Source organism: Sarcophilus harrisii, chromosome 5 (genome assembly GCF_902635505.1).
Source record: "Sarcophilus harrisii chromosome 5, mSarHar1.11, whole genome shotgun sequence".
Taxonomy (NCBI): Eukaryota; Metazoa; Chordata; class Mammalia; order Dasyuromorphia; family Dasyuridae; genus Sarcophilus; species Sarcophilus harrisii.
This window is the reverse complement of record NC_045430.1, coordinates 253843846-254132203: the sequence shown is the minus strand read 5'-3', so window position 1 is coordinate 254132203 and position 288358 is coordinate 253843846. Positions and strand designations below refer to the sequence as shown.

At 42.9% G+C, this 288358-nt stretch overlaps 2 protein-coding genes and 1 long non-coding RNA gene across 17 annotated transcripts; 2 read left to right on the top strand and 1 right to left on the bottom strand.

Moving 5' to 3' along the window:
• Window positions 1-13257: 13257 nt before the first annotated feature.
• On the bottom strand, window positions 13258-17187 carry LOC116419575. The gene is made up of 2 exons (XR_004229824.1): window positions 16346-17187; window positions 13258-13661 (listed from the first exon to the last, which is right to left on the bottom strand). It is a non-coding gene; the product is annotated as an uncharacterized LOC116419575 (long non-coding RNA).
• Window positions 17188-26943: 9756 nt separating this feature from the next.
• Window positions 26944-59049, top strand: DAZL (deleted in azoospermia like). Of its 12 annotated transcripts, none has more exons than XR_004229823.1 (12): window positions 26944-27065; window positions 30398-30544; window positions 30796-30887; window positions 34058-34109; window positions 34570-34633; window positions 34727-34866; window positions 39137-39208; window positions 39933-39983; window positions 40956-41075; window positions 42182-42280; window positions 42506-42651; window positions 44496-45560. XR_004229823.1 is itself a non-coding variant. In XM_031940316.1 (12 exons), exons 3-12 carry the CDS (start codon window positions 30506-30508, stop codon window positions 59043-59045), a joined length of 786 nt encoding a protein of 261 aa, XP_031796176.1. In that variant the 5' UTR covers window positions 28495-28969; window positions 29364-29470; window positions 30398-30505; the 3' UTR covers window positions 59046-59049. The 12 variants fall into 12 exon arrangements, 10 of the variants coding, with proteins under 10 accessions (XP_031796169.1, XP_031796167.1, XP_031796168.1 ...); XR_004229822.1 differs by having other exon boundaries at window positions 44437-45560; XM_031940316.1 differs by lacking the exons at window positions 26944-27065; window positions 42506-42651; window positions 44496-45560 and adding exons at window positions 28495-28969; window positions 29364-29470; window positions 58989-59049.
• Window positions 59050-105415: 46366 nt separating this feature from the next.
• Window positions 105416-279741, top strand: RFTN1 (raftlin, lipid raft linker 1). 4 transcript variants are annotated; one of them, XM_031940306.1, is made up of 10 exons: window positions 105416-105719; window positions 120476-120631; window positions 172702-172888; window positions 198094-198202; window positions 227045-227381; window positions 235110-235316; window positions 244435-244550; window positions 263966-264069; window positions 267793-267874; window positions 277967-279741. In XM_031940306.1, the coding sequence occupies exons 2-10, from the start codon at window positions 120487-120489 to the stop codon at window positions 278315-278317; spliced, it is 1638 nt and encodes a 545-aa protein (XP_031796166.1). In that variant the 5' UTR covers window positions 105416-105719; window positions 120476-120486; the 3' UTR covers window positions 278318-279741. The 4 variants fall into 4 exon arrangements, with proteins under 4 accessions (XP_031796166.1, XP_031796162.1, XP_031796164.1 ...); XM_031940302.1 differs by having other exon boundaries at window positions 105608-105719; window positions 120479-120631; XM_031940304.1 differs by lacking the exon at window positions 105416-105719 and adding an exon at window positions 118960-119041 and having other exon boundaries at window positions 120479-120631.
• Window positions 279742-288358: the final 8617 nt, after the last annotated feature.

Genomic DNA, 288358 nt, shown 5'->3' with positions numbered 1-288358 from the left:
TTGCTTAATTTCTTCCTGCCTCAGTTTCCTCATCTATAAAATGAGGCAATATTTGTAGTCCTTTGTGAACCTTAAAGTACTGTATAAATGGTTAACATATTAAAATTTTTAAAAGATTTTATATATTATTTATATTATCTTTTTTGATCCTCACAACATCCTGTGAGGAAAATATTATTATCCCCATTTTATAACTAGGGAAACAGGCAGAGCATAAGTGATTTACCTCAGGTCCCACAGCTAGTAAGCACGTTCAGTTCTACTTTATTCTCAATGCCATCTAGTAGAAAAGTCTAAGACTGCATCGATGTATTGCTCATCTCTACTCTATCCTGCAAACACTATTGCCATGTTAAATCTTCCTGAAATGTTGCATAAAGCTTGATGCCATGGTTGGAAAACCTCAGTGGTTCCCAATTACTGAGTAAATGAAGTTAAACTCATTTCCCTGGCATTCAAGGCTCATTGCAACATGCTGGCCCTGGGCTACATTTCCAACCTTCCACATTATCCAGTACAAATCTAGCCAGATCTGTCCAATATGTTTTGGACGTTCCCACTCATGTTACTTTGAAAAATTCAATGCTTAAGATAAGGTGTTCTCACCTCTCAGATTGGCTTAGATGACAGGAAAAGAATGATGAAGATTGGAGGGGATGTGGGAAAACTGGGACACTGATGCATTGTTGGTGGAGTTGTAAACAGATCCAACCATTCTGGAGAGCAATTTGGAACTATGCTCAAAAATTTATCAAACTGTGCATACCCTTTGATCCAGCAGTGTTTCTAGTAGGCTTATATCCCCAAAAAAATCATAAAAGAGGGAAAGGGACCCACCTGTGCAAAAATGATTATAGCAGCCATTTTTGTAGTGGGAAGGAACAGTGGATACCTAATAGTTGGAGAATGGCTGAACAATTATGGTATATGAATGTTATGGAATATTATTTTTCTGTAAGAAATGACCAGCAAGATGATTTCAGAGAGTCCTGGAGAGACTTATATGAACGGATGCTGAGTGAAATGAGCAGGGCCAGGAGATCATTGTACACGGCAACAACAAGACTATATGATGATCAATTCTGATGGATGGGGCTCTTTTCCACAGTGAGGTGATTCAGGCCAGTTCCAATGGTCTTGTGATGGAGAGAGCCATCTGTATCTAAAGAGCGAACTGTGGACACTGAATGTTTTCCTTCTCGGTTTTCCCTTTTTGATCTGATTTTCTTGTACAGCATGGAAATTGTGGAAATATGTACAGAAGAATTGCACGTGTTTAACATATATTGGACTACTTGCTGTCTAGGGGAGGGAGTAGGGAGAAGAGAGGGAGAAAAAAATTGGAACACAAGGTTTCGCAAGGATGAATGTTGAAAACTATGCATGTGTTTTAAAAATAAAAAACTTTAATAAAAATAAATAAAATCTCTGGGATTAAAAAAAAAGAACTGAAGAAAACCATTACATAAAAAGATAAGATGTTCTTAGGTCGCTGTTCAACATGTATACCCCAAAATGATTTCTAAATCTCATACATGGAAGACAGAGAAGAAAAGTCAGGAGAGACCACCTGGCTTTTCAGGCTGGTCCCATCCTGCAGAGTCACCTCCACTGTGTGGCTGGCCCCCAGCTCCCAAGACTCAGGAGCTAGGCTGTATCCTGTCCACCAAGAGGAGATGTGTAAGGAGCTCATCCCTATTAGTGGGACCTAAGAGATGAACTTGTTCACCAGCATGCTAGTTTATAACTAAAGAAGGACAGACTGATCCTCTATTCCTTTCCCCCAGAAGCTGTTCTAACCCTCCTTTTCCTACCCCAGAGATCCATCTTCTCACCCTCCCCTCTGAGGACTTTGCCAAATGCTAATTTTTCTGCCTCTGCAACCTCTCTGGGTGACATAGGGGAAAAACAAGGGAGCTGGAGTCAGGAAAACCTAAGTTCTAATTGTTCCTCAGACACTAGCTGGGTGACTCAGTCTCAGTGTGAGGAGCAAACGAAATAACCTATGTAAAGCCCTCTAAAAGTCGTCAAGTGCTCTATAAATGTTAGTTCTAGCTAGGTTATGATTAATGTGAGTTTGCATAATTCATAATCTAATTTAGTGCTCATTATAAAATGATACCCAGTCGTATGTGATTGAAGGCAAAATTCAATTAATGCAATGAGTAGAGGGTATTAACACAATAATCTTTTATTTTTTTAAATTTTTTTTATTTAATTTTTTTTAATTTAATAGCCTTTTATTTACAGGATATATGCATGGGTAACTTTACAGCATTAACAATTGCCAAACCTCTTGTTTCAATTTTTCACCTCTTACCCCCCCCACCCCCTCCCCCAGATGGCAGGATGACCAGTAAATGTTAAGTACATTAAAATATAAATTAGATACACAATAAGTATACATGACCAAACCATTATTTTGCTGTACAAAAAGAATCAGACTCTGAAATATCGTACAATTAGCTTGTGAAGAAAATCAAAAATGCAGGTGGGCATAAATATAGGGATTGGGAATTTAATGTAATGGTTTTTAGTCATCTCCCAGAGTTCTTTCTCTGGGCCTAGCTGGTTCAGTTCCTTACTGCTCCATTGGAAATGATTTGGTTGATCTCGTTGCTGAGGATGGCCTGGTCCATCAGAACTGGTCATCATATAGTATTGTTGTTGAAGTATATAATGATCTCCTGGATCTGCTCATTTCACTCAGCATCAGTTCGTTTTAAAAAATTTTGGGGTTATTTTTGGGGCCTAAGGATTAAAAAAAAAAAAAAAAAAAAATTTTTTTATTTTTTTTTTTTTTTTTTTTTACCCCAAATTTCCAATTTTTTTAAATTTTAAAACCAAATTTTTTTTTTCCCCCCCCCCAAAAAAAGGGGGGAAAAAAAAGTTTAAATTTTTAAAAAAATTTTTTTGGGAAAACCAAAAAATTTTTTCCAAAAAACCCAAAAAAAAATTTTAAATTTTTAAAAAAATTTTTTTAAAAAATTTTTTTTAATTTTTTTCCCCCCGGTTTTTGGGGGGGGAAATTAAAAAATTTTTATTTTTTTTTAATTTTTTTTAAAAACCTTTTTTATTTTTGGAATTTTAAAATTTTTCCCCCTTTTTTCCCTTTTCCCCCCCCCCCCCTTTCCCAAATTTTTTTTTAAAAACATTAAAATTTAAATTAAATTTAAAATAAAAAATTAAACCATTTTTCCCTGGGAAAAAAATTAAATTTTAAGCCAATTTTGGGGGGAAAAAAAAATTTGGGGAACTTGGGTTTTTTAGTTTTTTTAAAACCCCCCCCTGGAAAGGGTTTTTTTCCCTTTTGGAAAATTTTTCCGGGGTTGGGGTTCCCCCCCCCAAGGTTTTTTGGCATCCCCCCAAATTTTTTTTTCCCGGTTTTTTCCCCCCAAACCTTTTTGGGGGGTTTTTTTTTTTACCAAACCAAAAAAGGGGAAAAAAATTTAAAAAGGGGGAAAAGGAAAATTTAAATGGTTGACATAGACGGAAATTTTATTAATTAGGACAAAAAGTTAATATAATCACATGTCATGAACATGGTCACAATAACTCCAAAACAGGACAAGATGCTAGAATGTCTGACAGCACAGAATATTATATAACACTCGGTGAAATAAAAGACAAAGTCAGCTTTTTGTAGGTTGCAAATCACTGCAAGGAATGGAAGTGTTATAGTGACAGAATGAAGCATCTTTTAGCCATATAGATTGAAGAGGACAATCAAAAATGCATCCTTTTAGCAGAGCTTCTATTCAGACAAAAGCTTCAAGTTTATTTAAGGCAGTGAAAGAAAATGAAATAGTAAAGAATCTTTTACTGCAAGCATTGGTTGGTTCCATCACTTTAAAAATCGTGTTCAGTTGCACAATTACTGAAAAGGTGGCCAGTGCAGATGAGCAAACAGGGACAAAAAATCCTGACACGTTGGAAAAAAATATCATAGATACTGGATCAATAACATTTTTATGTGGATAAATCAGGTTAATTTGGGGGTGGAGGAGAGATCCCTTCTAGGACTTACATTTCTAATGGGAAAAAAACTCACCTTGAATTTTTAAGTATCTAAGGATACCCTAATGCTTATATTAAGAAGTAATGCAGAGGATTTGAGATAAAAAACAATTAAATTTAAAGGAAAATCATTACTTGTTTATTTGACTCAAAGTCTTGACTCTCTGAGAGGCTGAAACCATGGATTACTTCCAGTAGTCAAATTACAAAGTTAGAAAGCATGGGAAACTAAAACCATTTTTGAAGACTCGTTTTCAAGTTGTTTTAGCCAAACATTTTTTTTAATGTTGCAAGTACAAAAATTTCAAGTTGAAACCATTACTGATATTGGTTGATGTCCCATCTCATCGAACCACATTGGGTTTGTTGTATGAGAATGTGAGTATGCAAATTTTCTGCAAAATGAGTAAAATTCCATTCATCTCAGTGGATAAGTGAAGATTTAAAAAGTTCAGTTTGGACTGATAAATGACATTTTTTCCTATCTTTGTCTTTATTTTGAGGTGCAATATTTAGCAACTAAATAAATTTTAACTTTCTACAACAACTCTTATTTTGCAATAAATAATTTTGCAATAAATAAACTTGAATCAGAAATACATTTTTCTTATTCTTTCCTGTTATATTATTGTAATAATACAATAATCATAAGGGAGGATTGGGAAAGAGGTAAAGAGAGGAAAGGAGAGAAAGGGACAGAATGGGACAGGACAGAACAGAACTGGCCTTTTACTTAAAATGGTATAAATAATAAAAATTGAATTAGCTGGTTCTTTTTTGAGACTGCAAACAGACCATTATGTTTTTATGAATGATATCCTATAATTACTGAGCCACTCATAGCCTCTTTCCAGTCTCATTACAAACTACATCCCCTCCTGCCTGCATCCAAGCCAGTCAAACTGCCCTTCTCTCTGGGTCCTCCACAGGGCACCCCCTTCTCCTGACTCTACCTTTCCCCTGGCCATCCCTCAAGCCTGGCACTCACTCCTGCCTTTCAAGAGCTGCTCCTCAGATTTTGCAGGACTGTTCTTACACGTGGTCATTTGGGAACATCAGCTCCATTTGGGGCCATCTTTTCCCACTCCCCCATTCCCCTGGAACTTCCTCTCCCTGCCCCTCTCCCGTTATTTGTGTTTAAACATGCCCCATAACTGTTTATTGCCATTTCCCCAAGACATTTCCATGTGAGTATTCTTTCCTCCCAAGGTAGAAAATTCCTGGAAATTGTACCTCTCTCTACTTACTTTGTCTGGCCTGGTCTCCCCTGTGACCAAAGTATGTATCCATGAGAAGGCTGCCTGGGAGCAAGACAAAGCTAATTAGCCACATGGAGGTTACCCACACCACCTTGGTACTTGTGGCGAGCTGGCTCGGCTTTTGTAAGAAATAATGTGGCACTGGGGACATTTCTAATGCATTCTCCATCAGGAGTGTACGACCGGTGACAGGAGGCTCTCTTCTCTATAAGGAAAACATTGCACTTGTCTTTACACAGACTCCCTGGACTTTAAACAACCTGGGCTTATCTGAATATTAGAAAACATTCCATGGGTATTCTTGAGGAATAAATGGATTTTAAAATAATCATATGTATATTGCATTAATACCAATCTAATGTTGAGACTTTCCAATACTGAATATCCCAAACTATTAAAGAGGAAGGAAGGAAGGAAGGAAGGAAGGAAGGAAGGAAGGAAGGAAGGAAGGAAGGAAGGAAGGAAGGAAGGAAGGAAAGAAGGAAAGGAAAGAGGGAGGGAGAAAGAGAGGGAGGGAGGAAGGAAGGAAAGAAGAAAGGAGGAAGGAAAGAAGAAAGGAAGGAGGGAAAGAAGAAAGGAAGGAAGGAAGGAAGGAAGGAGGGAGGGAGGAAGGAAGAAAGGGAGGGAGGAAGAAAGGAAAGAAGGAAGGAGGAAAGGAAGGAGGGAGGGAAGGAAGGAGGAAGGAGGGAGGGAAGGAAGGAAGGAGGGAGGGAGGAAGGACGGAAGGAAGAAAGGAGGGAGGGAGGAAGGAAGGAAGGAAGGAGGGAGGGAAGGAAGGAAGGAGGGAGGAAGGAGAAGGAAGGAATGAAAGGAAGGAGGGAGGGAAGAAGGAAGGAAGGAAAGAGGAAAAGGAGGAAGGAAGGTGAATGGAAGGAAGGAAGGAAGGAAGGAAGGAAGGAAGGAAGGAAGGAAGGAGGAGGGAAGGAAGGAAGGAAGAAAGGGAGGGAGGGAGGAAGGAAGGAAGAAAGGAAGGGAGGGAGGAAGGAAGGAAGAAAGGAAAGAGGGAAAAAAGGAAGGAAGGAAGGAAGGAAGGAAGGAAGGAAGGAAGGAAGGAAGGAAGGAAGGAAGGAAGGAAGGAAGGAAGGAAGGAAGGAAGGAAGGAAGGAAGGGAGGGAGGGAGGGAGAAAGGAAGGAAGGAAGGAAGAAAGGAAGGAAGTTCCTGTCCTGATGCTGCCTACATTCTATTGAGACGAAGAACCCGCATAAAAGAACGTAATGTTTGCCAACTCCCTACCAGGCCTTGAGGTGCTGGGATACTCGGAGCCCCCGCCTGGCCTCGGGGAGGGGTCCCAGGAGCTGAGCCCCAGCCTGAGGGGGAGGGAAGGGGAGGGTCAGGACGCACGTTTTATCCAGGACTACAGAAGCAATTTGTAAAACTGAGCTGCAGAGGCGGCCCTGCAGGGGCGGCCTGGGGGTCTGAGACGCTTCCGAAGGCTGTAAGTCCTTGCTCGGGCACAGGAGCTTTCCAGGCCCGCCCGGCCCCGGCCGTTCCTTCCCTTCCTCCCTCGGCCTGGAGCGCACCTGCCTCTGAATCCCCACAGGCCCAAGGCGAGGGAGCCCGGAGGCCTTTCCCTCCCCACGCCCTCCCCCGGCCTCTGGAGTCAGGACAGATCCGTGTCCAGCGCCAGCCATCTGTGCTCCTGCGGTCCTGGGCATGTCACCTGGAAAACGGGGCCAATGGCAGCGCATCCCTCACCCACCGGCAGTCTTTCCGAAAGCATTTATTAATAAACACCTCTTTTATTCTAGACATCGGGAACAAAAAGAAAATAACGGCTCCAAACAATCTTCCCTCCTGGGTAATTTTCACTCCAACAAGGGAAGGAGCCGGGACCCAGATAATGACAGAGAGAACAAAACCAGAACAATACAGCTCCCTCCCTCCCACTGCCCAGTGACCGGTGCTTCCCATGTTACCTGGTAACTGATGGAGACCAATGGCCTGCCCCATTTCCGTCCTCTTCCTGACTCGGGGGCCACAACAGGGTCGGGAGGCGCTCGTCTCACCCCCAACGCCAGCTCCTTAACGGCTCCCTTGTATCAGAGAAGACAATGACACAAGAGCCAGTCGCCCTTGTGTCCCTGAAAGCCATAAGCGCTCAATCCACATCCTTATCACTGTCCCTCAATTAACCAACACAAACATGTTTATTCCAGTGGGTGGAAAGATAAAATGACTGAGGAAACGTAGATCCGAGCTTCTGAGCAAATCAATTTATTAAGCAGCACATGGCAATTGCCCAGTAAAGTGGGTATCTAAAAACAATTCATTAGAGACACCATCTGATTTCCAAAATATTTCAAGAATAAGGACTTCTGTTTGCTCTTTGAAGAAAATTATCCTCAGTTTTTCATTCTTTTTAAAGCTAGAAACTATATTAGAAAAATAGGATATTTATTTAAGAAAATCTAACTATTTCCTAGTATCCCTCAAATTAGTAACATGTTGGATTTTTGGTTTATCTTGGCTTGTGATTATTGTTATTTAGCATCTGTGAGGCATTTCACTTTAGTCAAGTATAATGTCATTTGGCATCATAGGATTTAGAAATGGAAAAGACCTTAGAATGAATATGGTAGAGGAAGATTACTCAAAGATTTTCCCAATAAAGGCAAAAACATAGTCCAACAAGGGGAAATAATGGCCTTGCCTCACAGACATGGCTTTTGTTCTTCTATGTTCTGCCACTTCCATTCATTTTCATGGAAAAAAAGTTGTTGGAGTGGATAAATTGTAGGATTTTTAAACAGGAGGGCTTGTCAGTTTGCTGACAGAGCAGTCTCTAACCAGAGGCCAAGTGGGTAAGGTTCAGTACCTGGGAATAAAGGACCAGTCACTAGAAATTTCTAACATTAGGAGTGAGGAGACTTCCTAGGGAGAGAAAATGGCCATTCTAGCCAGCGCTTAAATACCCAGACTCCTTAGGTATGTGTAAGGGTTCTGCCCTTTCCAAAAGGGTTACAATCAAAAAGCTTCTGGGATTCAGGCTAAAGATGCAATGCCAGAAACTGTTCCTCCTCCTCCTAAAATGAAAAGGCAGTAGCTCCCTCTCAGGGAAGCCAGAAGTCAGAGGCAGTCAGATTCACCCTCATGCAGGGACAATGGCCCTTAAGCAGCTTGGCAAGTGAGAGCGAGAGGGGAAAGGAAGCAGGCCCAATGTGGGCCACTCAGGAGCATCAACAGGAGACAAATGTAGTCCCACAAGATCAAAGAGGTTTCCCCTTCACAGACATGCATTTCCTACTTGTGTGCTCCCCTTTTGTGCAGGGGAGCAAGGGTCCAAAAGTATGGAAGATGGCATATAATCTCAAATATTTTAATGTGTTAATTGGTTTTATTTTTTGTCTTAAAAAAAACCTTCACAGGAGTTTCTATCAGAGGTATTAAAAACAGAAACTACAAAAACTGGAGATCTCTCATGCATGAGTTTGTTAAACATTTACTAAATCCCTACTGTGTGCAGAGCTCATGTGAGATGTTGTGGAAGACACAAAATTCAAATAATTCTAAGTCCTTACCCTTATGGAGCTTGCAATTTAACATGTCAAGGAACATATTTTTAGAAGATATTTTACAGTATTTGTAGTTAAAATATCATCTTCAGTCATAGCATTAAGGCAGGGGTCACAATGAAGAAGAATGTTTAATTTACCTATATAGATGGTATCCTTTTCTTCTTTACAAACCTTGGACTTGGATCAAGAAGACTTTCATTCAGATGTTTGCTGGCTATCTGGTCCTAGACAAGTCACTCAATTTACTTCAGTTTCCAATCTGTGAAATGGGGATAATAATAGTACTGACCTCTTCAGGTCATTGTGGGGATCCAATGAGGCAATATACATAAAGTGCTTGGTAAATCCCAATCACTCTTTGCATGGTAACTATAATTATTACACATGTTGAGGTTCCAAATCCATTGAATTGAATATTTAAATAATTTAATAAATAAGTGTGATAAATTATTTATAGAATAAATATAAGAAATGTGAAATACAATGAATAAATTTAAATAAAATGAATGATTTAAGTAAATAATTTCAAATTATCTGTTTACTGAAAATGCATTATTGATTAACTTCTAACATTTACATAATGTTAGAACACATTATGTTCTAATACATACTGGCTACAAAACCGTGGACATGTCACTTCACTGCTCAAGGCTGGAAGTATCTCTGTAAGAACACACTTTACACAACATAGGCTTACGCTTATAGAAAGAGTTTCCAGGTCCAGTCATCTCTCCTTTTTCAATGAAACCAGAAGGCTGATCACTATTCAAAGGAGGATGTAATTTTGAGCAAGACAAAAAATTACAATTGGCTGAGTACAATTTGGAGATTATTTTATCCCAATTATGGTTCTATCTCAGAAATAGAATAATCAATTCACAATAAACTTTTATGTCCTATCTTTTTTAAAGTTAATGTGGAAACTTGCAAAGACCCTTGAATCTAGAGAAATGTTTACATTCAAATTCCAGGTCTGTCACTGGGTTCAAATCCATTTCCTCTTAAATTCTCTTCAGCTCTGCTTAATTTCATGATCCTATAAAATTCTTGTTTTCCAAGGCTTTGAGGTTTATTAAGTAGTACTGGTAGTTAAAAAAACAAACAAACAAGTTTTCCTCTGGTCTTTTCTTCCTCTCTAGCAGGTTACAATTTTCTGTACCTGCTTAGAACTTAGTGTGAAAAGTAACACTGTTTTCAACTTAGCACTCTCAGGTTACTCTCTACGAGAAAAAAAAAGCTGACTTTCTTCTCTGTACATTTGACTTAAGCTAGGAGAAAACTGGATTGATTAATGGTGACCAATGATCCCAATTGCTACAACTTGTCCCTTTCCAATCTGAAGAGGATTGCCATTTTTTAAAGACATGAAAAATTTCCCACCACTATTATCCTTGGAAAAAACCATTACTGATTGGTTACTGATGCCTACATGCAATACTTTAAGTGTTGAATTTTGCAAGGGATATATATATATATATATATATATATATATATATATATAATACATTTAAACAAAACACAACTGAAAATCACAGTGCTATATAATGATTTGTTCACGGTCTTCTCTGCAAGATTCAAATGAAGATTGGAGAAATCCTAGTAATTTCCAGGAGGGGATGGAATGAAGGTTGTTGGAGAAGACAGAAATTGAATTGTAATCTAGTAATTTTCTTGTGCACTCATCTGCTCTCTTACTGTCAAGGAATAAAAGATGGTGATCTAGAGAAGTGGTGACTTGGATGGTGGATGAAAACAATAGGATCATAGATTTAGACTAGAAAGGGACCTAGAAGTCACTGCATCCACGATCCTAATTTAGATCCAGGATTTGAAGCCGAGGCAAAACCAAGGGAGATAGTACCACTTGGGCCCACCGTGGGCTCTGGGCCTTTTCCAAGAGAAAGGGAGCAAGATCCTGAAGACTTACCCTGGGCCTTGACCATGGGTCACACTTCCCTCCCTCCCAGTCCTTGGTCCTCCTGGACTCCTTTGCCTTTTTCTCCCCTTTCTTTTGCAATCTTCCCCTCTCTCCTCTCATTCTTTAACAGTAAATGGGAGACACTAAAGGGTTTCACTTCCAAACATTATCCTTTTTTGGAAAACACAGTATCTAGTCATCACTGATCAGTAAACCAACTGGCAGATAGCAGAGAGGTCAATCAGGAAAATTAATCATCAGAGGGCTTAAGGTTAGAGATAGGAACTTATTCCCAGGGAAAAGGGGAAGTCAATGATCTTTTTTAAGGTATAGGAAGAGGTTCAAGTATTTGTCCTAAAGGTCAGCAGGAGAAGGGCTCCAATTCCTACCATGTCAGCAAGATACCTTATTCCAGTTGCCATGGTGTTTGGCCAAAACCTATTTTGGAAAACAGGAAAGTTATTAATAGAGCAGAAGTTGGAGACGGGAGTTGGGAGAGGATGCTTCTATTATAGGATAAAAGGCCTTTAGAGGCCAAAAAGCGTTCAAGGTTAGAGAGACATAGCTAGAGCCTCCCCATACACACAGTAAGGGCATACCTCCAGATCCATTTTATTTTATTAAGTGTAAAAAAAAATTATGCCATAATGATTTTGTTTTCTTCCTCTGTTCTGTGACCTACCTTACAACAAAACCCCCAAAATATTAAACAAAAAAAATAATCATTTTTGACAATATATATGACTTCCTTCTATGCTATTTCTCTACAAAATTCAGAAGTGTATTTCATCAGCTCTTTGGGGAGGGACTAAGTCTGGTCACTGAAATCAGTGGGGGTTGGCTATTTTCATTTACATCTTTGCATGGATTATCATCCTCACTCTTTTTCCAGAGGTCTTCCCAAGTTTTTCTAAATTTCTCAAATTTATTTCTTATGGCACAATGATATTCCATTGCACTGAGAAATCACAATTTCTTGAGCCATTCCCCTAATCAATGAAGAATTAGAAGTTCGTTTCTAGTTATTCTGCTATGAGTATTCTGATGTATGTAGAAAGGGGAGATTTTTCTGTTTCAGATTTCCTTGGTGTAATATGTCCATAATAAAGTTGCTATTGTCTTGAAAAATTCCAAAATAGAACCATTAAAATCACCACAACAATGCATCATTTACTTGTCTTACAGTAAGCTCTTTAACGTGATTTGCTGATTTGAAGAGTCTGAGAGTATTTGAATTTTTCTTTCTTCTATTATTTGTCAGTGCATTTTTCATATGGTTACTAAAAGTACAGGCAGTTAGGTGGTCCACTAATTATAGTACCGGGCCTGGTGTCAGGAAGACTCAAGGTCAAATATGCCTCAAATAAATACTAGCTGATGTGACCCTGAGCAAGACACTCCACCCTGTCTGCCTCAATTTCTTGGTTTGTAAAATGAGCTGGAGAAAGAAAGAATAAACCACCCAATATCTTTGCCAAGAAAACCCCAAATGAGGTTCACAGAGAGTTAGACATGACTTTAACAACTGAACAACTTGTGATGGCACTTCTTCTTTGAAAGAGGTTTGTTTCCATACCAAATTATTTGCCTTCTCAATGAGAAAGGGAGAAAATGTGGAACTAAGATTTTTCTTAAATGTTAAAAATTGTATTCATATTGAATTGCTAAGAGATGTTAGTTCATGTCTTTTAACCACTAACAAGAACGGCTTTTGGTCATAAATCTCCATGAATCCCTATAGATGTTATGTATCAGATTTTTATCAGACATTTCATGCAAAACATTTTTTCCATTCAAGTTTTTCCTTTCTTGTTAAAGGGGGAAAACAGTAAAATTTCTTGTATTGTAAAACTGTAGGTCCCAAATTTAGGAAACTGTAAGATCAGTCATTCTCTGACACAAAATGCTGCCTATTTCTCACTGACATTCACTGTGAGACCATATTCCTCAATCTCTGAAGAGTCAGTCTCTGAAAATTAAAATCAGGAATGACAAAAAGAAAAAGAGAAAATGTGGTGAGGGCAATATTAGAGAATTACTTCTGGGTGAGGTTATGGAGAGTGAGGCAGTGGAAGAAGGAATGGGGCCACTTGGACCCTCGGCTGGTGTTCTGGACTGTGGGTCAGACACTGGCCATCTGTGGGGTAGAGTGGAAACCTGGCCTGCGGGGTGCTCATCTGTGCCCCAAGATCAGGAGGAGCACATTGTGTGCTGAGCACATACTCCTTTGGGTCAAGAGCAGACTGAGGGGTGAAGAGGGACACAAAGGGGCTGGAAGCCTGGGGAGTGTGGGGTAGGGAGGGAGAACGAGAGGCCCCGGAGGAGGTGGAAGCATGGGCCCAAGAAACCCTTCAACTCTATCAATGCCAGAGCCCCAGAGTAGCTCGAGGGGAAGAAGACATGCTGCTTTATCCCAACCATGCTGGCTACAGATCTTCCCTTTGTTGGTTCCCAGGCAGTTACATTTTCCCTGTTTCAAAGACTATAACTTCTCCCTGTATTTACTTCCTCATGTCTGGGATTCTTAACTCACTTCCATCAGCATAGTCATTATAGGTACGTTAATTTTATTCAAGAGCATCTTTGGGATACCACACTATTTCAAGCAACAATTTGTCTTTATCTAAGAAAAATAACAACCCATCAGGATACTGTCCGTTAAAGAAAAGGTCTTAAAAAGGAGGAGAATCAGTCTTGTTCTTTGTGGCTTTCAGATGCCTTTCCGAGACCAGCAGGAGCTTCAGACGCCGTCCATCGGAGCTCAAACTGGAGCCAGAGTCCAGATGTCACAGCACAGACAGGAACCATAAGTGCCCCACCTGAGCCCTTCCAAGGCACTCAAGAAATGGAGCCGGCCGTTCTGGAAGACTCCCCTGGCGTGGCTTTTCCAACAGGACAGGCATTCAGCCGGATCATTTAGACATCACTGCAGACGTTAATCTGGAGGTGAACTGATGACAAAAGGAGCTCACAGCAGATGGGTTAGGACTAAGCGGTTGCTTCCCACTGAAATGTGTGCTGAATGCCTTCTCTGAATTCCCAGGGAGCCCTGTGGGGGACCCTTCAACCTTTTTTGGGGAAGAATTCCTATTTTACAACTGGGGAAAATGTCAAAAGAATATAGACAGGTATATTTTATCTGTGTCTGCATATATGGAGATATCTACGTGCATGTGTGTATGTACATCACTTCCTGGGCCAGAAAACCCCAAATGGGGTCACAAAGAGGCAGCCACGACAGAAATGACTAGACAGCAAAAATCACTTTCTAGATGAGAAAAGCTGATTGCTTTCAAAAGGACGGCACAAAACTACCAAGCTTCGCCGCTGGCGCAGGCGCGCCTTGCCTTGAGTAAACCTGGTACAGGAAAGCCCAGATCCTCATCAATTATTCTGTGAAACTCTAGAATCTGTTGTTCAGCCTTTTAGGGTGTGAATTCCCCAATTAGAGCGTCAGCTATGTGAGACCAAGAGCTGAGGTCTCCTCCTTTCATTTCCAGGCAGTTGAGTGGTACAGTGGCCAGTGTTGGACAAGTGTTGGATGGCAAGGCCCGAGTGCCAATCCTGCCTCAGACACTGTGTGACCCAGGGCAAATCACTTAGCCCATGCCAGCCTCAATCTCCATCTGTAATGTGGGAATAAAAACAGTACCTTGCCCTCCCAGGGTTCCTATGAGGGTAAAGTGAAATAGTTTTATCTTGTAATACCATAATTCAGATTTGTATGGTACAAAAGGAAGGCCAAATACATTAACTGGATTCTCTGTGCTACTCTAATCCCTCCCCCGGCACTATATTAGATAAAATACACTTTAATATATTTTATATATTTAAAAATACATCCTTAAGTAAGATAAAATTCTGGTATGTAAAATCTATAGGGATTCATGGAGTATTATTCATTTAGTAGTATGTAAAGTCCTAGAGCAAGAATGCTTTCTTTTTTCTCTTGGAATCTCCATCCCTATCATAGTGCCTGGCAAATAAGAAGCACTTAAAAATGTTTGTTGATTGGCTTTTTGTTTGTTATACAAATGTAAGCTGTTACCGGGTCTATCAAGCCCAGATCCTTCCTGTAACCATCCCAGATAAGAATATAATCCAGCCTGCTCAACTGTGTGACAATGATTAACTTGTAAAGTAAATTAGCTTTTCAGGACAAACATTCTTATTCCTTTCAGTAAACATCCAGTCCAGCAGATTTCTCCTCTGGCATCTACTCATAATCAATAGGTCGCCTGGCCCCTGAGAGTGCCCGGGTGAGTCCTCTGAATCTAGCTGAAGTGAGAAAGATTCTGGGGTAGTGAAAATCTGAGATGACTTGGTAGCTCAGGGAGCAAGGAGCCTTGGGAGGGATTACCAGAGCAATAAGGTGTTCATGAGGTTTAGAGAGTCTCCCTCAGCTCCTGGATAGATTGGGGAGTGTTTTTTTCCAGGGCACCAGGAGGAGAATCATAGATTTTTAGCTAGAAGTGACTTTAGGGGTCAGGTTACTTAACTTCCCGTTTTGAGAGACAAGAAAGCCAGGGTCTAACGATGTTATACCCCATCAGAGGTTACAGGGCCAGGATGTGAATTCTGGCTCTGACTCGGAATACAAATGGGGTAGGGAGAGAAGAAAAGCCCTGAAGTCAGAAAGCTCTGGGACCCAAAGTGAGGTGAGATGAATCTCTCTTCTAGAAATCCCAATAAAAGGGCTGGACTCAATGATCTCTAAGATCCTCCCACTTCTGGATGTAGTTAATTTGGATTTCAAAAAGTTCCACAAATAAAAAAAGAGAGAGAGAAACAGAGGGACATAGAAGGGCAGAGAAAGAGGCAGAGAGACAAAGGACATGAGAATGAAAGACCAAGAGAGAAAAAGAAGAGGTGGGGGGAGGGGGAGAGAGAAAGAGAGAGAGAGAGAGAGAGAGAGAGAGAGAGAGAGAGAGAGAGAGAGAGAGAGGGAGGGAGGGAGGGAGGGAGGAAGGAAGGAAGAGAAGAGAAGAGAAGAGAAGAGAAGAGAAGAGAAGAGAAGAGAAGAGAAGAGAAGAGAAGAGAAGAGAAGAGAAGAGAAGAGAAGAGAAGAGAAGAGAAGAGAGAAACAGAGAGAGGGGTACCCATTAGCTGAGAGGGAGAATTCATCAGCAGCCACAGGCAATTTGGACAGTGACCAAAAAAGAGTGGCTATCAAATTCATTTAATGTCCTTAGGGAACTGCATCCCTCACTCTCCAGGGAGCTAAGGATCCCAGAGGCAGCAGTCTTGTCCCCCAAACAAGCCGATTTTCCCATGTATCCCCAGCGTGGGTGTCTAAGTGGGCATGCGACAAACTGTACCAGCTCAGCCCCCTGGGAAGTGTAGGTAAAAACTTCAGGCCATTTCCATCTCATGGTTCCAGAAAGGAGTCAAAGTCTACTCTGCCTTTAGTTGTATACTAGGAAAGGAAAACAGAACTGTCACAGAACATGGATACGATCACAGACCAAGAGCCAGAAGAACTTAGGAGTTGCCCACCCAGCTCCACCATTTTGCAGATGAGGAAAAGAGAGACCCAAAGTCTGGGCCAACATTGCCCAGAACAAGTGGCAGAGGCCCAACCGCCCCCAAACCCAGTACTTTTTCTCAGGGGCGCACTCCTCCCCCTGTCCCCTACCATGTGGCACCTCCAGTCCGGGTCCGCGGTCTTTGAAGAGCCCAAGTGAGACAAAGGAGCCATGCTGGAGCCACAAGGGAGGCTGCTTGGGCCAGCAGCAGCTCCAGCCCCAGTGGGGTCTTTACAGGGTCCATCACTGACGGGTAGTAGCAAAAAGGGATCCAGGGGAAGGGATAAGGGCCACAATCATGGAGCAGCTCAAGATCTTGTCGAGAAGATGGCGGAGCGGCTGCTCAAAGACAGAATGGGTCTTGCTCCTCCAGTTGGTGCTAGCTAAGAAGGGAATAAAATACAGCTGGAGGGTTCTCCTTTACCTGGCTCGGTTTCTGTGGCTGTTAGCTTTCTCCCTAAATCACAGTTCTTCTCTTCCTCCTCTTCTACAATATTTATCAATCAAATAAACATTTACTAATGTTCAAGGTCCTGTGCCCAGTGTTGGGGCACAAACATCAAAGCAACCTCAGATTCTCTGGGTATATGGGACACAGAGCAAAGGAATACTGAGTAGTCGTGGGAGTGTGGCCAGGCAGCTTGGTAACCCGGAAGGAGGAAAAGAAGCATTTATTAAGCGCCTACTCACACGTGCTAGACACTGGGCTGAGCACTTTACAAGAACTTTCTCGTGTGACCCTACCAACAAGCCGGGAATGTAAATAGCATTACTCTGAGCCCGGCTGGGAGCTCAGGCCCTCCTGACATTGGCCATCACCCGCTGCTTCTGGGGAGCAGGACTGGGGCTCAGGAGCTTCCCAATGCTGAGAGAAGTGGGAGGGGAAGCGTCCCTGCAGGACAGCCAGGACTAAGGCCCAGGGGGGCAACTCAGCATCCCTGGGGAACCCAGAAAAGGCCCAGAGGGACCGGATGCAGAATACAAAGAGGGGCCAGGTCGCAGAATGCAAGGGAGGGTTATTATTATTATAAATAACTTACTTAATAAACTTAATAAATAACTTAATAAATAGCTAGCGGTAATTCTTATCTCCTACTACCAACTTCTCCATCTCAACCTTCTTCAACCTTCTATCACCCTTAGGAGTTTAGATCACTTTTCCCTGATTAACAAAATCCCAGGATACTGAAATAATTTGTAATGAGATCACTGAACAGCTGCCAGCTACCTCTGAGGAATTATGGAGACATATAGGAGAGGTTCCCAAAGAACAGAGATGAGCAAATACTCCTTCATCCTATCTTCCATACCTTTAAGGGAAGAAAATAGATTCCTCAGATGATAGATGATTTTTGCTTCTATACCTGATGAAAGCCTAAAATGGATTATTAAAGAGCTGGCCCTCATCTACTGCAGTTAGCCTTTTCTGATTACCCAATCCCAACTACCTTTGATTTGGCATCCTATACATACACTCCCCACTCCTTTCCAGCTCCTGTATTTGCCTTGTTAAAATGTAAGCTTCTTGAGGACAGAGATCTGTTTCCTCCTATTTTATTCTCCGTGCTTAGTACAGTGCCTGACACATAGTAATTTTATCTCATCTGCTCTGGAATATGTGATCACTAGGAGACATAGGAACTATGGGTTCACTAAGAATTGTAATACCAAAGACTATCTTTTTCCATCTTTGAAAGTTGAGAGTGTATATATATATATATATATATATATATATATATAGAGAGAGAGAGAGAGAGAGAGAGAGAGAGAGAGAGAGAACACATTTGGATTCCAGCAAATTATTTGACATAGTCTCTCACATTTTTGTGGGTAAAATGAGAACTGTGGGCCAGGAAAATAACAATTAGATATTCATAATTAGTGAACAAATCTTTCCAAATGGCTTTTGATGAACGGATAAATGTCAACCTGGAGAAGTCTCTAGTGTTGTGTTGTAGTCCTTAAGTCTTGCTCTGCTCAGCAGTTTCATCAGAGCTGGACAAACGCATAAATGTCATGCTTATCAAATTTGGAGGTGACATGAAGCTGGCCAAGGGGAAGAAGGAAAAGAGCCGAGAGGAAGACAGGAAATATATTTGTTGGTGGAATCAAGATTAAAAAAAAAAAAAAGATCTCAACAAGTTGAAAGAGTAAGCCAAGTCCAACAAAAAGCAATTTGATCTGGATAAACGTCAAGTCCCATACTTAGGTTGGAAAAAATCAATTGTAGAAGTGCACGATAGAGAATAGGTAGGCTGATACTAGTTAATGTGAAAAAGACAAGGATTTGGCTCGATTGGAAATTCAGTGAGTCAAGAGTACAACATGGTGCCAAAAAAAGGGGGAAGTTAATAAGTCATGGGACTGCATTCATAAAGGTATAATCTCCAACCCAAGGAGAAGAAATACAGTCTCCCTCCACCCTGCCTTGGTCAGACCCAACATGGAGTAACCCCTTCAGCTCTGAGTTTTCAAAGGGACGCTGACACACAGGAGCATGCGTGCCCACAGGAGCCTGAGCGGGACGTTCAGCGATTTGGAATTCTCTTAAAGAAGGAATTAGAAATGCCTAGGTCTAAAAAGAGAAGACTCTTGGAGGGACAAGAAAGCAATTTCAAAATATTCACAAGTCAGGAACATGAATGGAGAGTCAATTGTAGTCTCTTAAGGGTAAGAATTTAGCCAGGGATGTTCTGCTTCTGACAAGTGCCCTAGACAACGCTGTAAAACTCTGAGCTGAAGAGTTAATGTTGATTTCCAGGCGTGGAGGCCCCACTCCTCCTTGGGCATTCCACATATTGCCCCTCTCCATGAAACTAAAGCAAAACCAGAGACCCCCGGGGGGCTCTAGCATGGCTGCCTACTGTGCAACCCTGAACAACTCCCAGCCTCTCTGGGCTTCAGCTTTAAAGTGAGAGAGTTAAACTCCATGACCTCTAAGGGTCCTTCCAACTACACAAAAGACATCAATCTCTGAAAGCAGCAAGACTGCATGAAATAAAATATCTGTTGTTTCATAGCAAACGCTGAAAGACAGCCAACATTTTCCTGAATTCAAAGTTTCTCCTTGAGAAGGCCGGGCACATTGTTTTCTGTCAGGCAGCCAACCAAACTGGAAGAAACTGAAAGGTGATACCTTTTGATTGATGGACCTCTGGATACGGGTACCTTTCAGCCAGAATAAGGACTCCCTTATTTTATTATGTAAGAAGGTTTACAGTTCTTGCTCAATAACATTTGGTGTGGCAAGAGCAACTTAATCAATTGTGATCACTTGTTTTCCAAAAAAGTTTTTGCCCGAGATAGTTAGCATGCAGTGGAAGGCACTGATTTGGTCTATGACCTCTTTTTTCCCTGACTCACCTCCGATGAGGCTGTCAGCGGTTACAGACAGGGCAGCTATCAGGAAGGAGTAATCAGTCCTTAATGAAGAATTCCCCACAGGGGTTTAACAAAGAGCCAAATCCTCTCAGGATCCGGAACCCTTGACAACTACAAGAAGGAAGGAAAAGAGGAAGGAGAGATGGAGGAAAGAGGGAAGAAGAGAGGGGGGAAACAGGGAAGGAGGGAGGGGGTAAAGAGGAAAGGAGGGAGGCAGAAAGGAGGGAAGGAGGAAGGAAACAAAGCTTTATATGAAGTGCTTACAATGTAAGAGGTGCCTGCTAAGAAAAAGGAAGGAGAAAAAGAAGGAAGAGATGGAGAAGGATGAGAAACAACACTACTGAATGAGTCATTCAGCACACATTGACCAAAGCAGCCCCAAGGGCTAGCCCAACGCCCAGGCTCAGTCGTGGCCAGGCCCAGCCATGGCCAGGTCCAGCAGGCCTTAGGAGTCCCCGGTTCATTCTGGCCCTTGCCAAGCAGGCCATTCATACCACGGGCCCCTGTCACTTTGAAAAGATTGTTTAATTCATACTCGGTGCCCCATGAGGCAATCGTCAAGTCAGCTGATCCTCCCTGTTTCAGGTGGGAAAAGTGAAGATTGATTTGCTCCAGTTAGGATCCTGCAGTGACTGCCCAGCTATCACCACTCACCAGGGTCAGCCTTTGAGTTTTCAGCCTGGATTGTGCAGAGACGCCTGCAGATAATTATAGTTTCCATGGCAAATGCACTGAAGGAAGTTGGCCATAGCAGGGAGCTAAATTGCCGTCAATAAATAAGTCATACTTTATCATATTCAATTATTACAATCTTCAGTAAATAGCCCACATTCTTTCTCTAGACAAACATGTTAAACTTTCTGCAACACTTTTACAACCAGTTCCATTTTTATTATTATAAATTTTGGGGGGGGGGGGTCTTCATTCTCCTTCTCTAAGCAGCAGGTGGTTTTCAACAATATTTTACAAAGGTAAAAAAGAGATGAGTAAATGGATAGTGGGAACAAGTCTTACTACTTCCACACCCATGTCATCCTCCTGTTTCCAAAACAAAGCCTTTAAGGATGTTGAGAAAACACAGCTATTTTTCTCAGGCAGGTGTGGGAATTATAAAACTCCTGTAAGGCTGAGGGATGGGGCCTAGAGAAATCTGGTCACCTCGTCAGCCCTTGCCAGATCTGCCTCAGGGAGGGAGCTTGATGACTAACAACACCTGCTAATCTGAAGCCTTCAGAAACAACAGAATGGCAGGCCTTTCCTGCCTGGACTCACTTACCCTCCATGATCTGGTTAGAAGCCGGTCCATGTCCCAGGAGGAAGGAGAATTCAAGCCAGGAATAAAAAATACAGAAAATCTGGAGGTGTTTAATTCTATTCCATTTGCAAGTAGTTATCAAGCATCTACTATGTGGCATCCACTATGTACCGAGGAACAATCAAAAAATGAAATCCTTCCTTTCAAAGAGCCCTCTGCAGAGTGGGAGTTCTTAATATCTTTATTGTGTTACAGACCCCTTAGTGGTCTGATGAAGCCTATGGACCCCTATTTTAAATGCGCTAGATAAAAGTAAACAGGATTACAAATGAAACCAATTACATTTAACTACAGTTATTACAATTTTTTCTTTTTAAGTTCATGGACTACTATGCTCAAAGGTCTACATAACTCTGCATTCCCTTTGACCCAGCAGGGTCACTACGAGTCTGTAACCCAAAGAAATCTTAAAGGAGATAAAGGGACCCACATGTGCAAAAGCGTTTGTGGCAGAAACTGGAAACTGAGTGGGTGCCCATCACCGGGGAATGGCTGAATAAATTGTGGTACATGAAGGTTATGGAATATTATTGTTCTGAAAGAAATGACCAGTAGGAGGATTTCAGAGAAGCTGGAGAGACTGACAGGAACTGATGCTGAGTGAAATGAGCAGGGCCAGGAGATCACTGTACATGGCAACAACAAGACTGTACAATGATCAATTCTGTGGTCAGGGCCCTTTTTAACATAGAAGTGATTCAAGGCAATTCCAAAAGATTTGTGATACACACACACACACACACACACGTACACAGGCACAAATGAACACACACACAAACATGTACATACAAACACATGAAAACACGCACTATACAATCCATGCACATTGCAGCACACGCGAGCATACAAGCACACACTATACACACATGCACTGTATGAACACACACGTACGCTCACATGTGCACACATGCCCACACACAAACACTACACACCTATATACATGCACACAATGCACACGAGCAGGTACAGACACATGCCCGCGCACACACCACACAATGCACACATGAGCACAAAGCATGTGCAGACACACATGCCCACACGGCAGCACACACATCACACACTGTGTGGCCACAGCCCCGCTTACATACCTTACGCACACATGAGCGAGCACGCGCCAGCTCTGCAGTAGCTCATTTCTGGCCTCCACAATCACCCAGTTTGCCCGTTCCTCTATACAAGGAGCTGCAGAAGGAAAGGGTCTCAGGGTCCCGGAGTTGCCGGACCAACAATGACAAAGTGGGTGTCTGTTCCCAGAAGAGAAGCCCCCCGGCTCCCCTTCAGAGTGGGGGTCGGGCCTAGGCAGAAGGCCTCAGGTACTCAGGACACCTTCTGTCTCAGGTGTCCCCTGGGTACTCCCCAGTGCTCCCGGGGCCGCCAGACCGAAGGGCCGCTGGTAAAGGCGCCCATCCGGTCCCACTGCAGCTGCGTTTCTCAGGCCTGGACAAGCGCGCACAGAGGCCCCCAGATGGCAGAGCAAACGCAGGAGCTCTTGGATCGCCCTTTCCCTTGCCAGAGATGGATGCAAGCACAGGAGGATGTCCCAAGCAGGCTTCTGGCCTCCTCAGAGGCTCTGCCCCAGCCCGAGCCTCCATCCTGGCCTTTTCTGGACAAGAGCCCTGTCCTGTGACATGGAAATGGGCCCATGGGGAGCTGAGGGAAGAGGGCTCGAGAGCCAAGTCACAAGGCCCCCTCAGTGATGGTCCTTGGCAGAAGAGGTCAGGATGAGCTGTGGGGCCTCAGAAAGCCCTTCCTGTGCCTGAATGGAGTGTCAGGTCCCTGGCCCTCTAAGGGCCACAGAGCTGTGAGCCTGGAGAATGACTTCAAGCCACTGAGACACCCCCCCCCCCATCGGAGCAACAGAAAGGGCAGAGGGGCCCAGAGGCGTGACACAGACAGGGGAAGCCCTGATCTCGAGCCCCCAGGCCACAGCCACCTGGCAACACCATCTCTGTGGGGTGCACTTTACAGTCTGAGGGGCTGGGCTAGCCCAGGACCCCTGCGGGGAAGCATCCCTGCCTCCCGCCGGTGCCACCCTGTGCCAAGGCAACTTTGGTGACATCGCGCTGCCTGAGCCTGTAAAGTGCTACCAGTAACGGCACCTCCCCACTTCTCTGTGAAGATGAAATAAATATTTGTGAAGTGCTTGGCCCAGGCCTGGCATGGAACCGGCGCTTCCTAAATGGCTTTCCTTCCTCCTGTCCTCCATGTCTCCATCTAAGACCCATGCAGTTGAGGGGTCCCCCTGCCAGGTCCATCCCTCTTGTTTGATCCTACAGAGGATCGATATAGCTCAGGCCAGCTCAGTCTTCCTGGGTTCAAAAATCCACCTATAAAGTTGCATCATCAGTGCGGTCTGGTGAATGAATTCAAGAAAGGAACCAACTTCACCTGTGACCAGGTGTGGGGGAGCTCGGGGGTTTTGTTTATTTTAGGATAAGACACAAGGAAGACAAAGTTCCCATTTGCTTTGCTGTCTAAGGGAGGCATCTCTAGCTGTAGGAGGGGAAGGGCTTGGCCAGCTTGGCAAAAATCCCTAGCTTTTAATTTACCTTCTTGCATCTGAGCCCCAGGGGGACGGGCCAGAGACTTAGCATTTATGCACTCAGGGACGATCCCTCCAAATTCAAAGACTGCTGTGGACTCCAAAGGGAATCCACATGTTTCCAGTCCAAGGTCCCTACAAACACCTTGTTCTCACAGCCCAGGCAGCCGGGACCCTCGATGCCAGGGGCGATAAGCTGGGGGACCCATGTCCTGGTCGCCGCTCAGGTTGTCCCTACTGTGACAACGACACCATAAAAAGGCCATTAGGCCTTAACTGTAAAATGGTGAGCCAGGCCCTGCCTCACCTTCCCCTCCAGAGCCCTCAGGTCCAGGTTGGATACAGGACAGGACGGCTATCCATGGATGCAGCCGGAGATCCTGGCTCTTTTGGAGTCTTCCCTCCCAGATTTACTTACTTATTTAGACTTTTTTTGACTAGCTGAAAGCCTTAACCTAAAAGGCCCAGGTCTCCCACTGCTTCCAGGACCAAGTCCAGCCATCCTGGTCTCTATCCGGCCCTGGACCACGAGGGCTCTGAGGGGGAGGAGGAACCGGTGACCTGGCACCACCTCCCTCATGTCCTGGCCCTCTTGGAGAAGGAAGGACAAACTACAACAAGATCATATTCAATTGCCTCCTTCAGGTGAACGTATAAGCGATTTTTTCCATCTGGAATCAAAATCAGGAGCAGAGCACCCTGGCACTCCGGAGGTGCTTCCTGACCGCTGGGCTCCACCCAGTCCCAGACTCACAGCCTCTGCGTTAGGGGGAGACCCACAGCACCCCATTCACTCAGAAAGAAAAGTCAGGCAAACCTGAGGCGCCTCCCCATGGGGAACATCTGTGTCAGGTGTTGGGGGCCAAAGTCAGGGACCTGGATTCAAACCCTTTGCTACGGAGGCTGGCCGTGGCCAAAGCTCAGCATCCCCTGTAAAACTGGGGGCCGGCCTGGAGGTTCTGGTCCCCTAGGTGGGCTCGGCTCCTTCTCTTGTCTGTTCATGACTGTGTGTGTGTGTCCATCAGTTCTCTCTGTCCCTCTCTGTGTGTGTCTGTTTTATCTCTTTCTGTTTCTGTGTTTCTCTCTCTCCGTGTCTGTGTATGGGTCTGTTCTGTTTTTGTGTCTGCTTTTTCTTTCTGTCTGTTTTTTGTCTTTCTCTGTGTCTGTCCCTGTGTGTGTGTTTTCTCTCTGTGTGTTTTTTCTTTTTCTCTGTGTGTGTCTCTGTCCATGTCTGTGTATGTGTCTTTTTTGTTTTGGGGTCTGTTTTTTCTTTCTGTCTGTTTCTGTATGTGTGTCTGTTTTTTCTTTCTGTTTCTGTGCATCTGTGTCTGTATATGTCTGTCCTCTGTCTTTTTGTGCTTTCTCTCTCTCTGTCCCTGTGTTTTTTCTGTTTTTGTGTCTGTTTTTTCTTTGTTTCTCTGTCTCTGTCCATATCTGTTCTCTCTGTGTTTTTGTCTGTTTTTTTCTCTCTGTTTCTCTGTATGTTTTTTCTCTTTTTCGCTGTCTTGGTCCATGTCTGTTCTCTCTCTGTTTTTGTCTGTTTTTTCTCTGTGTGTTTTTTCTTTTTGTTTCTCTGTCCATTTCTGCTCTTTCTGTTTTTCTGTTTCTTTCTCTGTCCATTTCTGTCCTGTTTTTGTGTGTTTTTTCTTTGTTTCTCTCTGTTTTTTTGTTTCTGTGTCTTCCATGTCTGTTCTCTATTTTTGTGTGTTTTTTCTCTTTCTGATTCTCTGTGTTTTTTCTCTCTGTTTCTCTGTGTGTGCATTTTCTCTTTCTGTGTCTCTGCCCATGTCTGTTCTCTCTCTGTTTTTGTCTGTTTTTTCTCTCTGTGTGTTTTTTCTTTTTGTTTCTCTGTCCATTTCTGCTCTTTCCGTTTTTCTGTTTCTTTCTCTCTGTATTTCTCTGTCCATTTCTGTCCTGTTTTTGTGTGTTTTTTCTTTCTGTTTCTCTCTGTTTTATTGTTTCTGTGTCTTCCATGTCTGCTCTCTATTTTTGTGTTTTTTCTCTTTCTGATTCTCTGTGTTTTTTCACTTTCTCTGTTTCTGTGTGTGCATTTTCTCTTTCTGTGTCTCTGTCCATGTCTGTTCTCTGTGTCTTCGTGTCTGTGGTTTCTCTCTCTTTTCTCTGTTTCTCTGTCCATTTCTGTCCTGTTTTTGTGTGTTTTTTCTTTGTTTCTCTCTGTTTTTTTGTTTCTGTGTCTTCCATGTCTGTTCTCTATTTTTGTGTGTTTTTTCTCTTTCTGATTCTCTGTTTTTTCTCCTTCTCTGTTTCTCTGTGTGTGCATTTTCTCTTTCTGTGTCTGTCCATGTCTGTTCTCTGCGTCCTCGTGTCTGTGGTTTCTCTCTCTTTTCTCTGTTTCTCTTTGCTCTCTCCCGTGGGTCCTTCAATACCGGGGGAAGCCTTTCGGCTTGGAAAGGGGCCCTCAATGGCCCTGGACTGGGGGGGAAGGGGCAAGGGGGTGAGGGCCCGAGCTCAAGGCTCGGGACCGTGGGGCCAGGAGGGGGGGGCGGCCGGAAAAGGCGGGGGACTGGGGGACCCCTTCCCCAACCCGCTGGTGGGCCCCAAAAACCCGCTGCCCGGGACCCCTCTCGGTCCGCTTAAACAATGGAAGGAAGCGCTTGCTTTCAGGGGCACCGGTGAACATGAGCGCGCCCTTTCCCATCTGGGTTCCCAAATGGCGCGCAAAGGACAAGGAAGGCCAAATTTCACGGGTCCTTGGGTGCGGGGCCTCAGCGCCCGAGTCAGGCATTGGGGATCCTGGTTTCAAGCCGCCTTCTTCTCCCATCCCTCGGGCCCGGCACCAGAGGGCCAAATTATTCAGGTTCCAAGACGCGTCAAAACCACGAATCCGCTAATGCGGCGTCTCAATGAAACCAATCCCCAGTCGGGTGGGGGACGGACCCCCCCTCGAACCCCAGACACCTCAGAGGCCGCCACGCCGCGTGGGCATCCCCCCGACGGGGAAATTGTCAGAGGTGCGCCAAGCCTCCCCCAACCGCCCGTGGCAGTAAATGCGGACATGCGCCGGACGCCAATCACCGCTCCCCCCACGGACAGTCGGCGCCCCCTGTCCGGCCTCGGTCACCGCGGTGGGGGCGTCGGACCGACCGAAGGAAGGGAGGCCGCTGCCCGGCTGGGGGGCGGCCTCCCTGGGTGCCCGGGCGCGCCCTCCTCCGGGCCGGGGCCCGGCTCCGGCCGTCCCCCGGTTCTCCCCCCCGGCCCCGGGCCCAGCGGGGGGAGCGCCCCTTCGCTCAGGCCAGTCCCCAAGCATCCGCATCAGGCCTCGGCGCGCTTCACCACTTTCACCCCTGGTCAGTCTCTGCCCCGGGGATGCGAGCACCCGCCAGCCCCCCGCCCGGCGGGCCCCGGGGCGGCGCCTTCCGGGGCCCGGCCTTTTTCCCTCTCGGTTTCGCCCGCCCCCAGGCTGGATTCGGCCTCCCTCCCCCAGATTCCCATTTGCCCCTGTGCCCGGGTCTCCCACCGCAGTTCTCCAGCTCTCATGCCCGGGCTGCAGACGCCGCCTCTGTGGATCGGCCAGCCCCGGTGGCCGCGGCCGGACTGGAGGCTCCGGAAGGGGAGAGGGACGGACGCCAAGGTAAAGTCTCGGTCCTCGCGGGCTCACACGCTGCAGGGCCCGCAGGGGCTCCTCGGGGGAGGACCGCTCTGCCCCGCCACCGCGCCGGCGTCTTCCTCCGCGCTCGGTGTTCAAGGGCGGCCAGCTGTCCTCGAGGGGCTTAGACTCTAAGGCCAAAGGGCGCTCGGGCCCCGGTCCCCCCCCCCCCCCCCCCCCCCCCCCCGCTTCCGCTCTGTGTCCGCCCGCCGCGTCCCGCCGGGCCCCACGTTCCCGCAGGCTGCTCCCGCAGCGCCCAGGCCGGGCCGGGCCGCAGGGCGGAGGAACCTTTGTTCCGCGGCGCCCCTTGCTCGCGCCCCCCGGGCCGGAAAGGCGGTGGGACCCGAGCGCCGGCTAAAGCCCGCGGCGGCGCAGCGCCCTGTGCAGTGCGCGGGGGCGGCCTGTGCTGGCGGAGCCGCAGCGGGCGGGCGCGGAGGGAGGCGGCGGAGCGGCGCGGGCCGGGCCGGGTGCAGCGAGGAGCAGCGCAGCTAGGGGGCAGCGTGGGGCAGGGCGGCCCAGGGCCAGCCCGGCCAAGCCGCCCAGTGGGTCCTCGTCGGGTTCTCGGAGGGCAGGCAGGGGAGGGTGCGCGAGGCAGGGGCGCTGCGGGCCGGGCCGGACCGGACCGGGCTGGGCTTTAATCTCGCCGGGCCTCGGTCGACACCGACCCCGCCGTCGGGGGCTTTAATCGTCGCGGGAGGAGCCGCCGCTGCCGTCGCCGGCCGAGATCATGGTGAGTGAGGCGGCGCCCGGGGCCTTCGACGGCTCGGGCCGCTGAGGGGAAGAGAGCGCGGGCCCGTCGTCTGGACGAGGCCGCGGCCTGCTGCGGCCGCCGAGGCCTGTTCGGGCCCGGGCCGCTTCCCCGCCCCCATCGGTGCTGACCTCCCCTCCCCCACCCTTGAGGGAAAGAAAACGGGGGGTGGGGGGGAAGACTCGGAGGCCCGAGAGCGTTTGAACTTGGGTTGGAGAACCCCGACCTTGAAGCTTCCCCCCAAAAGAATCCTCCGTTAGGGGTGGTCCTTAGACTTTATTGTTCCGGGGAGCCCGGGGTTTACGACTGAAATATTGGGGAGGCCTTTTTCCAAAGCAAATTGGCCCCCTCTTGACTCGGTGATTTTGTGACCTAATAATTAATTGTCCCCACTTTGAAGCAGCGGGAAGCCTCCCCTCCCCCGGGGTCAGTGAGGGCAGAGCCCCCGTGACCCTCCTCACCCCATTGTGTTTTATGCGTTTCCTGGGGGCGGGGGCGGTGTTTGGAAAGGAGGGGGCCAAAGGCGGTTTTCCCCAAAGTCCGGGTCTGCCCCCGCCCCCGTCCTCGTGGCCGCGGCGCCCGCTCCCGCCTTTAACCGAGCCCCGCCCCACCACATGGCCTCGGGCGGGGCCGCGGCCTCTGAGGAGCCCAGGCCCGCGAGGGCGCGCCTTCGGCGTGCACGCGTGCGTTTGCGCGCGTGCGCGCCGCCTCGGCCGGGCCGCTGTGTTAGCTTGGGGCGCCACCTGCCGGTGGGAAGCGGCCCGCGGCGAGTTCCCTGGGGAAGGCGGCGCCTTTACTTAGCGCTTACTGTATGCGGGGCGCTGGCTTGTTCGGAGCGAGACCCCCGTTCCTGGAGTCCTGGCAGCCCCGCCGGGCAGCGCGGCAGAAAGGCCTGCCTTCCGCCCCGGGGAGGGGGAGCCTCCGTATCCGCTACCCAAGGCCCTTTCCCGGATGGGCGGGGCCCCTCCTCTCTCCCCTGGGGGGCGGGCCTAGGGACCGGGAGAGGAATGAATGAGGAAGGGAAGGAAGGAGCCCCTTTTCCTGAGGCCGAGGCTGGACTTCGCAAAGAGAAGCCTCCGCTCTGAGGGGCAGCCCCAGGCGGAGGGAAGGGGTCACGGTCCTTTAAACAGGCTCCCCCTAAGTAAGCTTCCCGTTGGGAGAGCTGACGTCAGGGTTCGGGGGTGGGGGCGCGTTCTGCGGACCCTGGACCCAGCTTAGTCCCCTGGGCTCAGCAAAAGCCCGAGGCGTCTTTCTGCTGGGAGTCCCGGGACTGGCTACGTCGGGTCCTAGTCCCTGCTGCTTCAGAAATGGCTTAATGCCCATTTGTTCCCAAATAGCCCGGGCTTGGGAGCGCCGTCTCTAGTCGTTTAAGTGACTTGTAGTCCGAGATGCGCGCTAATTGTCGGGATGTATTTAACCTTTTTTTGGAAGTCAAGCTGAATAGAAGTCATGTATCTTCCAGAAAGACAAATTGGGAAACTCGTGCTGTGACCTTTGAATTATTGGCCTTGTAATTACTTGTGACACTTTTTTAGAAACAACTATGTGAGAAGAATTATAAATAACAATTCATTTAAAAAGTTAAATTCCATGCCCGAACAATGATCCTTATGGTACAGCGTGGGAAGAATACTTTGAATATGTGAGTCTTCTCTCTGCCATTACATTGGGCTTTTTATGTTGGGTTTGGGATTTTTTTTCCCTGTTAACCTCATTTTCTTTCCCCTTTTGGAAAACAGAAGTAATATTTCTTCTGTCCATCAACCTCATTAAAGAAAAGGAAGAAAATTAAGTAATGTTGGTAGAACTGATTTGTAGCTTTTGTAGGAAGAAGAAAGTGCTTTTCAAAGACAGTTGGCATATCACTATAGGGAAGAGGATCATAAGCTCCCCCTACATTGCACAAGCCAGGGCCTGTATGAGGTAATAATGATTCTGCCATCCAGTACCAAAACATACTAGCACACAAAGGGAAGAGTTATATTTTCAAGTACCATGGTAATTCTGGTAAATAGGAAGTAGAGGCTTTTAGGCCCTGATGCTTGGTTTCCTTTAGCCACAGCTTGATTTCTTTTAGGACTTGGCATGTCAATTTTATGGCCTTATTGAAACAAAAATCTTGTTAACTGAAATAGAACAGAAAGTCTTTTTTAAATAATAACCTCATTTTGCGTTACACATAATTTTTTTTTAAATTAGTCTTTCTGAATTTTTTTTTACCAGTTCTCAAAGTTTTCATATTTTAAAAAAATACTATCATTTATACATATGGGATGGCAGTGAGCAACAGCAGCCTGGAAGAATATCTTAGTCCCGCTGTGGATCATTTTTATATTATTTATTAAAATTCATATTTGCCCATGGGATGATTCCTTTTAGTACCTGGGCCTAAACAAATTTGTTTAACCAAGATAGTCTTGTGATTAGATCACTTAGAAATGGAAGCTATTTACATTAAAACATTTGGGTTTTTGAATGTAAGTTAGAATTTTAATTTTATTTTGAATAACTTTTTCCTCTGTGGTTGGTTATTATATGTGTGTTTTCTTTTCTCTTTTTAAAATAACAGTCTGCTGCAAATCCTGAGACCCCAAACTCAACCATCTCAAGAGAAGCCAGCACCCAATCATCATCAGCCACAGCCAGCCAAGGATATGTTTTACCAGAAGGCAAAATCATGCCAAATACAGTCTTTGTTGGTGGAATTGATGTTAGGGTATGGTATTCAAGATTCTTAGCAATCAATAGGATATGAGCTTTGTGGGGTTTATTTCTTGTATAAACTTATATAAACCTTCTGTAAACCTGGATTTGGGTCTCCATTTGACTAAGTGAATTAGAAACCCTTTGAGACAAGGCTTTGTGCAGTTTGGGTTTAATGAGGGAAAGAATTGTGTTTTTTTAATAATTGAATTGGGAGTTTAGGATGCAGAATTTTTATTTTTGAAGGTAAATTCTTTTTCATAGATGGATGAAACAGAAATTAGAAGCTTCTTTGCTAGATATGGTTCGGTGAAAGAAGTGAAGATAATCACTGATCGAACTGGTGTGTCCAAAGGGTAAGTAAGATGTGTTTCATATTGATTGAGTAAAAGTATGTGGATGTTACTGAAATCATTAGAGAAGCAAATCTTTAAAATTGGTACTTTTATAGCTGTGTCAATGGGTAAGTAAAACAAGTTTAATATGTGTTCAGTGAAAGTAATCTGGATGTTTAGTGGAATCATTAGAGAAACAAATCTTAAAATTGATGCCTTATAGCTGTATCAACAAAATTTGACTAGTACATTGCTCATTGCTTTGTTGCTTTTTTTAAAGAATGTACTTGAATACAAAGACACCTGGTCCTTGCCAGTGTTATACCTGTAGTAAAACTATGATTAGTTTCTTGATAATCTAGCCACAAATCTCTGCTATGCCAAATGTAGATGGTATATTATCCCTTTAATTAGTAATTGGTTGTGTTTTCTTCCTGTGTGCCACAATGCATCAATTTTTCCATAACCCTTTACGTGACTTTAGGACAAAAACAGTTGACATTTGAGGAAAACAAACCAAAAAAATCTTGAAATACTTTGTGACTTGATACAGGTATGTAGTAAGGACCCTTTCCAACCCTTTTTTAAAAGATTTTCCACTAGCCTGTTTTGTTGAGAAAATACATTTGAATAGATTAATAACACTTTCCAAATTCTCAAGTAAACTATTTGTGTAACTTGCCTTATATTTGGGAAATTGACAGAATGATTTGAATTTACATTCTTCCATGTCTGTCATTTTGTTTCTTTCACTTAAGATGCTCTTGATGGTTCCATTTGAAGGTGTCTCTTTTAAAAGGCAACTGGTATGAAAAGTATCCCTTTCAAAATATGCAATTCTTTCATAATGTTTTAAGAACTGAATTTTTCAGTTCTGTACTTGTGACCAAAAATTATGAAAGGTCAAAGAATTATTTACATCACAGATTATTTCAAATGTAGATTTTATGTAATTGACACTTCATTAGAAAACTTTTGATTAGATAACTTTTTTTCACTTGGTTTATATAAAAATCTTGATGATCTGCCCTTGTATAGATTTTTGCCCATACCCTTTCCAGGTTGATAACAATGTATTAACCACCACATTTTGGGGATTGATCATTCACATAATTTTATATCACATAATTGTACTATCAGTTGAAATATGTTTCTTTATCTTATATGTAAAGATTATCATTAATTTTTTTCAAATGACAGCCACTTAAAATTTTCATGGTTTCGCACTTTAGATAGATTTTTATAGGAAAGCTGTAAAGATTTACAAAATACAAATCTAAAATAGCTTATAATGTTTTAAAGCATATCCCTTTTTACCTATTTTTTTTTAGCATTATTTCAAAATATTTGCCACGTGAGGGGAATTTTCCAAACAAATTGTACTTGAATTTCTTTTAGTAAGTTACATGATTAAGTCAGGTTCTTAAATGTATCACTCCTGATGGAATTACGGAATCTGTTTCTTATCTTGCCATATCCTAACACATTCTTTAGCCTCTTACAGATCAAGTGGCAGAAACTTCTTTTGACTTAGACTTCTCAGTGAGAAGTAGAGGAGGCTTCGAACAGCGACTCTTGCCCTTTCTTCTTCATCCCTCTACTAGAAAAAGTACTTTTATGTGGAAGATTTTTAGGAAGAAATAATTGTAACCTAACCAGAGTAGTTTTTGAGTGTTAACTAAGATTGAATGGCTAAAGAACAGAGTTTGGGGTGCCTAAACATAGGCTGGTAAATCTTTTTTTTCCCCTCAGGTTTATATGTGTGAAATATCCCAGCTTCTGTTCTGCTTACTTGTACTATGTGCATGACAATGATGACAGTAGCCAAGCCACTTAACTTCTCTGGGCATTGGTTTTCTCATCTATAATGAAGGGGGATTGCTTTAGATCTAGGACTGATCATTCAGCCAGCTTCCAGTCCACCTAAATGTACTGTCAATCAAACTTTATTTTTTTTTATCTTATCCATAAAGATGATCATGAAAGACATTTCCAAATGCCTTGTCAAAATTCAGGTATGGTAGTTTGTATCCTTCCATCAAGATCAGGGGGTTCTTTGAATTTGCAGAAAAAATTGTTGATGATGTTGCAATATAATCTCTTTTGTAATCTTATATATCTTATTTATCTGCATTTTAAAACAAACATTCCTAGAAGAGATCCTTAGACTTCACTAGATTACCAAGGGGGAAGTCGTCCATGATACAAAAAAGGTTAAAAACTGAATGACTTTTCAAAAATGTTACCAGCACACTCTCCTAAGTAGAAAAATCAGTTCACTAATTTAAAAGGGGACTATAAAATTTTAGCTTTGTTTTTTTTTTTAAATTGTGTTTTAGCAGTTTATTTTGTTATTGATTAGTAAGGGAATTGATGTAATTGACTTAAGTTTATTGGAACTTTTAATGCAATTCATTGTAAAGCAGAATTTGCTTTAAGATTAAGTCATCTTACATTCTTTCCAAAGAGACTTTTTAAAAAAAATTATATCAAACCTTATTGGAAGGCAGGCATTTTGACCTAAAAGCAGGTCTTAAAACATTTTAATGTGACATAGGTATAACTAGTCAGTTGTTAGAAAGTTCTTCTGCTTGTTGTAAAGTTTAAAAAATGTTAACATTTCCCAATATTCTATTCATTTGTACATTCCTGGTTTCAAGCTACTAGAGAATGTGGGAGAGGATGAGGATTGGTGTCATGAGAGGCAAGGTAGAAGTTGGGTTTTAATAAAGAGCCTCCCTAATAAGCAAGTAAGCTTCAATTCTAAAGGGGGTGGGGGGGTGGGGGGGAAGGTTTAGAACATAAGACATACTCAGATAAGTAAATAAATACTATCATTGGGTACAAACCTGGGGAAATTTAGGAAAGGCCTCCTAGGAAGTAACCCTTGAGCCTTAGACTTTTGGAGGGCACTAAGAAATTAAGGTTATAGTCTAATCTATCCACAGATTTTTCCTCGGTATCTAACTTGTATAAGTTATGGACTATTAACTATGAATAGAGAAATAAGTGTAATAGAAAGACCAATATGTATTTAATAGGGATGATGTCTCAAGAATTAAGAATTCTTCTCAAAAGTTAAATTCCTACTTGATAAGACTTCATAAAACCTGAGGGAGAAAGTTCCCAAAATTATAATTGCTTATTGGTGATAACATATCCTATTAATCATCTTTAATCTGCCTTTCTAGCTATGGATTTGTTTCGTTTTATAATGATGTGGATGTGCAGAAAATAGTAGAAGTAAGTGATCTTTTTTTTAAAAAATTTATTTTGACTTTTGGTGGTAATGGTATTTTGATTCCTTTGAAGTATTTACAAACACTTATAAACACAGAAATAGTTTCTTCCCATTCTATAGTTTTGAAACTTAAAACCTTTTTATTTACTTGACAGAATTCTTAAATATTTCTCTGTAGTAGGTTCTTCAGTGTCAGAGTTGGGGAGAGGAGAAGGTGGATCCAGGGTAGAAAGAATTGTCGTTTGTAGGTATATTTTGTTTGGAAAAGAAAAAGACTGAATGAAATAAAAGAATTGTCTAATGGCAGAGCTTAATATAGCTGACCCCTCCCACATTTGTCAGTTTAGGAAGCATTAGTTACTATTGGGTAGTTTATTCAAGTTTTCCACAGCTCCCTACAGTAAACTGTGATGGTCATCTTTAAGGACAGACACTAGTATAAACTACTTTTTTCCTCCCCAGTCACAGATAAATTTCCATGGTAAAAAGTTGAAACTGGGACCGGCAATCAGGAAACAAAATTTATGTGAGTATATAACATAAAAGACATTTTTGGTTGTTAAAACAACAATTTTTTCAGATGTTGGAATTATTGTTTTGCATTTTTTTCTATTTAAAGGCGCCTATCACGTGCAGCCACGTCCTTTGGTTTTTAACCCTCCACCAGCACCACAGTTTCATAGTGTCTGGAGTAATCCAAATACAGAGACATATATGCAGCCTCCAGCTATGATGAATCCCATCACTCAGTATGTCCAGGTAAAAGTTATCTGAACTCTTAATTTTCAAGTTTCTTCATGTTTTGCTATAATCCAAAATTGTGAACTCAAAATCTGGGACTCTTAGGGATCATTGAGCTTACTTATCCTTAATTTAAAATGTAATAACCCTGATAAAAAGCTATTTAGCTTCTGCTTGAGCATTTCCAGTGATGTGGAATTCACTGCCCCACGAGTGATCTATTCCATTTTTTGAGACCCCTAATTATTAAAAAGTTCTTCCCTATACTGAGCTGAAATCTGTTTCCCTGTAGCAACTCCCCATTGAATTTCTTTTTGCTATTTTGACATAACAGTGCATTAAATATTTTAAAATAACGATTGTGTCTCCCTGTGCTCTTGTCTAAAAGTGAAACATTTCCAAATCCTTTGTTCATTGGCCATCTCTATATTTGCAATGTCACCAGTAAATATGTAGTTCTCAGAGTTTAACTCTACTTCATATAGATTCTGAATATTCAGACCACAGTGACAATTATCGCTTCCTTTTTCTCAGAATACACTGCTTATATTATTAAAACCTCAGTACTCATTAGTTTTGTTTTTAGCTATCACATTGGACCTCTGATTCTCATAATTAGTTTTACATATTTACAAAATAGCAAAATTTAGCAAAATGACTCAAATCCTTCTCAGCTTTATTGCTGCCAAAACAAGAATCTCTACTGTTCCATATCCATATAGTTGCAATCTAATGGAATTAAGTGTAAAATCCTGCATTTAATATTTTAAGTCATCTTGTTTTTGCCCTACTTTCTAGTAACTTGCTGAAGTCTTACTGAATTTTTGTTTCTTTCATCTACCATGTTAGCAGTTCTTTCTTCAAGCTTGTAACATTTTCAGACTTGATATATCTTTTATATCTTCAATCATGTTGTTGATTAAAAATGTTAAAAGGCGTAGGACCGAATAAAATGTTTCTTTCAGAAGTGAATCTCCTCAGTACTTTCATCTAATCCACACTTCACTAGTTTAGGAAATTAGAGAGGCTTGTCAAAAGTTTTGTGCAAGTTAAGACATAGGTTGTTGTGTAAGGTAGTGTTTTTCTGATCCATTCTCTTACTGAATTCTTTAAAGAAAGAAATGAGGTTAGTTTGACCTTGATTGGTTTTTAGTAGATCAGTCTTCCTTTCTAAATGTTTATAGGTATTAATTTAGTAGCTCATTCTAGAATTTAATTGGGAATTAAATTTAGGCATGGCTCTTTTGTTTTTTAATTGGAATAAAGTTTTTGTTACTTCTGGGGCTTTTACTTTTTTGACATTTTTTCCAAAGATTATTTCTAGTGATCACTTTTATGAGTTCTTTCTGTACTCTGGATTGTTATCTCATCTGGATCTCAAAGCTTGAAGACATATGAAAAGTATAAGAGTAAGCTCTTGTCTATCAGGACCTTCAGTTGCCTTTGCTCCATTGTATGTCCAAAGTGTGCCAGTATAAAGACCATTCTCATTAAAGAAGATGGAAGCAGAATTAGAGTTGAACAGCTCTTCTGTTCTCTCAGCATTACTATAACATTCAAGCAAGCCCATTCTTTGCTTGTTGCTTTCCTTTACCTTAAATGGCTTTAAAAAAAAAAACTTGTCTTTGGCATTTTGAGGGAGGGGTGCCTATAATAAAAAAATAATCATCACGCTATTTACCGCAATCTCCATAAAATATTAATTTGATGCCTTCTTGGGACTCGAGTTCATGAAGGCATTGTCAGTGGAGTTAGGAGCACTGGTGAGTTCTATTGTGCTAGAACAGCTTAAAATCACACTTGGCAACAGAGAGGCTCCTCTCTTTGAGTAGTTGTCCACTTAATGACAAATGGTACAATCTAGTCTTCTGCAGCAATGACAACAATGTTGGTAAGGGGTTTGATGTGGATGCTAAAAACCATACAGCTTTTAGGTTATCTACACACATTCTTAGTTGTTTAGCTTCTAAATGAGTGACTCTTGTTAAGTGGAAGGGTGGATGTTTAATAGAATAATTGAATTATAATCAAATATAACATACTTCATATTAATTAAGCCATAAAGCAAATAAAGGGAGTGGCAGCATTGACTTTATTGTGTATCCAAAGGGTAAGAAGAAAACATCATTCTAAGAGATGCCAAATATTGTAGAGACTAAAGTAGTACCAGTTTTAGGATCACTTTGGTAAGACTCTTCCAATTAAATCAATACACTTTAACAGCTCAATGATGTCAGTACAAAGATAACCAAAAATATATTGTAAAACATCTTTCGGGAATAAGAAATGAGGGTGGAATGGAACGGATTTTAGCCTCTTGCTGTTATAACAATCCATCCTGACTACTGTCAGGATGTAGTAGTATTGGACAGAGAAGAGATGAATGGTTACCAACATGGCAGTTAGGTCCTAATTTATATGTATAATGTCAGACCATTGACCACATTAACATTCATGTCAAAGGAGGAATGAAAGGATAATTTTTGTATCCAAATGAGTTTGATCCTGATTTGTTGAAAGAAGCTACCAATGCTAGAAAATGGGGAATAGATGAAAGGATAGATAATTAACATACCCTGAGGATGCTTCATCATTGTAGAATAGTGGTTTCTGGCAGCAAATACTTGTAGAGCAGAGATGAAAGTAAAAGGCTAGTTTGTTAGATTTTATGTGGAGAGAGGATGGTGAAAGATACTACACAATACTAAGTTTGTGGGAAGCTTGTCAAAAGACAAGCAAAGTCATCATCCAAGGACAAATGAGAGTGGAATGGGGAGAACAAAACACATAAAAATGCAAAAGATCTATAATCATGTCTTAGACTTTTAACTCTGGTCTGGTTGTGTATTGCATTAAGAAATAGAAATAGCATGAAAGAAAACAGATTGGGAGGAGAGGAGGAATAAGCAGTATGCACAGAGAAATTTGAAGCCACAATTTTTAAATGTATTGAAGCATATTTAGAAGGAGGGAAATTACCAAAGGCTTGGGGGAAAACATCTTAGATCCTTAATAACTTTATTTTTAAGTAACAGAATTACTACCAACCCAAATGCATATTTCATCTCTACAAAATTCTTATTAGAAAAATCGATGTGCACTTTTAGAACATTCTTGATGAAAACAATAAGGAACAAGCAGTTTTTCATAAGTGACATTACATAACAAACTTCAAATTTTAAAAGTCACATTTGAATGAAAAGTATAGAAAACAAAAGATTCCACCAGACATGATTGTTTACTGAGGAAACATCTGATCTTGTAGAGTAGAACACTCTGCTTTTCTTTTAAAAAGCATCTTCAGTACATACATCAGAATAAAATAGAAGATTGTTCAAACCTATAATAATAATGATGATTTTTGTTTGACCTATTTGTTAGCATCAAATGACATACTTGACTATAGTACTTGAGAATGCCTTGTGTAGAATCCAAATAGAAGAGGGACTGTAGAGATGGGGCTATGGATGTTTTCTTTCTTGTGTTTTGTGTTGTCTGTTTCAAGTTCTGAAAGTTTACTTGAATAAGTTCTATAACTTATTCAAGTTCAGTCTTAACTAGTGAATAAAAAATTCTTACTTCCTGTACTATGAGATTTGTTTGGATGAACAATCCATAAACTCATTGGTCCATCAGTACTTCTTCTTGAACAGATAAAGCAGATAGATTAGTGATATCAGCTCAAAATGAGCAGGAGGAGTAAACTCTCATAACACCTTTCCTTGAAACAGAGACTGGTCTTTTTTTAAATAATGGATTTTTAATGGCTGTGTTGAGCAACAGTTTAGTCTTTGAAGAATTTTAGTTGTTGCTCATTCAGGAGCAGTAGAGAGACTTGATGTGGGGTTGAAAAAGTTGCAAGAATTAAGTGAGAAAAGTGCAGTAAAAGGATATCATCAGAAAGATGCAGGATGGGCATGATACTGACTTGAAGTTTAATCTCTTGCTATCCACTATTTAGAAAGGACTAAAAGTATTTGTCAGATGTCTGAAATTTTGCTTTTGTATTCAAAGTCAGCGACTTCACTCACAAGCTTATTTTCTTTTTTCCCTGGAAAATGTCTAACATTTGATAATGAAGCCATCCATCAGAAACCATTCTTCCTCTGTATAAAATCAGATTTACTGAGTTGTAATTTTTTGCATATATTATGTAAAATTTATTTGAACTTACCTAGGTTTTTTGAATTTATAAGTTTCTTCAGTTTAAAAATGTTTTTTCTTCCAAAAATAACTTTTAAAAAATTTAACTTGTCATAGAAAAACACTAATTATATTTCATTTTCAGGCATATCCTCCTTACCCCAATTCACCAGTCCAACTCATCACTGGATATCAACTACCTATATATAACTATCAGGTAACTTTTTAAAAAGTACAACTATATTATTTTGATGTTGGGGTATTTCGCTTGATACTTTTTTTTTTTTTAAACAAATAATTTGTTCTTTTAGTGAGGGAAGTATGCCAATGGCAGGAGTATAATTGGGTATTTTAATAGTTGAAAGTTGAGGAATGCTTTTTTAATGAAATATGGCTGCCTTCCACATTTCTGTATACATTTGAAAAATATGTTGAGTTCTTCTCTGTCATGTAACACAAAAAAAAGCACAAAAATTCTTGTTACTATTTTGTTTTTTCATGAGAAAGAGATAAAAATAAAATTATTTACCCAATTCCTATGTCACACTGAAGTTCAGCCAAGATTTAGCTCTCTGATCTTCAAATATTTATAAGATATTTTACCATCTCTAAAGAGAGAAATTCAGAAAACTATGCCATGCCCATGTCTCCTTGAAAATTTACTCTAAGGTTTGGCAATTGTTAATGCTGTAAAGTTACCCATGCATATAACCTGTAAATAAAAGGCTATTAAATAAATAAATAAATAAATAAATAAATAAAAAAGAAAAAAAAAGAAAATTTACTCTAAAAAAGTAGCAAGAAATTAGGGCAGATTTAACAAACACAAGTGTATACACTTTTATTCTCCTTTAAGATTAATACATGCAATAACTCGCCATTTAAAGTTTTTTTGATAATTTAAGAAATGTTTGCAAAATCAATGTCTGTTTTGCTTTAAGGTACCTCCACAGTGGCCTGCTGGGGAACAAAGGAGTTATGTTATACCTCCGGTAAGAGGAATTGACAAAATATAAACTTCCTAATCTTTTTTAATGTTTTATAGAACATTATTTAGTTCTATCATAAAGATAATACTTTTCATTAATTTCATTGTAACTAGATCTGTAAGCCAGTGTATGGTGAAAATTGTCACCAGATTTTTTTGTATTCCCAAATAGCATCTAGTGTCTTACACACAGAAATTGTTTAGGATTACTTATTGAGTTTACAATCTAAACAGAAGGTTCAAAATTAAGATTTTTGTTCCTATTTTTTGCTCCAAGGAAAAGAAAAATAGTAGGAAAACGTCAATAAAATTTCTGTTTAAAAGCACAAGTAGATTTTGCATTTAGAGAAATTATGATTTAGAAAGGTCAGATACTGTGTGCCTCATGTAATTAAAAGTCATCATCTCTGGAGTACATTTACAACATGGAGTTAATTGTTAAGAGAACTGGCTTTGGAGTCAGGAGGGACATGGCTTCAAGTATTGCTTCTGACCTCCATTGGCTACATTGACCATGAGCAAATCATTGACCCCTCAGTGCCCAGATTAAGAAGGTATATTGTAGAAATGGTACTTGTGTACCTTAGCTATATATCAATGAAATAGCAGGGCTGGTTCGCATGTGCATGTGTGCACATATGGAAGTACTCCTTATATGTATAATGATTGAGCACATATTGGCTTCAGGTCCTAATCAACTGATTAGGTAAAAATTTAGATGGATTTTTTACACATCGTTCTTGAGGCTGGCTTTCTAAGCTAGAACATTGTTTTTCCCAATATAAGATAATCTATTTATTTATTTATTTATTTTTTGCTTAAAATAAACTTTGTGAAACAGAATAAAAGATGTATTAGGATTCGGTCTGGTTATGAAACCTGCTTTCTAAATTATAGCATTAGCACATACTTTGGAAGAGAAGATGTTTGAAATCTCTTAGCATCTCTGACTGGTATTTTTATATTTTAAATGTAGGCTTATACAGCTGTGAATTATCACTGCAGTGAAGTAGACCCAGGAGCTGAAGTCCTGCAGACAGAGTGCTCCGTCCATGAGGTCACACAGTCCTCCGGGAATGGCCAGCAAAAGGCAAGGGTGTGATTTCAGTCTAGATGATAGGCATCTCTCTTTACATTCTAGAAGTCATCAAAAGCCAGTGCTAGTCCTGTGGGAAATTGGTAACTTTATTCAAATGTCTGGCCATAGTGATAAATTCTAATCACATACATTAACATGTGAGAGTTTGGAAGTCCCAAATTTCAATATGAATGTGTAAGCCACTTCTTTTTTTAATTACTTTTTTTAGGCCTTAGATTGTCCTTTTATCTGTAATGATCATTAGTATTGAGAGACACTATGGATTTATGGACATCTGACTTTGGAGTCCAGAAGTCATGGCTTCAGGTTCTGCCTTTGACACTTGTAAACATAGGCAAATCACTTAACCTCTCCATTATCTCTCTTAGGATGATAAATTACATCACAATTGGCTCCAGACTTGGGAATACTTAACCAACTAAATTACAGGTCTGGAGCACCACCTTTCTCTTTTCTTCCTCCCCCCTTTCCCAGAATCAGTCTTAATTAGCAAACATTTATTAAGCACACAATCATTTGTCCAAAGAAAGTAAGTTGGTAGCTTAAAAGTTTTGCTTCAGGGTTGTGATTGAGTTCTGTTCTTCTCTGGCTAATATTTAGTATTTATCTTGCCAAGTGCTAACTTACCGTTTTATAATATGCACTTTGTCATTCTATACAATATATAAAACTGATTTAATTTTATGGTTACCCTTAACAACAACAAAAAAAGCCAGCCAAAACTCTTTAAACTCTCTTGCTTATGAAATTTTATTGTTTTTAATGTTTTTGGAACCTGACACTAATATTGAGCTCTATAGGGTAGTATTTTCTGGAGAAATTGAAGTTGGTCTTTATTGCTCTTATTAAGAAAAAAAGTTTGAGAAAAAAACTTAACAGTAGAACTTAGTGACATTTCTTGATAGTTTTGATTGTCAGAAGAAGTCTTAGGATGGAAGGAATGGTGCTTTTTTTAGTTAAACTTTTATGAGCTTTTTTAGTATCAAATAAAAGACAAAGTGTGTGTATGTGTGTGTGTGTATAGACTTTTGTTATACACTACTAACTAGCTCTATGTTTTTATAACCTTTTGGTATACACTACTAACAAGCTTTGTGTTTCAGAAATCTGTGGACCGAAGCATACAGACAGTGGTGTCCTGTTTGTTTAATCCAGAGACAAGACTGAGAAACGCTCTTGTCACACAAGATGATTACTTCAAGGTATGGTCAGTGAGGTGTTTGAAAAAATAATCATTTTAAGTTTTAAAATATTCCTCTTATATTAATCATATTCTGGCTACTGGGGCCACTTGATCAAATTTGTAGGCACTCACTTGTAAAGAAAGCTATCACAATGTGAGAGCACTTGTAAAGAAAGCTATCACAATGTGAGAGTTAGGTTTAGCAGCATGCTATTTAAAACTTTGATACCTAATTTGTCCTTAGGGAAGAAGCCAATAGATACTATTTTCAAAAGCCTTCTTGGAAGAAGTGTCAGAAAAGATTGTTACTTCTAAATGTAGAAGACAATGTAAAAGAATATGGTGGCTACTAATGGATTAGTCAGGTGTGAAGCTGATTAGTAGAATAAGGTATGAAATAAGCTAATATTTGGGGGGTGGGGGTGGAACTGAATCAGAGTTATCCAAAGCCTGGAAGTTTGAATTAGAGGTCCAGGCCTGACTCACAATCCTGTCTCTTTCCTTAACTCACTGTATGAGACGGTTCATATCACTTAGCCTTTCTGTTGAAATTCCCAGATCTACTCTTCTCAGAAAGTTTATAAATGTGATAGCTGATAAGAGATTCACTCATGTAACTTGTGGGACAAACATTGTAGAGAAGAAGGTGCTTTGGTCCAGGTTTTTTTGGTGCCATGAAACACTGTAAGGAGATCTTTCTTCTCCTCCTACGGGCCTGGACTAAGGAAGGTTGGGTGGCTCTTGACCTCAGATGCGTCTGGAGCCTGAATCCCTTCTTCCTTCTCTATATGTCTTTCTCCCTCCTGGGAGACATTCACACTCCAATGATGCATTGCCTCCAGCCCCAAGAGGTCCCGCAACCCTAAAGAAGATATGACTCCTGAGAGCAGCCAGCCCTAGCAAGGCTGAACTTGGGTAATCTTCCTGGGAAGTAAGATTATTACTTAATAAAAGCTAGGGTTGACCATAGTATAGAGGCCTTGCCATGTACTCGCTCTGTAGGATATTTGTGGGTAGTTTCACCTCTGCTTCAGTTTTCTTATCTGTGAAAATGGAATTGCCTCACAGGTTTGGGAAAGAAATACCGTGTAATTGTGGACTATTTACTTTTATTGTTTTTCAGCATTAACTCATGGAAGTTTTTTTGTTTCTGTCATACTGTACATCCCTCTCTCTGGGTGTACAATGGCTCACTTCTTTATAGGCTGGGGGGTGGGGTGGGGTGAATGAGGAGTTCTATACTTTAAAGATCAAAAAGGGAGAGCCATCTACAGTATGCCTTCCTGATGCTGAGGCTTATGCTTCAGTATAATGGAAGTTCATCCTGAGGAAACATATTCTAGGAAGAGAACCTTACTGACATAATATAACTTGGATTGTTTGTTTTTTGCCAGCTTCATATGAGTCGTTCATATTTATTTATTGAGCATTTTAAGGTTTACAAAGTTGGCACAATTCTCACAGAAAAAGAGACATAGCTGAGTTAGTTTTGTTAAATAGCAAAAATACTGTATTTACTAGTGGTCTCTGCCTCTCCCCTTCCTTAGGACCTTGCATCCTGTCATCAGTAGAAATTAGGGCAAATGTAAGGAGTCTCGAGGTAGGATACATGTAGTGTACTAGCTTCTTTCTACCCGTGGAAGGAGCACATTTTAAACATTATTTCCATATATTCTCATTTTCCCCTTCACTCATATAAAAGCTCTTTGGATCTCTCTATCCTAAAGAAGGGGGAAAAAAATGAAGCTTTTTAGACTTAGTAAAACTTCTTTTTAATAATGGGGTTTTAAGAAGGAATGTGAAGGAAAATTTCTGCCAGATGTTCTTTAGTTATATTTTTTTAACCATTTAAAAAAGTAGGAAGTTTTGACCAGCAGGAAATAATTTGTGTTAACATCACTAACAATTTTGACTAAAATGATACTTGTTAATTTCAATATCCTCTTAAGTTTTGACATGTAATTTTTTGATTTTAAATGAACTGACAGGTGTTGACTTGTATTTCCAATACTCTAATCCTCATAAGAGGATCTGTTTTTGAAAGAAAACTGAACATTATAGAATGTCTTATGATCTAATTTATTTATGTTAAAATATTATGTTTTATAAATAATATTTTATGTTAAAATTACTCAAATGTACAAAGTTCTTTATAATCTTGTTCTTTTTTTTTAGGTTATATCAATAATAGGAATTTTTCACTGAAGTAAATGGAATATGTATATTTCTTCCAGGACAAAAGAGTACATCACTTTAGAAGAAGTAGGGCTGTGCTTAAATCCGTTTGAATCCTCTCTGCTGAAGCTTCCAGTGTTGTGGACAATAGTTACTGTTTTTGAGTATTACGAAGATACAGAGAGTTCCTGTTTTCCACTATTATGGAAAGTTAATTCTGAATTTTTTTGACAACTTATTGCAAGACTTTCTGTGCAAGTTGTGTTAATTTTCTTAGTATGTTGTGTTTATTTTGCATTGAAACTATTCTACTTTGGATATTCACTTAGTAATTGGTTCTATGTTGAGTTCACAGTTGAAAGGGAAAAGCAGTTGAAGTGGACAGGTATAACTTTAGGGTTTACATGTTAGTGCTTCAACTGGTACTGAAATGTTTTTGAGACTTTAAAAGGCAAATGTTGGTTTTCAAAATTTTGCTTTATAGAAACTTAGTGTTTTGAAAGGTCAGAATTTTGACAGTTTGACTGTTCTTAGCATTTAATCTCCACCAAATACCTCTTCAGCAGTAAGATATATTTACAATACAATGCTTTGTGTTTGTAATTTAATTTTAGAAATTTACCACAGAAGCAGACTTTTTAAAACTGCGTTTTTAATCAGTGGAACCAAATATATAAAGTTGTAGCTTAATTGAAGACTTCCAATTCTAAACCCAGTATTATATAGCAGATTCTCTACGGACAATCCAATCATTGGGTGTTATGTTTATTAGTTCAATTTTGCTTACAAAGTACCTGGAGTCCAACAATAGATAACTGATTGGGATGGCAATTAGGGTAATTCAAATTCTGGATGTAATTTTAAAAACCGATACTAACCAAACCTTACTAGATACATAAGCTTCTCAGTGGGTTACTTTTGTTTTTCTTTCTTCCTTTTTTCTTTTTATTTCTTTTTTTTTGTGTTTTTTACTGCTAAAACTTACTTCAATAGCTATATCTAAATTGTGCAAAATATTGGCATTAAAAAGGATGCTGAAGCTTTTTTTTATGTCATTTAAAGGTTAATCAGAGTATTTGAAAGGAATTGCTTTTATAAAAAAAAACCTAATTTTAGTTATTTGTCATGGAACAAATAAATTTTATTTTTGTTTGTTAACCTATTGTATTTTCTTTCTTTATTTTTTAAAGTTAAATGGGCCTAGGAGTTTAAAATAGAAAATAGTAGATACTGACAAACCTCATTTCCCAGGAGTACTGCACTTGAGGGTTAAAAATCCATAATCCTACATTTAGATGAATCAGTTCCTCTACACAGTCTCAGTTGATCCTGTGCACTCTAATAGGGGATGAGAGGACAAGACCGTTTCATTAGATCCAATTTTAACTTCTCTAAATGTTGTAATTATCTACATGCATTTCATATCCCAGGACCAGTGATTTGAAATCTGAGCAGTCGGCTGTCAGCCTTGTAAAGGTCCTGGTGAAGGAGCAGCCAACCCAGTGTGGAAATCTGTATCTCGTTAGTCTGGTCTTCCCTAGCCTTGGTTTTGGAGTAAGGGGTTTTGTGAAGAGGGACCCCCTTGGCTTTGACTTCAGTCTTCCATGCAAGCTTGGGCTTTGATATTTCATATTATGAGTTAGAAGGATGGGGAACCATTGTCTTAAGGTGAATCCTACTTCTCCTCACAGTTGGAAATTCTCTTTTACCTTCAGGTAGAAGCTTTGCCATTCCTTTGCTACTGACTTTCTCTTTCTAGGAAAAAAAAACTAAGTCGTTCCAGGTTATGACCATGACTCTTATTTTCGCCTTATCTACTGAAGAACTGATGTGTAGAAAATTCCTCAACACAGGAATGGAAAAGGTTCTAAACTCTGCAAACAGAGAAAATGATTTTTAAACAAATATGCTCTCAAAGAATGGAAATGGCACTAAATTTGCATTAAAATATCCAGTAAAAATTAAGAAACTCAGTTTCAAAAATGCTGATAACTTCTTACAAGCACTTTACTGTATATGCTTAATGACTGCATTAGTGCTAGAGGGCCATATGTCTTTGACATTTTTAGGCATAGAGGTGGGTGGTGGGTGGTATTCAGTTTTAGTGCTGCTCCAGCAAAGTTGGTTGTAAAGGGCATTTTAAGTTAAAATAAATCTTTTCCTTCCACTCATTTTTCATTATAAAATCAAAGATGGGTTTTCATGGGGAAAAAAACCTCAATTGGACCAAAGATTCATACCAAGTGAGAGGGTTTCATATAGTTATCTGTGCATTGTCCACACTATCTATTAAAGGAAATGAGAGGAAAACAGGAGTAAATTTATGAGGGAACTTCTGCTGGTCCTCATGGTTCTTTTCCTGATTCTCAGAAGCCTTCAGACCCAGGGAAGTTTTTTACTGGCCCTCTCCTGGCTCCTTTCTTGTGTCACACTCCCGCTATTTCAAGGGCGTGTGTGGTTTTTTTTTTTTTTTTTTTTTTTTACTAGATCCTGGATTCTTCCTAGGGTAAACCTCACTTAATCCACATGGTGCAGAGAAAGCTGCAAATACTGGTTTAAATTAACAAATGAGAAATGCTAGCAGGTAATAAAATTGCTTGCATGGTTGGTTTCTGTTGCATTTCTCTGGAATACCCTTCTTACTGAATATTGCACCAACACGTATAATGAATGCTGTGCCATCTATGGCACACAAGAAGTGAGTTATCAGGGTAGCTGAAGCTCTTCTGCACAATTGGGTGATCCAGGATTATCCTGTGAGCTCTTCAGTGTCAGTTTCTTTTTCTGAGTCACAAAAAATACCTATAATATAAAAATCATCTCAAAAGAAAGCAATATGACATAACTGATGTTTGCTTGTTCATCTGAAGCATGTTGGGTTTTAATTTCTACGTACTCCCTTCTGTGCCTTACCCTATCCAAGGATAATCGAGAACTCTGAGGGAGGCATTGAGAAATCCTGGAAAACACTTCCCAAGCCATTGAAACATGACTTCATGTCCAGGGTAACTTGAGTTTTTAGTGTTTTCACTTAGAAAACTGTTAACATGGATGTTATTTCAGAAGAAAACTATAGACTAACCAAGTCAAGGACCTGGTATTTCAAAGCCCAGCCCATTCTGACTTCTGTTTCTCTTGCCAAGTTCTGGACACCTTATTCTCCACTTAAATCACTGAACTCCAGGCAAGCTGATTTCAATGAATGCTCTGCAGCATTCCTAAAATAGCCTGGCTCCTCATCGCTTGTCTTTTAGAATCCTCATCTTCCTTCACAGCCCAGCTCATCTATTGTGTCCTATTGGGAAGCTTTCCTCCATTTACCCTACTGCTCACTTGCTCTTTCCCCAGATTGTAAACTATGAATACTTTTATAATCATTCATTTGAAGCTGGAGGGCAATCTAATAGGAAATGCAAGGAAGGGTTGGAACCCGTGTCCTCCAAATCCAGTTGCTGCTCTATACTATTTTGTGATCTCTTTAAATATTGTAAGCTTCATGAAAACAAGAATTCTCTCACTTTGTCCTTATGTCCAATGTCTCACTATGTCCAATGTCCAGCACAAAATCTTGAACTAAAAGGCTTTTGCTGGAATAGTATGAAAAACTGCATTAACCAGAGCACTTAATCGCCTTATTGCTAAACAAAAAAGTTGGTTACCATGTTTGAAACCCCAGAGCTAGAATGCAAATCAGTTTACGACTGATACTGGCCTGATTTTGTGTTACCTTAGGTTATTTCCAGTTACTTGCAAAAGTGCAAAATACAGAATTGTGATTTGGTTGAATTTTTTAAATAAATGCAATACCTTGAGGAAGGGAAAGTGGTGAGATTGCAAAGCTCCAAAAATCTGTATGTCATTATACACATATAACCATACTTTAAAAGAAAAAAAGACCCTTTCATTAATTTCTGTTCGCTCCCTTCTGTGCTTTATTTGTCAAAGGACAGGTTAAAAAAGAAAAATACCATTTCATTGTGGTTTATTTGAAACTATTCAATTTTAATTCACACCTCTACCTCCTAGGAGCATATGCATTTAGAAGATATTGTCATTCTGAAATGAAAGCATTCCACAGCACTTACCTGTTAGGTTTTAGTATTCCTCTACTTCTTTTGAAAATCCTTTTAGCCTTCCTCAAAGGTAACTCTTGTCTTCATAACAGGCTTAATAGCTTTGGCTGCATTCGGTTGCCATAGGATATGTGTATCATTTGGAGTAGTTGAAATCAGGCAGAGTTGTATTTCCCTTTCACCAAGATGGCAAATAGTGGAGAGGGTGGGACTATAAAGGGAAAATGCTGCAGTGTTCTTCATTGACCAGGTCTTACAAATAGGTCCAGCTGTTAAATATGAGCATTTGGAATTCCTGAGACACTCCTTTAGGATGAGGATTGCTCCTATTACATATTTTGAAAAGTAGTCTGGTCTTATTGACATTATATGTAATGTCTTTCTTTGTAACAGATTCTTTGTGCTATTCCTCACCACCTATCAAAGATTTTGGAGTTTTCCATCTGTAGGTTATATAGTTGCTTGTAGAAGACAATAAACGTAAGAAGTTAAAACAATAAACCTGCATTTTGAATGCTCATGCAAAATACCCAATCTGCATAGCAAATAAATGATAGGAAATTCTACATTGCATTCAGATTTAACATCTGTCTATTATGACTATAGCTGTGGGCCAATCCCAGGAAAATGGAAAAAAGAAGTCTCCTGGTGTTAAAACTTGGAGCTCTACTAGTATACAATTAAGCTCTATGGGAACTATATTTTACATTTTTAACTGGTATGGAATGGAAAGTTTTTTAGTTTGATGTGTAGATCATTTTCCCAAGGCATCCTGATATTACATATATAGGATGTACTTCCATTAAAACTGGCAAGAGAAGAATATGGCCATTTTTGCTTTGTTTTACATAAAATTCCCAGGTAACCAGCTTTCTGAGTCTTTAAGAATAGAAGAAATGCTCCTCTGAGATGCTTTAGGTTATGAATGTTAATAGAAAACATATGAAAGCCGCTGGAAGCAGTGGCAACATTTCAAGTGTCCCAGAAAGTTGGAGTTTTTGTTATCTTTAATCCGTTGTATTTTTAATTGTCCAATTAATAACAGTGCTATTAAGTTTTACAAATCCATTTGCAAAAAAGTTATCTGATTTGGTTGGTACAAAAGCTCTGTGAGGGTAGGTACAGTTGTCCCCACTTTATAGACAAGAAGACAGATTCAAGTTGAATCATCTGCTCAGGATCATACATCTGGTAAGTGTTTCAGGCTGGGTTTGAACGTTTGGTTTTCTTAACACTAAACCCCATTGTTATGGCCATAATCTATGATACAAGTTTGTGTAAATTCATTATGGCTACAATTTTACATGTACTGTATAAGAAAAAATGGGCAGAGAAAACACATCTCTCTGTCTTGGAAGAAATTATTTAATTGTGAAATGAACTCAAAGCTCAGAATTTTGCATTATACTTTGGAACCAAACTGTCGTGATAAGAGTGAATCAATCAAAAGTTCTTTTTTATGGATTTCCCTTTTCTTTATTGAAATATGATGCTCAGAGATCTCTAGAATTTGAACTGCTACATATTACTGAGTAAAATCTGAATTCTAATTGTAATACATGTAAACTATAAGAACAACTCATTTAGGACTTAATTATTTATGGGTGTTTTTAGTACATTGGACTACATACATTAGAATTGCTATGATAAACTAAGTCCTTGAGCTATGAAGCCCATATTCTTTTTCTGCTCTTACTAAGATATGTTCTAGGAAGTTATTCACAGTTTTACAGTATGCCTATGAAGTGGAATGTCATGTGCAATACCTTTGGGGGCTGCCTCCCAACCTGCACATGGAGGAAATTGGGTTCTCTCCAGAGAGGATGATCTCATGGTCAGGGTGCTCTTTGGATTCATATTCCTAAGGTTCTAACTTAGGAGCTCCCACTAATAGAATTTACCCTATGATAAGGAACCACCGTTAGCTCAAAAAACAAGACATGTGGAAATGATAGTGGCAATTCTCTCCCCCATTTCCCTGAGACCACTCACCACTATTTTATCATAAGTAGAGAGGGAAAGCTAGACCTCCTGAGGGAAGGGCCCATGTCCTGATGCTTGTCCGTGGCCTCACTGTCTCCTGCTCCAGGTGCCAGTGGAAGGAGAAGGTATCATACCTTAGGACCAACAGGAATCTCAGATTTGAGGCCTGTCATCTTTCAAGTGAGGTCCCTTGTGTGTGTCAATCTCTCCAATAAGGCTCTCCCCATGGATGCAGCCACATGCTTCTGCTGCAGCACCCTTTGTTGAACGGTCATGGTGGAGATGTAAATGGTTTCCATCTCCTCGCCACACTTCCCAAGAGCATAAGGGAAAAAAGTGCCCTCTTTCCCCAGAGCCAACACTTGCTTTCTTTCACTGCCACCAGAGGCATGGCTGATCCAATTTTACTTTTCTGCAGATGTCCTATCAGTTCCCTGATTCATCCAGTGACCAGTATTCTATTATTCTATCAGGTTGAGAAATTTCTTCAGTCTGATCACCAATTAGTTACCTTTCACTATTGTTTATTCATACTTTTTTCATTTAATTAAATATTACCTTTACATATGAATTAAAACATGAAGTTCTTCAATTTGTGCTTTCAGAGCACATTTCAGAAATTTTCTCCCCATTTCACAAAAGTTTGATTTTCTATATTTGTCTTTTCAGGAACCATATTTGAACAAGATGTGTTCAGTCTTTAAATCTTTTAAATCTTAACATCTATCCATTTTTGCCTTTCTCCTCTTTGTCATTTAATTGCCCTTTCCTGGACCTTTTTCATTCTCTTAGGTTTCAAAAATACAATAATCAGAGGAACTTTGAGGTGTTTTTGTTCTTTAATAGTATTTGATTTTTTTCCATAATTACATGTAAAGATCGTTTTCAACATTGATTTTTTAAGATTTTTACATATACAATCCTTTTAAACATTTCCTTATTAATCATGTGAAAGAAAAATCTGAAAAGGGAAAACCTATAAAAAAAAGAAAAAGTAAAAATAGTGAACTTCAATCCTTATTTAGTAGTTTTCTCTCTGGATGCAAATGGTATTTTCTATCCCAAATCTACTGGAATTGTCTTACATCACTGTTGCTGAGAAAAACTAAGTTTGTCACAATCACATAATATTGATGTGTGACTGTACTATGTTCTGTTTCTGTTCACTCAGCATCAGTTCATATAAGTCTTAAGCTTTTCTGAAATCATCCTGCTGACCATTTCTTAAAGAATAATTATATTCCATAACATTCATATACCATAACTTATTCAGCCATTCTCCAACTGATGGACATCCATTCAGTTTGCAGTTCCTTGCCACAAACATTTTTGCACGTGGGTCCTTTACCCTTTTTTATGATCTCCTAGTAGTGACTGACACTGCTGAATTCAGAATGTTCAGTTTGATAGCACTTTAGAAATAGTTCCAAATTGCTCTCCAGAGTGACCAAATGAATTCAAAACTCCACCAACACTGCATTTAGCATCCCAGTTTTTCATATTCTCTCCAACTTTTATCTTTTCCTGTCATCTTAGCCAATCTGAGAGGTGTGATATACCTCATAGGTATTTTAATTTTATTTTCTGTTAATAGTGATTTAGAGCATTTTTTTCATGTAACTATAGATGAGCCATGGAGTATTTAAGGGGTGGACACTGGTTTTATACAAATTTAGAATAAGCTTGTTACATTCTCATGCCTTTATGTCATTCAAGCATTCTGCTCATTTTAGTTGGATTGGGACTTTTTTTTCTTCAAGGAGGGATATTTGTAAGTCTCTTGTGGTTTTGCATTAGCTTTCATGGATTCTTCGTATGTTTTATAGGTGCTTGAATGAATAAACAATACCTAATAGCCAAAAAGCCTGCCATTTTCTGAGTGGAATTTGGTTCAGTTCTTTCCTAAATGCATTCCCTATACTAGATTCACCTAGATTAAAATTTTACCACTTTTCTAGGAAGGTATGACCGGTTTTCCAAAGAATTGCAAAGTATTAACCACAAAAAAGTGTGCTTCAAATCACCAACATTAAGAAATACAAGTCAAACCCTGGTGTACCACTCCATACCCCTCATATTCCTAAGACGACAGGAAAAGATAAATGTTGGAGAAAGAGACCTGTATGTGCACGAATGTTTCTGGCAGCCCTCTTTGTAGTGGCCAGAAACTGGAAACAGAGTGGATGTCTATCAATTGGAGAATGGCTGAGTAAGTTAGGGTGTATGAATGTGATGGAATATTATTGTTCGACAAACAATCAGCAGGTTGATTTCAGAGAGGCCTGGAGAGACTTACAGGAACTGATGCTAAGGGAAATAAGCAGAACCAGGAGATCATTGTACACGGCAACAAGAAGACTATATGACAATCAGTTCTGATGGACGTGGCTCTTTTCAACAGTGAGATGATTCAGGCCAGTTCCAATGATCTTGTGGTAGAGAGAGCCATATTCACCCTGATAGAGGACCATGGGGACTGTGGATCAAAGCATAGTATTTTCACCTTTTTGTGGTGTTGACTCTTTTCTTTTGTCTTTTTCCCTTTTGATCTTATTTTTCTTGCGCAGCATGACGAATATAGAAATATGTTTAGAAGAACTGCACATGTTTAACCTATATTGGATTACTTGCTGTCCAGGGGGGAGGGGGAGAAGGAAGGAGAAAATTTTGAAACACAAGATTTTGCAAAGGTGAATGTTGAAAATTCTTTGAATATTTGGAAAAATAAAAAAGCTATTTTAAAAATAGGATATTAAAAGTCAAAACAATCCTGAGGTTTCACCTTACATGTTGCAAACTGGGAAATAGAAGAAAAAAATTTTCTTAAGACTATCTGGTCCTCACTGGCTAGAAGGTCAGGTAGGTGAGATTTTGCTCTTCTCCCAGTGTTCTTCAGTATCCTTACAAGAAAATGGAAGTTACTAAACTCTGCAAACTGCTCCTAACCCAACCAGTGGAATTCCTGCAATTATTCACTTCTTTCCTATTAACCACTTAGTTTTAGCACAAATATTTATTTCAAAAAGCTTAGTCACAGATATATAAACTTAATTGTCTAACATATCCTTTCACCTTTTACTAAAGGCTCTGGGGGGAGTTAAGTCCATATATATAGAAAGTGTAAGAGACACGATCACCTTTCGAACACTGCCCGTACTGGCCCCCACATTTGCTCATTTCTTTCCCTATGCCAGGAAGTCGCCACCTCCTGTGTCCCTCCATTTTCCACCTGTGACAATCTCTGTTAGGACTCTGCTTAGATTCTGCTCTCTCCAAAAACCCCCTCCCAAGCTGGAGGTGACCGCCCCCTCCTCTGAAGCCCCATCATTACCTCTGTGTGCTCTCTTGCACTAATCGTAGTCTAATCACCTGTAGAGTTATCTGTGTATAAAGGTCTAATATGGCCTTGATCGGTTTTGAGTGGTCCTCCTGATAAATTTGCATTGACTAGCCAGGTTCCCAGAGGGCTGGCTTGCTGTATCTCATCAAGGTTCTAGAATAACCCCAAGGAATGATGGGGATTCTCTGATGCTTTTGACCCAAAGCGTCACTCCAGTGTGCTCTCCATATTGGTGGCCGGTGAGTAGCAGCCCCCCAGTTTCATTTTTCCAGTTACCATCGATTAGCTTTTACAAAGAAACATTGACCAAGAAGACCTAACAGGACCAAAAGTTTAAATGTCTCCACCCAACGAGGGCACACTTCTAGACCAGGTTGAAACATGAAGCAGTCATTACAAAGCACTTCGAGTTAAGTCCAAATGCCCCATAGCCAGTGGACAGGGCGGCATCTTGGTTCAAGCCCCTGCTGACTGGGTCTTGGACACTCTGGGGTCGTCCTGCTGGACCAGATGCATCGGTCCCCAGACCGACACGGACTCCAGCTCCCAGATCTCTGGTGGCACACTCAACTCTCCAGATTAACTACTGCCTCTTCTAGTTCCTTTAAGGCAGGAAAAATAATCATCAACAGGCCTTTTTTTCCATTGGTCCAAGTGTGAGAGAAGGCCTTTGGAGGTAGCTTTGCCCCCTCAGTCTGAGGATTCTAGTTGTCCTTGCATCCTACAGGAGGAAACGGGAAGGGAGGCCCCTCCCTCGATTGCTTTGGGCTTTTCAAACACAAGTTGCAGCTCAGGAGCTGATCTAAGATCGTGGTTGGGAGATTCTAGTCTTAGAGCAAACTTCATCTGCTCTCAAGTGAAGAACAGGGTCCTCTGAGGCCTCAAAGCAGATTTAACTCACCCCTACATAGGGATGCAGCTGGCTCAAAGAAAAGGCCCCTCTCTTCCACTTAACCAGATAAGAGCAGGGACCACGTCTCCTTGCTTTTGGTAGCCCTCCTGGTTCATAATACTGTGCAATATTGGATACGATTTTTTAAATGTAAGTGAAAATTTTAAGAGATTTCAGGTAAACAGGTACATAGGGAACATCTCATCTTTCATTTTTCATTAAATCTTAAAAGCTAAGACAGATGAACCATGTCACTATTTAAATGGAGAATATGGGCATCCACCAAAGTAGGACACTGAGTCCATTAAGCCAGGTGCTCTACTTTTATTTTTTGCTGAGGCAATTGGGGTTAAGTGACTTGCCCAGGGTCACACAGCTAGGAAGTGTTAAGTGTCTGAGACCAGATTTGAACTCAGGTTCTCCTCACTTCAGGGCTGGTGCGCTCTGTCTACTGCATCACCTAGCTGCCCCCAGGTACCCTATTTTTAAAGACAGCATTCAGTACCACTGCTGCCCCATTTCTGAGGAGGAAAGAGATCTGAGGTGCCACGGAAAGAGAATTTTATTGAGAGTTGTAAGGCATGGGCAAGAATTCTGCTGCTGCCATTTGTTCTTTGGATTATTAAGCAACTCATTGCCTCTGGATGGGTCCAAATTGATGATTCAATTCATTCTCTGAATTTTCTTTTTTACTTTTTGCTTTCTCCCACCATCACCCCCTCCCGAATTTCCTCATGCACATAATTTAACCTTAGGGACAAGACTTTCTTAATGAAGCCCCCAGGAGATGTAACAATAAAAACCAGGAGCATACTTTATATCCTCTTTGCACACCATGGAGTCCAAGTCTGGTTTCTGATCTTTGTATCTTAGCTTTTTCCTATATATGGTTTTTTAATATGGAAAATCTTCAATAAACATTATTCTAATAAAAATAGGACAAAACTATGTAACATTACAAAATCTCCCTAAGAAATAACAGCAGAAGGCTAGAAAAGTGATAGACAATAAACCGAACAAAAATGCTTGCAAAATTTGGGCAGTCTTATAAATGTTTTCAGATTCGCTGATGAGTAAATAAATTTACCAATAAATTTAAGCATAAATAATTCTATTTGAAGTTAGTGGAACAGGTATGGTAGTTTCTATATGAACACAAAGTGAAAAAGATTGCTGAGCTAGCCTAGCAAGACTGGAGAGTGACTGGAAGTCGAGGCCCAGAAGCCAGGGGCTTGCCCTGGGCTTACCTGGGTGACTGACATTGAGCATGTCATTAAATCCCTCTGCCTTAAACACCTGAAGCTTAAAATGGAGGAACTCTGGTTCTCGAGCTCCATGATCTGTTTTGGGAAAGAGATGTTAAATTTTGGAGTCCATGGACACTGACAGAAAGCATAAAATGCCATTTTCCTTCTAAATGGTCACTTTTTGCAAACCCTGAACACTTTGAATGGAAAGGGTGACCAAAAAAAAAATAGTCTTTTAGAGAGCCAGGCAGGCAGTCAATTCATCTACCAAGCATTTGTTAAGTACTTACTGTATATCAGGCATAGTGTTCACACAGAGAATACAAAGGCAAGGGGAAACATTGCCTGCCTTTATCGTTAGTAGCCAAAAACAGCTCTAAAGACTCTTGGGACACCATTGGTATTTTGCTTTCATATAGTAGTTTTCATGTTTCCTGGAGAGCAGGAACTCTTTTTTGCCTTTCTACAATGCCTGGAACATAGTAGATTCTTAATAACTGCTTGTTGACTGCCAAAGTGATTTTTGTGCAGGAGCCACAAGTCACTGAGGGCATCCGGAAAGGCCTCATCCTACCTACTGGCTTTCAGAAGATGCAATGAGGGATAAATGTCAAATCCCTTTCCAGGTGACCCAAAATGATCTGTTTGTCTGAATCTCATAGATGGCCTCAAGACCATTTAAATGTGGGAAGCAGCGAAAAGTTTAGAATTTTTTTAAAAATCTCAATACAAATTCTGGTCATGATACTTTATGATGTGTGTGACCTTAATCAGTGGTCATTTCTTTGTGTCTGGTTGCTGAGATCCTAGTCAACTTGGAGATCCCTATGCTTCTATAATCCCTTGTGACGCTAGCTCAGACCAGGAGCTCATGTCAACCTGTGAAATCCTCTTTGGTTCTATTTCTCAATAATAGTCCAATGTTACAGTCCCAAATTTACAAAGAGCTTAATAATAGGGACGGTAGCTTCTCACAAATCTGACATTTCTGGGACTATCTCCTAAAATTCTCTACGTGTGTTTCTGTCTGTCTCTTTCTCTCTGCCTGTCTCTGTGTCTTGAGGAAAGGAATCCAATCTGAGTCACTAGAGCAGAGTCCATAGCAATGAAAATATAGACCTTTTTGAAGTACTGAATTAAGTCAATTCTTTTTATAGTGCACACCCTGCTAGAAGTGCATTTACTTGGGCCGGGAGCTCTTGTGCCCTCATTTTTTCTGGCCTTTGGTGTTGCTCTCCAGAATGTTTTTTCTTCCCAAGAAATCTATGCCAAGAGTTGTCCACATGTTTCTGGTGATGGAATTTGTGGCGATAAGATTATGGCTATTCCAGAGTTGGTTTAGTCCTTTTAAAAACTATTGGTTTTAGATTAGAACTTTATTATTTTTGGCCAAAGACCTTGCAAAACTGACTTGAAAAGAGTAGACTTACCGAGATTTAGATTTAACACCTATTTCATTTGGCTCTCTCTTAGAGACTCTAGTTATTGTTAACTATATCTTTAAGAGCCAAACAGAATGTTAAGAAAAGCAGTTGGAGCTGCCAGTTGAAAGTTAGTTGAAGAATGTCTTAACTAAGAAGAGTGCTCCTTCCTGCGGAATCAGGGAGAGGATGTGTGGTTCTTTTTGTTTGTTTGTTTTGGAATTGGGTTTTTTTTTTTTTTTCTGTGATTTGTGAAGATCTGTGAAGAATCTGTAAAGAGAGGAGGATGAGGTGAAATTTCTTCTTCATCAGAACTATCTTAAGTGTTACACTACAAAGAAACAGAATTATGTGAAATAATGAGAAGCTGGCAAATATGATGGAATGCATTTTGGAAAGGCTTTCTGCTGATTATTGAAGTGAAGACAAAAGAAATGAACTAATTGGGCTTATTTCCTAAAGACACTGAATTTGATTATGATCTCAAGGAGAAATATGAAAATTCAAAGATGTTAATCAGCATATGAAGAGAATTGCTTGATGAAACTGTGTTTTTCTAAATGATGAGGAATCATTTACTGTTAGAGGGAGGGGTGAAGTAACCCTGGCTATCATTTTTCACATAGTTGAAATGCTGTAAATAGTTGTCTATGTCTTTGTTTTATTTTTTACTTCATTAATTAATATATTGTATAAGAGTAATTACTTTTAGGAAAGGAGATTTCTCTAGTTAATGAAATAATATTTAATGGACTGGGGTAAGGACTCAAGCTAATTAATCAAAGAGGAGATTGCAAGTTTATTAATAAGAAATAAATTATCCGAAGGTACCCCCTGGATTGTTTTGCATCTAGAGAGGAAAAAGTATGGAAGAAAATAAGTTAATTAGCAAAAATAGGGTGACAATCAAATGAGGTGAGCCTATTTCAAGGCACATCTGTTTCCCTCAAATCTGATACTGTAGGATCTGTGGATGCAGCCAGGATTTTAAAATTGTTTTTTCTTTCCCATAAGTATTAGTCATAGAATACATATGTGCCAAGTATTTGACAGTGCTGACAATGACAGCAACTTGTATATTGATTAGCTTAGTCTTATTGATTTGCTGACTATGGTTATCTTTTTCCTGTCTTTTGAAAAACTGAAATAGTTAATATATAGATAGATAGATAGTTAATATATATAGTAATATGTATATATGTACATATATATATATATACAGTATTGTTTTTGAAGAGAAATTCACAGGGGTCCTTCAAAAGCTACTGCATTTAAAATAGATGATAAAGAAGAAAAATCAAAGAATAAATTTGCTTAACATAGAGTAAGGAAAATGATAAGAGCTGAAGGATTTAGAGCTTGAAGAGACCCCGGAGACAATTGAATCTGTTTTAGGGGTCCCGTTTTTTATAGAGGGCTAGAGAGCTTCAAGGTACTTGGCCAAATTAAGTAGCAAAGGCAGGATGAGAGCCCAGAGCTTCTGTTTCTTTGTCCAGTGCTCTTGCCAGCACACCAATATTTGAGGGTTGATTTCATGAATGTGTCATCAGAGAAATCAACGTCCTATTGTTTTTTTTTTACCATTGTGTCTAAAAGGAACTTCAGCTTCATTTTTTGAAGCAGTTAGAAGAGAGAAAACCCGGTCATCTGTGACTGAGTAAGTAACGTCCCTTTTCTGGCATTTTGTTGTCGGCATTATCGGTTACCCCAAGGAACTTCTAGATAAGAGATGAGGAAAAAACTCCAGGGCTCCCCAGGCCCATATGCCCTGGCCTAGGAGGCCAGCATCTTTCTCTTGTGGACAAGCCCCCAAAGCTCCTGCCTCTGGGTGGTCCAAAGCTAGGAGCCCTACTGGTCTCTGCCCTGGTCAGACTTCCACGAGGCAGGCCCCCAGACCTGGTCCTGGGAGCATTGGCTGAAAATGGGGACGTTGAGCATGGAGAAAAGACTATTTGGGAGCAGGTAAGCAAAAATGAGAACAGAGTTACAGTATTTGAAGGTCTGTTGTGGAGTTCAAGGAAATCCTATTTGCCTCTCCTTCACTGACCGTGGTCAACCCTGTTCTTTGCGCCCTCCTCTGATATTAAGTCTCCCATCAGACTTAAAACCAGCCCAGCAAACACTGAGAGCTTGCTTATGAGCCAGGGATACAGAGGGGGCAAAACATGCTCCCAGTCTAATGGGGGGATGAACATGGAAGCAACTGTGTCATTCACGGTAGAGTCAGAGTAAGGGAAATCTGGTCTCAAAGTGAAAGCCCTTAAGATAGTTGTGATGAGGGAAAAGTTCCTCCCCTCTGTCTTCTTTACAGATTCTTCTTAAATCTTCACAAATCATAGAAAAAAAAAATACAGGGTGGATGGAGACAGACATTGGGGAGGTCTTCCTGCATGGTGGGATTCAAACTAGTCTCGAAAGGAGCCAGGAAAGCCAGGGGGAGAAGTGGAGAAGGAAAGTGTTCCAGATTGTCAGGGTCAGGGGGCTCAGCCATATCTGTCCCTATTGCTATCGAGACTACTATTAGTCCCAAATGGCTCACCTGCTTACGATACTCAGCCCTGCCTTGCCTGAGCTTCCCCTTTCACTTGTGGTGCATCTGAACTCCCATTTTGAACCAGTCTTTTGAAACTCCCAGCAAGGTTTATCCTCTGTCCTAGTTCTGACCCAGGCATTTAGACTACTGAATGCTATTGAGCGTTCCTAAATAACAAAGCCGCTTGGTGGCAGTCCCCTGAAATGCTAGCGCCTCCTCTTGCAACCCTTAAAAATAGATGGGGAAGCGGTCCTGGCTCTTTTGGATGACTGGAAGTCATTGCCTGGACCCCATGATCTTCACTGGGCAATTTATTGCTCCAAGAGCTTTAGCACCCAAAGCTCTGTGCCAATCTTGCCACTCCATCCAGGCCAAGGGAAGCAGGGGGATTGCCTTCATGGTAACACCCTGTGAGGAAAACGTTGCTCATAGTCTTGCAAGAGGTCATCTCCTATCCTGACCACCCCCTTCCAATTCCCAAAGGAAATTAGCAGGAACTTAGAAAATATCTGATTTGGCTAGGAGATATGGTTGGCAAATGGAATATCCACCAAGAGTTCCCATTGTACCTGTGAGGATCTGAGGGTGATGAGGGGCAAAGGACTCTGGGAAAGCTCCCAGATGACCTCGCTGGCCATCGGAGGATCCGCCCAGCTGGGAAGCAGCCGGCTCGAAGAGAACCAGACTGCAGATCCAGGAGACCCTGGGGGAGAAATCCTATCTGTGGAGAGCAGAGCAGAGAAAGCCAAGGCCCTCCATTCAGGGGAGAAGCTCTCATGCACGCTAGGAAATCAAGTATAAACTACACATGAAAATGTGTGACAGGTTTTTTACAGGAATTTATGGTGAAGACCACAGGCAATCTCACATAAGGACAGAGCTGGCCTCAGACCTAGGAAGACGACCGGGGTTGGGGTGCTGGGCAGGTGCCTTCCCCCCTCGATGACCCAGGCCACTCTCTACAAGGAGAGACTGCATTGGCAGAAGTAGGCTCCTCACCCGGGGACCCCTGAGCATCAGCTCTGTCTGAGGCCATCTGGGCCGACCCCCACAGAAGAGGGAACTGAGATGCGTGATCGCACAGTAAGGGTCAGAACCAGAACTCGGACCCAAGGCCTGGCCTTTGCCTTCTGAAGGTGACTCCCAGACAGGCCACGGGCTGTGATGGAGCACCCGCAGATTGTTGCTCCCTCCGGGCCTGGGCCTGCAAAAAAACCTCGGTACCACCCCCTCCCCCACCCCGGTCCAGCTGTCCCTTGGCCGGCTCCCTTTGGAGGGCTCCCAGCCAGGACGCTGCTGCGCTTTGTTGTTTCTTCTCCGGGTCCTCGGCCTGGCACTGGCCGCTGAGGTCCGGGGTCCTAGAGCCTTGGGGATGTTACATCCCTTTCCTTTCCAAATGTTCTCACCTGGGGCCTGAGCTCCAGGGAGCCCTCAATGGGCTTGGTGGTTCTTAAGCCCCCCAAAGGCCGTGTTTCAGCCTGAGCAGCTTCCTTGGTAACCCCCTAGCAGGGTCTTCTGGCCACACGCTTGTGAGAAGGGGTCTGCAGGGAGGTTACACCAGGCAGCCAGAAGGTCTGTGGCAAAAGGTGAAGCCCCCCTGCCTTAGGGCCTCCTTGCAGACCCTGAGCCCGAACTCTTCAGGGTCTGGCCCCCAGGCCCGCCAGAAACCCTTCCTCCTCTTGACTAGACCCCAGATCATGCATGGCAGATGCCCCTCACCTTCATGCGCCTCATGGTGCAGGGGCCCCCCCCCAGGGGTCCTTAATCACCCGTTATGGGTCACGGGCTCTCTTGGAGGCCTGCTGAGACCTCGCTGGACCTTCTCGAATCAAATCTTACATTTCTAAATAAAATCTATAGGATTACCAGGAAAACCAACCTTCCTGCAATAGAGTTACCCAAGCACGAATGAAAAGGGAGATCGTAGGCCCCAGGGTCGCCCTGCCCAGCAATCTCTCTATCACGGCAGCCTGGCTACCCCACTATGTAGGCAGGTATCTGCCTGTATGCAGGTGTGCCAACGGGCACGTGTGCATCTGTGTAGGTAAGTGAGGGTGCAGGACTGAGAAATGTGTGTGTAAGCGTGCAAAGTGTGTGTGTAAGAGCGCAAAGTGCATGTGTAAGAGCACAAAGTGCATGTGTAAGAGTGCAAAGTGTGTGTAAGAGTGCAAAGTGCATTGTAAGAGTGCAAAGTGCGTGTGTGAGAGCGCAAGGTGAGTGTGTAAGAGTGCAAAGTGTGTGTAAGAGTGAAAAATGCGTGTGTAAGAGTGCAAAGTGTGTGTAAGAGTGCAAAGTGCATGTGTAAGAGTGCAGTGTGTGTAAGAGTGCAAAGTGTATGTGTAAGAGTGCAAAGTACGTGTGTAAGTGCAAAGTGTGTGTAAGAGTGCAAAGTGCGTGTGTAAGAGTGCAAAGTGCATGTGTAAGAGTGCAAGGTACGTGTGTAAGAGCGCAAGGTGAGTGTGTAAGTGCAAAGTGAAAGGTATTGGTGTGGGCAGAAGTACAAAGCGTAAGTCCTCCCCTTCCCCCTCCTTCCCCCTTCCCCTTTTTCCTCCCCCTCCCCCTCTCCCCCTCCTCCCCGTCCCCCTCCTCCTGGGCACGCCTGACCCGCAGTGACAGCGGTACCTGGCATCACCCGCCACTGAAGGCACATTTCACACGGGGGCGCTCCTGGGTAGATGCTCCCCGAAGGACGGTGATTGGCTCCCTGACGGCGCCCCCTCCCTTCCCATTGGCTCCCTGACGGCGCCCCCCTCCCCCCTGCCCTTCAGGGCCGCTGTCAGTCACCGGGCCGGGGGAGGGCGGCCTGCAGTCCGGGCGCCGGCCACAAGGTGGCGGCGTAGGCTCGCGAAGCCGCCGCACACAAAGCCTGCGCAGGCTCCCCGCGCCCGACAGGCCTCCCGCGGAGGGGAGAGGGGCGCAGCTCCCGGGCCTTTGGGGGGCTTTTGTGCCGGCGCCGAAGCGGGACGTGTCTTCCCCCGGCGCCGGCCGGAGGGCGCTCACTTGTCACAGATGAGGCCCGCTGTGAGAAGTGCAATGCGCGCGCCGTCGGGCCCGGGACGGGGCCTTTGGGGGGAAGCTCCCGCGGGCCTCGGTCCCCTGCTCCGGACAGCTACGTCCTGGGGGCGCCCCGTGGCCGGCGGCCCGTGGGAGCGCCCGGCGGGGCCCGGAGAGGCCGCGCGGGGGCGCCCGGCGGGGCGGCCTGGGAGAGGCGGCCGGAGAGGCCGCGCGGGGGCGCCCGGCGGGGCGGCCTGGGAGAGGCCGCGCGGGGGCGCCCGGCGGGGCGGCCTGGGAGAGGCGGCCTGGGAGAGGCCGCGCGGGGGCGCCCGGCGGGGCGGCCTGGGAGAGGCCGCGCGGGGGCGCCCGGCGGGGCGGCCTGGGAGAGGCGGCCTGGGAGAGGCCGCGCGGGGGCGCCCGGCGGGGCGGCCTGGGAGAGGCCGCGCGGGGGCGCCCGGCGGGGCGGCCTGGGAGAGGCGGCCTGGGAGAGGCCGCGGCGCGCCGGGAGGGGCGCCGGCTTCTGGGCGAGGCCCGGGGCTTCTGATGGGGGTCCCCGCCTGGGGGGGGGGGGCGCTAGGCCGGGTCTCCCCACCGCTTGCCCGGGGCTTGTTAATGGCAATACAAACAGGTCAGATGGCGCTGGGGGGTCCCCTCCACGCCTCAGTTTCTGTGAAATGTGGAGCCCCAGGATTTCAAATCCCGTTTTTCCAAGGTGTGAGAATCATAAGGAATTGTCGATTCATTTTACAGATGAGTAAACTGAGGCAGAGTGGCCTTCCCCTGGGAACTTTAGAAGCCTCTGGTTTACACGCAAGAGGAACTTTGCTTAGATTTGGAGCTGGGAGGTGCGGGAACTCCATCCGCAGCGCCATCCTGCCGCCCGGAAGTTTAGTTCTTTCCTCCATTTTCCTCCCATCTTCCCCGGCATTATTCTTGGTCTTCCCATCCCCCCAACCCAAACCCCGATCTTGTCCCCTTCCTCAGCTGAGGGAAGCTGAATGAGTTGAAGACAAGGTTTGTAGTGCTTCTAACGAGCCAGAGCTACATCCAGCAGGAGGAACCCGTGGGAGCCCGCTTCCCTCCGTACATGTCTCTGAATTCTCCATATTCACTTCTTACTGCAACAGTACTTCCTTCCCTTTGTGTGGCACCGTTTTCAGGAGTTCCCCCATTCCATAGGAACCTTTTTGTTTCCTCCCTTTTGTTACTTTACTCTTGCCCCTTTCACAGGAGCTCTCCCCCTCTTAGAATGTAAGCGCCTTGAGGGCTTAGTAGGCCCTTAGCCAGGGCTGGTTGGCTTGCAGGTCTTTGCTTTCATGAGTGACACTGAGACTATAATGGACTCTGGTTTCTGTTCTTGGTTTGCTTAGGGGTGGATGGATGCTCAACGAGCCAAAGTATGAAGAGAGTTGAGTGCTTTTTCTTGCTTGACTCCATCTTGACATCAGCAATAGGTGGACCTGTTGAAGCCTTACTTGTCTTTAGTCAGCCCCTCCAACGCGGACTAATGTCTTTGTTCTCAGTGTACAGTAGGTAGGGTAAAATCTCAGAGTTTTTAGATTTTGTGTTTCATGTACTCTTAATATTTTGCTTTTGTCTTTTTTTTTTTTATTTGATTCCCACAACTCTGATAGGTACTTTTAGATTTCAATATTTTATTTTTTCAAATACTTGTAAAGATGGTTTTCAATATTCATTTTTGTAAGACTTTGTATTCCAAAATTTTCTTCCTCCCTTTCTCTCCTCCCCCTCTTCAAGCTAGCAAGCAATCTGATATAGGTGAAATATTTGCAATTCTTTTAAGCATATTTTCATATTTGTCGTGTTGTACAAGAAAACAACAGGGAAAAAAATCATGAGAAAGATAAAAAAAAAACAAAAAAGTGAAAATACTCTGTTGAACAGTTTCAAATGGTCATTAATAGTTTGAAATTCTTTTGAAAATTGTTAATATTGCTTAACATTAGGAAAAATAGCTCTTGATTGTACATAATCATGGATCAATTCATTGTATGTTTTGGATATCAGACTTTTGACATTAACATCTGAGGCAAAGGCTTTTTTTTTCATTCTGTTTCTTATTCTAACTTCATTGATATTTTTGTTCTTGCAAGATCTTTTTAATTTTAAACAATTGACATCATTTACTTAGTTTTATAATTTATAATCTCCTCTTCGTTTGGTTAAGAATTCTTCCAGATTCAGAAAAATTTGAGAAGACCTCTATGAACTAATGAAAGTGAAATGAACAGAACCAAGAGAGCATTATACACCACAACGATAATATTATAAAGAAGATCGACTTAGCTACTCTGACCAATAAACTGATCCACAACAATTCCAAAGGACTCATAATGAAAATGATATCTATCTCAAAAAACAAACAAACCAATTCTGAGTGCAGATTTGAAGCATTTTTTTTCACTTTTTTTTCTTTTTTCTTTTTTTTTTTTAACAACATGGCTAATATGGAAATATGTTTTGCATGACTTCACATGTATAATGGGTTTCATATTGCTTGCCTTCTCAATAGATGGGGAAGGCTTGGAGGGTGAGAGTCAATTTGGAACTCAACATTTTTAAAAATTGAATGTTACAAATAATTTTTTAAAAGAATTCTCCCTGTCATAGAGATCTAGTCGACCCCTTCCATTCTCACTTTCTTTAATATATGGTGTGATCTCTTATTCTATTGATGTTGTTATTTTTCCTTTATTCTCAAAGAGATCCATGACATCAGGGTGGTGATACATGCCACTTGACATGCAAGAGGATTGGATTTAAGTGAGGGAGGGCTGGGCGAGGTCACCTGCCTCACCTTCCCCTCCAGAGCCATCTGGGTCCAGTGGCCCGATACAGATCAGGATGACTGGAGATGGACTGGATGCAGGGGGAGATCTTGGCCTTTTTAAGCCAAACAGGTCTCAGTTTGTCTGGGGCCACATCCATTCAGTGATTAAGGCTAGCTAGCAATTGAGGCAAAGAATCTCCTCTTTCAATTAGTCAAACAAAAATCTAAATAAATCTGGGAGGGGAAGACCCCCAGTCAAGGTTTCTGACCAAAACAGAAATGACTGCTGTTTCATACTGACAAATATTTTTTGAGCACATTGTAGTATGTGGTAAAAGATAACTTTCTAAAACCTAATTTCTGCCAAAATGCTTTCCCATTTTTTCTTATAATAATCGTTTTTAAAAGTTCTTCTCCAAGTAATTTATATTTATATTTTGGGTTTTATCAAACTATTAAAAACTCAGTTACAATGCTAAATTGGATACCCACGTCTGTTCCAGTGACTGACTTTTCTGGGGTTTTGTTTTTCTTTTAACTTTATTGGCTATGATGATTATTGATTTATAGTATAGCTTGAGACATGGTGATTCTATACCTTCTTCACTGATACTTTTTCTCATTATTTTCCTTAAGAGGCTAGACCTTTTGTTTAGCTAGATGATTTTTTTTTTATTGTTTTATCTAATTCTATAAAATATCTACTTGGTAATTTGGCATGATACAAAATTAATTAATTTGGGTTGCGTGTTATTTTTTGTTAGATTGGTGTATGGCCCAATATAATGAATAGTGAATATCCATCTATTTGAATCTTTATTTTTGTAAAGAGCAGTTTGCAATTGTATTTATATAAATCTTGCAGGTGTCTTGGAGGCAAGATATTTTTTTGCATTTACGTTGGAAGGAATTTCTCTTATAATTATTTCTTCCTGACTTTCATTAGCATTGCTTATTAGCATTGTAAATAAATACTAATAAATATCATGGATTTATGTTTTATTCTGCTACTTTGCTGAAATTATTAATTTTTTCAATTTGCTTCTTTGCTAATTTTCTGGAATTTTCTAAGTATTCCATTATGCCAGCTGCAAAATCATTTAATTTCCTTTCCTCTTTAACAGTGGCCATGCTTTTTAGGATTTTTTGTTGTTTTTGTTGGTTGGGTTTTTTGGTGTGGTTTTTTGGTGGTGGTGGTTGTTTTTTGCAAAGTAATCCTGTTAAGATTTGCACAGGGACACATCACTAGTAAGTGGAAAGTGCCTATATAAAATACATGGTTTTTGGGACATGGCCAATGAAGATATTTGTTTTTCTTGACTATCCATGTTTTTGAAAAGGGTTTTATTTTTCTTTCATACTCAGGGATGAGGGGGAGGAAAAGAAGGTGAATTTTTTTGAGGAAAAAAAAAATAAGAATTACTTCCATAACAAACTAGACAAGCAATTAGCAAGCCTTTCTTGAATATTTTTAATGAAACTACTACCTCCAGAAATTGCTCTAGATGTTAGAAAGTTTGTCCTTAAATCCGATCTGCCTGCTTCTGGTTTTCATCTGCCATTTTCAGTATAGCCTCCTGGGCCAAGAAGGATCCATCCATTCCCCGTTCCCCATGGCAGCCTCCATGCATTTGAAGACCTCAATCACATCCTAAATCATCTCTTCTCCAAACACTTTTCCAAGTAGTTCCTGTTGTTTATCATATGGTTGCTTATCTTCTCTTCACTGGATCACCCTCCATTTGCCTTCCTTTTACAGAATAAGGGAAAGGGACAGAAAGACTAGAATGGGGGTTGAAGAAAAAATGGAAGAGGAAATGGTAGAATCACAGCCTTGGGGGTCATCCTGTCCCCTCCTTTTACAGCTGAGGAAAAGAAGTTCAGGGAGAAAGTGAAAAAAAAGCTGGAGGGAGACTCAGGATGGCCCCTCTCTGGAGGTGGCTCATCTCTCCCTGGGCTCCTTGGCCCTTTCTTCGTGGCTCCCAATACATTTTCGTTCCTTGTGTACGTCTTTCCTAAATGGGATTTCAGTAGGAGTAAGAGTGAAGGCCGTTTTTTCCACAGCACAGTGACCTGCCTATGGTAGGTGGTCAGAAAATGACTGTTCACTCAGCAGTGTTCCAAGCACTCACTATGCAAGGCCATTGTCTTGGGGGAAAACAGATAAATAAGATGTGGTCCTGAATGAATGAATAAATGAGTGAAAGGATGGATGGGTGGATGAGTGAGTGAGTGAATGAAGATTCTGTAAGAGGAGGAGAAGGAAGGAGAATAGGGCTGGAGAATAGTCTTGGGCTAGCTACTCACAAATAAATGCCAACTCCCAACTGCTGACTTTAGAGTTGTTGGGGGGGTGCGGAATGTTCAAAAGAGAGAAACATATAAAACATTCAATAAGTCTGTGCTTTAAATTAAGAATTTAAGATATTCTTAATAATTTAGGAAATTAAGAATTTATTCAACAGTTCCAGCAAATAAGGAGAGAATATTTCATTTCTAGACTATGAGCAATTATAACAGAAAAATAGGGAGTGTGAGGATTGAGAGAAAAAGAAGAGGAAAGGAGGAGTGGGAGAGAGAGAGAAGGAAAAACATAAGGAGTTACAACAGCAAAGGAGCCGGCGGAAGAGTGAAAACTGGCTGGACATGGCAAGACTGTAATCTACCTCCCACAGAGTAGGCCCGAGTGCCGCCCGGCCTGTTTGCACATCCACACGTCTCCCACCGAGGCCCTTGGACTCTCTGTCCATTATTGGAGGAATCCCTGTTTTTCTTCACCTCCACCAGGAAGCCTTCCAGTAGCCAGAGCAGTCCCCTTCCAAATGACCACTTTAAATAAATTCTGCATTTACTGAAAGCATATATTCTTGTAAATATTCTTCATATCCTTAATGTACATGTACTTGAATAAATTCTTCATATACCTAATAATGTAAAACATATATATATATATTATATGAACCTAATATATACCTGCATTCTGCAATATTTAATGATCACATGTTATACACACTTAATAATGTATACTTGCATATATTCTGCATATGTTTAATGTTTTGTATATGTTCTGCATATATTTAATGCCCATATTGAATATGTTTTATATATACTTTAAGGCATATATACTTGATTATATTCTGCATATATTTAAGTCATATAAACTTATATATAATCTGCATATACTTAATGCTCTTCTATATGTTCTGCATATACTTGTAAATATTCTGCATCACTTAATGCATATATACTTGCATATATTCTACATATACATTTACCTCATAATGTCCCTCTTCCTTTAAGACATATCTGAAGCACTAACTTTTTGAAATCTTTTCTGATGCTCTCCAACTGCCAGTGCCCTCCTAAACTACCTTATATTTGACTACTTTGCATATATTTGTATTTATTTACTTTTTATCTATGAGTTTGTCTATGAGACCATGAGTATATATGGACGCATATATATACATATGTAAATATAAACTTGTCTCTACTGGGCACGTAGGATTGTTTCATTCTCTGTAATTGCACTCCCAGTGCCCAGAACAGTTTCTAGCACATAGTAGGTGCTGTAAAATATTTTACAGTAGAAGGATAAGAATTTAAGGATCAGGCCAAAACGATTGGCACAGAATTTTAAAAATCAGTAACACAAAGAAAAGAGAACATAGTAAGATAAAACTTTTCTTTCAAAATAAAATTTTAATATTTTTATGTCAACTGTTGTTGACATAAAATTCTTCCAGTGTTTGTTGCTGACATATAGTGATCTTGTGAAAAAGGCAACACAGCTATTATTATTCCTATTTTACAGACTAGGAAACTGAGACCGAGGGAGATTGTGACTTGCCCCATGGCCAACAAAGTATCAGAGCAAGAATTTGAGCCCAAGATTCTCCTGATTTAAAAATGATCCTGTAACTGCCAGCAGTACAGGTCAGTCAGTTAACTGTAGTATTTATTATGGGCCCGACACTGTGCAAAGCACTGTGGGTATAAAGAAAGGCAAAAATACAATTTCTGCCTTCAGGAATCTTACACACTAAAGGAGAAGACAACATGCTGAGAACTACATATAAACATGATTAGATAAATATGGAGCAGAAGGAAGGTACTGCAAGTGAGAAAGGGGGGACAAAGAAAGGCCTCTTGCAGAAGGTAAGGCTGTTTTTTTTTTTATTAAACTAAATACAAAATAAGAAAAAACAAAGTAGAAAATGAAAAACAGAAAAGGAAGATCAAAACAAAACAAAGCATTGCCACATGTCCAGCAGAACATCAGGGAGGATTCAAAATGTGTAACAATAAATTTCCATTTCAAGAAAGCACATATAATAAAAAAAATTATATTCATTACTGTCATGACTTCACTTCCTTGTGGACTTTCTTTTGTTCTTTGCTGAGCACTTTTTACTTCATTCTTTTTTCCCCTTTCATTCCCCCCCCACTTCCTCCATCCTCCAAGCAGACTACAGTTAAGCACAGGTTAATATATTTATTCATAATGTATATTGTATATGTATGTGTACATATACACACATATATTCATACCTACACAATACACATCACCACATACACACATACATACACCTAAATACATGCACAGATATTCACACGTGTACACATTTACACACATGTAGATCTGCATCTAAAATATTAATATGGCTGACATACAATGTAGATTACTCTCTGGATTGAAACTTTAAGTCCAAGCAGACTACAGTTAAGCACAGTTAATATATATATATAATGCATGCATATATGTATAATGTATATGTGTGTATATATACACATATATTCACAATCTACACAATACATATCTCTACATATACTACCTATATGTTTACAAATATGTTCACACATGTATACACATTTACACATGCAGATCTGCATCTAAAGCTATTAATATGGCTGCCCTATAATAAAGATTTCTCTCTTGATTAAATCTTTAAGTTTGACTTTGATTAATGATTACTAGCAGGAGGTAAGATTTGATAATAATAATAATAGCTACCATTTATTAGCTACATAACAGTTACAGGCACTGCTAAGCATTGTACAATTATTATCTCACTTGATCCTCATAACAGACCTTGCAAGGTAGGTGCTATCATTATCCTCATTTTACAGATGAGGAAACTGAGGCAGACAGTGTTTAAGTGACTTATCCAAGATCACACAGCTGGCAAATATCTGTGACCAAGTTTGAACCTGGGTCTTAGACTCAGAGCTGCACTCACTGTACCATGGAGCTGAGCAAATCTGAAGGAGATCAGGGAAGCCAGGAGTTGGAAATAAGGTGATCTTCAGGTACAGGAACAGCCACTTCATTTGTTTTTCTCTCTCAATTTATTTTTTTTTAATTTTTAAAAACTTTTTATTTAAAGTTTTGAGTTCTAAATTCTACTCTCTTTCTCTTTCTCTCTCTTTCTGTCTCTCTCTATCCCTGTCTCTCTCTGTATCTCTGTCTCTGTCGCTCTCCCCTCCTTCCCATCCCCCTCCCTAAGATGGCAAGCAATCAGATATAGATTATACATGTTCAGCTCTGTAAAACATTTCTATATTGGTCTTTTGAATAAAAGAAGAAAAATGAAAGAAAGTAAATAAATAGCACATTTCAATCTGTATTCAGACTATCAGTTCCTTCTCTGGAGCAGCCAGTTTGCTTCATCATTGGTCCTCTGGGATTGTCTTGGATCATTGTATTGCTGAGAATAGCTAAGTCACTCATAGTTCTTCATCGAATAATATTGCTGTTACCGTGTACTTACTTCTCCTGGTTCTGTTCACTTCACTCAGCATCATATCATTCTTCCCAGGTTTTTCTGAAATCATTCTGCTTGTCATTTCTTATAGCACAATAAAACTCCATTCCAATCATATACCACAATTTAACCATTTCTCAATGGAAGGGCATCCCTTTGATCTCCAATTCTTAGTCACAACAAAAAGAGTGGTTACAAATATTTTTCTACAAATAGGTCTTTTCTCCCTTTTTTGGATATCTCTGGGATATAGATCTAGCAGTGGTATTGCTTGATCAAAAAGTACACAGTTTAATAACTCTTTGGACATAATTCGAATTGCTCTCCAAAATGATTGAATCAGTTCACAACTCCAACAATGCAACATTTTTCCTACATCCCCTCCAGCATCCAACTCTTTCCTTTTTTATCACAGCTGCTGTGAAACAGTACTTCAGAGTTGCTTTAATTTGCATTTCTCTAATCAATAATGATTTAGAGCATTTTACATGACTATAAATGATTTTTTTCTGTCTGAAAACTATCTGTTCATATCCTTTAACTAACAATAGGGGAATGACTTGTATTTTTATAAATTTGACTCAATTTTCTATATATTTGAGAAATGAAGCCTTTATCAGAGATACTTGTTACAGAACAAGATTTCCCCCCAGTTCCCCTAGTCCCCTTGGGTGGGTCCCTTCCAAATGAGAGGTGAGCATTCAGGTTCCTTCCAACTGTAAATTCTATGATATTTGGATTTCATGGAAACAGACTTAGACAGTGAGAGCCCATATATCTGAGTTGGGGCCCCAGAACCTCTGGTCATTCATCTTTCCCAGGAAAATGGATATATAATCTTTGTGCATGGTCATTGGAGAGAGAACTAAATTCTTTGGTCATGTCATGATCATTTTCTGAGCACATGTGTCTTTTTAAAAATATATATATATATTTTATTGTTGCTCCTTTAAAAAAAAATTTGTTGCTTTTCAAGGACCTTCTATTACACTCAATCAATACTTTCTTGGCAACAAATAAATTTAACTGAACCAAAGGAAAAAAAAATCAATCCAATGGTTTTGTCCGACAACAAATGCCTCATTCCTCACCTGTAGTCTACCAAATTTCTGTCAAAGGTTGGGAGGCACATTTTACCATCAAGATTGGTAACTGCATGGATCAAATTAATGTTATGGTTGTTCCCATTGTTTTCTTCCTTTTGTTTATTTTATTCTGCATCCATTCATGATTATCTTCCTAAATTTCTCTGAGTTCTTCATATTTGCCATCACGTATGCCAAAGCATGAGTATTAGGTTGAGAAGTTATTGGGGAAAGAAAGATAGCTCTGAAGACAAAGAGCCTGTATTCAACTCTCACCCCAGAGCTTCATTATCTGTGTAATTTTGGGCACAGTTGCCTCCCCACTCTGAGCAGCTATTCTTCTGGAAAAGAAGAGGTGGATTAGGTGGCCTGGGTGGGGTGGGGAAGGGGAGTGCTGGCCCAGAAGAAACAATCAGTTTATTCAATGACACAATTTAATCTGCATTTATTAACCTTTTCTCCATTACTTTCTCTAGCTAATCAACAAAATAATAAATCAAACCCCTTGAGAAACACAGATCCTTCCTTCCTTCCTTTCCTCCTTCTTTTCTTCCTTCCCTCCTTCCTTCCTTTCTTCCCTCCTTCCTTCTTTCCTTCCTTCCTTTCCTCCTTCCTTCCTTCCTTCCTTCCTCTCTCCCTCCCTCCCTCCCTTCCTTTCCTTCCTTCCTCCTTCTTTTCTTTCTTTCTTCCTTCCTCCTTCCTACCTTCTCTTCCTCCCTCTTCTCCCTCTGTCTATATAGGAAATCATACCCTTTCTTTACAGGTGCTCTGCCCAAAGGAATATAAATTTTCATTGCTGAAATCTTCCAAGATAGCTTGGGGTTTATGGGCTAGATTTCTTTCTTAACAACCCAGGTAGTGATGTTTGAGATAAAATTTTTAAAAAACAAACAAATGAAAAAAACCCAACCCATACCTCATAAATTTCCTGGAAGATAAATTCATTCTCCATTTTCCTGAGAAATCTCACCAGCCTGCAGAACAGTTTTGTTCTCTTAACACATCCATGAAATTAGAACAATAAAAACAGTGGCTGGTAGAAAATAAATAATATTTACATTTGCATAATGCTTTAAAATTTACAATCTATATTACTCTGTGACCCTGGGCAAATTCTAGAACCTTCCCATGTTCCCAGGCAACTATAATTACAAACAGTGCTGATGATAATCAATGAGAGGAGGGGTCACTTTTACTGGGAGCTCTCTATCCCAGTGAAATTGTTGGGCCAGCTGGGGGGAAAAAAAGCTCATTTATGAACCACTTGATCTATTTTTTATGGACCTTACAATTAACCCATGAAATAGGGCTACAGGTATCATCTCCATTTTACAGATAAGGAAACTGAAGCTCAAGTACATTAACTGACAGAGGATCAGACAGCTATTAAGCATATATATATTAAGTACATATATATATATATATATATAATATATACATACACACCTGACAATTACACAAACATAAATTCTCCCAGGGTGGCTAGGTGGTACAGTGGACAGAACATAGAGTCAGAAGTTCCTGGGTTCAAATCTGGCCTTTGACACTTACAGTTGTGTGATTATGTAAATCATCTCATCCAGTTTGCCTCTGTTTCCCCATCTGTAAAATGAGCTGGAGAAGGCAATGGCCAGCTGTTTTTGCCGAGAATACCCCAAATGGGATCACAAGGAGTTAGACATGACTGAAAAATGACCCAATAACACATTCTGCCAACTGAGGGAATCAGAATGGAACCAGAGGGATTAAAGGGGGGGGGGGGTCAGAGCCAGGCCTCTGCCTGCCGGGGGTCCGCCAGGGGAACTTGGACCCCTGAATTCTCTTTGCTCTCTGTCCCCGCCCCTCGGATCCCACAGATGTCGGCGGCTCTTCTCACTGACCTTTGCATATTTCATGCTAATTTCAGATCTCAAGTCTAATCTTTAACATTAATATCCTCGGCATAAATCCCCCCAAAAGTCATACTTAACTCCAGATGGATACAAGACCTTAATCTAATGCCGATGGTAAACTTGTATTCTCCCCGATCCTAAACCTAAGCAAAGTTCTTGGCCTGCGGGGAAACGAGTGACCTTCAGGAACATCACTCACCAGATATTGCAATTCACTCCATCGTAAGAGACCTTTGTGATCATCTGGATACAACTCCATGCCCCATTTTATTGATGGGAAAACTGAGGCCCAGAGGGGATAAATGATTTGCCTGTGTCACATTTTCCATAAAAATGGAGGGACTAGGATTTTAATGAAAAGCTTCTTAGAGTCAAATTACATGGACAAAGTATGTATTTTTTATGAAGTACGAATATCCATTATTTTCACATATCATAAGAATAAAATGTGGTATCCTATTGATGAATGAATGTCAGTCAGTGAGTACTGATTGTGTGCTTGCTATGGGTTAGGTCCTAGAGATACGAAGGCAGAAAAACATTTTTAAAAATAATAAGAGCTAACATTTATATAGTGCTTACCATTACCAGGCACTGTGCTAAGTACTTTATAATTATCATCTCCTTTGGTCTTTATAACAAGCAGCAGAGTGTACATTCTGTCTGGGAGATAACGTGTACATAGGGAGGTATGGTACCCTCACTGTCGTACAAGGTGGGTCCTCAGAAGTGACTGATGACTTTGGGTTCTGAGGGGAACTAGTGGATAACTGCTCCTAATATTATAGCTCATAAGCCCCAACTAGTGTGCTTTCCATTAATAATCTGTCATTATATGCAATTAACTCTTAGAAAAGACATTTAAAAGGCATAAAAGACATAAAAAAGACATTATTTATTTAAAAGGCATAGTAAGAATAGTGGTTATAAAGCATTCCCTCAAAAAACCTGGGAGGAGGGGGATTACTCATAGGAATACAAAAAATCTTATATACTCCTGATAAGAGAATCAAAGTAATCATGAGCAGATTAGATTCCCCCCCGCCCCCCAAAGGCAAATAACTGCCTCATGTGCGGTGAAACTCCAGGTTCTACTTAACTAGATAAAGCAAGATACAAAACTGGGACCCCCATGATAATCAGTATTTGAGCCCAGGATCTCACCACCAGGTTTTTATGATTCCCCAACCTATTTACGTTACTAAAAAAAAAACCTTGTATTTTGCTAGCAATCTGCTCCTCCGGTGTGGTGTGGTTTGGTTTGGTTTTTCTCTCCTGTCCCCTTCAGCATCCAAACCTAAAATCATTAAAACTAAATGCCTTGCCTGAGGCGATCAGCTGTTGACCCTTCTCAGTAGCCCAAGACTTGTGGAGGAGGAATATATTTGGCCTGAGACGGCAGATCCTTGAGTAGAAGTTGTGGAAAGACCAGTTTCTGTTTGGTGTGAGGAAAAACGGCCCTAACAGTGAGAGCTGTCCAAAGGCTTTGAGAAGCAATGGCGTCCTCTTCTTGGACGTCTTCTGGAATGGGCAGATGGATAATTGTTTAATCTGCTACAATGGGGATTTTTTCTCCTTTTTTCTACAAGTTGGTCAAGATGGTTCCTGAGATCCCTCCCAATGTTTACATTCTGTGATATTGTGGTCAGAATTAGTTATAATCAGCAAATCAAAGCATCAGTCTAAGGGGGGGGGTGGAGGGGAAGGGAGGAGGGATAATATGAGGGGTGGGAATGTATGTGTATCTGATAGAATGGAAACAGAAGGAATCAGGGATTCTGGGTATCAATACTACTCTTAAGTAGCTATGGAACTTTGAGAACGTCATATAATATGGTAGTAATAACAAAAATATTAATCGCTACAACTGGAATTCTGGGCATAATACTACCCTTAAATAGTTATGAAACTTCGAGAAAGTGATATAACAGTTATTAATAGCAAGGATACTAATAATAATGAATATAATATAATTTTAATAGCAAGGACAATAAGAATGAATATAATAAGAATGAATAATAAAACTGGAACTCTGGGTACAATATTACTATTAAGTAGCTCTGTGATTTTGAGAAAGTTTCATAATACAGGAATTAGTAGCTATGATCATAATAAAAAGATATAATAGCTATAACTGTAGCCTAGTCTCTGTGGCTTATAAACAAATGAGCTGAAAGTACATGAAAACAGATTGTTTCCTTAAGTAAGTATCCTCCTTCCTGTTTAATATTTCTCCTTTGCGTTCACAAGCCCTTTCTTCTGGAGGTTGGACAAGGACCGAACTTCACTTTAACCGCTTTCTGAACAATCACAAACGCTAAATTAGTATAAAACCTGACTTAGGTAATGAAGTTGAATTAGTGAAGCACAAATCAGCGAGGGCGGGCTGTTGATTTGGGAGGTGGGACAGCAGAGGATCTGGACCATGAAGAACGGTCTGTTTGGTGGACAATTCCCCCCCCCACACACACACACACATTTTTGTGCAGGTTTTCATTTGCTTTTGTGTTTAAAGTTGAAGGAAGCAAAGAATCTTAGCAGAGGAAGGACCCAAGGGACCCTCCCTCCCAATGCCCTTCCTTTGACAGATGGTACCACTGAGGCTCGGGGACCGCCTGAAGCTGCCCGGGTACCCACTGCAGAGATCGCAGCTGAACCAGATCCCGACTCCCGTGTCCTTTTCCCGACAAGACGGCTTCGGGGATGTCGGGGAGCCATTCCTTAGAGTGGGGAAAACGAAGGCGCAGAGACCCCACTGCCGCCGCGCTGACCTTTGCGTAATTCCTGGTCAGTTCCGATTTAACTATAATCTCTGCCCTTTCTGGAACGGACCAAAAAGATTCAGGCGCTTTGAGAATCCCCTTTGGGAAGAGAACTTGTACAGATCATAGGAAGTGTCGATTTCTTTGCTTAAAAGGGACAGCCGTCCCTTTATTATGAATCAGTTATTAGGAATAAAGGACCGGGGGGGGGGGTTTCTCCGGCTCCCCGGCTGGGCGCTGCCCACCGAAGGGACAAAGGCGAGCTTCTGGCCCGGGAGGAAGCCGCCGGGGAGGACGGGTTTCTTTCTCGCCTTTTGAAGCCCCAATCTTCCTTCAAGAGAGCGTTTTTCTCACCTCACAATCCAAAGCGCCGGGCATTCTTTATCCTGACACCTGTGACTACAAAAGGAGCAAGGCATCACTTTGCAGAGGAAAAAAGAGAAGGAAAACGCGCCTTTCAGAAGTCTACCCACTGTGGAAGCCGAGGGGAAAATCCATTTCCCTGCAAAGGAAAGCGCTGAAAAGGATCTCCCCCCCTCCATCATTCCCCGCCACTGTCCTTCCAAGCAAACGTGACTTGAAGGAATGGACTCAGTCCTGATTGGGTTCTTCAGCTACCGACGCTGGGGCTTTTGTGCGTCTAAGTAGGTGCTTAATAAATGTGGATTTTCTTCTGGGTTTGGGAACACGAGCTTGGATTTACACAGATAACGTTCGCTTATGATGATGATGGAGAAGCACAAAGAACAAGGCAGCTCTTCTGCTTGATTCTCAGTGTGTGCATCCAGTTGATGCAGAGATGACCTGAAATCCATCGCCTGATACAAACATCGGCTTCTTCATCGTCAGGAATGAATCTCTGAATACATCAGATAACATACAGCTGTCCTGGCAAAAATGAATGCAAAACCAGCAGTGGCAAGTCAGAGAAAATCCCTTTCGTTGTAAACTTCTTGAGGGCAGGGACTGTCTTGCCTCATTTTTTTGTATCCCCAGAGCTTGGCATAGTATAGGCGATTAATAAATGTTTATAGCTTGATTAAATAAGCATTTATTAAATACCCACTGTGTCCATTCGCTGTCCTGAGTGCCGCTAGCTCCCTTAAGGATATTTGAATAAAACTGGGAAGTTTGCTGAGATAGGAAAGCGTACCAATTTGACAATGGAAATAAATACCCATGAATCCAGTTCAAATAGCAAATTGACAATTCTTCTGCAAAAAGCTTGTCCAGAAAAAAACTCACATGACATTGCTTTCCAAAAACAGTCTTACTTCTAAGTAGTTCTGATTCATGATATGAATTATGTTACCAAATTATAAGATAGCCACATCATTCTAGAAAAAATTTAAAAGGCAAGTGATATCATAACAGTTTCCTTTTGTTTGATAATGTATGATAAATGGAAAGGATCCCACCCAACTTCAGCTACTATATTTTGTGATGGATTTTACAAGGTAAGCCATCAAAACCAATTATTAGAGCCTGGGGCTGTTGGCAAAGAGGACCTAGCTATGCCCTGGGGCTTCAAGGCCATCCACCTGCTCACAGTTGGAAAATCTTTGGGACTTTCTCTTATTGTCTTGCTTGTAAGAGGCAGAAAGATCATAGGTAATGGATCTGGAGAGAGATGATGGAGGCCACGTGAGAGCAATCCATTCATTTTATAGGTGAAGAAATGGAAATCTGAATTGCTTAAGTGATTTGCCTAAAATCATAGGTAATAAATACTAGAATCAGAATTTGAACTCATTTTTTTTTATACTCTAAAGATAGGATTCACAGAAGAGAGAAACAGGAAGAAGCACAGAGTTTGTGTAAGAGAGAGAGGTTGAGATCCTAGAACCTTGGAGTTTATATGGAAGACTGAAGTGAAAGAAGAGAATTTGAGGGAGGTGGGGCAAGTGATGATGTTATTACACTGAGTCCTGGCTCCAGAGTCACCTGCATACTGGGAAGCCCAGTCAAGTTCTGGATCCGAAGTGCATGTTCCTGAGTTCCCTGTGCTCTCTGCTGGGGGAAGAGGGTTTATGTCCCGGTGGTAAGAGAGGACCTAGTAGTTGGGTCTTGAGTGAGAGCATTGGGAAGGCAATCACAATGAGAAGCCCCTGCCAAGGAGAATAAAATAGTCACCGGCGCCAATTACTAGGTCATTACTAGGTAAGTTATTTGTAGTATTATTAGATGAGGGGAAAAGCCATCCGAAAATGTAGATCCATAGAATCACAGAACTTCTTGTTCATCCTTCATTCTAGAAGAGAATCAGTGACATCACCTTCCTAATGACTTGCTTGAACTGAGAGCTAGAAGATTCTTCTTTGTTTTACACATGGGGATGCTGTCCAAAGGACAGCATCTACCTGCATCCACATTGGGCACCTTTTTCCCTCTCCATGAGTCCTCAAAGATCCCAGGTGGGAGTCATAATCTCAGCCACTTGTGCTTTTAACACGTGGGATGGATTGCGATTGATCCATGTAATGTCCATTTTGGGCATCCCCCAAACTCACTTTTATTAGCCACAAAGACAAGTTAAACTTATTTTAAGAAATGAATTTAACTAATGCATTCTTGGTGGAGTTGTGAATTGATCTAACCATTTTGGAGAACAACCTGAACCTAGGCCCAAAGGGCAGCCAAACTGCAAACTCCTGAATCCAGCAATCCCGCCATTTGGGCTGTGTCCCAAAGAGATCATAAAAAATGGGAAAGGACCCACATATAAAAAAATGCAACTCTTTTTGTTGTGGCGAAGAGTTGAAAATTGAGGGAATACTTACAGATTGGGGAATGGCTGAATGAAATATTATTGTGCTATAAGCAATGATCAGCAGGCAGATTTCAGAAAAACCTAGAAAGATTTACATGAACTGATGCTGTGTAAAGTGAGCAGAACCAGGAGAACATCGTACACACTAATAAGATTTTGTGATGATCATCTGTGAGGGACTTAACGCTTCTCAGCAATACAGTCATATGAGACAATTCCAAAAGACTTATGATAGAAATATGCACATCCAGAGAAAGAACTATGGAGTCTCGATGCAGATCAAAGCAAAAGATTTTCACTTTGCGGGGAGGTGTTTTTTCTCTTTTTTTCCCCCTTTTCTTCTGATTCTTTTTTCACAATCTCACTAATGTGGAAATATGTTTAATATTATATATGTATAACCTACAGATATTTTATATATATGTATATAATATATATAACCTACAGATTGCTTGCTATCTGGGGGACAGGGGAGTGAGAAAGAAAAATTTGGAACACAAAATCTTGCAAAGATGAATGTTGAAAAAATACAATTAAGTAAAAAAAAAAATGTACTTTTAAGAACTATATGTTCCTGGGGCAGCTAGACGGTGCAATGGATAGAGCACCAGCCCTGGATTCAGGAGACACTTCCTAGCTGTGTGACCCTGGGCAAGTCACTTAATCCTAATTGCCTCCGGGGGAAAAAAAAAAACTATATATTCCCAAAAATCAGTGGAGATCCATTTGGTGAGCAGGCTATAAAATATTAAACATGTAAATGCCATAGAACCGAAAGGAGGAAGGGGGAGAGAGGTGTTACAAAGCCAAACAATGATAAGAAATTACAAGTCCAAAATATGGACAAATCACCACTGCCTCTTGGGGAGGAGAGGTGGGTTTATGGGAGAAGCCCATTTGTGTTTAGGAATGGCAGCAAAGTCACTCAGGACAGCCCATTAACAAATTGTTTATTTTGAGAGAGAAAAGATTTCACAAAGAGCTTTAACTCATCTTTATTTTTTAATTACAACATGTACACAGGTGATTCAAGACAATGAAAATATCCTCTAGATATATAGCACATCTTAAAATATAACGACCTCTCCCACTCTAGAAAATTAAACTATCATAATTATTTTAGCACATGAAGAACAGTAAATTTTTATAGCAACCTGGGGTTTTTTTCAAGGGTTTAGTGGAAAAAACACTCCCAGAGGACCTATGTTTAAATGCTACCTCTGAGGCTTTCGACTTGCGGGACTTTAGGCTTGCCATTTGACCACCCTGGACCTCAGTTTTCTAATCTGTAAAATGAGTTCAACCTAGGTGACCTCTGACATCCCCTCCAGCTCTAGATCAATGATCCTATAAACATGCATTTGTCATTCATAACTAATTATAACTGATTTTTACATACATAATCATCTGAGCTTCACCATAACTCTTCCGGATATGGCTAAAGGTATTAAAGGAAGTTGGATAGGTCAGTGAATCAAATACTGGATACAGAGTGAGGAAGACTTAAATTCAAATCCAGCCTCAGACACATCCATGAGTCATTTCACCGTCTGCCTCAGTTTTCTTCTCTGTAAAATGGAGATATCATTGCCTACCTCCCAGAGCTATTGTGAGGTTCAAAGTAGATTGTATTACCTTAAAGTTTTATATAAATGCCAGATATTATTAACCCCATTCTACAGATTAGAAGACTCAGACCAAGAAGTGACTAGTTTACCTCACAAGAGTCTGAAACGGGATTTGAACCCAAATACTGACTTTTATTTACTATATGATGCTTGCTCTCCAACATGTTAGGTAGATGATGTAAACCTACTTTAACCCAATGGGAAAAAAATATAATATGGATAAAAACATCTTATTTTGAAATAATCTCCTGATATTTAAAAAATATAATATATCATTTTGCTTTTTTCTGGTTCATTTCTGCTGGGACCTAAACAACTAAGTAGGGAATTACTTCTGTTGAGGTTACCACTTTCTTTCCCATCTCCCAGGTTTGTAACTCCTTAAAATCTGAGTAAAACAAATATTTTGACTCTAAAGACTGAGTGATAAATGCATGTCAGTTTTCTTTTTCTTTTAAATCAGATTCATGCTTTTTTGGCTTCCTGGGATATAATAATAATAATAATAATAATAAGCACTTACCTAACACTTTAAGATATGCTCATACTTTATGACTCACTTAATCCCTATAACAACACTGAGAGGTAGGTGTTACTGTTATTTGTAGATAAGGATTTTGAGTCTTTGCCTAAGCCTGGCCCCTTTCCTGGAACGTTCTCTCTACTTACCTCTACCTCTAAGAACCCCAACTTGCATCAAAGTTCAAGTCAATGCCATCTCCTATCTAATACCCACCCTGATCCATCCTTCTAACCAATCATAGTACCTCTCCCTTCCCCACCAAAGTTGTCTTGCACCCTTTCCGAAACTTGGAAGACTTGTACAAACTGATGCAACGGGAAATGGGCAGAATGAGGAAAAAAGTGTATTACATTGTGTGATGATCAAGGAAGAAAGGGAGGATGGAAGAAAGAAAAGAAGGAAGGAAATGGAAATTAGTATGGTAGAAATTACGCATTGACTCACACCTAACATCCTATATACCAAGATAAAGTAGAAATGGGTTTGTGAATTAGACATAAAGATGATACTGTAAACAAATTAGAAGAACAAATGATAGTCTACGTCTCAGATCTATGGAGAAGGAAGGAATCTGTGGCCAAAGAAGAACTAGAGTATATTATGAAATGCAAAATGGATCATTTTGATTAAGTTAAAAAAAATTTGTACAAACAAAACCAATGCAGACAAGGTTAGAAGGGAAGCAGTAAACTGGGAAAAAGTCTTTACATCCAAGCATTCCGATAAAGGCCTCATTTCTAACATATATAGAGAATTGACTCATTTATAAGAGTACAATTGACAAATGGTCAAAGGATGACAGATAATTTTCAGATGAAGAAATTAAAACCATTTCTAGTCATGAAAAAATGCTCTAAATCACTATTGGTCAGAGAAATGCAAACTAAAACAACTCTGAGGTACCACTACACACCTCTCAAATTGGCTAAGATAACAGGAAAAGATAGTGATGAATATTGGAGGGGATGTGAGAAAACTGGGACACTGATACATTGTTGGTGGAGTTGTGAAATGATTCAATCATTCTGCAGAACAATTTGGAACTATGCCCAAAGGGTATCAAAATGTGCATACCCTTTGATTCAGCAGTGCCCTTACTGGGTCTGTATCCTAAAGAGATCATAAAAAAGAGAAAAAGACTCACATGTGCAAAAATGTTTGTGGCAGCCCTTTTGTAGGAGGAAAGGAGACAAGGAAGCAAGGAACTGAAAACTGAGTGGATGCACATCAGTTAGGGAATGACTGAATAAGTTATGGTAAATGAATGTTATAGAATACTATTATTATATAAGGAATGATCAGCAGGAAGATTTCAGAGAAGCCTGGAGAGACTCAACCTGATGCTAAGTGAAATGAGCAGAACCAGGAAATCATTATACACAGCAACAAGAAGATTATATGATAATCAATTCTGACAGACATGGCCCTCTTCAACAATGAGATGATTCAGGCCAGTTCCAATGGTCTTGTGATGGAGAGAACCATCTGCATCTAGACAGTGAACTGTGGGCACTGAGTGTGGATCATACCATAGTATTTTCACCTTTTTTGCTACTTGCTTGCTTTTTGTTTTATTTCTCATTTTCTCCTTTTGATCTGCAGCATGATAAATGTGGAAATATATATAGACAAATTGACATGTTTGATATATATATATATATATATTGTATTACTTGCTGTCTAAGGGAAGGAAAAAATTTTGGAACACAAGGTTTTGCAAGGGTGAATATTGAAAACTATGCATGTTTTGAAAATTAAAAAAAACTTTCAAAAAGAAAGGAAGGAGTTGAAATCTGTTCTCAGACTACTTACTATGTGACTCTTTGTGAAACCAGTTAATCCTGTTTGCTTCAGTCCTTCCTCTGTAAAATGAGCTGAAGAAGAAAATGGCAAACCATTACAGTTTCTTTGCCAAGAAAAGCCCAAATTGGGATCATGCAGAGTCAGTTGTGACTGAAACAACACAACAACCAAAAAAGAAAGAAAAAAAGGAGTAAAGGAAAGAAAGAGGGAAGGTGGGAAGGAAGAAGGAAAGAGGGAAGGAAGTAAGGGAGGGAGGAAGGAAGGAGGAAAGGCAGAAGGGAAGAAAGAAAGGAAGATAGGAGAGAAGGAAACAAGGAAAGAGGAAAGGAAACAAGGAAGGAAGGAAGGAAGGAAGGAAGGAAGGAAGGAAGGAAGGAAGGAAGGAAATAAGCTTTTCTTTATTTCTGATGTGATTTGCTATGACCTCACTCTCTTTGGGATTCTAGGGGTGCTCTTGAGGAGATGAAAGTGTCTTTCTCAAGCTTTCCACTAGAACAGACAACTGGTTTAATTCCCCCCAATTACTAGCACCCACAATTCCATTTTATCAGATAATCTGATTTTAGTCCTGCAAAGGGACAGTTACTTCCGCTACAGGCTAGAGGTGCCTGAGGCCAGATTTGAACCCGGGAAGGTGAGTCCTCCTGACTCCAAGCCCGGTACTCCATACTCCCCAAGCTGCCCCAATAGACAATATCTGCACAAACTCCAAAACGTGCTCGGCTTGTACGAGCTGAGCACTCTGGGCAAGCTCCCGAGGAGCGGGCCCAGCAGTCAGTCCCCTGTAAGGCTGATCTGAGCAGGAGTTGTCGCCCGCCTCCAGAAGGCCGGGACCGCTTCAGTTTTGCTCACACCTCGCACAATGCTTGGCACAAAACGGGCATTTAATGCACTCTGCTCTTGAGTGACAGCTGGGCTCTCAGGGTCCCAGAATCTCAGGATCGGAAAGACAGCCAGTGTCCATGTTCTGGTTCTCCCAGAGGAGAAAATAAACTAAAACAAGGCACTTTCCACAACTTGCCGGATACCAGGTCCCCAGGCCTTAAAGACCTCGGGGAAGGAGGAGATCCCTCTTCCCAAAGGCAGCGCCCCCCACGTTGGGACAGCTTTTGGGGTTAGCTGCTGTTTGGCCACCCTGCGTGAAGGTCAGGGCACTGCGGCCATGACCAGTGGGTGAGCCGGACCGGTGAGCAGGGCTGGGCCGGGTCACCACCTCGTGTTCCCCTCCAGAACCACCGCGGTCCAGTGGCCTTCTTCCTCCCTTCCTTCCTTCCCTCCTTTCCTCCTTCCTTCCTTCCTTCCCTCCTTCCTTCCTTCCTTCCTTCCTTCTCTCCCTTCCTTCCTTTCTTCCTTCCTTCTCTCCTTCCTTCCTTCCTTTCTTCCTTCCTTCCCTCTTTTCTTCCTTCCTTCCTTCTCTCCCTTCCTTCCCTCTTTTCTTTCTTCCTTCCCTCTTTTATTCCTTCTTTTCTTCCTTCCTTCCCTCTTTCCTTCCTTCCTTCCTTCCTTCCTTTCTTCCTTATTTCCTTTTCTCGTTCCCTTCTTCCTTCCATCCTTCCTTTTTCCCTCTCTCCCTTCTTCCCTTCCTTGTTTCCTTTCCTCCTTCTTTCCTTCCTTCCTTCCTTCCTTCCTTCTTTCCTTTCTTCCTTCCTTATTTGCTTTTCCCATTCCCTTCTTCCTTCCCTCCTTCCTTTTTCCCTCTCTCCCTTCTTCCCTTCCTTGTTTCCTTCCCTCCTTCCTTCCTTCCTCCTTTGTTTCCTTGTTTCCTTCCTTCCTTGTTTCCTTTCCTCCTTTCTTGTTTCCTTCTCTCCTTCCCTTCTTCCTTTCCTCATTCCTTCTTCCCTCCTCCTTCCCTCCTTTCCTCCTTCCTTCCTTCCTTCTTCACCAGAACCACAGGAGATGGGTTTCCCTGATTTGCCTCTGTCACTTCTCTTGAGGACCACTAGGTGGCCCAGCGGGGACAGTGTTGGTTTGGAGTCAGGAAGACCTAAGAGTTTAAAGATTAAAAAAAAAAAAAAACTAAATCCAATCTCAGACACTGACTAGCTGGGTGACCCTGGGCAAGTCACTTAACCCCAGTTGCCTCAGTTTCCTCATCTACAAAATGACCAGGAAAAGGAAACTGCCAAACCACTTGTCTGTCTTTGCCAAGAAAACCCCAAATTGGGTCATGAAGAGTAGGACACAATGGAACATACAACCTCAGTTTTCTTATCTGTGAAATGGAGATGATACAAGTGAGTCCTTCACAGGCTTCCCGTGAAGACCAGAGAAGATAGCGTGAGGAAAGCACTTTGCTCTAGAAATGTTAGCTGTGCTAATGATGACCCGGCAGAAGGGAGCCAAACTACTACCTCGCTATTCCTGGCAGCTCTGTATCTCTTACTGTAACCCAAGCACATTAATTTTCTTGTTCCCCATACCACGGTGTGACTCATGTTTCCTTACAAAACCCCCTACTAGTCTCAAACCTCTAAAACAGAGTTTTTAGTCTGGCTTCCATGATCTATTTTTTTAAAACTATTTTTATAGCTACATTTCACTCTAATTGGTTTTCTTTGTAATTCTATATATTTTATTTATGCATTTAAATTTTTTCTTAAGGCTTCACCAGACGGCCAAAAGGACACCAGACATGTCACAAAAGGTTAACTTCCTAACTAGATCTTTTTAGATAAAATGATTTATTTTTGGACAAAAAAAAAAAAACCACCTATTTTAATAAAATAACCTTCCTTCATCTAGTACTTTGAAGGTGACTTTTTTATACAAATAATGATTTTACAGTGAACTCTGAAAATTCACCAAGTAAATAAGATACTTCTTAATGTTCTAGATGATCAAAATCCTTTCATATCCCCACTTTGCCATCCAGTGACAGATAGCCCTCCCAACTTTATACCATATTCACATTTGGTAAGCGCAATATCTAAATCTTTTTTTTCAGTTCTCTTACCAAAAATGTCATCAGGGCAAAACACAGATCCCTTGGACTTTCCCCTGAAGGGTGCCCAGGGAATTCTGAATGACTCCAGTTTGAGTCTAGTGACTAAAGCAGGGGAGTTTTGATCAAATGTTTTGCCTCGCCCTGCTTTCCTCTATACTAAAGCTTTACCACTTTCGTAACCTTATCCAAAAAGAAAAGACAAGACATATTCTGGTTCTGATGAAGTCCACTTTACTTGGGTTACTGACTTGAACTCATCAAAGCCAGTTAAGTACTCTCATTATTTCAGGGTAGATCATGAGGGCCTAGTGGCCAGTTACAAGGGCCAAGAGCAGAGTGAAATGCAGGATGGCTGGCCCCATATCCTTCCTTAGGGGTCCCAGGAGGAGCTCACCATTGGGTCAAGGGGACAGACTCCCAGGAAGATCAATCTGATTTGGGAGAAGAGTTTAAGTTGTAAAATACCTTGGTGGTTTAGGGCTGGATGTTAAGAACACCAGAAGAGAGACTGAGGATGACCACTCTGCATCTCTATTTCATTTAAAATCCAACTCACACTCAAGTGCAGACCTGACACTCAGGATGCCATCGAGCCTCTTTAAGAACGAAGGATGAACAACAAGGACCTGGATTATAATTCCATTTGTAACATCATCATTTACAATCTAGAAGGAATTTTAATGGACATCAAGTCCAACCCTTTCATTTTATGAACAAAGAAAGCGAGACATGAAGAGATGAAGGGATCCTACAGGTAATAAATGACTAAGGCAGAATTTGAACTCAGGTCTCCCTCACTCCAATTGCCCCACTCCATCCACTAGGCCCTTGGATACCTCTAATCTCCTATCTGATATTGGCCCCTATTTCCTCATGTGCAAAATGAAGGTGTTAAGCTCCTCCCACTTCTGGGATTCCATGTTAATACTTTCCAATATATGGAGTAACTGCTGACCCGAAAAGGGAAGGAGAAAGCCGAACAATTTGTCTCGGAGACTCTTAGATAAGAATAATTGACCATTAAGATATCCATTATTAACAAAGGCATTTATTTGCATGCAAAGCAGTTAAAAACAGTTTATTGGCAAATATAAGTAGGCTCCCATTTCTTTTATTTATATCCTTCACTTGCTAGGCAAACTTTTACTCCCCTTCTATATCTCGTGATTAGAATGCTCTAAAAACAGTGTGGTCTTATTGATGATTCTAAATTAAAGGAGGTTAAAATTAATGAGTTCTTAGTGCACATAAGCAAAAGAGCAACTCTCAAAATTATAGATGCCTTCCCTGGCTCTAACCCATTTATTTAACTTATGTTTCTCAGATCTCAGCTGCTTTTAAATAATTCCGAACAACGTCGGATATTCTCGCAGCCCCAAGTTCTTTACTTTGCACATGCTCACTCAAGTCCCCATTGCTACAATTAAGTGGGTTTGGATTTTATTTTATCCTCAGTAGAGCTGAAGAACAGGGAGTTCCCATCCTCTTTCATGTAGAAGATGACTTAATGAAGACACCTTTCAATCTTTTTGTTTGTTCTCTTCTGGTTAATTAAGCCCAATTTCTTTCCCTTCTAAGTCCTAGTTTCTAACTCTTTAATCTTCCAAAGATGTCACTTAAAACAGGGAAAGTTAGCAGCAAAGGCTGGGAAATGAAAAAGTACAGAATGTATTTGGAGACCCAAGAATGATTTTTTGTCACCATTCCCACTCTGACATCAGTAACTGAGTTTTCCAGTGGCTGAGTGGCTGCTTTGGCTTGGGTTACCCCAAAGTCTAGGTTTCATATTTGAGTTTCAGGCCTTCAAAGTCCCAGTTCCTCTTGATTTCAAAACTTTGCCAACGATGGCTATCTTCCTCCTTGTCTTGCCCTGCTCCCACTTGGAAAAAAATGAAACCAAACTTTCTAATAATTAGAGCTAAAACAAAATGGGAAGAGCCGCTTCTGGAGGTGGTGAGTTTCCCTTCAGGTAACGGTTGGGTCCCATGTCTGAGATGCTGGACATAAGATGCTTGTTCTGCTTGGTTTTGCTGGGCCTTGAGGATCTTAGCTCCCTTCCAAATCAATTCAACTTCCAAGTCAATTTGTGATTGGATTTTTGACTTGCATTCAACCATCAATGTTAATGGCATTTATTTCTTTCCTATTCTTTGCATGGATAAACTGACTTCAGGCTTCAAATCTACTTTCAGATTCTTGCTTTGCAGACATGTCTACACCGACGGTTAATTCTTGGTTCCATCTTTTGATTCCTGGCCTTCCTTGGACCCTGGAAGGCCCTCCAGGCTCCTGGTCCTAGACTTTCCTGCTCTGAAAGATCTTGCAGCTACTGGAGCTCCATTCTGACTAATAGCAATTTCTGACATTTTGTCGGCCAGGAATCTGAGGAAAACTGCTGCCATTTCCTTCTGTAAATCCAGTAAAAAAAATTACTACCAGCTCACAATGGGGTAACAACCAAAATGTTTCACAAGCATTTACTAAGCAGTCACAAGATGCCGGGCACGGGGCTAAGCATTTTATCACTATTTTCTCATCTGACCATCATAACAACCCTGAGAGTAAGTGCTATTATTATCCACCCCCCCCCCTTTTTTTTTTAGTGAGAATGAGATCATATGCTGAGGAAGTGTTTCAGGCTACATTTGAATTCAGGTCCTGAATTCAGGACAAGAATTTTAGCCACTAGCTGAATTTAGGGTCACAGAAATATAGCTTTAGAATTGGAAAGAATCATGGTTTAGAAAGACCTGAAAAGATTTACACAAACAGAGGCTGAGTGAAACAAGCAGAACTTGGAATAAAATAACACGATAACAGCCAGAATGTACAATGATCAACTATGAAAGGCTTGGTCTTCTTCAGTGGTTCAGTGATCCAAAGCCATCCCAATAGACTTTGGGTAGAAAATTCCATTTAATCAGAGGACCTGAGCTCCATCTGGTCTCAGACACTTTACACTTCCCAGCTGTGTGATCTTGGACTAGTCATTTAACCTTCTATGCCAAAACCACGACAGGAAAGAAAGAACTTTGAGATGGGAGAAAATGCTCATGACTGGGAGATCTCGGGGCGCTCTGCTGTGCCCAGGCCTGCTGTCTCTTCACAAACATGCAGGAACTGTTTATCGGGACCTCATGGCATCCGGCCTATTTTGCGATCAGCCAGATGAATCAGAAACTGTTTTTGTTTCCCCCTGATACATTCTACTAGTAAAGCCAATAATGCTTTCCTGGAAATTGGCAGATGTCTGCAAGTCTTAAAGCGCTCGCTAATTTTGTGTTGGTTTTAAAAAAAATGCCGACTCAAAGTCTTTGGGGGCGTCATATTGAGAATCAGAAATAGGAAGAGATGCTCAGAGGCCAGTGGTCACCCGAGCAACCCACGGGGGACTCACACAGTTCTCCAAATGACCCACGCACTAGTCCCAAAGGCAAATCCTAGAAAAATATGTGTGTTTTCATGGTGTTTCTTTGTTATGGATTCTAACCATTGTTTTTAAAAGCCCATAAACTATGAAAGAAATAGCCAAATAATATCTTACCCAATCAAAAGCTTATATTTCTTTGGGGGGGAGGGGTTGATTATGGCAAACAAGGGTGGTCCAAATATGTAGGTGCTTGATCTATGTTCATCCATTCACTCAACAAATATTTGCAGCCAGGACCCCTATGGCTCTAGAACTATTTATTGCTTTCGCAGGTTTAGGGAACCATTGTAAGTAATCAACAATTCAAATCATGAATTAAATCATGAGACACCTATTGCTATAGATATATAGGTATAGATAGATACATACATATACAAATATGTATGTATCTATCTATATCTCTATATGAAAAATTTTAGCAGATATATGCATCTATATTAGATACAGATACATATATCCACTATAATTTTTCATATATCTATATCTATATAGAGATGCATATATCTGTTATAATTTTTCATATATAGAACTCTATATTTTTCTATATCTATAGGTAGATACATAGATCCGCTATAATTTTTCATATATCTATATCTATATATGAATGCATATATCCACTATAATTTTTCATATATAGAACTCTATATTTTTCTATATCTATATGTAGATACATAGATCCACTATAATTTTTCATACATAGATATCTATATTTTTCTATATCTATATATAGATACATATATCCACTATAATTTTTCATATATAGAACTCTATATTTTTGTATATCTATAGGTAGATACATAGATCCACTACAATTTTTCATATATCTATATCTATATATGAATGCATATATCCACTATAATTTTTCATATATAGAACTCTATATTTTTCTATATCTATATGTAGATACATAATCCACTATAATTTTTCATATTTCTATATCTATATATAGATGCATATATCCACTACAATTTTTCATATAGAGATATCTATATTTTTCTATATCTATATGTAGATACATAGATCCACAATAATTTTTCATATATCTATATATGAATGCATATATCCACTATAATTTTTCATATATAGAACTCTATATTTTTCTATATCTATATGTAGATACATAGATCCACTATAATTTTTCACATATAGATATCTATATTTTTCTATATCTATATATAGATACATATATCCACTATAATTTTTCATATATAGAACTCTATATTTTTGTATATCTATAGGTAGATACATAGATCCACTACAATTTTTCATATAGAGATATCTATATTTTTCTATATCTATATGTAGATACATAGATCCACAATAATTTTTCATATATCTATATATGAATGCATATATCCACTATAATTTTTCATATATAGAACTCTATATTTTTCTATATCTATATGTAGATACATAGATCCACTATAATTTTTCATACATAGATATCTATATTTTTCTATATCTATATATAGATACATATATCCACTACAATTTTTCATATAGAGATATCTATATTTTTCTATATCTATATGTAGATACATAGATCCACAATAATTTTTCATATATCTATATATGAATGCATATATCCACTATAATTTTTCATATATAGAGTTCTATATTTTTCTATATCTATATGTAGATACATATTCACTACAATTTTTCATATATCTGTATCTATATATGAATGCATATATCCACTACAATTTTTCATATATAAATATCTATATTTTTCTATATCTATATAAAGATGCATATATTCACCACAATTTTTCATCAGAATATGAAGCAAGCAAAATTTTAAAAAAGCAAATAAAACAGAGAATTAGTGTACGTGGGCACCCATAACCAGAGAACTGCTGCTTCCCAACAACCCCGATCCGGTGGAATTCCCAGGCACCTATTTGTACAAAGATATTTATGGTCGTTCTTTTTGTGGTGGCAAAGGATCAGAAACCGAGGGGAGGCCCACCAATTGGGGAATGGCCGAAGGAGCTGTGGAATATGGCGGTAATGGAATATTACTGTGTTATAAGAAATGATGAGCAAGTGGATTTCAGGAAAAAACAGGAAAAATTTATATGAATTGATACAAAGCAAAGGGAGCAGAACCAGGTGAACATTGTTCACAGTAAAACAATATTGTGCAATGAAGAACTGGAGAAGGAGAGGGAAGGAATAGGGACAGAAATGGAACTCAAAACTTAAAAAACAACAATCAAGGAATGTTAAGGAAAAAAAAGATATTCCCAAGCAACACAAGCCGTCAGAAGAAGACTCAGTGTGTCTAGAGAATAGCACCCACAAATGGACTCTCCCAGGACACTGTCCCCTTCTGGCTTAGTGCAGGGTGTGGCACATGTTTTTCGGTTAATAAACATTCATTAATTTGGCCCCAGACACCTTATTAGCTCTGTGATCCTGGACGACTTACTTCAATTCTTTTTGCCTCAGTTTCTCCATTTGTAAACTGGGAATAATAGCACCACCTACTTCCCAGGGTTGTTGTGGAACTTCAGTGAGATAATAATTATAAAATGCTTAGCACAGTGCCTGACACATACTAAGTGCCACATAAATATTAGCTATTATTATTATTATTATTTTATGGGTTGTAAGCGCTGTGGATGCAAAGACAGTTGCTTGCCAGGAGCTGACACTCCGCTCCGATGGTTTGCTGATTGACTGACAGATTGGCAACAGGTCTCCAAGTCCCAGCGAGGTCGGCTCTACCTTCCTCCATCACTGTTCTGGTCTCTGGATAACACCTGGGCCTCTTGTCTGCTGCCAGGGTCCCTGAACTAAAAGGTATGAGGACTATAGTGACCTCAGGGATCCTTTGGGAGACGGGGGCCACTTTAGACCTTCTAGGAAGTGTCCGCTCACCAAACTAGAAAAATGGGATCTTGGATCTTATTTATTTTTACCCTGATACAGTCACTGAAATCAGCCTCCAGTTAAATCCAGGCTCATTTACCTCAAGTGAGCCAAGTGTTATTTATGGGACCCTGACATTCGTGACTAGACTTGAGAGGGAACTGAGGGTGAGGAAAAGCCGGGCAGGGCATGTTGGAGACCCAACTCCTCCTCCAGATTAATTAGAACAATTAATATGAGACCAAACAGGAGGAGGATTCTCCCTGGTAGGGGTTTCTCTCTCAGTTCTGGGCCCATATGCCTTCACAAGTCAACTTTTGGGAAAGTGGAGCCGCTCCTACAACCCTGATACTTTCTTAATAACGGCATCATCTGAACTCCCTAGAAAGAGGCAGCTGTTCTAGCCTGGCCTGTTGCCATCCAGCTGTTTGGTTTTTCTTTTTTTTGGCGGTGGATGATGCTAAGATGCAGTATTTGGGCCTTTCCAGAAGACTCTGCTGGCTCCTCCGTCTGCATCCCCAGCTATTTGGGCCCGGGACCTTCGGGTTAAGGTCTGGCTTCAACTGTGACTGACAGCAGCTCTCTGTTCCCAAGCCCCCATCTGAGCCGAGCAGATAGACTGCTGACAGCAGAGAGGGAGAAGATGGCCCTGTGGTGATTGACATTTAAAACCTCTAAATGCATTTCAAAAAGGGAAAGAGCTGGGGCCAGCAGAACAGAGGAACAAGGGAGACAGAGAGAGGTACAGAGAATGACTCAGAGGTAAGTGAGGCTAGAGGTTAAAATGGGTGAGAGTCCTTGGAAGTAAATGATCCTGTCTCGGGATATTTCCATTTATTCATGTATTCATTCAACAAACATTTGTAGCCGGGGTCCCCACGGACCTGGAACCATTTGCTGCTTTCCAGGCTCGGAGCTATTTTGAGCAATCGGCTATGCAAAACTACAGGGAATTCAGTCATTTAAGAAATATATACATATAAAACCAATGAAATATTTAATGGAAGCATGAAGCAAGGTAAATAACCAAGAAAGCAAATCAGAAAGCTAGTCTGGATGGTGTCCCTATCGAGACAATTGTCGGTTCTCCTCTGACGGGTGGGAGATCTCATGATCCCCAGACATCCCCATCCTTGGGGATACAGTCACAGCTTGACTCAAGGAGAGAGTCTATCATGTCCCCACCGACACAAGAGCTCCAAATGTCAGGTCAGATCCCCATCTCCCACTTTTCTCCCACTCTCTGGTGACCCTACCAACTTCCCCCCAACTTCCCTTTCCCTCCATACCCACTCTTGTGAATTCCTCAGAATCCTTGGAGGAATCCTCCCATTCTTCACTTTCCATCATGCCGCCATGTCCCATCAGTTGCCAAGTCTTGTCAGTCTCATGGATCTGTCTTCTCCTTTCCCATCAAATGGCTACTAACCAAATGCAGTCTCTGTTCTTCTTTCTCCTGGATGATTTATAATAAAATCCTAATTGGTCCTTCTGCCTCCAGTCTCTCTCTCCTTCAATCTAATCTCCACAGGATGCCAAATTGATATTCTCAAAGTACGTTCCTGACCATATCACTCTCATGCTTAAAGCCTTCCAGGATAAAATTCAATCTCCCCTGGCATTTAAAACTTCCCAGCATGCTCCAAACTATTTTTCCAGACTGATTTCATATTACTCCCCCTCATGCATTCTGCTTTCTAACCAACTGAGACTCTTTATTATTCCCTCTTTGAATGAAGGACATTCCATCATCTTGGCAAAGGTAATGGAATGACTTGCCATTTCCTTCTTCAGTTCATTATACAGATAAGGAAACTGAGGCAAACACGGTTCAGACACTTGCCTCTGGATAGATTCTATCATCTCTGCCTGGCTTTACTTCCATGAAGGTCCCAATTCAGTTGCTGTCTAGTACAGGAGGTCTTTCTTGATACCTTCTTCTCACCTTCTACTCCTAATTATTTTGAATTTCATTTATTTTATTATTAATTAATGAATTTATTCATTATTATTATTAGTCACCATGGCAGATAAAGAGCTGACCTCAATCAAGAAATGGGTTCAAGTCCTGTCTCATACACATACTATCTGTGTGTGAAAGTTAATCTCTTAATGCCTCCAAGTAGTTTCTAAAACTAAGTTACAGAAAGGTTGCTGGGCTGTTTTCAGTCAGGTGTTTCTAGTATGCTAATAAATGTTTAACAACCAGTACTCGAGGAAAAAAAAAAACTGTACATGGGCTCCCTTTTCAATTTAATCTTCATTATTCATAATACTTTCTTCATCACTTTCTTAAATCTAGGCAATTAAGAAAACAATGAATTAAGTCTTGATTTGTAAAGTTAGCCAATTTCCTCAGTGTAAATACTCATGTTGAAAATTTAACAATCGGCTTTCTCAAGAGTTAGCTCCAACACACCTTGGATGTCTTGCACAGTGAATTTATTATACTCATGAAATCACATGGATGAGCCATTTTAACATCACCTCCCTCACATTACCTGCTTCCCTGTTCCACAAGAAACCCCCAAACCTAAACCAAAAGAAAAATCTGTTCTGTATTTTTCTCTTCTGTGGACGTGTTATGTCTGTCCAGTCCCACAGTGGCTCCTGGAGAAGACGGACTGGTTTTTTTTTAATCTCATTCCTAAATAAAAGATCTGTCTCTCTGGGAACAGAGCTATGTTTTTACTGATGTAGGGAACCCCAGAAGAGAAAATGCACCTGCAAATATTAGCGCTGCTTAAGGGCAATGAGAGATTTAATAACTTATCCAATATGTGTCAGAAGCAGAATCAGAACTTCTGTCTTCCTGCCTCTGGAACAGGTTCCCTACCCAATCAATCGATTAGTTAATCAATAAATATATACAACAACGTCTCAGGGCTCCAAGACTATTGGAAGACCCTCTATTAAGTTCTTACTATGTGCAGAGAGTCAGGGAGACAAAAACAGACACGAATCCATCCTTGCCCTCAGTAGGCTTAGATTCTATCAACTGTACCGAGGCGATTCTCTTAGTCCTGCCACTAAGGACATGCTGAATAAATGAAATTAAATGAAAGGGGCAGAATATTGGAGGAGCCATGATGGAATTCCCACCACAAGCTTCTTTCTTTTACAATTAAGTAAGGGAAGCACCCATCACAGAGCTAAAGCTCCGGGCCACGATTGTCTCCTTGGTTAGCCACAGATCTTTTTGTCGCCTTTGAGCATGTAATAGCAGGGTCCAAATGGGAGCTCATCGGAGCTCAGAAGTGATGTAAAATATCAACGGCAATAAAAGTCATTGGCTGTTTTTGTACCTGCGGGCTGTCAAACGCGGTCTCTCCTCGTAAACCCTGCTTGGAAGCTAAGACAACCCGAGATGGAGGCAAGTTGCTTTTTAAAAAAACAAGTCCCAGGTTTCACAGAAACCAGTCCCTGTATGTGGCAGCAACAACCCCTAATCCCAGCTTTGCCCATCCAGCTTCCGCCTCAAGGTTCTAAGGAGCTCCTCATCAGTCAGACAGAAAATGGGCATCTATGAATAAGTATCTATTAGGATGGGAAGTGTGTTAAACCCTAGGGTATAACCCCCCACCTCCCCATGACCCTGTATTCAAGGACCTCACACTCTAAGGGGCAGACAATGTCATAGCCAGAGCATCAAAGGAACTCTTTAAGGTTTGCAAAGCATGGTATCTATCTAGCTCATTTTATCCTGATGACAACCCTGGGAAGTTGTTCTCATTACTACCTCCATTCTTATAGATGAGGAAACAAGCCAGTGAGTGTCTAAGAGGCAGGATTTGAACTCAGGTTTTCCTGATGCTAAGTCCAATGCTATGCATGGTACCGACTATCTGGCTGCTTCAATATATACATATGTGTGTGTGTGTGTGTGTGTATATAGAGAGAGAGTAAGAGTGGAAGAGAGAAAGAAAAAGAAAGAAAGAAAGAGACACAAGGAGACAGAAAGAAAAAGAGAGATAGAGAAAAAAGGGAGAAAAAGGGAAAGAGAGAGACAGAAAGAGAAAAAGAGAGAGACACACAGAGAAAGACAGTGAGATAGAGAAAAAGAGAGAGACAGAGACAGAGAGAGAGAGAGACAGTGAGACAGAGAGGCAGAGTTAGACAGAGACAGAGAGAGACAAAGACAGACAGACAGAAAGTGACAGAGAAACAGAGAGACGGAGACAGAGAGGAGATAGAGAGCAGTTTTGGAAGAAAAGGCACCAGGAGTGAGGGGATGGGAAAAGTCTCCTACAAATGTGGGATTTGAGCCTTGAAAGCAGGCAGCAGGCCAGGGGTGAGGAGGAGAAAGAGCTTTTCAGGCTTGGGAGAAAGCTGATGGGATCTGGAGGTCAGGAGATAGAGGGATAGGGAAGGCTGGTGGGATCAGATCCTAGAGCTTTATAAGGATGTGGGCACATGGGAAAGGTAAGAAGGAGCCAGGTCAGAAAGGGCTTTAACTGCCAGAGTATTTTGCATTTGATCCTAGAGGTAATAGGGAGCCACTGGAGTTGGGGGGGACTATTTTTTTAAAAGCTGGATCATTTATTCCATCAGAGTCTAACCTGGCATAAGCATTGCCTCTCCCTGGGGGGGCAGCTGGGAGGGGACACTGCCCTGGGCTGCTTCCTCCAGAGTCTCCAGCTGGGAGGCCCTGGAGACACAAACCTCAGCTGGAGAAATGGGAAAAGTGGCCGAGGACTTGGCTGCATCCGGGTAGTAGGGGTGCCTCTTTTTAGTCATGCGTCCCTTGATCTGTGGGGAGGCGGGCTGCCTAATTGCATGGCGCGGGGAGAAGATGGCAGTCGAGAAAGGGAGGAGATGGGGGGGAGAATCAGTTGTCAGCCTTAACTTGGGGATTGCTTTGTAAACCACGGCTAATAACTTGAGGCAGGGCTCTGGAGCCATCTGTGACCCACCAGGCTAGAGCAGCCTGCTTTTCCCCGTGCTCAGCTCCCCTCCCTATGTACTTAGTGTTAAATCATAGAGGGGAGGAAGTGGGACCATAGGAACACAATACTATTACATGACCCCTGATGGGACCGCTGTGATAGAATTAAAAGCTGCCGCCCTAGGACATTCTAACAGATGACAATGTGGGGTTGCCAAGGTAACCCACCAGGATGCAGCTCGAGCATCTTTGGGGTTTAAGCAGGCAAGGCAAGGTCAGTTAGAGGTGAGGGCCAACTAGCCCAGGGTCAGAACCGTATGGGCCAAGTGGAGAAAGAGAACAATCACCCCAGTCACTCGCTCAAAAACAATCCCCCCAAATTTACTTTTTATTTGACTATTTAAGTGAAACGAAAGCATTTTTTTCTGGGGGAATTTGCAATAATCTGGGTAATTGCTACAGTTGACCAGCATAGCATAGAGTGCAGCATAATAGATGTGGAAAAGAGGTAGGGGATTTTAGAAAACCTTCAAAATTCTTGAGACATGGAAAAATGACATTTACCCAAAGAAAAGTTCCAAAGAGAAGGTCTGGGAGGAAGAATACTGAAAACCCCAGCTTATCTGATTTACCCACTGAACTTAAGTCTCACAGTGTAAGGACAGTTAGACATTTTAAAAAAATAATATGAAAGATTTACTTTAAAAATCACACTTCAGTCTAAATTTTTCTTATTCTCATTGCTCTCATTTTTAATATAAGGAGATGTTTGGGACCCAGAGTCCATATTTTTCATATTGAATTTTAAAAACTATCTTCCACATTGAAATCACATCCCCCCCAAAAGCTGTGTGTGAGTAATCTCCAAGAAGTTTTGAAATGGCTGGGGGGATTTCTCACTTTGAAATTCTCTGATGATGATGAGAATGACAGTGGTACAGAATTAGGACACAAGCAGCTAAAGAATAAGACACACACACAGAGACAGAAGCAAGTTGATGCTAAGATAGCATCCTGCAGAGTTAGCCCCAGGGAACAGCTGTGGAGACAGAGGCACTTGGTCTAAAGCTGCCCAAGTCTGTGATGGTCTGAAATACAGGCTGAGTGGGAAGCCCCCGGCGCCCAAATTGAGTTTCCTTAGCAACTTTCCACCATCGGCTGATGTATGGCCCTCCTGCTGTGCTGGCAAGACAGTGATTAGTTGGGAGTTGGGGCTAGAGCTCCCTGGAGACACAAAAGGGGTGGGAGTTGTGTGGGGATGGGTGTCAGGATTCTTAATATCTGATCCAATTCCTTGCTATTTACCCTGATTTCTATTTTACCAAAGGCTTTCTGCCTTGAACTTGAGTTTCTGGTGCACTTGTCTGCAGACAATGATAAGTATTAATACGTGATTGATATATATTTAAAGGGCAGTGAATCTGAGCACGGTCAAAAAAAAAAAAACAAACAAACAACGGGGCATTTTAGACATAATTTTGGTGGCATTTCTTAAGGACAAATTGTATTTCAAAAAATGGGGTATTTTATGGATCCAGTACTGGAGGCCTTTATATATTATGTTGGTGGCATTTTCTTAAGAAAAAATTGTTTTTCAAAAAATGAGGCATTTTATGGATTATGTTGGAGGGATTTATATATGTGCTGCTGACATTTTCTTAAGAAAAAATGGTTTTTCAAAAATGGAACATTTATATATTACATTAGAATGTTTTTTTCCAAAAAATGGAACATTTATATATTATATTAGAAGTATTTATATACTAGATTGGTAGCATTTCCTTAAGGAAAAATTGTTTTCCAAAAATGGGGCATTTTATATATTATATTGGAGGTATTGATATATTACATTGGCATTTTCTTAAGGAAAAATTATTTTCCAAAAACAGGCCACATGTATTATATTGGTGACATGTTCCTAAGGAAAAATTATTTTTTTAAAAATTGGGGCATTTTATATATTATATTGAAGGCATTTATATATTATATTGCTATTTTCTTAAGGAAAAATTGTTTTCCAAAAATGGGGCATTTATACATTATATTGCTGGCATTTTCTTAAGGAAAATTGTTTTTTTTTTAATGGGGAATTTTATAAATTATACTGAAGCTTTTATATATTATATTTATGGTACTTTTTCAGGAAAAATGGTTTGTTTTTCAATGGGCACTTATACATCAAATAAAAGGCATTTATACATTTGAACATTATATCGGTGGCATTTCCTTAAGGAAAAATTGTTTCTGGCCCACATGAAAAATTTTATTTTTTCTTTTGGGGCTGATTTGACTTTTTGGCAGCTGATGAAGCTCAGACTACTCAGTTCTCCAGTAACTCTCTGTTTAAAAAAACAAAACAAAACAAAACGAAAGGGACAGACTCTGGGCCTGGGCCAACAGCTCCCTACATATATTGAGGAAAAAAGTGGGTAGCTCTGTAAACTTTTTACCAAGACTTCTAAACTTTCCTGGTTTCTGTGGTAGACCTGATATCATAGGCAAGTCAGATTGTAGGCAAACAGATTTAGAGCCTCAAGGCAGAAAAATGGTCAATTAGACTAAAATTTGGAGAAAGGTATCTCTTGCATGCTTTCGGTTTGCAGAGCACTTCGGGGAGTAACAAAAATTAGACTCCCCATCAGGGAAGCGTGGAGTATGACTTAGATATCTAATAACCATACAAAAAACAGTGATACATGATTTTGAGAGACAGCAGGGAGCAATGAATTGAGGGTAAGTTAGCCTGGAAGTCAGATCAATCTTGTGACAGTGGACAGCTCAAAACTGGTGTCCCAGGCTACTTCCCCTCACCTAAGAGATGCTGATTTCTTCTAGTATAGGAATTCTAATACACCAGAATTCTCAAAATCACTAATGAAATATTAACTGAACACTAAAAGATAGACAGCATAATAATAGCTGTCATAATGGCTGTACTAAGGTTTAGTCGAGGGCTTCATTTCTCCAGAAAAAAAATTAGTTGAGGAAAAGATGATTTGAGTAAATGAATCTGAGTTGGGGAAAATGGTGAGAAGAATGGAAATTATATCTCCCCAATCACCAAGTTGTCCATAGCTTTTGGCTCAGCCATAATACCATCAAGAGGGTATATGTTCCAAGTCTCCTTTCATATTGGATTATTCTTTTGAGGGGAAGAATGGGAGATAAACTGACTTGTGATTTCATTGGAATAGGGAAATGACACAGAAGAATGATAGAAGCAGATTCATGAGTTAGTTATATTATTAGTCTGAGTGGAGAAGGGAGGACCTATCAGGAATTGAGTGCAACTCAATTAAATACATATTTATTAAATGTTTATTCTTTTCAAAGGCAATGCCTTGGATGATGTGATTTAAAAAAAGAAAGTGATATCTTTCTTTTAGGATCTGGCATTGGCTGGAGGTAGGGGAAAGGAAGAATGGGACTTTATATAAGTAAAGACAAAGTAATTTCAGGTGGGGATGAGGAAAGGCTTCTAATACATGATCCTCAAATTGTGATTGAAGGAAACAATGGGGAAATGAGGAGAAAGGACTTTTCAGATGTGGGATTCCACTTCTGCATGGCCAAGGAGACAGGAGATGTTTGTTGTATATGAAGATCTGCCAGCAGGCTAATTTAACTGATGGAGATTTGGTAAAAGGGAATAGTACAAATTCAGCCTGGAAAGGTAGGTAGGAGTTGGAGTTGGGCTGTGATAGTATCTTCCCTCTGAGATCACCTCCTATGCTTTATGTCAATATAGTTGTCACATATCTCCCATTAGACTGGTTGCTTTTTGAGGGAAGGCATCTTTTTATTTTCTGTTTTAAAAAGAGAAGGAAAAAAACCCAACCCCAAAACATTTATTGTGCCTGGCATGTGATAATAGTTAATAAATGCTTGTGTATTGAGTGTCGGAGTAACTTTAAATACTCTGGGGATTTGGGATTTTTATCCTAGGGCCAATAGAGAGCCACTAAGGAAAAGGCAGTATGTAGTTCTATCTCTTTGGTTGCTGTGTGAATGTGGGAAGAGCGGGCGCAGTGAGACCATTCAAGAAGCTTTTGTAATTGTCTGGGAGACAGGTAAAGGGGGCCAGGACTAAGATGGTGACCCTAAGAGTGGAGAGAATGGGATAAATGCAAGAGATGTTATGGGATATGATAGCCTATCAATTGCCATGTATTGAAGGAGGGGGAGGGGAGAGAAGAGTCATGGGTAATTCCAAAATTGTTCTGGAAAGATGGTTGTTACAGAAATGAGGGAATGTAGAGGAAGGGCCAGATTTAAGGGAAACTATAATGAGTCCATTCTACAGTGACAACAGTCTAGATGGATTGTAATGAGAGAGATGAGGGTGTGGAAAAGAGGGACAGGTAGGTAGAGCAGGATGACCTTTAGTTCTATAATCTTAGGCCCTGATTCAGATGCTTCTTATCAGTGTAAACTTGGCTGGTCTTATAATGACAAGATGGCTTGTTTTGTCATCTGTAAAAGAGGAAGTTGGTGTTGGCCCTTTCCAGTGTTAAATCTCTGCCCTCATGGGTGATCTTAAACAAATCACACCATCTCTCTCTGCCTCAGTTTCTCCATCTGTAAAATGAGGGGGTTAGGTTAGGTTACCTCTAGTTGTTCCCTTCCATTTGCAGAGCTATGATTTACTACCAAAGTCATGACTCAAACTGATGGGAGAAAGGGGACAATGCTTGTTGTTTCAAGAAAAAGACTACAAACTCAGAGAAACAGCTACAATCTGTGGGAGGCAGGAGTGGGGCTGTTGGAAGGGCCACTGGATAGGCCAAGTGGTAGGAGTTTGCCTTTCTTTGCTCATTGAGAACTTCCAGAGTCTTTGCCAAGAAAATCCCAAATGGGGTCACAAAGAGTCAGAGAAGACTGAAAAAAGTGAATGAGTGAGCACTGGGAGAGGATGAAGTTTAGGAGGTGTTTAAGGGTTGGGAAGGAGAAAGGTTGGTGGAGATACTTCTGGGGGAGGCCTGAAGGGAGGAAACATGGAGGAGAAAAAACAGGGTGGTGACTGGCTGGGCATGGGAAGACAAGTGTGAAAATGGGGAGAATCAGAGATTATGACAAAGTGTAAACCACGGACTAGAGGGTGAAAGATGGTGCTACTGTCAGAGTGTGAAGTCACAATTTGAGTGAAGAAAGAAAAGAAAAGGGAAAAAAAGAAGACTGAAAAATCAATCCAAGAAAGTATGGTAACAACTAGAGATTGGAGGGGTCAAACATGTATCCCTCTGACTCCCTCAAAGAGAATTCAGCAAATCACCTGTGTCCTCCCTCTGGAAGGAGAGCACAAGCTAGCAGTTGTATTTTGTTGAGTTGTTTGTCAGGTCTGACTCTTTGTGCCCCTATATGGGGTTTGATTGGCAAAGATATTGAGTAATTTGCCATTTCTTCTCTAGCTCGTTCTACAGATGAAGAAACTGAGGCGTAAAGGGCTGAGTGAATGATTCGCCCAAGGTCATGGCTAGTGTCTGAGGAGGGATTTGAACCCAGGAAGATGAGTCTTCTCGACTCCAGGTCTGGCGCTCCGTGCACGATGGCGCTACCTAGCAGCCCTATCTGGCATATACTGTACCCAATTATTTACATGTAGCCTTCTCGGTTAGAAATGTATCCTCCGGGAGGCCCAGGACTAGAAAGAGTTTTCTTTGTATCCCCAGCGCTAAGCACCGGGCCAGGCACAGCACAGGCACTTGTTGACCGACTTCCAGACTGATTTCTGAAAGTATTGCAGGGATCTCATTTGGGAAGCTCGGTTGCCATTTCAAAGGACCTTTGGAGGGTCCGAAGCAGGAGCACATTTTGTGGGGAATGACCCCGGGGGATGTCCTCTGGCTGCTCCAAAGGCCCGTCTGCCTTCCTTATCCGCGTTGGCCATGTCTCCTCTCATTGTGTCTGGCCACGGGGAGTGCAAGCGGCTGACTTTAGTGTTAACCAGCCTCCCCTCCCTCCCTTCTTCCTCCCAGTGGCTCCCTATGCACTTCTCATTTTCTGAATATTTTAAGGAAGGTTTTCTTCAGGTTGTTCTGGCTCCGGTTCCTGGAGAACTGCCACACAAGCCCATTCCATTAATGGAGACCACGCTCCTGTTCATCTCCTTGGGCTGCTTTGCCTCCGCTTTCCATAGCTTGCTGGCTAAAAGCTCAAAATTATGTTACAGGAGCACGATGTTTCCAATACATTTTCCTGTTCTTTGGCAGGCTGAAGGTGGGCGAGGGCCAACCTAGCTTGATATCACGCCCCTGACCTCCAAGGAGAGCGGCTGAAATGCACCTGGGGATTCTGGTGATTGGCCCCCAGGCCTGAGGACCCCGGGTCTCCCCAACCTGAGTGACCGCCCCGTCCCCTGGTTTTCCTGGCCCCTCAGAAGGGGTTCTGCTTCTCTGACCCACATCCCAGCAGCCTCTTTTCTGGCCTCACTTCCCAGATACCGAAACCGAAGTTTTTGGAGAAAGCAGGGGGAGGGATTCCAGCTCACAGGGTGTCTAAACTGGAAAGAATCTTGGAAATTCTATTATCCAGTCCCCCTAAGAAAGCTGAGGAAATTGAGACCCATAGAAATTAAGCCAGAATTCAAAGGCTTTTGACCAGTGAGTGATTTTCTTAGGATTTTGAGTAGGGTGGGAGGGAGGAGGGGGGGTAGTGTCAGAAATTCTCCGCCTGGGGGAGAGGGGGTCAAGAGGAGAATGGAGGGCCCTGGGACAACGGGCTTCCACCATGTAGCTCAAAGTAGGGGGCTGGCAAAGAAATGGTGAAGCACTCGAGCAAGCCCCAAATGGTAGCCAGCCAGGACTGAGAGAACTGAGCAACAGCGGCGTGCCAGGCGCCGTGCTGCGGGTTTGGTGCACAGACAAACGCAACACGTGAGCGGTCTGTGCGGGGAAAGTCCGAGGAGGAGGAGGAGAAGTTGCAGCAGCAGCAGCAGCAGCAGCAGCAGCAGCAGCAGCAGCAGCAGCAGCAGCGAGAGAAGCTGCACGAGGAGGAGGAGTAGCAGCGAGAGCAGGAGGAGCAGCAGGAGGAGGAGTAGCAGCGAGAGCAGGAGAAGGAGCAGCAGCAGCAGTAGTAGGAGCAGCAGCAGGAGGAGCAGCAGCAGCCTCGGCAGCAGTAGCTCCAGCCCCGGCGGCGGCAGCGGCTCCAGGCAGAGGGTCAGCCGGCTCCAGGGCGGGCCGCCGGAGCCCGAGGGGAGTTGCCGCGGGGGCGGCGGCCGGGAGGCCCGAGGGCAGCGCGCCGGGCTCGGGCCGGGCTCGGGCTGGGCCGCCGCGAGCCCCGGAGCACGCAGACCGGCATATTTTGCCCATGAGTTCAGAGGAAGAGGAAGTGTAAGCGGCAGCCGGGGAGGCAGATCCCGGCGCCCGGTGCCCGGCGCCCGGGGCGCACGGAGGGCGCGCGAAGAGCGCACTGCAGGCGCTTCGCCCGCGGACGATCCTGCCCTGCCCAGCCCAGCCCCGCGGGGAAGCTCCCGCGCGCAGCCCGCCCCCCGCGCACTTTGCGCGCCCCTTCTCTCCACCCCCGGCCGCGGATACGCAAATCCCCTCCCACGCAACCCCTCCTCTTCATGGCACAAACTTTCCTCCCGGGACAGAACGGGGCAGCGACCGGAGCTTACTCCTGCACTTGGTCTGCCGGCCGGCTCTGAGAGGTACGGGGGCCCCGGGGGCACGGGAGGGCCGAGCAGGAAGACTGGAAGGGGACCCCTTCCCCGGCTCCCGGCCCCTGCCGCGCGCCCGCCCCCGCGCTGCCCTGGCCCGTGTTCGCCCCGCGTGGGACCCCGGGCAGCGGGGAGGGCGTGGAGACCCCTCTCAGCCTCGTGCCCTGGCCAACTTCGGCCGCCTTTACTCCGGTCTGCGCCGCCCGGGCAGGGGGAGCGGGAGCCCGGGCGCTGCCCTCCTGCCTGTCCGAGCCCGGGGTAGCGGCCGGAGCGCGAAGGGCGAGGCGGGAGGGTCCCGCGGAACCCCGGCTCTAACTAGTGGTCGCCTTATTCCCTGCCCTCCCCGCGAGCCGCGGGCGGGCTTGGGAGGCGGGGTACTGGGGAGGGGGCGCCGAGCACATCGGCTGCTCTGGGGAGGAGACGCCGCGGCCGCCCTCGTTCGGAGGCAGACCTCCGGGCTTGCTGGGCCGGGGTCCTTAGCGTTGTTTAAGGAAAAAAAAAATCCTGGCAATAAATTAAATTGAAACCTCTCGCAAACCCCTTCCTTTTCTATAAAAGAAAGCTCTCCTGTGGCCCGAGCCCCGCCTGTTGCAGCCTCCGGGCTCCGGAGCCCAGGGGTCAATTTCAGGTTCGCTTGTGTTATTTCCCTCCGGGGGTCCCACGCCCACTTTCCGCGGGCGTCTCTGCCCGCCCTCCGCCTGGGTAACCGAGGGGTCTTTGTAGGGCGGGAGGGGAAGCTGACCCAACCTAAGGAGCTGTTGTAATCCGCCCCCCCCATAACAAAAAATCCTGGGTTTTACTGCAGGCCCCCGGGGGCGGGGGGGGGGGGTCTCAGACCAGCCGGGGTCGTTTCTTGGCGCTCTCGCCCGACGAGCTGTGGCTGGGTGGGCGGCTTCGGGGAACGAGGGTGATGTCAGATTCTTTGGGTTGGGTTTTTAACTTTTTAAAAATAGAGGTCTTCCAGGAATGGCCCGAATCCCCGTGTTTGTGGGATGGTCTGGTTGGCAGAACAGTGACCCCTGAAATCCTTACAGCTGTGCGGAGGGGGGGGGGCTCCCCAGCCCGGCCATCGGGTGACCTCCAGGGAGCTGGGAGCCTGGCAGGGAGGGAGCCGCATGGTAACATGAGCAACCTCCAAGGGCCCAGGATGGCTTCGCCTTCTGATGTGACATTTACTTGCTCAGGGCCCAAGGCCGTCCCGGGGACTTGGGGAACTTTGGGAAAAGTTGAAGGGGAAGGGAAAGCAGCCTTACAAGAGACTGACTTAAGCCCAGTGAAATCACTTGCCTTTTTGGAAAATGACCTCTCCGCTGGCCGGAGAAGTTAAAGCTCAGAATTAGTACCTGGAGGCTTAGGTTGCCATGAATCAGTCGCATTAATACAGAGCTTTAAGGGTTAAACCTTGCCTCACAGCAACACCGAGGTGGGAACCGCTTTTATTAGCAGTAATAATAATAATAACTCACATTCATGTAGTCCTTAAGGATTAAAAAGTTTTCCCTCTCAATACAGTGAGGTAAGTCCTAATGCTCGTAGCCCTTTGCAAAGCCCCAGCGGCAGCTAGGTGGCGCCATAGAGTATAGAGCACCGGGTCTAGAGCATCTTCCAGAGTTCAAATCCAGCCTCAGACACTTCCCTAGCTGTTTGACCGTGGGCAAGTCCCGTTACCTCTACGTACCTCAGCTTCCTCATCTGTAAAATGGGTTGGAGGAGGAAATGGCAAATCACTCCCAGCATCTCTTCCAGGAAAACCCCAGATGGTGTCTCAAAGACTCAGGCAGAACTGAACAAAACCTCCTGACTGATATGATCTCATTTGAACCTCACAGCCCCCCAGTGAGGCTTTTTCGTTATTCCATTTTACAAATGGGGAAGGTGTCTTGCCCAGAATCATACACTTAGTATCAGAAACCAGCAAACCAAAGCAGAGTTTTCCCATTGCCAGTTGACTGTAATGTTTTATTCCTCCATTCTATGCCGCCGGCCCTCCAGTTTGAAGTATTTTACAAATGAGGAATACAGAGGGTTGTGGGAAGAAGCTTAGCCTGGACCCCTTCAGCTAGAAAACTGCATTCTTTTTTTTTTCTTTTCCCTCTTATTTTTTTTAAATCAGGGACTTACATTGATGTTGCAAAGCACTGACTACAATCATTAGGACAGACATAAAGTTCACTTAGTGAATTCAGTCCAAATTGCCAAGTAGAATAATTAAGAGATAAAACTTCAGTTACCCTTTGCCTCATTTGTTCTCATTGATTAATAAGATGGGGCTTATTAAATTGCTTATTGGCTCGGGTGTGTATACAACTTTGTAGAGGAAAAAATAGGGGGAGTCTGGGTATTTCCAATTTTCTTCTAACCTTCTGTTTGCAGTAGATTTTCACCTGGGCTGAGGCTCCAAGCTAGCTCTTTCTTGGCAGGCCTGAGGAGAATCTTGAAAGGGCCCAAGTGAAACTTGAGAAATGAGTTTCTCTGCCTTCATTCATTCCTTTTAAACCGCTGACTGTGCCCTATGCACCATGGGAGTCACAGGAGGGAGGCACAGAGCTAAATAAAGTATGGATGGTCTTTGCCACGGGAGAGCTTACAGATTTAGGGCAGACACCCCTTTCTGCTTTTTTTAAATAGTTGAAAATGAATCTCTTCTGTTGTAAAGAGCTTCCAAAAAGGGGATTCCATGAGGGAAAGTACCCTTGACCTGAAAGAGATTAATCTTATGTTTTGGGGGAAATCCACCTCCAGCCACTTTTCTGCTAAAAACATCTGTGTACTTTTCCACCTTCGTCTAGGCCCCGTCTTTGGCCATCACTAATCTGGCTAATCTGGCAAAAGAATATTTCATGTTTCAGGGGTGACTGCCCTTTGTGAGCCTGTTTTCTGTAGCCCCCATTTAATTGACTGATGAACCTTAAAACTTCCTTATAAGGAACTAGGATTTTTAACTCTACCACTGTATTTTCCTGTTTTTTTTACTTGTTTTCTACACAAGGGGCAAGGGCTGACAGTTTGGAAACTCCCCATTCGTCCTTAGTCCCACTTTACTGTTGGGTGTACAAGCTTGGCTTGTTCCCAAATCGAGATGATTGCAATAGACTCTGTACACAGTCCTAGTGCTTAATAAATGTTTATTGGTTGACTGATTGATTGTCAGTCTCCCTGAACCTTAGATCATATCTTATGATCATAGAATCTGTCGATTTCTCCTAAAGTAGATTTTTATTCACGGGGGCTTTGGATGTTACTGGAAATCTCAGGGCTGGGGAAAGGGAAGGGATAATTCAGCTTAAGAAGGAAGTGATCCGTGCTCCCATGGTCTGTGGTCTTGCCAAATATTAGGTAATTTTGATGCTCCCTGCCCATTTCTTTTTTAACCAGTGTCTGGCAACATATAAATCTTAACGAGCCTCCCATTTTACAAAGTTCTTCAAGGTTTAAAAAGCCCAGCAAGCCAGTGAAATAGATGCTTTTATCTTCATTTCTAGATGGGGAAACTGAGGCTAAGTGACTTGTGTCTGAGACAGAATTTGAATTCAGATCTTCCCAACTCCAAGCCTGGTGCTCTGTCCTATGTACCAGCTAGTAGTGTGGACATTCTAGAAAAGCACAATAGAAATTTCTCTCTCTTAACCAAAAGTAAATAGCAAGAAAAGACTTTTTAAATATATATTGCGGAGGGAGGTCTAGACCTGTGGGAAACGCCTCTACCATATTATCTTGGAAAGTAACCTGGGTATGAAGGATGAACAACAACAGTCCACGTGTGTCAAGAGTCTGGATTTGAATCCCGTTCTTCCAGAATCCAGAAGCTGCCAAGCCGGGCTCTGTGTTCCCTCTCAGAGCCACTGCCAGGTTTTTCTGAAGGCTGGCTCCCTGTTGGAGATCTGTTAAGGGCCGGCTGGGCATTTGTGGAAATGCTAATCTACAGGACTTTTTAAAAAGTATTATTGATTAGGAAGTCTTGTCTCTTCAAAAGAAAAGCATCGCCAGCTGTCCAGTCTCAGCTCTTAGAGTATTCAGTAGTCACGTTTTCTTTCTACAGCTTAAAAGAAAAAAAAGAAAAGAAAACTTGGCTCTGATTTGCATTTACAAGGGGAAGATGTAGCCAAACATTCCTTTTGATATTTATCGTTTTTTTCGTTTTCTCTGTGTGATATTTTCTCCAGTCTTTCAGATCCTGTTTTTTTTTTTTTTACATCAAATGATTTTTATTCTGAGACTCATGATTCTGTGCCTCTCCTCAGTCCCCTTAAATATACACACTTTTTAGAATTTCAGAGCTCGAGCTAGAAGAGAACTCGCAGATTATCCAGTCCAGCCTACTGTCCCATTTTACAGCTGAGGAAACGGAGCTCCTTAGAGACCAAAGGATTTGCTTAAGGTCACACAAATAATAAGTAGCAAAGTTGACATTCTAGGCCATATTCTCTGACTTCTAAATCCAGTGCATTGTTTTACATTTTGATTTTGTAAATTCTGAATTTGACATACTCCAACAAGCATGAATATTTCTATATACAAAGAACAGGAGAAAAAAATCATGATTATATATCAAATTGTGAATCTCCATTATGTACACTTTGTGTTTTAAAGAATATATAATAAATTCATCCCATCAGTTTCAAAGCTGTCCTGCTTGTCTGTAGCTCCTGAATTTCCTCCTGTGTGTTTTCAAAATGCTCCAAAGATACTTTCACCCCTTCCCTTTTTGGAGGATTGCAATTACTGTTTTTTTTCCCAATTTCTTAACCAAGATTTTTTTATATACACACATACACACACACATATATATATAAATATGTGTATATATGTATATATATACATATACACACACACACATATATAGTAACAAATAAACATAAACAAAACCCTACATTTTGGTCATGATAAAAAATGCATGTCTCATTATGTCTCAAGTCCCTCATCTCTATGTCAGGAACTGCCTCAACACTGATACTCTAGAGTCCTTTAGTCACTACTTTTATCAGAATTCTGATTTTGAAACTTTTTTTTCATGTGGTTTATGGTAATTTGGAATTGTTTACTTGAGAATTGTTTGTTTGTCCGCCTTTGATCATCTCTTTATTGTGGTGTCTTTTGTCCTGAAATACTTGTATCAATTGCTTACCCAACTTGGCTAAGGGACTTTTATCAGAGAAATTGAATTCAAGGATTTTCTCCTCAACCCCCTACCCTTTCAGTTTTAACTGAATTGATTTTATTGGTGCAAAAAAGCTTTTCGGTTTTATGGACCACAATCAGAATTGTCCATTTTTATCCCCTTGTGATCCTGTCTGTCCCTTAATTTAGGCAAAGACCTTCCCCTCAAGGACCCTTCCCCTTGAGAACTTTTCCCTTCAAGGATCCATAATTGTGAAAGAGTTTGCCTTCCCTGCTTTTCTAGCCTCTATGTGGTTTTATATTTTCGTAACTGCGTCCTATATCCATTTAAACTTATGTAGTAAGATGTTGGTCTGAGCCTAATTTCTGTCATTCTGCTTTCCAATTTTCCCGGCCCTTTTTGTCTCAGTAGTGAATCAGTGAATCTTTACCACAGCAATTGAGAATCTCCTAGCTTTATCACACACGTCTTCCCTATTTATTGATTTCTGTACTTTTTGTACCTAACTTGCTCCGCCAGTAAACACTCTCTTTTTTGATCAGGAGCTTTTATGACAGTACATTTGAGATCTCACACTGCTTGGTTCCCATCTTTCCCATTATTTCCCATGAGGTTCTTGACCTTTTGTTCCTCCAGAAGAATTTTATTCCTTTCCTTTATGGGTATAAAGTGGTCCTGGGTACTTGGGTATGGGCCTGCTTAAGTAAATTAATTTAGAGAGCACTATCATTTTTATTACATTGGCACAGCTGGACCATAAGCAATTAATTTCTCTCCAATTATTTAAAGTCTGCCCTTAGTTCTATAAAGCACGCGTTCAGTTTTTAGTTGTACTAGGTTCCCCTTCAATAACCAAGGTTCTCTCAAGCTTCCAAAGGACGTATTAGAACTATCCTTTCCCACAAGTATTAGTATTGTGGGAGAGGGATTTATGCCTTTGGAACCTTGGGGAGAACTTCATCACCTCAGAAGGAGGAAGTTCTGTTCAGCCCTTGAAGCGTCTTCCAAGCGGCCCTCGTGAAGGGCCCGTGGATTGAAGGCTTCCTTTCTGCCACAATGCTCACCTGACCAGGTAAGGAGCAGCCTGGTCCTTTCTCTTTCGCCCCATTGGCCATGGCGGGACCTGGACCGATACCGATGGAGGGCCAGAAGGCCAGGCCCCCCAGGGTCCCGTGGGTTCCTGCTCCTTTCCAGGAGAGTTGGAGCCAGCGTCCATGGGTGACGGGCTCGCTGATGGGGACGGTGGCTCTGAATCTCTTTGATCAGTAGGAAGCAGGAAAATCGAATCCTGAGTTAGACCGAGACCTTCGTTTAGCTCGTTATCATTCATCCATGAAAGGAGAGACTGGATGGGGGCGAGTTATTGCCATCTCCCCCCCAGTAGCTTCTTCACTTTCTCCTCCCCCCACCCCCCCACCCCAGCCCAGGGTTCTTTTTGGATCTCGCTGAACGAAACCGAGAGTCATTGAACCATCATTCAGCGGGCGTTTACTTAGAAAAGACCTAAAGTGTGATGGGTGCCTTCCTCCCCATTGGAACACGAGCTCCTCACTGGAAGGATGGCTGTGCTCTTTATAGTTGTATCCCTAGCACCTAGCACAGTGCCTTTAATCATAAATGACTGCACAAGCATTTATTAAGCACCTATTTATGTTCTAGGAATCAGCACTCTCTAATTAGAACATAAGCTCCTTGCTGTGGGCTTTGGTATATTCTCTATGTTTTTATTCCCAGTTTATAGCTGGGTGCCTGGCTTATAGTAGCTCCTTAAGAATTAATTGGTCAACAAGCATTTATTAAGCACCTACTATGTTCTGGGCATTGACATTTGTCTTCCTCATTAGTAAATTGGTAGATGGGTAAATTCTTTATATTTTTGTTCTCAGTGCACAGTACCTGGCACATAGTAGGCCCTTAATAATAAATTGATCAGCAAGCATTTAAGCAAGCCCTTACTATGTAAAAAGCACAGTGTTGGGCTTCAGAATAAAAATGCCTCAAGCAGCTTAATACTTAATAAATCCTTATAACTGATTCTGTAAAGTGTTGGTGATAAAAAGGATTAAGTGAAACTTTATGCCCTCAAGGAGTTTACATTCTGTGTAGTGATAAGTGATGTGTCATACAGAAATAAATATGCACATTATATTTGTATATATTATTATATATGTAAGTATTTATGTATTATATACGTATATGTATATAGGTAATATATGTAAGTATACATATATGTATATATTATATATGTAAGCATAGATGTTTTATATATAGATAGATATAGATATTATATCTGTAAGTAAACACAACAGCAGCTGGGAGGAGCTCATATAGATCTCCTGACCTGAGCTTTATTCATTTTTTCTTTTTTCCCTCCATTTAATTGTATTTTATTTTTTTAATTACATGCAAAGATAATTCCAACATTCACTTTTATAAGATTTTGAGTTTTCTGCTCCTCAAGGAGCAAGCTATGTGACATAAATTATACATGTGCAATCATATTAAAACATATTTCCACTTTAGTCATGTTTGAAAGAAGAATCAGAAGGGAAAAACCACCAGAAAGAAAAAAACAAAAAATGAAAAGAGTATGTCTCTGTAGTTGACTCTGGATGGGGAGGCACTTTCCATCACGAGTCATATGGATTTGTCTTAGACCATTGCGTTGCTGAGAAGAGCTCAGTTTATGGTAGCTGATCATCACACAGTGTGGCCGTTACTGAGGGCGATGCCCTCCTGGTTCTGCTCCCTTCTCTCAGCGTCAGTTCGTGTAATTCCAGGTTTTTCCTAAATCCGTCTTGAGCCGAGCTTTACAGGAGACCAGTGGTTCCCAGAGGCAGACGTGGGGGAGTGGATGTACCCCAGGAGCTCTTTGTAGTCAGAATAAATCTCTCTCTTCTTCCCCTCCACAGGTTCAGTTTCCATTCCTTTGGTTTAAAAATGTAAAATTCCACAGAATCCCTGCTTTAATAAATCCCTTCCCTTGCCCCGGGAGATCAGTCAGGCTCCGTGGACAGCCTCCAAGGCTCCCTGGACCATAGCTGAGGCGAGGCTTCAGCCTGCCCTCGGTCAAGGAGGCTCTTGTGATCGGCTCCTCCAGCTGGGACATCCCAGGCCCCTCAACAGATCCTTTTAATCAAATAGTTTGGCTGATAGAACGTTTCCATGGAAACCCTACAACACAGCCCCAGTTTGAAAAGAATGTGAAATAAGTCCTCAAACTGTACTGAACGTAATTTAATTTTTCTGTGATTCAAAAAGCTCTTTGGGATCTTATAGTATAGGAGAAGGCCATGGAGATCAGGGCCATGTTGCCCAATGGGCATAGAAGGCACGAAAGGTGAAGAGCCAGGAGCTGTGCTGGGGGGTTTGTGTGTGTTGGAGCCTGTGTGGCTAGCCTGGCATTTATATAGGGTGTCCCCAAAATCTTAATGCACTTCAGTCTTCTTAGGGAGTTGATTAATAAATTTTTCTTATTTCTTTTTCTAAAATGGGACTATTTAAATAATTTATTTCCTCTTCTGTTAAACTGAGCAATATATTTTGTAGGAATTCCTCCATTTCACTTAGTTATCAAATTTATTGACATATAGTTGGGCAAAATAACTCCTAATTATTGCTCTGATTTCCTTTTCATTGGTGGCAATTCTCCCTTTTCATTTTTGAGACTTAAGTCTTCATGACTTGAGATGGCACTAAGACTTTTGGGACACCTTGTGTCCTACCTTACACGTGTTATCCCATTTGGGTTGGCCCCTGGAAATGGGTGCTATTTTTTTATCACCATTTATAGATGAGGAAATTGAGGCTGAGAGCATCAAGAGCTAAGTTGGAGAGAAGTAAGATTTAAATCCAGGTCTTTCTGACTCCACATTGTCTCTGAAGGTACTTGAGGGCCAGGGAATAGACCCCCACCCTCACACCTCTGCCTGCAAAAGTGTCATAAGCACCCTCAGTAGAGACATATATTTATTTCTTTTTCTTTTTTTTTTTTTTATCAAAGCTTTTTATTTACAAAGCATATGCATGGGTAATTTTTCAACATTGACCCTTGCAAAGCCCAAAATTTCCCCTCTTTCCCCCATCCCTTACCTAGATGGCAGGTAGACTAACACATGTTAAATATGTTAAAATATAGAGACATATATTTATTGAAAATAATTTTGATTATCCATTTCCTCAAAAGAACCCAAATTAGTCAGTCACTAAGCATTTATTAAGTGCCTTCTGTGTATCAGGAGCTTCACCATAAGACATCAGAAATAAACAAACCTGGCACATAGTAGGTGTTTAAAAATGCTTAGTGAATAGGAAAAAGTTTCTGGGACCAATGAGAACTTTAAACTGAGTCCTGGTATTCCTATATTGTTAATGCTGAGAAACAGAGGGTGGGGTTGATGGATAAATGTGGTTCTTGTGTGAGGGAATCACAAGTTGGTCCTTAGTGAGTCCTCAAGTAGTGAGGGACGCCTCTTCCGACTACAAGCGCAGCATCCAGGGTCTTGCCTCTCCCCTCCCACAAATTCTGGGGACCTCCTAGTTTGAGCCTTGGGCAGAACCTATTCACCCGATGCCGGGGAAGAATAATGATGTCATGGCCTTTCATGTTTATTTTTAGCAGCCTCTCAAGGTCTGTCTTATTTTCATGATGATTTTGGAATGTAGCCTCAAAAATCCCCCAGATCCAAATCTTTGAAAACATCCACGTGCTTGATTGAATTTTTCAGTTTCCATCCAAGTTTTAATGGGATATAAATGTTTCCTCAATGTTAATTTACAAACATTTATTAAGCACCTACTATGTTCTTGGCACTAGGGATGTGTATATAGTGAAATAATTCCTGATTCCAGGGAGTTTGCTCACGTTAGCTGCAGGAGTTTGCCATTTCTTATTTTTCCTGGGTGACTGAGTGATATAATAAGGCATTTTGTGGTTTTTATATGGAATTAAATATGGAAATTAAAAGGCAAGTTTGCCAAAGGATACGAGGTAATCACATCTAATTGCTTAGTGCAGTAAATCGAGGGTGAGTTGTCTCTGGTAGGTGTTTTTGTGCACTTTTCTAGCTGTTGGCACTTGTTAAAATTAATTTTTGTAATTTGCTATGAGTTATAAAACAAATTAGTTCCAAACACAAATAGGTTTTGTGCTTGAAAACTTAGAGCTAATATAACATATTTACCACCTGCATTTGTATCAGGCTTACTCAAGAAAACATTGCAAGTTGTCATTATAAGGAACCAAGGTACTGAAGTTGTTTTTCAAAAACTATTTTTGACATTCAGGTTAAAAAAAATACCCTTTTAATGAGAACATCATTTTAAATAAATTTCTCCATGTTTAGAGTCATCTTGGAAAAAACATAGAAATAGATGTTAACATCCTCCTTCAACCATTAAACTTTGCACATAATTTGTGCTTAAGTAATTGCATAAATGTTGTTTTTATCCAAAAGAATGGAAGTTCCTTGCGAGCAGGAACTGTTTTCATATATTTCTAGTGCATCAATATCAATTTCTAGTGAATTAATAGCCTTTGGCTCAAATTAAGATGAATTGAAATCAAGCGTTATGTTATATTACATGTCGTTGTTTAATCATTTTAATGCTCTTTCTTGTATATTTGTCCTTGTTAATATTTTACAGCAGCCTAATGGCGCAGTGCCCTTTGGGTAACCTCCACTTTAAATTCTTTGCCAAGTGTGGGATTCTATATTTTTTGGACCCATCATTTCTCCGGGAGACCATTGATGAGAAAATATAAGCTTCTTTAGAGCAGGGGTGATTTTGTGTATCTGTATCCCTTAGCACATATTAGAACTTAGTAGATGCTCATGATTTCCCCCAGAGCCTGAACTCTTTTCCACGTTCAATTCTACATCGAGGTCATTGTCCATTTCTAATATCGTTCCCTGCACAGATGGACTCTTGGTCTATCAACTGTCCCTGTTTGCCACAGGGGAACAAGATTTCCTAGACATTAAGATCCATCAAATACAGAGATTTACTCTTTCCTCCCTAATTTTGACAGCTTCCCTTATTGTAACCACATGTATTTTGTTCATATAAAAACTTAAATTTGTTATGAAAATGCTGACATCTTTTTTGCTCTTTCCTCCTTCTGATTTCATCGTTAAAGACTCTTGAGATTTTCTGTTATGGTTGGATCTAACGCCAAGCTTCCATTTTTCCTTTGCTTCTTGCTCCATATGTGATGATACTGCTCATAATCTTGGACCATCCTCCTAGGAATTTTGCAAATGGGCATATGGTTTTATTTATTTATTTATTTTTATTTTTTTAAATTTATTTTTGGGCTTATGTTTTAAACCAGCGTTGCCTTTAGCCAATAATGAAACTAATGGCCTTTCTCTCTGTTTTGGAGTTGGGTTTCTAGTGCTTAGCACCAGAGCGAGGCTTCTGTGTCATCTGTTAACCTGTCTGGTTTCTTAAACTTGTTTTTGGACATTTTGCTATATGACCTCGATGTAGTGGGATCTAGTGGGACAAGAGATAGTGAGGAGTCCAGTGTCTTGGGGACTTGGAAGATGGCGAAATAATAGGGGAATGAGTAAGAGGGGAGCTTGAAAGTCGGTCCAGTAACTGGGACAGAATACCTGGCTAATAGTTGTTGAATAGAATTCTGATGCTAAGTCCACTTCTTTTTCCATTGTTCTGTAGAGGGCCCCGATGGCTTTTAACTCCTCTGTGTTAGAGGTGGAGGTTCTCTGACATTCCCTTGACCCCCAGACATCCCCAGTCCCCATTTTTGCCTCACTTCCCTTCTGCTACTTTGCCCCCTCCCACCTTTTGCCCTATTTCCCATCAGTAGGAATTGTGAACATTACTTGATGGAGTCTGGGGTTTGTAGAGTGACAGATCATATGGGGGGCAGGGTGGGAGAGACCTAACATGTGGCCAGTGATGGTGTAGTGTCTATGAAGCCCCCTTGTTGGGCTAGGGGGCGAGCAGGATGGGCCCAGGCAGCCATCTCGGTTCCCCTTTGGATGCATTCCCCTAGGCATCCTGGGTGGATGGAATTGAGTGGAATTAGAGTTTGGGGGTTAATCTTAGCCACAGTTGGATTTCAGAAGCTAAAGAACACTCTTCCATGGCTTCCTCCCCAGGAGATCATTCCCTTTCCCCAGTGGTTGGCCATTTTCTGATTTTATTTGGTTAGGGGTAAAACCATTTTGTTCCACTCTTTGGGCTAAAAGCCTTCAAAAGACAAATCTCTGCATTAATATACAGCGGTGGTAGAATGAGCTGAGGGCAAAGTTGTGTCACTGTCCCTTCCAGGGCTGAGGTCCTTAGTCCTACCCACGCCCATGTTCAGCACCTTGCCATTTCTCTGGCTCCTCCACCTCTTTGTATTTCCCTTTACAGCACGCATTTTTCTATATCAGGATGATTTGTGTTTGTAGCTTCCCTCCCCTTTATCTTCTCACTGGAACCTTGGGGAGAAGTCTTTTTTATCCGTGATCCCACCAGAAATTTGTGTTCCCTTGCCAAAGTCGGTGATCAGTAAAATAATTTTGGAATTGAAGAACTTCCTGAAAGATTACTCTTGCAAATACCTGTAGAGCCGACGGCTCTTGGGAGGCTCTGGGACCCTGTGCTTAGGATGGGGAAATGGAGGAGACATCCCACCCACCCTCTTGGAGCTTTGGATGCAAGGTCTGGCCATCTCAGACCCTTTCCTGGCATGATGGAGTTGGCCCCCATTCCTGGGCTTTATGTGAACGTCCCACCCCCAAGGTCTTTCTTTAGTCATACCTAGTGGGATGAAATTATGGTCCTGTGAGACTAAACCCTATTTGATCCCATCAACAAATGAGATAATATTTGTCAAGCACTTACCACATGTCTGGCACATAGTAGGTGCTTTACATTCCCTTCCCCCCATGTATATGGTAATAATATTTATTATAAATAAACCTATACTATTTATAAAGTGCCTACTATGCACCAGGCTCTGTGCTAAGTAAGTGCTGGGCTTAGAAATCTCAAAGAACTAAGAGTAATTATGGTTATTTAGGACTACGTCTTTCTTCCCGCTCTCTGGCCACGGGAGACTGCTGCTTTCCCTTCCCAAGCCTCGTGCTTAGCCTCGAACCTTTTGTGTCCAGGATTAAGCGTCGTTGAGGGAAGCTTTCCTCAGGGGACCGTGAGGTGATTGTGGGATGGAGAGGAGGTGAGATGGGCTCTATCTCTGACCACTGCCAAACTTACCTGTTACCCCCTAGTGCAGAGGTCCGTCCTTCAGGGTCTCCCCTTGTTAGGGACTCCGCCAGAGCAGATAGCCTTACCCATAGGGGACCGTTACCTAGGTAGTCGTCATACATCCTAGTGTTTTCAGGCTGGTCATTGGGCAGATTTTCTATAATTACCCATAAATCACCGCCCACCCACTCTTTTCAGTATTAAGGTGTTTTCGGGCAGCTCCTAAACCGCTTTACCCCCCTCCCCATCCCCATTTTGTTTTCCCTGTGCTTGCCAAATTGCCTTAGGAAACGCGTTGCCCTGAGAATGGATTTAGCCAAGAAAAACTCTTATCTCTGAAAGGAAGCAGTCTGTGTGTTTCTGTTGGAGATATTCTTGGCTACTTAATATTTTTGTGAATTATTATCTTTGATAGCAGGGCGTGTTCTCCAGAGAGTTAGAGGATATTGGGCATTCTTAGACTTTCATGCACAAAAGGAAAATATCTTACTCTGAAGTCTAGAGAAGGGATAAAAAGTCATTCCGCTTCAGTATTACTCCGCCTAAATAAACAGAGAGACCTCATTGTTTTTAAGCCCCTAAAGACTCAGACCCAGCACGCCATAAGATGCACATTATTTTAACATTTCTCTGAGTTTTTTTTTTCCCCTTTCCATTCTGTGGCTACAAATCTCTTTTCAAGCACATGTTGATTTTCTGCTTTCCAATTTCTGTCGCTGTGCTATTAGTGTTCAGTCTGCCTTCATTTCGGGCTAAAATGACTACCTAAGAGCTGGAAGCATACTATTATTTCCCATGGTTCAATCTAGGGAAGGAAAAGGAGGGGAGGGGGAGAGGACTTTTAGCTCCAGGGCCATAAAAGTGCCAATGGCTCATTGTAAAAATGTTTTCTGAATGTAAATGCTGTTTAATAATCGCTGTCGAAGGCAGAAAGAACTTTGGGGTCTCGAGATTGTAACGGCGACTTATTATTCCGGACCGGAGATGGATCTATTGTTTTGTATTTTTTTTTCCCTTTTCCCCGATATGTTGACAACATAATGTTGTCGATTGCATCATCTGTCACGTTTTTATCAGCCACACAAATGATGGTGAAACGCGGGATCCCCCCAACCTAGACGCAGGTAGAATACGGCCGTGCTTTGTGAACGCGTCCGACAGCCGGTAATTGTCTCTTATCAGAAAGTCAAATTCTCCTGATGAATATGGCCTGTTCCGTCCCCGAGTCTTTTATTCAATTACCCCCCCCCCCATTTCATAAATGCTAGAGGGCAGTTTATATTTTGTTCACGGAAATCCCAGAGACTTCTATATCTTCTAAAAACAAAGTCTGGGGGAAAAAAGGCATTCATGGCTATTTTTCTCTCTTCCTCCCTCCCCCTGCTTCCTCTCCCTCTCTCTTAAGCAGCTGCTGAAATGGGTTGTGGACTGAATAAGCTGGAGAAGCGTGATGAGAAACGGCCTGGTAATATTTATTCAACTCTGAAGAGGCCCCAGGTAGAAACCAAGATCGATGTTGCTTATGAGTACCGCTTCCTGGAGTTTACCACGCTGACTGATGGTGAGTGCTTCTGTCCGTCTTCCCTGGTGATGGATCTAAATCGGGAAACCATGGTTACCTTGGGGTGGGGGGAGCGCTCGTGGGATAATAAATGAGAAGGAGTCCCCTTCCCCAGAAATTTGGCTTCCGTGTCCCCCACTCCCTGCGGCCCTGTGTATTGAGAGGGCCATCGGGCTCGGGCATTCCAGAACGGCCTCCAACTGGGCAGTCAGGGCAGGGACGCTTGAGACTCGTGGGAGATTTCTGCAAGAATCAGCTTTTTTCTGTCCCTAGTGGAGACCGCAGCCTCTCTCTCCATGTATGAGAACTCTCTTGCCAAGGTAGATTGCGACCCGTCTGTGATTGAGATAAGCCCAAGTGGTCCCTGCTGGATTCGAACTCTCTGCTTCCACATTTGCCCATCTCTGTTATCAGCAAGTGTGAGCTCGGATTTTACTAGGCCCTGGGGAGAGACACAGAGTTAAAATAAACTCCAACTTCTACTCTCTGGGGGTTTGTAATTTAATTATACGTGTGTGTGCTGTCACACTAACTGGTGATATCTTAGGAACATACGATGATAGATTGAAACCTGAGAGGAATCTGAAGAGACCCTTCATTATAATGGCCCCATTTTTCAGGTGGGGAAACTGAGGCCCAAAAGCAAAGTCGCAAAGAGGGACTTGAATTTAGATCAGTTCCTTCTCCGGAATTTTGAGTCAGACTGTTGTTGAGTCGTTTTGGTCACCACTTCAGGTCCCTGTTTGGAGTTTTCTTGGCAAAGATACGGGAGCGTTTGTCATTTCCTTCTCATTTACAGATGGGGAAACTGAGGTAAAGAGGGTGAAGGGGCTTTCTCAGGGTCACACAGCTGGTCAGTGACTGAGGCTGGATCGGAACTCATAAAGTCCAAGCCCGGGGCTCTCTCCACTGAACCACTAGCAGTCAGTCAGAGGGTGGCCTGGGACTTGCAAGTCTTGCCAAGGTCGCAGAGCCGGTGCACGTCCAGTTATACTTGACCAAGACCTTCACACGTCCAAGCTTGGCTCTCTGTCCACGTTCTCTCTCCTGGACAGAGAGGACCTATGGCATTCCCAAAGTTTCGGTGACTTAAGGTCCTTCCCCCACCTCAGGCAGCATTTATTAGACACCAGCTTTGAGCCTGGCGCCTTGCCCAGGGCTCAGTTATACAAATATCTACAAACTAGGGAAAAGTGTCTGGTTGGCGGCCGGAGGAGTTAAGGACTCCAGAGAAAGAGGGGTTTGGAATGAGCTGCTCAGGGAAGACTTCCCAGAGGAGGCGGCCTGGGAGCTGGAGTTTGGACGAATGGCAGCATGAATCCTGACCCTGCTTCTGGGTCTTGCTGACCCGGTGGCCGGCAGGATTTCGGAGAGCATCTTTTGTTCATGTGGTATCAGGGTGGAAGGTCGTGGGTGTCTTGGGTGTGAAGAGAGAGGGCAGCCCACCCAAAAACGCGGTGCCGTGGGATTCGGCAGGGTCCCCACAAACGTTGGCCGTCAAGGAGCGAATCTTGGGTGCCCAGAGCTCTGTGGCTGGCTCGGTTTTCTGTGCAGAGCCCCCTGAGGGAGGGAGCCGCCTGTGGGCATCCTCCATGGGCGCCCGTTGGCTCGGCTACAAGATGGCACTGACAGGACCCATGTAGAGGGTTTGGTCCCTGTCTGGCGAGGGTGTGAGCCCGGGAACGACGCTGCCGGCCGCCTCAAGCCCTGGGGGGCTTGTGCTGATGGAGGCAGGGCTGCTCAGAGGCTGGAGCTTTGTTATCTTCCTCTCTATAAGGGGGAGACCGAGAGATCCTTGGGCAGCCCAAGAAAGGGTCTTGTGGAGAGCCGAGTTCAGATGCCCCCCCAGACACTCTGCCTCAGTTTCCTCACTTGTAAAATGGTCAGCACCTGGCTCACAGGATGGTTGTGAAATGAAACGAGCCGACATGTATAAAGTGCCTCGTAAAACTTAAAATGATCTGTAACTGCTTGCTGGTATTATTATTAATGATAATAATTATTACTGTCCTCAATCCTAAAACAATTAGCATGATTAAATGATTACTTATGTAACAGAAGAGTATTAATTACAAAGTATTATTCATTATATTGTATGAATGTTGCTAACCTTGATTCTAAGAGAATTAATATCATTAATATAACATGATCAGTGATTATTTATGTGACAGAATTGTATTAATTATGTAATATTGTGAATTATATGAATTATTCTGATTAACCCCGATCCTTAGATAATTAATATATGATTGATACACTATGATCAGTGAATACTTAAATAAAAGAATTATATTAATGACATAATTATGTGAATTATTCTATCTGCTTCTAATAGCATGAATTCATATAACTAATTATTATAACATATAAATAATTACATGGCTTATAATTACATAATATGTGGCAGATAATATATTACCTATTACATTATGTGCTATGTAATTGCACAATATGACAGATATAATTAATATATTATATGACCCATTACATTAATTATATAACAGAATTGCATTGATTCAATGACATAATTATGTTACCCTTTCCCTTCAGATAATGATTATATAATGGAATTAATCATATGACAGAATATTAATTATGGAATTAATTCTATTCTATTAATTATTTTCATCCTTGATTCTAAGAGGTCATATAGCTTGCCCAGAATCCCACAGGTGCCTTTCCTGGACCATATCTCTAGTTCCCTACGCCAAGTCCAAGTCTACTAAGTGTTCTTCCCAGCCTTACAGGCCGCAGGAGTTTTAGGGTTTAGTTATTTATTTTTTTGTCTAGACCTGTGATTTTCTGAGATGATGATGATGATGATAAAACAAATATGTAGGCTGCAGGAGTTTTAAGGTTTATTTATTTTTTTTTTGTTTAGACCTGTGATCTTATAAGATGATGATAAAACAAATACATAGATTGTGGGAGTTTCAAGGTTTATTTATTTATTTTTTTGTCTGGACTTGTGATTTTCTGAGATGTCGATGATGATGATGATGATGATAAAACAAATAAATAGGCTGTAGGAATTTTAAGATTTAGTTATTTTTGTCTAGACCTGTGATTTTCTGAGATGATGATAAAACAAATCTCTCTCTGTTTTAAGTCATAGATTACAGTCTGACTGGATCTTCCTAACAATCCTTGGAGGTGGGTGAAGGGGGCTCGGGCTTAGCCGCGTTGTTAGCTGCCGTCCGGCCCATGGCTTGGGGAGATGTGCGGGGACAGTTGACAGGCCCCTGGACCAGGCCTGGGCCCATTGGCCCCTGGGAGGCCGCTCTGCGCCTCCTTCCTCCCCAGGATGCTGTACGTGGGATGTAGTGCGGGCTTTCCTTGACTTTCTCTTTTTTTTCTTTTCTCTTTTTTCCTTGACTTTTCTTTGGGGCTTTCCCGCCCAAGGCAGCAGGAACATTGACTCCTCGGGCCTGTCTGTCCTTTCCAGGGGAATTTCAGTAGCGTTGGGTTAAACTCTGAGCTCCTGCTTCCTTTCCCCTCTCATTAAGAAGCCGCAGCCTCTCTCGGGGGGCACGTGCGGTGGTTTGATCCTGCTTTGGGTAAAAGCACTGTTTTCCATGATGAAGTTATTTAATTTCCGGCCTGGTTTCACAGGCTTGAGGCGGGAGGGAGGGAGACTCGCTGGGCTTTGGCGCTCCTTCTTTATTCCGTGTCTCAGCAGAACTGGACTTAATTTTTTTAAATGAGATTGACTAGAGGAAGTGAGGGGAAAGGGCAGAGATGAGTTATGAGTCCAGAAGTTCACTGGTGGGTGGCAAGCTAAAAACAGATCCCACTGCCCTGCGTGAGACGCAGAACAGGAAGGGGAGCGATCCTCATGAACCGTGTCCCAGAGCCGCCGCGAGGCTTCTGCCCGCTGACCTCTCGGGTACACTCTGAAGACAAATGAGAATCTCTGCCAGGGAGGTCCCGGCAATCCGGGGCCAGGACACTGGGAAATCTGGTCTGCTGCGCGGTTGCTGCTATCCCAGCCCCCTCTCTCCTCAGGGCTTCCTTCTGTGGAGGAAGGGGCCACGCAGCTCGCTTGGCGTGGCTTCCAGATACGAGGGGACGTAAAAATGGCGCTCCTTTTTTTCTAGGGCCACAGATCCAGTCGGGGGGCTAGGAAGCCGCACAGAATCATTGGTTTCTCATGGCCCAAGTGGTAACTTTTAACCACCTAAATACAACCTGCAGGACTCTGAAATCCATCAGGGATTGTCAAATGTACACTAACGATGACAATGGTATTGTCGGGTTTGCAAAATGATGTTTGATCCTTGCAGCAACTCCGAAATAGATACAATTGTGCCTGTTTTTAGGTGAGGAAACTGTAGGGAAGGGAATAAGCATTTATACGAAACCCATTGTATGCCAGGCTCTGTGCTAAGTAAGCACTTTACGCATAATATCTTGTTTGATCCTTACAACAACCTTGGGAGAGTAGATACTATTATAATCTCCATTTTTATAGTTGAGAAAACTAAGAGAGCAGTTAAAAGACTTTTATTCTTCCAGTAAATATTTAAGTGTCTACTATGTACCAGACACTGCTGAGCATCTTGCAGATATGTCATTTGATCCTTACAGTATCCTTGGAGGCACGTGTTATTATTGCCCCCATTTTACAGATGAAGAAACTGAGGCAGAGAGTGACTTGTTCAGGCCACACAGCTGATAAATGTCCGAGGCAGGATTTGAACTCGGAGATTCCTGACTCCAGACTCAATGCTCAGTGTTCTTTGCCACCGAACTGCCCCCATCTGAGATGGGGCCCCCTTCACCCACCTCCAAGGATTGTTAGGAAGATCCAATCAGACTGTAATCTATAATTTAAAACAGAGAGAGAGATTTGTTTTATCATCATCTCAGATATGATGATATCTCCCCATATCAGATATGAATTGGATAATCCTATTTGATTATAAGAAGGGAGATTTATTTCAGAATGGTTTCCTTGCTGAAAATTATTTGAATATATTTATATATGATAGACTTAAATAAAACAATTTTAGATTTAGAGTTATAGAAGTTCATGGGCCTGGGGACTGAAGGGCATTACTTAAGGAGTAATAAAACATTGTGAATGAGTGTGGGCAGAATGTCCTTAAAGAGAAATTAGCCAGATCTGGCGATAGTATTTGGTAAAACACCCCGAGGGTCCAGTATGTACAAAGCTTTAAGTTTAGAAGGGCAGCGGGTCATCCCTGTGTCTGCCTCTAAGAGCTAGTTCGGTTCTGTCCCTCTGAGACATTCGGGTGGGAGCTGGACTGGAGGCTCTGGGTTGATCCCTTGTTGACGCCAAACCCCAAGTCTGCACTAGAACCACTCAAACTGAAACCCAGCCTGTCCCAAACTGACCCCATCTTTTTCCTCAGACTGCCCCCCTTCCAGACTTCTGGCTGCTGTTAAGAAATGGCCCCGCCATGCTGCTCCCCAGTTCCGTTACGCCAGCCCCGTCCTCTCTCACCTCCTCCCACGTGGCCTTCCAGATCTCTCTCCTCTCCCAGCTCCCCCTCAGCTCAGCCCGTTTGCAAGAGGGCTTCGTCTATTGTCAGGGTCTCTTCCTTCATCTGTCTATCTCCCTTGTCCCTGTTCTCTCCCATCTCCAATCCATCTTCCACACAATTTCCAAAGTGATTTTCCTTAAGCAGAGACCTGTCAACTTCTCTACTCGTTCAACCTCCTTGGCTCCATATTTGCCTCTGGGATCAAATATAAATTCCTCTGTTTGATCTTTAAAGCCCTTAACCTAACTTTCCATCCTCTCCTTCCTGTATTTTTAGTACAGCCAGACCTGTCTTCCCTTCTGTTCTCATACAAGACACTGCATTTCTTTGTGTCCTTTTGCTTCCTATCCCCCACCTTTGCCTTACACAGTCCCCGAGTTCAAGCTCTGCCTCTGACGTATACCGGGACCCTGGTGGGCAAGTCTCGGGACCCTGGATTCACATAGACCATGCTGATTTTTATGGATAAATATCCCAACTAAACCAATGCAAATCCATCCTCTATACCTTTCATGGATTAAAAAATCATCAACAAATAATAATAATAATATTAATAGCAGCATTTCTTCAGTGCTTTAAACCTTGCGAAGTGTTCTGCATATGAATTTAATCTAGAACATTTCAAAATACAAAGAGAACAAGAAGGTCCAGACTTCGGTTTTTTACATCGTTTGTGAAAGTGTATGTTCAATTTAATATGTAGAAAGTTCCCATTTTTCCTTCTTTGCTCTGTATCGCTTCATATAAGGCTTCCCATATTTTTTAGTATTCATGCGTCATTTCTTTTTTTAAAAATGTATTTATTTTAATATACATTGCTTTAAGAATCATGTTGGGAGAGAAAAATCAGAACAAAAGGGAAAACCAGAATCATGTGTTGTTCCTTTTGCAACACTAACCTTCCTGGATGTTCATATACCATGGTTTTTTTGGCTGTTTCCCAATCATTCATTAACTGGTGGACGTAGAAGTTGTTTCTGTTTTTTTTTTTATTGTTTTTATAAATAATTATTGTTCAGTCAATAAAGCAGCTGATATTTATACTGAGAAATTAATATATTCAAGGTGGAAGGTGGAGAGAAGAGGGAGGGGGAAGGAGTAGGAGGTCTACAATAAAGCAGGATATACTGATTCAAATAGAAAAATCATTTCTCTGAACATCATTTTCTTTATCTGTAAAATGAAAGGTTGGACTACATTTTTTAAAGCCTAAAATCCTCTGCTATAATGTCATCTTTTCCTATAAGAGTTGGAGTAGATATAGAAGACTTAGACTAAAAATAACTAACAATAAAAAGCTACTTAGATTAAAATGTAAGCTTCTCAAAGGCAGGAATTTTAAAATTTTGTCTTTGTCACCCTAGCACCAAACACAGTGGCTGACACTTAGTAAGTGCTTAATAAATGTTATCAAGTTAAATTGGTAATAATAATAATAATAATAGCTAATGTTTATTTGGGGCTTTAAATTCTTTTTTACACTTCGCAATTATATCTTCAGAAGAATACTGAGACCCAGGTGCTCTATGACCCCCATTTTACAAATGAAGAAACTGAGGGAGATAAAAGTTAAATGATGTGCTCTGGGTCATACAGCCAGCAAATGTTTGAACACGGGTCTTCCTGATTTCAGACCCAATGCTCTCTATAATGTGCCTCCTGGCTGCCTCTACAAACAGTAAGCTTTATGAGAGGGTGGAGAAGGGAGAGATTTCGGATTGGCGAATTTTGGGGGTGTCATTGGGGTGGTGGGCTTGGAGCTTGCCCTGGAATATTTAGATAGGTCCAGAAGTAGAGAGAAGACATTGCAGATATCTTCACTGTAAATCACTTTTATTCATGATTAAATCTGAACCGTGCTAGTGTTTACACTACTATTCTCAAGGCTTATGGGTTCTGCATTCCCACAGCCATTGGGGGTCAAGAGCATGTGACAGCTCCCTAGTTAGGCGCAAATAAAGCAGAAATTCTTAATTCACCTAAAAATAGGTTTAGTTTAGGAAAAGAGAGGGAGGAAATAAGCATTTGTTAAGTACCTACTGTATGCCAGGGACTCTTAAATGATTTACAAATATCTCACAACATCCCTGAGAAGTAGGTGCTGTTATCTCCATTTTACAGTAGGGGAAACTGAGGCAGAACAGATCAGAAACCACTAGAAAATATCTGAGGTTGATTTGAACTCAGATCTGCCCTATCCACTGAGTCACTTAGCAGCCTCCAGAGAGACTATAAGTAGAATGATTCTTCCATTTAAGTGCTTACCTTGAACTAGGGCATTCAAACAGCTCTCTGGGAGCTTACATGTGGTTGGATTTGGTTTCTCAGCTTTGCTCATTGCTTGTCCCTGATTCAGCTAGGACCTAGCTTCCTCTTCAATCAGAACCCATTTTCCCCTTGCTGCTAAGCTCTCGTGATCCAGTCCTTCCCTGGAACAAATAGCTCCCGAGCTGAGTGTGTGGGGGATGAGGGGAGCTTCTTTGCATCCGTTCATTCCAGGTTCCCCCCATCAGCCTGCTGAAGCTGTGTCCCCTGCCCTGCCGCTGACATTTTCCCCCCATCTTTATTTGCTGGGGTCTTTTTTCTAAGAGAGGAGCCGGCCATCTCGCCTCGTACGGCTTGTGTGTTTTTGTGAAAAGTAAAGGAATGATGACGAACTCTTCCCCAGCGATCCTGCTTGTGGAAAAGAATACAGCCATTTACATGTCTTCCTCCCCATCAAAGGAACCCAGTCACCTTTGCCCCTGGAGTGGAAGCGGATTGTCAGCTGGTTGGCACTGAGTGGGAAAAGAGGGAGGCTTAATGGAGAAGCCATTAATAATTTACTCTAATAGTGTAATAGTCACTGCTTTTGTACCCCAAAATTTGTCCAACCGGAGGCTTACGGATGCAAAGTGAGATCAATTATATTGAGTGATGACAGGCTCCCTGTTGAGAGAAGAGGGAAAATGGTGTCGTCACTTGCCTCGTGACTAAGAAATTGCTTTTCTTAATTGTACAGAACAGAGAAACTCCTGGGGATGTAATTTCTTTTTCTGAAGCTTGCAGGGGGAAAATCGAAGTTAAAGATAAAACCAAGTTAAAGAAAGGTTCAAACGGCAGCTGTGGAACTGGCCAGCGTCGCCCGGCACAGACAGGTGCCGAGATGTTGGTTCCGTAGGTTCAGTTGACCTCTGGCCCCTGGTGGGGATCGGACTGATGCTGGAGCTGCTCTGCTGATGTGGGCAGTGGTCTGGGCCGAGATGGATGTGGATTCGTGTCTTCAGATCAGATTCAGGGTGATGGATTTAGACCATCCCCGTGTATTAGCCACTGAGGCAAGAGAAGGACTTGAGAGAATGAATCTCTGGTCTAGAGACCAGTGTGATGAGAAAGTTCAATGGAGGAAGGGCGGCAGCCTGTTTTAGTAACCAGGAATTTGTAAATATGGGTCTGTGGGGTCCCACTCCCATTACTTTGCATTTGCAGGCAAATATATTTATTAGTAAAATGTGTATTTAATTAGTAAATATGCAGACACACAAATTACATATGCATATTCATGTTGACTTCACTAATAGAATGTAAAGGCCTAAAGGATAGGAAGTTCAATTTTTGTTGTTATGCGGTTCCTTAGAGGCCGAGTCCAATCTTGTCCCTATATATGAGGAAACTGAGACAGAGAGTACTTTATTTAAATGACTTGTTCGGTGTTAAACAGCCGCTGAGAAACAGATTTGAACTCAGGCTTTCTTGGGTTGGAAGGGCTTTTATCAGGATGGAAAAAGTTGGAAGTTTAGGTTTTTGGGGACCTATGTATATGTATATATGTGTGTATGTATAAGATACACATTTATTTATTTTGTTAAGTATCTCCCAACCATGTGTAAAAAAAGTTAGCCTTCATTTTTTAAAAAGTTTGAGTTTAAGTTCTCTCTCCCCTGCCTGCCCCTCCCCATCCCTTGAGAAAGGCAAGTAATATAATATTGATTATACATGTGAAGCCATGCAAATATTTTTCCATATTTATCACGTTACAAAACAAAACACAAAACCCTAAGAAAAATAAAGTTTTAAAAAAAGCTTCAATCTGCAGTTTTAAGCAGACATTTTATTGTCGTTTAGTCATTTTTCAGTTGTTTGATCCTTTGCAATCCAATTTTGAGGTTTTCTTGCCGAAGATACTGGAATGGTTTGCTCTTTCCTTTTTTGGGCTCTTTTTATAGATGAGGAAACTGAGACAGGATTAAGTGACTTGCCCAGGATCACACAGCCATCTGAGGCTGAATTTGAACTTTGTGACTTCAGGCCCAGCACTATCCACTTTGCCATTTTGCTTCCCTTAAAGAAACATAAAGAATCTAAAATCATTTCTGAAAACCTCCCAGAATTCTAAGTCAGATTTAAAAAAAAAAAAAAAAAAGGTATTTGGTTATTAGAAATCAGAGTGAGTTAAAACCAAGAAAGCTGGGGGAGGGGGTGCACTTGAACTTGACCTTGTAAGACTGGGCTATGGAAGTATTACAGGCGAAGGAACTGGGTCTGGGTCTGGATTCATCATAATACTTGATGTTTTTATAATGTCTCATAGAGTTTTTTTTTTTCACCTCCCAAATTATCTCATTGATCAAAAGATAAGAAAACTAAATAGGAGTGGGCCTCTATCGGGGAAATAAGGTTGAATAGAGAGGGCGGGTCAGATAATGGACATTAGCCATCTATTGAAATCAGTGGCTGCAAGCCCCACCTAATAATGGTCATCTTGGGCACCGGGCCAGCCTCTGGGGCACGGCCGGGTCAGCCTCGGCCCCCAGGGACTCGGAAGGTGTGGGGAGGAAGAAACAGTCTGAAGTTTATAGTTTTAAATAATAGTGTAATTTGAGGTTGGACTTCCTTCTGCGGAAGGGGTTGGGGCAGGGGTGGGAGGGAAGTGTGAATGGGCAACATTTTCACATGGACTCGGGATGTTAAAAGTGGCCGGGACTTTGAGAATGGGGGCTCCCGTTTTACAAATGAGGAAATCGAGAGCCACAGGGATGCAGTGACTGGCTCAGGAGTCACTCTGACAGAAGCAGGACTGGAATCCAGGGCTCCGGACTCGCCCCGATACAGTCTTTCTTGGCAGGTGTTTTTGTGCCATGGACTCTGGTGCATCCTACGGACCTGTTCTCACAAACTGTTTTCAGATGTGTGAAATGGAACATAGTTATTGGTCTCGTTGTATCAGCCCGTTGCCACAGTGTATTTAAAAGAAGCCTCGGATTTTCAGATCCGAGGTGATCCCTCTCCCCTGAGCATTCTCACAGCCCTACCTACGAGGGCCACATCCGCCATGGCTGTAATTGCAAGAACAGACTTGGTTCTGGCCCGCGGAGATGGTCTCCCCAGGCCGGTACAGGTTGTACTGCCATCACAAGTAGGAAATAACATGAAAATAATGGCCTGAAACGCAGCGGAGGATTTTCTCCTGCCTCTGGGATTTTTATCAGTGCCATCACACCTGGTAATTTCCAAAGGCAGCGGCGGGAAGCCACGGGGTGCCATTTCGGAGCCCCCTTACCCCATCCAGGCCATATTTGCCTTGTCCATTCCGCCCCCCCCCATTTCCTTAAGGTCCAGAGACCCCCTCCGCTACCACATTGTGATTCCTTTCCCCCAACCCCTCTCTTTTTAGAACTCTAGATTCTTCCTCCCCCAGAAAAATTGTAGACAGTGTGGGTCCTCCCCCCTTCACTTTTCAGGATCCAAGCCCATTCCCTACTGCCTAATTAACACTCTTCTCTGCCAAGGTCTCTGAAGCAGGGCCCCATGCGGGCGGTGATGGTGAGAAAATCATGGAGGGGAGAAAAGAAAAAGGAGGGGGTCGTACAAAGGTTTCTGAGGCTGATTTCCCTTGAGGACCCCTTCCCTTGGCCCAAGGGGGAGAGCATGGCCACCCTTTTCTCACCCCCTTCCACACATCTCTCTTCCATGGCCCTCCTTTTCCTTTGTGATCTTCTTTCTGTGGCTGTTAGTACCTTCCCCCATCCCACTCCCCAATTGTTGTCTTCCTCACTGGCAAAGAACAAGCTCCATAGGATGGTGGATTTGGAACTGGAAAGCACTTGGAAGCAGCAAGTCAAGCTCTGCCTTTTTACAGATGAGGAAACTTTGGCCAGCTTGAAGGAAAAAAAAAGACATGAGATATCCTAACTATCCAAGGTAGAATTTGAACTCAGATTTTTTTATGCTATAAAGATTTTATCAGGATGGATGAAGATAGCATTTCAGATTTCTTTGGCCAACTTAAAAAAAAAAGGCATGAGATATCCTAAGTATCCAAGGTAGAATTTGAAGTCAGGTCCTTTATGCTAAAAAGATTTTATCAGGATGGGAGAAGATAGCATTTTGGATTTCTTTAGCCAGCTTAAGAAAAAGCATGAGATATCCTAAGATACCAAGGAAGAATTTGAAGTCAGGTCTTTTATGACTAAAGGAGAGTCAATCAGGATGGGAGAAGATAGCATTTCAGATTTCTTTGGCCAGCTTAAAAAATCTTAGTGCTCTCCTACTATACTTTTAATTTTTTTTTTGGGGGGGGGGGCTGGAGTGTCCCAAGTTATTCAACATTAGACTATTCTTAATACCAGGATCGTTAGATCCTGTGTATCTCCTGTGGAGATTGAAAAACATTGTGAATACCAAAAGTGAATCTAAAAGATTAGTTAATGACCGAAGAAGATCAAATGAGATAGTACTGTGGCAGAATGCCTGGCAGTCGGCACTTAATAAATCATCTGATTCCTTCCCCTTTCTCGGGGAACTTTGGGGATTATCGAAGGGGTTTTCCAGGTTCCCAAAGGCAGGTCAGTGGATGTTTCTTGTTTCTGAGTCCATTCTTTGTCCCTTCTCAGTATCTGCTAAAGAGATGAGTGTTGATGGTCCGCTCTGTTGACTGTCTGTCTCATTCAATGCCTGGCACAGTCTGGACAATCGATGGAAATTCTTTGTCCATTTTAATTTTTTAGGCCTATGGTTGGGCCAGGCTCTCTTGTAGGTTTTTGGGTTCTTTCCAGAAGGCTGCTATTGTTCTTTACACTGAGCTTATTGGAGCCAGGCTGATATTATCTACCAATAGGAGTATTTGGGGTATCTCTCCATCTCCATAGAAAACTCCCATTACAGCTTAGATTCTGAGCTGGTATAAACATGACAGTTATAAACACTCTTTCAAGTCTGCATTATCCTGGTTTGTGTCTCACCTGCTCTTGGTGGCCTGAGAGTTGGTTGCCAGGTCGTATGAGAAATCTTGCATGATTTTAGTAGGTCTGAGAGACATCGTATTAGAAGAGAACCTTTTAAACTCATTTTTTATTTATTTTATAAATCTTATCGACACCTTTAATTTTTATATTATATTTTATATTATTTTAGTGTCTTTTATTTTGTTATTTAATATATTCATGTTAATTTTATATTTATAGTTAAATTTATAGTTTTATATTTAAAGTTTGCTGATTATCATTCCTCTCCTCTTTCCAGAGAGTAATCCCTTATAACAAAAAATAAAAAAGAAAAAAAAATTCAGCAAAAGAAGCAGTGTGGAAATAGTGGATAGGGCATTGAACTTGGAGGAGGGAAGACCTGGATTCAAATCTTACCTCCAGCTGTGTGATATTGAGCAAGTATTTGTATTGTACTGTTAATAGAAAGCCATACCCTCAAGTCAGTTCACATGACTTGTTTGGGAGTCATAGTCTTTAATCATGAGATTCCTGCCCTATTTATAATAGAAAACTACACCCTCTGATGTAACCCACTGGGAACCATGACTTTGTGAGATAATTGTCTAGCTTGAACAGTAGAGAGGCAGAGTATTCTATTCTGATAATTCAATTCTAAGCAGCTAGAAAGTAACTTGATGTTACCTGTTAAATCGAGTCTGGCCCTTGGTCCCATCCATTTATCGTCGTCATGGCCATTGTACTGCTAACTTAGCAGACAAGCTTTTAACTCCCATAGAAGCTGGTAGCAATAAGCTTTTGGAAGACAGAAACTCTTTACTGCTCTATTAGCATCAGAGTCTCCCTCATAGGAGGTTTTCAACAAGTGTTTCTTGGATTGGACTAACGTGCAGATGTAGAGAGTTTGGGAATTTTCCCAAGTTTATCCTGACCCCCAGACATATCCTGGAGCTTGTTTTTAGACTGTTCATGATATTCTCTTGCCTTTTTTGGACCTTTTTTCTGTCTTGTAAACGTGAAATACAAAATCTTTATTTCACTCTATGACCTCCTGGACAAGTGTTACCCTGGCTGCCTTCCTGCGAGATTAATTATTGAAGAACAACAGATTTCTTCTAGGTTGTTTTCTTGCCCTCAATAAAATCATTTCCACTGTCTGTCTTCATTGATAGCTTTCCACTTTTTGAGCAACATTTAAAATGGGCTCTGATCTCAGAATTCAGGATCACTTCATTTTTCTAGTGGAACATGTCTTTACAGTTACAGGTACAATCTGAGTATCTTGTGGTTTGGATACTTGAGAGTCTCCACCATCTGGATACAGGAAAATGAACATTTTTGATCTTCAAATATTGTAACAAAATAGTTTTTTTCATTGAATAAATTCTATATAAATATTATTTACCCATTTTGCCATTGATGCGATGGATAGGCTTCAGATCCTGACTCTGGCACTTACTAGTCATGGGGTTTTAGGCAAATCTTTTAATCTGTCTGATTTTCACTTTTCTCATTTGTGAAAATGAAAGGATTGGGTTACATGACCTCTACTGTCCCTTCCAAATCTAACTTGGTGAGCCTTTATTTCTCATTTATTGAGTGATTGTTGTATGCAAAGGCTGGGTAGTGTGGGAATGACAAATGAGCCATAGAGTCCTTATGTTCCAGGAATTTATTCTCTACTGGAAGAAATTAGGCATAAACCCAAATTACACTAATGAAGACTACAAGGTAAAAGGACTACAGAGAGTTTCAAACTGCTTATTTAATCTGGGAGCATTATCTTCACTGTTGAACAGATTGACATTACAACTAACATTACTATATAAATGCTAACGTTTACATTGTACCTACTGTGTGCCAGATACTGTGCTTAGCACTTTATAAATAGTGTCTCATTTGATTCTCACAATAATCCTGAGAGGTAGATGCTCTTATTATCTCCATTTATGGATTATTATCTCCCTTTAGGGCGAGTAGTGGTTAAGTGACCTGCCCAGGGTTACATAGTTAATAAGGGTCTAGAACCTGAAGGCCGGTCTTCCTAATTCTAGACCTTTGCCAATACCTAGATACCAAAATAAGGAAACAGTGATAAGAATAAGTGATAAGATAAGGTTTCCTGTGGGGATGTGTGAAAAATATACTTTGGAATTGGATGGTTTGAGAAAGATAAGGATCATCCTGTCTGTCCCTTTGAATGTCCCTTTTATAAACTAGTCAAATATACTTTCAAAATTAGTTTTAATTCTAGTTTCCTACCTAAATTGTCAATAAAATATGTTGGGCTACAGTAGCGTCAAGGTAGTGTCTAATTACGGCTGATCAGGGCAATATAATTTCAGAAAGCTCTACTACAGATGGTGTGCAATAAGTGATACCTAATTGGTGGAGAAAGAAAGGGAGTAAGAGAATAAACATTTCCATAATACCTACTATGCGCTAGGCACTTTGCTGAATCTTTTACAAATGTTACCTCATTTGATGCTTAATAAATGCTTGTTGGCTGGAATTGAATTGAATGGAGTTGATATTATTGACTTAGCCACTACTGAATTTAAGGGGGCTGATTGATTTCCTTAAGCTCTGACATCATTGCCCCAAACAGAGGATAGAGTATGATCTATTCTCATGTGATAAAAATGAGTGGTGACTTTTGGCCCTTCATGGTTTAAACAAATGTGCCCTGGAGGTCTGGCCCTGGATTTTTGAAGATGGCGATCTGGCCTGTTGCCGTGAGTCTGTGCCCTCGGGTGGTAGAGAAATAAAAAAAAGTCGTGTTTATGGTTGGCTATGTTAGGAAATGCCGCTTTGGGGTCTGGTTTGTGGGAACTGGGGTGTGGTTAATGATAGGATTGAACTTTGCAGCAAGGTTAGAGGCTGTGCCTTGGAACATTATCTTAGGTCATATCATGGTCTTTTTCCTGGCTCTCGATGTTTGCTTCTTTTTAGCACAGGTAGGAACCAGAATTGCTGTAGCTATTCTGCTCTCTTGTCCTTATACTTTTAACTCTGTATTTTAAGCTCTATCATCTTCAGCATTGATAAAAGCAGTAGGAGGTGACATTATTGAGGGCAGAAAAACAACTTTGAAGGAGGCTACTTCAGCAGGTGGTTCCAATGTGAATTTTGTGGTTCAACTTCTTTCTCTGGTTTTGAGGCCCTAGTGTTTCTCTCCCAAATGCAAGATTGCATGGGAAAAAATAGCAGTTTTCTCATCTGCCACCTTTCATTCATTCAGTAAAGGGATGAAGCCCCCATCCTGCCTTGTATTTAGTGTTAAGTCTTGGGGAAGATAGAATGTAAAATTAAGGTACGGTCCTTTCCTTCTTGGAGCTTATACTGTAGCTGAGGTTTAAGACAAATGAAGATGACTATAATTTGTAGCTTTCCATGATAAGTTTATTAGAGAGGTATAAAAGCAAGGGCTCAGATCAAGTGCCATTTTGGTGGTGAGGGAAGGATTTGCTAGTCCAGCTAACAGTTCCAGTTTGCAGAATATTATAAGTTGTCTCCTCCAGAGAGAGTGAGACATTCAGAGAGAGAAACAAAAAGACAGAGAGAGAGAGAGAGAGAGAGAGAGAGAGAGAGAGAAAGAGAGACTGAGACAGAAAGAGACAAAGATAAAGAGACAGACTGAGTTAAAGATAAACAGAGAAAGAGACAGACAGACAGACTTGGATGTTTGATCTTCATGTGGTCCAACTTTGACTGACATCCAGTACATATGCTTCCCTTGAACAGATAACATGCAAAATAGTATTCTCTAGCAATGGGAAACTTCAAGCTTTCCAACAGAGCGTGTACATCAAAAATTAATGACATCAAGGATTTGGAAAATCCTGAAGATACATTTCCAAATGAAAAGATAAAAGCCCATCGTCTGCAAGGGAATGAGGTATGAGGCATATAAATTAAGTGGACAGAATTTTAAGGAAGCGAGAAGTGATCTGAGGCATCCAGGCTGTATGTAGGAATCTAGTTCAGTCTCTTCTCCCTCCGTCCTGGGGATGCAGACTGCTTATTGATGTTTTTTTATGTTTTGAGCAATCACTTCCTGAAGTTTGTAGTCTTGGAGACTGAAAGAATTGATTTGGGAGAAGAGATTAAGATAATTAATGGGAAGAATTTGGCTGAGGCAGACATTAGGGAGAAGCGGCTGGACAGTATTGAGTCTCCAAACCCTTTTGCTGGAGATTCCAATGTCCCTGACAAATGCAGTCAGGCAGCTTGGGCTAAAAGGTCTCTAGTGAAAGGAAATCTTCTCCCATTGGGGGGTGAGTCATTGCACTTTTTAAAAAATTCAATATTTTTCAATGGGCAAAAATCTGATTTCTTTCTCTCCCACCTGCCCCACTCCCCTGTGGGAAGAGGGGGAGAAAAACAAGACCCTCTCAGCAGTTAAGTATAGTCAAGCAGAACAGATCCCCACAGTAGCCATGTCCAAAAAATAGGTCTCATTCTGTATTCTGAGTCCATCACTTTGGGATAAGGAGGTGAATGGGATATCCTCTGATCATTGTACTGATTAAAGTTTTTAAGTTTTTCAAAGTTATTTGTCTATTGTATAAATCATTCTCCTGGCTTTGCTTACTTATGGAACAGCTGGATGGCCCAGAATAAAAGTTGGTCCCGGAGTCAGGATGATTAGAGTTCAAATTTCATAATTAAAATAGCCAGTGTTTATTTGGTGTTTACTATACACCAGACAATGTGCTTTACAATTATTATTCTCATTTAGTCTTCACAACAACCCTGGGATATAGATCTTATTTTTATCATCCCCATTTTCAGATGAGCAAACTGAGGCAGACCAGGATGATGTGACTTGCCTAAGGTCACAGAGCTAGAAAAATGTCTGAAATAGAATTTGAATTCAAGTCAAGCTGCCACTTTCTAATCACCTTGATCATCACTTCACATCTATTTCAGTTTCAGGGGATAATAATAATAACTTACTTCCTGATGTGAAGATCCCATGAAATAATATTTGTAAAAAGCATTTAGCATGGGGGTTGGAATACAGTAGATACTATGTAAATGCTTTTTCCTCTTCCTTTCATTCAGTACCAGTTCATACAAGTCATTCTGGAGATTTCTCTTTTTTCATTTCTTCATTTCTTTCATTTCATTTCATTTCTTCATTCATTCACATACGTGTGTGTGTGTGTATTCCTTACGTATAGTCTAAATCTGACTCATTGCAGCTTAGCATATGCCTGGTATACAGTAAATGCTTATTAAATGCTTGGTGGCTGACTGACTTCCTACTATTCAATTCAGTTCAGTTCAACCAACATTTATTAAGTACCTACTAAACGCCATGGTTTATGTTAAGACTCTGGGTAAATGGAGAAAAAAATCTCTGTCCTCAAGAAACTTATACTCTATTGGGAGAAAAAAAAAAACCATGTAGACAGATAAGTAAATGCAAACTATATGTAAAGTAAATGCAAATGCTTTTCTGGGAGAGATGCAGAAATTATTGTCCTGTGAGTGAGCCTATCCTACCTGCTTAACTGTCTCTACCATCTCTTCCCTTCTCTGTCATTATTTAAGATTCCTTCCCTATGTTATCAGTCTTGAAAGAAACCCAAAGGCAACAGTGGCAGTGGGTTTGTGAGCTGTGACTTGAGCAGTTTCCCATATGTCAAGGGATCTATGAGATATTGATGGGGCACCCCATCCATTCATTGATGGAGGTCACGGCCCATCCATGTCTGTCTCCATCCACAGACTTAATAGCATCACAGCTTTAAGGGATTTAAGAGTTCACTTAGTCCAACATTCTCATCTTAACAGATGTAGACCACCGACTGAGGCCCAGGGAAGTTGTGATTTATTTAAGGTGGAAGCACCCAAGGTAGAATTCAAACCCAGATTCTCTGACCCCAGAGCTAGTTCTCATTTCACCCTACTATGCTGTGTTCCTAATAAACGCTTATGTAGAAGTGTATCCATTGATACATTAGGTCAGAGATTCTTATTCTGGAATCTGTGAATTTGGTTTAATTTTTTAAAACTGATTTTAAATATATAATTGGTTTATCCAACGTATTTTATGTGTAAAAAAAAAACAAACAAAACATTATTCTGAGAAGGGGACTTTAGATTTCAACAGAATACCAAAAAGGTGCATGACAAAATTAGCCAACCCCTGCTTTAGAGTGAGAAGATTCAGCTGGGCAGACTGCATAGAGAGCCAGTTTCAGAATCAGAAAGACTTGGTTTGCCTTCCTGCCTCCAGCACGTTGGCTGGGTAATGTGTAGGTGGCTTCTCAATGCCGCAGACAAGTCTTCGATAACGGAAATTACAGAGAAAGGGACTGGCTAATCTCTGTTGGTAGAAGTTCCTCACCTGGTAGGGAGCCTACCTTGATAATGAAAGTACAAGCTCAGTTCAGATGAAGGCTCTTAAAAAGGCAGGTTTTTGGGGGAGGTGAGAATGTGGGGCCCTTCTGGCTAGGGTGGTAAGTGGGGTGCTGTGGGGCCCCACAGGATTGTTTATCCAAGGCTCTTAAGGGGGATTCTGTGGAGCCCCATGGGATTGTTTATCCAGGCCATGTTTATCATGGCCTAGCTGCCATAGGGAGGAGGGTAGGGGGAGCCATGCAATTTTTTAAAGCCCAGGGAAGGAAGTTCTAATATCCCTTTTCTTTTAGGAGGCTCCTCTGCAGGATAAGATGGGAAGCTGATGATCCTGTAAATCTTATGGAAGTAGCTGGGGGCCAGCTGCTAGAAGTATCTCCTCGGGGTGCTGTGACACTGATTATGAGGCATACTCAAGGTCACAGGGGAGAGCCCTTTGGGGGCTGATAAATTGTTTCAGAAGTCTGGATTATCCATTAATTAATTCTTTCAGCCAGTATCCTCTCCCTTAATAGACACCTTTAAAGCAGATGTTGGGTGGAAACAAACATGCCTATGCAACTAGTCTTTTCTTTTCTAAAAATGTTCATTCTTTTTGTACTCATCGGCGCAGGGCTGTTTCCCCAGGAGACTCAAAACCTGTGGGGCCGATCTAGCGTAAACCTGTCCTGTTCAGATCAGGATGCCCTAGTTTCCTTGTAAATTCGGTGGTTTAACAATGCTGTGATTGTAATGACCATAACTGACATATGGCGCCAAATCCAGCGGGTTAAATTACCACCCAAAGATTGTACAATTTTATTAAAAAGCAGCCAATTATCATGCCCTTGTATTAAGGGATGGGGGGAGGGAAAGAAGACAGAAAGCATAAATGGCCTTTCTGTTAAGTCATTGTTGTATGAAGTTTGGATCGTTGTCAAGATTTTTTGTTGTGGGGTGTTTGTTTACTCTGGGAGAGCTCCCATCAGATGCAGCATCTGTTTTTCTCTCCAAGTCCTCTTCTTGTCAACTCTTTTGCCCAGCTGGGTTGACTGTCTTGATGAAGCCTTTCAGTAATCAAATAGATTCCAAATTGAACCCATTCTTCTGGATTGTTTTCATTGTTCTTCCTCACACACTAGCTGAGTTTATAAAAAAAAAGAAAGAAAGAAAACCAATTCCTTGAAATAATAATGTTTTTTTAATCTCCTCAAAGAAAAAACCCTAACAATCTAGCAGAATTCTTCACTCCTGGAAACTCCTCTCTCCTGCCCTGAGTATCTCAGCTAGAAACTTATCCACTTTAACTGAAGAGCTCCCCACTCAATGTCAAGATGGATGGGTTCATTCAAATCTAGTTCTCTCTCTCCTGTCAAATAGCCCTTTGTTAAATAGCAGGATCAAAAGCTCTGAGGCTTATTCACAACATTCTTACTAGTGTAATCTAGATTTAGTCAGCCAGGGCTTATTCCAAGCTCCTCTTTCCTATTAATGGACTTTGCAGGTGTCCCCAGCTAACGATACCTTCCATCTATTCTTGCATGTCTTGATCTATGTACATATGGTTTCCTTCATTGGAACATAAGCTCTTTGAGGGCAGGGATAGGTTTGGGGCTTTTCATTGTGTCCCTGGATCTTGGCAAGTACAGTATGCCAGGGCACATGATGAGTAAGTGCTTAATAGATTTCACCCCTGCCTCACATTCTCTAAAATGGAAGTCCCAAGGACCACATGGAATCATGGATTTGAAAATTCTGGGAAAGGCCCTAACTTTTTGAAAAAGGAAGTTGCTATTTTAAAGAACATAGAAGCAGCCAATGTTGCCTATCTCTGGAGCTCAGCCTCCCTCTACAAGCTGACCCTGACATCCTTTCCTGTTAGGTTTCTAACTTCCTGAGCCTTCGGCTATAACAAACTGGCTTGCTTTCTGTCTTCAGACAGATACTTGTTCAGAACTGCTAAAAAAAAAAAAAAAGAGATCTAAGAGCTACAAAGCCATCTAGGCCCACAGAGGTCAGACGATTTGCCATTGTTAAAAAGTTAATAGCAGAGATTGACTTGACCCCAGCTCCTTTAACTCCACATTTGTAATTCTTGACATTATGTCATTGGGATTTCTTATCAATCTGGGTGGATGTTGTTTCCCATGTATTTCCCCTGTAGTTCCCGGCACACAGTCGGTGTTTAATAAATGATTTTTTGATTGAAACAAAATACCTTGCCCCAGGAGTTAGTCTAAGAAAGTGAGGAAAATAGCCATATGCTTTGACCCATAAATCCGACAGCAAGTATATTACCCAAGGAAGTCAGTGATGGAAAGAAGGATCCCATATATACCGCGGTACTGATGAAAGCTCTTTTTATGGTGGCCAAGGAATTGGAAGCAAATTAGATGTCCATAGATTGGGGAGTGGCTAAATAATTGGCTATATGTGATTATAATAGAATACTTTTGCACTGTAAGAAATGCGGATTCTAGGGAAGCTTTAGAAGATTTCCTGTGAACTGATACAAAGTGCAAAGAACCAGGAAAACAATATATGCAGTGACAACGACAATGGAAACAAGGAGGAGAAAAACAACAAAATGAAACCGAATAGCAGATAGTTATGATCAAGCTTCACCCCAAAGAAAGAATACATATCTCTCTCTTCTCTGTAGTAGAGATGGATCATAGCATAAACTGTGGGATTAGATTGTCAGCTTGGTTAGTATTACTGAACTGCTTTTTTTTTTCCTTTTTTAAAATTCTTTACGATGACATTCTGGGTAGAAAAAAGAGAAAGAATACACATCCACTCATACATATACACACATACACAAAGTTAAAATTGCACTAAGAATTTTGGGACACCTCGAAAAAAGAAATACATTATATCAGAAAAAAATTAGCTGATCAAATATACATTTGTCAGTTGATTTACATATGTATGTGTATATTAAACATTTTATTTAAATATTGTATATCTCAAATACCATCAAATATCAGTTTATTTATGTATTTGTATATGCACGGATGTATATTATATATATATATATATATACATGCAGATGTACATGTGCATACATAATTCATAGACATCACCTATCTGCCTCCAAAGCTTCCTCTCATACGTGAGTGTGCATAAATGTTTGTATTTGTATATAGTTCTGCCTTGAAATAGAATTTCCACCTTGAAAGATGAAAGAAGATTTTTTTAATTAAGAAAGGTATTTGCTACATTTTATATTACATTTATTGCCACACTTATTAACATAAGTATCCGCTGTGTTTATTCTATATGAGGATGGCAGGTGTGATACAGTGTTGTGTAATTGACATCTGTTGGTGGCCAGAGAAGTTCTGGAAGGAAAGCTTAACTTTGTAAAAACTGGCAGGTCTAATTGACAGTGAAAGAGGAGAAAAGAAATTCTCAGTGGAGAAAGAGGAAATTAACCAGATTGTGAATTTCACGATAATTGAATCATAGGTAGTTCTTTCAGTCATTGATCTCAATAAGTGTTAATTTTCCTTTGTTACTATGAAATGGATAGATGTATATGGTCACACATGTAATATACATGTTGTGGATGTTCAGTCCTTTCCGTCATGTTTCAGCTCTTCATGATCCCATTTGGAGCTTTCTTGACAAAGTTGCTGAAGTGATTTGCCTTTTCCTTCTCTAGTTTATTTTACAAATGAGAAAACAGGCAAATGGGGTTAGTGACTTGTCCAGAGTCACACAGCTGGTAAATTGGCTGAAGACAGATTTGAACTCAGGAACATGAGGCTTCTTGACACTAGACTCTGCCCTGTCTACTTTACCACTTAGCTGCCCTATAGTACGCCATCATATTTAGGTATAATTAAGTGACTTAACTGGAATTTGTGTCTCCTCCTGAAGGATGTTGCCAAGTAGAAGTATTCGATCTCATGTAGTTTAGATTTCTCAGCCAAGTTGAAAGTAAGACATTAAAAAAATTAGAATTTTTGAACTTGATTAATGATTAATGTAATTAATAAGTTAATGATGAGGATACACACACACAGACTTATAGTGACATTTAAAGTTGACTGATTTGCTTTTAGACATTGAAGAACAATTTAGTAATTTTCAAGTAGCATTTGTTTCAGAGTTCAGGATACTAAAAACTGAATTTCAGAGATTCTTTCTTATTTTTCATGGTCCTAAGGAAAAAAACCCATATTCTTTGTGGGGTTTTTTCTTTCAATGGCACAGGGAATTTACTCAAACAGTCCTGGGATCTTTAGAACTCTGCTCGATTGCAGCTGAAATGATGTTACTGTAACAGTGCACCAGTTTGCCTTTCTCTAACCTGCCTTTTCAAAGGGATTATCCAAAGACAGAGTTGTTCTAAGTAAAAGCCAAGTGGGTGTTAGGCAAAATCGGCATTAAAGTCAATCTATTTCTTCATCAGATTATGTAATCAGACTATTACTTAAGGGGTGAAAGGGGAGATGGGGTGGGGTTATTTTCTCACTAATTAACAAGCACTAATTTAAGCACCAGTTGTACCAGGTATTGTCCTAGATGCTGGGGATAGAAAGGCAAAGATTAAATGGTCCATGTTCCTGAGGAGCTTATCTAGGGCCCGTTGGAGGAATGGACACAGAAGCACCATATACACATGTGTGTAATACCCACATACACAGACATTTACAGAATAAAAATAAGTGGTTTTGGAAGGGGGGCATCAGGAGCTGGGGCAGCAGGATGGATTCCATGGAGATGCCGGTCTTTGAGCAGGGAGTGAGGGAGTCCAGTGAGCGAGTACGTTCCAGACACTTGCAGGACATCATGATTGGATATGATGCCCTTTGTGGAGGAGAGCCCCAGAAGGGTAGTCTGGCTGGATTGTGGAAGGCGGGAAGGAGAGTAATGGGGGGTCAGTCATTCAGCATTGATTTAGCCCTTTCTGTGTGGTGGACACTTTGCTGGATGTTGTATAAGGAGACTGGAAAAATATTTGAGTTGTAGCAGGCATTCCTGTCTGATGGAGGGGTGGGATTATCATCAATCAGTCACCTTTGTCAGGTGGGAACGCCTCCCTTGAGTCCGTCAGCAAAGATTAACTAGAAAGATTAATCTTTACTGAACACTTGGATCCATGATGGACATTAGACTGGGTTTAAGACCACTTTGAAAACCACTGGATGCCATGGAGTGATGCTGTACAGAAGGAGGGTTTGAACTGTTGAGGACGTAGTCAGTGGGAAACCCTGTGGGTTTTGGAGACAATGGACCATTTCAGGACTGTGAGATTCCATTGGGCAGCTAGGGAAAAGAGTCTGTTAGGCAAGCTGGGAGTTCTTGCTGGGGTCGGGGGTTCGGGGCAGAAGTTATTCCTGGGACTCCAGGGCTTACCTGCCATTATGTGGCAGAAGGGCAGCAGTGAGTGTTAATGGCTTCTCCACACAGGCTGCCTCCTTTGAGGATGATTTTGGGTCTGGGCCGGAGCCGGAGCTGGTGGTCATGATTAGCTCCCGTAGCTCTTGGGTTCAGGGTTCTAGCCCATCTCCACCAGGATCTGTGGGGGAAGGAGACAGTTAAAGGCCTCTTGTCGTGGCACGGCACTGGGGGGTTTTGGTGGTTCCTTATGCATTTGTGATCTTAAACTGGAGAAAATAATATGGAAGGTATTCTCATCCTTGTACAGTGGGAAAAACTGAGTCACCTGCCTGTCACATAGCTTTAGAGGTTGAATTTGAAGCTATAATACCACACCGCCTCTAGACTCATCAGTGGAGGTAATGCGACAGGTACTTTGCAAACCTTAAAGCATTTAATAAATGCTGTTATTATTATTGCAGTAAGTAAATGGTTCGTCCCTTTGGGGGTTGTTATTATTATTACTACAATGAGTTCATCACTCTGTGATTATTATTATTAATTATAATAAGTAACTAGCTCATCCTTTTGAAGATTTTTAATATTATTATAAAAATTAGTAAATAGTTCATCCCTTTGAGAATTGTATTATTATAAAAATGAATAAATAGTTCATTCATTTAAAGATTATTATTATTGTTGTTGTTATAGAAATTAGTAAACAGTTCATCCCTTTAAGGATTGTTAGTTATTATTACAAAAAATTAGTAAATAGTTCATTCATTTAAAGATGATTATTATTATTGTTATAAAAATTACTAAACAGTTCATCCCTTTAAGGGTTGTTGTTATTATTATTACAAAATTTAGTGACTAGTTCATTCCTTTAAAGATTGTTATTGTTATTACAAAAATTAGTAAATAGTTCATCCCTTTGAGAATTTTTATTATTGTTGTTATTACAAAAATTAGTAATAGTTCATCCCTCTAAGGATTGTTGTTATTATTATTATAACATTTAGTGACTAGTTCATTCCTTTAAGGTTTGTTATTATTATTGTTATTACAACAATTAGTAAATAGTTCATCCCTTTGAGGATTTTTATTATTATTATTACAAAAGTTAGTAAATAGTTCTTCCCTGTGGGGTTATTGAGGCAGTTGGGTGGGATAATTGACAGAGCACCGGGCCTGCAATCAAGAAGATTCATTTTCCTGAGTTCAAATCTAATCCCAGATACTTAGGTCCTAGCTATGTCACTTCACCTGGGTGAGTCACTTCAACCTCTATGACTCAGTTTCCCCATTTGTAAAATGAACTGGAGAGGAAAATGGTATTTTTGTTAAGAAAATCCCCAAATGGGATCACAAACAACCACAAATTGGGATTATTATTATTATTATTATTATTACAATAAGTAAACTTTGTCCATTTGGGGGTTGTCATATATGGTAGCTCAAGAATTGGAGACTTTCTCCTCAAAGGAGGATACTCTCTTCACCTTAAGCTGCCTTGTGTGATTGGGCCCTTGTTCCAACCATGGGATTGTCTTTTGAAAAGACAGCCCTACTTAATGTAATTGCTAATAAGGGAGTCTGCCAAGTATCAGAATCTATTATTTTCTGGAAGATCCAAACTGAGCTGCTTATTCCCCCCTGACATTTCCTCCGTTCCATCTCCAGCCTTTTTTTTTTTTTAAATTAGCTCTTTATAGATTAAGTGCTCTTAATCAGTTCATCTTACATTACAATGTAAAGTTTCAGTGATGTTCCCAGGAGCCCACCTTGGGTTTCCATTGGCACTCCTGGACCCTGGAGCAGTAAGTGTGGGCAAGGCGGCTGAGAACGTGGGAAGGGGCCGGGGGGGAGGCTCCAGGCTCGTGATGAGTTCGGGAGGGTCTAGTTTCCGTGACGGCGGTGGGGCCAGACCCCAGCAGCCTCTTGGTGTGACATGCCCCCAGACTGTATAATGTTTCATTAGCATCCTCACAGTGCAGCAGAGTTATCATTCTGCGGAGCAGGCTACCCGTTATGTTTTTGCACTGTGCATTTATTATGAGGTGATTAGATTATTTTGACTCTATTAGCTGATTATCTGAGGACTCGGAGGAAGAGCACATCACGGCTCTCGAGTGAGCCTCCCCTATCCCCGGGGACCAGCCTCTCTCTATTAATAATAATAACTGACATGGAGAAAACCCTTTCACTTGGCTTGTGTTAATTATCTCCTTTGATCCTTCCTGTGACCCTCAGAGGCTCAGGCCAAGGGATCTGGCTTCAGACCCTCCTCCTGGCTTTGTGTGGTGATCTCTCTGGGCCTCAGTTTACTCAGCTGTCAAAATGAAGCCATTAGAGTAGATCTCTGTGGTCCCAAAGGGGGGAAAGGTGGATTTGGACCGAGAGGAGAGCTCACCTGCCCAGGTGAGCTGGATAAGCTAGCTGGGACTCTGGGCCCCTATCTGTAAGACAAGGGGTTTGCTGGGCATTCCTTTCAGCTCTTGGTCTGCAATCCCATCATCCCACTAGTCTGTGATCCTGTGACCCCTAAAAGGAGGAGATCTTGAAGACCCTGGTAGTACTGAGTGCCCCCTGGACACCTCCATCTGTACCTGGATGATCCCATGGGGAGTATCGACCTGGAGCTGGTACTGAGTGCCCCCTGGGCCCTTCCATCTGTACATGGATGATCCCATGGGATCCCAGGAGCTGAGTGGTTTAGAAAATGAGGGGTGGGGCACCTAGGTGGCAAAGTGGATAGAGCATCAGCCCTGAAGTCAGGAGGGTCTGAGTTCAAATCCCACCTTAAACACTTAACATTATGACCCTGGGTAAGTCACTTAACCCCAATTGCCTTAGTGAAAGAAAGAAAAAAAGAAAGAAAGAAAGAAAAAAAGAAAGGAGGAAGGAAGGGAGGAAGGGAAGGAGGGAGGAAGGAAAGGAAGAAGAAGGGAGGGAGGAAGAAAGGGAGGAAGGAAATAAAGAAATAAATGAGGGACTTCACCAGAAGTCCTTGCTCACCCCTTTATCTCTGAGTCAGGATTCTTATCCTCCATTCAAGAGTTCAAGGAATCAGGGAACCTGAATTTTTTTGGAGAAAGGCATCTTTACTTTTACTAACCTCTCATTGAATTTAGCATTTCCTTAATTCATTTAAAAATGTTCTGGAAAGGGCTCCATCAGCTTCCCAGACAGCCAGAGGGGACATGGAAATGTGAAAGGCTGCTTGGTCTGGAAGAGGTATCAGGTGGGACTTCCCAATACCACAGCCAGTGCTCTGCCCGCTCTCCCTCCTGCCCTGACTGCCTTTTGGGCACCTCTCCAAATTGTTAACCTTGGGCGGGGGGGGGGTCGATTGATGGTCTCTTGGTGTGTATTTTGGGGGCTGTTCATTACCTTGTCCTTGTGACCCAGATTTGGGGAGTCCCTAGTCTGGAGGTCTGCCCAAAGGCCTGTCTTGGGGGAAGAGCATTTTCCCTCATTCATGGCCCAAATTGTGGGGCTGTCCTGAGCAAGCAAACGAGGAATTTGACTTTTGGATGCTCCTGTGACTCTCTGTGTCTGTCTGTCTTTCTCCCTCCCTCCTTCCCCTTCTTTCTCTGGCTCTTTCCTTCTCTCTCCCTCTCTCTTTCTTCTCACTCTGTCTGTTTCTCTCTGTTTCTCTCCCCCTTCCTCCCTTCTTCCCTCTCTCCTTTGCTCCTCTCCCTTTCCCACTGCTGGAGCATCCCTTAGCCTTAAACAACAGGGAGTCAGTTGCTGATTTAAACCAACAAACCGCCCCCACCAGCCACCAGCAGGTCACTTGGGGCTGCGGTCTGGGGATGTTTCCACAGCTGTTGCTAACTCTGCAGTGGCTCAGCTGGGGCTCCCCTCGGCCCCAGGGTCCGCAGGCCTCGGCCCGCTGCTTGCCATCTTGCTTTATTGGCGCTGGCTCCCACGGTGTGGCTTTGGACAGATTCCTTCCTCTCCCTGGGCTGCAGTTTCTCCACTGAACAGGGAGGGGGAAGAGGCAGGACCAGGGCTCGAAGAACCCCTCTTGTCGGGGGTACCGCCCGCTTTCCTCTGCTCAAAGGTCTTTGTCTCTATGACCTTGCTTTGATTTTGAAATGCATGTTGGGCGACAGGCAGAAAGCCTCCCCCCGGCCACTCCCGGGATTTTAGTGATGCTCCAAGGGTGCAGTGGGCTGTTATAGGTACCAGTATCAGGAGAGATATATCTTATATAGTTACAGGTGTGGGATACGTATAGGTATGGAAAGAGCTTAAGGAATACATTATAGTTGTGTAGGTATATAGATGTACCGAAATTGTAAATGTTTTATAGATATACTTTATAAGTACAGGTGTAACTAAACTATTACAGGTATGGCTACAGGTATAACTTATAGCTGTAAGTGTAGGGTCAGATATAACTATTATTGGTACAGGTATAGCTATTATAGCTAAAGGTATAGATATAACTATTATGGCTGTAGGTATAGATACATATAGATATAGTATAGATATAGTTATTATAGCTATAGGTATAGGTATAACTATTATAGTATATTTTATATATATAGAAATATATAGGTATAGCTATTATAGCTATAGGTATAGATATAATCATAGCTATCATATATAATGATAATATATATAAGTAAATATATATATTTTATAAGTATATATTTTAATATATACTTATATATAATTTATATATATATATATATTTTATATAATTTATAAATATAATTTATATTTTATATAAATATATTTTATAATTTATAATATATCTAATTTAATTTTATATAATTTATATATATATATTTTATATATATAATTTATAAGTATAGATATAGATATAGCTATTATAGCTATAAGTATAGGTATAACTATTGTAGCTATAAGTGTAGATATAGATTTAACTATTATATGTAGTATATGTATAGGTATAGCTATTATAGCTATAGGTATAGATATAATCATAGCTATCATATATAATGATAATATATATAAGTAAATATATATATTTTATAAGTATATATTTTAATATATACTTATATATAATTTATATATATTTTATATAATTTATAAATATAATTTATATTTTATATAAATATATTTTATAATTTATAATATATCTAATTTAATTTTATATAATTTTTATATATATATATTTTATATATATAATTTATAAGTATAGATATAGATATAGCTATTATAGCTATAAGTATAGGTATAACTATTTGTTAAGTGTAGAATAGATTTAATATTATATTGTTAGTATAGGTATAGCTATTATAGCTATAGGTATAGATATAATATAGCTATATATATAAGATAATATATATAATAAATATATATATTTTATAAGTATATATTTTATATATACTTATATATTTTATAAGTATATATAATTTATATATATATATTTATGTAATTTATAAATATAATTTATATTTTATATAAATATGTTTTATAATTTATAATATATCTAATTTAATTTTATATAATTTATATATATATATTATATATATAATTTATAAGTATAGATATAGATATAGCTATTATAGCTATAAGTATAGGTATAACTATTGTAGCTGTAAGTGTAGATATAGATTTAACTATTATATGTAGTATATGTATAGGTATAGCTATTATAGCTGTAAGTATAGAGATAACTATTATAGCTATAGATATATATGTATAAGTATAGATATGACTTATAAGTATAGGTATAACTATTGTAGCTATAAATATAAATATAACTATTATACAATGTTATATATATATAATTTAGGTATAACTATTATAGCTGTAAATATAGATATAAATATAACTATTATGCTATATTATATATATATATATAGTTTAGATATAGCTATTGTAGCTATAGGTATAGATGTGACTATTATAAGTGTAGATACGGCTATTATAAACATAAATACAGGTATAACTGTTATAGCTGTAAGTATAGGTGCAGCTATTGTAGCTACAAGTGTAGGTATGGATGGAACTATTATGGGTAGAGCTATTTTATAGCTATAGCTTTAGAATCTCATTTGGGGTTAAGGATCTGGTTATGGTTATAATATATACATATATAATCTCCTAGGTATTAAGACTCGCTTTTCACACACACTCATTTATGTATCACACACAGCACACGCTTTGCAAGGCTTAACACCTGCACCTGGGGTCATTTTCGAGTCCCCAGAAGTAGGCCTGATGTTTTGGGCCATTTCCAGCTGCCGCCCCGGCCCCTGCCCCTGCTCCCCATCTGCTTCCCCCCCACTTCTGAGCTCTGCCTCCCGAACTCTCCTGGCAGAGCCTTTGTCTCGTCTTGCTGAGATTCAGGCCTTCGTGCAGCTCTTGGGCTGCCCATGTCCCTTCAGGCTCCCTTCATTTAGGATGTAAGCTCCTTGAGGGCAGGGATCATCTTACTTGTATTATCCTCAGCCCAGTGCCTAGTACAATAAAGAAATGCTTTTCCATTCATTCATCCCTTTGCCCCTTTAAATGGCTAATATTTTCCTCCCCCAGTTTTTTAACAGAGAGCTTTCCTGAATGAATCCATACTCAGATCCCTAGAGTGTGATCTATGGATGAGGAAGTAGCGATCCAGTGACTTGCCCAGTTCTATAGAGCAGGGATGAGACCCAAGGGCTCCTGGCTCCCAGTCAGGGCTTCTTTCTGCTGTGCTGCTATTCATAGACTGAATTTGGTGAATAGAAGCAAACTTTCTCCTAACTAGTCAGGATCAGAATTATGACTGTTGGTTATGTGTTTGGTGATAAATTCAGTGGTTTTTCTGTTTCCTGCCTTATAGACAGACTGTTAACGATCACCCACCAAATGTGTTTTTCTCTTGTAGGCCCTTTGCCATTTAATTTTCTGCTTCTAATCAGTTTCTAGTCTTGAGAAATGCTTGAGAAGTAAGGCAGTGAGGATTGGGTACAGATCAAGGAACAGCAAACTCAGAGAAGAAGCAGAACTGAGGGGCAACGAGGTGCCTCAGTGGCCCTGGAGTCAAGTCAGAAATGTATGGCTTTGAGAGTCACTTAACCCTGATTGCCTGAAAAACAGAAAAGGGAAAAAAAATAAAAGAAAGGAAACAGTTGAGTCTAGAAGGGTCAGGAATACTTAAGTTTTCACTTCTGTCTTTGACTCAGATGAGCTGTTATTATTAAATGTCATTATAGTTGTTGAGTTATTAAATAACTTAATATTTAAGTGCTCTGGAGAAACTCTCAAGTTGATCTAGCATGATGGAGGGAATTTCTGTACCAAGAGTTCCCTTTAGATGAAATTGGTAAGCATGGACTAAAAACAAAAACAACAATAAACAACGAAAACTCCCAGCTCCTCTTGGAGTTCTGGATGAAAAGACCTCCCATCTTTTGCCATGAGCTTTATCAGCTCAGAAACCTCTGCTTTATTTTCAGGCTAACCTGGGTCATTCAAATTGGGAAGAATCTTAGAAATCACTGAAATTAAACTCTTCAAGGAGGATGGAAGCTCAGTCAGCTCCATCCTCTCCTTTCACCAAAGAATAAAAAGAACTTCAGAGAATAGAAACGGCTTCCTTGTTACACCTTAGATTGTTGAAGTCTTTAGAAGTGTGAGCTCCGGATGTTGGGGGTTGGTATTGGACCAGCAATTTGATTTTTTTAAGATTTTTTTTTAGCAATTTAGATTTTTTTTTAGATTTAGTCATTTTAGATTTTAAGAACCAGAAGTTCCATGAACTTGGAAGAGAAAAAAAAGAGACATCTATTTCAATATCCTTGACTTTGTTTATAATCCTATATATTTCACTTTGCGCTTTTAAAAAATATCATTCTCTGAAGGGGTCCATTGGACTCACCAGGTTGTGCCCAAGGGGGCCCATGATGCAAAAATAATGAAGGGTTTCTGATTCAGATTTGTTTCCAACTAGTGACCTTTAAGCATCACTTAAATACCGGTTGTTCCAAAAATACTTTTGTGATTGATTCTAAGCTATTAAGACTTAAAAACTTCATTAAGACTTTTAGATCATCCTGTATATTGGGCCCAGCCCCTGTAGACTGCCTGAGGATCCCATTCTAGAAAGAACTTGTTGCTTTAGGCTGGGGAAGATGAGATTTTCCTTAAATGTGAGAGTGAGACTGCTGTCCTTTTTAATTTCATAGACAGTTATTAAGTGCCTCTTGTATACATAAAGGTGTACTAATTTTCTGCTTCTAATCTTTTCTAGTCTTGAGTCTAATCTAAGGTGATTAGAATTGTGTAGAAATTAAGGATCAAGATACTCCTAAATAAAAAAGGATATGCTTGGTGGGAGCTAGAAATATATTTTCTTGTATATATAATATGTGTATTATGTAAAGAATGTATAAAGAATATTCTTTAGATAAAATACTCTTCCTGCCCTCATAAAGATTACAGTCCAATAGTAGTATATTGGAGTCACTTCTTGGGAAGCTCTGGGATCTTTAAGAATAGGGAATCTTATTCCAAGATTTTGTAGTTCTGTGTGGAGGATGAATCCCTGGGACCTCTTCAAGGATCATTTAATCTTGATTGAATACGTTCAGTGGGGTGATCGCTATCATACTATTGATCATTGACATTTACATGTAAGTTGACTTAGATCTTTGCATTTTGTCCTCACAACACTATAGAGGGGGTCCTCCACAATTATTTTTCCCATTTCACAGATGATGAAACAGAGGTTCAAAGTGACTTGAGTTATCAGAGCATCTCCCTGCCCCCCCCCCAAACTCCTCCGGGGGAACGTAGGTGTTTTACTCCTTGTCTAAGATCTCTCCTCCGGAAATTCTGGTTACCCTTCAACTTTACATTTCTACCCATGGCCTCCCACTTCTGCTTTAGGCAGGAAGTCTGCCATAGTGGGTAAAGTGTTAGATTTGTATTTGTGTGCTTGAAAACAGCGTCATCAGCTAGAAGCATATTAAGAACAATATTCACGTTTTAAAACATGATGGCCCTTAAAAGCCATTTATTTATTTTGTTGGATTTCTAAGTGTTTTCCCCAGAAATTAAGCTTTGCTGGTCTGTTACAGAAATTGTCCCTTTCCAGATATTTTCTCCCTGTGGGTCCGCCGTGAAATAACAATCATAGTCTATACATTAAGGTTATTTTTTTCCCCTTTGGTGACTCGTGTCACCAACAGCTAGCACAAAACCGCTTACATCATGTCTCATCCTTGCTTGCTTGACCGAAACCTCTTCTCAGCAGAATAATGACTGATGTTTTGAATAGTGTGTAAGAGCCTGCAAAGTAGTCTCTGTACATGTATTCAGGATCCTCAAAATGACCCAAAAGGTTAGATGCTTTTATTCCCATTTTACAGACTAACAAACTGAGACTGAGAGTGGTTGCGACTTGTCCAGCTTCACTCAGACTATAAAGTCAGAGACAGAATTCAGATGAAGATTTTCCTGATCTACAGGTTCCTCACTGTCCATTGCTTTTCAGAATATAAAGGAAAATATCTATTCCTGCAGAGATGAAATATAAATGTGTCTATATACACACATGTAACATATAATATAAATTCTTTTGCTTTTGTTTTGGCCCTTTGGTTGGTATTGGGAATTCTTAATAAGAAAATAGTAAACGTGCATTTATTAAGCACCAACTGTGTATATAGTAGGTATTGGGGATACAAAGGACCCCACATTTGAATAGGAGAGACAACAGATATCTGTGTACATACAAGATATACACAGTGTACATAGATGGTGATATCACAGGAGATGGACTGAGTGAGGGGAGGGAATACATGGCCCACTTAGTGAGGAAGGTATCCATAGACCTGGAATTATCATAGAATAGCGTTTAAGAGGACTTTAGAGGGAGGCAAGGTCCCTTGCAGCCCCAGAGCTGGCTCCAGGTGGGGATTTTCAGCAAACCTCCTGCTTCAGGTTCCAAGTGCTCTGGTGATGGGTTCACATGGGAAACGTTGATTGCAGTGGTCGAGTCAAGAGATGGGGAATAAATGCGTGAGTTTTTGGCAAGGAAAAGGATGGGAAATGTTCGCCTCTTGTAGCTCTGCAGGGGGATGGATGCACCACGGGGCCCACAGATTGGGGAGAATACAAAAGCCATGATCTGTGCCCCTCCTAGCAACATTTAAAAGAAAATGGGTCAAATACTCTGGGAAAAAATGTTTAAGTCTGGAAGCCGAGGGGCTGGGGCTGTTTAAGCTAAAATGAACTCAGACCATCGCAGATGAACAAATGAAAGCTAGACCTAGCTTCATTCAATTGAATTAAGCGATTAAAGGCTTGGTAAGTAATACTGCTTGTGCAAAAGCAGAGAACAGATGAAAAATGTTATCGGTTCATGCAATCGAGAAATGAGAACATCCCAAATAGGATTATGCCTGAATAGTAGTTCCATTTGAAAGAGAAAGAATAGCCTTAAAAAAATCTTTTTTTTTAAAGCAACTTACTCTGAATACCGTTAAAAATGCCAGAAGATGGAATTGGGTAATACAAAGGGAAAATACACTTGAAGTAGTGGCTAATTTATCTGAAGGAAAGCTTAAGCTGTTTGTTCATCATTCTCTTTCACTGGCTATTTTTCTCCAGCAGATACTCAGTGCAGAGCACTGGGACATCCCCAGCATACCAAACATGCTGCTTCCTTTAGAAACCAGGTCAGAAATGATGAGTTTAAAACTTGGTAGACCGTGTGCTCCCATGAATTTGGGGAACCAGTATCTCGGAATGATGTTGGGAGGCCCATGTTTCCAAAGGCTGCTGCTGTCAGAAGCATCCCCCCCTGCCATGTTGTCTCATCCTGTGATTGTTGCACTTGGGGATTTTTTTTTTGGCTGTTTTTCTTTATTCTTGTATCCGGGGTAACCCGGTGCCTGGAGCATAGTAGGTGCTATGTAAATGTGAACCTTTCGTATTTATTATTCCGAGGTGATGGCGTCCGTGTGATTTGAGTGAGGAGGAGAACATTGCTGTCAAAGAAATGGGCTTTTTGCTTGCTTGTGTGGGATTTTGTGAGATGTGAATTTCCCAAAGGCAAACCTGCTCGATCCCCTTCTCCTCCCATCTGGTAATGGTGGGTGAGGGTACAGCCAGCCCAGCTTATGCTTCCTTTCATCACTGTTTCGTCAACATGTAACACAGAAGCCATGATACACAATATCCCTGGGCATTGACAAGGCTAGCCCAGGAAGCAGTGAGGGTGACCTGGAAAGAGCACGTAGTAGACACTTGACAAATATTGATTGGATTGGAGTTAGATGACTTGGATTTGAAGTCGGTATATTTGGAATTAAATCCCGGCTGTGTTACTTATCCCCTGTATAACCTTGAGATTGATAGCCACTAAGACTTGCTGGGACTCGGTTTCCTCATTTGTAAAATCCTTTATTAATGACCATGACCTGATTCTCTACTCCAACAATACAAAGAAATGTCCATGCCCATATTTTTTAGTTTGGAGTTCCATTCTTCCACTCCAGCCTTACTGATTTAAATAAGAATTTTTAAATAGTCTCCGTTTAAAAAACAAATTCAGTATTAAAACTCTAAATAACATTAAAACAGGATGAATCAGCAGTTATTTAAAGAAATCGACTGCTGTGTACAATTTGATACTTTTCTACTAAGAAAATACTTCCACTTCCATGTTCATGAACTTCAAAATTCCTTTATCTGGTCATAATTCTTTCTTTCCCTTGGTCTGAATGCCCCTTACCCTGTTCTTAATCATTACAGTGATCTCTAATCCTCTTCCCTTCATTGTTTTCCTGCAATCTTTTCCTCCCTCTCTTATCTCTACACTTTGCTGAAACAGTTCAACTCTAAATACCATACTATCCTGTATTATACACTATACTATACTAAACAGTATATACAGTATAATATATATTGTAATATACTATACTATATATTCTGACATCAGTGGAGAAAGTAGCCTTTGGAATTATGGAGTTACAAGTCGCATTTAAAGATACTCAAATCTCTTGTCCCATTGTGGAATCCCAGCTTTGGATAGTGCTTACCACCCACCATTTTTGGTCATTCATACGTTTGGATATGGAATTGGTAAGAGATGGTGGTGGGTGGGGAGGGAACCCTGAGATTATCATTCAAAGAATTTAATCTCAGTGAATGAAAATCATTTGAAAACTTATTTCGATTTAAAGGTTATATTTTCCTATGATCTTGAATTTTGTAACTTGATTATAAGAATTACATCAAACTATGATTAAGCATGTAGGATTAGTAAAAAAGTATCAAATTATACATAGGAGTCGATTTCTTTAAATAACTGCTGATTCATCCCCTTTTAATGTTATTTAGAGTTTTAGTACTGAATTTGTTTTTTTTAAATGGAGCGTATTTAAAAATTCTTAGTTAAATCAGTGAGGTTGCGGTGGAAGAATGGAACTCCAAACCAAAAAATATGCACCTTAATGTGTCAGCTGTTTCCCTGCTGGATCATGGGATCCCAGACCTGGAGTGAGGAGGGGCTTGAAAAGATGCTCACTCTAATCTTTACCTTCTTTTCTATAAATGAGCAAGATGAGGCCCAGAGAGACAAATCAACTCAAATTATTGGTGCTTTTAAAATTTTTTGAAGAAGTTCCATTTATGTCATAAAAGCAGAAACTACAGAATTGAAATGTCACCCAACTCCAAGATTTCCAGAAGTTTGATTTTTGAAAATAAATAATCTGTGACAGATTTCTTTTTAGGTTTTTGAAGTCCAGGCTTATTTCAGTCTGATCCAATGGGGTAACTTTCCAGCCAAAAAAAGTTAAAGCACTCTTAGACTGAATTACTCTAAGAATAATACTAAGTGGTGGGAAGAAGAGTTACATGATACAATATTCAGTTCCATTCCTCCATTGGGTTTGGTTCTGGCCACCACTCTTCAAAAAAAGAACATTATAACCATAGACGAATGATTGGAATATAAGAATATTAAAACTAAATAGTTTGTAGAAGGGGAAACTCCAGTGGGATTTATTTAGAAAGGCTTATGGTAGCTCTTTTCAAATTACTTGAAGTGTTGTCATGAGGAATTAGACTTGATTTACTTTCTTGGTCATAAAGAGCAGAAATAAAATTATTAGGTGATAGTAATTGGAGGGGGAAATGTCAGCTTAATATAAGAAAATACCTCTTAAGAATTAAAGCTTTCTTGATTTTTTCCTTCATTCTCAAAGAGGGCCAATGACATCTTGAGAGTGATATCTTGACTTGTGCATGAATTGGATTTAAGCGAGTTAGAACTTTGAGTAGTGAGATTTTCATCCCCAGAGATTTAAGGGGGGGGGAGATCTTTCTTGAAAAGAGATAGACTGCTTTGGGTGGTAGTGAGATTCCCATCACCAGAGTTCTTCAGGTGGAGGCTAGCTGATCATGTCAGTCATTGAAGAGATTTTTATTCAGGCAGGATTTGGGCTATATATAATGGCTGAATTTCCTTCCAACCACAACAGCTATAATATTTTCAAGTCTGAAAAATAGTTTTTAGAGGGATTTTCTCAGAATTGTATTTTACAGAGAGAGTCATTAAGGAGACATGAAAAAATCGATTGCTAGGAGAATGGGGCACGAGAGGGATCAGATTGGCAACATAAAGTCAGGTAAAGTTGATAACTCCAGGGATGGTTGGGCCATTTGGAACTGGATTCCGCCATCAATAATAGTATTATATGGCGACAGGAAGGCTAGAATTAAAGACCTGGGTTCTAGTGTCAGCTCTTCTATGGGTCACAGGCAAGTTGCACATACTCTCTGAGGGTCATATTCCACATTAGCAGAATGGGAATAATGATATTTGTACTTATTACATTTTTGTGAGAAAAATCGCTTTTGTAGTAAGCAATATAAATGTGAGCTTTCTTCACTGGAAATAGAATGCCCAGGAAGAGTAATGACTTTATGCTTCCCTGTGAGATCCCCTTTCTAAACAAAATGGCAGCTGTGTACACTCCATCATCCTTCCTCCATGCTTGGAGGACGTTCCCCCCTTTTGGAATATCTCACTTCCTTCAAATTCCCCCCTTTTGGAATATCTCATTCCCTTTAAATTCCCCCCTTTTGGAATATCTCATTCCCTTCAAATTCCCCCCTTTTGGAATATTCCCCCCTTTTGGAATATCTCATTTTGGAATATCTTACTCCCTTCAGATTCCGCCCCCCCTTTTGGAATATCTCACTCCCTTCAAATTCCCTCCTTTTGGAATATCTCACTCCCTTCAAATTCCCCCCTTTTGGAATATCTCACTCCCTTCAAATTCCCTCCTTTTGGAATATCTCACTCCCTTCAAATTCCCTCCTTTTGGAATATCTCTCCCTTCAAATTCCCCCCTTTTGGAATATCTCACTCCCTTCAGATTCCCCCCTTTTGGAATATCTCACTGCCTTCAAGGCCCAGGCAAATGCCACATTTTTACAAAAAGTGTTTGCTCATGGTTAGTATCCCATCCTGGTCCTTCCCCCTCCCTTAAAAATATTTTGTGCTTATCTCGTATACCTCTTGCATTTACTTATCTGTTTACATCTGTATCTCTCTGGAAGAATATAAGCTTGTTGGGGGCAGCAGTTGTCCCTTTTTGGTCTTTTTGCTTACTAAGTGCTTCTTGAACTGAATGAGTTAATATCAGATTCGACTCATTTATAAACAGTAATAATAGTAGCTGGGAGAGTCGAGGACCCAGGCATTGGAAAGTAGGAAGGGGAAAAAGTCAAACCATATTAAATCCAAACCTGCAAATGCTGCTAATGTAGTTAGTAAGCGTGTGAGGCAGAAATTGCATCTCTGGAATGTAATATAAATCACCCGGATAATCGGGCCCAAGTGGCGCCAGGGGAATCAGGGGAACAGGCCGGGAGGAGCCAGTGAATGTCGATTTAATAAATAATGATAATTTTTTTAATCCAGCTCATCACAGCTGTGAGGAATTGGCTTTATGTGGCCATTTTGGGGGAGTTTCTCTAGGGGCCTTGGGAGTCTGCCTTGTAACCTCACTAGGGAGAGATTCATGGAAAACAACTTTCTGAGGTCACCGAAGCTAAGAAACATTTAATGTGAAGATTGGGAAGCTCTTTGTTTTTCCTCTACTTTGGAGCAGCCACAGTTTTAACAAGAATAAAGATTTAATACCCATCAAACAAGGTTTCAATTCTTATCGGAATGTACACTGTAAATACTGGCAAGACTGCTTTGTTCCTTCTGACAGGGTGGTTTGTTGGCAGAGGAATCCCATGTATATGTAGGGGGAAAGGAGCCAACTTACTGAGATCATCTTGAAGAAAACTTAACAGGAAAGGTTTGACACAGGATATTTAAAAAGGTTTTTGCCTGGGAGAATCAGGCTTTGGATTGCCTCAGTTTCCCCATCTGTCAAATGGCCTCGATAATAGCATCTGTATCCCTAGGGTTGATGTGTGGATAAAATGAGATAAAATTTGTAAAGTTCTGTATGAATGCTAGAGATGATGATGATGATGGTGATAAAATGGGCATTAAATTCCCCTGATTCAGATTTTGTTTTTCTTTAAGGACAATTACTTGGCTTACTGCAGATATTATGAAGTACCTGGTATCTTAAGTAAACACCGTGGACTTGATTAGATTTTACTCTTACCTTATAACTGCAAAGGTCACATCCCCATATGATAATAAAGGTTCTGGCCCAATTTTGCAGGCAGTTGAATGTCTCCCAGCTAGAAGTAGGAGAACGTTTATTCTCTCAAATGAGATTCCCCACGACCATTCTCCAGGAGAGTGCATTTCAGTGATTTTTCACCCCCCAAATTGAGAATGCAATTGCTAAGTCCAGCCAGAGTGTTTGTACACTGGTTACTAGGGTGGAGCCTCTGGGGCTTTATCCCAAGGAGGAGAATTTTAGGAGGCTGTGCTTCTTTACCTACCTGTTCCGCCCCTGGGACAGCAGTGACAAGATTCTCTCCTGGACAGATTTCCTAGATCTTCAATTGCCAGGAAAGCCCGTGGTATCCCCAGGAGCCACATCCCAGGCAGCCTTCTCCCATCCAGGTGCCAGAGTTTCTAGTTCTGGCTTTTTATGCTTGTGCTACTTTGAAGGGAAATCTGGGGTCATCGGATCCTATTTCACTCAGAGTCTCCTCAACAATATTCCTGTCTTTGGCTGAAGACCTCAGATGAGTCCATTTTGGACGAGGCTAATTGTTAGAAAGTTTTCTTGATATCAATCTTTAAAAAAAATCCTCTTTCCCTCTTCCTCTTGGTTCTCTCCTGTGGGGCCAAGTAGACCATGGCAGACCTTCAAGTCCTTGGACACCCATCGTCATTTAATAGCCCCATTATAAAGGGAGTCTGTCAGGAAGAAATGTTGTCCATCTCTGCTTCTCTGCTGTCTGACCCACTCTTAGTTTGGGAGGTGATTTTCATCCTACTTGTACAGAAGCACGTTCCTTGTCTCTGATTCTGTTTTGGACTCATCGCCCGAGTCTTCTCTCTCACTGGAATAAATGGTCAGACTACTTGTGGAGCCCACCAAGATCTAGAAGAGCAAAATAGCCCCAAGGGCTGCACTTCCCTAATGTTTCGGGAAGCCTTCGGAACCCAACTGGCTTAAAACTCTGGCCCTCCAGGCTCCATATGTCTTATTCCTTGCATGTGGAGAAAATAAATCTGATACTGCTGATGACAATTTTACATGCAAATTGGTGAGCGAAACATGAAGCTGTTCCATTTGTCTGCACAATATTCTATTTTCATGCACCAATTTGGGAGTTTGTGCATGGGCAAGGGTAATTGTTCATGCAAAGCTGAGAATGCAGGTGTGGAAGCCATTTTTAGAGCATTAAAAAAAAGAAAGAAAAAGAAAAAAGAAACCACAAATACGTGGTCTTGTTGTTCTTGGGCGTGTGGTTTTGTCGAGGCTTTTGTCATGTCCCGTATAAAGGAATAATATTCATGGCATTAAAATACACTTAGGAGCTGGGAAGCTTTTTTGTTAAGTCTCATGAATAGTTCATGCGATAATGTTACTTAGCATAGTGTGTATGTCTAGGATGGCAAGTTAAGGAAGTATCACTCACTTGGATTTCTCTGTGGAGCCAAGGCATGAGAGAGTCTTTGGGCAAATGAGTGTGCTTTCCCCCGGGTCAGGGTTGAATGGGCCCCCGTTCTGGTGGAATCTTGTAGAACCTCTAGAATTAGTCCCAGAACCCCGCAAAAGAGTTTGGTTTAACTATCCATGAAGGAAAAACCAAGTGGATGCAGGCAGTAGGTTACAATGGAAAGAGCAGGGGATTTGGAGGCAATTAATCCCACTTGGATGAGGCAAGTAAATCCCTGACCCTCAGTTTCCTTACCCATAAATTGAAGAGTTTGGGCTACATGATTGCTGAATCTGCTTCCAGCTCATAATCCCTAGTTCTTTATTCAGACCATTATTTGTAGTTAGATGGATGACCTATATAGATCATAGATCACCTTTCATTAAATGGACATTGAGTAGGACCTAAGGACAAATTTGGGGAATTTGCAGCATCCTTTTGGTAACTCCAAATTTCTCCCTAAAACAAAATCCCATATTTTTACATACCATTGACCAGTGTGGTCACCGACCATATTTCTACTTACCTGCATGGTCATAGGACCACAGAATGCTTTTTAAACAGCTGGGAGGAACCTTAGCTGTCACAGAATCCAATCCTTGCATTTAGCAGATTAGGAGCTGAGATCAGGAGAGATTGAATGAGCTTGCTCAGGGGCACACAGCTAGTCAGTGTCCAGGGCAGAATTTCAACCCATATCTTTCTGATTTCAAGTTGGCGCTCTCGGTTGGCCATGTTGGTCTATGACTATGAGAGTATATGCCAGTTGCTGGAGAATTGAAAATTAATTTCACCCACAGGGTGATGGAAAAGCACATGGTAAGTATGAGCACTTCCAAAACCTATTATAAAAATAGAATTTATAAAAGAATGAATTAAGGAACCAATGAACCAATAAGGATATGAAACTTCTCATAAGCTCACGCCCTAAACCTGTGAGTGTCTCATCATGGATACAGAAAGGGAAGATGATGAATAGCCCTTAGAGGAATTATTATCCCTTTTAGGGATCTCAGGAAACCATTTCTGCCATTGTCTTTAGTTGTCTTTTAGTTGATCCAGGTTTTATTTTAGGGAGAAATTTGGGATTACCAAAAGGATGCTCCAAATTCCCCAATTTTTTTTTTGAGGGGAAACGGAGTGACAACTTCTCCAGTATTCCTATTTCTTTGATGGTGAGAAACCTCCATTTTGACAGGATTTACTCCTTTCAGTAATGGGTAAGCCTTTCATGAGGTTCTTAGGATCTGAGGGAGGCTTAGAGGCCATCTAGTTTTAGATTTGACACTGTAAGGAAACTGAGGTCCAGAGAGAGGTTGAAGACTCTACCTACTGGATTTGAACTCAGAACCTCTGGCTGCAAATCCAGTGTACTTTCTAGTGTACAACACTACTTCTTACATTCAGAATTCCCATATTCCAGCTTGTGTTTGTAGACAGCGTGATTCTTATCATCTCCCTCTTTTTCTGCCATTCTACAGAATGAATGAAGAATCATTCTTTCTTCCCTGAAGAAGTGGAAAGGAGCCACCCATTGTATCATTCATTTCTTGGGTCATCACCTCCTGATGGAAAGGAGTCCCATTTTTATTGTGTGTTTACTCTGTCACCTGTGGATGTAGAATTCATCCTACCCAAATAGCAGCTTGCTGCTGCTGGGTCTTTCTATATTTCCCTTGGTTGGTACTCAGATTGATTCGGTCTGTTGCTGAGAATTATACTCAAAGTCCAGATTGGGGAACTGTCCATAACTTGTACTCCATTGGTGAGCCTTTGAGAGCCCAGGCTCACCTATGAAGCCTTAGAATAGAATTTTGGAAGTTTAAAGAATAGAAAATAAATTTACACGCTAATTGCTATTATCTTGTCACTTTCCTCTTTTGGGCAAAAATACCTATATATTTTATATTCTTTTAGAATTTTTCTTTGAGATTTCTTTTTTTAAAAAAAAATCAGTGATTTTTGTTTTTTTAAGCATGTTTATGGCTTTTTCACATGGCACCTGAAACACTAAAGTTCTGGGGTCCATATTTGTTCCATTTCACATGTATTTGTTTTTTCTTACCAGCTTCACCTTCAGATGATCTGGATTAGCTTTGAAAATAGCTGTTTCTTAGGAAAGCTTAACAAGATACAAGATAGCTGCCATAACAAGGAGGCCAAAAAGCTCAGAAACTGCTTTTAGCCAACAAACACATGATCTGCTTGCCAGCAGCAAGATCAATCAGTAGGCCTGTAGTAAGTATATTAAGTCGGCATGTATTATTTAAGACCAAGCACTGTTTTAGAGCTAGGAAGGCAATTATGAGGAATAAAATGATCCCTACTCTCCAGGATCTTACGTTCTATTTTGAGTACAGAATCAATTGCAGCAAAATCCTGAGAAGGGGAACAAAATTATGCATAAACCGTTGTGTTATTTCCAAAACACCAAGAAAGCATATGGAAGTACCTGATGTCGGCCATTGAAACTGGCCAGGCCGGGTAAGTTCATGAGATTATTAAATATGACAACCCTTTATCTCCTTAGAATTTTAGTTTCCCAGTTCCTGTTCGGGCTTTTCCAGGAGAAGTTTTCAGTTTCTATCTGGAATTCTTAGAGCATAGTTTCTGGTTGTACCCCCCAGCTGACTTTTAGGGCATCTGTGCTCTGTTTTAGAGATGACATCCAGATTAAGATATAATTTAATTAAATGATTAAAATATAGAAGGAGATTTGAAAGATGCTTTTTGTCAGATTTTTGTATCCACCAAACACACACACACACACACACACACACACACACACATTCACACTCGTACACACACGATCCTTCTCTCCCTCTGGAAAGATAACAGAAATTATACACTCAGGTGAGATAGAAATGTTCAACAAAGGTACCTATTATGAAAGCAGACTTTCTTCTCATCCACTGCTTCAATGCCTTCTCTAATTACCCTGTTCAGTGCTCTATTTTCAATTTCTAGTACTTTTATTAAAGCTTATTAGAACTTGTCATAAAAATACATATGGGGGTCTTGCTGAACAGTCTAAATGGCTTAATTTCCATATTATTCTTACATATTCATTAGTGACTAGTCTTTGATGGAAACAGTTTATTATGCTCTTTTTCAAAGTCAAAAGAAAACTATTGAGAGTGTCAGTTACCATAATCAATTAAGGAAAAAATGACATAAAATATTAATAAGTAGCCTTTCGTCTGACTCATTCTAAGCTGTTCCTTGGTTTCCTTTCGAGCCGCTTTGGTTAGAAGTTCTAAAGAATGAAGGTTCTTGGAATATCTCCCCTGCCTCGGCTCCCATAAAGGCTTTTAAGTTAATGAAGGATTCTGTCAAGATCCTGGGCTCATTTCGTTGCCAGTTGTTGTGTTGTTTTTTTTTTAATATTCATGTATTATCAGGTTGCTTTTCCAGACAGCATGCTCTTTAATATATCATTAAAAAGTGTTATTTTCTGAATCTTGGTTATCTTTTCTCAGTGGAAGTTGACTAAAGAACTGGGGCATGATTATGACTTTGATCAGTATTCGCAGCTGATATGCACATTCAGCACCTTTTTCTTCACCGTGGTTGAGCATTTGCAATAATCCCCATGACTTTAGATTAATCCGACTCAGGTTGATTTGGAAGGCAGAAAAATAGGGTGGTTCTGGAGTCAGAGGATGACTTGAGTTCACATCTCGGCTCTGATTTGTTAGAAGCTGTGTGACTTTGGGGCAAGCTCCTGTGTTTGCCTCAGTTTTCATAACATTAAAATGGGGATAATAATAGTGTCTGTCTAATAGGTTGTTGTGAGCATCAGATGCTTATCACAATGTCTGGTACACAGTAGGTGCTATATAAATGCTAACTATCATAATTATTTGTATTATATCTATATTATTTATACGTTATAATAGTATTACTTTTATTATTTTTATTTTATTATCATTTTAACTTGAATTATTATATGATTACTTTAAATAATACTATTATTACATATTATATTATTTATATTATGTTATTATTAAAACCACCTTTTGGTGACCTATTTTTCCGATGTTAAGAGCTGTATTTAGTTAGCCAGATCATGATCTAGCTATGACTCTTAGATTAACCTGCAGAGCACTTGATATCCTAAAGCATAAAAATTGGTTTTAGTGTTTTCCCTTCTTTAAACCAATAATTATTGGGAGGAAGGATGGTATAGTAGGCTTGGAGTCAGAAGGCCTATTTTTATCTTTGTCATTAACTATCGTATGCCTGTGGATCCCAGTTTTCCCCTTTGTAAAATGCAGATGATTGTACCTACTATTGTGAGAATCAAATGAGATAGTACTGCCTTGCTAACCTCCCAAGGCTGTACGTTGGCTACTATTCAGCCAGTCAGCATTTATTAAGCACCTGCTGTTTTTGATGCTAGGTTAAGAACTTGCAATAGAAACACAGAAATGTCCTTGAATTGTATTGAAATTCATGTACAAGGTGTCCCAAAAATCTTTGTGCTCTTTTTAAGCTCAGGAGGGGACATTTATAGGGAGAGGCAGAATTGCTGTGGGAATTAGGAAGGGCTGGTGCTTGATCTGAATTTTGAAGGTTAGAAGGAAACACATTCCAAGGGAAGCTATGGAAGTGAGAGAAGGGACTGGCACGTGTGAGGAACTTATTGGGATGAGTATTTATTAAGAGCTTGCTGTATACCAGGCTCCATGCTGGTATTAAAGGTATAAATACCAACAAAAGTAACAATCTCTATTCTAAAAAGTTTATTTTCTTTGGTATTTTTGATGTTTTCCAGTCAGAATGTAAACTCCTTGAGGGCAGGCAACATTGGAGAATTTTGGCCTTTTTATTATCCAAATTATCACAATACCTAGAGCTTCACACAAGCTTAATAAATGAGACCGGTTGGCAGTTTTGGATGCGGCTAAAATGTTAGGGGATAAGAACTCAAAGAAGACCATTTTTGTAGTCTGGCTTTATCAGTCTGGTTCTTCATGACCCTTTTGGGGTTCTCTTTGCAAAGATACTGGAATGATTTTGCCATTTCCTTTTCCATTTGACAGATGAGGAAACCGAGGCAGACAGGGTTAGGTGACTTGTCCAGGATCACGCAGCTAATAAGTGTCTGAGGCAGATTTTAACTCAGGGAGATGTCCTCCTATCCCTGGTCTGGCGTTCTATGCCCTAATGGCTCCGAAGACCATTAAATTTGTAGTTAGGAAGTTGCTGATGAACACTTAGGGTAGAGGGCGGGGATAAGGATTGGAGGATGATGGGATGGAAGCTGGAGATAGGAAGTCCTTGAGAAGAGAGTGGGAGCGAGGGTCTGAAAACACCCTGAGTAAGTTAGAAGGAATGGGGAAGGAGTTGTGGAGCCATTGATGGAGAAGGACCTGGAAAAGATGGAAGAGGTGGGATCCAAGGGACTGACTAACCAGGATCAGGTTAGTCATGAAATGAAGAAGGAACACATTTGAGATGAGAGAGAAAGAAAGGAAGATTTGTGATAATCTCGGGAATTTTTGAGGTAGAAAGGAGGGGAGTAGAGAAAGTTCACTTTAGTAGAACTGGAGAATAAAATCTGTGTAGCCATGCTTTTGTTTATATTCTTAAGAATAACTTTAAACAATCTGGTCAAAACTGGACATTGCTCACTAATAAAAAGCATGAGTTTTGAAGCTGATTTGCCAATAATGTAAGGCAAATGCTTGATTTTCCTGCTCTCCGAGACATCATGTAGCACTTTCCTTGGCATCCTGTATTTTGATTTATTACAGGTACCTGCGTTATAAATCTTAACCTTCTACTATTAAACCTTGAGGGCAAGAATGGTATTTATCTAAATCTTGTGTCCTTCTCAGTGTCTAGTACAGTGCTCTGCACACTTTAAAGACCTGATAAAAATTGATTTTATTGAGTTTATAAGGTGTGACCATTTTGATGGGAGCGTAACTAAATTTTATGGACTAATGGCCATGGATATTCCAAATAACTGTAGCCTTCCCTGTTGGGTTCTTTAAGACACTTTAGATACCTGATAAAAGTTGATTTTATTGAGTTTATAAAGATATGACCATTTTGATGGGAGCTTAATTAAATTTTGTTGAATAATGACGATGGATATTCCAAAGAATTCCAACCTTCCCCGTTGGGTCCTTTAAGTTAGCTTCATGGTGGTTTGAGTTGTTTTAGTTGTTCTGACTGGGTTTCCTTGGCAAAGATACCAAAGTGCCTCGATTTGCTTCTCCAACTCCTACCTAAAGCCTACCTGGGAGGGAAGTTACGTGGACAGAACAGGGTCTCGTTCTTTCGCTGCTGTTGCTGACACAGACAACTGGCTGGCAAACATAATCAGGCCAGCCGGGATCACTTTTGAGGGATTAGCTCGCACTTATGAATGGCTGCTTGGCAGGATGCTCAGAGAAGCTGCAGGTTGTTCTGGGGCCTTTGTAAAGTTGGGGGAAAATAGGCAATTATCGCCGACCCCAGTGACTGACTGCCTTGTGTCTGGGATCCGAACTCTCAGAATCCTGGCGTTCCGAGACCGGGCAAGGTAGTGTGGGCCCTCCAGCTGACTTCAGAAAGAATTCATCGAGGCAATGAATAGTGCTAGAGTGCATTTTTGAGAAACAAAAAAAGGTGGAAACAAAAGAAAACCTGAGTTTTCTCTAGGACTGTGTAGAAATTTTGAGCCTGTGGTCACTGTCTCCCTCATCCCCACCCCTACCACTGCTCCTTTTCTTGGCCATAGTGCTTTGTTTCTTTAAAAAAAAATATTTCCAGAGACTTTTTAGGACTTTGTCCCCCCCAAAAAGTGTCTCCTCAGCAGTGGTTTCTCAGCATTTGGATTCGAAGACAAAATTGCTGGTGGTTGAAGCCGCAGAGATAGAATAATATTTCTAAGCAACTCAGAATATAACCATGTCCACATAGCTCAGGAATATTTATTTTATGTCTGTTGACTGTTATACAAACATGGCAGTGGCACAAACTGGGAAATTAGGCCTCGTTTCAAATATGTGCAAATGTTGCCTCTTGGACTTTATTTTAGGCAGGAGGGCATTCTTCCTTAAAGGCCATTCAGTTCTTCACTAAGACTCATTCAGCTTTTAGTTGAGTGGGCTTTGCCCGGCCCGTGGAAGGCACCCGGGCTACAAAAGGAGCATCTGCCATCTAGTTGGGCAGGGGAGACAGTCTGCCTGCAGAAGGGTTAGTGAATGGACAGTGTGTCAGAAATACTGATATAATAAAGATCTAGTGCATGATGTTAATAAATGTGTGACGAATTAAGTTGAATTACTTGGCTGTGGGTGTGCCCATGGCTCAAGGCTTGAAAAAATCCCCAGATTTTCATCTGAAAAAGGAGGAGAGGGCTTGCTTGCCAGGATTGTCTGTGTGGGCAAAGCACCTTATAAGTATCTGTTATTATCAACAGGGCCGGTGATGGTCATTCACACAATCTGTCCTTCCCCCTCAATGGTTAGTACCCAGCCTGTCCCGTGCCGGCAGAAAGCCAGCAGTTGGGTAGGGACTGCAGGCAGCACAAGGGGTGAGGTTGGAAGGTTAAGATGGACGGGCCCATCAGAAAACAGCAGATTCATCCCGGTTTTATTTTATTTTAGCATTAACGGGGAAACCATTTGCAGCCGCTCGGGTTATTTAAGGTCATGGTCTTGGTGGCTGAAGCAAGAAGCCTTGGAAGTTGAAGGCCTTCTCTCATCGGTGCACCCAGGGTTTCTCTTGGTGGGAGGGAGATGCAGGGTCAGGCTTTCATTTAAGAATTTGTCATTGTATCCTAATCACCCCATTGGGCTGACGCCAAAAGCACACGAGTGCCCATCTGGAGCCGTAAAGTTGCAGCCCCGACCAAGGCCCTTTCTTTGGGATTGCAAAATGCTTTTTGACAAAAAATACTGTATTTTATTGTTGCCAAGTTGCCTTGATTTTGACTTCACAATGTTACTCCTATGACTTCTCCCTGTCTCCGTTCTTGTGGCACTGCCCTGGTTCAGGCCCTCACTGTTCTATGCCAGGATGACGGGATGCTTCCTATGTTTCCCCTGTCTGTTCCATCCTCCACACGATTGCAAATTTGTTCCCGTGGCCACAGGACTGATTGGGTCAAAAAATGTCTAAAAATCTCTAGAGTTAGAAACCCTACAAACTCCCCCCACCTGGTGGCATCTAAGATCATTTCTAATCTGTCTCCTCAACCTTTCCAGGCCCACCTCTCATTATTCCCCTCATCATTCCCACTCACAGAGAGTCTACCCTCAAGACTACCAGCTCTTCCTTGTCCTCTCCCTCTCCATCTTAGTCTTTTAGGATCCTTATTTTCTCTAAGGTTTGAACGCCCACTGTCTCAGGTGCTCCTTTCCATCTCAAGGGACCAAATGATTTACCTTTTGATAAGTTTCTACAGGGCCTGTGTCCCAAAGAGATCTTAAAGGAGGGAAAGGGACCCACATGTGCAGAAATGTTTGTGGCAGAAACTGGACACTGAGTGGCTGCCCATCAACTGGAGAATGGCTGAATAAATTGTGGTCTATGAATGTCATGGAATATTATTGTTCTGTAAGAAACGACCAGGAGGAGGATTTCAGATTTCAGACCAGCAGGATGGAGAGACTTACAGGAACTGATGCTGAGGGAAATGAGTAGAAGCAGGGATCATTGTACATAGCATCAAGATTACATGATGATCACTTCTTTAGGATGGGGCTCTTCTCATGGATGTGGTGATTCAGGCCAGTTCCGCTAAATTTGGAAAGGAAAATCCCATCTGCATCTAGAGAGAGACTGAACAGGGATCGAAGCATACAGTTTTTTACCTTTTTTGCTGTTGTTTGCTTTTTTCTTTCTCATGGTTTTTCCCTTTTGGTCTGATTTTTGTCAGTACTACAAGACAAATATGGAAATAGGTTTAAAAGAATTGCACATATTTAATCTATATCAGATTAAAGGGAGGAGTGAGGGAGGAAGGAAGAAAAATTTGGACCACAAAGTCTTACCAAACAAAAAAATCAAATCAGCTTACTGATTGCATTTTCAATAGATGAGGGCAGGGGCCTTGTATGTCCAGAGCCGGGCCCCCAGCAGGCCCTTCAGCGCTGGTTATTGAAGAGGCAGCAAACACGAGAGCAATTAATTGGATGATTCTGTATTTTGTCCTGTGATTATTGACCACAATGGTAGCTGTAGAAGTAGGGCCCCATCAGTCAACCGGTAAGGATTCATTAAGTGTTTGTTGTGTTCCAGGTATTGTGCTAAGCATGCCTGACACACAGTAATCCTCGTGGCAACCCTGCAAGGAAGGGGCTGTTATTGCCCCCATTTTATAGATGGGAAAACTGAGACAAATAGAAGGTAACTGATTCTCTCTGAATCACATAGGTGGTAATAGCAGAGGCAAGATTTCAACCCACAGGGAGGAGAGAAAAGGATTCTGGGATGGTGGCTCTGGAACTGGCAAAGACTTTAAGATCCATCTAATTCAGCCTCCTCTTTTTACAGAAGTGGAAAGTCAACCAGGGAAAGAAGGGGAGAAAATAAGCATTTGTGTAGCTCCTACTGTGTGCTAGGTACACAGTAATCGTCATAGCAACCCTGCAAGGAAGGGACTGTTATTGCCCCATTTTATAGTTGGGAAAACTGAGGGAAATAGAGGGTAAGTGATTCTCTCTGGATTACATAGGTGGTAATAGCAGAGGCAAGATTCGAACCCACAGGAGGAGGTTGGGGGAGGGGTGGCGGAGGAGGGAGGATGGGATGCAGAGGAAGAATACTTACAGAACATCCCACGTTTCTAAAGAAACAGAACCTGGTTGATGCGACCTTTTAATTGGGACTGAGCTTGAGGCCTGACGCCTAATGGTCCACAGATGCTCGCCATCTGTCCGTCTTTCTTGTGGGAGAGCGCGGAGGGGACAGTTCTGTTACGGAGGGACCCTCTGCCTCTCCTGAGACCCCCATAGAGGAGCCCGTGTCTTGCCCCACGCAAGCAGCTGCAGCAGGAACGCGGCCTCCACTTGGCCTCCGGCCCGGGTGAGAAAGGGCTCTGCTCTTGGCCCAGGGAGTCCGGGGGGATCCGCGTTCTTGCCTCATCTCAGCTTGGGAATTCCCCCGGAAGCTTGTCGTTGAGCTCCCAGTTTTTCTTGCACGTTAGAAGGTTAGTCCTTGGGCTCTTTGCCGCCATCGTTGCTTGAGGTCAGGTCCAGGATGCTCAGCTCTTCTCTGTAGATGCTTCCCATGAAGTCTTTCATTGTTTGTGGGGCTGGGGAGGGGGTTCGGTGCCTGATAACAGAAAGGGCCCCTTGGGAATCTGCAGCCCCTTGTTGTAGAGTCCTGCCCCCAAGGTGGGAAAGGTTAAAGGAGGGGGGAGTTTCTCATCTTCCTGTGCGGTGGGAGATGGGAGCGTCGTCCGTCCGTCCGTCAGGCCATTGCCCAGTCTGTGGGCAGAAGCTGTCGGGCGTCCGTCTGTCAGGGCTCTGAAGTACTTTGCTAGCACAGTCTCCGCTCCCTAGTCTGCTGGCAGAAGCCGTCGGGGGCCGTTTGCTGCGGGCCGGCTTTGCCGGGGTGAGCCCCTCGACGCCTCTGAGATTGACGGGTGTCTCTGTGCTCTCTCCCCCAGCGGAGCTCCCGCGCTCCTCCGCCGTCAGGCTCTCCTCCCTGCGGGACCTCCCCACGCAGCTCCAGGAGCTCTACCAGCAGGGCTTCACCCTGGCCACCCTGCACCCCTTCGTGCAGCCCACGGATGAGCGGGAGAAGACGCCGCAGGAGCAGATCTTCCGGGCCGTGCTCATCAAAAAGACAGAGAGGTGGGTGTCCGCTGGGGTCCGCTCCATGTGCTTCTGACCCTGGGCCTCCAGCCCGTCGCAGAATGTCCCTAATGGAAACCCAGTTCCTGCCTGACGGCTTGGGTAGAGGCCCCCCTGCTGCCCATTTCCCTTTGTAATTGATTAGATTAAGCTCAGCTAGGAAAAAAATATTTATTTTGAAGAGACGTCCTCCCAGAAGGAGGGAACTGGAGGAGAAAGCTATTTGAAAAAGGAAGACAGAAAAAAAAAATCAATTCCTTAGAATTTGCATTATTGTAACAGTTCCCCCAGATTATATCAGGATATTTAAATCTCCAGAAGTTCTACAGATCAGTTGAGAAAGGAATTCTTCCATGTGATGAAGAGTCATTAAGCACCTACTATGTGTTAGGTATTGGGATAGAAATCAAGTGAGAGAGGAATTCTTCCATTTGATGAAGAGTCATTAAGCATACTGTGTGTCACGTTTTGGAATAGAAATCAATTGAGAGAAATTTTTCCATTTGATGAAGTCATTAAGCACCTACTATGTGTCAGGTTTTGGAATAGAAATCAATTGAGAGAGGAATTTTTCCATTTGATGAAGTCATTAAGCACCTACTATATATTAGGTATTGGGATAAAATCGAGTGAGAAAGGGGCTCTTCTATTTGATGAAGATTCATTAAGTGCCTACTGTGTGTCAGGCATTGGGGATAAAGAGATTTTTAAATCCTATAATCAGAAGATCCTGGATTTTGAGGCTGCAGGGACCGGGGACCCCAGAAGTCAAAGGACCATAGATTTGGAGAAGAGTTGGACCCTCGAGGCCATCTCAGCTAACCCATTCAATTTTATAGTTAAGGAAACCCAGGCCCAGGTCATCTAAGTGATGACCAAGATGATGAAGCCAGGAACGGAGCCCAGGCCCTTTGAGTGCAGGAAACTGAAGTCTTGGGAAACCTAAGTGCTTTGTCTGGGTGTCCACAAGCAAACAACTTACTTCTAGGGTGGGAGAAGATGGGAGAGAAAGGGAATACACAGGTAATGGGAACTCAGGTGAGGAGCTAATCCCTTGTAGCTTGTAATGGGAGCAGAGGAGAAATGCAGGTAAAGTGCTCTAGGAAAAAGGACAAGAGAAAGGAAGAGAAAGAGAAGGGGAAGGAAGGAGAGTCAGAGACAGACAGGAGGAGGGGGGGGAGGGAAGAGAACAAAGATAGGAGTTGGGAGGACAGGAAGGAGGAAGATGGAGAAGATGAGGCGGCAGATGAGAGGAAGAGGAGGAAGAGGGAGGAGGGAGGAGAGAGGGATTATTGACTTCTCAGGGTGGTTTCGGAGCCATGTGAGTGGACTGGAGAACTAAGAGTTGGCTGTATCCCCTGAGCAGCCATTAGGAGAACCTGACAAGAACGCAAAGAGAGCATCCTACATACTTAGTACTCAGACACTGTTCCTTTGGGGATTGTCAGCGTGGGCTAGAAATGAAGTGAAAAGTACAGTCTAATAACTGAGAAGCCTGAGTATGAATTGAAACACACACACACACACACACACACACACACACACACACACAACTTTATTTTTCTTGCTTTTCTGCAACATGGCTAATGTAGAAATCGGTTTTACATGACTCCCCATGGATAACGGGTATCATGTTGCTCACTTTCTCTACAAGTGGATGAAGGGCTGGAGAAAGGAGAGAATTTGCAACTTAAAATTTTTTTAAAATATATGCTTGGAAAAAAAAAGAAACGTACTCTTTCCAACACTTGAAGTCACTATAACTGGGTTCTGATTTAGATCTGGTAAGGAGGGACCTCCGATTTAAAAAATTAAAAATCCTTGACCTGGAGGCAGGAGAGTTGACCAAATGACTTTTTGAAGTTACTTCTCATAGCTTTCTAATTGCTTGAGATACAGACTCAGAGAGAGAGAAAATCCTGTGGCTTTATGCAAGCCGATTGTTTGAGGGCTTCCCTTCTAAAATGAGAAGGAATCAAAATTTTTATAGTTACCCTCAAGCATAATAGGAACTGACTAGGGGCCTTTTCCCTGCTGGTTATGATGTTGATCACAACAGAGAGATATTTGTATGGTAATGAAAAGTACAAATACATTCTTTCCTTATAAATGTGAAAACCATATGTTTTACATCATGAAATGATAGAAAAAAAAACATTAAAAAAAACCCACCACCAAAAAATTAAGTAGATTCCCAAAGGCATACTTGGATTTTTCTTTATCAGTTGGGTGTATATCTAGTAAAAAAACCAAAAAATAATAGCTCAGTTCGAAAACAAGAGAAGTCTTCTTCTGTGATTAATCCTTAGTAGACATAATTAAAATCATCTTTTTGGTGAAATCTGCCAAAAGTCTGATGACTAATGCTTCTCGGTCTATATACTTTCTTCTGAGAGCTAAATGATTTCACTTAAGTGAAATCATTTAGTTCTCAAATAGGAAGTCAGTGACTGGTCATAGCATTTGCTGAGTAGCTCCAGCTAATGAGAGGTTATGTTTTGTGATAGATAAACCCTGATTTATGATCAGTCCAGCTGCAAGTTCATTAGCAACTCACCCAGTTCAAGACTTTAAAGAGCAATAATAAGAAGTATCTTGGTAAACCTTGGGGTAATTAAAACAATGTGGTTTGTAAGAATACATAGTCCATTTCCCTAATATTTTAGAAGCAGAGGTCCTCAAACTACAGCCTGAGGGCCAGATGCGGCAGCTGAGGACGTTTATGAAGTTTCTTTATTTAAAGGCTCACAAAACAAAGTGTTTGTTTTTACTATAGTCCAGCCCTCCAACAGTCTGAGGGAACAGTGAACTGTCCTCCTGTTTAAAAAGTTTGAGGACCCCTGCTTTAGAGTTTAGGAAACTGAAGCTTTGGGAAGTTGTGTTGGTCGAGATCACATTGATAGAAATCATCAGAGACGGGATTTGAACCCAGAATCGGTACTGTTTCACAGCCCCTTACTGCCTTTTTAAGAATTAGAACCGAGTAGTCTTGTCCCATGGGTACAGAGTAGCTCCTAACTGGCCAGTGTTTCCCCTGGGACTGGGTCAGCCTTCCCAAAAGTGGGATCCTTTCTTTACTACTTCCAACAAAAATGCACGTGCTTCTTTTAGGAGTAAGAAACTATAGACAAAAGTATGTATCCATCGATTGGAGAATGGCTGGTGAAATTACAGTAAATGCATGGAAAGGAATATTCAAAGGACAGCAGGACATTGAGGGAACAGGGATGCATTTGGAGTCAGAGACCCGAGTTCAGATCCTGACTCTGATGCTTGTTACCCGGGTGATTCTCAGTTTGCTCACCTGTAAAATGAATGAGTTGAACCAGACAGCTTCAGCGGTATCATCCAGCCCCAGTCTGGGATCTCAAGACAGCAGAACTTGGCTCAGGAACTGCTGGCTCTAAGAGGTGACTGCTAAGAAATAGTCTCTTATCGGGGGAAGATTATTCAATTCTCAGCTGATAGACTAAATGGTTTTCTTTGACTTTCTTTTTTTTGGATACTTTGCTGTAATGAGAAGGAAAGTATCATTGACTGGCAAGGGAGAGGTTTGTTGGGGGGTAGATGTGCAAAAACCTAGACGTGTCAAAAACCAAAACTTGTCAAAAAAAAAAAATACTGGTCAATTGACCAGTTTTCCTAAAATTAATTTTTAAGAGCCCTTGATGATACAGGAATCTTTTTCATGAGGAATCAGCTCTCAGGGAGTTTGTGGATTTGATCAGAGCTCAGACTTTGAGCAAAGCAAGATGGGGTGCCCTGCGTTGTTGGATAGAAGGTGTTAATTTTCAACAATTTGCTGAGTTGTAACTGAGGCCAAGTCCAGTTGTGGCTTCTGCCCCATTCCAGGCCGAGAGGCCTAGAATTATGTGGGAGCTGAGTCTGTATTCATTTCCTAAGCCCACAGTTTTGGGGAACAGTCATCTCAGCATTTAGAAGAAGCCCCACACTTCAGGAGTCCGAGGTCCCCTACCAGCATCTTATAGTGATGGGAGGATGTAGGTGGGACCTAGCTAGGGAGCCAGCCTTGCCAGGACCATGCCGAAAAGCAAAGGGAGAAGACCCGAGAATCCTATTTCTGGAGCTGGACGGGACTTCATAAACCCTTTTGTTTTGTCAGTGTGAAAACCGTTCTCTAACGAGGTTAACTAATTTGGCCAAGATACTCTTGGGTAGCAGACATTTATTTATTTAAAAAAAAATTAAATGCAGATATCCACAGTGGCCATCCGCCAGCTGGACCCAGTTGGTCACTCCATTAGAGATTGACTGGCGGCTGGAGACCCGAGTCTCCCGCTTCTGCCTTAGGTCAGCAAGCTCTCCTCCCAAGACTTCCCAGGCCCCACATTGTTGCTGATGGCCTCTCCCTTGGTGGCACTCATGGCAGATAATGCAGTGATCGACGTGGAATTAAAAGCAGGGCTGTTTTCCGGATTACAAATAAGTCTGGCAGCGAGAAGACCCCAGGGAGAGAACTCTCTTCCACTATATTGCAGTGTGCTTTGGCTGGGAGGTTAGATCCTGTAATATTCTCCTTTATTTCAGTCCTAAATCTAATCTAAGGAGAAAATACACTGTAACCCCATTTTTAAAAAAACGGTGGATACCTACCCTTTTGCAGAGGTCCATCAGAGGAGTTCATGGCACAAATTTTTAGATTTCTTTTTTTATGTATTGATCAGTTTTTTTTTTCATTTTTAAAAAACTCTTTGTTATGTGGATGGTTTTCTGGGAGGAAGGAGATGCTAGGGAAAATTTTATTAGATTAAAAAAACACAAGATAGTAATAAAAAATTATTTTAAAAAAATTTGATGCAGTAGAACAGAATTCAAGGGAAACCCAATTTCCATAATACCACTTAGCTACCTTACTATCGTACCAGAAAAAACTTACATACATCGTGTGCCTTATTTGGATGTTCTATACCTTCATAATGTGCTTGTTACCCCCACAGTGTCAATTGCTATTATCCTTTCTACATTGGGGAGGTTAGGGGTGCAGTGCCCTCGCAAGCTGGAAAGTCCACCTAAACCTTTTTTGGCTCTTCCTTCATACCAGGGGAAAAGTCTGACTTATTCGGGTGTTAAATATAGAATTTGTTGATAATATACAATACTATACATATATTTTATCCATTTCTGAGTTTCTAAACTTCTCTCACCTGCTGGCATTCACATGTTGTTTGTGGCTTCCATAAAACTCCCCCCAAATTCCCATTTAATTTCTTACTATTGAATATATTGAACCCGTGATGGGAAAAGTCATGATGTGAAAGGTATACTTGAATTTCTGTTCCTCTTGATTTACATAGTTAATCCCTGCCAATATAGATTACGGGGAGACTCCTAAAAGGCCCGTTTCTCCCCTCTCCTGGTCATCCTTCACCCAACTGCCAAGTTGATTTTCCAGAAGTTGAAATCTGATCCTGTCCCTTCTCTATTCAACAGACTTTACTATCTCCCTGTTGCTTCCAAGATACGATATTCTCTCCTTTTGTTTGCTATTTAAAATCCTTCATAACTGGTCTCCAATCTCCTTTTCCAGGATTATTACACCTTACGTTATCCTTGCCATTTTGTTTTGGGTCCACAAGGACCAAGGTGACGCTCCCTGTTCCAACCTGGTTCCGTTTTGGGACAGCCTGGCTTCCAGTTTAGGGGCCATTTTCCCCATTCTTTGACTTGTTAAAGCCCTTTCTCCAGTGCCCCGGAGTCAGAGTTTAAATCACAGCTCATATCTGGGGTTTCCCCAAAAAGGAGAGGTTAAAAGATTCTTATTATACAGTATAAATCAAGTATGGGAAGAGTAACTTATTCCAAGATTCTACTCAAGAGATTCACTGTAAACATCAACAGAATAATTTAAAATAAGATTCAGTGACTGTGATTGTGATTGGTTGGGAGACTGAGCCTTCAACCTCATTGGAACATAAAACGGTTTTCAGGATTGCTCATTAGGCATTTCACCTGGGCTCTGCACTGTCCAAACAACTTCAGGTACGCGTCGGCGCATAAAATGCTCGGTCTTGGACCGATTTTCTTGTGGATGACCACCTCTCCTTAGCAGCCATTCAGCTCTGACCAGGATCTCTAGCCCTCTTGAACCCATCTCCAAACTTGAATGTGAACACCCAAGGACAGACACTTTTTCACTTAAGATCAGGAAAGAACAGACACAAAAGAGAAAAAGTCCTTAGCAGCCCAGACTGAAAGTCATTGAGCTGAGAGTCCCTGTAGCTTGTTTTTGAGGTGGAGAAAGGCTACTGCTTCTCCATCCTTTGCACCTGAAGAGGCTCAGGAATAGAACCAGGGCCAAAATCCATCTTTCTTTTAATTAACACGGTATTCTGTCCCTTGCCATTGTCAGAGAGTGGGGAAGGGCAGTCAGGTCATACTAAAATGTCAAATGCTTTCAGAATCATGGCAGGTACCAAACTCCCACTGGAACCTGGAAAAATAATTGAGTATTCTTCCTATAGCCATTGATTCATATACCCATGTTTTCCCCCTTGGCTAAACTGTAAGCTTCTGAGGACAGACCCTACTTTTGATTTTGTATTTATATCCTGAAAATCGTTTTATGTTCCAATGAGGTGTAAGTAGCAATCTCCCAACCAATCATAACAGGGCTTCGCATAAAGAAGGTATTTAGTAAACACTCCCTGACTGATTATTATGCAATTATGTGCAAATTGGGACAGGTGTATTATGGTTATCTGTGTGGATGTCTTACCTGTGCTTGTAACTTAACAGATTAATCTTGGAGCTGATTTTTCAGATGAAAGGAAATCACGAGGGGCTTGAATTTAGGCAAAAAAAAACCCCTCATACATCTCGACATCCTTTAGCAGCACATTTTATTTGGCATTTGGAAAGGGCAGAATGGAGAAAGTAAGAAATTGAATTCTGAGGGATCCTTTGAAAACTGTCGTTGAGAGTGTCCTCTTTAAGCTGTTCTCTGTCTTTTCGTGTCTAATTTTAACAATTACTTTGGCTCTTCTGAGAATTGTAGGCTTTCCAAGAAGAGGTTTCATAATTAAACAAAATACACAGGGGCTGCCGGGCCCTACCAGGCTATGGCCTAGAATTGCTCCTGCGGGGAGGCTGGGGCTCAGCCCGGGACTGTGCTGATTAGGTGGATCACACTTGGGGGAGAAAAATAGCACTGGGGTTTACAGTGATTGGCATGTGTTAGTGTGCTGGGGAGATTAACAGCAGCTTCTCCTCGCAGATTTCCATTGGCAAAGATCAGAAAAAGGAAGCTAGAGACGTCGAAGGCAGGGGTTGTAGACAGAGGACTCTTTCCCCTCTGCGGTCCTCTCCCCCTTTCTCCACAGCAGCCTCCTTTTGACTTCTGCCCACCTGATTTTTAAATATTTCTGTTTTTCCCCCAGCCTCCTTGGCTTTGGGCACGTGGCGGTCGCTCCTTGTTCTCCACCGCGGAGCTGTCCAGCATCTCCCATCAGGGTCTCCTCAGTGCCAGTTCAGCCGTCTTAATTTATTCCTTTCATTTTTTCCCGTTTCCCTCTAGTGTGACACCCTTTGCTAGTGTGTTGAAATTTCAAAATTCGCTGTTAATTACTGTGTTTGCACTTCTTAGTCTAATGTGCCAGAACGAAGCCACGTTCTCCCAGGTTAAGTGAGTTTTTCCGACCTGCGCCCCACCCCCAAGCGAAGGCTCCCTGTTAATCCCCTTCTGTGTGAAGCTTCATTCTTTTGCCTAATGGACAGGACCAGATAGGTACAAATTGTGTGCGTGAGTCCCCAGTCTCTTCAGGTCATTACAGTTGTCTGGGATTTCTTATCTCCTGCCTGGAGTTTCTCTTTATTTTCAGGGAAAGAATTGGCACAGAGAATTGGGGACACCCATTTGGGGGTAACTCGCCAGAATAGAATATTGTGGGTCAACGGTTTTTCTCAAGCAGCTTTCCCTACTAGGTTATTTTCTTTTTCTCTCTTCTTCTGTTTTAAATGTAATTCAGGAACTAAGGTTGCTTTATTCCAGGTTTTACCTCCTCCACTGCCAAACAGCTATAATTCCAGCTGGAGAAAATAGTTTTCTGACAGAAGGATCTATAATGACGAAAGCTTGTTGTGGCTCATTGGACTGGTTTACCCTTAAATGCATTTTATATTTGCCTCCAAGTGTAAATTCAATTCAGCAAATATTTATTGAGTGTTTTCTATGTGTTAAGTACTGTGAAGGATATGGAGAAAAATTAGACACCTTCCCTGATCTCATTAAATTTGGGATTGTGGATTTAGAATGAGAAGGAAACTCAGAGGTCATCAAGTCCATCTCCCTCCCCTCATTTTTCATATGAGAGACATTCAGGCCACTGGAATGAACCTCAGTGACTTGCTGAATGTCACACATTTAGGAAGAGGCAGACAAAAGATACCATTGCGGGGCAGATGGAAAGACCCTGGGTCTTTAGGGTATACTAAGGAGTCAAATAATGGTATTTGAGGAGTGAGGAACAATGGGGAGAGATGACATCTGAGTTAGATTTTATGGGGGCAGCTGCAGAGGCAGAGCAGAAATGGGGTGGGAGAGGAAAGCCATTATAGTATGGTTAAAATAGAGATCTTGAGGAATGATTTGGGAAAAGCAAGAGTAAAGAATTTGGCTGGATATAGGGGAATATGGTAGGGGGAAGAGAGAGGGAGAAAGAGAGACAGACAGATAGACAGAGAGAGAGACAGGGGCTAAATCATCATGGTCTGTCTTGTGTCTCATCCCAAGGACCTCTAAGGGATTACTTGCTTGCTTTTGATAGAATGACCACCTCCTTAATTTGTCTGAATTATCTTCTGGCTGAATGATCTCTAACAAAACTCTGAAAGCTGGACACATTTTACAAAGAATGACTCAATACTGTATACTGCAAGTATGATTTAGTTTTGTGAATAATCTCATGAACTCATTCATGAGTCATAGCATTGACTTCAAAGAGAAGAAAAAATGAATCACTTGTATTTTATAGTTTTATAATATAATTTTATGATTTCTATAACATTAGCTTCCAAGGTCTAAAAAACCCACAATATTTAAGCCTTAAATTGATAGGAACAATCTTTGTGATGTCTCTGTGTTAATTTTTGCCTAATACTTATGGAATATATTTCTTTTAGAATGGGGGAAACATTTTTAATCCACACCCTTTCTGCTGCAGTGGCTGGTACCCTCTCTCCTTAATTACCCTGTATTTACTTTATATTTATATTTTAATAGCATTTTGTTTTTCCAAATGCATGTAAAGATAGTTTTTAATGTTGACCTTAACAAAATCTTGTTCCAATTTTTTCTCCCTCTCCCCCTTTTCCCTTAGATAGCAAGAAATGTGGGTTAAATATGTGCCTTAGTATATTTATATATGTATATGCTGTCTCCCTTGTTTGAATGTTACCTCCCTAAGAACAACATTTTTTGTATGTGGTCGTGCTGTTGTCCAGTCGTTTTCAGTCGTGTCTGACTCTTTGTGACCCCTTTTTAGGAGTTTTCTTGGCAAAGATATTGGAGTGTTTTGTCATTTCCTTCTCTGCTCATTTTACAGATGAGGAAACTGAGGCAGACAGGGTTCAGTGATTTGCCCAACTAGTAAGTATTTGAGGAGAGATCTCAGTGCTCTATCCATAGTTCCACCGAGTTGCCTCCTGGCACAGGAGGAGATTAATAAAAACGTGTTCATTTGAAAGTGATTTAGAGAATGTTAGGGCCAGAAAGGATTTTAGAGCATCAAATCCAGACGTCCTCTTCTTCCCCCCCACTAGACAGCCAGATTTCTTTCTTATAGGTTGATAGTTTCAAACTCAGGCTAGAAATGGATCACTTCTACCCCATATCTACTTAAAAACACAAATTAACACTATCTATGTTGCATTGTAGTTTTATTTATTTAGTTAAACATTTTCTAGTTACATTTTAACCTGATTCAAGCCCACTGGAGAGCTGTGCTGGAAACTTAACTGTCCCTATGGGTTTGACAACCAGATGTAGGGAGGGAAATAAGGGACTAGAAACTCCTTCCATTGATAAAGATGGACAGCTCTTCTCTCCTCTAGAGGCTTAGAGGGTTTCCCAATATTGACTTGCCCAGGGTCACCCGGCCAGTATGGATCAGAGACAGGATTTTAACATAGGTCATCTTGCACTCAAGAGCAGTCCCTCTGCTGTGCCATGTGACTTCAATGACTGGAATATGAAAAGAGAAGTAGACATGAAATGAGGAAAAATATCATAAAGGCAAAGGAGAGACTCTGAATTTGAATTTTTAAAAATCGTAGAGACCATTTGTTTTCCTGAGAGAAAAACTGAGAAGTTGTGAGCAGTGACCACCTAGCTGGTGAGAGAGGCTGAACAAACGTGGTTCTTCCTACTCATGGTCCGTTTTCTCCAACAACTGCTATTATTCCTGCTTATCAAGTCAGAATGCAGAGGTCCCTATAATCATGAGACTCCATACCCAGCAGGCACATAAATGAATTGTAGCTGAAACGAGAATGAATGATATTCGTCATTAGACGAATTAGAGACAAATTAGAGATGACCATGTGGAATATAGATGTCAAAGGGGCAAAGTGATTTTTCTAAGATCATCCAGGGAGCAAATAGTGGAGTTGGAGATTTGAACACAAGTATTCCAGTTTCAAACCCAGTGTTCTTTTCACTCTGGCTTTCTAGATGCCATTGCTGTAGCCCATGAGTTGAATTCATCATTTATCTATTTTGTAGTTTGTAAAAGTGTAAGATTCAGTCTATAAACTGTAGGATACCAATCTTGGGATAATTCCTCAATTTATGGCCCTGGAACTTTTTAGCAGCTTAGAATATCTAAATCAAAAAAATATTAAGTGATTTGAGTAGAAATCAATGAATTTTGTTTACAAGTGACAAAGAAATCCTAGAAAGTCAGAAATTCAAAATAAGTAGAAATTATAAAAATAAAAAAAGAAATAAAATTGAACCCCCAAAATACATTGAGTTGATAAAAAGATTAGTAAAGTAGATAAAAATTAGCTAGCTTGATTTTTTAAAAAAAGCCAAATTATTAAAGTATAAAAATGAAAAAAGGTAGTATTCTGTTGGAGTTTGTTGGAAAGTGAGAGTGTAGCATTTATTTTGAGAGTTGGGTTTTGGAGGTTTGTTTTATATCCTTCATGTTCTTTGAATGATTTAATCAAAAGTTCTTAATCTGGGATCCATGAATTTTTTTAGTATTTTGATAACTGTATTTCAGCATAATTGGTTCCTTTTATGAACCTATGTGTGTTATTTTATTCATTCAAAAACATTACTCCAAAAAAAGATCTATAGGTTTTACAAGATTTCCCAAGGGATCTCTGATTCTCCCAAATTTAAGAAATGCTGATTTAGATGGAGAAGTTTTGTTGCATTGGAAATAACACTGAATTCATAGTCTGAATTTGAATCTAACCTCTGCCATTTACTACCCATGAACAAAGAGGCTCAGTTTCTTTATTTGAAAAAATGAAAGGAGTTGGATTTGGTGGCCTGTAAATTTTCTTTCAGCTCTAAATCTATTATCTTAAGATACTTGTTCTTGTCTTAAAGGATTTTTAAAAATTTGCTCTGTTTATAGGGAGTGCCTTTATTATTTTTTAATAAATTTTATTCCCCCCCAATTTGATGTTAAAAGAAAATTTTAACATTTTTTTAAAGTTTTGAGTTCCAAATTCTACCCCTCCTCCCTTCCTTTTCCCCCTCTTGAGATGATATGCAAATAGAAGTTTTACACATACAATTATTTAAAACATTTTATATAAAAAGACTCAGATAAAAGAAAAAGAGTGAAAGAAAGTGAAAAAATAGCATGCTTCAGTCTGTCTTTTTCTGGAATTGGATAATATGCTTCATCATTAGTCCTTTGGAATTATCTTGGATCATTTTATTGCTGAGAATAGCTAAGTCATTCACAGTTCTTCTGCATCCACTATTACTCCTATTATGTTTAACTTTTTGCTAGTTCTTACATAACTCTGTATCAGTTCATGTAAGTCTTTCCAGATCTTTCTGAAATCATCCTGCTTGTCATTTTGAATAGCACAATATTCCATTACAACAATGTACCACAGCTTGTTTAACCTTTCCCCAAATGACGGGCATCCCTTTGATGTCTAATTCTTAGCCACCACAAAAAGAACTGCTATAAATATTTTTGTATAAATAGGTCCTTTTCCTTCTTAAAGAAAATTATAATTGGTCTATGTGGGATGGGAACTGATGTAGGGGATCTGGGGCAGGACAACTTTGTGAGAATTAGAGAAGGAAAAAATCCCTTGAAAAAACTTTAGGGCCGATTAGAAGAGTTGATTAATTTCATGTACCTGGACTTGGTCTACTGGGACAACGGAAGGAAGACCATTTTGTCTCTTTAGATGGTTCTAAAAATGACTCGTGTGTGTGGGATGGTTTGAAGATGGGTCCTTCCTTACTGTTGAGAGCCAGGAATACCCAAAGATAGCATCCCTTCTCGTTGTTGTGAGTTAGGAATATATAAAGATGGAGTTTCCTCTTGCTCTTATGAGCCGGGAAAACACAAAGAAAGTGTCCCCTTTCCTAGTTTTAATTAAGCCAAGAATACCTGAAGATGTATCTCCTCTCACTGTGATGAACTAGGAATATCCAAAGATGGGGCCCCCTTTTACAGTTGAGAAATATCCAAAGGTGGCACCTCGGAGCACTGTTATGACCAGGAATACCCTCTTATTCAATAGAAAATATGAAGGTAAATGGGAAATCTCTGAGTCAGCACATCACTAGACATTACTTTTAAACAGTACCTTACAAAATAACTCAATGTGGATAGGTTGTTGCAGGGTTTCAGGAAAATGGAACTTTGCCAGAAACCTGTTCCCAGTCACTAGATTTCCATTCCCAATCTCTACCTCCTCTTTTTTCCATTTCACAATTCTGTGGGAATGGAAAATCCTTAGTTTCTACAGCATGTATGAGACGTTAAAGATGATGGTATTTAGGTTTTTTTTTGCCTCCTAATATATAAATCCTCAGACTAAACAGCTGCTAATGGTTTATCTACCATGAAAGGAGACTTAACTGCAAACATCTGGACAGGAAATGACAAATGGCCCAAATAGCTTCGGTTAGAATGTGGCTTTGGCCACTGGTTTTTCTAGAACCAGTGCCAGGGTTCGGGAGTTGGATGAACCAGTATCTCCCCCCCCCCCCGAGGGTCCTTGGGTTCTTTATGTGGGCCCCCTTGGCAATGACATCATCCAAGTCATCATTTATTTATGGAGTGCCGTGGTCCTTCCAAAATGTTGTCATTATGTTGATAGAAGAGGAAGTGGTGGGGGTGCTGGGGACAGGGAATAAAAGGTAGTGAAACTTTGTGTGGACTTTTTCTGATTTCCACCTCATGCTTTGCAAGTCTCATGACATCCTTTATACAGTTAGTCACTCTGGGAGTTTTTTCTGCTGCCTCCTCTAAGTTGAGCTTGCCTTGAGACACTTGGACCCACTGAGCATTTTCTGTGTCCCTTGTCCATCAGTTATTTTACTGGGTATCTTCCTCTAAATCTCTTGCTATTGGGTGGCTGCCATTGTAACAAATGGATGGCCCATCCAGTATCCCTCGTTCTCTGCCTTTGAGACTGGCTTCCTACGTGGAATTTGTTAACACTGTGCCAAAGCCCGTTTCCACCCACCATTTATACATCTCCTCATTTTCTTGTTGCTGATTCATAATTCTGATTCTCTGAGATTTGTGGTACTTCATGATCCCTAACCACATAATCACTATGGTGGTATTTAGGGTCAGTGCTGAATGACCACCCAATCCCTTGGAATCGGTAACTTGTCTCCTTTGTACCTGTTTTGTTGTATTTCTCTAGGTCGGGTGCGGGTCCGTGTCACAGAGCTCTTTGGAAGTCTGACTCCTTCTCAGGGTGATAATTATTTTTAAAAAAATCCATTAGATTACAAAGAAAACTAATCATTTAAATTACTGCTGTCAAACTATTAAGCAGACAAACAAGTTTATGGACCCTATAAGAGTACCTTCTCTGATGGATTGGGAAAGAGCTAATTAGTTTTCCTCTTGTTTCCAAAAGATTGAGAACTTGACCCATCATTTGCATCCTGCCATTTTTTCTAGTTAGAAAATTGCCTGCCAATTTAGACTTTTGTTTGCCTCCATCAATTTCTAATTATTCACAAATGAGGCCAAAAATAAACCCCCAAACAAGTCTATTGATCCACCCACACATTTTTGCCTCTCTCTTTCCCACATACACACATTCTGATTTGTAGCTCAGGGCATGGGAAAAACGAGGACATTGTTTAAACTGGGTGCTCTGACGAGTGTCTGAGGGATTTATGACTTGCATGAGATGTTACATGTTTATTATTTTAAAATAGACCCTTTAATGTCTTTTGTAAGAATAATTGCCGTTCAGAAGCTTTACTGGGGGTCCATTCGACTCTTCCCAGATCCACTCAAGGCATCCGGAGTAAATGCCCAAAGCCTCGACATCTCTATGGATAGTTTTATCAGGACCCTATATGGGAATAAAAAAGACCACTCAAGCTTCTTGAAAAGCTTCAAGCCAACTGATAATTTGAAATATTTCAAGTGCTAGGGAGAAGAGCTTACTCGTTCATTATGGATTCTTGGAAAATAGCCATGGTTGAATAGCATAACAAAGATTATGTCCCCAGCAACGGCACAAACACATAGGCTGTGTCAACACAGAATGGGCCTGAATAGGTCCTCTTAACAGCCAAGTAAGCTTTTTTGGACCACCCCGAGCCAAGTTCTGAGGGCTAGGTAGGATCACAGAATGGCAGGAGGAATCCCATGTGGGACTCCATTTCCCGTTGGAGCAGAGGAAGGGTCCCTCCGATACTTTCCGGTTCTCAGAATCCGTGAGAATGGTAGCGTAGGATCTTAACAAGCAAAGGGTTTGCCATTTGGCAGCATTTTCCCTTCTTATTTTAAGGCTCTTTAATTTCATTTAATACAAAAAATATTTCTTTCTCTTTCATTTAGTACAAAAAGCATTTGTAGGTACTGATCATGGTAGGTAGACATTAGGGCATAAATCTAGGTCAGAGCTGAAGAAGTAACGATACAGATTTAGAGAAATCAGTATCTTTGGGGGTCTTCCAAATTCTGATTTCATTCAAGAATGGGAGTGTAAGACAAAAGTCAGGATGACTCCTGACCTCAAAGTAGTTTACATTCTAATGCATTTGTGCAGATACAAAAAACAGCCAGGATAATTTGGGAAGGGGGAAAGGCAGAGTAACCCCTGTAAAGGAATCAGATGAGTCTTTAAGGTGGGAGGATGTCCTGCCCATTGCTCAGTACCCAGCTGGCCGTGGCTCCGTATTGGGTTTTGTATGTGTCTAACATCTGCCCTCTCCCGTTAATTTTGGGATAATAAGGGATAGTTGTGGCAGACAGGAGAGTCTGACACAGCCTGTATTTATGACATTGAAAGTCTGTAGATATAACACTAAATGAGACCTTAAAAGTCATCTAAACCAGTGGTTCTCAAAATGTGGTCCAGAGAATTGCGGGGGTCTTTGAAACCCTTTCAGAGGGTCAACAGATTCAAAATTAACTTTTATTTCTAATATGTAAATATCTATAAATATAACCCATATAAATAAAAACTCTTTGATAAATTCTTGATAATTTTTTACTAGTATAAAGATCCCAAAGCACAAGTTTGAGAACCACTGATCTAAAGCAAGCACTCATTTTATAATTTAGGTAACTGAGGCCTAGGGAGCTTCCCCCCCACCACATTGAGGTTCATGGTCTCTTGCATTTCAGTGTTTAGTAAGTAATTTCTGTGGCTTTGACAAATGTGATATTTTAGCACTGATTGAATCATAGGTTTAGATCTGAGAGGTCCTCATGTCTGTTAGAGAAGGAAAAATGAAACTTTTAGAATTTAAATAACTTGCTTAGGGCCACACAGCTGTGAGGTGTCTGGTGGGGAATTTGAATTTGGGTCTGGACCTTAATTGCTACACCAGATGGCCCCCGAATTATGGTTTCCCTAATTTGTCTCTTACTGAATTTAGGAAAGGTCTTTTTAAGTATCTTGAGTCCAAATTTTATATTAAGTCATGAGGCTTAAAAGAATTGGGGGAAAAAACAAGAAGGGGGGAGCACCCTTTGGCATGGAAATACCCTCATTCCACTCTTTCTTAGGTTGTAAGCTCGTTGAGGGGAGGGACTGTTTTTTACCTCCTTTTGAATCCTCAGCACCTGCCACAGTGCCTGGCACATAGTAGGTGCTCATGTTTAACCTATATAAGGTCACTTGCTGTCTTGGGGTAGAAGGCGGGAGGGAGAAAAATTTGGAATGCAAAGTCTTACAAAAATAAATGTTTGCTGATTGTTGGATCTAGGGTCTAGCCAAATTGACTTTCTTTCCCTTCTTCAGATATGGAACACAATCTCCTGTCCCCATCTTTTTGCACTGGCTGTCCTTCCTGCCCAGAACTCCCTCTACCCTTGTTTCTGCTTTGTAGAATCCCTTGGTTTCTTCAGGAGTCAACCAAAACACCGTCTTCTATATGAAGCCCATCTTGTTCTACTCAATTGCTAGTCCCATGTCTCCCTAATTACCTTGTACTAATTTTGTATTTATTCCCTACCTATTTTATGTTCATCTCCATAGAGATGTAATCTACTTGATGGAAGGTAAACGATGAATTCTGGGATTGGCTCTTTCTTAGTATTCAACATAGTATGTGGTCCATAGTAGGCACTTAATAAATGTTTGTTGACGATGATTGATAGACAAATGCCCCCTTTTAAAAGGAAAATCCTAGCTTATGTTTCCTTCTTCAACATTTATCATGAACCTTTGGGGGACCTTCTCCCCTCAAAAGCCCCCCCTAATTTCTGACCAGCACATAGCAGGTGCTTTATAAATTCTAACTTGTCCAGTTTAACAGAAATAATTTTCCTAAACAGTGCTGAGACACAGCCAGGACTAATAGTTCTCTTGTTGGGGAGGTTTTGAATCGCTCATAAATTCTTAGGGGATATTATTATTTAAGGAGCCTGTTGTAACATTCCTGTTATTTGTAGAGATTTTGGAGCACATTTTGTTGTTCTTTATCTATAATCAGTCGCATCAGGTAGTGAGTGATTAGTGCCTATTTTTCAGGAGTCACAAAGGCTCAGTCGTTTAGACCCAGAACATTTATCATAACTATGCCCTCATTCACGATATTAAAAATAGTAGAATCCAACTTGGGAACGGTCTTGCCAATGCTTACGTGGAAAGAAATCTGTAATAAATTCATTTATCAAGCAAAAATAAAAGTTAGAAATAGTGTCAAGCAAAGAGTCCTGAGCCCCGAGTCCTAAGGAGATAATCCTGAGATTTTGAAGGGACCAGGTCAGCCCCTGAGTCACCATATCAAGATGAGGACCATCTGTAACAGCTGAAATCCATTTCCCCCAAGAATCTTCCCCTCCCCAGCTAGCAAGAATCCAGCTCCAGAGCCAGGGGACTGTTTTCAAGCGAAAGCCCCCAACATGCACCAGACTAATTTGGGGTGCCCATTTCCACCGAGTGGACCCAGCCTGTTGCCATTTTCCCTGCTTTCCCTCTAAGCCCCTTCTCTCCAAAAAGCTGGTGGCTTTGCTCCCCGAATGTGTGCTCCAGCTCCTTGTATTCCGAACCTCAAATCTCCAGGGCTTAGCCCAGTGCCTGGAACACGATTAGCACTTAATAAATGCTCATCTATTGACCAAATGGCTGCTGTTAATGGCTGTTTGGTGTGCCTCGGCTGTTTCTCAGTTAGTCCCCTCTCCAAGTCAGTGACTCATCGCGGCTCAAAAGCTTGACTTTTTAAAGGCACCCTAATGATTTCCAAATACAACTGGGCATGGATTAATTAATTAAAGCTAAATCATTTAACACAACAGGTATTCATTTAACAGGAACAGGTTTCTTCACACCTGCTTCCCCTGATAGGGTGGCTGAAATTAAATTAAGTTGAGTCTGTTCAGAGACTTCAGAAAACCAGCCACATGGAATAGAGAGGATCATGGGCTGGTAGCAATGCCCTTTTTGGGGAGTGGGGTAGGTAGGGGAACGTTGCTGTTTGCCTTCAGAGGGAACTTCTCGTCATTAACAATGTCATCAGCATCTGTTGAGATGCCTTTGTTATTTTATTAAAGAAATGTCTCTGTGGGCTTTAAATAAGTGAAGGGAGAAGATAGTTTTGTTTCCAGTTAATCTCCCTTGTCTCTGGAAATTATATTTTGTGTACAGCAATCCTATTCTTTATCGCTTTAATTGAATTTTTGTTGTCCTGACTTCAAGTAGAAATGATCTCAGCAATTCCAGTGGCAGGTCAGTAGCTTCTTCTGTGAACTGGAGTTTTCCCAGGTAACCTCCCACTTCCCCCTTCCTTGCATCTATTTCATGGCTGTATTTTGGGTTTGCCTAGGTCTATACATTGTCTTCTCTCTAGAATGAGAGTTCTGTGGTTTTGCTTCCGTCCCTAGGAGCTAGCACTGAGCCCTGAATCCTAGCACAAGCTTGGCTCTCAGAGTAGGGATGGGGAAGGACTAGGCTGTGATTCCTCTCCTTCAGGTTAAAGAGTTGGGGGGTTTCTTGGAGCCCTTTTTCTCAGGACCCCACAGCCAGGATGTAGGAGAGGCAGGACGTGACCAGGATGTCTTAGCTTTGAGACCCCTTCCCTCTATCCCCAGAGGTCCTCAACCTTTCAGGACCCATTTACACTCTTAAAAATAGCTGAGGATCCCTCCCTCACAAGAACTTTTGTTTATGTGAGTTAGTCTAGCATTATTTACCATATTAAAGATTAAAATGTCTTATTATTATTATGAAAATAGTTCAGACTTCAAAGACCCCCCGAAGGGGTCTCTAATCCACATTTTGAGAACCTCTGCAACTGATGTTTCTCATAGTAGGAATCTGTATAATTGTTTATTGATTATGGAAACCATTTTCCTGGAAACTATTTTGAATTGACCCCTTCCCCTGCTGGAGTCGCAGCAGATGTCTCTTAGGAGGAGGTCACCGAGCTGACATGGTCATAATTCATGGAGTGATGAAGAAAGAGGCTGTGTCCTAATGTTACCCCTCATGTCAGACACTTCCTAAGCAAAGATGAAAATCATGGAGGAGGGCCTGGAACAAGATTCCTCCCCCTCTGGGGGCAGAGTCTCCCTCCCTTCCCCTGGCCAAGGTCTCACTCTCGACTGGATGGTTCTGCCCCTCTCAGGCAGCACTTAGCATGTATTTTTTTTCCTCAATAGTATTTCATTTTTCCAATTACATGTAATGATAGTTTTCAACATTCAGTTTTATAAGATTTCAAATTCATTTTTTCTCCCTCCCTCCCTAAGACAGCAAATGATTTGATATAGGTTACACAAATACAGTCACTTTAAACATATTTCCATATTAGTCAGATTGTGAAAGAAAAATCAGAAACAAAGGAAAAACCACGAGAAAAAAAATAAAACAAAAAAGGTGAAAATAGTCTGTTTTGATCTAGATTCAGTCTCCCAGATTTTGTCTCTGAACATTTTCCTTCCTGAGTCTATTGGAATTGTCTTAGATCGGTGTGTTGCTGAGAAAAGCTAAGTCTGTCATAACTGATCATCGTATAATCTTGTTGTTGTCGTGTATACTGATCGCCTGGTCCTGCTCATTTCACTCAGCATCAGTTCCTGTAAGTCCCTCCAGCCCTCTCTGAAATCATCCTGCTGGTCATTTCTTACAGAACAATAATATTCCCTAACATTCATACACCATAACTTATTCAGCCATTCCCCACCCGATGGGCATCCATTCAGTTTCCAGTTCCTTACCATTGCAAAAAGAGCTGCTACAAACGTTTTTGTGCACGTAGGTCCTTCTGCCTCTTATGATTTCTTTGATCTCATGATCTCCAGTAATAACACTTTGAGCAAAGGGTATGCCCAGTTTGATTGCCCTTTGGGTAGAGTTTCACATTGCTCTCCAGTTCACAACTGAACCAGCAAAGTGGTAAGATCCCCATTTTCCCATATCCCTCCAATGTTTATCATTATCTTTTCTTGTCATCTTAACCAAGCTGATGGGTGGGAGATTTTGTTGTTTTAATTTGCATTTCTCTAATCAAAAGCGATTTAGAGCATTTTTTCATATGACTAGAAATGGCTTTATCAATTAGCATGTATTAAGCATTTATTATTTATCAGGCTCTGTGCTAAATACTGAGTATACAAAGTAAAGGGGTGGAAAGGTAATAAACACATACCTACTGTATGCAGGTACTGCACTAAGCACTTTATAGTTATGTCATTTGATCCTCACAATAATCCTCTGAAGTAGGTACTGTTTTGCATTTTACAGATGAGGAAACTGAGGCAGACAGGTTAAGTTACAGCCAGTAAGTGTTTGAGACAGGATTTGAACTCGGATCTTTCTGCCTCCAGATCTAACCACTCACTGTGCCCTTCCTCTCAGGAGCTCACAATATAATGGGAACACTAACCTGCAAACAGCTGTGTATAAATGAGCCATATACAGGGTAAATTGGGGAGAGCTCTCAAAGTATTTTTTATATATATATATATATATAATGTATATATGTATGTGTGTGTAAATATATATATTATATAATATACATATGTATGTGTGTGTAAATATATATATTATATAATGTACATATGTATGTGTGTGTAAATATATATATATTATATAATGTACATATGTATGTGTGTAAATATATTATATAATGTACATATGTATGTGTGTGTAAATATATATATATTATATAATGTACATATGTATGTGTGTGTAAAAATATATATATTAAACATTAAGAAGGATGGGGTATTTAGGGAGATCTCTCAGAGTTTATATACACACACACACACATATAGACACATATAATGTTAAGGAAGATGGGGCCTTTTGGGGCATTTCTCAGAGTATTATATATATTGTGTGTAATATATTTGTATGCATAATATACACATACATGTATACATTTATATAATGTTAAGGAGGATTGGGCCTTTTGGGGGGGTCTCAGTATTATGTATATAATATATACTATATGTATACATTATATATAATGTTAAGGAAGATGGGGTATTTGGGGGGATCTCTCAGTATTTTATATATATATATATATATATATATATATATATACATATACACATACATACATACACACATTATATATAATGTTAAGGAGGATGGGGCCTTTTGGGGCATCTCTCAGAGTATTTATATATTATATATATTGATACACACACACAGACACAAATACAAACATACACTCATTGTTAAGGAGGATGGGGCCTTTTCTTATGATGTGGAGAGGAGCACAAAGAGAGCCCGAATGGCACCTCCTACATGCTGGGGAAATAGAGGATGCTTGAAAAAGTGGCACACATCTAAGGCTATCACATTGGCGATCGGCCAGGTTATAGCAGGTCCTCTACCCTCTGCCCAGGTATATTTGTATTCTCCTCTGGGGATCGCAATTTAGGAAGGGCATTGACCATCTAGAGGGCATCTAAGAGAGGGCAGCCAGGATGGTGAGGGACCAAAGGCCATGCCCTCTGGGCACCTTTTGAAAGAAGGGAGGGCATTTCACATGAAGAAGGGACGTCAGGGAAGTTGTGACAGTTGTCTTCAATCAGTAGCAATAATTATCACAACAGTCATGCGTTTAGCCCTCTAACCTTGGCTAGGTACTCTGTGTACGGTACTGCTTTTGAGTCTCAAGTATTTTAAGGACTGTCCTGTGGAACAGGGTTATTAGCCTTTTGCATCTTGGCCCCGGAGAGCAGAATTCAGAACCATGGATTTTGGCTGAAAAGAGGAAAATGTCGGGTCCGGAGAGAAGAAAAAGGCTAATTGTGGAAGTTATTTCCTTGCAGAATGTGCTGTGGGGAGGTGTGCCCCCCACTGGAGGTTCTCCAGCAAAAGCAAGCAGCACTTGACGGAGAAGTAGTCAGAGGATGCTCTGAGGTCACTTCTAGCTCTGAGACACAGTGACCGCCTCCAGTCGCCATCACTGATGCCTCACCAGGGAGAAGAATGGACTTTGCCTCTGTCCCTGTTTTCTTAACAAGCATTTATTAAACTCCCGTTATATTCCAGGCACTGTGGTAGCACTTGGGAGATAAGACCAAAAAAACCCAATCAATGTCTCTACCCTCAGGGAGCTTACATGTCAGGGAGACACACACGTATGTAACTTGCAAGGATGGGCTGGACCAGTTATCCCTTTGGTGGCTGATTTGGAAGGAGGATGGAGATGAGAAATACTCTAAGCAGAGAAACTAACCCAACTTCAGATAAGGCACAGGAATACTTTGTGTTTCCTCCTTGTTCCCCTAAATTTTGTCTCTTCTAGGGAGGTGTCAGTCACTTACCAAGATCCCCCAAAGCTCTGTCACTGACTAGGAACTCCGGGGACAAAAATCTACAGCCCCAAGGGGTTACCCCTGGTTTGGGAGCTGGCCTGTCAGCAACTCCTAAGGAGTGACCAGAAGTGATCTGGAAGCCAGGTAGCAGCTCTAATTCTGTTACTACAGTGGTGTGGCAAGCAGTTGGTAATATGAGCGTGATAATAGATGGTGTTTGACCCTTGAGGTCCTCAGTTATGCTTGAGAGGAGTTGGCTTAGAGAATGGGGGTGGGAGGAAGTCCTTGTTTCATTGTGTGAGTCTCTGAACTCCCAGAATTTCTTAAAATGAGCTACTTTCTCACATGTTGTATTGTCTACATTTGGTAGCCATGCCATGTCTGTCTTTCATCAAGCCACTGGTTAATATTTTTAGTAAAAAGCCATAAAGGACAAAGCCCTCAAACCTTGGAAGCCTCTCTCCATGTAGACATTGATCTATTGATCACTAACCCTCTCTCCCTTGACCTTTAAAAAATTAACTGAGTGGAGAAGAAGCATTAGGGAGGGAATAAAGAGCCGACCTCAGAGTCAGGAAAAGCTCCATTTGAATCCTGCCCGGATACGATTATCCTGGGCAAGTCACTTCTAAGTTTTCTCATTGGGAATTCCCAACAACAGTGTAATCACAGATCTGGGCCAAAAGGAACCTAATAAATAAAGGTCTCGGAAAGTTCTCTCTCTTTCTCCTTCTGCTTTTTTTTTAAGCGAATATATTCTTTTTCTAGGATTTTTCCTTTCTATGTAGTCATCCAGGTTCTTTCCCTACCTTTAACTCTAGCTTACCTTTTCTCCTCATTCTCTCCATTCAGATTCTAGATTTAAATCAGAAAAGTAGAGCAAGGTAGAAATGAGTGTCCTTGGATTTTGTCAGCGGGGAAAAAAGACAGAGGAGTAATTTGGATGCAGTTCACCTGTAGAAATCCCAGTCATGCTCCTGTGAGGTTATTATTTGACTTGGAAAGACTTGATACGATTTTGAATTACTTAGCCAGTCATTTTAAAAAATGACAGACTCCTTGGGAACAGCCCCAAAATACTCAGGATGGTGGACCTGATGACAAGCTATTCTCAGAGTCAAGAAGTCCTAGGTTCAAAATTTGCCTTTGACATGCACTGACCAGGTGCCCTCGGAGCTAATGACATGAGCTCTCAGTGCCCCAAGGCAACTCTAGATCTCCTGAGTCTCAGAGAAGGTGCCAATCTGTAGCTAGGTGGTAGCCCATTCACACCACCTCATCTCTTGTGATTCTTGCTCATGGGTTTCTATACGTTCTCCATTGAGAATCCTTTCGACATCTCCTGGCTTTCTGTCCCTTTCTCTCAGGTTCATGCTCTCCCTACCCCTTTAATTTTCATTTCAGATCTCATGTTAATCATAAGCTCAGTGCCAGCGAGCTGAAGTTCACATGCTGCATCAATCGCTCTTAATTATTGAAGATCCTTAGAAATCGAGTTTTCATAGGCCGCATTAGGCAGTTATTCATGTCGTCTGCCTTTATTCTATAGGGGCTTTCAGAGTTGGTATTTGAAAGCCATGTATGGGAGTATGGGTTTCTAAAATATTCATCAGTCAAACTGAAAGTCTAGAAAATGGAGTTTGCAGCATGACTTTCTTACAGAATTAGTCAATCAGTGAGCATTTATTAAGCATGTATTATGCACCACACGCTGCACTAAATAATGTGGCTACTAAGACAAATAGGGACTTGAACCCCACTTTTAAAGAGCTTCCATTCTATTGGGAGAGATTACACACATATAATATATATAATGTAAGAATATATGAGCAAAATGGACAAAACTAATGGTGAAGTTGGGGGAGACACCAATGGCTAATTTCCTGTCTCATTCTTTTCTCTTCCCTTGGACTCCTGCCCACTTAGAGCTTAATCATCAACTCGCTAGCAACTCATGCTTTTTTGTGGTTTATCAAATAAGATAATATTTATAGCTGGCACATAGTAGGTACTTACTTATTCCCTTCCCTCTGTTCCCCTTCCTAGATAGTTGCCCATATCCATGTATCTCCATATGGAATATAGGGAATTGCCCCCAAATCAATCAATCCAGTGGATATTGATTTTTTAAAAATTTATTTTAAATTCATGGAATACAACAAGCATTTCCATAATGTATCATAAAAAGGATGATTGCATTTGAAACTGCAAATCTGTTACGTACAACTTGCTTTCCCTTTTAAATATATGATAAAGTAACAGTATACAAATTCATCAAGAGCTTACGATGTGCCAACAAGAAAAAGAAGCAAAAGAAAAGTTTCTGTCCTCATGGAACTTAGAATCCAGATGGGAGAAGGCAACATGCAAATATATGCAAAGTAAACTATGTACAGGAGAAATAGGAAATAATTAACAGAAGGAAGGCACTGGAATTAAGAGGGGCTGGGAAGGCTTCCTGTAGAAGGTGGCGTTTTACTTGAGATATAAATGTTATGGGCAGTGATTCTTACCCAGCTTTTTGGGTCATTAAACCATTTATTGGTAGGTTTTATGTTTTTGCTGATCAGTCACTGTTTTCTTGAATGGGGCATTTGTGGATAGTATCTTTTAAGAATGTAATAGCTTTGGTGATGCTACGATATTCTCTGTTTTTTCTCTCTGTGTCTGTCTGTCTGTCTCTGTCTCTTTGAATCTGTTTCTCTCTCCATCTCTGTCTTTCTCTTCTCCCCCCTCCCCTTTGCATAGGATCTCAATTTTTGTCTGTTTTTCCTCTCTCATCAGATCCCAGAAGAATGATTTTCATAATGAAGGATACATCCTGGAATTAGATTGCTGTTCCTCCCCGGACCACCTGACCGACCAAAAAATCATCCCAAATTTCATTAAGAAAGTAAGTACCCTGGCCAGGAAACATCTGATTAGATGTCACATATACGCTGTAGCTGTGACTGAGTAGATCAGGACTGAGCAGATGCCAGAGGGCAGGAGGAAAATGCCCTGGAATTTCTCCTCCACTCTTAGAGGATCAGGCCAGATCAGGGCTGGGGCCAACTAGAGTTCAATCTCGGGGTGTTGGGTACAAAATAGAACCATGGAAACTGCTCCGTCTGCAGGACACGTGATCCTGCCACCTCCCTGGAGGGCAAGGCTGATAATGTCTAATGATTGATGGAATGTAAACTTTCCGAGGTCAGAGACTATTTCATTTATATCTTGTATACCTGGTATGCAATAGGCGCTTAATAAATGTTGAATTGGGCAATTTCGCAGTTAGCTGGGGACATCTAGGTAGAATAATAGATTGAATGCTAGACCTGAAATTAGGAAGACCTGAGTGCAATTTGAATTTGAACCAAATATTTCCAGTGGGCTGGAGCTAATAGTGTGTTTCGCTTAATTATAACTTCAAATAGTGCAGATTTAGATGCTTTGTGGGATTCATTTTCCACATTAATCAGAACCTCCCTATATCAGTAAGCTCGGTCCTGGAGGATACAGATAGAAAGGTGAGTTAGTCTCTGCCCTCCAAAGGCTTAAACTCTCCTGCGCCATCCTGCCATTCAGGGGACCCAGGAGTTCTGAGATGTTGCCTACTCTCTCTCCAGCTGGGCTAGAGATGCTCCTGGTGTTCTTAGCTCCCCTGTGGGGACTTTCCCTCCTACAGGCACCCACTCCTCCCGGAGGATGCTGACGCTGGGTTTTAGCCTCCGCACTAATTTCACACTTCAGCAGTGTGCTATAGGAGTAATCACTCACGTCGGAGTCGTTGGCAGGTGCGCCAGGAGGGCCGACGACCGGGTCTGTTATTTGTAAAAGTGAAGATTACGGTCCTGCTTTCCTACATAGAGGCCGCCAGCCAGAATGAGTCCTCCTCCGGTGTTTCTACAAATCATTTTTCTATCTGTCGAGCGCGCTGCTCTCAGAATTTTTGCAAATCAAGTACTTTCATTTTCCACTTTCTGAGAATGGAATTTGGTTGGGGACCTGAGTAATAAGGGAAAATGCTAGAAAAGAGTTGTTGAAGAAGGTCATAGGTCGCTGTGTTTTTTGGAGAAGCAATGGATGGGATGGGGCAGCGACATTAATGGCTAAACTAGTAAAATACAATTTTGTAAAATTTTGAAAAATGTTTGGGGATTTTTTGTTGTTATTTTTGTCTTAGCCAAACTGGAACATTGCTCGGCTGATCCCATCTGACTAATAGGACAGACATTAGTTGGGAAGATAGATTAATGCAGTGTTTTTGCATGGTCTGAGCCTGACAGGTTAAAGTCACTTTCCTGTCTCCTTGATTCCCTGACTTAAAGTTAGGGTTAGGGCAGGAGAGGAACTGGATAACACATGGGGAGACAGGATGAGGATCCAAAAGGATCTTGGCAGGCTGGAGCAAGGAGCTGAGTCTAATAAGAAGAAATTCATTGTTATGTTTGCTTGCTTTTTTCTTTCTTTCTCATTTTTTCCCCTTTTTGATTTGGTTTTTCTTGTGCAGCATGATAAATGTAGGGATGTATATATAGAACTGCTATATTGTATTACTTGCTATCTAGGGAAGGGGGTGAAGAGGAGGGAGAAAAATTTGGAACAAAAGGTTTTTCAAGGGTGAATATTGAAAACTATCTTTGCATATATTTTAAAAACAAAAGGCTGTTATTTAAAAAAATAAAATAAATATGGGGGGAAAGAAAAATGTCATCCATATCTAGAAAGAGAACTATGGAGACTGAATGTAAAAAAGAAGAAATTCCATGAAAGTCAATGTAAAGTCTTATACTTGGACTCAAGCAATAAATTTCAAAAGTTTTGGCTGGGGAAGTCATGGTCGAAGGTGCTTTGTTGAAAAAGATCTTGGGATCTTTCATTGAGATGCTCAGGGGCAGGCATTCAGCAGCCCCCAAACTCTACAAATGTCAGTCATTTACTCTGTCAAATTTAAGTCTTCTCTTAAATCTGCACAGAACGATGCTCAGCTTAATCCTATGCAAAAAGCATTTACTGAGTGCCTACTATGTTCCAGGTACTGTGCTAGGGACACAAAAAGAGGTTAAAAAAAGCAGTTTGTGCTCTCAAAGAACTTATGCTCTTGATGTGATGATCTTGAGGTCTGCAGATTTTTTTTTAATTTTGTGGTTCATTACTTGTGTTCTCAGTGGGAGGGGCAGGGGGAGTGAGAGATGGAAGAAAGAATCAGGAGCTCAAAATTTAAAAAGAAAAGAGTGCTAAAAGCAAATAATGAAATTAAAAAAAAATAAGTTTTGTGGTTGTATACTTAGAGCCTAGCACTGTTAGGTGCTTAATAAATGCTTGTTGTCTAGGATTGGAGGGTGCTAAACATTCTGTGTGGATTAAAAGGAGGCAGACAAACCCAGCCTGTTCATACTTGGACCTTTCTCTTCCCTGTGTGTTACTTCAGCCCACTCCTCTCATTTCATAATTGGAACAACGTGCAAACTTAGGTTTGATGTAAGGAAAAACTCGAATAATTAAAAAAATTAGCAAGTGACACGGGTTGCCTGAGGGGACATCTTTGGACAAAGGCTGGATGGAGAAGAGATTCTTAGTCTACCATGGGTCAGATTAAGTAGTTTCTGAAAGCAGCCAGGTGGTGCAGGGTTTAGAATTCCACACCTGGAGTCAGCAGGACTCATACTAGCCGGGTGACTCTGGGGAAGTCACTTTACTCTGTCTGCCTCAGTAAAAAGGGCTGGAGAAAGAAATGGAAAATCACTGCAGTATTGAGTATGCAGGGGCTGCCTAGAAAACCCCAGATGGGTTCATCTTAGATGTGACTAAACAGAAAAGGCAGCCCCTGAGCACCCCTCAATTCTGGGAATCTGGGCCACCTGCCTTATGTGTGACTGCCTTTCATTGGGTTGGTGATCAGGGCAGAGATAATTGTAGTATCTTTGAATATACATATATATATATATATCATAATTGTTGTCTCATTGAATTTATTTATATATACATATATATCATAATTGTAATCCCTTTGAATTTATATATATATATAAAATAGATGTATGTATGTAGGGGATGGACAGGCAGGTCGGGGTAAGGCGTACCACGGTCACTCCTTTCTGCCTCTAACTGGCCTTTTTCCAGCATTTGTGGTCCAGACGTAAATCCGGCCAGACCGTGTTACATGTCTCTTCTACCTGTCGTCAGGAAGTTGGAGGATGTTCTTATGATCTGTTTCTGGGTTTAGTAGTGGGTGCTTAATAAAAAGTCTATTTCTTTAGAATCTTACTAAATAGCATCTCCTAGAGGAGGAAACCTTTCTATGTTGTGGGGATGTTGTATTGTAGAATGGGAGCCCGTGCTTCCCTGATGATCGGGGGCACATTATTCACACCCAGTGGAGATGCACCTGTGAACAATTTAGAAAACAATGCATAGGTTGTTTTTATAACAGTTCATATTACTTATTACTTAATTCTTATATTGAAACATATTATATATATAATATTTATATTATTTAATACTGCCTTTGCCATTATCCACTTCTTGAATTTAACTAATTGACTTGTGAAATTTCTGCAGCACCTTTGGGAGAAAGGTGATAGATAGGTGTGAGCTGGTAGTTTTCCACTAGAAAATATGGAAGATACTGAGGTCTAGACCTGCTAATCAGTTTTCTCTAAATGTCGAAATTTAAGAGAGGGAAGTGGATGGGGACGTATGGAGATTTTCTGCTGCTTTGGCCCATGGCTGTTGGGTTCATTTCATGAAGAATGGTTAAAAGGAGATGGAACTTGCCTCCTCTTGACCCTCAGACCATGATAGAGCTCCTTCCTTCCCTTTCTCTGCTTGATGGACATGGGATGGATGAACTGAGATCTTCCTGCTTGTTTTTGTCCGTTTTAGAGTATTTCGGGGCTGATCAGAGGTGATCCTCACCTCCTTTTTCCTTTCCTCCGCTGGTGGAATAACTGAGAAGAGAAGGGAGCCCTAGCCCCTCTCTCCAAAGTCAGCAACTCTCCTCCATCGTAGAGAATCTCGTGCACGTGTGAATAGACCTAGACAGACATTGGAGCTTGTAGCCCCCAGTGATGGGCACATTTACAGAAATTAAATGTACCCAAAAGGATTCATATTTTCATTTTAATTGCTTAATGAATAGCTCGGTCCCTATTTCTATATAGTGGTGACACTGGTTAATTGCTATTCCGTTATGAGAAAATGATCCCAAGTTAGTGGCTGCTGTAGCTGGAAGTCATTACTCTTTATCTGGGTCATTATTTTGTGTGAAATTATGACTTGTAGCTCTGACAAAGAAGCCTCTCTGGATGAGATGGTAATTAACTCATTTTGTCACTGTACGTTCTGTCTGTGCATCTACTGCACATCAGATAGAAACTGGAAACCATTGGGCTTTTTTTCCTTGAGAGAACAATGTCGTAGTATTATTTTTCTCAGCAAATGTTTTAAATTAGCCGAACGCTTGGGTAACAGAGGGAGGGAGGGGAACAAGAGGGGGTGTCAGTGTTTCCCACAACGAGGAAAACTAGTTTCTGTGTCATATAAAATTAGCACAATGTTTGATTTTCTGGCCCCTCCTTACCCTTATTCTTGTTCCACCCCCCCCCCGGCCCCCAGATTGAGGAAGGGGATTATGGAAAGATGCCGGTATTCCTTTAAATGTGGTCCAGCGATTGCATTTAACTGTCAGGGGCAACACAATATTTAGCTCCAGAGGAAGCTGGTCAAATTAAATCTGGGTAAAAGCCTCCGGGTTTTTACTGTTCCCGCCTTGTTGTGTTTCATTCCCCCTGTTCCTTCTGCAGATGACTTCAGGGGGCCACCAAATGTTCAGTGCCAGGCTTGGGCACAGACATGGAGAGAGTCTTCCAAGTCTTGGAGAAGATCCTCCTGGGAGGAGGAAGGCTGGGAAGGTTTTGGAGGCAGAAACCGCACTGAATGAATTCCTGCTTAAGGAAGGCTTGGGAACGGGATTGAATCTGGATTTCATTCCGTTCACTTTAGCTACAGAAGTAGCCCGTACTTGCCTCTTGTAGGAGGCCCCATTCTAGGTGCCAAAGGCTACGATGAATTAGTCCCTGTCCTCCAAAAGCTTCCGTTCTGTGATATCCACAGACAACTAAATGCAAGATATAAACCCCAAAAGACACAGTAATTGGGGGGGGAGGATGGAAATGTGGGGGCCATGAAGATCAGAAAGTGTCTTTTTAGGAGAGGGCCTTGGAGCTGGACCTGGAAGGGAGGGAGGCTGGCAAGGGGGTGGGAGTGGGAGTAGAAAGGGGGAAAAAGGCAGATACTGAAAACAGTATGCTAGTCGGGCTGGAGTAGAGAGTACTTGAGGGGAAATAATGTGAAATCATCTCAGAAAAATGGTTGGAACTACCTCGCATCATGGAAGGGTTTTACCTACCAAAGAGATTTTGCATTTTGTTCTGGAAACAATAGGGAGCCGAAGCTGCCTCTTTTTTTTTTAAATAAATTTTATTAATATATATTTTAATTTTTATTATTATTTTAATAATTTAAAATTTTAATTAATTTAATGTAAATACATTTTATTAGTATTTTGGTTTTTATTATTAATTTTATTAATACATTTTACCTTGTATCTCTGTCCTTATTCCCACTGAGAGAGCCATTTTGTGAAACAGAAATTTTTTTTTAAGAAAAATGAGGAAAAAGAAGTCAGCAAAATTAATCAATAAATTAAAACCACTTAAAATTATAAGCCATGTTCCATAACCGTGTACCTGGCCCTCTCCCCCATTCCCATACCCTCCTTCATCTCAAGTATCTCCCAATATCTATTCTTTGGGGCTGAAGCTATACTTATTCATTGTAATTTTGTAACGCTCATCTTCAATAGTTTTGTTGTTCTTTCCAGTTACGTTGTTGTACTCCTTTGTATATTGCCTTATTGGAAAGACTCTACCCAGTATGCACTAATTCAAGTCTTTTTGTGCTTCTTTGCATTCATCATATTTATCATTTCATTTTTTGTGTTTTTAAATACTTTGTTTTCCCAAAAAATTTAATTTAATAATAATATTAATATATAGAGTAAAATCATTGATTTATAAATATATAAATGATATTAATATATAATGATAATAGTTTAAATTCCCAAGATTTTTCTGGTCCTTCTGGAGGGGGCAATGTTCTTACTCTAGCCAGAACTGACCAGCACATATTGAAGAGGAAGCTAAAGCTCATTATTGTTGTCAAAGTGGGGACTTTAGATCAGGACCTCAGAAGGCTCATGTTAGGTATAATCCCCCATCTCTTTTTTTTTTTTTTTTTTTTTGCTGAGGCAATTGGGATTAAGTGACTTGCCAGAAAGTGTTAAGTGTTGGAGGCTGGATTTGAACTCGGGTCCTCCTGACTTCAGGGCTCTGTCTACTGTACCATCTGCCCACCCCTAATATCCTCATTTTTTAGTAGGAAAAACTGGTTGCAAAGTTTGCCTTCGGTTGGCTGAGGAATGGGATGGCTCTTGCCTTACCAGCTCCTCCACTACCTGGCTAAGAACAGAAAACTTGGCCTTTAAAATGCACTTTTTCCTTGGGAGTCGGGGAAGAATGATGTGATGTCTTGTGGGAGGGCATTGGTTGTCCCATTAGCGAGTCGCCCACATGACAAAGGAAGCCATGAGGCTGAGGAAGCCTGACCTTCCCAAAGCCAGCCGGGGATGCTGAGGGAGTCCTCGCCTAGAGAGGGAGCTCCAGGGATTTTCCCCACTGGCACGAGAAGGAACAGCTGACGGATCCCCAGGATGGGGAAACTCTGCCCACTGCTGAAGTCATCATCAGCTCCCCGCCCGGTGACCTATGGTGGCGACTCTGGTTTCTGCAGATTCATCCCAGAGGCCTAACTTTAATTGAGGTGAAGCGTCCATTCACTTCAAGGAAAGTGATGTTTAACCCTCTCTCTTCCCTTGATCCTTCTGGGAACTGCTCGATGATGCCAAATGTTCAGAAAAGCAGACTCTTGGGGGAGGAGCAATTTGGGTCTTGGTTCTGACGCTAAGGGGTGACCTTAGCCCCCTCAGTCAGTCTCTTTGGATCCCCAGTTCTCACCTGCACCATGAGGACCTGATGACCTTTCCTGCCTAGAAAGGTCATGAGAATACCCAGGAAAGGAGGAAAATCCTCTGCCCCTCGGTGGGGGGTGGCTGAGTAAGGGATGGAATATATGGCATATTGTTGTTCTGTAAGAAATGACCAGCAGGGTGACTTCAGAGAGGCTGGAGAGACTTACAGGAACTGATGCTGAGTGAAACGAGCAGGACCAGATCATTGTTCACGGCAACAGCAAGATTATATGACAATCAGTTCAGATGGACGTTTATCTTGTCAACTGTGAGATGATTCAGGCAGTTCCAATGGTCTTGTGATGATGGAGAGTCATCTGTATCCAGAGAGAGGATTATGGGGACTGAGTGTGGACCACAATGCAGCATTCTCACCTTTTTGTTGTTGTTTGCCTGCCTTTTTTCCCCTTTCTCATTTTTTTTTCCTTTTTGATCTGATTTCTCTCATGCAGCATAATAATTATGGAAATATGTATGGAAGAATTGCACAGGTTTAACCTAGATTGGATTACTTGCTGCCTAGGGGAGGAGGGAAAGAGGAAGAAAAAATTGGAACACAAGGTTTTGCAAGGGTGAATGTTGAAAACTATCTTTGCATGTATTTGGAAAAACAAAATGCTGTTTTAAAAAAAAAAGTAGGCTTCTGAAGCAAGGAATCCATTCAGCTGTATTCTCTTTTTTCCACCCGGAGGCTTCCTTGTTATTAGTTATTATTGAATGCTGTTCAAGTCTCAGATGCTTGGAGAAGTGTGGCCTCTGAGTTTGGCGCTGGCTCTAGGTCAGATGTTTTATTTTTTTAAGATCAGAGGCTCTTGAATAACCAGATGGCACAGAGTACCAGGCCTGGAATCAAGAAGTTCAAATCCTACCTCAGACACTAGCTGGGTGGTCCTGGGCAAGTCAGTTCACTTCCTGCCTCAGTTTCCTCATCTGTAAAATGGGGGTAACTGCCAGGTTATTGTGAGGATTGAATGAGAGAACACTTTTGCAAGTGCGGTAAATAAACCTTAGCTCTTGTCTGTAAGAGGTGTCTGTGATCCTGTGACCTAGTGAGCGATCCAGGGGGCCAGCTGAGAAGGGGGGGGGGTGCATCAGTGACGAGAAGGAATGGGGGGCTAGGGTTGGGAGAGGAGGGAGCACAGAGGACACTCATGGGCTTCTCTGGTGCTAGAAATCCTCAGCAATTAGCAGCACTGAGTCTGGCAGGGAAAGGGAGGGGGAAAAGATGTAGATAGCTTTAAGTGTCCATTTTGAGGAATCAGGAGAATAAAGGTGAGAGAAATTGGGAATGTGAGCAGTGCTTTTTGGTGACTTTTTTTTTTGGATCCTTGCCCCCCCCTTTTCTCTTTCTCTGTCTCTCCTCCCTATCTCTGTCTCTGTTTCTCTGTCTCTTGTGTCTCCTTCCTCTCTGTCTGTCTCTGTTTCTCTATGTGTCTGCCTCTGTCTCCCCCTCCCCCTCCCCTTCTCATCTGGTTTTTAAGCTCTCCTAATGGCCGGCTTCTGTACGGTCCCTTTGCCTCATCTCTGGCATCCTCAGCGGCTGCTAATAGATTCTGAAATTAAATCAGCTGTTTTTCTGTTGAGTGGTTTTCCTAGTGGAGAGGCCTGGTTCTTCCCCAAAGCTCTCAAATCTGTTTAGAAATATGTTTTGTGTTTCCTTTGTAATGGTCGCCATTGGATCCCGTGTTTGGAGCTGGAAGGGCCTCGGAGATCCTGCAGCCCAAGTGCTTCATTTACGGATGAGGAAACTGAGTCTTAGAAGAGTTGAATGGCTTGTCCAGGGTCATGGGGGAAGAGCTGACATTGGTCCTTTGAGTCCGGAGTGGGCACTCTTAACACTTTCAAAGGTCTAATTAAATGCTTTTGGATTCCATCGTTCATCATTAGTTTCCTTGCACACATTTCTCCCCACTTTTTCCCCTTGGATCCGAACCCTAAGATTGGCCCAGAATTCCGGCCCAGAGGAACAGACAGGTCCAGGCTTCTAGGGGTTCCTTCACACCCCTGGAGCTTGGGTCCCCTCTGGCTTTCTGGCAGAGCGCTGAGACTCTTTGGCCATTTTTGTTTTTAAGACAGAAACGTTTCTGTAGATCAGCTCAGCTTCTCTCACCACCTTCCCTGATATACTTTTTAATGATGTGACTATGTTATAATTCCCTTCCAGAGAAACAGAACTTGACCATGTAAAGTTTTAGGATTTTATGGCTTCATAATATTCTGGGTGTTTTTTTTTCTCCTTTTGGACACCAGCCTGCAAAAATATGTCTTATGAAATAATAATAAAAATAAAAATAGCTTAAGGTCAGTAGGAAAAAACCCACCCACTAACAACTCATAAACTCTTGGGGCTCTTAAAATGCCACAAAGCAAAGGCAGAGTGGCCAGTGGCTCAGTGGGAAGTCTTTGCCTTATCCGGGTTCTCTCTCTCATGGATTGGCCAACAGGCAGCTCAAGCCTCCTTTGGTCATTGTTTGAGTTCTGATGGTTCAGAGTGAGTCTAAATAGCAAGTGTTCTGTTTTAACCAGAAACCCTGAGGAGCTAACCCCCTGCCCCAGTGATTTTTTTTGACTCGGTAAAATTGCCTCATTTCTTACCTAGCCTTAATTGGACAATTGCCTCAGTCAAGAAGTAAAACTTTATTTTTTTGCTGAGACAGTTGGGGTTAAATGACTTGCCCAGGGTCACACAGCTAGGAAGTATTAAGTGTCTGAGGGCAGATTTGAACTTGGGGCCTCCTCCTGACTTCAGGACTGGTGCTCTATCCACTGAGCCACCCAGCTGCCTCAGAATTTTAAGTTTAAAAGGCCCAGGTCTCCTACTGCATCCGGGGCCATGTATAGTTGTCCTGATCTGCATCTGGCCATGGCTCTGGAGGGGAAGGTCAGGCGGGTGACCTTGATGGGCCCATCTCACTTAAATCCACTTCCCTTGCACATCATGGTCCTCTCTGAGAACAAAGATCCCCAGTCCTTGAACCAAGGAAACCGAAGCAGCGCCAGCCCCTGCAGCGGCCGGATGCTCCTCCTCTGAAAGGGGGATCTCCTTCCTCTCAGGGGCTCTGCTGCCCCGAGCCCTGTGGTATTATTCCCTGACGGTCCCCAGGTCAGCAAGCCCACATTAAGGCCTGCTGTGCTCTGGGGTCGGGTCATAACAAAAGCCCCCGGTCCCCTGGAGCTTTCCTTCTCCTAATAGCATCCTTTAAAGGCTAGTCTGTATGATCAGTCTCATTGATGTCATGGAGAAACTAAAATTACATGAGTTTTCTCTTTTAAAAGCCTCTTGTTGATGTCTCTTATTTTTGATATCATAATTTTTCCCTTCCTATCGAACCCTCTCTTGTAAGAGGAAAAAAAAAAGGTAGCATATCAATGAGCATTTATTAGGCACTTTCTGTATGTCGACTTTGGGCTAGACAAGGAAAAAAGCAATCCTTCCTCAAGGTGCTTATGGGCTGTCGGCTGGAAAAGTGCTTCTCACAGTACCTGGCACATAGTAAGTGCTATACGAACACTTAGTCCCTCCCCTTCCCTAACCTCCCCCCCCCCACCCCAATCTTTTTCAGAGTAGCTCCTGGCTGCGCTAACCTTCCTCCCATTTTTGCGCCCATTTGGGAGACTTTACTTATATGTCACTTAAATATATTGAAGCATATTTAGCCCCATGATGAGCCCTGCCGATGTCCTTATAAGCTCCTGACACTGTCACTGACTGTCTCAGCTCTCCCCCTCAGTTTTAGGACATCTGCGGATTAGCTGGATGTGACATTCATGCTCTCACTTAGGTCATCCATTAAATGTTAAACAGCACAGATTGGACACGGATTGGGGCACTCCATGGGAGACCCCCTGCCACGGCGACTTCGAACTGGGGACCTCTAGTTGGAATGCTCTCCATCACCTACTGGCAAGGGGGCGGAGCAGTGTTCTGAATCCTAGATCCCTGTTAGTTTGCTCTTGAAACATTAAGAATGGATAGGGGAGGAAATAAACATTTATGTAGCACCTACTATGTGCCATCATCTTATAAACATTATTTCATTAAATAAATATTTAAATTTACTTAAACCTTAAAATTTAAATTCATCATATATTTAAATTTAACTTTATTCAAATTTTAAATTTAAATGTTATTTTAAATTATATTCATATAAATAAGTAAAATATTCTAAATAAATAGCAATATTATTTCACAACATCTCTATGATGTTGTGTATGACATCATTACAACTGAGGAAAGTGAGGCAGGGCAAGGTTGAATGACTTTTTCTGAGATCACAAACAGCTGGTAAGCATCTGAGGCCTCCTGAATCTAGGTCTGGCACCTATCCGCTGATCCAGGTAGCTGACTCAGTCTCCTTAATGACTAAAGAAGGGAGAATAGAAGAACAAATGAGGCAGGATTTTAAACCAAGGGGATTCATTATAATGCCTTCATATAGTGAACACAGAGAAGAGAATTCTTTTTTTAATTCTTTTTAAAATTTTTTATCATTAAAATGCTTTTTATTTTCAAAATATATACATGGATAATTTTCAACATTCATCCTTTCCAAACCTTGTGTTCCAAATGTTTTCTCTCCTTCCCTTCCCCTGATTCCCTCCCTTAGATATCAAGTAATCCAATATATGTTAATTCTTCTATACATATTTCCACAATTATGCTGCACAAGAAAAATCAGATCAAAAAAGAAAAACGTAAGAAAACAAAATGTAAGCAAACAACAAAAAAAGGAAACTAAAACCCTTGTATCAAATTTGCATAGGCAAATGAAACCAATCTCACTGACCTTGTCCAAAAATTTCATTCTGCATTCGAGTCCATCACTTCTCTATCAGGAGATGGGGAGCAAGTTTTGCCTCCCGTCCTCTGAAATTGTGGTTGGTCACTGCACTGATCAGAGCTCTTCAGTGTTTCCAAGCAGTTTCAAAGTCTCAGAAATGACATTACTGAATAAATTATTCTCTTGGTTCTGCTCATTTTATTCTGTATCAGTTCAAATAGGTCATCCCAGATTTCTCTGGAGAAAAAAAAAAACTTAAAAAACAACAGCTTAATATTATTCTATCACATTCATATTCCTCACTTTGTTCAGCTAGTGGATGGATAGCTCTTTAATTTCCAGTTTTTTGTTTCTCTGAATATTTGTGCCCAAGAGGTCCTTTTTCATGTTTCTTTGATTTCTTTGGGGCATAGACCTAATAATGGTATCACTGGGTTTAAGGAACAGAGGCACAAAATCCCAGATTACTTTCTGGAATGGCCTCATTGGTCCACGACTGAACCAGTAAAAAGTGGCTTAAGATACTTGCTTTCCCACTGCCTCTCCCACATCTATCATCTTCCCCCCCTTTTTAAAAAAATATCAACTTTGCTACTCTAATAAGCTGGTGTTCTGTGCCTCTTGCCATCCATAAATGCCTTCTCTTCTTCTCTCCTTCCCATTAGGAAGAAGGCACTTTGCAGACCTTTAAGGCATGCTACAGATAGGATATATAGTCGTTAATATTATTGGGATTTCCTAGTTTTGCTTTCTGAGCATGCGATAAATGGGTCTGTGTTGTCCTCAGCTATGAATATTTCTCTCATTCCGGGACCAATGGGACCTGATGGAGGTAGTTTTTTAAATCAACTCATATGACCTGAAAAAGGGCAAAAATAGAAACTGTCTTGTGACCCTGGACCAAGGCAGTTTCCTCATCTGAAAAATGAGCCAGAGAAGGAAATGGCAAACCATTCCGGTGATTTTGCCCAGAAAACCCCACGAAGATTCATTCAACTGAAGTAACTGGAGGAGAACACTGAAAAGACAGTTGTTGAGTGCTGGTGTGGGGGATGTAGAAGCTCTGACCTTATTCCGTGTGTCTCTGAGCAAGTCCCTTTTCTAAGTTCTCGATTTTCTCCGTGATAGGAGGGGAATGTTGAGATGCGTCTCCAAAGTCCCTTCTGCAATCTGAGCCTGTGAGCCTCTGAACTTTTCCCTGGAGTCGCTTAGGGAGCACGAAGGGCACTCTTGGTTACAGCTCACTTTCACGTTCTTACTTTTTTGTACCATTAGTAAAAGAGACACTTCAGCATCTGAGCTTGTTGCGACACGTCCAGTGACAGATACGGCATAAATGCATCCTGTAAATGGCTCCTGGGGGTCAGACGTCCCTCATCCCCTTAATACTTCCCCGGGAGACATTTTTGCAAATATGGAATGAAGTTATCGCCAGAAAGTTTCCAAAGTGCCATATTGATTTTGAAGCTTTTTCATGAGATGGAACATGTCTTGGAGTGCTAATTATGCATTGCAAATTAATACATGTTGCCACTGACGGGTTCACAACACAGGTTGAACTGCCCCATCTGTGTCTTTGAAAGGTGTGGATATTCACCTCTCAGCAATGATCACTCTGCTTGATTTGTCCTCAATCCAGCAGAGATAATGAATGTATGAACTTGGGCTCGCTTTGTCGTGTAAGGGTGGGTGTGTGTGGGGGGGGGGGAGGGGGCAGAGAGAGGGAAAGGCAGAGATGGACTCTGATCTTGTCAGTACATTGACGGTGCCCACTTTTTCTTCCTTAGATATGGGGAGCTTGCTCTTTTGGGGGCTGAGATGAGATTGGATGCACCATGATTCATTGACCAGTTAAGCAATGTGCATTTATTAAGCACCTACTATGTGCCAGACACTGTGCTGGGTTCTGGGCTTACAGAGACAAAATTTACCTTCTCATTAGGATGTACGTATTAATAGTCAAGTAAATATAGGATATGTACAAATAAAAGTAGCCTTTTTTTTTTTTTTTTTTTTTTTTTTTTTGGAGCAGGGGAGGAGGGACAGTATCCTTGGTTAGTCATTACATTTCTCTACGGCTTAGATCGGCCTCACTTAAATCTAATTTACAGACAAGTCAAGATATCACCTGGGATGTCATCGATCTCTTCAAAAGTGAAGGTTGAACAACAATTCTGTGAGGGGAGATATCTTTCAACTCTCTGCTCCCGCTTAATCCTTCATGTTCCTCCAGCTGCAATCATTTGTCAGATCTTTTCAACTTTATTTGCACAACTCCTTTTGCCTCTGTCCCTTCTTGATAGTTCTATCCCCGCCCTCTCCAATTCAGGCCCTCCTGTCAGCCACAGTGGTTCAGTAGCTTCCTAATTGCTCTCCCTGCTTCCAGACATTTTCTCCAGTGTGCCTCCTCTACAGCTGGCAAGACTTTCTTCCTATACACGTGGGATGTCCTGCTATGCTCCCGCTCAAGAACCTTCCGTGGCTTCCTATTGCCCAGGACACAACAGAAACCCCTTAGCCACCCAAACGCTTCGGAGAATGGGAGCCACCTGCACTTCACACTGTTGCCTGCGGTGACTGCCACCTTGAAGGGCTCTTACCCAGACTCGGTCTCCTCATGTACTTTCTTCCTTTGCCAGGTTGCGGTCAACTCCTGGACTATTTCCTGGCTCAGCTCCAGCTGTTCCTCCCTGGGAAGTTCTTATCAAATAAGATAGTTCTTTATAAATTGCTTTTCCATGTGTAAATGTTAGTTATTATTTACTTTTTCTCCTATTTGTTGATACACTTTCTCAAATTATTTAATGATGACTTCAATTTGCAGATTATATTGTGTCCCCCAAGCCAGAATATGAACTTTTAGCGGAATGTTGTTTCCTCCCGTGTTGGTGTTTCTTTTTCCAAAACTCAGCCAGATGATAAAAGTTCAGATCCTTTATTGTGTCCTTCAATATAGCCCGGTTAGCTCAGGCCTATCTCTCTGCTTGGTTCCGAGAGCTCTTGCAGCTTTGTCCTTGGCTTCTGCCTCTGCTTTCTTCAGCCTCCAGCCAGCACCAAGGTGGAAGATGCAATGAATCTCTCTTGCCTCGAAGATAGGGCTTATGGGCTTCCTCCCAGAGTGCTCCTCTCTGACTCCTAGGAATGTTCCCAAGAAAACTCTCTCCAGCTCTAAGAGTTTCCTGTATATATATGATCTCCCAAAGGTTAACTCCTCCTTCTGGAGAGAGAGGGATTCTGGGTTATCTCCCAGAGTGCTCTCTGGCCTTAAGGGAGGTGTGAATTTGGATATCTCATACTAAGCCTGAAATCTCCCAAACATGTGAACTCCAATGAGTACTTAAATATTTCTTGCTTCTATGAGCTCTCTAAAGGTGTGAACACAAGCATCATTTCTATCAGTTGTACTTAGTACCTTGTTTCAAGTTCTGGCCCAAAGTATCTCCTTCTAAGATCAAATCAATCATATTGAACCATGCTAACTTAGATAATTATTGTCTCTATCAACTCCAATGGCTTAACAGTTTGTAAAGATCCCAACACTCCCGGATCCGGAGTCGGGGCCTGGATTCCAGTTCTGCCCCCATGCTTACAACATGTGGTGCTGTGGGGCAACGCCGCTGGCCCAGAGGAAGCCCAAGGTCGCTTTCCGACTCTGGGACTGCTTTCTGGGCCAGTCACTTACTCTTTGGTCTCCCAGGGGGCCGCTAGGGGGTGCCGCAGGGCACTGGGCCTGGGCCACCTTGATAAGTTCGAATCCGGCCTCGGGCTCCTGAGTGAGCCCTTTCCCTTTGCCGGGACGGCCTCCAGCTCCAGGCCTCCAGTCTTAGACAGATGAAAAGCTGCAGGGGGCAGGGAGGCGGGGACCCAAGGGGAAGGTCGCCCACCAGCCAGGCCTGACGTCACTGGGGCATGGCGGCCTGGTTGTCTTGGCTCCGAGGGGGCGTTGAGAAGGGAGGGGGCAACAACGAACCCTCTCTCTATATTGTATGTGTGCACACACACGTATGTTATAGACGTACACATATATGACAAAAACGGGTGATTTGAAATATTACTAATTCCGTGACATAAATATACATTAACAAAGTGCCTAACAACAAAACTGGTGAAACAGAAAGTTTCATTATTTTTTTCCATCTTTAAAAACTTTATACTTCTAACCCAGATGTGAGAATTAATAATAGCCAATGTTTCTGTAGAGCTTATTTACTCCGGGCACGGTGCTAAGCGCTTTACAACTATTATTTTATTTGAGCCTCGGAACAGCCCTGGGAGGAAGAGGCTATAATTATTTCCATTTTACAGATGAAGGGGAGAGAGACACAGAGACAGAGAGAGAGTCAGAGAGATGAAAAAATTTAAAAGAATTTAAAAAAAAAAAAAAAAGGAAATCAAGTTGTTTCTGGGTGATGTAATCCTTCAGCTGGGGTAAACAGTTTTGAAATGATGATTGATTGGCTGGCGTAGTCTGCAAGCATTTTTTAGGCGCCTGCTGTATACTAGACACTGCTAGTAGGAGCTGGGGAAAGAGTATGACCTGCTTCTCAAACCTTATTGTGGGGCAGGTGCCGGGAGGACAGCACCAGAGGTTTTCCTTCTATTTAGAGCTGTTTTCCTGTGGCTTCCCCTGCCAGTCTCCCTCGTGCCTGAAAGTGGGGCTTTTGTGCAGTAAAATCCCATTCACCTTTATTCCCCATTTGGCACTTGGACAGCGGCCGAGTTAAAGTCTGTACCTGTGGGTTTGCCAGAGAAATTAATATAATACTGTGGGGTCCATATAAGGAGAATAGGAATCTTCCTTGGGAGAAGAGATCACTTCCAAGCATATCCTGAGAATCATTGCTATGCTAATCACTATGCTAATCAGTCTTATCTCTTTATTAAAGAAAGACCTCAAAGACCTCCGCTTCTTTTTCCCCTATTTTGATTCTCTTTATAATAATCACCATCGCCATTTATATATATATATATGTGTGTGTGTGTGATTTATATAATGCTTTAAGATTTCCAGAGAGCACATTTTACATAGATTATCTAATTTACAAAGTACTTTACATAGATTAGCTCATTGAATCTAAATTTATTATGATTTATATACTTGAAACTAATCAAAACTACATCTTTTTGAAAATGCCTGATCTAGATTTCTTAATGTTATAACCCAGTCTTCCCTCTCTTAGTCTGAATTAGTGAAATCTTCCCTGGAGAACAGCAGCCGGTCTAGACCCATTTGAAAGCCCCCATCTTGGCTCAGAATTTCAGAAGTTGACCCCGAGGCAAAGATAAAAGACCCCCCCAAAAAAAAAAACCAGATTGTAGGCATTGGCTATAGAGTATTTTTTTCCAGATGAATAATTCAAAATTTGGTAGAGATTTAAAAGAATCCTCTCCCTGCTCCTCCATATTTATGGGGAGGGGGGGAGTCCAACAACTTTCCCCAGTCATTGCTATCTCTCAGAACTGTTTCCCTGAGTTCTCTCCAGGGTCCTTACAAAAAAAGAACACTACAACGTTTCTTTCTTTTGCACATTGTAATGACAACCATCTCTAACCATGCAGTTGGGCTCATTGTGATTTTTCGGTCGTGGCTGCTGCGGGTGGTTGCTTTAGGGGGCAGGGATAGCTCGGAGAATTTGGGAATTGAGGACTGGAAGGGAGAGTACTGTCCCCATCGTCTAACTGAGCACCACTTTGTTCTGATGCATTTTATTAATGTTTTGGAACCATATGTAAATTGAGGAATGAGGAGAAAATCACACAGTCTGGATGTTCAGCAGCCGTGGGTGTGAAGAAAAACATCTGTTCCTAGTTAAAGTTCTCTTAACCTGCCTCTTTGGCTCAGCTATTTCTCACTAGGGTGTCAAGGTCTAAGTCCCATGAATGTGGCAAAGCTATTTTTTGGGAGGAAGGGGGGCTACACTGATGGGGACCTTGGATAAATTCTGGGCTCCAGGTTCAAGGCCCGTATCTCAGTCTTGGTGAGGATTTAAGCTTTAATAGGTATATATGTATATGATATGTAATTATATATGAATATGTATTATCTATTTAATATATATATATATATATATATATATATATATATATATACATGTGTCTGTATATAAAAATGTGTGTGTGTGAGTTTGCACGTAAGTAAGTGACTCAATGCTTAGAACACCTGGCCTGGAATTAGGAAAACCTGAGTTCAAGCACACTCAGACATTCATTAGCTGTGTGATTCTGGACAAGTCACTTTACCTCGGTTTGTCTTAATACATTGGAGGAAGAAATGGCAAATCCAGTCTAATCTGTTTGCCAAGAAAACCCCATGGACTGAGTGATCTATGGGGGTCACAAAAAGTCAAATATGACTGAATGAATAAACAGTAACAACAATAGAGAGCTATTAAATATAAATAATATATAATTACATAGTAATTATATATTATGTGGCTATTAGATATAAATAATATATAATTATATAGCCATTCTATATTATATGGCTATCATATATAAATAATATATAATTATATAGCCCTTAATATATTATATGGCTGTTATATATAAATAATATATAATTACATAGCCATTCTATATTATATGGCTATTATACATAAATAATATATATTTATATAACCTTTTCATATAAATTATATATATCCCTGCTATAGCTATTAAATAGAACTATATGTATAAATATAAACATATGTTTAGGCATATACTTTTACATATATATGTACACACATGTATATTTGCACACATGGGCATGCACTCACATGTTTTCCCCCATTGAAATGAATGCTCTTTGTAAGTTGGGATAGTTTCATTCCTTGCACTTGTGCCCCCAGCCAGTGCTGGCACACAGTAGGCACTTTATAAATACTTCTAAAAAAAGGAATGATTGATTGAGGCTGACTGCTGCTTTAGCTGCCCAACGCAAGGCTGATCAGACCCTCTCCCAGCCTTTGCGTTCTCAGATGGAAACACAAGTGAGCAGACATGCATTTTAGGGGTTCTTGAGCTTGCTAAAATTAGATGGAAAACAAAAGACAGAATTTTCCTGAATTTAGAAAATTTTTGAGTAGGAAGGGATCCTTAAAGCTATCCCGGGTGACCTCCCGGGTTTTTTAGCAGGGTTCTTCTCTGGATTCACTGTGCTTAGAAGAGAACAGTGGCCCCAGAACCAGCTCCAGAATTGCCACGTATGGGAGACCACTCTCAGTAGATGGCTGCAGCTTCTGCTGAAATGTTGCGGAATTTGAGAGTGGGCGGTCTGGCCTCTGAATGGCAGGAGACCTCCCTGTTTCCGAGCCACCGACGGCTCATCTTGCTTGATGGGAAGGGGGAGCCCGCCATTCTTGGAGGCAACTCCTTCGGCCTTGGACCACCTTCCTCGGAAGTTCCCTTTATTTCTAGCCTGAATTTGCCTCTTCGTAACCAGTCCTGGAAACACGCTGCTTTATGGAGCAACTCCTTCCATTTATGAAGGGCAGTGATTGTTGGGAAAGTTCTCCTGACGTCCACTCAGGGGTCCTCCCTCTGCCTGTTATGAGATACTGAGTGGGGATACTTTTTGTCTTGGGCGTTTCCATACCTGAAGGCAGCTCCCATGTTCGCTCCTTCTTCTCCCAAGGATTCCCCAAGTGGATCTTCCAGTTCCTTCACTGTTCCATTTAAGGCATACTTTTCCCACACTGGTGTCCCCTCTTGAAGATGATTTGTTGACTTTGCTCCCAATATGTGTTGCCTCCTGCTCCCCAATTATATGATTCCAGTTCTCGTGTGACCAATGCAGAGCTCAATGGAACTCTTACCTCTTTCCAGCTTTTTAAGAAATAATACTTAAGCAAAAAGTATTCATTAAACTCCTGGTGAATCCTATACTTTGGTTAATGCAGCTTCATAACACATTAACACTGATTTTTCAATCATTTTAATCAAGTGTGTCATAATTAGGGCTCATATTGGATGTTTAGTTAACCCCTCCTCTCCAGATTTTTTCATATAAACTATTTTTAATCTAGATCTCTCATTTCAAATAAATATAGTATTTGTAAAGCACTTAACACATGATAAGTACTTAATAAATGCTTGTTCCTTCCCCCTCTCCTCTCTCCCAGTCTCATATTTTTGCTATTGGTTTTTTGAATTTAAATGAAGGACTCTCCATACTCTTAAATGATTTTGGCTCCTCATTTTAGCCTGTTGAGAACCGTTTTAATGCAAATACTGTCATCCAGTGTCCTGCTAGCTCCACGAGCTTTATTTTATCTCTAAGCATGGTGAGACATCTTTATGAAACTTCCTGTCTTCCCTAAGTTTATCTCTGTGGTTGATCAAAATACTATACAGGAAAGAATTTTTTTAAATGGAGTTTGGGAACACGTCCCTGGAGATCGCCCTCTCGGTTACGTCCAAGCTGTTGTTCTTTGGGAACAGTTGTTTGACCAGCCACAAAAATCTGCCCAGCTGCAGAATCATCCAGCTTCCTTTTTTTATTTTGTGCAAAGGGTCGCTATATGTAATATGAGTGACTTTGTCAAAAGGTTTGCCAAAATCATTGGATTTTTTTGTTTTATATTTCCTTTTGTGAGATACACATATATACATATATGTGTAAAATGCACTTGTATTTACATATAGAAATATGTAAATGTGTGTATTTACAGAGTGTATAGTTGAAAAGAAAAACATACATAGATATGCTTGTTTGTATGCATGGACACACATACACACACACGAAAATCAAAACATATACCATATGCATGTGTTTGTATGCGTGCATATAAAACATACATATCTGCATATGTATTTATGTGATGTGTGCATACATCTGTGCATAAACATAGTATATATATAAATATTTGTGTTATACATGTTTCTATACATGTGGTACATACATACATATACACTGGTGGTATATGATGTATGTTTTGATTTTTGGTTGCTTTTGATAATACTATTACTTCTCAGTAAAGCCATCCCCCCCATAGTTGTAACAGCTATGTTAAAAAAGTTAAACAAAAAATTAAACACATTGTCTGCAGCATATGCCATACTACACATCCATGGTCCACCACCAGCTAAAGAGACAAAAAAAATGTTTCATCCTCACGTCTTATTTTTAATATTTTTTAGTGTTTTTATTAATGAGATAAATGTTAGCGTTCTCTCTCTCTCCTTTCCTTCCTCCCTCCCCATATATTCTTGATTATCTGTATTCACCTGTGGTACTAATTGATTGTGCCCATAGAAATCTCCTACTGGAAGCTTCGCAAGGACCAAGTAAAAGCTTGGCATCCCTTCTGCCTTTGTTTCCCTTTTTGTTCTCTCCTAGCTGGCTTGAGTCTTAGGTAGTTGTCCGTGGGATCCTGAGCAGAAACAGGAGGTCGTGCCAAGTGGACACTGAAGAGGGCCGGCCATCTGCCGTCTAGATGCCTCGGGCCTTGTTGGCTGAGGAAAGGGGCGGCGCTCAGGCTGGGGTCCCAGCTGTCCCTGGGGCTCGGCCCCCGATCACAGAGGTCCCTGCTTGGGTTGATCCCATGCCTGCGATGAGCTTGCGCTTCACCTCAGGGCCTTTAGGTGGGTGGTCATTCGTCCTTCGTTCTTCAAGGCGACCCTGGTGTTGGGGAGGGGGACGTGCAGGTGAGGGAGGGCCGGGCAGTGACCTGCCTCACCTTCCCCTTTGGGCCAGAGACAGACCTGGACGCCCGAAGATGGCCCTCATTTAGCCTTTCTAAATGAAACCTTTCCCCTAAATCACCTTGTGTCAGTGTGATCTGTGCTCATTGTTCCCCAGCTATTCTGTCACCTCTCTTTATATTTCTGGGCCATAGCCCAGTGCCCGGCACATAGTAGGTGCTTAATAATTGCTGGCTGATTGGTTGGTTAAGGATCCTATGGCTTCAGATGGCATTGGGCATCTTGAATGAAGAAAGGATACAGAAAAGGCCACGTGATTGCCTCCCAGGTGCAAGAACCCCAAGGTTCTGATTCTGGTGAGAGGGCTGTGGTGGTATGCTTTCTGGGAGCTCCTGGGCAGTACCGTAGGGGGGTGAGCTTTCGGAGATGTCAGTAGTGTTGCTCTCACTGGCATGAACACTACCAGGGACAACAGGACCTTGTCACCGTCCCCAGTTTGAACACTCTCCATCTGCCAAGTGACTCAGTATAATCTGTGTGCGTCAAGTGTCCTGGGAGAGTGTAAGCTTCCCTAGGGTAGGGACTGTCTCATACCTTTGTCTTTGTCATCTCCACTGTTCTAGCCCCTCCAGAAGCACGTAATAAAGATTTTATTGAATTGAGTTGGGTTTAGCCAGTTAATATGGCAGTGGACATATTAATATGTAAGTTATTACATATATTATGACTTATAGTCCATCTCGATGAGGAAAGTGGAGAGACTGAAATAATTCAGAAAAGCTAAATTACTAGAGGTGATAAATTACTAGTTTCTCTCTCTATTTCTTTGTGTGTGTCTCTGTTTCTCTGTCTCTATCCCTCTCTCCTTTCTTCCCTCCCTCCCTTTTTTTCTTTTTCTTCTTTTCTCCTTTTCTTCTTCTTGTCCTTTTCTTCTTGTTGTTCTTTTCTTCTTATTCCTCCCTCTTCTCTTCTTCTTATTATTCATCATCATTTTTTCTTCTTCCTCTTCTTTTCTTCTCTCCTTCTCCTCTTCTTTTTTCTTCTCTATTTTTTCTTTTCCTTTCTTTTCTTCTTTTTCTCCTCTTCCTCCTCCTCTTCCTTCTTCTTCTCCTTTATCTCTACTTACTTCCCTCCCTCCCTTCCTCCCCATATATTCTTCATTATCTGTCTATATTGACCTGACCTACAATTGATCATGCAGTTCTTCATCCCCATCAGAAATCTCTTATTCATTTGTAGAAGGGGAGAAAAGAGAGAAAAAGAAAGTTAAAGAGAAACAAAGAAAAAAGAAAAAAAGAGAAAGAAGAAAGGGAGAAAGAGAAGAGAAAGGAAAGGAAAGAAGAAAGAGGAAGGGAAGGGGGGAGGGAGGAAGGAAGGAAAGAAGGAAGAAAAGAAAGAGGGAGGGAGGAGAAGAAAAAAAGATAGGATAGAAGAAAGAAGGAAGGAAAGGAAAGGAAAGAAAGAAAAGGAAAGGAAGAGGAAAAGGGGAAAGGAAGGAGAGAAGAAAAGAGTGAAGGTGAGAGCGGCACTGTCCTCGGGTCTGGGTGAGACCTGGAACATGCATCTGCTCCCTCCCGGGGCCCCTGCAGAACAGTTGTTCGAAGTCTGCCACATGTTTGGTTTCCAAGTGGAAGGACCGCGTGCCCAGGACTGGAAGTGGCTTCTGAGCCCTTGTGCCTTCTGAGCCTTCCTTTTCTGGAAAGAGCCGGCGAGCTGAGGTGCCCCAGAGATGGCAGGAGGGTTACATGTCTGTGATCAGATATTCACAGCTAAGGACCCCTGGGCTGGGCTGTGACCCCAAGCACGTGCTGTATCCGTTTACCTGCCCGCCTCCATCCTTACACTGGCCCCCAGACCTTTCAGGAAGGCCCGTGTGTGTGGGTCTGCTTGCTCTCTGTCCCTGGGTTCAGGGGTGAGGGAGGGGGCAGGAAGGTGCCGGAGAGAGCTGGGGAGGGGGCACTTGAACACAGGCGTATGATAAAAACAGCATTTATGCTTCTTTAAAGCTGTCAGACTCCTTCCTCTGTTTCCGTCTTTCTCCCTCTATAGAATGTTCTGCTCTCTGAGAGCGGGGTCCCCACGGGGCCTAGGGCATGGACAACGCTGGGAAAATACTTTGTGCGCCGTAGCAATGCTGGGTGGTCGGTCCTAAGGGTAGGGAGCGGGGCTGGCTCTGTGATGTCACCTGTTAATGGAGTCAATTCAGATCCGAACCTTTGAGTTATCTGGAACTAAGTGACCGGGGGCCTCATGCTACCGGAACCAGATTAGACTCTAATTGGGAAATGTGTGACAAAATAAGTAAAAATAGAATAAAACATTGATCGTGTGAATATGTGGTTTCTAAGTCAACGTGTGACTTGTAGAGATCCTTCCCCACGGTTAGTGATCCCCATTTCCTTTTGAGTTGAACACTTTGGGGCTAATTCAGAGGTATCTGAGGTGAGCTCAAACCCGAGCTGTTCTGGTTAGCTTTCTGCTGAGGTGAGTGCCACAGGCCTGCTTAGATCATTTCAAGGTGAGAAAACAGACCCTCAGAGAGCCCTGGGCCATCCACGGTGATTTGGAAGGGGCTGTGGAGGCCTTGAAGGCAAATTCCTTGATTTTACAGTTGGCTCCTATGGGTGCGGGCATTCTGTGCAGAGTGCTGTGAGCCTGGCAGTGCCCAGTGCTTCCTGCTCCCTTGTCTACTGAAGAGGGGCAGGGCAACATTCCTTTCACCTTCTTTGAGGCTTTTTTCCTCCTTCACACCTTGCTTCCTAGAGATTTAAACCATCAGCTTTCTTTTTTAATATCAAGACAGCCATTAAGCCACAACTGCGGTTTTATGGTGTTTCTAACAGACAAAAAAATTGGTAGAACAATAACGATAGCTCCGAGCTCCCACTTAGGAAAATCACTTAATTTTAAGTAAAGGTTTGGCTCTCTACCCTAATTGGGATTTATATTAATATCTATTGTCATTTCAGTTGTGTCTGACTCTATGACTCTATTTTGGAGTTTTGTAGGCAAAGATACAGTGATTTGCCATTTCCTTCTCTTTCTCCTTTGACAGATGAGCAAACAGGTTATGTGACTTACCCAGGGTCGCACACCCAGTGAGGTCCGAGCCTGGACTTGCACTCAGGAAGACGAGTCTTCCTGCATCACCCGCCACTTCTGCCTGGCACATAGTAGGCACTTAATGACTGCTTATTTCTTGACGTGGGATTTGAATCCTGGCCTTCCTAACGTCCAGATCCTGCCTCTACATGTGTCATGGCTGCCTTTGGAGTACATTCAGAACTGAGATACGGCTTTCTTAAAGTCCATCTGGGAAAGGGCCACATCCAAAATCATTGATTACTTTTTAATTTTAATAAGAATTGGTTACGTTCGTGAGTTCCTCACTGCCAACATTGCCTACTGGCCCAAGCAGAATCATCACAATGTATAGTGGTAGGAACTCGGTCGCTGACTGCTTTTAGACAACGTGTATTTATGCTCTGCTCCCCATCTAGATGGGAAGCTCAGGAAGGGGCTGCAGCCCCTCTGTCAGACCCTGCCTCTAGCCCCCGACCTCATTGCTCACACCCCATCCCTGACCTCCCCGAGAAGAGCTTATATCTCCTCACGTCACTTGCTTCAAGTCAAATGAAGTCCTTTTTATTAAGCTCCGCGCCAGATCCGTGAGAAGTGCTTAATACATACTTGTTCCCTTCCCCTGACTTTCCTCTGATGGCGGCTAAACCGGAAAGGTCATTAGAGGTCATTTTGTCTCCCCCCCCCCTCATTACAGACGACATAACGGAGTAATTCTGTGAGCATTCTACTTCATAGGGTCACATTTTGGAGTTTTTTACATTTTAGAGTTCCCCTTATCTTACAGAAAAGGAAACTGATAAAAAGCGGGGGACGTGATTTGGCTGTACCGCCCGTCTCCTGCATTCCACCATCGTGGGGCCGTTTTGAACCTGAAATCCGATGCTGATTTTATGTGTCTCCCTGTTTATGGCTGCTCGCTCCCCTTGACAGCCTTAAAGACATTTGGGAAAGGCACGCTAAATGTCAGCTCTCTGAGAACTTGAGTGCACCGGTCACGAGAGAGAAGCCGAGGAAGGTAATTGTCGGCCGTGTCCTTGGTGTCTGTCACAAATGGGCCCCAGAGAGGTCCGGACGTCTCCATTCTGCCCTCCCGGTCGACCTGGCCGGCTGGCTGTCCCTGCACTTCGGGGCTTGGTTTTTGTTTCCATTCATATTCCCCTTTTATGCCTTGGATGTTGCTGAGGGCCCTCCGTTCATTCAGGAAATATTTGTTGACTGACTAATTGATAGACTAATTAGAACAAACTTCCCTTGGGTTACTATCAGTTCATTTGTAGCTTCCATTTTCTTTTTTGTTCTGTTCTGCTGATGCTTTTTGTGAGTTTAATGATGTTCTCACTTTCTGATGACCAGATACGTGTGTGTCTGGTAAAATATAAATTAATAAATATGTAGATATATACATATATATTTAAATGAATACATATACATGTGTGTCTATGACAGAGTTATAGATATAAACATATGTATATATTATTTACATGTGTGCCTTTGGTTATCTATATAGGTCTCTATTAATCTCCATGGATGGCTAGAGCAATAGATACACAATTCTGCAGATTAGATATAAATCTTTATATGTATATATATCAACTGGAACATTGGCCCTATGGAACATAGGAGTCGGGTTATGTATGTGAACATCATTCTGTACTGAATCTACTGTTTCTTTCTAATGAAGAAAAGTCTGTATTCTCTCTCTCTCTCTCACATCTCCCCTACCTCTTTTAGAACACAAAAGCAACCCTTTGGAACAAACACACATAGTGGTCTGCCATTTTTTCTCTTGGCAGAAAGGATGCATGTTTTGGGTGTTAAGGTTAATTATTATTATTGCATTGTGCCAAATTCTGTTGACTGTTAGTGTCATTTTCTGGATTTTCGTTGAGGTCATTGTCTGTATTGTTGTCATGGTTTTGTTTACTTCATTTCAAACCAGCCTTCCCAGATTTTTCTGATTTCGTTGTGTTGTTGTTTCTTGTGTCATAATAATTGATGACCTTCGTGTACCACAGGATGCTTAGTCCTTCCCCAGGGGATCAGCACCCATTCCTTTGAAAAGGTTTTTTTTTCCTTTTGCTTCCACCGAAGGGCTGCTATAAATTTTTTTGTTGTTTACTAGGACTTTGTTCTGTCTTCATCATCTCGGAATAGACAAAGTTAGAGAGCAAGATAGATGGATCAGGAGTCTTTGCACCTCAGGGACTTTTCTAGCTGCAGAAAGTTCCTTCAGTGTGACTAATTCCTCAGTTTCTTAAGTGTGTTAGATCCTTATGGAGGATGGGGTCTGAGCCTCCAGGACATGAGGAGCCTATTAACTCTTGGAAAGGACCTTATCTTCCAACTGGTCAAGGCCCTTTTCCTTAGAAATGAAGAAACTTGGACTCAGAAGGACAAGTAATTTCCCATGACTCCACATCCTCGCTCTTTCCAACTGACCATAGATATCAATATAAATTCACATTAGGTTAAAGAGACAAACCTTTACTTAAAATTAAATAATTTTCCCAACTGGGGGCTCTGAGCTATCATGTTCCAGTCCTGCCGCTCCCAAGTTAGCTGCATGCAGGTAGTGCTGTTTCTGGTTTCCTTCAGTGCTTGACCCAGCTAGAGTTCAGATGAAAACACAGAGACTTTTAAGGTTTTACACGCACACACGTGCACACACACACACACACACACACACACATACATAGAGAGAAAAAGAGAGAGACAGAGACAAAGACAGAGACAGACAGACAACAGGAGGTAAAACCAGAATTCAGAACCCATGTCCTCCATGCAGCATCTTGCAGCACCCTGCTGTACCTCGTTTGACCGCCTCCATTTTTTTGTGATCTCATCCCAGCGTGTTGTATTCTATCCTGTGCTGCAAATTGCAGCCCAGCTTTCCCCCAGAGTATGATGCAAGTGGATTTATTATCTAAGGACCTGGGATTAATTCCTGTGGGACCTATGGCCGAGTCATAAAGTCTTTGTGCCTCAGTTTCCTTCTTTAAAATGAGGAATTATTTGGCTAGGTGGCCAGTTCTGGGTCCATGACTCTGGGATTCTTAGCCATATCAGTAAATTCTCCACTGGAGTTCTCTTGGACCTATTAATTGGGACTAAGCCATTTCACGGCGCCTTCCTTGTTGGTCTAGGAGCTGACGTCAGATCTGTTCCCTAGAAAGTCCCCCATATCAAGCCAGAATCCGAGGAGGCAATGGATTTTGCTCTTCCTTTCCCATCACCTTGCTGAGAGAGACAATTTTATATTTTTTCTTAGGGAGGAAAAATAGTACTAACATGCAAATCTATGAATACACTTGGGTGTCCCAGGGTGTCCCGAGTCAGGGAAGGGTGTTCTGAGAAAAGTGTGCTGGCTGGGGCTGGGGGTGACACTGTGAGCTCAGCAGGCTTTGTGATAACTTGGAAGCACAAGATCCGTAGGATGGCATGGAGGCGGGTCTCAGGCTCTTCATGGAACTCAGAAATGTGGGGGTCCATGTGTTTCACTCTCCTTATGGTTCGTCCTATTCTTCCCCCAGTTCCTTTCCCTACCCCCCCCCCCACTGCAATAACAATTGTTTAAAAGGAAATACTTTAAGGTTATAAAATACCACCTGGTAGTTGGTATATGTTTATATAGACATACTGTGTTTATATAGTGACTTGATTGGCAGGAAGCAAATGACTTGTTTAAAAATAAAGTAGGGGAGGAGGGACAAAAATAAAACTTCTCCAGAAACCAACTTCCTCTCTCAAAATGCACATTGTGTTTATACCAATTTTGACTTTTGGAGCCGTCGACCACCCTCCTACAGATGATAAACAGAGGGGAGGGTTTGTTCCATTTCTCTGTAACTTTACTCTCTATACTTTCGTCCCCCCCCCCAAGATTTTCTTTCTGCTTCCTATAAGACAAGACAATGATTGAAAATGAAACCTTCTGACATAATGAAGTGGGGGGACTCCTGGAGATTTGAGGGTGAGGGAGAAAGCAGGCTCAGGGGCTGCTCATTGAAAAGACCAATTAGCCAGCTTGAAAATCTTCCAGTGAAAGACTGGATTCAGTTATCAAGATAATTGATAATCAACCCATATAGTGCCCCAGATTCATCCCCTAAAATTTCTTTTTTCCTGCTCTTGCTCCCACATGATGATTTATTCTCATTTTCGGTTTATTTCCCAGATTCAAGATGCAGCAAGTCGGGGCCTGGAATTTGTCGGCGTGGTCCCCCAGTACCGTTGCCCTGGAAACTCTGCAGGGAGCAGCCCGCTGACCCCCACTGCCAACGGGGATGGGAAGAACACATCGGACCATTCTGAAGACCTCTCGTCCTTGGATAGGGAGACGGTGGGGTCTCGGGGTGATGCAGAGCTCCAGGAACAGGGAAACAGTGACGGACCGGCTGCTGAGCAGCTCACCCCATCCTCCCCAGGGGAAAATGGAACCGATTCACCAGGGAAGGTCGACGGATCGACAATCACAGCCGATGGACGGGAAGGTCCAGACCCGCTGGCTGGAAGTGAGTTGGTCACTGTGGGGCTGGGTGTAAGGGACACAGGAATTTTTCCAACAACATCCATGGCATCCTAAGGAAAAGCGGGGGAGGAAGTGATTTGGGAGTGGGGGGAAAGTACAGCTTGAAGCTCTTTAGAGCCTCCACGTTAAGCATTCAGGTGACTCCCCTATCCTGGCAAAACATCCTGAAGTAGAGTTAAGTCGATCGCCCTGTCACATGTTAGGTTACTCTGTGTGTGGTGCAGGAAGCGCATCCTGACAGAATGTGCCCGGCACTTGCCATGGTGAGTGGATTGGAGATGTTTGCTCAAAGCCAGACATAAAGAAAACCCCATCTGGTGCAGGAAAAGAGACGATATGACGGCTTCTAGGATGCAATCCCATTAACCCAAGTTCCCATCTTGCACTCGTTTGCCCAGCGGAGAAACTGCCTTGTGTGTGTATGCTGCCGGCCAAACTTGGGAGTCATTTTGCAGCTCTGTGTAGTTCATAAATCCCCATCCTTTGCACTGAGAATTTAAGGAAGCATCCTATTTATTATCAGAATTTAATGTATCCTCTGATATGTTATTGCTTGTATAATTCTAGCCAAGCCATCTTTTACACGTTTCAGGAAATTCTGTGCTTTTGTGGTGGTGGTGTTCAGCCAGGTCTGACTTTTCATGACTCTATTTGGGGTTTTCTTGGCAGAAATACTGGGGTGTTTGGCCATGTCCTTCTCAAGCTCATCTGATAGATACTGAGGCAAACAGGGTTAAGTGACTGCAGGGGGCCACACAGGTACTAAGTATCTCTATAGGGTTTCACCACGTCCTGTTTATTAGGAATAATAGCAAATATTTGCATAGTACCTGGATCTGCAAATTCCACATGCTGTCTCATTTGTTGTTGTCACAGTAGCCCTTTAAGAGAGGCACTATTATTATACTCAATTCTACAGCTGAGGAAACTGAGGCTGAGAGAGATGCAGTGCCTTGCTCAGTTTTACTCCTCTAGGAAGTAATTACCAGAAGTGAGATTTGAACCTGGGTCCTTCTTATTCCTATATAAATGCTCATTTGTGGAATATCATGGTAATGCAATAGAAAGAAAAATGGATTTGGAGACAGGCAATCAGTAAATATTTATTAAGGGCTGACTGTGTGCCAGGCACTGTGCCGAGGGCTTGGGATCCCAGAAAAAGGCAAAAAATAGACCCCGTTCTCAAGGAGCTCACACTCTAACAGACAGAGAACTCACGTTCAAATTCTAGACCTTATGATGTGACCCTGGCTAAATCACTGAACTTAACCTAAGTATCTTCCTCTTAAAATTAGGAGGTGTCCCCCAGCTCCAGCATGCTCTTTCTAGCTGAGTCTGTTTTAAATCCCTCTTGACTCACAGTTCCTGATTGAGCTTTGCCCAACTTTGGTTCACAGCAGCATCCCTTCCACATATTGACTGCATCCATAATGTGCCAAAGTATCTCAGCGTTATTGTGAGTAGCAAGTGCAAGGGCAGGGAGCCAAGACTGAGTGTGGGGAGCCTTGGATCTCCTGGGGGGGGGAACCTAGAAGAAATCACAGCGTTCTTATTGATGTTTGGGTCACGGAACCCTTGGGAAGGCTCCTGACCACCATGCAGCATGCCCTTCCCAGAAGGATGTTTTTAGATAAATGAGATCCGCTCAGGCAAAGACTCATTAGGATTGGAGGCAGAGGAGTCTCGAGTTAAAACTGTGCAACTTTGGGGAAAATCTCTTTATTGCTGAGGTGCTGAGTTTCTTCATCCATAAATGAGAGTTGGACTGGAATAGTCTCTGAGGTCCATTTGAGCTATATTGTTTTGTGAGAATGCTGATAATGGCTAGCGTCTGGAGAGCATTAGAAGGGTTACAAAGCTCATTACAATTATCTCACTTGATCCCCACCTCAACCCTGGGAGTTGCTTTTATTATCTATCCTCTTTGTACAGATCAGGAAACTGAGGCAGAGTTAGAGCGGCTTGCCTGGAGTGATACAGCTAGGAAGTATCTTAGGTATTCCTTAGAATTCCAATTGGATCTGTGAAATCACAAGTGTTATCTTTTTGAGTGACGGGATTGTTACTCCTTTGCTCAAGAATCCTCAGTGGCTCACTATGGCAATTAGGAACAAATGCCCACTCCTCAGCCCTGTGCTGATTGCCTCCAGCTGGACCATAGGGACGTCTTCCACATCATTCCCTCCAAGTACTCTGCATTTACTTTTCCCTCCTTCGGAAAAAGGACTGAGTTTTCAACTTTGCTTTTCTGTCTCTAGGGCTCCTCCCAGATGCTCAAAATTTGATTATTAGATTAATTTGAAGAAGCTCTTATAATTTTTCTGCTCTGGTCTGAAAATGCCTCTGCCCTTCTCCCTGGTCTGAAGTCTTACTTAGAGAAAGGAAGCAGTGAGACCTGGGAGCCCTCTCCCTTAATAAATAGCGCCATTTTCTGGACTCCTTCCAGATTTCACTTAATTTTTTAAAAATTAAAGCCTTTTATTTTCAAAATATATGCATGGATAGTTTTTGACATTCACCCCTACAAAACTCTGTGTTCTAATTTTTCCCTTAGAAAAGTTTGCCATTTCCTTCTCCATCCCATTTTACAGATGAGGAAATTAAGGCAGACAAGCTTCAGCAGTTTGTCCAGATAGTAAGTGATTGAGGTTGGATTTGAACTTGTGAAGATGAATCTTTCCAAGTCCAGACTAGGCTCTCCATCCACTGCACCACCTGGTCCTCCCTGTAGGTGTTGAACCCCCACCCCCCTTGAGTTTTGCCCTGCTTTTCTGTCTATGTATTTAGCACAGTAAATGCTCATTCGTCCATTCCTCCTTTTTCCTAATCCTGGAGTCTCTGGCTCTTTCCCCAGAAGACAGTTTCTGGACTCGGCCTCCACAAACCAGCCCCCCTCGGCCGGCTCACTCCCTAATTTTACTCCTGGGGATGCTTGTGATTGCTTCTTCTCAGAGAGCTCCCTCCCTTGCTCCTTCCCTTGCTCCCTTTCTTGCTCCATCGCTCTCTCCCTCCCTTGCCAGCCTTTTCTCCCCTCTTCTGCTTGCTCTGTTTGCAGAGTGTTTAGGTCTTCCACTGGGGTCTCCTCCAAGGAGGGTTTAAGTGTTTTCACTCTCCCTCTGCCTGGGCACCTTTTGCAGGCTAAATCGGCAATCCTAGCAGGCCTGTCTATGGGAATGCTGCCGTCCTTCCCCCATCCTCACTTAATTTACGGGCTTTGTGGGATGGATGGAGGTGCAGAAAGGGAATGTCCTTCTCACCCGGGACTGTGTTTGTAAGTAGAGCTCCCATCCCCAAACCAGCTCTCCCCCCACCGCCTCCAGGGGCTGCCCCGCTGGCCGGGACTACGGTTGAGTACTCGTGCCTTCCTTGGGTTTTCTCCAGAATTTCACCCCATCTCACAAAAGTACTTCTGGTCCTGCTCATTGACTTTTATTTCCTCATTGGGGGGGAATTTCCTCATTTCACTTAATGGAAGAGCTCCCTCGGTACTTCCCAGCCCCGTCAGAGCCTGCCCTCCCTCCCCCAAGTCTTTCACTGGCAGCTGTCTCATTTGTGGCCCGGAGGGGCTGGGGTTCTCCCTCTTGGTTCCCCTTCTGAATGCTCCCTCCCAATTCTGTTTTCACTTTGGCTGCATGGGATGTTTCGGCAAGTCCCACGAGATGCCTTCTTGATTTATTGTAAAGTGAGGGGATTTGGAAGGGCTGGGGGGGGGGGGGTCATGCCGAGGGAGAGAGGAAGGAATCCTCCCAGAGGAATCTGCTGGTGGAGAGGAGCCCGCCATCTTCCTCCCCATCCTCCCTGTAACAGCCACATCTGGGCAGGTACTTTGCTGTTATAATATTAATTTAGGAAATAGGGAAACAGGACTGGTTTTTCATGGGCTTGGAGCTGTTTATTTTTAAGAGCCAGCACATGGCTGAGCAGATAAAAAACTTGACATATTTTCTGCTTTCTGGAAGATAAATTCAATAAAGCATCCCATTCTGTGACTGAGAACCTGATTCTGTGTATGAACTGAGAAACCCAAGAGCCCGAGAGAACACCTCGGGAAGGTGGAGTCAGCGGATCTTCTCGAGCTAAAAATCCTCCTTGGGCTTCAATCATTCATTCATTCTTTTCTGCCCAGTGCAGATCTGCAATCTTCTGCTCTCGGGCTGAAGGCGCCAGTTCTGGTCTTGTTTCTTTATCTGTCAAATCAGGAAGTTGGATGAGATGGCTTCTAAGGTCCCTTTTGAATTTATAATCTCTCTAGGTGTCCCCCCTGATTCTGTTACTTCTCTCCACGGTCCTTTCTTTCTGGAGATATAATTACATTATCTCGGTTTCCCAGACTTTGGGTTATTCTCGATGCTTTTGTCTCCTTTGCCCCAAGGATCGAGTTAGCGGTTGATATCTGCTAATTTTGCCTTCGTAGCATCTGTTGTTATTAACCTTACCCAGAGTTTGACTTGGGGAATCTCCAGATATTACTCCCAAGTTGCACAAATGTGGGTTCCCAGGGTTCCCAGCTTCTGTAAATTACCCAAAGTAACAAATGTATATCGGATATAGAGCGTATTTCATTGGACTCCACAAAATTGCAAAAAGTACAGAGGATTCGCAGGAACTCATAAATGGATGTGGAAAAAACCCCAAACTGGATGAAACCTTCACAGCGGTGTGTAGTTAGCACACTTGTTTTTCCCAGCTAATGGGTCTCACTTTTCCACCAAGGTCCCTGAGCCCTTCTGGCTTAACACTGCTCTAACATTTGGGCTCTTTTCAGATGGGAACTAAACTTGGGGTTGCTAATGGGGCAATACCTTAACACCTTTGGCCATGTAGACAAACACACGTAGCGTATTCCCCTGGGTGGCCATTAACTGCTTTTGAACCATTAACAGCTGTACTCTAGGGGGGAAAAGTGCAAGGGAAAATGTAGGAAGAAGCCCCACTCTTTAAAAAATCACTATTATAGTCTAGCAGATTGGGGAGGGGGTCTCCCAAGTGTCTGAGCTAGCTAAAACAGAATAGGGCTTCTTCAGTTATTGAAACGCTTCCCTTAGTTCTTACTTAAGATTCTTTCGTGGCAGCCCCCGTCCTTGGGGCTCAGTCAGGAGTTAGCCCTCTCTGCGGGGTACCAACTAGCGGAGCCCACAGTCAGGAGGGAGAGAGACGGGATGGTCATTCTCCCAGCAAATGCTCCTTTCCCTGAAAGCTCTTCAGAACTCAAAGAGGAGCCCTCCCTGTTCAACCCCCTCGTGTGAATCGAAGGTGGCCAAGGGCCTGGAAGGCAGGTCTGTTACAGGCCGAAGGAGTAGTTGGGCTGGGAAAGTAAAGTGCAGGATGTCCTGGAAAATTCCCAGCAGCCCAGAGTCACTGACAGGTGTCAAGGTAGCGTACTTCAGGATAATGCCTCCTGGCAAATCTCCATTTTCAGAGGAAGGAGGGACCGAAGGGGTGGAAGAATAGAAGGGCTTATAAAAGAATCATGCACTCGAAACTGGGTTTCTCCAGACATTTCATTACCCCCTCATGTTTGTGAGAGATGAAAGTCCTTCAGTATTTCCTTTTCCTTCCTGAAAAATTTATTTTTGTCTCTGGCTCCCCATCCTCCCCGGTGAGGAATCAGGCAGAGAAACTATCTGAGTGTGCCGCGGTAGATTTATGTCTCCTCTGGTCTGCCTCACGTCCCCCGGCGTCCCCGCGCCGCTCCTTGGGGGCCCCTTCCTGTCCCATGTGGTGTGTGTATTGTCATCGGACAGTCGTTCTGCCGGCGCGCTTCTCCAGCCCGTTTTAGCAAGGCCATCCCTGCCAGCCTCCCCACCTTGCTGAGAGACGGCCGCTGTAATCTGGCCTTGTGACGCCCTGAAACATCCTCCTGGCTCTGCTTATCCAAGTGGTCTCATAAAGTAGCAGTAACTTGTGTAGGGTCTTTAGCCTGAGGCCTGAGATTATGTGTATATGTATGTACATGTATATATGTAGATACACACAGACATATATCTCCATATGTATGTATATCTGTCCACACACACACTATATATATAACATATACACATATGTGTATGTATATAAATACATCTGTGTTTATATAAATACACACATGCATGTATATGTGCATATTTATAGGATCTTAAACATAGAGCTTCAAAAGATCTTCAAGGCTTCAGATCCAATCCACTCACTTTTTAGATGAGGAAACTGAGGCACCGAGATTAACTAACTGACTTCCTAGTACATATCTGACATAGGGTCTGAACTCGTGTCCTTCCAACTCCAAGTCCAGTGTTCTCTCTGTTATTTCACGGTGCCCTGTTTTTCAGGGACCCCATTTTCTTGCCTGCAGTTCAATCTGACCTAAACCAATCCGGCAAGCGTTCTGTAAACAACACTTAGTGCTTTGCAAAGCTCTGTGATAGATGGGGTAGGGGTGGGGGGCTGCCCAGACAAAGAAAAAAAAAAAGGGAGCTGCTCTCAAGAAGCTCAGCTATAAACCACGTCCAACAAGCATTTATTAGATTAGCCGATAGTGTTGCCGTAGGTTGGGATTTGTGTTAGTGGTCTCTTCCTGGTAGCCTACATTTCCAGATGCCGTGGTCCCTGGGAACTCTGAAGGAGGGGGGGCTGTGACCCCTTTTACTACTCTCAGCTACTGCTTAGGATTATTAATTTTTTAAGTTTATTTGAAAAGAAGGGTGGGGATTTTCTCATTATTCTCCTAGATATTTTTGGAATCCAAAGTGCATTCCAGACTTGCTTGTACAATGAGGGCTTCTAGGACTGGGTTAACTTCCAGAGCTTGGCTCGGCACATTACTATAAAAATAGACCTTGGGACTTTGATTATAATTCCAGGTATTCTGCATGCGAGGCTGTTATTGCTAAGCCATGTCCTGTAGCACGTATTTCAGATGGGAGAGAATATCGGTTGCCAGTTATGATTATTGATTCTTGAGAGAGGAAAGAAGCAAAAAGAGAGTTATAAATTAAATTATAATTAAAATAGCTCAGCTCTAACTCCCCTCCCCTTCCAGTCTTGATCATTTGAATTGACCTGCCCTCTGATCCGGCACATTCATTTACAGAATGTGCTTATTTTTGCTTATTGATGATGTATCGATGATGGCTGGACCCCAGGAAATACTGCTGTAGCTTATAAATGCAAAGTTCAGAAATACGGAGAGTTCCTAGCATTGAACCAGTTGGAACAGTATTTCTCCCCTTCCCCATATGGCTTGAAATAGTTGCCTTTATTTATTAAATATCATAGGACTTTTAGCACTGGAAAGGGACCTGTAAGGGATCTGACTCCTCTAACTTAAGGATGACAAAGCGGAGGCTCACGTTGGTGACCAGATGTAGGTCACCTGCGTGCCAAAGAATGGATCTGAGATTCCGAGCCAGGTCTGGCACCAAAGGTAACAGATCTAGCACCAAAAGAGGGAGACTGACCTCCTCACTCTCCAGATGAAACACCGGAGATAGATCCAAGATGAAGGCAGTTGGGAACCTCAGTGAATAAAGAGCTGGACCCTAAACTTTGCCACCGTCCTGCTCAGTTTCCTTATCTGTGCTATTAGCCCCATTTTTCAGATTAAAAAACTGAATATGAACTATTAATATGCAATATATCTAAAGACTTCCAAAGTCTAGGGGTCTTCAGTCGGCTAGATCTTTTCATTTTTCATTTTAATTTTCTCCATTCTTCCCTTCTCTCTTCCCATAAACAGAAATGGAGATTTTCACCATTTTCAACAAGCCAAAGAGCCAGCAGCAAAAGTGCCGACAGTACTACACCGTCACCATCCCGCTCCAGGTCTCCAAAAATGGACGGACGGTCAACAGCCTCGATGCCAACTGGCTGGAGCACATGAGCGACCACTTCCGAAAGGGGGGCGTGCTGGTGAACGCCATCTTTTATCTCGGAATGGTAAATGGTATGGAATCTCCCCATTTGGCAACACAGCCTTTCTTTTAATTCCAAGTGTGCTTGCTGAGCGAATACCTTTGCAAGTCAGCAAATGCTCCGAGTTTTATTTCTAATTAACACGTTCCAGGCAACTTCCCTTGAAGCCCAAGACCTCACTCAGTGTGAACTCCTCCCGGAGCTGCACAGGTGTCTCCAAAATGACAGCGACACATGAGTGACTAGATTGCATTGATGGCAGCGTGGGCCCTGGGTTGCTTTGAAAGGCTTTTAAGGAAGATTATTCCCTGTGCTTGTTAATTACCCCCTGGGATCATGCAGTTCTGGAAGTGCAAATTGTTTGTAGACACTATTACAGCTTGCGGTAGCAGTGGCAGCACCCTGGAATTAAAAGCAGGAGAAGAAATTGAACGACCCAGATTCTCGGGGTTCAGCTGGCATGTACGTACACCGGGAAGCCTAGATCTGATTGAATCCAGTGCATTTTAAACCCACCACAGAGTGCCTTTCTCTAGTTGGTTTTTATAAAGCATGGCGGCTTTGACTCAGAGCTGGCAGGGAAATGTGCAGGGTCAGAAAAATAGTCCCAGGTGCCCGGTCAAGCTGAATTGTTCTCTCTGTTCATTGTGGGGTATCCACCCAAAAAGATTGTAAAGAACAGTTTTACCTTTCAGGTTGGCGCGTGAACACTTCACTCTTCCATTTCTGTGACCTTAAACCGATTGTTTATGTCTTAGTTTACTCATCTATAAAAAGAGAATATTGCGCTAAATGACCTTAAGGGCCACTTTGGCTCCAAAACTCCTTAGGCAGCAACGTGGATGTTCCTGTTTGCTTTGACCTTTCATGCTTCTCTTACACTTATGATTTCCCTTAGTTCAGAGAAAGCCTGAGCTCAGAGGAACCCGCCTAGAAAGTTGATGGTGCCATATTGTGTTTAATATGTGGAGGAGCCAAAATCTATGTATAATCACAACAGTTCTGATCAGTAAGGCAGCACATAAAACCAAGAGTCCCCTGGGGCTTTAAAGGTTAGCAAAGACTTTGTAGACATCATCTCATCAGAATCCTGTGAACTATTATCCCCATTTTTCAGAAGGAGAAAATCAACATCCACACAAGCAACAAGCCTGGCCCCAGATTTCACGTCTTATGTGTGTTGAATTTGAGCTTGGGTCTTTCTGGCATCACTTCTGTGAGCTATACTTCATTGCTTCTCTATCACACATCCTGAAACTAAGAAAAGTTCCTGGGGCAGAAACTTTCAGTTCCAAAGTTTTTTCCTTCCGAAACTTGTCCGTAGCAGTAGCAATAATAGTAAGCATTTATACTGAGCTTTAAAGTGTGCGAAACACTTTACAAACGTTCCCTCATTCAGTCCTCATGATTACCCTATGAAACGGATGCTACTGTTATCACACACACCCCTTCTAAGAGAGGCTGGCTCACTCAGGCTCACACAAGTAACAAGTGAGGTAGGATTCGAACTCTGAACTTCCTGACTCCCAGAGGAGCATGTGCCCATCTGCAGCAGTAGGTACATTTCATCCGCCCTCTGTGCTGGGTACATTTCATCCTCCCACAGTGCTATGTGCATTTCACCCACCTGCTGTGCTGAGTGCATTTTCATCCGCCCTCTGTGCTGAGTGCATTTCATCCGCCCTCTGTGCTGGGTGCATTTCATCCGCCCGCAGTGCTGGGTAGGTACATTTCATCCTCCCACAGTGCTATGTGCATTTCATCTGCTCGCAATGCTGGGTGCATTTCATCTGCCCGCAGTGCTGGGTGCATTTCATTCTTCTGCTGTGCTAGGTACATTTCATCTACCCGCAGCGCTGGGTGCATTTCATTCTACCTGCAGTGCTGGGTGCATTTCGTCCGCCCTCCTTGCTATGTACATTTCATCCACCTGCAGTGCTAGTGCATTCCATCTGCCAGCATCAGGGAGGCAGTGCCACGACATAGAAGTGAATTGGATTTGATGCAAAGTCACCTGCCTTACTCTCTCCCCAAAGCCATCTGCATCCAGTGGCCAGAGATAGATCAGGATGACTGGATATGAACCTGGATGCAGTGGGAGATCTTGGTCTCACATTCCTCCTTTGTGAAATGAGGATAATACTTGTGCTCATCTTACAGGAGTGAAGTGAGGATCAAATAAGATGAGGCAGCTCGGAGATGGGGTGGGTAGAGCCCTGAGCCTGGAGTCAGGAAGACCTGAGTTCAAATGCAACCTACAACCCTTACTGATCTGTGAGCAAACCATGAAACCTTTATGCCTCAGTTTGCTCAGCTGTAAAATGGGGATAATAATAGCATCCAGGGATGTTTTTGAGGATAAATAATACATTTATAAAATAATTTGCAAACCTTGAAGTGCTGTATAAATACTTCTTCTTGTTGTTTATATCATTATTCTGTATGGAGGGGGGATCTTCCTTGCCTGCCTTTCTTTCTCCCTTTGTCTCTTTCTCTATATCTGTCTCTCTATGTCTCTCTCTGTCTCTGTTTCTGTGTCTCTCTTTCGCATCATTAAAAAGCCTTCAAGATTACCTATGCATTCTATATAAGAGGATGTAGCCCTCCAGTGTCACTTGATTCATAAATGATGGAATCTGAATTCAAGCTCAGATCTCCTCTTTCTTACCTTCCCAACTCTGCTATAGCAGCTGCTTTAAGACTTCAGAATAATAATGTACAGAATGTCCTTTCCCCAAATTTGAAAAAAAAAAGAAAAGAAAAATTAATCATAATATGTTCATGTAACTCACACTCCAGTTGTGAGATGGTTCCTAATGAGATAATTAGTGTCCCTGTGAATCAACTTGGAACAGCTAGAAATGTGGCTGAAAGCTGTTGGTAGTCTAGAGAAACATAATTATTGAGTCTTTATTTCACATTCATCCTCCCCAAAATAAAGCCCATAGAATCATTTGTATATTCCAAAGATCAATCAGTTAGTCAATAAGCTGTGGATAAGAGCTTGCTATGTGTTGGGAACCATGCTAGTGCTGGGGATGCAAGGAAAGGCCAGAAAGTCCCTGGCCTCAAGGAGCTCACTCTCATGAAAATGTACAAGAAAGAAAGAAAGAAAGAGAGAGAGAGAGAGAGAGAGAAAGAAAGAGAAAGAAGAAAAGAAAAGAAAGCAGACAGAATAGATAGATGGATGGATGGATAGAAGCAGATAGATTAGAAAGATAGGCTAGTTGGATGGATGGATTACAATAGACAGGGTAGATGGATAAATAGATGATAATAGATAAGTAGATAACGGATGGAGGATATAAAAGAGATAAATAGACTGAAAGATAGATGGTTGGATAGGTGGATGATAGTAGATAGGTTGTTGTTATTGTAGTTGTTTGTCCTACATTTTTGAACAGGACCATGACATCAGGGAGGGGATACCATGACAGGCAAGTGAATTAGGTTTGAGTGATGGAGATCTGAGCAAGGTCAGCTGCCTCACTTTCTCCTCCAGAACCATCTGTGTGCAATGGCAAAATATAGGTCAGGATGATTGAAGATGGCCTTAGCTCAATAGATAATAGATGGATGGATGATTGGGAGGATATAAAAAAGATAGATAGTAATCAGTAGGAAAATGCTAGCAGTGTGGGAGGAGCTAGGAAAGGACAGAAGAGAAAAAGAAGAAAGGAGGGAAAGGAGAAATAGAACAGAAAGGAAGATTAAGAAAAAGGATGAAAGTAAAAGGGAAAGAAAAGAGAAAAAAGAGAAAGGAGAAGAAGGAAGTAAAGAAAGAACAAAAGAATGAAAAAAAGGAAAGAAAGAGCAAAGAGAAGGAAGGAAAGAGAAGAAAAGGAAGAAAGAAAGAAGGGAGGAGGGGGAGATAGAAAGGAAAGGAAGACTAAGAAAAAAGAATGAAAAAGGGGAAAAAGAAAGGGAAAGAGAAAAAAGAAAGAAGGAAAAGAACAAAAGGAAAGAAGGAACAAAAGAATGAAAGAAGGAAGGAAGGAAGGAAAGAAAAAAGAAAGGGAAGGAAGAAAACAACAAAAGGGGAAAAAAGCTACTTCCCTTGCCCTTAAAGATCTTAATGTAGGAGACTAAAGATTCTGGGATTAGAAAGCATAAGGTAAAGAAGAACAGGTACTGAGAAATAGAGAGGCAGAAGTAGGTGGGATCTGGCTTTTTCTTTACCTCCTCGGTAATGCCTGAGCTGTTAGCTGTTAGTGAGTAATTGGCAGGCAACCTGGTCCCATTCTCAGGAATCAGTTGAACGGTGATTACATTTGCAAGGAAATTACGAGTTGATATGACAACTATTTTGCACTTGGTTTGGTTTGTGTCGTCCATGTAATCAGGGTGCAGCCGGATTACGGCTCCGTATTGTCATCAACTCAATCACGAAGGATGGAGGAACAGGATGGCACAGGAGGCTTCCCGAGAATTAAGGAAATCCATTCCATCTTTAGCCCCCCCCCCCCCATGTAAACATTTCTGGTGACCTGAATTCATTAGAGAGGGAGTGATATTAAAAAGCAACAACAAAACCCAGCACACACTTACATCTACAAAAGCCTTAGTGCATTGACCGCGTATCAAAGAGCTCACGTGGTTCTGAGAAGCACAATAGCACAGAGGTCCGCCCCACCATTAGCTCTGGAGATGGAAAGACTGAATATTGCTGGGGCTACAAAAGAGAGAGCCTTCCCCTGGAAGACTGCACCTCTCGGGTTAAAATGGGCAATCTCCTTTCCTGACACCCTTCTTGTAAATCCTTGGCTCAAAAAGGCCAGGTGGCATTTTGCCAAAAAGAAGGCCATCAAATATTTATACAATAACGGGGCAAATGGCTTTTGGAACCCAGTAGGGAAGCATCTTTACCTTAATAAAAAATGCAGTGATAATGGAACGTTTTCTGTAGATGGAGAGTGATTGAACCTTCTCTGCTTTGAGCTTTCCCTCTTCAAGATAGACCTGCTTGTGGATAAATATAAATAGAGACTCATTAAAATGAGGTTATCTCAGTCGTGAAGGTAAGGGGAAAACAAGATGGAAGAGGACGGCCAGGAGGGGCTCTTAAAGCCCAGCCAGCCCCTCTCTTGGGCTTCATCAGTGAGTCTTGTTCTGAACTGCCTTCATATGGAGGGATTGGATGGGTGAGTCAGCATTCTGCCTTCAGAATTGCAGTGTATATCCTTAAGGGTGTTGAAGGAAAAGCACCCCGCCCTTCCTTTCCTTCCAGGCCCTTGTTATTGTAAAGTCTGACTCTTAGTGACCCCCATTGGTGTTTTTCTTGGCAGGGATACAGGAGGGGTTGGCCAGTTTCCTCCTTCAGCTCACTTAACACATGAGGAAACTGAGGCAGACAGGGTGAAGTGACTTGCTCAGGGTCACCCAGCTAGGAAGTGTCAGAGGATGGATTTAACTCTAGGCTCTGTCACCACCTCTCTGCCAAACAAGCCTTAGGACAATATAAGCCAACTAGTGGTTATTTGGGTGGGAAGGGTTGGGTAGGGCCGGGGACTGGAGAGCTTTTTGTGACCCCTGGCCAGCCCTGGAAACCTTGCTGTGTTGAGGAAGGAATATCTGTAGGAATTGTTCTGCCCATTGGTGTGATGGAAAGGGGATGGGAGGCCATGTGAGTGAAGACCAGTTTGTCCAGAATGGAGAGTGAGGGAAGAGGGTTAATAACTTTCTGGTTATTAGCTTTCTAATAGCTTTTTAGCTAGGTTGGAACCAGGTTGTTAGCCCCCAAAGAAGAATTTCTCTTTAGTCCAAGAAGCAATAGGGAGTCACCCAAATTTACCGAGTAGAGAGATGATTTGGTTGGTCCTCTCTAAGATTTCAAATTTGGAAATACAGTACTCTTTCTCCTCATAGTCTCTCGTGAACACCTTCGTATACCTGACCAGTATGTGTTATCACCATATAACCAATATGTTCCCCCCAAAACACTGAGGGAGTTCATACTGTGAATGTCATTTCTGAGGGAATCCTACGAAGTCTGCCTGTTATCCCTAGAATAGATATAATGCTATACACATACCTTTATAATAAAATGCTAACCCTATGCTCATCCCCACCTTCGCCATCATGGCGGGGGAAGGCTGCTTCCCCCATTTCTTTAGAAGGGGCCTCTTTATTAGCACACACTATGTCTGTCTGTCTATCCCCCTCCCTGTCTCTCCACCATTTTGGTCTACTGCATCTAGTGGCTCATGAGTGATTTAGCCTCTAATTCCTAAATCCAGAATAGGCCCATTTCCTCCTGAGTCTAGCTCATCCTCGTTATCCTAATTAACTATTTAGTATCTTCCGAGTATCTGATGCTGCATTTAGAAAAAGTGTCTGAGATGACGCTCGCAGAGACACAGAATTGGAGAGTTTGGAAGGAGCCTGACCTGGAACCCACAGAAATCCTCCTCTGGCATATGGAGGAAGTTGTCTAGACGGTCCTAAAGATCGCCTGGAATGGGGAGCCCTAACTTCCATCTACTTTGGTTCCCCTAACTGTAAAATAGAGCATCCACCTCCCGGAGTGAAGGATCAAGGGAGATAATATTTCTGAAAGTGCATAGTACTTGCACATAGTAGGTGCTCAATAAATGCTCTTTCCCTTTGCTTTTATCTTCTCTATGGGGCCAAGCGGAATAGAAGTCTGTTTCTTCATCTAAAGGACAGCTCTGCAAAAACCTGAAACAACTATAATTTCCCCCAGCAGCTGGGAATCCAGCTGCCAGCCTGATTTTATATGGTGATGAGCTTGGAATGATTATTTTCTACAATTTAAAATAAAGTAAAACTCATTCCTAGCTCAGAGACCGTACAAAAAGAAGTCCCGGGCCAGATTTGGGCCCCAGTCGTTTGCTACCCTTGGTTCAGATCATAGTAGATTTCCCAAGCCTTGATCACTAACTGACTTATGGGGGTTAGATGGGGTGGGAAATTTGTGGATAAGTCCAAAGCAGCTAATCTTTGGGATTGGAAGGACAATGACAGGTAGAGGGAAGCTTGGAAGTTCAAGATGTGTGTGATAATATCACATAATAATAATAATGATAATAATAGTAATAATAATAATACATATGTGAGAATAAGTCCAAGGCCATAGATCTTTGTGCCTGGAAAGATAGTGACGGAGGCTTAGAAGTAGAAGGTGTGTGATAATATACACATAATATAATAATAATAATAATAATAATAATAATAATAATAATAATAAATTTGTGAGGATAAGTCCAAGGCCACAAACTTTTGTGACTGGAAGGATAGTAATAGACAGAGGGAGGCTTGGAAGTGGAAGATGTGAATAATAATATGTGCATAATATAATAATAATAATAGTAAATAATAATATAACGAATTCTGTTTTGGACACATTGAGGCCATGATGCTGATGGTATTTCCAGATGGAGATGTCCAGTAGGCAGCTGGGTATCTAGAGTCTAGAGCCCAACAATAAAACATCCACATGTGGGAGGAAGACAAAGATGATGATTCTATAAAGGAAATGAGAAAAAATGGGAGGAAGTTCAGAAGAAAGAAGGATCACAAAAAGCAGGACCTAGCAAAATGCATGGCATACAGTAGGTGCTTAATAATTGTTGACTTGCCTTGAATCGCCCTTGTCCAAAAGCAGTTGTTCCTGGTGCCCATTTCTCTGCTGATGAGTCTCTGAAATTTGGCTCCTCTCAGAATACAGATGTTAAAGACATCATGGCTCCCTCCCTAAGACTTTGTACCTTTGTGGGAGCCCCACTCTGAGAACTCAGAGACAAGTACGCATCCCAGTGAAGCGCCAGAGAGGGCCTGGGGGCACAAAGAAAGGCGGAAGATGGCCCACAAGGAGCCTACATTGTAATGGGGAGGAGAGTGTGCAGATTATTGGGATGATTTAGGATGATTTAGGAAATATGTCATGGACGTGGAAGGTCATTTTAGAGGGAAACACTGGAGGGGGAGGGGAACAACTCCCCAAAAGGCTTCCTGAAGGATGGGAGGGGAAGCCAGGAGGCCGAGGTGAGAAGAACATTGGGCTTTCCAGTACGCTGCAATGAGGACCCTCACAAATATTTTGTAGTAAATACTTTATTTATAAAATAAATTATTGTCAATATTTTCTGGAATATGGAAATAGCTACAGGTCCCCGTTACACTATAGATATCTGTAGTACTGCGGATGCATCTGTAGTACTATAGATCCCTGTGGTCCTTTCCTGCATCCTTTGATCTCTTTGGAGGTATAAGATTATTTGAGCTGTCACTGGATTTAAAGGGCGTCTGTTGCTTCCCAGAATGACTATACTAATTCATATCTCCACCCACAAATAGGGAATAAATATGCCTGCTTTCCCATGGGCCCACCAAACATCTTTTTTCCTCTTTGGTCTGGTTCCTCCTTGGGATGCTGTTGAAGATTTTGGGTTAGGGGAAAGACATGGTCTTTAACTTAACCCCTCGCTTCATCCTACTGGGTGCTTGGGGGTCCAGGGGATTGCCAGGTAGGCTCCCTTTCTTGGGAGGTCTCACTTGGAAGGCCTGGAGAAAGCATTTTCACGGGGGATCTTTGAGCTTCATTGTTATCTGACCTTTTAGTAACACAAACATGGAACACAACCAACTTCAGCTCTTGGCACAGGGAAGCTTTATCTGTTTGCTTCCATGGCTACGTTAGCCCGTCCCCTCCCCTCGTTTCCTTCCCTGGCCCATGGGTGAGGGGACCGTTTCTGAAAAGGGTAGACCTATTTTGTTCCATGTACCTCCATCCAGAAAAGTGGGGGGAGCCCCTCTTCCCCAAACTCCATTTTAAAAAATGTTGTCTTTAAGTGGCTTGAGTTTTTCCCCGGTTGGATTTGTCTCCTCTCCCCCGCCCCATCCTGAGGTTGTACTCTGAGTAGGGAGGTAAGCGCATGAAATCAAGTGGTGATTGCTAACAATGAAATTTTGGCTCATAAAATCAAGGATATTATTCAAAACTGCAAGATAAATTAGTCTCATTCATTCTGATGGGGCTAGACTCTATGGCAGTGTGTGCTTTCCTTAATTAACACGCTGAAAAGATGGTCTGATTGAGATTATTAATGGATGCAGTGAAATTTCTGCCGCTTCTCCGGCTTCTGCCACGCCGTTTACAGAAATACTTTTCTTTTTCTCCCCCCGCACAGATTCCTTACATGGCTTGACAGATGGAGTATTCATCTTTGAAGATGTTTCCACCGTAGAGAACAAAACCACACAGGGCTACGATGCCATTGTTGTTGAACAATGGACCGTTCTGGAAGTGAGTGTCATTTATGATTTCTCTTCCTTTGTTTGTTTGTCCCTGGATTCTGTTATAGAATTTTCTTAACGCTCTTTTGGAGGCTAATCCTTCAGCTGTTTTTCAGCTGTTTTCTTCTCGTGGAAAAGCCGGGGTGTTAGTAGACCCCCATACCACCCCTTCTGCCCTCCATTCTCTTCCTTCCCATCTACCCCTTTAATGTTGATGGTCCTGCATTTACCCTTTCTGTCTAAGAAAGTTGTATCTGACTCTCCAAAAGTCAATCAGAAATTACTGAGAAAGCACCTGGGCAAATGTGCTGGACAAAGTAGCATGAGAGAAAGAAACAAGCTAGATTCGAGCCTGATTTTCAATATGTATATGTATCCTGTGCGAGATATTTAACTTTTCAGGGCTCAGACAACTCTGTGAGACTATTTAGGTTCCAGAAAAGCAGCTGATCTGGATTAAGTAATTTCCTAAGCCAGGCGTTACCATGCCCATGGCAGTCTCTGGGGGGCAGGCCCTGCCCTCAAGGGGCTTACTTTCTGTCTCGCATTGGGACTGCGAGTACATAGTCTGCCTTTCATGTTCTTCCTTTACACTTCCTTAATTTAAAAAGTTTTACTTGGGAGATAGATTTATCTCACGAAAGGCGAGGGAGGCGTGGACAGAGAGCCATCTGTACTCGGGAAGTCCCATACAAGGTCTGTGATTGTGGGTCAGTGCCCCTAACAATTTGTGTCCATTTTACAGATAAAGAAACTGACTCTGGGGAAGGTAACGAGGAGGAAAGAGGGGAGGAGGATGTAGGTAGGGTTCCCTTCGTGCCTCCCTTTGCACCTAGTCCAGAGACTTAGCATCCACGGGGTGAGCGGATCCATGGTGGTAGACATGCTAGACACAGTGGGAGTGGGCGTCAGAAATTGTCCTCGCTTTGGCGGCTGCTGGGAGAGAAATCACACGCAGCCCCCTCCCCGTGAGTCTGAAGCGAGGATGTATGTTTAAACATCCCTGCTGTACTGTAAGGAAGCGGCTCTAATTTTAGAAAGGCACTGAGTTCTTAAAACCAACGGGTGATAAGCCAGCGACAAAGCCAGCATCTGGTCTTTTTCCATGGGGAAAGAAGGCCGGTCTACGGGGAGCTGCCGGTCCTGGGAACAGGTCCCAAGCGGGCCGAGAGCAGCGACCGGGCACCGTTCTGGACCCGGATGCCCCAGTGAGCACCTAAAGGAGCCAGGTGGGCACTACCCAAGGACCCGGCGTCGGGAGGGCCTCCGCCTTAGCCACGTAGAGCCCAATGTTCTTGCATCTGCCCTTGAAATGAGAGGCATAAGTTGTTGGACACAATGGAAAGAATCCTGGAGCAGCTTACCCACTTACACAGGCTGAACTCAGCTTCCTCACCTGTGAAACGAGTGGAAGGAGGAAACAAATAATTATAGCAATAGTTATCATTTATTTATACAGCACTTTAAGTACTTAAAAATATCCCTTTTGAGCCTCAGAACAATCCGGGAAGGTAGGTACTATAATGATCCCCATTTTAAAGGTGGGGAAACTGAGGTAGGCAAGAGTTATTGAGTATTTGAACTCAGGTCCTCCTGCCTCGAGGGCCGCTGCGCTACCTAGAGGCTAAATTTTTGAGGCAGGGCTGAAATGCTTTTGTTCGGCCCCCAGGCTTTGCTAACTGTCACCCAAGGGAGATGCTTGAGCCCAGTTCCAAAGGGAAAAATCAGGGAGGGTGGATCAAGGGTGCATTTGAGAAAACCATTTGTTCCATATTTAACCTATTAAAGCAAAGCCAAACCTCCTTCTTTCTCGAGGTTTGTCAGTTGTTGTGGGATCCACCTGGAGGAGGCCATTCTTTATCCCCCCCCCTCCTCTTCCTCTCCTTCCCCATCTGAAGAGACTTGGGTGTACGGTTTCGTGGCATGGAGCCCACGTTCGAGAGCCGGGCCCAGCCGGACCCAGGTGTGCGGCCCGAGGATACAACCTGGTGCTTCCCTTATTAAGGGAGAGCTCGGGGCTTTGCTGAGAAGAGCCAGCAGCTCCATACTCCATGACCGCGGGGAGGGGCTGTTCTTTCCAAAGCCTCTCTGCTCCTTCCCATGGCTTTCTGCCTTTATGTGAAAAGGGGAGAAAAGCCCCAGCATCCCACATCCACAGAAATGGGGTTTCTAGGGGGATTCTGGGATCGTGGGGCATTAGAGCAGAGCGGGGGCTTAGCTGTCCCTGTGAGGAACCTCCAAGGAGGAAGCCTCTCTGGGATGGCTGCTCCACTTTGGGAAAACTCAGAGTTTGGGGAAGTTGACTCAGAAAGCCTAATTTTGTGTTCCTGGTTGTGCCACATGATGTCAAAGAGTCATAGTCATTTCAGGTGACGGCCCTTCAAGTACTTGAAGATAGCTCTGTGGCCCCTGAAAAGTCTTCTCTTCTGTAGTCTGAGGATTTTAACCCTTTTTGCTGAACAGATGAGGATTCTGAGTCACAGAGAGAGATGAAATAGCAGATAGAAGCAGTGGTCAAGATTGAACTTGAATCTGAGACTATTGCCTTTAATACTTTTTAAACAACTTTATTGTTGTGGTTTTTCAGTTTTTTCAATTGTCTGACTCATCATGACCCATTTTGGGTTTCCTTTGCGAAGATGCTGGAGTGGTTTGTCATTTCCTTTTCCAGCTCATTTTACAGATGGGGAAACTGAGGCAAAGAGGATGAAGTGAGTTTCCCAGGGTCACATGGTTAGTATCAAAAGCTGAATTTGAACTCAGGTCCCAACCCTCTGTCCACCACACCACCTAGCTGCCCATTCTCTCTTATACTCTCTATAATATGCTTTCCACTGCCTTTCTACTCCTGTTAATTTTCACACATTTCTACGTCTTAAGTGACCCTATTATGGCAAACCTCACAGGAAACAATTACTTTAGCTGACTTTTCACAGGAAACCTTGGAAACAAATGGGCATAAACACTTTCTAATAGAGCTGGTTTTTCGAAAAAGAGCTTGCTCTTAACTTCTTATTTGGTATTTAATAAACATTTCATTGTGCTGGGCTTGGTATTGGCGGTTGCCTAGATTCATAGTATCAGAGTTGGAAGGAACGCCTGGCCCCCATTTTAGAGATGAGGAAACTGAGTCCAGGAGAGACTTGCTGCGGGAGGGTGGGATGGGGCATTTGCCTGATTTTCAGGCAATGACAGTAAAAGTGTCAGTGAACAGACCTTCAATGTATCCCTTTCCCTTAAGTGGTCTGGAACATTCCTCAAAAAATCAAAATAAGAGGGAAGCAGACCCCACCCAGCTAGGAACATCCCCTGAGGGCCGGCTTCCCCCAGCTGGGCTCGCCAGATGGCCCCCGCTCTTGGATTAGCTTTCTGTCGTCCCAACAAAAAAGGTGGGGGGTGAAAAGCGTCCCCTCTCCTGTTCCCACCTGCAGCACGCGGTCAGGAGGGGATGACTGGAGCCATCCCTTTGCATTCTGGTTAAAACTACTTTCCCAGTGACCACTGACCTCCCTCAGCTCCCACCTGCAGCAGGTGGTCAGGAGGGGGTGACCGGGGCCATCCCTTTGCATTCTGGTCAAAACTGTTTTCCTACTGACCATTGACCTCCCTCAGCTCCCATTTGCAGCCCGGTGGTCAGGGGGAGGCGACCAGGTCCATCCCTTTGCTTTCTGGTTGAAACTGCTTTCCCAGTGACCACTGACCTCCCTGACTCAGCCTGTCTCCCTGCCCACAGGAAGTGCCTGACCGGCCTTTCTCCTGAGAATTCCCTTTCTGTTTCCTCTCTGCCTCATCCCTCTGCTCCTCCCTGCTCCCAGCATCCCCTCCCCTGTGGAGGGACTCATCCTGGCTTCACGTGTGTCCTCCCAACAGCAGTACCCCTCAAAAGCCCCCTCACGCCTCCAGATTCAGCCATCCTTTCCCTGCCTTTCCAAGGCCTGCACCGGTCCAGGGTCTCCCCAGGATGTCACCCCAAGATATAACCCCATGGACTTCTACACTGGAAGGGACCTGAGGCGCTTCTGGTCCCGACCCCGTTATTTTAGAGATCAGGAAGCTCTAGCCAAGTTTGTGACTGTCTCATGTCCTTCAGAAAGTCAGGCTCAAGTAGGATGGGAAACGAGCTTTCCCTGGCCCCATATCCAGCCTATGTTATTTGATTCATTCGTTCATTCTTTGGCACTTGGGGCTGAGTGACTTGCCCAGTCATACAGCTAGTTAGGGTTAAGCATCCGAGGCCAGCTTTGAACTTCAGTCCTGCCTCCGGGACTGGTTTGGTGCCCGCTGGGCCTCTGTTATTTAATTTAATTAAAAATCAATAATAATTATTATTGTGCTGGGGAGAGGACGGAATCCGCCTAGTTTTTCTCAGTAGTCAGGCAAGAGAGTAAATGAGAGGAGGAGGTGTAGAAGAGGCCATTGGGGATTGGGAAATGGAATGAAATGTTTATCGCTAGGTCATTCGTGATGTCATTTCAACTCTGGGAGGGTCCCAGGATTTTTCTTATTTGATTTGTTTTCCTTGAGTTTATAGACCAAAGGGAGAACATTAAGGATAAACCATTGGGAATGGAAAAATGTATCCAGAGAATGTTTTTCTTTCTTGTTTATGCAAGACGTGATTCGTGACCTATTTGGAGTCTTTTTAATTAGTTTTTTAAAAAGCAACAAGGGTCCCTTAATTGTTCTGAAAACGTTTATTGTTAGTGTAACTGTTCGTCGTTGCGTCGGGGAGTGCCTTCTGCCACTGAGGCAGAGTAATAGAAATTCTGTATAAATTCTTCACTGCTTTCTTTCCACTGATATATTTACATTTTCTCTCAACAGAGACTGTTCAGTGTTCTTGTCATCTTCCTCCATGGCTTGGCTGAACCCTGGTTCCATAATTCTGTGTTTTTCTACTTCTTTTCATTTTTCCTTTCATTATTTGAGTGTATATTATCCATTAGTTGGTTCTTAAGAAATTGCTCTTGCTCTTTTTGATGTAGCTGTTGAGATCATTGCAGTGTTCCATTCTGATTTTTTTTTTTTGGTGTTTTTGTTTTTGTCTGTCTCTTTGGTCCCTAACATCTTTTCATGTAAAAGTTGCTTTCTGGCAACTTTTACATTTCTTATGAGAATTTTGGACATTTTCTTTCTCGTCAACATTTCTTTGATGATTTTTTGAGAGGATTCACGAGTAGACAGGGTACTCTGCAAATTCTCATCTTCCCAAAGAGCTTAGATCTGTAACTTTTTTCCAAGCATTTTTCCATATCCACTTTTTTTGTTTCATCTTCACTGTCTTGTGAGGTTGAGTTTTCATTCCCCCCATTATAAAAATTAAGAAAAAGAGAGAGAAAGTCATGAAGTTTACAAAGTTAGTTAAATGGCAGACCTTGAATTGGGTTATGGGTATAATAGACATCAGTGAATCTAGAAGATTTTAAGGAAGGGGGAGTAGCTTGGAGATGATAGTGTTTTGGGAAAGTGTGTCTGACCATGGCACGTGCATTGGATGGAAAGTAGAGTCAAGGAGACTGGCTAATCATGGTGTGAGTGATGAGGGTCTCTCCTAGAGCAGCGAAGGCAGGAATGGAAAGGAAGGGGGAACCAAGAAATATTTTGACAGATTAACTAGAGCAGATGACAGATTGGGGGCAAGGGGATTAACAGAATAAGCCAGTTAGCATTGACTTCATTTTGCCTCTGTCAACAAGGTCACAGTGGCCGCCTTTATACCCACGTAGGTCCTGGATGAGTTATAGGCTCAAGTTGGGGCAACTCGTGAAAAGTCCCTAGTTAGAGAAATATTTATTGAGTCCCCACTACATCCGAGCCTCTGTGCAAACTTTATTAATAAAACAACGTTAGACAGGAGGCATTAATTATCTTTAGACTCGAGGGAAAGAGTGTAGCCATTAAAAATGAATACCCTCCCCAGGTTCTTTTAAGCACTCATCAATAATTTTATTTAGTTTCCAAGCTTCCTGAGGAGTGATGAAAGGCCAAAAATCAAGAGTGAGATTTTAAGGGGGAATGAGTAGAATAAGACCCTTAAAGGTACCCGGTTACTGTTATATGATTCAGTGACTATAGAAGTTTATATATAGAGATAGAATAGGAGGGGAACATTTAATCCCTTCCTCTCTTTTAATTTACGAGGCACCTGAAACCCAACGGGGTTAAGTCATCTAAGTAGAATGTATCAGAGGCAAGATTTGAACTCTGGTCCTCTGAATAAAGAGTGTGAAAATTGCCTTGCATAAGAGAGGATAGAGTCAGGAATTCAGTCTTCTAGACTCCAGAAAGTTTCCTTTCCTTCCCGTTAATAAAAGTAATGCACATAAATATGTTCATTAATATTTAGAATGTCATCATAAGGATAGGCAACAGATTTTTTTTTAAGCCTAATGACCATCACAGAGCTTGAATTTTACATTTTAGCTAGTAAACACTTATTAAGCACCTACTGTGTTCCAGGAATTATGCTAAGAAAGAATCCCTTCCCTCATGGAGTCTACAATCTAGTAGACAAGATATAAAGGGAGGCTAAAAGTGGTGGTGATAGGGAGAAGAGATGTTGCAAGAGAAGGTACTGGGGAACGGGGCCTAGTCCAGGAATACAGCTGGTGGGAAATTAAGGCTGCTGTAAGCCTTCTTTAAATGGTGACCTTGAGGGGACTTCTCAGCACTGCCCTCCAATGAGAGGTTATTGAGGGGACTGATGCAGCTGAAGTATTAGAGCTGATGGGGTCTCATGTATGATGAGGTTTCCTGGGGCCATAGTGCTGGCGGAGCCCAGCCCGAGGAGTATCATTGACTTGCCATCATGTTTCGGAGAGGGGATGTTCCTGTAATAAACAATCTGAAGTCTATTTGCCATAATCCTTAACTGAAAAATAATCTTACTGAAAATAATGGGGCAGATGTACCAGAATAAGGAAACTTTTCAGTTGTTGAGAGTAGGAAAATGAGTTAATGAAATATATTTACAAAGATTGAAAATATATGTTTCTGGCTAAGTATTTATCCACAGCCGACATCTGAATAATTGGCCACATTGGGAAACTTTCATAATGAATGAAAGAAAAAGCATTTATTGAGCACTTATTCCAATATAACCTATGTGCCAGATGCTGGAATACAGCTAGAAAAAGCAGACATAGTCAGGCCCTGCCCTCAAGGAACTTATGTTCTAATGGAGAAAACCATACAAAAAGGAGAGGAGACCAATGGAACGAATGGATCCGTGTTTGGAATTCTGGCCTCGGGCTCTTTGCCACATTTGTACCTGGGTGTTTCAGCTTTGAAAAGTTACAGCTTTACTGAACAGCCCAGAACCTTTGGAACTAATATCCTGCAGTGAGGGCTGAGATAAAGTCAAATTTGAGACTGCTTAGAGCTCTTGTGTAGCATGGGGCAGAATCAAGGGGAAGAGTTCGAATTTCACTTCTGTGCTGATGAAATTTTGTTGCATAACGGGTTTGTGGGCCAGTCTTTCCTTCACCTAAAAGGTCCATTTCAGTCCTTGAGGTCATCCATCTTTTACATGAAGATAAAGATTTCATTGATGGGAAAGTCATTCTCTCCTGAGGCAGTCCACTGTGGGAAGTGGTTTAGTACATGGAAAATCAGTCAGCGAGCATTAATTGAGCACCTCCTGTGTGCTGGCGCTGTGTTAACTGTTGGGGATGCAGAGAAATCCCTGCTAGTGGCAGAGACAACATTCAAGCAGCTGCGGGCTTGTGAGGTTCACACGGGATAAATGGGCAGAAATCTTGAGGGGCACTCGCTTTAAGGAGATCAGGAAGGGCTGTGGGAACGAAATGGAAGTTTAGCTGTGACTTGAAGGAAGCCGGGAGGCAGAGAGTGGGAGGGAGGGCATTCCAAGACTGGCACTGGCGTCAGAGGGCCCGGCTCCAGCCTTGTCTCTGGCGGTGATCTTCGGCAACTCTTGGGTGCTCACGGGGACTCCTGAGAAAAGAAATAGTCTCTCTGAGAGTGGCGTCCCAGGTGGTCTGTTGGCCGTGCCCTTTCTCAGCCTCCCACCACTAGAGACTCCTTTTAGATGCATCTTTCCATGAACCTTCAGGTCATTCCCTTGTCTCTCCTGCTTGTTGCCATCCTTACTGGGGCTCTCCGAACCAGAGCTTGCTGTCAGTCATTCAGCACGAATTAAGCACCTGCTATGTGCCAGACACCCTACTAAGTGCCATTCCCTCTCCTAATAACGTCCCCAGGGACATTGGACGGTGGCTGTAAAGCCCTGATCCTCCATTCTGGCTCCGTGATGCTGGGCAAGTCACTCCCTAGTGCGACTAGGAGGTAGTGACTCTCAGAGAAAGTAAGTCACTAAGAAGAAGCAGACCTGCATCTGGAGAAGTTCTGTGTCCTGAGGGTGGAGGGGGGCAGTCCACATCTCCTGCCCTGATGTCATGGGCCAGACAAATAGCCACCGACTTGCTGGGACATTGTGGGTGAGAAAGGACAGATTTAGGAACAAAATGATGAGAGGAGCTAATGATCCAATAATTCTAGGACCAAGAGAATATTTCCCAAATATGGATCCCAGGAAAAAGATGGTGTCTGACTTGGGAAAAACTCAGAGGCAAAAAAGCCTTAACATGAGGCTGTGAGCATTACCCACCTCCTTATCCGGAGGAAAAACAGGGCAGGACCACCCCTGCCCCCCAGTCCGGCTCTTGCCCCTGACCTCCTTGGCAGTGAGGAAACATTAGTTTTTAAGTCTATTTCCTCTTCTAGCTCATGTTCTCCTCTGACCTAGTTCTGAGCCTATTCTGCCTGCACAAAAAGTCTGGCTTTTACTGATCTATATGTATTCCTCACTTCCTCCACTCCCTAGAGAATATAATCTTGAGGACAGGGGATTTTTCAGGTTTTGTCTTTGGATCTTCACATTCAAAATAGTATTTTCCTGTAAAGTCTACCCAAACTTTATAAATGTCTTTATCTGACAACTTCCCCTCCCCCATCTAGTTTACAGTTAAGTTTTAATTTGGCTAAGAGCCAATTTTCCTTCTTTTTACTGAGATCTCATTTTAAGAGTCCGGCCAATATTCAGGGCCAGCCATTATTCAGATCGGGACAGGGTAATTGGTTATTAGTATGCCTAGAATATGGAGCATAGATTTAGAGGCCATTTCACCCACTTTCTTCAGTTAGAGATGGGAAAACTGAGACAAAAAGGCTAAATGATTTGAAAGCGTGTTGGTGGTAGTGGTGGTAGTAGTAAAATAGTAACAATGGCAGTTGTAGTAGTAATTGTTGTAGTTGTGGTAGTAGTGGTGATGGTAGCAGTAGTAATAATAGCAATAGTAGTAATAGTAATAGTTCGGTAGTAGTAGCAGTACTGGTAATAGCAGTAGTAGTAACAGCAATGGTAATAGTAATAGTAGTAATTTACTACTAGTAGTAGCAGCTGTAGTTGTATTAGCAACAGCAGTAGTGGTAATAGCAGTAATAATAGTAGTAGTTTACTAGTACTAGTAGCAATAGTTGTAGTAGTAGTAATAGTAATAGTTTGGTTGTAGTAGCAGTAGTTGTAGCTGCAGCAGAGTAATAGTAGCAGTAGTAACACTAATAGTTTACAGGTAGTACTAACAGTAGTTGTATTAGCAGCAGCAGTAGTGGTATTACCAGTAGTGATAGTAATAGAAGTAGTTTACTAGTAGTAGTAGCTGTAGTTATAGTATTAGCAACAGTAGTAGTGGTGGTAGCAGTAGTGACAGTAGTAGTTTACTAGTAGTAATAGCAGTAGTAATAGTAATAGTAGTAGTTTACTAGTAGTAGGAGCTGTAGTTGTAGTATTAGCAGCAGTAGTAGTGGTGGTAGCAGTAGTGACAGTAGTAGTTTACTAGTAGTAATAGCAGTAGTAATAGTAATAGTAGTAGTTTACTATTAGTAGGAGCTGTAGTTGTAGTATTAGCAGCAGTAGTAGTGGTGGTAGCAGTAGTGACAGTAGTAGTTTACTAGTAGTAATAGCAGTAGTAATAGTAATAGTAGTAGTTTACTAGTAGTAGGAGCTGTGGTTATAGTATTAGCAGCAGCAGTAGTAGTAGTAGTAGTAGCAGTAGTAACAGTACTAGTTTACTAGTAGTAATAACAGTAGTGACAACAGTAGCAATAGTAGTAAAAGCAGTAATGGTTCAGTAGTAGTAGTGATGGTAGTTGTAGTAGCAGAGTAGTAATAGTAGCAACAATAGTAGCAGTAGTAATAGTAGTAGTTTACTAATAGTAGTTGTAGTATGAGCAGCAACAGTAGTGGTAATAGCAGTAATAGTAGTAGTAGGAATAGTAGCAGTAGTAGTAGTTGTAATAGTAATAATAGTAGTAGTTGTGGTATTTATGTAGTGATTTAAGATTTACAAAGTACTTAACAAATATCATATTACTTAATCCTCCCAACAACCCTGGAATATAGTTGCTATTATTTATCCCCATTTTATAGATGAGGAAACTGAGGTGTAGGAATATTAGACTGCCTAGGAACACACAACTATTTTTAAGTATTTGAGATGGGACTTGAATTCTGGTGTTCCTAACTCCAGGTCTAGCACCACAGGCAGCAAGGTGGCCTAGGGGATAGAGCACTAGACTTGAGTGCATCCCTTCTTAGCCATTTACTAGCTATATAACCCTGGAATCCCTGCCTCAGTTTCCACATCTGTATTAAAATGGGAGCAGTAACAGCACATACCTCCCAGGTTTGTTGTGAGGCAATATATTTTAAAGTGTTTAGCACAGTGCCTGGCATACAATAAGTGCTGCATAAATGCTTCTTTCTAGTACTCTATCCATGGGGTCACGCACCTGCCCAGTAAGCAGTTAGAAGATTTTGAACTCCAAATAAACAATGCCCTTATTTTACCTGATTGATTCCCACTTGATTTGCCACTTCCTCCTCCTCCTAAGGGGAGAATGCTCAGATGGTGAAGGCCTTGGGATTTCATTGGCAGGGAAAGTGCCCCTTGTGGAGGGAGCTCCATTAACACAATCTCCGTCTGTAACTTAATAGATAATTCCTAGGGAGGCCGATTGAGACGAGAGGATTTGCCTGTAGCTGCTCAGCCATTCCGTGTCAGAGGCAGGATTTGAATTCGGATCTTCCTGACTCCATGCTCAGCACTCTCCCTACCCTGCCATAGTCTTTTTACTGTGGGAAAGTCTTTGAACAGCTTTTTTTTCCCCTCAAATAGGAGACAAGGTTAAAGATGGCCAAGTGAAAAGACGCCTCCTCTCTTTTTAGTTCTAGGCTAAGAGATTGTTTTGTTACTGAAAAATAAATAAATCTCCCCCCACCAAGTGAGCGAGGCAAATGAGAGGGGCTTGGCTTGGCCCTCGATAGAGAAACGCTGCCCGTTTCATTGTTACCCAACCCAGCCGTTCCGGAGCCTGATCGAGGGAGCCCACGGTGCCGGCTGTGGATGTCACTGCGCAGCTGTCGGCCAGACAAGAGGCAGGATGTAATCTCTGGGGCTGGTGATGGTTTGAAAGCAGGGGCAGCATCTTCCTGGCATGTGGACAGCTAGATCTCCCCCACACACACCAGAAAAAGGCCTCTCCCTGCTCTCTCAACACTCTAACCTGGGAGTCTGGGCGCTCGGACTCCTGGGGGGCTCCCGTTCTTCCAGCGAGCAGCTGGAGGCTAGTGGAAGGTGTGGGGCCACCCCCTCCCCATTGACCCCCCCATCTTGGAAGGATGAGGCTGATTGGCCATTCCTAGAGGTCAGTAGGTTGTTCTCTGGTGGAGGGAAGGTGCCCTGTTTATTATGTCACACAAGCACGTGCAACTAGTGGAGGGCAGGGCTGTTTGTCGTGCCAGCCCTTGGTATTTACTATGAATAGAAAGAAAAAAAGAAAGAAAATAGTGAGAAAAACATTTGCATTGATCATTTTTCAATATGTAGAAGATATTTGGGAAGACTAAGAAACCAAAGGATTTAGAAAAGGAGAATTAAGAAGCGAATGAGTCCCTTTCCTCTTTTTGCTATGTCTTTTCTTCTCTACAATCTAAGAATTATGCGACTCGAAGGCAAAGTATGTTAACATAATCAATTATAAACCCCCCCCCCCGAAATTTAAATTTCCCTTTCCTTTTTTTTAACCTATAACGTTTAATAGTACATGCAATCAGAGGAATACAGTTTGAATCCCAAATCTGTGACTTTGGGTTCAGTTTCCTCACTTGTAAAGTAAGAAGGAGAAGCTCAATGACTCCTAAAGTGCCCCCCCCAATTCTAGATGTATGATCTTTTGACATCCACACTTGACCCAGGACACTTCCTAAGATGGAGCATTTTCCCCAATGTGGATTTTTTTTTTTTTTTTTGGAAAAGAAAAACCTTGTTTTTGGTGTGTGCTGATCACCGTGGCCTACCGCCCAGCATGCCGCCATAAATTAGACTCCCGGGCCCCAGGTCTGTGATGGGGTCACAGCTTGTCTGGCACAACTGAAGCAGAGGTGGTCACATCAGCCCTGAGCACGGGGAAAATTAATAGCATGAAACCCATTGCCGTAAATAAATAGCTGTTACATTATTTTACCTCTTCCCGACGAGGCTGGGTGGTCCAGTGACTTAATTTTCACTTACGTTTCATGCTAGCGATCTGCCTGGATATTTGGCCTTGCTTGGAAGGGTCATCTTGATAGCAATAATAACGATAAGTTCTCCAGTTTATTTTCACTCTCCTGGGCACAGTGTCTGTTCTGCAAGGCTTAAGATGGTCAAAATAGTTAATAGCATTGTAAGTAATAAATGATAGTGAGAGATAATTTACTGGTAGAACTGAGTAAAGAAATAAAAAAGGAGTTTTGAGACTTGGATGGAGTGAATAGTCCACAATCTGGAATCAGGAAGAACGGTGTTTTAATCCCTTTAAGAAGCTTAGAGACGTTGTGACTCGGGCTGAGGTTGGAACCTTTCTAAAGCTTCTCTTTCCCTTTCCAAAAAATTAAGAAATTGAACTTGACTTTTAAGGCCCCTACCAGCCAAATTTTGTGATTTAATGATTTCTGGCTATCATCACATATCTTATCTCCAGCACTTTAGTGTAGAATCTGAACTCTGCAAAAATATATGTGAGAACATTTGAAGCAACATTGTAGGTGATCCCTGATTTTAACTTGGTTGTTGAATGGACAGGTACACACTTGAGTGCCAGCGGCCATCCTATAATTTCAGTCGAAGAAGCAGAGATTTCTAAGGTCAGGCCCAGAAATAAATTCCTATTATGTATCCGAGGCTCCCATGGGATCAGTCTTTATTTCTTCATACAAATGATTCTCAGATCTTTTCATCCTTTTTCCGGAGCATGTAACAGGCACTTAAATGCTTGCTGACTCCATGAACTGAGCCTTCTCTTTCCCCCATCCTACGTCACCATTAAATGTTATGTAGATAAAAGAGGTCTAAAAATAACACAAAGCTAATTCTTGGTTTTCTGAATATCTGTGATGTGGGCATAATGACATATCCTCTGGGGCTTTTTTCCAGGAACATTGTGATTGAAAACAAAGAAAGGAAAAACTTCAAATAATGGCTACAACATTGAATGTTCTTCTCCCTTGCACGCTTGAAGGGAATGGTAGTGAGCAAGGGCTACCTTGGGGTGGCAAGGATGGGCTAGAATTAGAAGTCATCGACCTCATGCATCTCTGCTCCTCTAGCTGAAAGCATGGATGATGGGTGGCTCCCAAATGTGCACTTGGCCATTCAGCAAGTGAATTAGAAGCAGGGATTAGTGGAAAGGTGTGCATCTTTCAGGTTGATGGAAAAAGGTTAAAAATAAATAATTCTAAATACAAATGGGTGATAGGTTGGATTTATTTTTATTTATATTTTTTATTTCATTGATATAGGAAAATTGGGTTATGGAAAAATCCCTCTACCTGTGTAGATGAGTAGCTCATCTATTACTTAGACTCTTATGACCTTGAAACATTAAGCGACGTCTTGCCCATGGCTGTAGAGCTGGTATGTGTCAGAGGTTGAATTTGAAGTCAAGTCTTCTGGAGGCATAGGCCAGTCCTTAGTCCATTTTGCTACGTTCTGTCTCATGAGATAAAGGTATCCAATCATAGATCTAATTCTGGAAGGGACCTCCAGGGTCATCTTGCCAAACCCCATCATTTTATACTTGAGGAAATTTGAGGCCCAAGGGTTTAGGGAACTTGCCCATGGACTTATGGGCCTAAAGTTGTTTGAGATGGGAACAACTCATGTCCCCCGACTTCAGAACCAAGATTCTCTCTACACTGTACTGCCTTCCCCATTTACATTGATGAAAACTTTTCTAAAAAGTTTTCCACACACAGAGAAAAAGTGTGTGAGAAGAATATGAAAGGTAACTGGAGACACTCAGTAAGAAGTATTTTGGGATAAAATGTCCCTCTTGAGATCTGGAAGTTCATCTAAGTCAGCCCTCATTTTATGGTTGATTCCCAGTTGGTGACTTGCTTCAGCTCACACAGAAGTGTGTAGAATCAGGATTTGAACACAAGACCCTCAGCTCCAATTATCATCTTCCACTGCACTGTAACCCTTGTTTCTTTCCCCCTTGGCCTTCCTTCCTCATTGACACCTCGTGACAAATAGCAGAAATCTATCCAACTACCCAGAAAGTAATTTGGGAAGGTACACGCTGCATCAGTGCTCAGGCCAGGTTGTCCTTCAGCTTATTACCCACCCACATATCTCTTTCCTCCTTTCTCCCAGGGAACAAAGACACAGGGTTTTTCTGCTTTTGAGGTTAGATGAAGAAGCCTGAGGTCTGTAGGGGAGCAAACTTACTACTGAAAAGCCTTGGGACTTCTGGGGCTCTTAATTTATTTACTGATGGGTTTTGTCATTATTCACTGATGGGTTTAGTAAATATAGATATCTATTTATTTATATATAAAAATAAATATACATCCGTCCATCCATGTGTGTGTGTGCCCGCTTGCGTGTGCAGAGTGCATCTAGCAAGGGGCCACCCTAATTGGCTAGAGGATTATTTTGGAACGTGTTTACCAAAACTGAAAAAAATCCAAGATTTTGTCAGTGTCGGGACTTGCTCCATCCAGATACACCCCACGGATGGAAAGGCCTCTTGTACTTTCAGGGACAAAATGACCCTCCCTCTGCAGACTCCTCTTGGTGCTGACTTTGCTTTATGCCCACAGTGCTTCCTTCTAGCCTCCATTCTTCTCACCATTTTCAGGAGGCTTTGGGGGGGTCCCCTTTCCCCCAGCCACTAGAACCTTCCCTCTGGTATTCCCTTTCATCTCCTCTGTATATATCACATGTGCTTAGTTCTTTCTGTATTGTTTCTCTCGTATGAATATATGTTCCTTGAGGGCAGGGATTATTTAAGCTTTTTATTTTATCTATTATTTAGTACAGTGCCTGGCACATACATAGTAGGTGAATAATAAATGCTTGTTGACTGACTGGGAGTTGAGAAGAAAATCTTCCTAAAACTGATCATATTCCAAACTCAACTCTTGTCTTCTTTATCAAAGTATATTTAAAATTAGCTTCATCATCGAGATCAGGGTTTCTTAAAATTTTTTCCCTGGCAACCCCCTTTTAAACTGAGAAATTTTGCATGACCTTAGACCTCAGATATATAAGTATATAAAGTAAGTATAGAAATCAAACATTTAATGATAAAAAATTAATTTCATGACCCCCACATTGTTATAAGACACCACGAGGGGTCACAACCCATAATCTAAGAAGGTGTGACATAGGTAATCATGACAATCCCTAATCCTTTGGGTGTATAATAATCATATTTTTTTCTAGTAATTGGGGGGGGGGAAGAATCAGATTTGTGATTCTTATAGGAATTCCTAGTGAAGAAATTGCATTTCCCAGTGCAGATCGGTACCTGCCGTACCATTTATAGTCTTGTACAGTTGCCTGGGGCACTGAATGTCAGACAGCCAACATGTCACAAATAGGATGTCACTGTCACCTCTACAACCTCGTGTAATAGAATCATCTTATATAAATACAAAGATGAATCTCCCTGTCTCCCCTTCCAATTCCCCTTACAAACAGCTCAAGGGCCAAGACTGAGCCTCCCTCCCTTGCTTCCCATTGTCTCCCATGTACCTCTGGATTGTTCCACATTAGGACAATGGGAGAATCATGATCTCTTTAATTGCAGTGACTGCTCAAGAACCCCGTATTTTCTAACAAACTACTTTTGCGTCAGGGGGTTTTCAAGGCTCGAAACGTGAGAGAGATGGGAGATTCATCACTGGAGTTGCTTTATTAGAACTCCCTAAATGGGCCAATCTGCCTCTCATCCTTTGCCTTTGACTGATTTGATTGCCATGCCTTTGGAAGACATTCAGGCAGCAAACACATATTCATACAACTCCACAAAATGAATCGCCCTGATTTTATTTTTCCTCTGAGTGTTTTGAGGGAAGAGAATGTCGTCTGACTGATCAATACTCTTCATGGAAGAATATTTTTCCACCAGTCCAAGGGAAGGGTCATATTTCATGATTTTGTGTGTGTTTCCTCGTCGGGCTTTTGGGGATGGAAAAAGAGGCTGCATTTTGGGGATCCACCATTGTTTGGACTCCTGTTTCACATGGCTCTAATGTGATTATCTGACTGTGCTTCTCACTCAACTCCAGTGGTTCCCCATCGCCTCTAGGATCGCATATGAATACACCTTTGTATAGTCTTTGAAAAGCTTCCCAACTTGCTCCCACCCATTTTCCCAGCCTCAGTGGACATGAGCCCCCCATGATACTCTAGGCAGGCCAGCCAAACTGCTGTTGGCACTGCCCAGTAGACTTCCTTCCCCCTTTAAGATGCAGTCCAAGAACCAACTTCTCCATCATGCCATTTTCAGTTCTTTGCAATTGCTGGTGCCCTCCTTTCCCTCTTCCTTGTATTTCTTTGTATTCATTCTGTATATGTTTAATGTACTTGTCTTCTCATATAGAGTGTTAGCTCCTTACATGGAAGGATTGTTTCATTCTCTCTGTTTCTATTCTCAGTGCCTAACACACAGTAGGTGCTCAATAAATGCTTGCCAATTATTGATTAGTTTAAGTCTACTGAAGACTTAATTGATGGCATTGAAGAGAAGACAGAAATGAGAAGTGAAGGAAAGAAGAAAGAGAAGGAGAGAGGAAAAGAAAGAGAAAGAAGAAAGAAAGGAAGAGAGGAAAGGGAGAAATAAAAAAGTAAAAAGAAAAAAATAAGGAAGAGAAAGAAGGAAGGAAATGAAGAAAGACCAAAAGAAGGAGGAAAGGCTAAAAAGACTAAAGGAAGGAATAAAGGGAGGGAGAAAAAAGGAAGACGAAAGGGAGGAAAGAAAGAAAAAGGAAGGAAGAGAAAGAAAGAAGGAAAAAAGAAAGGAATAAAGGAAGGAAGGGAGAAAAAGGAAGGAGGGAGGAATGAAGAAAAATACAAAAGGAAGAAAAAAGAATGTAAAGGAAGGAAGGAAGTACAAAAGAAGAGAAGAAGAAGAAAATGAAGGAAGGAAAGAAAAAGAAAAGAAGGAAGAAAATAAGGAATGAAAGAAAAAGAAGGAAAAAAGGAAGAAGAAAGGAAAGAAAGATCCAGAGAGAGAGGAAGGAAGGAAGGGAGAAAAGAAGGAAAGAAAGACAGAGAGGAAGGAAGGGAGGAAAGGAAAGAAAGAACATGAAAAAAAGATTATATATATATAATATATATGTGAGAGAGAGAGAGAGAAAGTTGGGGGAGAGGAAGAGGAAGAGGAAGGAAGGAAGGGAAGAGGGGAGGGAGAAGAAGAGTCTCCTGCTATAATTGGGATCCCACGCGGATCGGCAGCTTCCCGGGCTTGTTTGGTTTTCCTGCCGCTCCAGGTGGGATCAGAGATTACCTCTCAGCCCACAGGAGAGTGGAGAGTTAATTCAAATTTTGCTGCTCCCCCTGCAAGGAGCTGTCTCGGCGCTTGATGAGCGGCCCAGCTCCGGGAGCGTTATGGGTGCGCTCTCTTCCTCCCGGCGTCGGAGAGATGAAAGCAGCTCTTCCGACGCCCGGCGAGGCCCTTCAGCCGCGGGAGTTCGTTCTCTCCGGGCCGGGTGCCGGGTGCCGGGTGCAAGGAGCCGGGGCCTCTCACGGGGCTTTAAAGAAAAGCGCATCATCAAGCGCCGCCTCGGCCCGGGCTTTCGGTGCCAGCGCCGGGAAGGCCCCGCTGACATTTCTGTGTTACTCCGAAATGTGCCCCGGGGCCTCCCTAAATGCGAGCCTCGGGGCTCGCCTCCCCCACTGCCTAAGCCAGTCTTTTCTGCGCCCCCCAGCCCCCGGCCCATGCCCGGGCACGGACATCTGCCAGGAGCCCGCTGCCTTTTTTCCCTTTGAAGGGGCAGCAGAGTCGCCTCCGAGGAGGGCAGGCTTAAGGCTGGCTGCGCAGACGGTCCGGCCCCCTCGCCCCCCGCCCCCGGAGGGGGGGCTCCCTCCATTGTCTGGGCGCCCCCGTGCCCGCTGAGAGCGCCGGCCCTCCCCAGCGGTCCCTCAGCCGCTCAGCGGGCTTTGTGCCGCCGGGATGCTTGGCCTCGTTGCCATGGCTACTATCTGATTGGGGCTGGCTTGTCACATTTCTTGATAAAGTGGGAAGGTTATCCTTGATAGACCCAAGTAATCATAGCCTCGAGAAGTGGGGGAGAGAGTGTGATTTAAAAAATTGGAAGTGCCGGGGCTGGGGGTGCCGGGAGGGAGGAGGGGGGAGCGCCCACGGGGGATGCAAAAGAGGGAAGGGGAGGGGGAGCAGCCGCAGGGTCATCTGGGGCGCAGGAAGCCTTTGTTCTGGAGGGAGAGAGTGACCGCCTGGGGGTTAGGGAGGGAGCGGGCACGGGGAGGAGCCGCTAGGCGGCGTCTGTCTGAAATCAGGGCCCGGGCCTGTGTTGGCGGGGAGGGCAGTGCAGTGTTGTTGGCCAGAAACTGGTGCCCCTGGGTGTGTGATTGTGCATGCGTGTGTGCATGTGTCTCTGTGTGTGCAGGCTTGGGTGTGCATGACTGGACACGCGCTGCATCCATGTGTGTGCATGCGTGTGTGCAGGTTTGTGTGTCTGCTTCTGTGCACGTGTGAGTGCGTGCGCCTGCACTTGCTGGATACAAACTGCTCAGACTGGTTGTGGGCATGATGTCACTCAGCTCCCCAGGAACCCCCCGCATGGGGCTGTGAGCCTCAAATACCTTTTGCGTGAATCGAGGTCATTATCCTTGGTCCTTGGAACCCCCAGGAGGCCCCAGTCCGAGCTCCCAGAAAGCAGAGCCCGTGCCCTGGGCTTTCGCTTGGATGCCTTGCTGGCTCCAGGGACCATCCGGGCACTGAGGCTGTGGTTTGGCCCAGGAGGCTCATCCCCTCCTCAGCCATCCCCAGAGAGCTCGGGCTCATCCGCCTTTCCCCTGCAGAGGGTGATCCTAACGACTGCCTCTTCTCTCCCAGGGGGTCGAGGTGCAGACGGATTACATCCCACTGCTGAACTCCCTGGCCGCCTACGGCTGGCAGCTCACCTGCGTGCTCCCCACGCCCATCATAAAGACAAACAGGTAACGGCTCGAGCTTCTTTCTTTCCCAGTGGGCGACTTTGCCCCAGTAACTGGCCCCAAAGTAAAGAGAGAAAGGGAGCAAGCATTTATGAAGCACCTGCTGTGTGCCGGCACTACACTGAGCACTTTACAAGGCCTAACTCATTTGATCCTGTCAAGCACCCCATGAGGTACATGCTTTGTAGGTGCCCTCACTGGGCAGGTGAGATCTAAGCCCCTAAAGAATCATGTGACCTGATCACAGTGACCGCAGTGCTTGAGGCAGAATTTGAACCCGAGCCTTCCTCCTGGCAAGGTTTGTCTTTTGCCCGTGATACCTTTGGGATATTGCAGGAGTTATTGCAGGACAGCTACTTGTTAGGGCAGTTGTAACAGGGATTCCTGGATAGATACAGGTTAGTTCAGACGGGCTGGAGCAGCATGGATGAACTTGGAAGCAGGAGTCCCAGGTTCAGATCCTGCCGTTGCAAGCCAAATATTTGACTATGGACAAATAATCTCTCCAAGAGGACAGTCAAGGCCAGGACCACCTACTTCCCAAGACTGTTCCAAGGAAAGCACATTGGGAGGACTTCAGACCTGGAAGTCCAGTGGGACTGAATTTTATCAAAAGACCAGGAATGTTGATATTCCCTGCTAGAACAAGGGGCAGGATGGTATAATGGAAAGGAGGACATCTCTGTGCCTCAGTTTCCTTATCCATTAAAAAGATGCACTGAGGTCATACAGATGGTAGAGCACCAGGCATTGAGGTAGTTATTAGCTGTGTGACCCTGGGCAAGCTATTTAATTCCCATTTCCCTCGGTTTTCTCATCTGTAAAATAGGCTTAATAGCAGTCCTTGAGTGTCCTCGGTATTGTGAGAGGTATTGTGAGAATCTTATAATATTTGCAAAATGCTCAGCAGGGGACCTGGCATTTTGTTATTGTTCTTCAGCAGTGTCTGACCCTTCGTGAATCCATTCAAGTTTTTTTTTTCTTTGTTTTTTTTTTTTTGTTTTGTTTTTTGGCAGCAATAGGGTAGGAGTTTGACATTTCCTTTTCCAAGTCATTTCACAGATGAGGAAACTGAGGCAAGCAAATGACTCGCACAGGCTAGGAAGTATCTGCGGCTGGATTTGAACTCAGGTTTTCTTAACTCCAGGCCTGGTGCCCTAAATTCTGCACTACCTGACATATAATAGATGCTTAATGAATGCTTATTCCCTTCCTCCTTTAAAATGGGGAAGATAACAGCGCCTGTTTTCCACAGCTGTTTTAAGGCTACGGTGAAACATAATTTGTAAAATGCTTGTTAAGCTTTAAAGCACCACATAAATGCTAAAAATTTTTTATTACTGTTATTTGGAAGTAGAAGATACTTGAGGTCATTAAGTCCATCAGATGGAGAAACTGAGATCTAGACAGAAAAAAAGTAGTCCAAGGTTACAGATGGCTGAAGCAAGACTTGAACTCAGATCTGCAGATTCCAAATTCAGCAGCCTCTTTAGTACCAGAAGTGATGAAGCAGCGATCTGAATGCAAGTGCTCTTTCTGAGACTGGTTAAATGTCTTGCACAAGGTCCAGGTCTACAGAGCCCATACAAAGGTTGCTGATTGACTGACTCATTGACTTGTGTGGCCTCCTCCCTCCCCACAGTGGCCTGAGGCCTCCTGGCTGCTCCCCTCAGCTCCCTGCAGCAGCCCATGCCTGGCTGCCCCCATCAGCTCCCTGCAGCATCCTGTCCCTCCTGGCCACTCCCATCAGCTCCCTGCACCAGCCCGTGCCTTCTGGCCGCTCCCATGAACTCCCTGCAGCAGCCCCCATCAGCTCCCTGCAGCAGCCCGTGCCTCCTGGCTGCTCCCATCAGCTCCCTGCAGCAGCTACTCCCCTGAAGCTCCTGGCTGCTCCCATCAGCTCCCTGCAGCACACCGTGCCTCCTGGCCACTCCCATCAGCTCCCTGCAGCATCCTGTCCCTCCTGGCCACTCCCATCAGCTCCCTGCAGCAGCCCGTGCCTTCTGGCAGCTCCCATCAGCTCCCTGCAGCAGCCTCCATCAGCTCCCTGCAGCATCCTGTCCCTCCTGGCCGCTCCCATCAGCTCCCTGCAGCATCCTGTCCCTCCTGGCCGCTCCCCTCAGCTCCCTGCAGCAGCCCATGCCTGGCTGCCCCATCAGCTCCTGCAATCCTGTCCCTCCTGGCCACTCCATCAGCTCCCTGCACCAGCCTGCGCCTTCTGGCCGCCTCCCATGAGCTCCTCTGCAGCCCGTGCCTGGCTGCTCCCATCAGCTCCCTGCAGCAGCTACTCCCCTGAAGCTCCTGGCTGCTCCCATCAGCTCCCTGCACCAGCCCGTGCCTTCTGGCCGCTCCCCTCAGCTCCCTGCAGCAGCCCATGCCTGGCTGCCCCCATCAGCTCCCTGCAGCATCCTGTCCCTCCTGGCCACTCCCATCAGCTCCCTGCACCAGCCCGTGCCTTCTGGCCGCTCCCATGAGCTCCCTGCAGCAGCCCGTGCCTCCTGGCTGCTCCCATCAGCTTCCTGCAGCAGCTACTCCCCTGAAGCTCCTGGCTGCTCCCATCAGCTCCCTGCAGCACACCGTGCCTCCTGGCCACTCCCATCAGCTCCCTGCAGCATCCTGTCCCTCCTGGCCACTCCCATCAGCTCCCTGCACCAGCCCGTGCCTTCTGGCCGCTCCCATGAGCTCCCTGCAGCAGCCCGTGCCTCCTGGCTGCTCCCATCAGCTTCCTGCAGCAGCTACTCCCCTGAAGCTCCTGGCTGCTCCCATCAGCTCCCTGCAGCACACCGTGCCTCCTGGCCACTCCCATCAGCTCCCTGCAGCATCCTGTCCCTCCTGGCCACTCCCATCAGCTCCCTGCAGCAGCCCGTGCCTCCTGGCCGCTCCCATCAGCTCCCTGCAGCATCCTGTCCCTCCTGGCCGCTCCCATCAGCTCCTTGTAGCTTGGATTATTTGCATTGTGCCTCCCCCATTAGATCGTGGGCTTCTCAAGGACAGGAACCTCCTTTTGCCCCTTTATATTCTAAGAGTTTAGCGCAGTGCCTGGCACACAGTAGGTGCTCATCGTAGGTAATTGCTTCTGTCATAGCGCTAAGATGATTACGCACTTAACACAGTGCCTGACACATAGTAGGCACTTAATATTTACTTATTAACTAATTTCTTGTCTGACTTCTCATTTTATAGATGAAGAAACTGAAACCCAGGGAAGTACCATGACTTGGGTCATGCAGATAGTTACACAGAGGCAGGATTTGCACTCAGGACTCCCAGCACAGCCTTCCCACAGCTCCATGCTGTGACTTATGTGCCATAGACTTCAGGCCTGCTGACTCACTGGCTTAGTGACCACGGACAGACGGTCCTTTCTATAGCATGAAGGGCCTAAGTTCTAAGTTGCCAGCCCTAGCGGGGGCTGAACCCTAAAACCCTCGGCGATTTCTGTCCCGTGTCACTAAGCCTGGAGCTGGCAGTGCCCCCTTCTGGGGCAGCGCCAAGGTGACGGGCTTTTAATTCCAGGGCCGACTTCCCCAAACGCCCATCTGCCTTGGGGAACCATGAGTGTCCGAGGTCGGGTTTGAGCCTGGGAGGTCCGAGGGGCCTGGAGCCCTGGATGTGGCCTCTGGAGGTGCGGGGTCCGGCTTGGGAGCCGCCTGCCGGACACGGCCGAGGTTTGGGGTTTCCTCCTGTGCCCAAGTGTGTGCTCACTCGGCCTTGTATGTGTTACAGGGAGGGGAACGTGGCCACCAAGCAAATTGTCTTCCTTCAGAGACCCTTGCTACCTCAGAAAGCCAAGAAGAAAGAATCCAAGGTGAGTGTGACCTCGGCCTCTCTCCAAGATGACTCCCCTCCCTTCTCCCTCCCTGCCGGGGCGCCGGGCGCCCAAGCAGTGACCTGCGTCCACCCCGGCCCGGGCGGAGGCCCGAAGGCGTCGGGGGCCCGGCCGGCCGTCCTCATTGGTCGGCCCTGAGGAGCTGGAGGAGAGCCCTGCTGGAAATTATACAAACACGCCAAATATTCTTCCCGGCTATAAATAAGGAAATAAATCCGGCTGGAGTCAGACGGGGGGAGGGAACGCTTGAACCCGCGCCAGAGTTCTGTGTATTTTAATCTCATTAGGAGAGGAGCTTTTCCCCCAGCCCCCTCCCCTCCTTGGGTCTGTAGCCTGCCCTGTTAGGAATTTTCAGCACGTTGTAAGCTTTAAAGGACATAGGGTGAACTTGACCCTGAGGGACCCTTGTGGGGGCCCTTCCTTCCTCCCAGGTCTCTCTGAGGGACTTCAGGGGAGAGCGGCCTGCCTAGCAAAGCTTTGCAGTTAGCCCCAAAACGGAATCCTGAGGCAGGGGGAAAGGGGCCGTCTGAGCGATCCTCCTGCCTCCCGAAGGGGTCCGACGCCCCCAAACGGAATCCTGAGGCGGGGGGAAAGGGGCCGTCTGAGCGATCCTCCTGCCTCCCGAAGGGGTCCGAGGCTTTTACAAATGCGGGAACAAGAACCCAGATGTGTTAATTCCAGAGTCTCACTAGCACTGGCAGGACCGAGATTTGAACTCGGGTCCTCAGAATCCAGATGTTCAATTTTTGCTTAGTTCCCTGGAGGTAAAGTCATTGGGATGGGCAGTAAGCAGGCGAGAGTGTCCCGGGGCAGCCAGCAACCCCCCCAAATTTGGGGGATGAGGTGGCAATGAAAGCACTTTCGAGGGTCCAGCAGATTTTACGATGATCAGAAAGCTGTGACAAGACAGGGAAGAATGTGGCAGGTGATAGAGGTCCTCAGAGGGATGGGACCTGAAGGCGCTGCTGGAATTATACCTCTCTTGGCTAACAGAAGCTCTTCCTGTGAAAATGGTGGCTCCCTTCGGAAAGGTGGGAGTGCCGGTTAAAGGAGCAAGCAGGTCAGGCAGGAGAGTGGATAGCGTGCTGGACTTGGGGTCAGAGAAGCATACTAGTGGGTGCTAAGTGACTGCACTCCGTTTTCCTCATCTGTGAAATGGGGATGCTAATATAATAATAGCACCTACTTCCTAGGACCATCCTAAGGAACAATGAAATAATATGTGTAAAACTCACTGTGAATGTGTTGGGTTTGGTTACTATCAAAATTATTGACATGGCATTGAAGAAAGAGGGTAAAAAAGGCACGGGGTGAGTCTGGGAGTGGAGATTTTGAAAACGTATGTCCCAGGCTCTTCCCTGAAGGCAAGGCTGGAGGAGAACGTGGGCTTGGGGAGGGGGTGATGTGAAACAGCCCATTCAGACGCAGTGAACACAAATCATTAAGCGTTCACGCTCTGCCAGGAGCTGGGGAGATGGCAAATTTAGGTAAAAACCGTGTCTGCCTTTATAGACAAAAAGGAAGAGGACACAAGCATAGATTACTGTAATGTGCCCCAGAGCCTAGTGTACAGCAGGCATTTAGTAAATACTGATTGATAACTGGCCCAGCTGGGTTTCCCGTAGCTTATGAGTGTTTGAGGCAGGATTAGAATTCAGTTCTAACTCCCAAACCAGCCCCCTCCCTCTCTCTTGACCCACTCTACCATGAGTGTCCAAACGGGGAGGGATGAGGAATGGAGACCCAGATAGTGCCAGTGGGCACGTGACCGGCACAGAGAAGGAACGAAACCCTGCTGGGGCCGGACTCACCGGGCCTGTAGAGCATTGACCTGAACTACTGGAAGGAGCGAGAGGTCGCCGCCATTGAAAAGGCAGCGGAATGCCAAGAATGGGACGACTTTTACTGCCGGTCCGGTCAGAGCTCTCTGCCAGAGACATTTCCGTGGGGAGAGAAGTACGGGGGTGGGCTGAAGAGCAAGACTATTTTTTAAGCAAACACTCAATCCCTTCTGCTATTAATCAGTGACTTCCATAACACTCGAGAAATCTTTGCTCTGGCAGAACAGTTCTCCATGGAGACAGATTCCTAGACAGTTTTAAAAACCTGTGAATAAAATCCATTAACCCTCCCTGATAGATACATGGTGTTGTCATCAAGTAAAGGGAAAAGAAAAGAAGGAAGAACACCTACTTTGTGAATTAAAGAGCTCAGTTCCTTCGATATCGACAGAAAAGTCTGAACGCCTCCAAGACTCGAGTAAAAGCTCTTACTTGGATCTCGCAGTCAGTCTCTCCTACCTGTGAATTGCTGGAGTTCTGAGGGTCCTTAGTGCTGTTTAAAATCGAATAAAGCCTCTGGATTGGAGTATCTGCTTTTAAGTTAGATTTCAAAAACAGCCGCCGCCACCACAGCGTACTACAAAGCCTAAGATAATTCCGAGTCCTCTTCTCCTTTCCTTGGAAACCTGTTCAGAAGAGTCAGTAGGATTTTAAAGAAGTGTTTAGCGCCACGCTCGACACGGGAGCTGTTTGAGAAATGTTTATTGAATGGCCAGGTTGGTCTCCTTCTGAAGCTTCTTTAGGGATTTTCAAGCTGGAAAGGGAAAGATCATTTTTTTAGATGAGGAAACTGAGCCCCAGAGAAGAAGTGGTTGGTCCAAAGACACATCCGTAGATTCGGAACGGGAAGGAGCCTGGTCCGACTCCATTTGCAAAATAAAGAAACTGAGGGCCAGGCAGTCTTATTTGACTTTCCCATTATGTAGGTCATGGAAGAACCAGTACAAAACCAAGAGCTTCCGGCCCCCAGATGTAGCTTTTCCCACTTTGGTCCCATCTTGTCTCCACTGATTGTTTATCCAACTTCATGACAGAGTATTCCTGCTTCAGATCATCAAGAAATGCCGAGTTCATTTAGGGTAATCCCCTTATTTTATGGATGGTGGAGTTTAGGCTTCACCTAAAGTCACACAAGTGGATTTGAGTCGCAATGTTTTGATTGCAGTGTCCTATGGAGTCTCCAGCCTCCTTCTCCATTTTATTTCTTCCATATTGAATGCAAATATAATTTAATATAACATAAAATAAATATAAATAGAATTGACAAGACACTCCCCACCCCCAGTGTACTAGGATTTGATCTCATTGGCCCAATGTCATCCATAATCATCAACATCTTCAAATATGAAAAGAACCAGAGAAAGTCCTTAGCACTTTGGGGGGAATCTTCTCTGGAGGTTGGTGGAAGGATGTGAACAAGGACCAGAAAGGATGAGGAAGACACAGGGTGCAATTGGGACCGTGGATGGACGCCCTCATTGATGAGGTATGCATCTAGCAGAGTATTGGAGAAAGAATTAAGGAAAGGGGAGAAGAAAGGCTTTGGTGGTTCAGTGAGGGAGGCTGTTGGGAGTCAAAAGGAAGGAAACAAGAGGGTAAAAATGTCACCTGGAAACCTGGAGCTGGTGGAAGGGCTGTTTTTGACCATTCCGACTGTTCTCACTGGTTAGGGCTCCTTGGCGAGCTCCTGCGAGTACATAGTGTTCGAATTTCGTCGTTATTGATTTTTTAAAAAGCGGCCTGTCAACTAGAGTTTTGCGGAGAACCATGAACCAGAAGGCTTTAGTTTAGTGTCTCTTTTCTGGACTTACATTGACTAACCACCCCTCCCTCCCCCACCCAGTAAGAGACAGGACTGGTTGTTGATCTGAGTTAAAAGCTGCAGGAACAAAGGTGCTGACAAATCTGTGTAAGGGACGTCCTGTCTTGGCCATTCCAAGAGAAAAGTGAGACTTATACATGAGGGTCGCTCAATTAGTCGGGGAATCGCAGAATCACAGAAGCTGAGGATTGGCAGGAAACTCAAGGGCATCTAGTCTCCACCTTTAAGTGAACTGTAACCCAACTGATAGGTGGCCATCTAATCTCTGAAGGATACCAGAGACAGGAGATAAAGCCCCCTTCCCCCAAGAGTCAGGAGGACCCAAGTTCAAATCTGGCCTCAGACTTATTGGCTGTGTTACCCAGTGTAACACTTTGCCTCGGTTTCCCTTTCTGTAAAATGAGCCGGAGAAGGTAACAGCGAACCATTCCTGTATTTTTGCCAAGAAAACCCCAAATGAGTTGGACACAACTGAAAACTAATAACAACAAAAGGAAAGGGGGAGAAAAATCAGTTCAGCAAAATCTAACCTACAAATCACCTAAGTTTAATAGGTGGTGTTTCACCTTTGGAGTGAAGGGAGAAAGATTAACTCTTATAACTCTTCTTTGGGCTCAAGCACGCCGGCCTCCACCGGCTCTTTGTCGGAAGGGAAAAGTTAGATCAGTGCGTGCTCTGTGATTGCTAGGATTGGACCCTGGGACGATGGAGAGCTGACTTGTTCAGGGCCACACGGGAGGGTCACGAGCTGGACTTCCTGTGGGCAAGGCTTTATTTACTCACCATCCCCGAATTCTGAGCTCCCCTCGCTTTGCCCCAGAGGCTTGGAATGGCGAGACCGGGGTGGTTAAAGTTCCTTTTGGATCGTGTCCAACAGCCCCTTTCCTGAGACATTCTCAGGAAAGCAGATTCAGATTACTGACTAAAACAAGTGTTTAGAAATCAGTGGATTTCATTTGTTCCCCTCCTTTCCACCCCCAGTAAGAACAAAAATGTCCATTTAATCATGTTAGGAGATGGTGAGCTTGGATAATTTGGTCTTAATAGGCTTAGGGATTAGCTGGCACAGATTGGGACGTACCAGTCAGGGGTAGGATTTGAACCCAAGATTTTGCGAGGGGGGCGGCTCTGCAGCCATGTGGCCCGTGAATGACCCTGGGGAAGAATCCCAAGTGGTTCCTCGTGCTTGGGGTGAAGGTTCCATAAGCAAATAACATTCCTGCCCCCTCACCCACAAGACAGAAAGTAAATATGAGAAGCTGGAGATGTTCTCGGAAGGGAAAGGGGAAGGTCACGTTGTTTACTTGGCCGAGGATGGCCCCGAGGAGAGAGCTCGTGCAGCCCTCGGCGGCCTCTGGGGATCTTGGAAACGGCCTCGGTCCGGCCTTCCCTGAGGGCCCGCCCGCCCGGCCGCCCGCTCTTGGCCAGGAGCCGCTCCAGGAGCCTCGGAGGGCCGGCGGGAAGGCCGGCGGGGCCACACTTTGGCTGGGACCGAACGGCCGTTGGGTCTGAGGCCCCGTCGGCCGGGACGGTCAGCGACATCGGTTGGCGGGTCCGAGGCTTGGCGTTTTATGTCTCAAGCCAGCCTTCCTTCGTTTCAGGGAGAGCCAGCGGCCTCCAGGACGGCTGTCAGCACAACAAACAATGTGTACAGCACAGTTTAGATAGATGTGTTATGAGCTGCGTTATCTCAACCTCGTGCCTTGTGCTCTGTGCTGGAGCTATCCCATTTTACAGCTTTAGAGACTGAGGCTTTGAGTTACACACATTTCATTTGTCCTTAATGGGAGATGGAAAGGATGCGAGCAGATGAAATCTGAGCCCTGGTTTTAGTCAACAATCGGATCTGCTTCCCCGAGAAATCTTTCACAAAAGGGGCCGTTGGGTGTGATCCAGAACGAACGGCCCGAGACAGCCTTTGGACTCGGGTTTTCCAGGATCTTCAACCCTGTGCTGCAGCCTAACTGCGATGCACATCTACGGCCGTTTTCTGGGGGGCAACCACGGGCTTTTCGCCACGGGGTCAGAGGCGTCCGGGATATCCAGAAAGGGATGAGCTCCACCTTAGATGTCGCCAAATAAAACAATCTCCAATCTCTTGCTTATCGAATAATCGGGGACAAAAGCGTCGTTGCAGACGCTGTGTATCTGAAATTAAAGTCATTTTGAAAGGGTCTCTACTTCTGAAACACGCATGGGTTTCCAACTCTCTTCTCAGCAGCGACCCCACGGAGGGTGGATAGTAAAAGCGTCGGCCCCATTTTACAGATGACAAGACTGAGGCTCGGGGAGGTGAATGACAGGCCTGTGACCTGGCAGCTTGTAAATGATGGGCCAAATGCACTCAGACCCAGGCCCGGTTCTCCCCTCTGCCTCTCACTTGGGTGGAAGTTAATCCAGTTGGGAGGAGCTTGCGTGGTGGGGACACTTGGGCCACAGAAACGGGTCCCCAGCACTCTGCCTCGAGCCCCAGCTCCCTGGGAGACGGACTTCCCTCCTTCACCCACCCCACAGTCCCTTGGAGGGGGCTCTGGGAGATGCGCCCTTCCCACCCTCAGAAGTAAGGGGGCCGCTGGGCATTTGCCCATATTCACACCTGTGGGGTCCTGCCGGGGGTCCTGCCGGGGGTCCCGAGGAAGCCCCCGGGGGTCCAATGGAGGCCGTGCACCCCCCCCCCAGAGGCTGCAGCTGCTCGGCCCGGCCCCCTCTGCTTCCTTTATCCGCCCGCGCCGAGCTGGGCCCTCCCTTCTTGGTCTCCCTCTGGACTCTGCCTTGCCCTCCCTGCCTCTCCCTCTGGCACGGCCACCTGGCAGAGAGCCCGGGGCCCTATTATCGGAGCTGGCACGGGGCCTTCCCTTTCAGGAATGGGTCAGGAGCACGGGGGGGCCGGGGGGAGGGAGGAGGCAGCCCGCTCCCAGAGCGGCCTCAGACAGGCCACGTGTCCAGGGACAGGTCACTTATCCTCCCCCTGTTGCGGCCGTTTCTCTGACCTGAGCGTCCAGAGATTTTCTACCCAGATCCTTCCCAGGCTGACGAAATGACATATTTAACCCCAAATTGGAAATAGATGAAAGTGGGGGGGGTCGCAGGGCCGTAGCTGGGGAGACCCCCGAGACCCGGGGGCAAAGCGACCCGCTTATGTCCGGGTAATAAGGGACGGGGCCAGAGGTGAGCCCAGAGCCTGGGGCTCCAGGCTCGGCGATCTCTCCCTGGCAAGCCCTCCCTCCTTGTCGCTGTGGGCCGGACTATTCCTCAGGGCCCCCGAGTCTGGGGAGGCTCTCAGTGAGCAGGGAGGCCTTGGAGGCCGGGGAGGCCAGGCCGGCAAATGCTGCCTTGGGGGGGTCTTGTGCACACCGGGAGCCCGGCTGCCTGTGTTTGCCCAGGACGCTCCCCAGGCCTTCCCAGCGGGCCTTGAAGGCTGAGCCTTCCCCCTCTGACCCACAAGGCAGCAGGAACTGGCTGCGATTCTCCTAATCACGGCGCAGACTTTCTCACTTACACAAACATGGCAGGAAGCGACTGTTTTGTGGCCACAGCCAGAGGAAATGACCGCGGTGGAGGCTGAAACCCCTCTGAGGCTGTGGTGTGTGGGGAGCTGCGAGCCCCAGAGTCCTGGCTCAGGCCCAGGGTGGGCCGTGGGTGGGGCCTCCTGTGGGGGCCGGGGGCCAGCTTCCTCAGGCCGGACCTCAGGGCCGCCCCCTCCCCATCTGAGCAGCCTGGCTGTGCCATTCAGTGCTTTAGGGCCAGCAGCCTCACAGCTCGTCTTCTCAGAGAGATTTTGTTAACAGTTTCAGCCTTTCCTTGGTCCTCGGGTGCGTCTCTTCCATGTGGACAAAAGGCAGATGTGCATCAAGTCTGACATGTCTGCATGTGAGACCCACAGGGGAAGGGCCCGGAGGCTTTGCCCGCCCGCCAGGGACCCTGCCTGGGGAGGATCTGGGACCCGAGGCCGGCCAGCCCGCCTCCCCCCAGTTTTGCCTGGGAAGCTGAGCTTGGGGTCCCACAGCTGGAGGGGCTGGGGCAGCCCTCGGGCCCACACCCGGGGGTCGTCCCCACTGGTCCTGATGGCTGGACCTCTCCCTTGGGTCCCCTCGCCTGCGTGTCATGGCGTTGCGCCCGGGCGCTCTTCGAGAACGACAGACGCTTTCTCTTTGGGGAGTTTCTGTTGTTGTCCCTGACCCCGTTAGGATTTTCTTGGCCAGGACACTGGGCGGTTTGGCCATTTCCTTCTCTGGTGCATCTGACGGATGAGGAAACTCGGCAAACAGGATGAAATGGGGGTCACGCAGCTGGGGCCGGAGCCCAGATTCACACCCAGGCCTTGGTGACCGGACCCAACGCTCTGGGGCCTTCCCCTGCCCTCCCCCACCCAGGAAGGGGGAGAATCCGAGCCTCCCTCCCATGGGGCAGATGGGACACTGGCCTTGGCTCGGTGATCCGGCCGGCCTAGACGCTTTGGGACCACAGGGACTCCCTGGGACGGGCCCTTCCGCAGCTGTGTCTAACCTCTGTTTGCCCATTTTGCCCAGGGTGTCTCTGCTCTCCGTCCCCATCTGTGGAATGGGCTGGGGGTCTCAGCAGAGCCAGGGCTGGACGGCACCTGGGGCGCCGCCCTTACATAGTGCTTTCTGGGCCTTTGGGTGTGTTTCCTAGTGAGATAAGGAACCCTGTAGGAGCAGAGCCTGGCTTGGGCCTTGGGGGTCAGCCTCCACCGTGCTGTTGGGTCACTGGCCGGACGGAGAGGCCTGGGACGGAGAAGGCACCGTGTGTGCTCGACCCCTGGGCCTTGGGAGACAGGCAGGGGCTGTGGGGGTGCAGCCGGGGGCTCCATCCCGGCCCAGCATCTCCTCACGTTTATAAACCATTCCGTGTCTTTTAGAGCATTCCCTTTCCCTCTTCCCACAGAGCTGCGTTTTTATTTTCAGTTTTTGTAAACTCACCAGAGCGTGCAGGACTCGGCCCCTTTTTGGTTTTCTTAATTAAATTTTTTTTCTGTTAAAATATTTATTTTTTCTTTCTCCTCCCTCTCCCTCACTGGGGGGGGGGGGAGGAGGGAAGAAAAGAAAAACAAAACTCTTGTAAGAAATATGCATCGTCAAGCAAAACAAATTCCCACGCCAGCTGTGGCCAAAAATGTGGGTCTCATTTTGCGCGTTAGGCCCGGCGGTTGTCCGGAACCGTGGGGATCGCTGTGCCCCAAACCCTTGGGATCCTCGGTGCACTGGAGGAACTAACAAATTCTCTGGCTCTTGGGGGGGGGGGATTATGCGCAAATGTGCCATGTGTGGATTATGGGGATGTCCAGGAGTGTGAGTGTGTGTGCGTGTGGGTGTGTTCCTGCCCTCTGTCCTTATCTCCGGCTCCTGACCTCTTTTAGGCTCCAGCCCTAATTTCCCCTTTCCCAGAAGCCTTCCCTGCCCCTTACTTGGGGGGGCTTTCCTGTCAGTTTTCTCCGGCTGATCCCTCAGAGACTGGCTCCAGGTATTTGCCTCCCTCACTGGGTGAAGCCACTGGGTGCGGGCTCTTAGTTGCTCAGCGGGCAGCTGCTCCTGGTCGTGTCCGTGGCAGGTCGGGGCGTTTGCTCCCCAGTCGGCCGGGAGGATGAGGCCGTGGTCGCTATCCCCGCCTGTGGGGGGGCTTTTGGTTGGGGGCAGGAGGACCCCTTGGAGCTTCCTGCTGCGAGGCTCAGGGCGGGCTCTCTGGCCCCTTTTAGCAGCTCTCCCTGCCCTGGGCCTGGCCTCGAGCTCGGCTTCTCTCCGGATGCACCCCCTTGGGTCACAGCTATGGGACGGCCGCTGGGTGGATCGCGCTGAACCAGACGGGGGACGGCTGGGTTCTCTTGCTCTTGGCCGGGGGTGGGGGACGTCTGCCAGGATGTTGTGGGATATTATCTCAGTGTAGAAATAGGCCCCCTGAAGAAGAGGCAGCCACAAGGACCGCACGGGGGATGTGCACCCTCCCCTTGTAGCTCTTTGAGGGGCCCTTTTCAGAAATAAAATCCCTAAAGCCCCTATTTTTTTTTAAATTATCACCTCTCTAAAGCATCTCAAAACTAAACCCCTATTTTGAAAAAGATCCATTAAGGCACTGAGCGAAGGCTGAGGAGGGGGCTGTTCTTGTGGGGTAATGGGAAGGGGGAGCGTGTTTTTGCACTTCTGCAGCGAGAGGAGCCATCGCTCCCAGTAACAGGCCCTGGGTCCCAAACCCACCACCCGGTCTCATTGGGCTCCCATTGAACTTCTCGGCCTCCGTTCCCTTGTTGGTGAAACGGAATCAGCCTGGAGGCCCCTGGGCCCTCCTCTGCTCCCTGATTTCATGAGGTCTTTGGACTCCCGGGACACACAAGCTCGTGGCGCTGAAGCTGCCGCCGTAGCTTCCTCCACTCATCTCTCTTCCCTTTATTCCTAGTTTCAGTGGCGTTTCTCCCGGGAGGACGTGCACAGCCGGCAGATGAGAAAATCCAAGTCTAAGCTCAGTGCCCAAGAAAAACAGAAAATGGAAGAAAATGAGAAAAACCAAGAAGACCAAGGTCTCAGAGCTGGCAACGCGGGCAACCGCCTTCCTGCCTTCGATCAGCCGGACGGGGTCCCAAGTGGGGAGGGGGACGGGGCCCCCGACGAGCTGGACGGGGCCCCTCAGGGGGCCGGAGGTGAAGAAGAGGGCCCCCCTTTCTCTGAGGCGGATGGGACCGCAGCCCACGGAGCCCCCTATGAGGCAGTGGTCCCCTGCAGCGGGGAGGAGGCGTCGGAGGGGATCTGACCCGAACCGCGTTTTCCAGATGACTGGCCACCCCCCTTCCCGGGGAGGACTCGAGCCAGGCCCCCCAGACTCGGTCCCCCCGCTACTTCTTCTTCTTCCAAAGCGACTCTGCACTCACTCTCCTGCCACTTGTTTCTGTGCATTAGAAATGTCCCCAAACGTAAGGGTTTGGGCGCTCTTGTGTCCCAGGACCAGCCCCTTGCCCCAAAGCCCCCCGTTCTCCCTCCCTCTGGGGCATGACACAAGCTTCCTCCTCTGTGGGGCTGGGGAACGCTCAGGCCTTCTGGGCCAGAACCAAGCTTCAGGGGGCCCGTAGCCAACGCCGCTGCGGCCTGGCCCTTTCAGCGGGTCGCCGTGCCCAGGGCCTGTACCCCTGGGATCCCCTCATGGCTGCTCACCAGGGGGCCGCTCCCTCAGGGAGATGCTGAGATATCCCCACAGAGCACGGTCCCAGGGAGGGAAGCAGATGGTGTTTGCTGCCTGTTGTGGAGAAGCCCATTCATGTGCTGTGTGAATCTTGGACCCAGCATGTCCAGTGCCCACCCTGGCCCACCACCACCCCGGGCGGCCCCCCTCACCTGCGCTTCCTGCAGCCCAAGTCGGTGGCAGAGCCGGCGCCCACGTGATGCTGAGTCGGGGGGCTGCGTGTCTGGGGAGCCGTGTGTCCTGGGGGCCTCGCTGGGACCAGCAGCAGCCAGGAAGAGCGCTCACGCACCCAGACCCCGGCTGCCCCCTCCTGCTTAGTGACTCACAGCAATAAATGCCCCCCCAAGCTCAGCGCACAGCCAAGGAGGCCTCTCCCTCCCACCCCACTCCAGGCCCCTTCGGGGGGAGAGGCACCCCCAGCCCCTCTGCCGCTTCTCATCCCTCCCCGGCGGCTTCGCGGGCGTGCCTGGAGCAAAGACCAAGAACGAGGGGGGCTCCCAGCAAGAGCTGGGGGGCGGCAGCCGCCGTTCCTGTGGGGCGCAGGCTTTCTCCCGCTGGCGAGTTATCCAAGTGTACATATTTGTAATATATTTTTTACAGAGCAGGCCCACCCGTCAGTGGCGCATGTGGCTGGGGAGGCTCTTGTAGTCTGGTCTGCCTCCTCTTGCTCAGGGCGGCTCAGGAGGAGGGGGCCTCTTGTGAGAAAGGGGAGGGGTGGGAGAGCTGTGGGAGAGCTGTGGGCTTGAGGTTTTCCCCGGGACATTTTCCCAGGTGTTCTTGTGTCTGCTACCTGTGTGGCGTCCCAGCTCAATAAAAGGTTAGCTCTTGGTGCACCCCTGCCCCGTTCCGGCCTCAGTCTGTCGGCGGGCCCGGCTCCTGCCGCAGCCATTCCCGGGCCTCCGAGAAAGCCCGTTCCACAGCGGGCCCGGCTTCGCTCAGAGCGTCCCCACAGCAACGAGCCCAGCATTTTTCAATAATAAACATTTATTTTAGTCCCACCTGTGACTTAAAAACAGCAACGACCACAAACAGAAGGGTGATGACATCATTGGGAGCCTTGGGCATCTGGTCATTGCTAAGGGACAGTGTCCCCCATGCTCACCTCGGCCCGTCCCGGCTGATGGCCACAAACCCGTCCGGCGGCCCCGCACTCAGTCAGTGAGCCCTGGTCAGCGCTTGTTGTGTGCGGCCCGAACGAGAACCGGTCCTGGGTCAGGGATGGGATCCAGACCTTCACTGTCCATCCCCGGCTCACAAAGCGGATGGAAAGCCTGCACCTGCCGGGCACTGGTCAGCCCTGGGACAGAGGCAAGGTTGGGGCGGAGGGGGGAAGCAGGACGGACGGCGAGGAGTGGAGGGAGGGCCAGTGATGAACGCAGATGGGACGGGTGGCCACACAGGCAGTGAACATTTAGACACTTGCTGTATACAGGCACTTCACTTGGTTAGCCCCAGGAGTGAATAGATGATTGATGCTGAGAGAGAGATGAATGAATAGATAAGTGGACAGATGGGGGGATGGATAGATAAGATAGGATGGCTAGCTACATACACAGGTGCATTCTGGCATTTAAGCACTTGCTGTGTACCGGGCACTGCACTAAATATACAAAAACAGCCTCCAGAAGCCTATAGTCTGCTTGAAGGGAGCAGAACACTTCCTCAGGCCTCAGTTTCCTCATCTGAAAGGTGCCAGGCTGCCCTCTTTTCATTTGCACAACATGCAGCACGTAGTAAAGACCAGATGAAAGCCAGGTGGGTTCAGACTCTCTGGCCCGGAGGTGGACAACCTCCTTTTGCCTCGGGTCCTTCACATGTCCGACGGGTCCAGCAGATTTGGGGGATCTCTTCAGCTCAGGCCGGTGCTCCTGTGACGACCCACTGAATGCGAGGCTTTTCCCTCAGTGAATTAGACGTATGGTGCAGGGTGGGCTGCCGGGGAAGGGCTCTCCCGACTCGGAGCCAGGCTCCCCATGCTGGTCCCCCAAGGGGCTTCCTGCCCAGAGCTCTGTGCAGCATTGAGGGAATGGGGCTTCCCAAGCCAAGGCTCCTGTTTCATCTTCGTCTGCCCTTTTGTGACCAGGGAAGGACGAACATCAGGAGGGCGGGCCTGGGGCCGGGCGGGTGACTCTCCCCATTGGAGGCCCCTGGCACTGTGAGGGCCAGATGGCTGGGTGTGTGGGCAGAGACCGGACAGACGCAGCCGCCCCCAAACGCTGCACCAGCTTTCTCAGCAGTGGGCCGTGGTCGTTACTTCTGAGGCCGCTGTCAGGGGAGAAGAGGCCATTTCCTGGAACAAAGAAGGGGCCTGGCCAGCTCTGCTGCCTTCATGGAGCTGTGATTGAAGCAGGTCTCTGTGCCATTAACCCTTTTTCCAGAAAATGATGGAAAATTACCCCCCTTCTGGAGCTCAGTGTGCGCACCCCGTGATTAGGCATTATTCCTGCAGGCCAAAAAAGGAGAGAAAATGGGATCCAGCTAATTAGCTGGTTACGCGACATCTTTATCAAATCTTCTCGGAGATGGGCAATTTTATCATTTTCAAGTCCATGGAGTAACCAGAACTAGCCCAATAATTAATAAGCTTCACAAGTGGGGGTGGAAGAGGACAGAGGGGAAATGAACATGAAACTTGAATGAAAAAAAATACATATATAAATTTTAAATACTTATATATGTAGACATATATATATATAATACATATATACACATATAATGATCCTATAAAGTGTATATATATATATATACACACACACATTTTCACTCATTCATAATAAGGTATAATGTAAAAGACTTCAGTGAAAGATCTACCCATATATGCTTATTTGTGGATACATATATACACATATGTATATAAATGTGTGCATCCACACGTGACATATCCACATACAGAGAGCAAAAGAGAATATGCAGAACCACTGCCTACTGGTTGCGTCTTTTAAAATTTTCTATTTTATGTATATATATATATACATACACACACGTTAGCTCTTATTATCATAGGATCATAATATTAAGTTTATATTAAATTAGAATCCTAGGTGAGTCATTTCACAGTTGAGGAAAGAAGTCCAGTAAGTTTGTGACTTGTTACACAGCTGGCACGTCTCTGAGTAAGATCTGAACGGAGAACTTCCTTGCTCCAAGTTCAGCGCTCTATCCGTTATACTACCCTGCCTTCAAAGAAGGCACATTATAAAGTGCTTTGCAAACACTGGAGCTAGCCATATATGGCTATCTATCATCTATCTGTAGCTGTTTGGTAACGTGTCAATCATAAGAAGACTCTTTGTGATCCCATTTGGGGTTTTCTTGACAGAGATACTGGAATGGTTCGTCATTTCCTTCTTCAGCTCATTTTACAGATGAGGAAACTGAGGTAACAGGATGAAATGACTTGCCCAGGGTCACATAGCTAGTAAGCGTCTGAGGTCAGATTAGAGCTCAGGGAGATAAACACTGGAATTAAAAAGTGAGGCAGCCTGTTGATTGATTCAAGGAACCTGTTAGAGATGGAGAATCTGATTTAGAAAGTTTCAGTAATAGTCATACCTATTTTTTGGCTAAAAGGAGTATAATCAATCTTGGTCACTCCTCATGTTCATCTGATGAAGTTCTCCAAGGAAAAAGATTTGCTATTGGGGAGGACATTCAGAAGACCCTGAAGGCAATTCATCACTCATCCAGTCTCCCCGTCTCTCCCCCTCCTCCTGTATCCCTGCTCTCATTCCCACTTGCTCCTTCTCCATAATTCTGTTCCCTAGTTGCCATTCCCTATGTGGACTGTCTTCACCTATTAGAATATAATCAATCAGCCAATAAACATTCATTAATGTTTGAGGGACACTGTCCCTCAAAGTCTAAGTCTGTCTGGCAGATAAAATCAGTCTCTTTTTGTTTTTTAATGGCAACTCTTCCTTGCCAATTTAATTAAGTTCCTTTCAAACAAAATTCCTTTTGGCTACAATCTATTGTTTTCTTTTTTTACTGTTTGGTATAAAGATGCCAACAAGTAATAGCTTTGATTTAGAGCTGGAAGGGACCTCAGAGGTCATCTATTAGTCCAATCCTTTCATTTTACAAATGTGGAATAAATTGCCTAGTCATATGACTCAGCATTAATAATGCCAGTGCTTGAAGACAGATAAATGACTCTTCAAGCATCTCCTCTGCAAGACAGTCCACAACATCCCTGATCGTCCCCCATGGTACTTTCAACAGTGTCATTGGAGCTTGGATATGGACAGTCCTGATCTTCCCCTATTGTACTTCCACCACAGTATCACTGGAGTTTGGGGATGGAGACCCTTAAATGCCCTTAGCAAGGAGGAGCCTGTGGAAGTGAGTGGAAGCCGGGGCTCTTTCCATGAAGCTCTTACTTCAGTCATTTTTAGGTATGTCCGGAGGCTCGGGGATGGTGACTGACCTGAGGAGCCACATCTCAGTCTCCTGCCTGTAAGTCAATGAGATCACTTCCGTGGTTCCTTCCAGTGACAATGTCCAGTTACAGCTTCTCTCAAACTGGACAATGCCATCACCACAATGCTCTCGACACAGCCTTTTCTAACAAACAAAACCATTTGAACGTTGTCTTGTTTTACGTCGTTAAGCAAGCTCTAAGGGAGTTGCCCAGGTGGGGCTTTTGGAGGTTGGGGGTAGCAGAACCCTGGTGCTTTCGATACCAGGGGGTCCCTGACTGGGACAAGGGCCGGGAAGCCAACCCTGGCTTTGTCAGCTGGGTGGCCCCAGGTAGTTAACGCTCCCAACTTTCCCGTTAACCTGCACAGGGATACGAGGCACAGAGTGACCTGTGAGAGCGGACAAGCCCAAAGGATTTTACAGATTCCAGGGTTTTGTGATTCATGGTCTGGAAGGCAGACGTAGCTGAATAACACAAATATAACATTCCCACTTGCACAGTGCTTTAAGCCTTGTAAAGCTCCATTTCTGGGATACAATCCCTTCTTCCTTCTATCTCAGAGAAGTTCTCTCCTTTAAGATACAGCTCGGGCTCCATCCTTTTGAAGCATGGAGCCTCTCCTGATCTTCTCTGGCTCCCAAACTTCCTTGCCTGTTTCTGGTTTTAACTTTACATTTCTGCAGTGTGGTTTTATATGAACTTGCTGTATCCACTAGAATGGAAACTTTTTTTTCTTTTTAATAACTGCTTTTAATTTTCAACATACGTGCAAAGATAGTTTACAACGTCCACTCTTACAAACCCCTGCGTTCCAAGTTCTTCTCCCTCCCTTCCCCTCTTCCCTAGACAAGAAGCAATCCAGTACGTGTTAAACATGTGCAATTCTTCTATACATATTTCCACGTTTATCATGCTTCACAAGAAAAATCAGATCAAAAAGGCAAAAAATGAGAAAAAGCAAGCAAACAACCAAAAAAAGGTACAAACACTATGTTGTGATCCACATTCAGTCCCCCTTCTTCTTTCTGGACAGAGATGGTTCTCTCCAAGTCAAATGGAAGCTTTTCATGAGTAGGAATTATTTCATTTCCTGTACGTGTGTCTTTAGCACTGAGCAGATGCTTTAATACTTGCTGAGTGATTGATCTTATTTGATCCTCACCAAAACCCTACAAGGTGGGTGCTATTATGCCCACCTCATTGAAAGGGCAACTGAGGCTCAATCAGATTTAGTGACTGGGACCTAGGTCACCCAGCTGGTAAGTGTTCGAGGCAGGATTCAAACTTTCCTGATGTTAGGTCCCTGCCATGGTGCACCACAGCAGGGCAATGGGAAAGGCAGTGGGTTAGAGAAGGGAAGGCTGGGTCCGAATCCAGTCCCAGACACTTACCTCGCTGGGTAACTTCCCCTAACTTCCCCACATTGCAGCTTTCCCATCTATAAAAGGGTTAGCCAGGACAACTAAGACCTTGGGTGGCCCCTGGGTCATTCCATGAACTCCATCCCTCACTGATGAGGAAGAGAACCTTCTGTAACTAACTTAACCTTCTCTCGAGAAGCCGATTTCTCCAGCCCAAGTATGCCTTTCACATGGATGCTGGGGGCTTTGAAAGGGACGGCCAGGTGTCTGAAAGAGCAGGGCCACGGCAGGAAATACTCTGGATCTTCGAATCAGTAGCACCGTCTTCACATACTAATGTGATCGCTGATTTTTTTAGGTTTTATGTAAATAAGAAGTTATTATAATACCAGGGCCAGGAAGGGGCCTCCTCCTCTCTCTAAACAAAACATAAAACCACCTTTTTAGCATAGCTTCATTTTAAGTAAAATGAGCTGTCATGCTAAATTATCAGAATATAAATATTTATAATAACCTAGACTGTAACGACAGGAATTGGAGGGAACTGTTTTCTGTTCAGAGAAAACACCTACAGCCCAAACTTGTCAGTAGCAGGTGAAATGGGGAACGTGACGGTTCTGGGATAAGCACATAATTACACATACACATATGTGCAGAGACCACCCCCTACAAATGGCAGTGATAATATACTTACATTATATTATAAAATACTTACACGATCATATTGCTCCTCAGAGCAATGCTGTTCAGAAGCAGTTTGCAAATACTTTCCCATCTTAAGAACACATCTACTTGGACTCCAATAGGTCACTCATCCTCTATCTTATTTACCCTAAAATAATAACAATCTGGCAATATGGGATTTGTGAAGAGTTGCAAGGAGGAGGGACTCCCTTCCTGGGTTGTGTCTGCTCTCTGCAAGGCTGCTGGGCAGTCTGTCCAAGTTCTTCTAGGAGCACTCATTACTCTGTCGGATCCAAGGAGGCCAAGGCAGGCGGTACCCAGTGGGCTAACACCATGGCTTGCAAAAAGGAAATGGGCCCTAAAAAGGCTTTGGCCAGGAAGACCCAGCCACTTGGCTGGATAAGGAGAAATTCCTTTACTTACTTTCTCATCTTTTTTTTTTTTTGGGGGGGGGGGGGGGGGGGGGGTTGTGAGGGTTACCACACAGCTAACAAGCGTTAAGAGTCTTGGGCCGGATTTGCAATCAGGTGCTCGACCCCGGGACTGATGCTCTATCCACTGCCCATCATTGTCTTTGACATGAACATGAACTAAACCAGACCAACATGTGGCCTCCATGAGCCCAACCCTTCTGGTGGCAGCCCAAACCACACTTACAATGTAATTGGAAAATATTTGACCGTATAAATAAGAATACAAAAGAACCCAGATGACGCCAATATGTGGCTCTCTAAATTACTGTGTGGGCTACAGGGATCTTCACAGACAGTTCAGCGCCTCCCGTTTCTACTTGGCCGATGAACTAGACAATAAGCTCTTTGAGGGCAGAAACCCAACTTTATTTCTCAGTAATTATGTTTGACTAAATACGTGAATTCCCTGCTGAGATCAGAGAGGCCAGTGGGCCAGAAGCTGCCGCTTACAAAGGGGTATTGTGTACTTGGCAGCCTTTTCTGCCCTCTGATCCACAAGGGCCCCGAGGCTCTTTCTTACAGACCGGCTCATTCTGCCGGCTCTGAGGCACAGATGCCCAGTGGCTATTTGTTAAGTATATGGTGCCCTCTGTCGACATCGTGCTCCCAGCCAGGGCCGACTCCTGAGTGCGATCATTCACGACTTGGGCCTAGCCACAAAAAAAACGTTTGGAGGAAGACAATTGTCCAGGCCGTGGCTCACACCTGAGCAGCCAGCCTGTGGCCAGCGTGTCTTGGACACACACACTGTGGGGCCCACTGAACGGGCCCAGAATTGAGTGGGTTGCCCCTCAACAGAGCTCCTATGGAGAACTTACGGGAAGACCCAGGCCAAGGATGGAAGAGATGCCCTTCCTCTTTATTGCAGAGGTGGGGTGCTGTGGGACACTCACAGTGGACAAATTTGCTCAACGTCTTGTTAATTTGTTTCTTTTTCATTTTTTGTTATAAGGGAAGACTCACCGGACTGGGGAAGAGAGGGATGTATTTAGAAATGAAAGTGATGTACGAATAAAGATCTTATTTTTTTCTTTAAGACACTGTGGACAGTTTCCAACCTGCACCTTGGAAAGAATACTCACAGACCCCCTCCAAATACAGTGGTCACCCAGGTCCCGTTAGCCAAGCTCTGCTTTTGTTCCTTCCTCAAAAGGGCTCAGCTTGTACGTCCAAAGGAAGCCGAGTCACTAATAGGCCTTCCCAAGGAAACTGTCACCTTAGTTCCAGTGCCCATCAAAGACCCACGATGGTGGCCACTGCCCGGCTGGAGCAAAGGAAGTCACGTGAAGCTGATGTGTTTGGGGGCAACCTTCATGAGGACTGCCAGCACAAAAGCGCCTATGAGAGCTTAGGAATCGGCCTGAATTAGCTAAGTCAATTCACCCAATGAATAGGAACTAAGACAAACTAAGTCCTATAAAAGCATAATGTAGAATTGGTTCTTAAAGATATGATCTCTTTGAAGTAAAAAGACAAAATAAAATAAAGTACAAATTGTGCCTTTTAAAAAATGAGTCATATGTGGTATGAGGGAGAGGGGAGGAGAACGCGGCCTGTGTTTGCATCAGTCCAGCACGAGGTGTGGATGGCGAAGGCGGAAAAGCCGCTGTGGGGAGGCCAGGGGTCTCTGCCGTCACACCTCGAGGGAGCCTCGGTGCGAGCTGAGCCCCTGCTCTGGGGATGTCGGGAGCTCGTCTCCCCTTCAGAGATTCGCCAGGGGTCTGCCCCAGTCATTTCCCAGCATTTGTTTCTATGTCGTTCAGATCTGGTGCCTCATGGTCTCTCTCGCAGACTGAGGTTCTAAGCACTCTGACAAATGACAATGGGTACCAGAGGGCTGCAGGATCTTGCCCCACAGCCTGTGCCTGGGAGCTGTGGCCCCTTTGGCCCCCAGACTGACTATGCCCTGACCAAACAGTGCACAAGGCCCAATCACACCAGCTGCTTTTGGGGGCCTCCTTCCTTCAGCACTGGTGGGCTCTGCCAAAAGGAAAAGGGAACAGCCTTTTGGCTGTTTGGTCCATTGGACCGGCCCTGCCCAGAGCGCCAGCCCCGTGTGCTGACCCCCTGAGTCTCGGGCTGGCTACTGCTCCAGAGCTCCGGCCTGCCCTTAGGGTCAGCACAGACCAGACCCTGCCAAGCGGAGACCTGAACTGCAGCAAGGACAAGGGTCTCCAGTGGCCAAGGCAGGTGTGGAAGCGGCTCATTCTGTCGATGCTTTCCCAGGGAGACTCTCGCTATCATGGAGGCACGCAGAGGGCTCCCCACCCGGGCATGGGGATTATGGAGAAGGGTCCCACTTCTGCATTTGGAGGGACCCAGAGGAAGACCCCCTCCTGGGCTCCCCTCCCGGCCATGACTCTCCTTCCCGCCTCCCGCTCCAAGTAGAGTGAGCCAGGGGAGGAGGTGCTTAGAGGCCTGTGGGTCCCTTCAGAGTCCCAGGGCATGGGGCCGTCACCGCTGCTGGCTGGGATGGGGAGGGGGCCTGAGTTAGGCTTTGGGACCCTTCCTTCGGAGGCGTCCCAATGACGGGGGACTACGAGAAGATCATCCAGCCACAAACCTCAGGCCGGCTCCGCACTGGGAAGGACGCGTGTTTTCTGCCGGCTCCGTCCTCGCTCCCAGACCCATGTGGCCAGGGCGGCGGCCGAGGCTCAGAGGGAGACCTCACCGGAGC

Bases quoted from the DNA above. Each gene is read 5' to 3' on its own strand.
- DAZL (XM_031940307.1), top strand. From the start codon at position 26,970: ATGCCCGGGCTGCAGACGCCGCCTCTGTGGATCGGCCAGCCCCGGTGG. The intron at 30,888-34,057 runs GTAAGTAAGATG...CTGCCTTTCTAG, and splicing joins CGAACTGGTGTGTCCAAAGG to CTATGGATTTGTTTCGTTTT. The intron at 34,110-34,569 runs GTAAGTGATCTT...TTTCCTCCCCAG, and splicing joins ATGTGCAGAAAATAGTAGAA to TCACAGATAAATTTCCATGG.
- RFTN1 (XM_031940306.1), top strand. From the start codon at position 120,487: ATGGGTTGTGGACTGAATAAGCTGGAGAAGCGTGATGAGAAACGGCCT. The intron at 120,632-172,701 runs GTGAGTGCTTCT...TCTCTCCCCCAG, and splicing joins GTTTACCACGCTGACTGATG to CGGAGCTCCCGCGCTCCTCC. The intron at 244,551-263,965 runs GTGAGTGTCATT...CTTCTCTCCCAG, and splicing joins AACAATGGACCGTTCTGGAA to GGGGTCGAGGTGCAGACGGA.